This window comes from Brassica napus, chromosome A1, assembly GCF_020379485.1.
Source record: "Brassica napus cultivar Da-Ae chromosome A1, Da-Ae, whole genome shotgun sequence".
Lineage (NCBI taxonomy): Eukaryota > Viridiplantae > Streptophyta > Magnoliopsida > Brassicales > Brassicaceae > Brassica > Brassica napus.
The window spans coordinates 27,093,402-27,362,034 of record NC_063434.1 but is presented as its reverse complement, the minus strand read 5'-3'; the positions used below and the strand labels follow the sequence as shown (position 1 = coordinate 27,362,034).

Genomic DNA, 268,633 nt, shown 5'->3' with positions numbered 1-268,633 from the left:
TACGCAATCGTAGTTGAATCAGTCAACGTTACATGTAATAATAGACTAAGGTGGGGGAGAAAGATTTTAATTAACATTAATAATATATTACCCGTCGCTTGTTAATTACCATATCATGTTAAAATCCCTCGTGTGACTGAAGCTATATATTTAACTATACATTTAAACAAATGGTTCTTAACGTACTATATTGTCTTTCTTTTGATGAAATATTTTGTTCTTTATTGATAAACCCTAACCATGGGTAAGCAATGGAATAGACCAGTTGGTAATCTTTGAATTTTCTATTAAAATTTAAAGGAAGTATATGCAATTGTTAGGACATTTCTGGTACTAATTTGACAACATGAAGTCAGAATGATGTAACACAATTCATCGGTCCTAACAAATAAACTGGGTAATCATGATTCATGAGTCTGCTTTTACAAATCACGTACGTGATTTTGATCGTCGGAGTAGTAACAAAGAAGCTCTTTTTTCTGGAAGTTAATTTGTGTTTCCTGGTTTAAGCTTTTTCTTAGTTAATTTGTACCAGATGTTTAGATGGACGTACTAGTTTATTAACATATGCCGTCAACAGTTTTATAAAAAAGACATACCGTCAACAGTTCTTGAGGTTGGTTTTGTGTTGAGTATAGTTTTCTTCGCAAACTTATTGAGAATCATTTCGAACATATTTTTAGAGCATATCCATTGCAAGTATATAAGAAGAAGATATCATGATTAAAATTTAAAAAAAATATAGAAAAGGAAGTGGGAAAGTAAGAAATTCTCATATAGAAAACTTTGAGAACTCATGAAAATTTCAAATGCCATTGTTGCTCATTTATTAGTTTATTACCTAAGATTCATTTGCTTAACAAAATTATCTTCTATTATTATTATTTTCTAATCTAGATACTCATTAGTTTTTATCAAAGAGGTTACTCTTAGAACAACGGGACGAACGATTGGCGATAAAACGTGACATATATTTACATACTTTTAACTTTGTGTTTAAAAATGAGAAGAAACAACGAATAGTAACAGAGATTTGAAAGCTGTTGAAGTGTAAGAGAAAACAAATAACACATATACTCCTGTTTCAAAAAAAAAAAAAACACATATACTCCACCGTTAAATCTTATCTTTAAGTAAGTTATGTTAAACATCCTTTGTTGACCGTTTCCCACAAGACTTCCACAGACTTTGAGAGTTCAGACAACGACATAAACCCCGCCTTGACCAGGCTCTTATTTGTCTCAAAACATTCATTTACTGTGACCATATTATGGTGGGATCTGATCGGCCCATCTAACCTTACCGCTTCAAAATTCAATAAATGAGCTTTTAGTATTTCGATTAACGATTGGATATTGGCAAGAAAAACATCAGAATTATGAGTGATGAAAAGTAAGTATTGTTGGTGATAATGACTACAACCGTGATTAGAAAGAAAAGATCTTTTAAAATTTTCAGTTTACAAGTAATTGAGAATGCATGAGGCAGCCTACTTCACCATCTATTGCACATCATCACATTTATTAGGTGGATAACGAAGATCTACTTCATGTTTGACAGAAGTTATTACATGCAAGTTTGTGCGTTTATACACCAAGTGCACATTAAAGCTAGAGTAGGAAGAGTCAAATAGCTAGACCTATATATAGTATTCTTTAACCGAGGCAAACCGTATGGTTTTTGGTGATGGAACTCCGAGAATCTTGGAGGGAGAAGTTGGAATTGATGTCAGGGAGATGCATTGCAGAGTCCATAGAGGAAGACGAAGGAAACTGATCCTCGAACCATTGGATTGTGAGGGGTGATGAGTTGTTGCAAATAGTGGTTCGGTCGAAAAAGAGAGTAGAGTAGTCTTTGGTAAGGCTTGCTTCTTGTGTCTCACATGCTTTCTCTAGCATGCTCTCCATGTATTTCCCTTGTGCTTCTATCCTTTGATTTACCTGTCTTTCTAATTCTACCTCTTCCTCTATTCTTCTGTGCACTTCAGTTTGCATCCTTCATCACCAATCATAGTTACCACTTAGTTATATATATAATAAGATTTAGGTCTATATAACTATATTGGAATTGGAGCGCACATACTCATTCATATTGTGACCAGTGATATGGGGAGTAGTGAATACAACATTCCTTTGAAGATCCAACATGGAAACTGCATGCATGATTGATCGATGTTGATTACCAACTATAAAAGGTATTCATGGCGCAGTCAGAAGTTAACCCATACATAGAGTTCAATTTAATAAGAAGGCTGATCAATACTGCGCACCTCTATTAGGATCCCTAATATTAGTGGAGTGACCATGGCTATGGTCCTTGTGAGGCTGCTTTCCAAGTCTGAACTTCTGAAAACATATATACATATTAATTTATATTAACCACTACTATATATTTTAATTCTAACTATGCAAAACTACCTAAACAAGAAGGAATCAAGAACAAAAATTGTAAAGAATAGGAAACTAAAGATGAACAAAGTAAGAATGATATTCTAATCTAAGCGGTGGTCCTTCAAGGAGAAATCCACACTTTACCACTAAATGCATTTTTAGCGGGGAAGTAGGAATGATATATAGAGTAGGAAGCAAGATTATGGTAGAGAGACCTGGAGATGGCTCTTGAGATGGTAAAGTGTAAGACCCTTCACGCCCATCACTCTCATTATCGTCTTAGGTGTAGCCTCTTTTAATATATATTATACTTATCAGCTTCATAATATATACACTACAAATGAATCAATATAAGATGATGATGATGAAAACGTACTGTCAGGGCCTCCAAGGTGAGTAACAGCGTCAACGAAGCGTTCATGAAGCTCGGCGGTCCAACGAAGGCGAGGCTTAGGATCGGTGGTCAGTACAAGACCTGATGGTGACTCAGATCTCCTCTCTTCCCTTGACTGCATCATGATTTTAACAACAAATGTCGATCGGTGATGCAATATTCAGCACAAGAGAATATTAGTATTTATGAAAGAAAAGAAAGAACACACGACGTCTTGCAAATTATAAAGTTTGATTCTGGACTGGCACTGACACATATATTTTTGATATAAAAAATAAATAAAAGCAGACAAGCATATCTATAGATTATATTATGCAATAGGGTTCTAGGCTTTCAAGTTGTAAACCATGCAGCGGATTTTACATCCACACATGTCTAAAAACACAATTAGGTACAAATCCGCAATATCCAAGTCCTTCTATTTTGATGTATTGACGCATGTGGCCTTATACAGCCGTATTATAAGAAATTGCTTTTCAAAAATTAGCTTCCATGAAGATATAGATGCATGCACATGCATGTGGGAATAAGGAACATAAGCATCTTATTTTTGTTTAATCTCGATGAAAAGATTCGTGTGCGGTGTACTTTAGAAAAATATAACAAGTGGAACAAAGCTGATGTTTAACTGCTAGCTCATCAATTAAGTATGTATGTAAATGTAAGCAAATAAGAATCATGCAGCTTGGAAAAGAAAAGAAAAAAAAAGAAGACGAAAAGTATTTGTTTTAGTTTGCTTAGTTTTCAAGCGGACTTTGTTTGATAGATTCTTCTTGTATTCCTCTATAAGATGAATCTATTCCCTTTCATATCACACACTGACACACACCAGTCATGAATCAACACAAGTCAACAAAAGTGTTTAGACTTTCTCTTCAGTTGGCAATAAGAACATTGGACCCAATAAGAAAGCAGATAAGGCCCATTTAAAAACTATTTAAGGCTAATCTAATACATATCAGGCCCAACTAACTTAGGCCTCCTTATCTTTGGCAGCTTTGGTCTCTGGTGTTCATATTTGTTCCTTAACATGCATAGATTTGTCATTTTCCCTACCCACTCTATTCTTCTTGCATATTCTATTCATCAATTACCACAACTTTGCAATAAACCAGACAGTTTTTCTTCTAGAACCAACTGACTTACCAGAATAACAAACATAGACATTGTCCCGGTTTAGAAAATACCGATATACAAATGGTCCAGTTTAGAAAATACCGAGATATTTTTTACTGTAACCGGGGTCTTTGCACAATAAAACCGAAACTCATGAGAGTTGAAGAAGAGAGAGGGAGGCGAAGTGAGGAGAGGAGAGGAGAGGAAGCTGAAGCAATCTTGAGAGAGGGAGAGACTCTCTGAGTATTCTTTTGACTCACTTCCTCTCTTCTCTTGCACCCTTCGATAGAGACTGATACATTAACAACAACTCAATGGTACGACTCTTCTTGTCTTCACCTTTTGATGAATCTCTTAGTTTTGCGATTCAGTGGTTTATAATCCATCTTTGTTGATATGATCCCTCTCCCTTGTGGCAGCATAAGTTGAGTAGAACCAACCATGACAAGCTTCAGCAGTTCGTGTCTATTACAGGAGCTAGGTAAACTGGATTTGTCTCGCTTTTTTTCTCTAGTTTTACTGTACGTTTGATGTTTTTTTAAGTAAGAACAGAACAGTGACTAGTTTACAGGCTTACAGCATTCTTGGGGTTTTTTTTTTGTGTGTGTGTGTGATTTGTTTAATAATGTGTTGGGGGGTGCAGTGAGAAGAGTGCTCTTCAGGCTCTTAAAGCCAGTGATTGGCAGATCGAAGCAGCTTTTGATGTGTTTTACAGTCAGCCACAGCCTAAAAGCAATGGTGACCTGAGACGCTTGGAAGAGCTCTTCAATAGATATAAAGGCAATGCTATTTTTTCTTTCTCTTGCGTTGATCAAAGCCATGTTTTAATTATCATTATGTTTTAGTAATTTCATATTACGTTCTGCAGATCCATATTCTGATATGATTCTAGCGGAAGGTGTCTCGGTTCTCTGTAGTGATCTTCAGGTATTTGATCTTGTTGAATGATGCTAAGAATGATGTGGTTTAATCTTACATAGCACATACTAACAGTTGATTTGAATTTTTCTCTAGGTGGAACCTCAAGACATTGTCACGGTATGCTTATTCTTAAACCTTTTGCTACAAACTTGCTTGTGTGTATGTTTCTTCTAGCTTTCGTTTCCGGCTACCAAAAAACTACCTAGTATGAGTTAATAAATACATTGTGAAAGTGACTTGAAAGGCTAAGAGTGACGAAAATAAAATTTGGTTTCTCTTACTGCTCGCTCTGTGTTTTATTGTTTTCAGTTGGTTCTTTCGTGGCATATGAATGCTGCCACAGCGTGTGAATTTTCCAGGGAAGAATTTGTTGGTGGATTACAAGCATTAGGGTGAGTGGACTCTAGTCTTGATGCTGTTTTGACGATGTGGCAGGAGTATTTTATACAGAGTTTAACTTGGTCCTTATTTTCTGATGCCAGCGTAGATTCCATTGGGAAGTTGCAGGAAAAGCTGGCATTTATGCGTTCTGAGCTTAAAGATGAACGTAAGAAGCAAATTGAAATATCCATTCTTTATCTCATATGGTTCTTGTTGCTTGACATATGTGTAATGTGCAGAAAAGTTTTATGACATCTACAGCTTTGCTTTTGGGTGGGCGAAAGAGAAGGTAAGAAAAGGTTGATCTGAAGTAGCTTTCTTGAGATGTTTTATCTGTGCTGGTGATAAACACACAACTGTTAAAATGTTTTCAGGGGCAGAAGTCTCTTGCTTTAGATACAGCGATTGGGATGTGGCAGCTGCTCTTTGCAGAAAAAGAGTGGCCTTTGGTGAATCACTGGTGTGACTTCTTGCAGGTAAACAAACACTCTTGAGTTTTAATACATCATCATGGCCTGGTCTTATTTTTTTGTTTACCTGGATCAGGATCGTCATAACAAGGCCATATCTAAGGACACATGGGCACAGCTCCTGGAATTTGCAAGGGTAAGAGAAAGAGTGTCATTGAGCTTTATATAATGTTTGCAACTATGGCTTAGTGTTAATATATGGATTGAGACATTAGTTTTCTGATGATGCAGACGGTGAACCCGATGCTGTCTAATTACGATGCAGAAGGAGCATGGCCGTACCTCATTGATGAATTCGTTGAGTATTTGTATGACAAGAGCGTTGTTGACAAGTAACCTACCATCTGGGAGAAGTGAGTAGCTCTATTTTACAATTTATTACTATTCTTTAGTGAGATTTTTTTGTTTTCTTGTCTGAATCTTCACATTTGATGATCTTCTAACTTTCAGACTAATCAGTTTTTAGCTTAATGAAACCAACAACTCGATCCTCTGTTATTACCATTTACTAATAATCATTGCACTAACAAACTCCATCCTTAAAATGGTGGAGCCGATTAGTGTCTCACAAGTCACAAGTCCAACAATCTCTCTAGTCACAAGCTTAGGACAAGCTTTGTAGCAGCGTGACTGACCAGTTTACAATACATAATATTCAGAAATGATTATATGATTTTTAGATTTTATTTATTCAGCAATACTAAAAACATTATCAGTCTCTTTTTTGGTTGACATTATAGGGAAATGATTATGATGTTTTAAAAGGTAGATTTACAGCAAAAGAAAGTAAGAAACTCATGAGTATTAAATTTATTTGCCTCATCAAAAGAGTGAGCTTCTAAACGGTGACTGCGATGGCTTCATCAAGAGCGATCACACCAGGAAGTACTTTACCTTCCAAGAGCTCCAAACTAGCTCCACCACCAGTGGAGATGTGACTCATGACTCCTGCAACTCCCACTTTCTCCACTGCAGCCACTGAGTCTCCTCCTCCTATTATAGTTGTCACTCCTTTCTCACTTAGCTCCGCCAGTTTATTAGCAATCGCCTGCAACACAAACCATAACCACCAAACTTAACAACATGTTCTTACTCTTACGAGAAATCATACACTTACCTCTGTTCCAGCAGCAAACTTCTCCATCTCGAAAACTCCCATAGGTCCATTCCAAATAACTGTCTGTGTTGTGTCCAGAGCTTCGTTGAATGTTTTTATCGAGTCTGGACCAATGTCCAACCCCATCCATCCGTCCTCAATGCCTGATGCAGACACAACCTACAAAACATCCACATTACATAACTTAACTCAGAACACAAAGCTCTAGCAAACCTTGCTGTTGAGAGAGAGAGAGACCTTGCTGTTGGCATCAGGAGCGAACTTGTCAGCAACCACAACATCGGTTGGCAACAAAAGAGAGACTCCTTTGGCTTTAGCTTTGGCAAGAAGTGAAGTAGCCAACTCAAGTTTATCTTCTTCAACAAGGGACGATCCAACAGAAAGACCCTGTGCCTTGTAGAATGTAAAGATCATTCCACCACCAAGAAGAAGAATGTCACACTTCTCAAGAAGCGATTCAATAACTCCAATCTTGGAGGAGACCTTGGAACCACCAACAATGGCTGCAAATGGTCTCTTTGGGCTTGAAACAGCTCCCACAAGGTAATCAAGCTCCTGTAAAAATATAGAGAGTAAACAAAAAAAATTCACTAGCAATGGTATGGAACCAATATCAAGATATTAACCTTTTGGAGAAGGAAACCAGCAACAGAAGGCTTCAAGAACTTAGTGACTCCCTCAGTGGAAGCATGAGCTCTGTGAGCAGTTCCAAAAGCATCGTTGACATAAAGGTCAGCTAAGGAAGCAAGCTTCTTAGCGAACTCAGGGTCGTTCTTCTCTTCTTCCTTGTAGAACCTCACGTTCTCAAGAAGCAAAACTCCACCTTCAGGTAGTGAAGCCACCAAGCTCTCAACTTCAGGACCGATACAGTCGTCAGCTTTCTTGACCTGCAAGAAACTCAACCCTCAGAAAAGCTCTCAAGCGATGTGATTGGCATAAAGCATGGATCTTTGATTACCTCAATACCAAGAAGCTCAGATAGCCTAGGGACAAGAGGAGCCAAACTAAACTTCGGTGTCACTCCCTTTGGCCTTCCCTGAAACGATCGAAATGTTCAAACTTTAAATCAGACAAAGGAGAACCTTTCAAAATGTTTTGGAGTGTGTCTGAATAATCTAGGCCTGCTGTGTCGGTTTATTCGGTTCAGATATTTTCGGTTCCGGTTTATTCGGTTTGATCATAATATCACCGAAGTGAACCAAAAAAATTGGTTCAGTTTGATTCGGGTTTTAATTTTATTTTCAAAATAACCGATTTTTTCGATTATTGGTATGATTTTCTAAAAAAATCAGTAGATATTTTTGGTTAAATTCGGTTAATTTGAATTGGTAATTTCGGTTATTTTTCTCAAAAATAAAAAACCAAACCAAAAACCGTAACCGGAACTAAAGCGAACTCATAACCGAACCAAAAAACCAAAAATTTCAGTTCGGTTCCACTGGTTCGGAATATTACCAGATGAGTGGACAGGATGACTTTAGCACCATTCTCGATCAAGTACTTGATCGTCGGAATAGCCGCACGGATCCTCGTATCGTCAGTGATTGTCTGATTGTCATCGAGAGGTACATTGAGATCAGCTCTCACGAAAACCTTCTTCCCTTTCAAATCAGCAGAGGTGAGATCTCCAACACTCTTCTTCGCCATGGAGACAACTCCTCTGGTCCCTTTCCCGCGGAAAGACTGAACCTTCGAGGCGACATGGACGGTGAAACGAGAGTCTAGGACGGCGGAGAAGCCGAGAGGACGGGTGGAGATGGATTTGGATGGAACGGGCAAAAGGGAGGCGCGTGCGCGAGTTGCGGCGGAGTAAGTGGCTCCGGTGGTTGACTTACGGAGTGAGAAGGCGGGACTTGCGGCGACGGATGCCATGTGGAGTTTGAGGATCAGGAGAGATGAGAAGGAGAGGAGAGAGTGTGACTAGTAATCTTCTTTAGCTATTGAGATTTTAAAATAGTTTTTTTTTCTTCTTTTCTTATCGTTGATGATTGGTTCAGAGAAGCCTTTGAGAATCCATCACGATCATTGTACTTTATCCACAGAACCGTATAACATACTTACATGTGTCAGAAACATAAATGGTCTTAATATTTACTGGTCGTTTACTGGTGAAATCCCATTAACTTCAATGCCAAGTTTCTTGTCCTAGTATTTCAACAGTAGCCTGTTTTTCAAGTTTCATAAAACCTAGGATCACAATTTTTGATACTATACCATAGTTCTTCCTAACCAAAGCTAAGAGTTTAACTAACTAGCAGACTAATTAATCACCTTTGGTAGCTAGCAAATGCATTGTATTTGGTATACAGAATTAAATATACTCTATTTCTTCATTTTATAAACAAATCCATATCATAACCAATGCTTCCCTTTACTAAAGTGAATTGCTACAGTTGATTGATTGTCCCAAACGCTAAAATAGCATACTTAAGAGTTCCTGATTGCGTATCCTAAGATGTAATCTGGTATAATTGATTGATTGCTCCTCATGGCTACAATACCAAAAACTTGAGATGCTGAAAAAGTGTAAGCAGAGATTACTAAGTCATCACTTTGGCTGGAGAAACATGTATTTGGTACCAAGAAGCAGTGTAGCCCAAAGAAGCACTAATGTTGAGAAAGAAAGAGGAACACTGAGACGAGAAGTCACCCGCATCCATGGCCACCTAAGATAAGAAGAAACAGCAGTATGCTCATGAATCTAAGCATAAGTTGGCTTATAAGAGTATGACTACTCTCCGCAGGCTCGCCTATATTCCATCTATGGAGGCAGCGTAACAATGTGCTTCATAATCAGATATCTATCTCTACGGATGGAGTTTTCAGGTTCATTGACCGAGATATTCGCAGCACCATCACAGCTAGGAGAGCCAACAAGCTCTTCAGCTCTTTAATGTCTCTTTGGTTGAGATAGATCATTCTATCTTCTCCCGTTTGTAGCTCTGCTTTGTTTTAAACTTTTTTTTTTGCCAAAGTGGAGTTTCTCTTAGATTTAATTTTGTAAATCTGACTTTTTCATTAATATGAATATTAACAGTTTAGCAAAAAAAAAAAAAAAGAGCCCAAATGAGTACATTCAAATTTATGTGAAGCCCAAAACATGGGAACCCTGAATATACGTATAAGCATTTTTTTTTTGGCGGCACGTATAAAATGAGTGGTGGACCCTAATTTTATGTACGGACAAGACGCACACAGGTATAAATATCCCTTATATATTAATTGAGGAACATTTGAAAAGATGTAACCTCAATTTTGTATTAATTAAAAGAGGCCCCAATGCATAGGTGGCACTCAATTAGGTAGTCAATTACATTCAATTGAAAAATAAGTAGGTCCACATTCGATTTTTATATGTTGTTAGATACATAAGTTGGTCAAACTATATGATATAATGATATGATATGATATTTTCTTTCCTTAAATAAAACCTACGGAATTACCATAAATGACTAATATATATATGACAATTAATGAGTTTAATAATAAAGATTTGATAACAATGAATATCTCCTCCATCATTTTTTGTTTAATTTTATATTATTAAAATAAATTAAACAATCAAATTAGCTATAAAAATAAAATTTAGTTTTTTTCGTATATGTTATATTTTGAATTTTTAAAAACGACAATAAATGACAAAAACTATTAAAATTATTATGTTAAAAATTAATGATCAATGGTTTAACATTTTTATTATAAGAAGATACACATGATTTTAAAACCATATGAGTAAAAAATATCATTTAATAATAAAATATATATATATATATATATATATTAAACACTATATACCATAAGATTACATAAATATTTTAATATTAAAACTTTCAATGAATTTTCAAGAACATTTATAAATTATAAACTTATTAAAGATTTCAGATTGAAAATTTTGTTATCGATGATTTAAATATTTTGTTATAAAACGATATGAACGATCATAGAACCGTATGATTATAAATTCTGATTTAATAAATAACTATACAAAATATACTATTCCTAGAAAAATAGGTTGGTCCATCTTAACTTATATTACACTTTTTATTAAACTAACTATCGAATTGATAAATAACGTACCAAAAAATGTTTTGCACTTTCCTTAAATAAAAGCTACGAAATTACCTAATATGATTAACGTATATGTGAAAATTAATTATAATGAATAATAAATATTTGATAACAATTTTTGTATCTTAGTTCTTTTTTTAATTTTATATTATTAAAATATATTTAAAAATCACATTAAATATATAATAAAAACATTTATAATTTTTCTTATATGTTATATTTTGAATTTTTCAAAACGTCTATAAATTATTAGAAATTTGAAGATCCCCACTCTGAAAATTTTGTGATCAATAGATTATTTTTTTTGTCATAATAAGTTACAAATGATCATAAAATTATATTAATATGAACTTTTATTTAATATTATAAGAAGATACACATTATTTTAAAACCATATGAGTAAAAAATATCATTTAAAAATAATAATATATATATATATACACTAATGATTTAAAGCAACAAGATTGGCTGATCAATTTAGTCATCCAGTTGAAATCTTTCAAAAGTATGTGAAAGACTAAAGTCAAAGTAAATATGGATTTATAATAGTAGTTATATTTTACTAACCAAATATCGAAAAAAACCGAACTGAACCGAAACCAACCCGATATCCGGGTTGAACACCCGTAATCCAAATGAAGCCAAACTATTGTTTCATTCTCTAAAATATAATAAAAATAATAACTTAATCCCGCGCAAGGCGCGGATCTTATTCTAGTATAATAAGTGTTTCTCTAGGCCTCCAAGCTCCCTCATCCTCGAGCCCCAAGACTCAAGCAAGTCGTAAGTTTCTCATTGTCAAATCTTAGTTTCTTTTCAAGGGGTTATGTTATGTATATCGATCTGTCTTTAGAAAATTTAACCTAGAATTTTTGGTGCATATAAATATGTTGGCATGAGTTGATTGCTTGCTTGCTTCGCAAAAGAAACAGAATATTAATTTTTTTTTTAGCAGTGCATAAATGGATAAAGCACCTTCAATGGATAAAGATTCAATGGTGGAGTTGAAGAAGAGATTCAAGAAGATGAGCGTGGTTCTAGATGAAAATAGTTTTTCTAATGCCATCCTCTCTCTCAAGGAACATCAGAAACCAGCCATAGTCATCAAGAATACCTCTTTCCTTGATGTCCGTTCTTTCTACTTGAGCAATCTTAGGCTCGCCCGGCTATGCATTCAAGCTAAGCTCTCTACGGTTATCCGAGAGTTTACAATCATCAATGAACCTGCGTGCATAGACTTTTTCGAGCATTATTTCGATGACTTGGACCTTGCTCTAGCGCAGCTCAAGTATGCAACTCAACTGCTCATGAAAATCTCTACGTATTTTATCCAGCTTATGGAAAAGGATGATTGTAATACACTGGACCGGTGCAAGTACCTGAAAGTGAATGCTATTGGGTGTATGTATACCGTTGCAATGAGATGCCTCCCTATTTTGGCTTATATCGAAAAGGTCAGGCAGCACATGCTGGCTCAGGACGATGATCCCACTCATGAGAATGCCCCTCCCTCACACATTGTCTTGGCTAAGGAAGACTGCACAATCCCTCACACATCTGCCTTTGAGGTTGAAAAGGCTGCCGGCTTGGTTGATCCAGACACTTTGCGTTGGCTTGAAGAGTTGGAAGAGAAACATGGCTTTAGGATGCATGATGATTGTGCTCAAGAGCACCCATTAGCAGCATGAAAGCTCGTTTGCTCTGTTGAATAATTAATGTTTCTCGGCTTTTTGTTTTATTTATGCTCTGACTATGATTTTTGTTTTGGACCTCCTTGTGCTGCTTTTCTCTTCTGTCTTTTTATCATAAGAGCATGTCTTCTCATATATTTTTTGTTTGTAACAAAAAAAATTTTTTGAAGCACACATCTTCTCTTATATATATTTTTATTTTCTATAGTACACATTGATGTGGTCTGTTAAAAGTCGTATTCCAACACATGTAACGTAATACAAGACCCAATCCTATATTTTACAAGTTAACAATTACAATGAATCAAGTTATCCCCAGTAGCCGCTGCTGCTGGACAAGCTATCTCATCTTTAGAGAATCAGCTGTGTATTATTGATAGATATAAGATTAGATTTTTAGAGGTTTGGGACCTCATCATTGCTGAGGATGCAATGGAAAATGAAGCGAGATTTGAAGAGAAGGAATGGGAACTTGAACACATTGAGAACTTTTGCTCAGGCACCAGGTAACATTAATTAATCTATCTACCTTGTCCTTCTGCATTTCAGCTTGGTCATGTATTTATTTATGTTTGTAGTTGATGGAAGATTTGGTAAATGAAGCTAGAGAGAGAGGGAAGCTGCAGAGCTGGCTGCTATGGTTTTGACACAGTACAAGCTAACCGTCTGAGACACAAACAAGTCTACAAAAAGGAAACAGCAGAAACATTCAGCAGCAGAGCAATCTGAAATGACATGGGTAAGGCCAAATGACCCTAATCTCAAGTTTGAGATCACACCTGCGGGTAGGGAAGAGGAGGAAGAAGAGAAGCTAGTTGCAGAAGAGATAGAGATCATTGGTTGTTCACATTGGTATGATCCTTTCTTAACCTCAGGCCTTGATGATTCCTCATTAGCTTCAGAACTCTCAGACATAGAGCAGTAAAGACCTTTTTGTAAAAGTGACACTGCATGTAGACGAAAATGCTGATTAATGCTGATGACCAGTTTTCTTAACCTCTTGCCTGTGTAAAGCAGATAGTGAAATGAGAAATCTGAACATTGAGAAAAACAAAGTTAATAGTATACACTACAGTTTTGACCCCAAAAAAAAAGAAAATTAATATACACTACAGTTTGAACTTGTTCTCAATGTATTCTAAACTTCTCTTAGGAAAACAAAATAAATGGTCAATGGAAAAATAAGACATGGTGGTGCAGTTCTAGAAAGTTTGGTTATCAAAATAGTTGAGCCACTCGTTGTAATCATCTAACCCTGGTTCAACCATTTGGCGACACAACTCATCATCTGATTTCCCACGGATTTCTAGAGAGTCTGGTTTGGTTATAGGAGGAGGAACCTTGCGATCTTCAAAAAGAGATTCAAGTGATTGTGGTGCATTCACCTCAAATCCACATGCCATATCCTCCACCAAGATCTCCTCCAACTCCTCTTCCTGATTAAGCTTCTCGCTCTTAATAACGTTATTAGAGACTGATGAGGAGGAGGACGAAGAGGAAGAACGGGACACTGAAGGAGCTTGATTGGTAACATCTGATGATGCTGATGAGTTGCTCTTCATCGATCGTTTCTTGAGATGAGTGTTCCACACATTCTTGATCTCGTTGTCTGTTCTTCCCAAGTGTGATGCTATCTTTGACCACCTGATCAATCAATGCACTAGTTATACTTCTTGGTCTTTTTTTTATATATACTTAAAGATGGAGGATGATTTAAAACTATGGAGACATGGGTTTACTTGTTTCCAAGAGTTTGGTGAAGGTGGATAATGGTATCTTCCTCCTCTTTGGTGAAGTTGCCCCGTTTGAGACCTGGTCTTAGATAGTTTACCCATCTTAAACGACAACTCTTTCCGCATCTCATCAATCCTATTTTGGTTAAGTTAAAACATACATTATTAATCATGATCACCAAAACTACATGCTTAACTTAAGTAAGAGTTCAAAAAGAGAAAATGAATATAAGAAACCCAGGTTACTTAGTCAATTCAACAATACATAACATACATTGCATTGCGTCAAAACCATATTTATGTATTTGATTAAGATATATCTGCCTTTCTCCAACATTCATTAGTTTAAATTATTAAATGATTTCATCAGATGGTGCATAGATATGGTGAAAGTTCAACGTTCACCCATATCTTTACATAATTTTTTCTTATTAAACCATCTATTCAAAATTTTATCCCATCTTCCAGAAGAATATGTATGCCTATTCAACTACTAATTTTAAGGAAATAAAGGTAAATATTGACGAACGTTACAGACTGCGTCATTGTAGTCAAGCATCTCCTCATTATTTCACAAACAAAAGTATTCAATATTCAATTTAATGAAAACACACTCGAAACGTATTCTTAATTTTTATTGTTTAAATTGTAGAAATTGTAACAAGCCTATGAACATCGCCGACAACTACAATAAATCAGATTTATGTAAAAAACATGAAAATGAAAAAGAGAGAGATTTTTTTGATCAGAAGAAAGAAAAAAAAAAGAAAAAAAAGAAGAAAAAGAGAGAGATTAATGAACATGCAATGTGATAGAGAAGACCTTTAACACACACAAACAAAACAAGGCAATTAAGACTACCGTTAAGCCAAAAAGATGACAAAAGGACTGACCAGCGAGTTTAGGAATAGATCTCCAGTTGCGATGACCATTTTGGAGGATAAAAGCTTTGAGTATTTCACTTTCTTCATCACTCCATGGCCCTCTCTTGAGTACTTGGCTATGGTCACAGCAAGGTGCTTTTCCTTTCCCCATCACACTCACAAACACCGACTTTAATTTTTGGAGAATCTGATAAGAGATATTCATGTTTATATACACACACACACATGTACGTGTCAACATTGCATACAAAGGTTATAAGACCACAAGGGTCAATTAGTGGAATTTAATATCTATATCGCATTTTTTTTTATTGAATTAATCGTGACGTCTCCTTTTTTGTCATTATGTCCTGCCTTAAACCCGTATATGGAAACGTTTGAATTTGTAAGATTTGTTTTTTGTTAACAAAATTTGTAAGATTTTATTCTAAAATAAGATTGTGTAAATAGGTATATATGTTTATAAATATACAAGTTGTCCTCTCAAATCTCAGATATTGGTCAATAAATGGAATGAAAGCCCTATACTGATCTGTAAAAATATTTGACAAAATTAATAATTTGCATTTCCTCAGTAACTTTACACACGATAATTAAAATAAAAAATAAAAAGAGATTTTAAGAAACTGTTGAGTATTTATCTAAAACCAAAATTGTGGAATACAGTGAAATAAATTATTAAATAGTTTGAAGAGAGGGAGAAAATAAAAATAAGCGAAGTGAAGTGGAGAAGAAAAGATGAAGTAGAAGAAAATATATACAAGTGAAGTGGAGAAGAGAGAAGATAGAGTAGAATGCAAAGTTTGAGACATACCTTTTTTGGTAAAATTGACACTAATACTTGTTACTTAGTTTCGTTTGTTTCGATTTTTCTAAGTATTTATCGTTGCTAAATTGTATATCATACTGTAGAGTTTTAATATTTACAAATACAGTATAAATTTTGTAAATTAATATCCGCTAAATTAATATTTTTTTCGGTTCAACGTTGAGTTTGTTCAAAATATGACATAAATAAAAAAAAGAAAAAAAATAATATTTTTTTATAAAAAATCTCATATAAATATATTTCCTCATTTAAATTATAAATTAATAATTTATATGTATTACATTTTATATATGTACAAACAAACTATTACATTGTTTGTTTTATATTTATAATATAATTACCTTTATATTTTCTTAACACTTTTTTTTTTTTGGTAAAATATTTTTTTTTTCTTAACACTTAATATATTTTCTTAACACAAAATGTTATATGCATGGTTTGATATTATTCATTATTATTATTTTTGCTAAAAATAAATAAAATATCTATGCATTTTATTATTTATGTCGTGAATGAAAAGAAATAATAACTAGACTGTAACAAAAATATCTTTGGGAAGCTCAAGTCTTAGAAAATACATTTTTACTGTAAGAAGTAGACAAAAAAAGCATAGGTATCCTTTTGTTCCTTTAGAATTAAACATACATATTTCGTTTAAAGTAAATACAAACGAGCTCTAATATCTTTTTCTATAAAAATATTATTTAATAATTTTTTAATAATTTTGGAAATATTTGAAATAATTTTAAGTGTTTTTAAGTAGTAAATAATAGAATAAGCAAGTAATTTGTAATTAACTCGGTTTTGAATAAGTATTTAAAATAACAACGAGTAGTCAAATGCATATCCAAATTTTATTACTCGTACAAACTAAATCAAATAGAAAAGAGTGCACAAAGAAAATGGTATACCTAAAAGCAAGATTCCATCAGTGCTTACCCCTAATGCAAGATACCTTCCAACATCAACCTGTACTATATTTCTTCATTTAACCAGATCAAATAAGGATGTGAGCTGTTGTTGTCTTCTTTGTACAAACACGACGTCGTTTAACTTGTTTAAGTCTACACGTGCCTGCCTAACGATCACCTTCAAATATATATTTGATTTTTTTAGCTTGATAATAATGTGTTCATTCTGAAACAAGATTCGAGTTTTCATATATAAATCATTAATTTCTAGAGTATCTTAGGCCACATTTGGGTATGGGCCTCGAAACTAAAATGAATTCTGCAGTTGTCCTGCGGAGGAAGATCCTCAAACGGTGCTCAACAACGGAAGTCTATCCATATAGTCTCAAAAGTTAATAATATCATTTTTAATGTACAATGTGACTCTATTTGGTCGAAGCAACATATATATCCCATCGCCATTGATTAATCATTTGATTACTTGTGAATTTGTGATGGTGTTGCTTCTTTCTTTCCTTTATGCAAGTCACTAGTGCATTTTGAATGCCTAAAATGATGCAGGTCCTTTTTCAATCCATTTTTTGGTAAGTTCAGAGCTTCATAGCAGGTATTGGTATCAACGGTGAGGCGGAGACTTGACACTCCTGCTCGAATTAACCCAAACCAACTAGTGACCACATATGTCAAGTCCGGAGTTATAACAAGCATTATAACAAGCAACTCATATGCGTACCTTTCATTTGTGTTAGGTCTGAAGTTGTGAAATGACTTATATCTGTATCATTCAGAAGTGTAGGTGTAGTAGAGTAATTTTAGATCCTATGGATATTATTTAAATAAACTTTCCGATGCTAATGCTTTTTTCACTACAATAATGTGTTGAATTAAATCACTTAAACTGTATCACAAATCTAAGTGATTCTATTTTAAATTACATATATGATTTAGCATCAATTATAAAAGTGATGTTATTATTTATTTATTTAGCATCATTTCGATAAAGTGATATAATTTTTATTAGTTTGCATCATTTAAACATAATTGATACTAATATATATATTTATATATCATTTACAGAACTGAGGCATTAGTTTTTTTAGTTAACATCACTTACGAAATTGATACAAAAAGTTACATCAATACAAAAATTGATGCTAATAAAAAGTACGTAATTATATTTTATTTTAACATCAACTTAATAAACTGGCCTTATTTTTATCTTAACTAGGTAAGGAACAAGTACGATATCGCACGGAAAACCGTTTTATAAAAATAAATATGCTATATTTTATAAAATAGCATTGTATATATATATTGTTTATATTGCTTTTAACGAACAGATGAGTTACAAAATTATTTTACATACAAATGTTTTTTATTTAAAAAAACTATTTTAAATATAATATTCTTAAGAAACCGGGCATCGGTCTAAGATGACAAAGTTGAACCGGACAAAAAGAAACAAAAATTAACCGAAATTGAAAAAAAAACCTTAGACTTAAACACTTACACTTCTGAGTTATGCCGTCTCTTAGCAACCACACCGCTTGAGCTAAGATGCTTTACACCACTTTCAATGGCGGTTTATCTCGAGCTATCCCTTGTCTAATGCATTAACTCCAACGGCAACTGACACGCAACGGAAATCACGACCCGAAGAAATTTATTTGTATAAAAATGCTATAATACACAATATCTATTAATAATAACAACCTTCCAACATTGAACTTTTAGAAAAGACACAACCTTTAAATATTTTTTCAAAAGACACAACCTTTCAACATAAGTGGATTCACAACCTCTGGAATTAATTAGGATTGCTATTATTAGTAGAAAACAATCCCAATTAATTCCTAAAGTTGTGTCTTTTCATTATAATTTTGTTCATAACTGTTCATTATATATTATGAACATGATACCTTTTCATCTACAACTGCTTTCTATTTAGTTTATACCTTTTCAATTCTATTATATTATGTTTTTTTGTGTTTCATAACTATGTATTATATTTTCCCGTTTATTACTACTTTTGATTTGGAAAGTTGCATCTTTTTCCACTTATATCTCTTCAACTCATATGTTTGCGTGTATCAAACTATTAAATCATAATTTGGTTTTGCCAATAAAAAACTGTTTTTTTTTCTCTCCTGGCCACAAGGCTATTTCATCAACAACACTTTCTCGAAGGTATCTTATCACAGATTCCCTCCCGGCCGATGTAGAATCCTGCACCGGCTGTACTCATTTCCTTTGTTGTTTGTTAATAGCCTAATAGGTTAGATTAATCAAGTTCTCATAATAAAACCAATAACGTGTTTGACTCTTTGTGCTCTTTCCTCACGGCGGTTAAAGACATTCTTTAAATTTAACTAACGACAATTTAGTTAAAGACGTTGTATTGTATTCCCAAATATATTTGGTATTTGACAATGGCATCGTCTCCACTCATCTCCGTCTTCTATGGCGTCTTTTTTCATAAGAGAGCAGTCTCATTAAAAGTTGGATCTCATGGTACACGATGGTTGCTATAATTTCATGCCGGTTCAATCTTGTAACCGTTATCTCTCTCAGAGTAGACTTTTCCTGTGTTTCTTGCAATTTTTCATATTAATATACTAATTTTTAGATATAAAAAATTGTAAATATTTAGGTGAATCATTAATAAATGGATATGAACAAAATAAAAACAAGAAACACAATTTTTCATTACAAAAACTATTAAATGCAATTTTTATGTAAAGAAAATTAAGAGATACAACTTTCATATTAATATTTCAACCGCAATTGCTCTGTAACATTGGTTCGCCTAAATTATTCATTCTTCCCTCAAATCTTCAGACGAGTGAAGTTCATATTAATATAACTTTCATATTAATGATTTCATCTAGTATAAGAAAATTGAGACTAATGATTTCATTATTTTGTTTTGTATTTTTAGCTATCCAAACACGTAAACCTCTTCCTAATATTTATTGTTTATAACGCTTCATTTGAATATCTTCTAAGAATTTGTATCCATGTAACTGTTTAGAACTTTTTTTCCACCATTTTATTATTAGTTGATTAGTGAAAACTTTATTTTGAGAAATGCATAGAAGAGACTATTTATAGATTGTAAAAATCTATTTGAATAGTCACAACCCTTCAGTTTGAATAGTCGCATTCTTCTAATTTAAAAGTAGTTATATTAAAAGGATACTTATAAGAATAGTCACAACTTTTCACTTTGTAAAATATATACTTATATGAATAGTCACAACCTTTAGACAATTTTTAGAAAAGATACAACCTTCCAACATTGAACTTTTAGAAAAAACACAACCTTTAAACTTTTTTTCAAAAGACACAACCTTTCAACATAAGTAGATTCACAACCTTTGGAATTAATTAGGATTGCTATTATTAGTAGATTTGCATCATTTAAAACATTTGTTCTGGTATAAAACTTATTAACTTAGTCTATTTGTTTTTGTAAGTCAAATATTATGATCTAGTTAAGATTTTGTTGCTTTAGTTTCATTTTTGTGGCACTAATTTAATTGAATTTTGTTTTTAGCAGTTTTTTTTATCCAAAAGCATATCTTATATATTAAAACAGAAGTCACAACCTTGATTCATGTGTGATTTTTTAAAAAATGGACCTAATGGACCTATTCATAGAAATTCATATTACATTTTAGTTTAGACTAATAATAAATAGAATTTTTAAAATATTTTAATCATAATATCTTTTGATATCTTTTCATTTTAAATATAAATATATTTATTTTAAAATTCTAACAAATCTGTTTAAAAAGATTTTTACAAGATCTTCATTTTCGAAATTATATTTAAATATTTTTGCTAATTTCGAAATTAGTTTAAAATATTATTATACATTAATATATTCAGTTATATAAAATTAAAAAATAAAAAAATCTATAATATTTTATTTATTATATAATCATAATGAATCATATTAAAATAAAACTATTATGTATTTCTTTAAAGTTAATAATATAAAATTTTTGTAACTACTTTAATCATAATATATTTTCATTTTAAATATAATATATATTTATATATTATATTTTAAAAATTCTAATAAATCTGTGTAAAAATATTTAAACAATAACTTAATGTATTTTAAGTTATCGTTTAAAAATGAAAATAAATAAATTATATCATATTTTATCTACTTTATAGTCATGATCATGTTAAAATTTAATTATTATACTAAAATAAATATGATAAAATTATATTCAATTGATAAATTTATAAATTTTATTTTCATAAATATAAACTATTTATTTAAAATATAATATGATGATAGAACAGCTTCAAATTAACAAACTATATAATACATGTCTGAAAATTAACATATCTTAGACTTTTATATATACAATAATAAATTATCTAAAATGAATAAGCATAAAAATATTGGTAAAAAAAAATCAGTTTTGAAAGGCGGATCAGAATTTAGCATAAATTAAATATAAAATAATTTTTAAATATATTTTCTCATTAATATATTAATTTGCTTAATAACTAAATGCAAATACAATAAGATAAACATATAATAAGAAGTGGTATACATACGATTTAAACAATTAATTAATTATAACATATAAATTATAAAATTATTGTATTTGAAATCGTTATATAAATATTTAAATATATGATTAATATTAAAAATATATACCAATTATGTTCTAAAACAATAATTTATATATAGAAAAGTGAAAACAAACACCCGTGCGGTTGCACGGGTTAAAATCTAGTTATTTTCTTAAGATCTAGATCCTCACTTCGTCTCTTTTTTTTCTATTCAAACTTCCATTTTCGTCTCTTCTACTCGACTTCTTTTAGGAGTTTACTTGTTATTAAAAACCGATAAATCAACAAACCATCAAATTTTTTTCTTATGTGAGTAATCGTCCCATTAGCACACCATTGGTGGCATGAACCATTTTGTTTCTTATATGATGATGACGATTCTGTTTCCAACGAGTTCGATGGTAATCTTTTAAAGGTATTATTTTTCATTTTCTTCCTCTTTTTTTCTGATTCTTTTTGTTTGTATTCATTCTCTTCTGGCCTTTTTTGTCTCCAGAGAAATTGACTTCAACAGAAGCATAAGGCCTTGGAGGAGGAAATTACTTCTGGTCAGGTGTTGCTTTATTCTCCAGGAAAAATGGCTAATCAAGAGCGTCCAGCAATATAAGAGTCTAAGAGAAATGGAATTATACAAGAAGAAAAGAAGGAAAATAAATCTCGAGTGAAGAGTTTTCATGGCTTGTTTTACAATCTTTTTCTTTCTTTCAGTTCATTTTTTTCTTGAGACTTCTCTGTATATAGTTTTGATTTTTTTTCTCCTTTATATTTGTATTTTCAAAGAAAAATTATGAATTCAAAAATATTTTCTATACATCATACTCTGTTGACTTAATTGACGTTAGTAAATTACAAAAAAAATATTGACGTTAGTAATTTAAAAGTAACAATAATATTTCAAACTAAGTTTCATAATTATTAAATTACTTTTAAACTGAAATAAATTTTATTTTATTTATTAATAAATAAATAATTGAAATCATTTATTTTAACTGATACTAACATTTACATCATTTTTTAAAATGATGTACGTATTAATACCATTTTTGCAATTGATACATATTAACATCATTTACAATAGCTAGTTTAAATAATATGAATTTATATAAATTGCTAATAAAATGATGTAAATTATTTGCATTACCATTTTCAGAGTCATTTAACTAAGTGATGCAAAACTTTTTTACATTGTTTATAAGTAATGCAAATATACAAAATAAGTGATGTTAAACAAGTTTTTTTTGTAGTGTTTTGAGATGGAAGTTTCGGTTTAAAAAAATGCTTTAAAAGCGAGATAAACCATTGAATGTGCACATACAATGTTATTTAAGGCATAAAGCTTAAAGAATTACCGGTATATTGTAGTCTTCTTATGAAACAGTTTCTGATGGAAGAGTTGCTGTCACTCGTGGAATATTCGGGATTACTGCATTTTTACCGTACGAAAAATTGGTGACGATGGTTAAAAAATTATGTGTCACAGAGAAAACAATATTTATTAAAGAAATATGAGAGCAAATATAATCAAATTGTGATCCCAAATGAAGGAAACAGGTTGAATCAAAGTTTAAGGAATTGAATCAATCATGAGGTCAGTGGCTTCCTCGAAAGCAACATAGTCCCATTCATATTTGAAATGAGCTGCCCAAGCTTCTTATCACCATTTCCTTGCAATAATCTTCTTTTAAAATTAGTAAGATTTTATACTGACATGTTGTCATTTCGTTCTAATTTTTAATGCATTATTAAACAATTACCTTTTTATTATAATTAAGTTCTTGTCATTTCAGTTACGTAGTTGTGTTTTCCCGTTAAAAGATGCTTAATGATTATTGCGAGACTTTCCTATAGTCATGAAGAAAAAATCGGTTTCACACTTAAATAGATATCATAAATTTTCATTGGAGAAATGTAAGAAATAAAAATTTCTTATACAGTTTCCATCAACCCAACTGTAATCAAAGTTCTATCGAATATGTGTTCACAGAAACTAAAGATATGTATATATGGATCGGTGATTGTGACTATAATAATTAAATATATACGTTGATGCTTATGTTAATTTTAATGTTAATACACCGACAGAACTTTGAGAATTTATGGTTACCTTGACTATTTGGATCAGTCGAATCCAGTTTAGTGTATACTATATATAAAAAATGTATTGGTTAACAATAAATAGAACAAAAGAAAAGAAACATACAGATAATGATTGACTGTGAATTGGTGCTTTTAACTAGCATGTGATGCTGCAGGTGAAGCAACATGGGACATCATATAAATTGACGAAATTTCAAAGAGTGTTATCACCCTTCCTCAGATGGTCACTCAACTAATAATTAGTTTAAATTAAACTAGGAAGATTATGGATACACATTATCATTGAGAATCCATAGATGTGGGACAGTTAAATTTTCACATGCAGTTCACTTGGGACGTATAAAGCATATATACACATGTGCTGGAAAAAGGTCATAACTAGGTATATATCGAGTTAATATTGGGTTTTACAACTAGCTAACTGTGATTTATATATTGTTCGAAAACGAATTAATATTGGTTCTTACAGCGAGCTCATTGGTTTAATGGGAGGGTGGAAGTAGAAATGCAAATCAACCCACATGATTTCTTAACTTTTTCGGAAATTGAATTATTATTTTTCAATAGTACTAGACTATGCTTTTCGGCACTATACCATACTAAGAAAATATGGAAAAATATAGTTTATTTAAATGATACAAATAGAGCTAAAAAGTAACCGAATATTACTATAATTTTTTAACACTAGATTAGATACCTATAAAATTATAAATTATGGATGATATTTTTTGTTCTATGTTGCATATCTTTTATAGGGAAGCATTTTTTCATTAATGAACTTTTAATCAAAGGAGTATAAACTTCATCTATACTTGTTTTTCCAAAAAATCCTTACTATATCGCATTGACGTATTCACCCTTTTGGTAATTTCGATCGGCGAAACATCAAATCCCTATTTTGTTTTCTTTGCTCGATCGGTACAAGAAAAATAAATCACACCAGATTCGTATCCAAACCGAACCAATTTCCATATATATCTTCACAAGAATGTCAAACCAGTTATTAAACCGGCGAAAAATTAAGAAAATTTGCAACAAACAAATCTTCAAAAAGAGAAAGAAATACATATATAGCTCTGTACATTATCAACAAAGACGAACTATTACTTTGTAATACTTCGTATCTGAACAAAAAAAACAAGCAGATCAATTACTCGCTAACTTCCAAAGATTCCTCTAAAAAATCGTCTCGTCGCCGATTAGATCTTGAAGGTCACTTGGCACGGTTAATCCAAGACGAAGCGACTCCATGACGCGCTCGAAGACAAGAACGTGGCATGGGATTTGTAGAACTCCTTTTTGCTCGTAACCATACTCCTGAGCAGACCGGTTTAACAAACCGATGAAAACCGGGTGGTTAAGTAGCTCAGCGCTCACGACGAACCTCTCCATCTCCTCTCCTACGTAGACCGGTACGTAACCTTGGGGAACACATGATGTATGCTTCTTTGAGCGGCGAGCCATCGAAGACCGGAGGAAAGATTCGGGACGGCGGCTCTGTCGTTGTGAATCGGACCGGAGGAGGTTGTAATGAGCGGAGTCGGCGACGCGGGAGAGACGGCGGATCAGATACTTCATCTTTGAGCTTTGGTTTGAGATATAGGGAGAGAGAGAGAGAGAGAGAGGAAGTCTTTTGTAGAGTGATGAGACTTTATTGAGAATGAATGAATGAATGAATGAGAAGATTTTGTTGAAAGTGAGGGAAGGTTTCAGGTTTTATATAGAGGCGAGGGTAGTTTTGGGAATTTGGCTTAAAAGTAAAGTAGGTACGGGAAGGGGAGTACTTGCCAGGTACACTTGACTCGTTAATTTTGAGGACTTTTTAAAAAGAATATATAAATAATACACCCACTTTATTAAAACAAAAAATTCTTTGATTATAAAAATAAAGGATTTGGTTTATTTGAACTTATTTCTTGATATTATTGTTTTGTATATAAAACTTTTGATTTTAAATAAGATATACGACTATCTTTAAGTTAATACAACAATTCAAATCCTAAAAAAATTTGGTAAATATTTTATATAGCTATTTTATATATATAACGATTTATGTATGTCTTCATGGCTGTGATTCTATATTGTTGTGAGATTTTTTCATTTAGATTTCAATAAAAATCGTGCATTATCGTTAACTGGAGATATCAAAATAATACAGAATTAATATAGTTGGTATAGGTCTTTTTCCACACACAAAAAAAGAAAGAAAGAGATTTAGGTCTTTTATTAATATGAGCAACTCACTGAACCAACTTTTACTTGATGATAGATGGTGATGAGAATCTTATTAAAAAGATGGTATTATGTATATTGTCATTCTTTTGATCTATTACTTATTCGTTTTTAAAGTTGTCGGTAAAATACATTGTATATTGTCATTATCATAGCAGTAGCGTCATTCATTTAATCAATTATATCGTCACGTCTCAACATTTTTTAGTAGTATGATGAAACCAAGGTGAATAACAAATTATTATGAATGGAAAATTTAGAACACAAAATGTGATGACCCCCTTTACAATGCATAAATGCTTCTAGAATTTGGACCAAGTGACGTATGAACCATTGTGTAATATTATGAATTGTTTGAAAGTCAGATTATACAAATAAGTCTACATATACTCACCCCAACGACTTAAACGACTGCATTATTCATTTTGTTTTCTTTTGATCATATTCAGACCCTACGATCGTTGAAATTAAAACAAAATCATCTACTTGAAAGTTTCCATAATGTACTACTTATTTTCTCAAAATATAACTTATCATCCACTGTAGTCTAATATTTTCAAATGATAACTAATGGAAAACTAACAAACTACGTTTTCATTGTGTAAACACAATATATGTCACTCTCACAATCACAAGCCATTCACGGATATAATTGTGATAACTAATGCAGAGAGTACATACAATACAATAACGTCTTGATTGATCCAAACTGTAGAGAAGTGAGTCACATTGTATTTTACAATAGACGACACGATAAATTTTGATAATAGATCTATATACATATACCTTGTAAATTTGTAATACGCTCGACGAAGCATGCGTCTATGCAATTTACTCAGACCTATATAATTATTGACAAAATTAACTATAGTTTTATGATGGGACTCGCATAATTGATATAGGCCAGATCTAGTATGAATGCTAATTTATGAATTTCACATATATCTATTTCTCATATTATATTGTTTTAAAAATAGTTTGGCGCGTGGAGCTAGCAGTACTATATAGCCTATCATAGTAATCTTGTGCGTGGATATTGCCAAGACCATCACCATGTGTGTGTACGTTAAAGATAGAAAAAAGTAAAAGCAGAATTGCTGTATAGGGTCATTCTACATTCTGTAAAGATCATAACTTTAAAGACAAGTATATGACGTGACCTAATTTTATCTGCTTGTCAAAAGTGTTTGTCCCCTTTTTACTCGACTTGGGGGGTTACAACTTTAGACACCTTTTAGCCTCCTAACTTTATTGTAACTATGCTTCATGTGGATTAATCAAATTAAAATAGTCTGGTACTTAGACAATAGAAACTTTATAAATATTATATACTGGATACTGCCATGCATCTTTGGTATGCTTCGTTTAGAAATTTGAATTCCCACGTATTTTTAAGTTTTACCACAATTAGAGTTTCAACTTGATGACATAAAGATTAAATTCTAATAGAAAAGGAGACTATAAAAGCAAAGAAAGTAGGGTGAAGACTGTGTCTACAAAATTACAACAAGCTCTCAGTAGTTGATTCCTCTACGACTCATTCTTCAATAATTTCCGTTGAACTCCCATGTTTCGCGTTAGATTTGATTCAGTTTCTTGAAGATTTGAAAATGCTCAAACCTCATGTAGTTTCCTTGTTCAATACGATCACTGGTTTTAGTTTCGATTGAGGGACCCTTTTTCCGTAGAAGTATAAACTGATATTCCAAATCTAGAAAATACAGCTAGAATCATGCAGCATTTAATAAATTATCCAGTGGATTTTTCTTTATCCGATATAAAACTCAAAGCTATCCAATGTACACAAACTGACTATTTCGTGCTGTTTTCTTAAAAAGTAGGCAATTATTATGTTATTTTCTGATGGTAGTACTTGCTCATTGATATTTTGGTTAACAATTAAGTATTATATGTTTAGTTGATCTGATTCTTTTAAAAGTCACTTAGCATCTAGTATGTTTAGTTGGTGATCCATCTTGTTTTTATTCTTTTTTGCCAAGATGTATCAGACTTAAGATGCTTGCTTGCAAGCTCTTTTTTTCATTTATATGATATTTACAATTTAGCAAAAAAATTAAGTATTATATATGAATGAATAAATATTCAAACGATAGATATAAAATATTGAATATAAAATGCAAACAAACAAATTTGTGACAAAAAAAAAAAAATGCAAACAAAAAGCATCCGATGCTCAGCAAGAGAGGGGATGTGATTAAGAAAATAGTAAGACAGATAATCAAACGTATTATATTAGTTTATTCCAAAAAACACAGAGGAGAGAATATTCTTCCAACCGCAAAGGTTACAAGGGACTATGAAGGCATTACTCCACACGACAACAGCTTGAAGCTTCACTCTGATTGGTTAGCTGTAACGCGGTACGCGCTATTGCATCATTAATGGAGTATGTAAGGTATGTCACCGCTTGATATTTATTCATGTACTTACTTCTGCGAATGTTAAACTAATTACGTGATGATGCTAATTCCAATTTGATCAGATTTTTTCGTTTATAGAAGAAAAAAACACATAAGCGGCCAACCTTACTAAGCATTTAGTCGTGTAATTAAAAGCACCGAATAAAACTTGATAGATAGAAGTATACAGTAGCAGTAATAAGAGAGGAATGGAGTCACGTGAAAGGAGTTATGGGGTAATTAATTTGGATTATATAAATACGTATTGAATTAAAATATCCGTACGGTACAGTCGTACACGATAACCTACCCACTCCAACCTCTTTTTCTTCGTAACGTGCCATACCGTACAAACCAACGTGACTATTTCTTCGCAATTTAATAAGATTAACGAAATAAGAACGTTAGAGCACCTCCAATGGTGTTACCCACCATTGGAGTCCTTAACATTAGTTTATTATTATTTTTTTTTTTTTATGAATAGTCAAGGACTCTAATCACAAATATTGTTCCAATGGTGTTACCGTTAAGGAATCCTTAGAAAATTATTAATAAATTTTTTTAAAAAAAAATTTAAAATTTTTATTTATTGAAAGAGAAAATAGAAACATACAACAATTAAACATTTTCATCATTACCAAACTTGTTCCAAATATTTTGGATCAAATCAAATTTCAATTGTTCATGCGTATGTGGGTCACGAACTTGAGTACGTATTTCAAGCATAGTTCGGAGATTTGAAGGCCTGCGAGTATATGACATATCCACCTCTGAACTTCTACTCGATTCTCCTTCTTCAAACTCTGATATATCACACCCGCTGTATCCATTGCGTTCATTTTCCACTATCATATTGTGCACTATGATACATGTTCGCATAACCATCCCTATTTGGGTCTTGTCCCACAAAATAGCCGGGTTTTTAACTATTGCAAATCGAGCTTGCAATACTCCGAAAGCACGCTCCACATCTTTTCGGGTGGACTCCTGAACTTTAGCAAATAACTGTGCTTCAGGACTTTGAGGGTTTGAGATAGATTGGATAAATGTTGACCATCTTGGATATATGCCGTCTGTGAGGTAGTAAGGCAAACCATATTGGTGTCCGTTTACCAGGTATTGTACCCTTGGAGCTCGACCTTGTAAAATGTCATCAAAAACAGGAGATCGATCGAGGACGTTAATATCGTTTAAGGTACCTGGAGGACCAAAAAAAGCGTGCCAAATCCAAAGATCTTGGGAAGCTACAGCTTCCAAGACAATTGTTGGCTTTCCTGATCCACGGGTGTACTGTCCTTTCCAAGCGGTTGGGCAATTTTTCCACTCCCAATGCATACAATCGATGCTTCCTATCATTCCCGGGAAGCCGCGAATCTCTCCAATATCGAGCAGTCGTTGAAGATCCTCTGGAGTGGGTCTTCGCATATACTCTTCTCCAAATAAATCAATTACCCCTTCTGTGAAATTCGTTAAACATGAAAGTGCCGTGCTTTCACCAAGTCTGAGGTATTCGTCAACGGCGTCAGCCGCACAGCCATAAGCAAGCATACGAAGAGCTGCCGTACACTTTTGTAGTGGAGATAGACCTAATCTTCCGACAACATCTCTTCTTTGTTGGAAGAAAGGATAATTTTCTGAGAGACGATCGACAATACGCATGAAAACGTCCTTGTTCATGCGGAAACGGCGTCTGAATAAATGAGGCGGAAATGTTGGATTTTCACTGAAGTAGTCATTCCATAGACGGGTATGGCCCTCTTCGCGGTTTCTTTCGACATATGCACGTTTTCTCTCTTTCTTTTTTTGCTTCTTTACGATGTCGTTGTATGTATCTTCCAAATATTCATCGACAGCTTCATCTAAAGCCGCATTTAATCTGCGATCCACTTCATCTCCCATATTTGGCTATATTTCGTTTAAAAAAAAAAATTATAATCAAAATATTGAAGATCATGTCTATAATTATGAGGAAATAATAACATGATTTGATGAACATAATCTAAAGCCGCATTTATAATGTACTATGTTTCATTTATAAAGGATTCGGAAGATCAAAATACAGAGACTCATAAATAGATCCCCAAGGAAAAAGTGGAAAAGTTTTCGCAAAAAGTTAAATTATTTCAGTTCCTTCATTTTAGACTACAAAAACGGTTATGCAAGTGAGCTCATGATGATATAGAGAAACTCGGTCTTTGACTAAAACAAGGGAACCTACTGATTTTCAAGTATGTATACGGTCTTATATGTTAATGATCGAACTTGAAATTTCAATCTAAATTTGGCAATATAATCCAGAAAGTTTAGCATTTAAACTTAAAAACCATAAATATAATTTTATGCAAATAGGAGTAAACATCACTTTTGGAATTCATTCAAAGTTTAGGCATAAAATATTATTAGATTGGAGAGTTTAATTAAGCGAAAGACAATGTTGAGAAGACTTATTACCTTGTAGCCTTGATATGTGAAGACTTAAGACTTTATCAAGCGAAAGACAATGTTGAGAATTCTTAAACGTACGTTTGATACATGGAGTGGTTCAAGTTTAGAGTACAAGAAATGAAACATTACACACTGCCTTATAAAGGCACGAAAAGTTACATAGAACCCGTGACATGGTTATAAAAAAACAATAGAAAGCCGCAGCTAAACATACAACCCGTGAACCTCTGAATTGGTTCACATGCGCAAGGAAAAAAGAAACACCCGTGACTGAAACAGCATCATTTGTCTTCATGTGGCACATGTCTTGTACTTCACCTGAAACAAAGCATTTGAGATGAGTCAGTAAAGTAGAAAAAACGCAAACATTGTAATGCAAACATAACTACCACTAACAAACCATCACTCATGACAACAATTCAGACAACAGTTTCGTTTTCAGAGCCAATTCCATCTCATTGAGTGGCTCTGGTTTGGTTAGCAAACTCTCTAGCAAACTTTGCTTTGAGATTTGCTTTTTCAGCTCCATAAGTCCTTCTAGCTTGCTTAACTCTTCATCTTTTCCAGTTTTGTGCCTCTTACCCGCAGCCTTAGCAGCCTTAACCCCCACCGGTCTTTCTTCTGGCTCTGGCACTGGAGTTGCCTTGCGCTTATCCTTGTCCTTCTCCATATACGTAGAACACCATTTCACATCGTGCCTAAGCTCCCTCCACGCATGTTCTAAGTTGAACTTCATGTTGTGGTCACTGTTGAAGATATCCAACGCAGCCTTCATCACGTCATTGTCGTTTTGCCCGCTTCTCTGTTCCCTCAAGGCCGTGTCGTAGCAGCCAGCAAACTTACAGACCAGATCATTGATCCTGGCCCATCTTTGCTTGCATTGCCCTAGTTCTCTAGGCACCATCCCAACGAGGAGAGGACTGGAGTTGTAATACTCTACAATCCTCTTCCAGAAGGCAGCGCCTTTCTGTTCGTTAATGACAATTGAATCTTTGCTGGTGTTGAGCCAAGCCCCAATGAGGACTAAATCGTCCTTGACAGTCCACTTTCTCCTTTCTTTCACACTTGCCTCTTGCGGAGATTGGGTACTAAACGCCGGAGTTTCTAATGAGTCAAGGTCAACTGCCCCTTGACTCGTTAACAGGTTAACAAAACTAGAAGAGCTTTCCATTTAGGAGTTTGTAAAGAGTATGAATAAAACTGTGTGATTCTCTACTAGAAACTAGTAAGATTAAATAAGGGATTCTACATTCAATACAAGTAGAAAACTGTCCTATCACAACAGCTATAGAAAATTTAATGGTCGTTAAGCTAAGCATTTATAACTACACACTCTACAAGTTCATTAACGCAAAGTGTACAGATTTCAAACTAAACAGGTGCCTGTCCTATCCGTTTCTATTCAAACAACTAAAACTAGTAACTAGCGAGTTATATAGTAACTAATAAAGTTCAGTTAGACTAACCTTAGTGCAGTAATTCAAGTTCTGTCACCCGCTTTACCAGCATTGCAACCTGTGCCTGTACAGAGAACAGGTAAACCAAACAATGGTTTAGAAATGTAGTACAAACAACTAACTTTATTATGAAACTGACAATTGAATCTCACCTTAAGTGCCTCACACTCTCTGAGAAGCTTCTCATGCTCGTGAACCCGTAGTTTCAGCCTCTCAACCTCTTCTGTCACACCCGTAACCCATGGTTGCCTGAAATGAAGTCCGTCATTCTGCCAAACAAAATAGTGGAAATTGGTCAAACAACAAACAAATAAGGAAGAACAAGAATCGCATATAAATAAATGAGATAGAAATAAAAGTTCACACCTCGAAGTCTTTGCAGATGAAGTATCTTTTCCCAGGGAGGTAGTCGTAAGTGTCCTCTTCATCAACGGTTTCCTTCGTGATTGAGCCACAGGGGCACAGTTTGGGAATGCCCTGTTGCGCTTCTGCAACGAAATCAACCATGCTGATGTACGCTTTGTGTGCTTTCATATCTCGAAGTTCTTCCTCCATTTCTGTACCTGCAACGAAAACAAATCCAGCCTCAAACCTTTTATCGAGTGTGAACCGACAAGAAAACCATTATACGATTTCAATCCAGAACAAAACCCTATTTCGATTTCATTCCCGACGAGAACAACAAACAATCCTATCTAAAAGAACAAATTAGCAAACGCAGAAGAAACCCCTAATTCGAATAAAATCCCCAATCCCATTTACTCAATCCAGAACCTGGAATCGCGTCAATAACAACACAACATCGCCTCGAAAATAAGAAAATTACAAACCCAGACAAAAACCCTAATTCGATTGAAATCCCCAATCCCATTTCAAACCCTAATTCTATTTAAACCCCACAATCGAACCCTTTCAACCGATGAAATGAACATGCATCAAGCCCAGAAGAAAAATTAACAGACAGAGAAGCCGGATTTACCTTCGACAACGACGATCACGATTCGCCCCTCTATCGCCTCCGTCACGCCTCTGGTTTTTTTTTTCCTTGGGTCGAACAAATGAATTTCTTCGCGTTTTTTTTTCACTCACCCCACCAAAAACAAATGTGACTCCAGCCACTCACGTAACGCCAGCGCATTACGGATTCCGTCCTTTTAATCCTTAATTTAGGATTCATCCTTAGCTTAATCGATATTTTTATTGTTTATTTAATCACAAAAAGCTAAGGATTACACTTAAGGATTGACTAACAACCCGCGTTGTACATGCTCTTATGGGGCATACTCTCCACTATCACAATTGCCCGTTACACGCCGTTTACTTCGTCGACTAAAAAGACTTTTTCAGCTACTTACAATACAACTAGATTAGATTGATATACACGATTCTGATCTTAGTCTCTATTACTAATGAGTCCGTACGAACATTTCTGCTTCCGAAAAGTATTGAAGAGCACATCTCAATGGATAATGTCACTGAACACCGTCTTATACGCTTTGGGAGTGTTTTATATAAATAATAATGTCATTTCCTTATCACTTAATGCTTGCAGCTCCAACAGCAGAGGTGAGGTTCAACGCTCACCGGGTGGATAACATTGTGATGCAGATAAGTATTTGGAATATTTCCAAAAATCTTGTTATTTATTTGGATTATGATAATTTCCAGGTTGGTCTCAAATTAAATATTTACTTTTATTTTGTAATTTCTATATTAATATAACTAATAAAATAAATAACAAGATATTTGGAAATATTTCAAATACTTATCTGCATCACATTGTTATTTAAGCTACTGATCTTGCTTGACACGACCTTGATAAGTATATCATCAATTCCTTTGCTGTGAGAGTCAGATTTGGTTATGAAGAGCATATCTCAATGCTTAATGTCACTGAAGTAGTGGCGGATGAAGATAAGGCAAAAGAAGTTGAAGGCTTGAAGCTTTTACAAATTGATGGAACTTGTTCTACTATAATCATGATTGAAACACAAAATCGATATAAACTTTTGGACATGAATGCACGAACATTAAGTCAGCCAGACAGCCACTTCTCTGTGTTGTCTTCATAAGTGTTTGGATATTCAGGAATGTAATAATAGCCATCGGCCGTTTATACCTTACAAAAACCGAAATAAATAAAATTTAAACTGCTCTTTCTTTTACATCAAGGGGACTCCATGAAAGTTATTTACTAGACTATTGTTTATTAGTTTGGTCGAGCCTAAGCTTTAATGGGCCGGGCCCATGTAATTAATATGAGGAAAATGAATCTTCTTCTAACCTTTAAAGTTTAAACCCCCAATTTCTCTGATTTTTCTCCAATGGGAAAGCTGCATAATTACCTTTACATCCCTATCCTTATTGATCTTCTTCTGGGGGATGAAGATAAGGAAAAGGAATTTCTATGTGTAATAAATAATCTGATGAAACTTTGTTATATGAAAAAATCTTGAGCTTTTCATTGCATCTAATCTCTCTCTTGTTCTAAGACATTTCTTGTTTTTCCTTAATGTTTTTTTTTTGCTTCATTAATAAGTTGAAAAATAACAAAACTGTGTTGCATAAACAAAATGACGAGGTTAACTCTTTATTATCTCTAAAAAAAAACATTAAAACTTGCAGAAACAAGAGACTTTCTGCTGAATAGTACTGCAAAGTATAACAAAAGAGAAAAACAGAAGAATCTAATCGCAGAGAATGAGCCTAATCATAGCAAGAACCAAACATGAAACAGAGAAGAAGAAGAGCGTCACGAAATCTCTCGCGGACCATTTCTTCACAACCTTCGACTCAACCCTCAAGCTCTTCGCCCTACGAAGAGCATCCACTTCCTTGAGCAAATCAAACTCTAACCCTTTCTTCTTCAACTCCTCAACGCACTTCCTCAACAGCTTCGCGTCTTCTTTCTCCCTCTCCAGCAACTTCTCAAGATGCGACTCAACTTCAGACTTGTACCTCACGGCCCAGATGAGTCCGAGAGAAGAGACAAGGGAACAAAGAGAAGGGATCCATGATCTCTTACAGGCTGATAAAGAAGAGGAAGAGGAAGCGTGGAAGAGAAGGAGGAGAGAGATGGAGTGGAAGAGGAAGAAGAAGATGTAGAGCTGAGTGATCTCTCGTCGCACGGAGTCAATCTGAGACTCTTTGTGTGAGACGCGGTTGAGGATGAGTTCTTCTTCTTTCAGCCATTGTTTCAGGAGAAGCTTGTGTGTCGGCGTGTCTGCGATTTGGTGAAGAGGGTGTCTCGTCTTTGACTCCATGATTGGTGGATTCGTGGTTTGATCTAAGGCCATGGAAGTGAGATAGAGAGAGGCGTTAAGAGTTGTAGTGTACAGAGGAAAGATGCTGATTTGATTAATAAAGCGGCTCTTTCTTTAGTAACGGCTAGTTTTTTTATTTATTTCAAATGTATTCGAAATTACGGATCTATCCTCTGGCTCTTAACGGTCATCAACAAAAACACGGCTCGGGTCGGCTCCCTCTCGCATTCACATGAATGGGATTGTGGCCCATGGGCCCATCGAACACTAAGCCGTAGGATGCCCATTAGCGCTTATTGCTAAGTTTATACATTACATGGCCCATGATATACTACTAAGGTTGAATTTTTTTTTTTTTTTGAATAAATGTTAAATTTTATTCAGAAAAAACTTTTTTACATCAAGTGTGCTACTTTTGTTTCCCTACAAGACAATAGATTTCATATAACTATCTATTTAAATCATGTGTGTGGCTGTGCACCAAACCATGTGATTAGACCTTCCTCAAAGTAATCTCCCCTTCCTTTTTGTGATAGAAGTTTCAGTTTTATGAATTTATCCACAATCTTTATCAATGTAGTCTCATCTCTAGGCTTCTCCCCATGCCTGCGTGCATTCCTCTCCCACCAAACTGTATGCATTGTGGCTTGCAGAGCATAACGAAGAATGAAAGTCTTAATGGGTGTCAGCCATGACTTCGAAACCATAACTATCAGTTCACTCCAATTCGCAGTAAAATCCTCAGACATCAATCCTTCCACCAGTTTTCTCCAAACCATCCCAGAATATCGACATCCAAAGAAGAGGTGAGCATATGACTCCGGCGCTTCATTACATAGAGTGCAGGTTGTATTTATAGATCCATTCCATTGCTGCATCCTGTCAGTAGTCTGCAATCTCTCCTTCAGAGTTAACCACATGATGAAAGCATATTTAGGAGTGGATTGCGAAAACCAGACAGCCTTATGCCATACACAAACAGGCTTCTTGCTTCGAATCTGATCCCATGTCTTGCTTGTCGAAAACGTGTTTCTATATTTTCCTTCAGCATGTTTCCATAATACAATATCTTCCTCACGATCATCACCAAGCTTACTTATCTCATCTTCTATCTGATTCAGAATGTCTACTCTATGATTCCTCCTTCTTCTATTTCTCTAACTAAAACAGAAACATCAATTCATGAGCGTAACCATTTTGAAGGAACACACACACGGCTAACGTTTTGTTGTGCTTAAATATTATTTAGCTCGTAACGCGTTCACCACATGTTACCAACAAACATAATGCACTCAATGGAATCATACAAAAAAAAACTTTTATTCTCTCCTAACGTTACAAAGTCATAACAGCTCTAATGGACCTATCCGATTTGGTGAGGATTTTCGCTTTAGACTTTAATTTTTAGAAATATGGTTATAGAAAATTTGGTTTTAAAAGCTGTAACTGTTATAAATATATACTAGATTTTAATCCGCACATAACATTTCATTTATAGATATAAAATTTTATATTATTTTGTATAGAATAATTTATGATAATATATTACTGTCATTTTTAAAATAACTTAATAGATGATATATAGTTCTAAATATTAAAATTTAACATATGTTAACAACTTTATTTTTTGTAAAAAATGTTACATAATTTATGAATATTAATCATTTTAAAAGGTGAATGATATTTAGTCACTTTAGACGGTGAATGATATTTTATTTATTTATCTTACTTAAATTATTTTTCAAAATATATTGGTTTACCAATTCAACATAATTTTAATATGTTTGCACAAAAAAACATAATTTTAATATGTAATTCGTAAATTACTTCTATTGTAATATAATATAGAATATAACTATAAAATTTATAAAATTAGCATATAATTTAATTATTTTGTTTATGATAAAATTTTAATTAAAATTAATTTATAATAATATTATACTACTAATTGCGAAATTAATCAGTGCATTAATTTTAAAAAGATTTTGTTTGATTTTTTCTCAACATATTTTGTTGTTCCTAAAACTAAAATTTAAATTTATAGTTAAAAATGGATTTATTATTAATATCCTTAGAATTATTTAGAAATGTTATACATTAAATAAACTAATGTAAACAATAAAAAAATTATTTGAATATATGGACCTAGATATCTAGTATGACTATTTTGTAGTAGATAAAAATGGTACTTCTCTTTTAATAGATAAGATTTCATATTCATTTTTACAATATATTACTTATTTCTTTCTATTTATATTTTATTTATCAGTCAAAATTTAGCAAGAAATACGTTTTATTTTTTATTATAACCAACATTTTATTTTATTATTTTTAAATAAGATTATAATTTATCAAATAAAATAGAAAAAATTAAAATTTAACGAAGCCTAGTCCATATGTTGTTTGTAATCTCATCTAGAACACCTTTCGTGTATTGTTTTAAACTGAGATCTTGTTCCATCGTATTTAGAAGTATGTCATTCACATGATCTTCTACAATATCAATCGCTAATCAATCGCAAACTTACTTTTGCAACTGATTTACGACTAATACACGTAGTCGCAAATCAACGAGTCGTAAAAATTATCAGTCATAAATGAATTGTAATTTACCGACTGAAATGGGACTACAGTACATTATCAGAGTTCAGTCGCAAAATTAGATTTCGCTTATGAATACTTTGTTATTGCTACGTGTAGTCGGTTTTTAGTAGTAAAATTAACGGTCGTTAAGTAGTTGTAAAAAAAATTTGCAATAATTATTTATTAAATAAGTATAAATTATATTAAACTAAAAATGTAGATACATATATATTTATTATAAAATACAGAACTAAATACATGTGTATATATTATTCAAAACCACCACGAGGGGTGACTTTGACGACAGCGGCGAACAACTACCGGCTTACCAACACCACCCTGGCGTAACTTTGACCTCTGCTATCTCCAACACCACCTCTGCCGCATTGGTTGAGAGGAGGAAGAAGAAGAAGAAAGATCGGTTCTTGGTTTGAGAATTCAATGGCGGTTTCTTCTGTGACATCATTCATATTACCACCCTCTTTCCCAAATCCAACCTCTTCGTCTTCTCCCATCAGACAGAAACTCTCTCTGCTTTCATTGTACACACTCCTTTTTCCTTTCTGTGTCTCCCTCTCGGATTCGTCGATTTGTTTGCATAAGACAATGCTGGGAACACATGTGTTGCAGAATCATTACCATGTCACGTAAGATAAAAGCTTGTCCCTTTATGTGTGTGTTTAGTGTTTGTTCTGGTAAAGTTTACTCCTTTTTTTTTGTATCTGTGTGTGACTTTCAGGTTCCGAGCTCTTCCTCCATAAGTGTAGACGCAGATAAGGTATCTTCCAGCTCACTACTAGAATGTTCGAATATGCAGTTCTGTCAAAGTTGTTGTCTTTTTTTGGTTTGCCATTAAGTAGATAAATTTTCCGACCAGAGTTATGTTTTCTTTGGAGATTCTTGGTTAAGTTAGATTTGTTTTATTGTGTAAGCAGATGGCGCCAAAGCAAAAGATTAGGATCAAGCTTAGATCATACTGGGTGCCTCTTATTGAGGACTCATGCAAGCAGATCCTTGACTCTGCGAGGAACACCAATGCTAAGACGATGGGTCCTGTTCCATTGCCGACCAAGAAGTGCATCTACTGTGTTCTCAAGTCTCCCCACGTTCACAAGGATGCAAGGTTCCACTTTGAGATCCGGACTCACCAGCGGATGATTGATATTCTCTACCCTACTGCTCAAACCATCGACTCCTTGATGCAGCTGGATCTTCCTGCTGGGGTTGATGTGGAGGTCAAGCTTTGAAGATCAACCGTAACTTTACAGTGGTAACAAAAACAAAGCTTGTTCTGTAAACAGCTCATACTAATGTGTGTGTAGTTAGTGAACTGAATACAAAATCTTCATCAAGCTATAATCTACCTCACAGTATCTTGATCCAAAGTGTTTCTTCGTCACAGGTGATGGGCACTTGCATTTCATGAACAGGCTGTTTCAGATCAACCACACTGCTTAGAACTTGTAAGCCTTGTATTTTGAGATCCCCTGTAATGAATATTCTATGGTTCTTCTTCTTAAATGATGAACAAATCAGCAAGTAAGCAAGTTCAAAGGAATCCTTTTTTTGTATGTGTGTTTACTAATTGTTTTGCTGTCAACTGTTATAAATAAGTTCAATGTATTTTAGTGGAATCCTTATTTAAATATACAAGTATGAATAGAAAATCAGGAAAATGGAATCTTGAAAGCCACTTCATTAGTATGATTAATCTGCAAGTTTATCCACAAATTAACATGAAAAACAAAACATGTTAATTTGGCATAATGCATTTATATTCAGCTACGTCGTATATTTACCTTGGAGAATGTTAGAATCATGCATACAGCTATATGGTTATATTGAATTATAAATAGTCATACATACAATCAATAAGAACCTACATATATTTTTCTGTAACTGTCTTCTGTTTCTGTTGACACTTCTTGTAGAAAAAGTGGTTAGTTTTCATTTTGTTAGTATTATTAATCACAGGGAAGTTTCTGCGTAAGGTTAGGTTGTGTTTGCAGCGTCATGGGTCTATATATAATATTATTTGTGGCTCGTCTTGGTCTTCCAAAGTAGTATTATTTATTGACTCAGTGCTGGGAATATGAGTCAGTGGCCTATGAAAACATCCGTCCAGTCACAAAGAGGGATCATTTTGGTCAACTCTCTCCCTCATTCTCCGATGGAAAATCCTCTCGATTTTCTTCTCATTCAGCCCATGTACTTACCTTTGCTCTCCTTTTTCTTGAATCTGGTGCTTCTACTAATTCTTTTTGGTTCATGGGTATACAACAAGAAGGTAGCTTGTGAGAACAGTGATGACTTCATGGCTAAAAGGTCTACAAAGATGTCTTCAACGTTTAGTAAGCTGGTTGTTATGTGCTGTGTGTCGCTATCTGTATTTTATTCTGTGCTCTCGCTGCTGAGCTGCGTTCGCTGGCATTCAAATGTGTGGACTCTCTTTGACCTTCTGTTGGCTGCGCTTACTTGGGGTGCCATCTCCATGTACCTTCGTGGACTATACACTGATTCTCATGAGCAAAAGTTACCATATTTGCTTAGAGTCTGGTGGGTTCTATATGTCTTGCTTTCTTGCTACCGTCTTGTGGTAGACTTCGTTCTATACAAGAAGCAAGAACTGGTGTCAGTTCACATCGTAGTGTCTGACTTAGTGGGCGTTTGCGCTGGCTTGCTTCTCTGTTGTTCGTGCTTGTGGAAGCAAGGAGAAGGTGAGAGGAACAACCTCCTAGAAGAACCGTTATTGATTGAGAATGAAGTCTGTGATGATGAGGTAACTACACCTTTCTCAAAAGCTGGGTTTCTAAGCCTCGTGAGTTTCTCTTGGATGAGTCCTTTGGTCACCTTAGGAAACGAGAAAATCATAGACAGCAAGGACGTTCCTCAAGTTGACAGCAGTGACAGAGCTGAGAACCTCTTTCGAGTATTCAGGAGTAAGCTTGAATGGGACGATGGTGAGAGAAGGATCACCACGTTTAAGCTTGTCAAAGCACTCTTCCTCTCAGTATGGCGAGACATTCTCTTGTCATTTCTCTTTGCTTTTGTCTCCACGATGTCTTGCTACGTTGCGCCGTATCTCATGGACAGTTTTGTTCAGTACCTGAACGGTGAAAGGCAATATAAACACCAAGGGTACGTTTTAGTGACGACTTTCTTTGTCGCCAAGCTTGTGGAATGCCAAACCCGGAGGCATTGGTACTTCAGGGGAGGCAAAGCTGGACTTGGGATGAAAGCTGTCCTGGTCTCAATGATCTACGAGAAGGGCTTGACCCTTCCATGTCATTCAAAGCAAGGACAAGGACAAACTAGTGGCGAGATTATAAACCTCATGGCGGTAGATGCTGACAGGCTAGATGCTTTCACTTGGTTTATGCATGATCCGTGGATACTTGTTCTACAAGTTAGTTTGGCGTTATGGATCTTGTACAATAGCCTCGGACTCGGATCAGTTGCAGCTTTTCCCGCCTTTATTTTAGTTATGCTTGCAAACTATCCCTTTGCGAAGCTGGAAGATAAGTTCCAGAGCAATCTGATGAAGTCCAAAGACAACAGGATGAAGAAAACATCGGAGGTGTTGCTGAACATGAGGATTCTCAAACTCCAGGGGTGGGAGATGAAGTTCCTTTCCAAGATTCTTGACCTTAGACACGTCGAAGCAGGCTGGCTCAAGAAGTTTGTGTATAACTCAGCCGCTATGAGCTCTGTTCTGTTGACCGCGCCTTCTTTCATATCCGCAACAGCTTTTGGCGCTTGTGTGTTGCTCAAGATTCCTCTTGAATCAGGGAAGATACTGGCGGCCCTTGCGATTTTCCAGATTCTGCAGAGTCCAATCTACAAACTTCCTGAGACCATCTCGATGTTTGTTCAGGTTAAGGTGTCTCTTGGCAGGATTGCATCTTTTCTATGTCTGGATGATTTGCGGAATGATGTTGTGGAGAGACTTACTTATTCAGAGATGGCTCTTGAAGTTAGAAATGGTTCTTTCTCTTGGGATGACTCTTCCTCAATCCCAACACTGAGAGATGTGAGTTTTGAAGTGTCTCAAGGGATGAATGTGGCTGTTTGTGGTACCGTTGGCTCGGGTAAATCAAGCTTACTCTCATCCATACTAGGCGAAGTCCCCAAAATATCTGGAACTGTTAAGGTTTGTGGAAGAAAGGCATACGTTGCACAATCTCCTTGGATCCAAAGCGGCAAGGTGGAGGATAATATTCTGTTTGGTAAGCCAATGGAAAGAGAATGGTACGAGAGAGTGCTTGAAGCATGTTGTTTGAACAAGGACTTGGAGTTGCTTCCGTTCCATGACCAGACGGTTATTGGGGAAAGGGGTATCAATCTAAGCGGTGGACAGAAGCAGCGTATACAAATCGCTCGTGCTCTCTACCAAAACGCAGATATTTATTTGTTTGATGACCCTTTTAGTGCAGTAGACGCTCATACAGGATCACATCTCTTCAAGGTAATACGTTTTCCCTTTCTTTCCACTCTTACCATCACCTTTTGTGGTGTGTTGTGGAACTTTTATCTGTTATTATCCGAACTGAACAGATAAATGTTCGGTTAGAAGGTTTGGTTCAGTTCGGTAACTTTATATGGCTTTCAGTTCGGTTTAATAATCGGTTAGTTCGATTTTCTAGAAAAAAATGCCAAGCCGTAGTATGAACCGAAAGTCCATAGTATAATCCATAGTAAAAAATGTCAAGCCATGGTATAATCCATTGGCTGCCATACTAATCTTAACCAAAAGTTTGAACCGAACTAACTGAAATCCGAACCAAAATAACCGAATTTAACCAAAATTTTTCAAAATTTATTCAATTTAAACCGAAATTTTAATTGAAAATTAAAAACTTTGGTTGAAAATTTTGAAACCGAACCATACCAAATTTTTTCCGGTTCACTTCGACCGGAACTAACCGAATTTCAAACTAACCGAAGAAACCGAACCTGCGGGCCTATTGTGCTTATTGTTCTTTGTAACAGGAAGTCATTTTGGGGATTCTGAAAGACAAGACAGTCATATACGTCACTCATCAAGTTGAATTTCTGCCTGAAGCTGATCTTATACTGGTTTGTGACTTGTTTGCTCTCTACTATCTAGCATGTACATCATGTTACTTACTATATAGTTTTGAAATCAAATAATCATTTTTGGTAGGTTATGAAAGAAGGAAAGATAACTCAAGCAGGGAGATACAATGAAATTCTCGATTCAGGAACAGACTTCATGGAGCTTGTGGGAGCTCACACTGACGCCTTAGCAACTGTTGATACATCTGAACAAGGCTGTGATTCATCAGAATCAACTACAAACAAAGAAAAAGAAGCACCCAGGGATGAAGAAAAGCTAGAGAAAGATTCGGGTAAGCCAAGAGGTGGACAACTAGTCCAACAAGAGGAAAGGGAGAAGGGGAAAGTTGGGTTCATTGTATACAAAAAATACATGGCACTAGCATACGGAGGAGCAGTGATTCCTATTATATTGCTGGTACAGATTCTCTTCCAGGTTCTAGACATTGGGAGCAACTACTGGATGACATGGGTGACTCCTGTTTCCAAGGATGTTGAACCTTGGGTGAGCGGGTTTACGTTGATTCTAGTCTATGTCGTTCTAGCCATCGCGAGCTCCTTGTGCATACTCGTCAGAACATTGTTGGTATCGATGACTGGTTTCAAGATGGCTACTGAACTCTTCACACAAATGCATCTCCGCGTTTTTCGTGCTTCCATGTCTTTCTTTGATGTCACACCAATGGGAAGAATCTTGAATAGAGTAAGTATCTCCAAAAAAAACATATTCCAAACAAATTCATTTATCTAATTAGTCTGTTTTCAATCTTTGTTTTAGGCTTCTACAGACCAAAGTGTAGTGGACCTGAGTTTACCGGGTCAATTTGCATATGTTGCTGTTGTTGCTATTAACATTTTGGGGATAATGGGAGTGATGATACATGTGGCTTGGCAGGTCCTTATCATCTTCATCCCTGTCGTCGCTGCAAGTTCCTGGTACCGGGTATTGTCCATAATCTTGAACTAGGCAAGGGCGTTTGGTTTTTGGTTCTTTCGATTTTCGGTTTTTAACGGTTCTAGAGATGGAACCGTTTTAAGGTAGTTTGGTTTATAAGTAATATCTTAAAAATATTTGGTAATTTTAAAACTAAAAATAATTAATATTTTTAGGTATATAATTGCATTTTGAATTTTCGGATATCCATTTGGTTTTGTTTCTGTTTTTCGGTTCATAATATGAACCAGTGGTTATTTGTGAACTTTGGGTTTGTTTTTCAGTTTAATTCCGGTTTGATTTTCGGTTCTCGGTTTATATGCCCAGGCCTATCCTCAACGTCCTAAAATGTTTAGCTTCTTACTTACTGATATGAAACATACTAAGGTTCTTGTGTGGTTCTCACTCTTACTTACTTAATGGTATCTATCCACGCAGCAATATTACATATCTGCGGCTAGGGAACTCGCGAGACTAGCTGGAATAAGCAGATCGCCTTTGGTGCATCATTTTTCAGAAACACTCTCAGGGGTAACAACTATCAGAAGCTTTGATCAAGAACCGAGATTCCTTAGTGACATTATGAAACTCAGCGATTGTCTTTCTCGGCTGACGTTTCATTCAACTGGTGCAACGGAATGGCTCTGCTTCCGCCTTGAACTCTTAGCCACTATCGCATTTGCGCTATCACTTGTTATCGTTGTTTCTGCTCCTGATGGGACAGTTAATCCAAGTAAGTCACTACACTAGTGACTTCTTTTGTTTTGGTTTCAGATTCACAAACTGAGAATCTTCTTCCTCTGGTCTCTTCTTATAGGCTTTGCAGGATTGGCTATTACATATGCACTCAATCTAAACAACCTGCAATCAAACTTGGTATGGACGCTTTGTGAGCTCGAGAACAAAATGATATCCGTGGAGAGAATGCTTCAGTACATAGACATCCCTAGCGAACCGTCTCTGGTGATTGAATCAACTCGGCCTGAGAAGTCATGGCCTTCTCACGGAGAGATTACCATTAGTAATCTCCAGGTGCGGTATGGACCGCATTTGCCTATGGTCCTGCATGGACTGACGTGTACTTTCCCTGGAGGTTTAAAAACAGGAATCGTTGGAAGAACAGGATGTGGCAAGTCCACTCTGATTCAAACCCTTTTCAGGATTGTGGAGCCAACGGCCGGAGAGATCAGAATCGATGGGATAGATATCTTGACCATTGGGTTGCATGACTTGCGTTCTAGACTGAGTATCATACCTCAAGATCCGACCATGTTTGAAGGCACGGTTCGTAGCAACTTGGACCCTCTTGAGGAATACAGTGATGACCAAATCTGGGAGGCGCTCGACAAGTGTCAGCTCGGGGTTGAAGTGAGGAAGAAAGAGCTGAAACTAGATTCTCCTGTTAGCGAGAATGGACAGAACTGGAGTGTTGGTCAGAGACAGCTGGTGTGCCTGGGAAGAGTCTTGCTCAAGAGTAGCAAAGTGTTGGTTCTTGATGAAGCCACTGCTTCTGTAGATACTGCGACTGATAATCTGATACAGGAGACTCTGAGGCAACACTTTGCGGATTGTACGGTGATAACAATCGCACACAGGATATCATCTGTTATAGACAGCGATATGGTCTTGCTCCTAGACCAAGGTCCTGAACTCTCATGATTCATCATCATACACTTGTACTATGAAGATTTGTATTAATGTTTTCTCTGTCTCCTAAGTGCAGGGCTTATCAAGGAACATGATTCACCGGCGAGATTGCTTGAAGACAAGTCTTCTTCGTTCTCAAAGCTTGTGGCAGAGTATACAACGAGTTCGGAATCCAAATTCAGCAGCAGCTGTTAGTTAGAATCAAAAGATTCCCTAATAATGGGACAAATGTTAAAGCTAAACAAGTTTATATCCAAACATGTACTGAAAATTTTAAACCAATGTTGGACTTTCACATGGCTATGAATATACATGGCTCTATCTTCTATCTTGAGCCGGTAAAATGATTAGATTGTGAACTTGGTGGTGGTGGTATCTTTAATCACTGGCCATAAATTAATAATGTTATATTATCATAAAAAGCATAGGTTATATTGATATTTACGAGATGATAGCGTGAGACAAAGAAATGAAGAAGAATAGCCGTTGACTGACCAAAACAGAGACTTACTACTTTACTTGCAGCCCAATCTTCTTTTATTCTTGGATTTTTAACGTGAAAACCCTCAACTAAATTTATTTTGAATAAAAACCCTCAAACTAAGTATTTAATGGAAAAGTCCTAAACTAACTTTATTTAATGAATTAAACTTTAACATATCAAAATTATTATTATTACCAGTAGATTTTTAGTTTAGGAGTTTTTACATTAAGTAAACATAGTTAAGGGGTTTTACAAATAAAAATCTAAAAAACAAAAAAAAATCAAACTTTTATAATATTATTTAAAAATTAATAACTTAAAATTTTTAAAATTAGCATTTTTAAATTTTTTTTGCAAACATATGAGTTTGATGTGTTTTTAACATCAATATTATATATGTAAAAACCCAGAAAATATAATAAAAATTATCTAAAGGTTTACTGTAATAAAATTACTAAAAGATTAAAAATGTAAAAACAATAAAATATAATAAAAATTAGATCTAATATAATAAAAATTAGATCTTATTTAATAAAAATGTAATAACAAATCTTTAGATAATTTTTATTATATTTTCTGGGTATTTACATTTTTAATTTATACATATATAATGTTGATGTTAAAAGACACATCAAACTCATATATTTACAAAAAAATTAAAAATGCTAATTTTGAAAATTTAAGTTATTAATTTTTAAATAATATTATAAAATTTTAATTTTTTTTTTATTTTCGAACTTTTAGTGATAAAACTCCTCAACTATGTTTACTTAATGTAGAAATCCCTATAGGGTTGTTCGTTTGGTTGCCGCTGGTACTGGCGGCAGCGGCAGCGTCAACATTCTGCGTCAACTCTTGTTCGTTTCGTTGACGCAGGAAGCTGCGTCTGACGCCGCGTCTGAACGCCGCGTCCTGCGGCTGACGCCGATAAAACCTGCGGTCGCGATATAGTATGCGGCAGCGTCAGCGGCAGCGGCAGCGTCTGCGAAACGAACAACAACTGTTTTCATTGACGCTGCCGCCGCCGCTGCCGCCGAAACCTGCGGCAACCAAACGAACAGGGTATATATTAAAAATTTACTAGTAGCAATGGTAATTATGGCCTGATAGAGTTTAATTTATTAAATAAAGTTAGTTTGAAGATTTTTTTGTTAAATACTTAATTTGGGGATTTTTAACCAAAACAAACTTAGTTGATGAGTTTTAACGTTAAAAATCCTTATTCTTTCATTTACCAAAAAATCTGAATCCCAAAGTTATGATAATTTTAGTTGTCGGACTATGTGTAGTGAGAGTAATAAAGTCACGAATATTTTTTAAGATATATATGTATATCTCCAAGACTATATTTGAGAAGTAATTTGTATATGTGTCATCACTACATTAACTTTCACAAAAAAAATGATAGACATGGCTTAAAAGAAATATGACATGGCATAAATCTAATTGTGACATGTAAAATTTACTATATCTAGATTTATGTTTTTGGTAAGATTTATTAAATATAATAATGATGATTTTCTATATACGGATTTATATTTTTAGAAAAGTTTCATAATATAGTAATAACTAATAAATTTTATATCAAAAATATTTTTTATCAGTAAATATTCATTTTGGTAAGATTTTATGATACCTAATAACTTTTTTATATCTATTAAAATAATATGTTTTTATTTATAAATAATAATTACGAATATTAAAATTTTACATCAATATATGAATCATATTTTTATTATTAAAATAAGTGTAGTTTAAAATATATTTATCAATGTATATAAGTTATTTTTATTTAATGTATATATTATTAGAAATAATTTATATATTTACAAATAGACATATTTAAAAATGGTAATTAAATAAAGAATAATATAATAAAGTAACTTTATAAATTTCAATTATTTTTATCAAAAGTTAAATAATGCAAAATTAAAAGGTCAAAGTATACTTGAATAAATCAAACTAAAAACAATTATATTATGGTTTTATTTTTTAAACTAATAAAAGTAAAATATAAAAATATTTTTTTTTTATATATAGCATTTTTAAATATTTTATATCTGCGCATGGCGCAGGAGAACTACTAGTATATATATATTGTGAGGCTCACATGATTTTTGATTTTTCAACATTTTGAATTGACTAAGTGAAAGATTTATAAAAAGATCCGTGAAAAGCAAGTAAAGAAAGAAGCATATGTATCCTCTCCTCTGTGGGGTTTGAGAGAGAGAGAGAGAGAGAGAGAGTACCATTTTCTCTACCTTCTTGGCCGTGCTCTTCAAACATACTGTGTCTACATCAAACTCACTTCACTCTCGTTCTATCTCCAACACCACCTCTGCCGCATCCTCTTCTTCCTCTGTTATCTCCAACACCACCGCTGCCGCTTTCCTATCCACCTCCTTCGCCTCCTTCACCGTCGACACCGTCATGTCTCCACCTCTCATGCCGTTTACCCATACCTCCACCTCTCATACCCGGTTCTTCCTTCTCTGGTTCCCTTTCAGTCCTTCGTTTCCTCAACCTGAGCCAAGTTCTAAGCCACACAGAAGAGAGAATAATTAGAAAATAATTAATTTGTAGATCTAAAAATGTAGAAGAATTGTACAAGACGATTTACTGAATTAGTGGAGGAGAGGAAACAAACGGAAAAGGAGGAGCATAAGAGTTGTCAGTGTTATGAAATATTTGGAGAATAATCAAAAGTTGAAGAAGGTAAGAGAAGAAGACAAAAACAAAAGTTTTGTATATCTAAAAATGAACAAAATACAAAAAATTAGTCATCCACGTTTTTGTAAAAAAAATAAAGAAAAAATTACTTTAAAACCGTAAAAAGTAGCTGTTAAAAATAATTAAAAAAGTGTTTTCTTAAAAAATACTCCCTCCGTTTTTTATTATAAGTCGTTTTAGAGAAACTTTTTTGTTCCAAATTATATGTCGTTTTCGGTTTTCTATGTAAAATTTATTAATAATTAATGTTGTATGACCAATAGTAATATATCTTCTATTTTTCTATTGGTTGAATTGTGGTTAGGTAAATAATTAATGATGTTTTTGTTTAGAAAATATAAGAAATTAATGGTTTTCTTAATCTACGTGCATAGCTGTAAAACGACTTATATTAAAAAACGGAGGGAGTAACTTTTAAGATTTTACAGATTTCTAAAACCCCAAAAAGTTGATTGGCAATTTTTTTGGCTTTCATGGCTTTACACAACCACAAAGCCTCAACATCCTAAAAAAAAGATGACTTCTTCTCTTATAGCAAATTCTCATCATCACCACACTTGTAACAGTATACGTGATCTCCAGAGCAAACGAAGAGCTAATGATGCAACAATGCGTCAACCCTCACCCTCACCAACAGCACTTCCAGTTTTGCGTTGAAGCACCACCGGAATCCAAGGCTGCAGCCGCGTTGAGACAGTGTGGTTTGGGTTATGCGACGAAGCGTGGCGTGAGAGAAACCGACGCTTACTTGATAGCTAGAGACTATGACAAGGCTGCGTATGACGTCAGCATGACGGTGGAGGCTCCTCTAGTTTCGTGCCTCGTCAGTCTCATGACACTTGAATTCAATATGCCCTCAAGTTACCATACGGAGGTTTACTTGGCGTCGACTCAAGCTTTGCTCAAGATCATTGATCGCTTCTAGATAGTTTTTATATTTGTCGACAAGTCATTGTCTTATCTAGAGTTATCATCAATGTCTAGTTAATTATGTCTAGGCTCTCAAAATTTACATCGAACTTTGCTTCTTCCGTTTATTTTAATCATTTCACGATTGAATGAAAAATAGTAAGAAAACTTATTCTTTCACTTTAAACATCTCTATCAGAGTTTACAAAAGAAAAAAAAAATCTCTATCAGAAAAGAAGATATAATCAACAAACTCTTTTATCAAATTTTAATTTTCTAACAAAACTCATTCTATATTATTTTCCACTTGAACATGAAACTAACTCAGGACTCATGGAGCGGATAATTTCTTGCATTTTTGTGAATTGTTCATATTACATAGTAGTATTGTAGTTGAAATGGTTCATGATCATGTTGCTAATTATTCTGATTCAAAGTCAAACCTGATATTACATTTTTAGATTAGAGAACCAAATAACAATTCTTTTTATTTTGAGAAAACCAAATAATAAATCACATTCTCTCTTTGTCCTTGATTTTTGTCTCTCTTTCTGGTTCAACTTCTTTTAGAACTATGAGAAATGAACAGAAACTTGGTATTCTATTTTCTAGGAATAAAGAAAGATAATGCTAGGGCGGCAACTCGAACCCGGTAATATGTAGAACAAAATCAGAATATATCTATACAGTAAATACCAGTTTTCTTTATATTTATATTTATTTTTATCTTTATATTTATTTCTGGCGGCATAAACAATAGAAAATGCAACTAGCTCTGACAAGGATACTCTTCAAAAGTGGATTGAATTTTATGTAAAATGAGAACCAACTTTCATGCCTCTTTTTTTTTCTTCAAGGGAACAGCTACATATATGAGATTCACTTCTCAGGCAACATGCACCAGCAACAATAGCCAAACACAAATTGCACAAATTCACTTTGAGCTTTTTTTCTCATTGAATTCTTTCATTTATATTTCTTTCGGAATTTCCCTGAAAATGTTCTTTCTTTTGTTTCGACAACAATATATATATATATATATATATAAAGAAATCTGAAATTTTGGGACAGTTTATAATACATTTAAAAAGATTTACTGTCTATATCAGTTTTATTTTGTAGAATAATGAATGGTTATTTTCAGTGTATGATAGTTAAAGGTAGGAATCTTTTCAGATAACAAAGATCGAACTAAGATATCAGTTTCTCTTTAATTTAACAGAACACATGGAAGCAAGATTTCCAGGAACCACTTTCTGAGTTTGAACTTTGAATGAAAAGCCAAAAAAAAAGAATTATATATAAAAATAATAAAAAAGGTATTGATCCTTTGAAGAAAAACACGACGCAGAATTTCAGATATTGAGAATTAACTATTCTTGTGATTGTTGAGTGTTTTTAGGGCATATATAATCGAATCAACAAATAGGAAGATAGTAGATAAGTTTGAAGTAGGTCATATCCTATTTCTATACATGTATGCAAAGCAATTTGTTAAAATCAATATCCATGTTATTTTTACTACAATAGATGGCATATAACTGACATCTTATAAAGTTACAAAAAAAACTGACATCTTATAAGATGCAGTTTTAAATATTTAGGATATCTTCTTTTTTCTCATAAAATATTTTATTGTCTATTCCACGAGACTAGTTTGAAATTAAGAAGATCACGGAAATAGAATCCAATATTGTGAAGTTGTACAACTTCACATGTAACAAGACAAAGTAAGGAAAAACATGTCATACTTTAATCTTTGTATGCATATTCAGTCATGTCATGACCCATCCATCATCTTTCTTCGAATCTTTCATCTCATTGAACAAGTTTGGAGGCGGTCCTCCGTGTTTTATAATAATCCTTATAATCTCATCCATATGCCTTATTTGATTTTTGGCAGTCTCAACTTTTTTCTTATTCTTAAAAACTAAAGAACACGACATGATTGGTAGTAGGTTTGTTGAAGGTTGAAGGATTATATGATTCTAGTCCTTCAATGTTAAACTGCAAAAAATGGGCTTCGGGAAGTAGTCATGATCTCCCCCCATTATTTAAAGAATCGATATGCGACTAAGTTTTAGATAGAACTTGCATAATCAAGATAATAAGAGCATGCATGGTTTTCATGCAATAGCACTATCATTATGTAACCGGAGTATATCAACTGAACCGTGGAAAGAAAGGGTGAGTTAAGTCACAAATCTAAGTTTGTTGTCAATTTTGTAAATAAATTATTCAGTTAAAGAATATATAAGAAGGGTGTCTTCTGAAGTCGTGGGGCTATTTTGTAGTTGGAGTAAGCAATAATTTAAATGGGTGCAAAATATTGGAATTGAACATGTGTTAAGATTCTGGGGCTAGGGGTAGGGTTTCTCTTTACGTAGTTTTCATAGCGTGTGTGTTTGTGTACGGCCATTGCTATAACGCGAAAACATTATTCTCATTTTATAAATTCTTCTTTTTCTGTTTTATGAGAAAAAGACGAGACAAGAACATTGGCAGCTGGGACAATTGGTGTGGCTTAAATTAGATAACTAATATATTCAGCTGTGCTCCATTATCAAACGAATCACCATTCTACATATGCATTTACTGTATCAGTAGAATTAATCTATATTAGTTTGAATTTTCATATTATAGACTTATAGTTGTTGCATCATTACCAATCTGTCACACACCTTCCAATCAAATAAGCATCCGGAAAAGAAAACAAATATATATATTTAAAGCAATGCACATCGTAATTTTTAGAATCATGCATGAGAAACAAAACACAATCTTTACGGTTAAAAAAAAAAACATGTTGTCGTTAAAGATGTTGAAGTTTATAAAGAAAATATTATTAACAAGTAAGGATATATAAAAGAGAGAAAGTTTTTTTTTTGAAAAGAATAAAAAAGAGAAAGACAGGTCGATCGGTCAATGAATTTAGAAATGAAATTGAAAAATGCGAAAATAGAAACAGTTAAAACATAAAAAAGAAAACTTTCAAAAAAATCATAAAAAGGAAGAATGAGCAGGTAATAATCAAGATGTCAAGGTAAGAAAATTAATGAATAAAAAGAGGATTTTCATTAATTTTGATACGGGTTCATAGTGGAGAGCTTTTCTAATATAGGTTCATAATAAATAGTTTTTTATATTATTTCTTTTTTGGGGAACTGTGTAAACCCCCCTCTTAATACTCTAATGCAGATGCTTTAAGAAGTTATTAACAGAGCAGAGTCTCACTAAATAACTGTAAGTTTGGTGTGTTCGGTCAGCCTGCCCGAACAATAACTTGTAACATCCCACACGAACTCATCTCTCTATATATAAACATACTTGCACACATTGTTATTTCCTCTCAAACAACCCTAAACGAACAAAAGCTTGTCCTCTCATCATGGCATCATCTCTTCCTCAGTTCTACTCCGATTTCACATTTTCAGGTGAGACTCCGTCGCAGTTTCACGGCTCGTCTTCATATCCTGACGTCTCAGCTCTATCCAATTACTTTGACGACGGCTACGGCTCCTTCAACCCATCTTCTAACCCGGAATCCATGTTTTTCCCGCAAGTTTTTGGGGTTTCTGACGTTTCTGTGCCGGATTACAACAATTACTACCAGAAAGTGGGTGTGAATGTGAATGGCGCACAATACTTTCATGTTGGGGATCAAGAGTGCTACGGCTATTCACCGGAGATCAAGCCCTTGTTCCATCCGTCCACTGGAGAGAAATCCTGGGTAAATATGAACGTTTCCACATAGTAAATATTATTATCTTACAATGATATTATTAAATAAAATATTTGTATGAAGCAGGGAAATAGTGAAGGAGGGATACAAGCTGAGCCGAACATAAAAGTGGGACGCTATTCGGTTGAAGAACGTAAAGACAGAATCATGAGGTACTTGAAGAAAAAGAACCAACGCAACTTCAATAAGACTATCAAGGTACGTATACACACTCGCTATTATTTAGTAAATTAATGTTATGAATTATGAAAGAGCTAGAGTTTTAACAAGTATAGTATAATATATATGCAGTATGTGTGTCGTAAAACCCTAGCTGATCGGCGTGTTCGTGTTCGAGGACGGTTTGCTAGAAACAATGACACAAGTGAGCAACAATCTCACATGTCTAAGAATCACAACAACCATTCTGAAAAAGACGAAGATATGCTTTCTGGATCAGACGACTATCTAATCCAGGTATTATAAATTCATATTATTATTCCAGAATAGTATAGTTTTATTTACAATTGTCAGTTTTTAAATTAATCAACCTATATTGCATCCCATTTTTAGCAGATGGAAACCGACGATGGATGGCTTCAAGAGGCAATGTCTAATCTGATTTCATTTCCTTGTGAATTGAATGCTCCTGGAGATGCTCATCATCCAAACACATGGAGCTTCTGATCCTATACTACCTCTCTCTCTTTACTGCTGAATCAGTTAATTAATGTCGCTTGGTATAAAATTTGATCGATTAGTTCAGTTTCATTATAATTAAGCAGGTTAGTTATTTTATGATATATTTGTTATCATAATATACTTAATTATTCATGGGGTTAATGAACATGAAGATTCTGCCTAGAATATAAATAAAAGAACTTCAATTGATCATCATATCCTTTGATTGTCACTTGGTCATCACATCTATGACGTGAGAATAATTTCCGCCAATAATGAACTCAATACAAGAGCAAATTGTTCCTTCCTGCTAATTAATTTATTAATGTCTTTAAAAAACTTTCAAGAAACTAAAGCTCTATTCAAAATCCAAAAAAAGAATGAGATGATTCTTTAAGGGAGGAGTTAAAAAGATTGCTGAGATTATTTACGGCAAGCAACACCCTTTTACGATTCGAATAAATTGGCGAGTCGATAAAAGATTAATTAACTAGTGGATTCATATGGAACCAATGTTTATTAAGGAATATATGATGTAATTTTAAGGGATCATAAGACGAATGACTTAACTTAATATAGCTTGTGGCCTTCTTTTCTTTCTTTTTCAATGCTTATATATGAATGGATATAAACGAATAATGCCGATTAATTGGTCGTAATAACAAAACACAGGAACATGATAAGTTGTACACCAAGTTCTTGCAACGATAGGTGGGGAGCTAGGGAATCCTGTCTACAAATTAAAGTTGATTGATAGGGTGCATAAATAGAGTGTAAACATAGAGAGAGAGTGGAGAGGAGAGACATGATATACGGAACCAAGTTCCAATCACCTTTTTAAGACATATAATTCTTGAAACAAACATATATAATAAGGCTTCAAAAAATCTGTAAAATATATTCTCTGAGCTTGTCCCCTTTATTTTCTGTTTTGACGAATATATGTGAAGTTGAAGGCTGAAGCCCTTCTCATCTATTCTTTTTATTTTTCCATTTTTCTTCTCAACACACTTCTAAATTCCGGTGATAGTTAGTTACCTAACCACAAAACTGATATATGTATATTTTAATTTGTTCCATTTACATCTTACTTATTAATATTATGTTGTTTAGAGTGATATAAAATTAACATGTTCTGTTAAGGCCTAAGACAGAAAACCAAAAGTCCAAAACATGATATTACAGAGATAGAATATATTATCATCTTTTTATTCATATTAATATCATATTTTAAATTCTACATAAATGTCTTATAGAATTTGTAATTATTCAACATAAATGTCTTATAGAATTTGTAATTATTCAACCACACAATCAATTATTGAAAAAAAATTAAACAAAAGATATACACCTCAATTTGTGCTCCCTTATTCTTATTTTATGCCTTAATTAATAAGAGTTCATACTAATCACTTCTCAAAACGGATTCAAACAAAAAGTCTTACAATGTTTAAAAATCATAGAAAAAATATATTGATATTACTGAAGTGAGTTGACTCTGTTTATTGACTTAGGTACACGCATATGACTCAAACTATCGCAGATGCTTAAGTCAAAACCATGATAGAAAGATCGCATCAAGTAATCATTAACTGTTATCCTCCCATTGTCAGTTTTCTTTCATACATCAAGAAAGATAATCAGTGTTTACCCATGTTTTCAATAATTTCGGTGAACTCCCACTACTCCAACTTTTTTTGTCTTCTATGTATTACTGGTCAACTTGAACAGAAAAAGGCAATAGGAGTTGATATTTTTTTTTTTAACAAGTGATAAGAAGCATTATTTTAATATAAGATAAATTCAGGTATTCACGCTGGTTAATTAAGCACTTAATCTGAAAACAATATGTAATAAATTATAATTTTCATATAGTATAATGTATTTTGAAGGAACTGCGCTTTGTTCAAAAAAAAAAAAGGAACTGCGCTTTCACATGTTGGGATGCGTTGAAAATATTATATAGAAAATGCTTTATTTGTCCACTTCACTAAAAATGTTACAAAGATTCGGTGTTGGATTTTCCAAATTTCATAAAGCCTGTATTACCGTTACAGCAGTGAAGGTCGCTCTCTATGCATGCTGAAAACGAAAGCTACAATCAACAACTTACCCCTTCAATTGAAGAAAGAGCTGCTAATATGTCTAATTTCAAATCCTGGCCTCAGCTATATTATTTATGTTTTAATGCAATTTTGACATTCCCATATATATCTTGGAAAAAGATAGCAAATCAGGACAATTTTATTCCTATTTGGCTTTAAATATAAATTATATATAAGTCAACAATTTATGTTCTTTTGGTGCATTTTTAAGGACCAAACTTTCTATTTAATACATTCGTGTTTTGCAGCTAAATAAATTACAAGAGAAAGTGCAGCTCTTTTGGTAAGAAGGTTGGTCATTTTGTTGCTTGATTATTCTATTATGGATGAGGAGTTTGATTATGGGAATCATATAACATAGGATTATGCAGCTTATTAAAGTGGTGTTGCATCCAATAAAGAATATACAATGAGATCAACAGAGCCACGTGTTTTCTAATCATGCAGCAATTGAAAATGTTCGAAAAAATAAAACAAGTAAACAAACTGAGCATAGTTCGTGGGATTTTGGAAAAGATCATGCAACGATGGCCATAAGACAGGGTCCGACAGAATCTTTATAGAAAATTATCAGTTACTAGACTTGATGGGTTGACCTTTCCCACTGAGCTGGAAAAAACTGACCTAATCTCCGTTTATATGATTTTAAGTCACTTAAATATCCAATCATGACATCGATTAACAAAGTTCAAATCAGAAAGTGGGAAGCTAATCAAAATAAAGACGCCTTTAGGCTTCTTATTGCATGCAACTGTGTAACAATAGCGATCTTTGTTACCCAAATGCGAGGTTTCACTTCCATGGTCTCTTTCACAATTTTCTCTTCTTGACAAGACATCCCTCTCCCATCTCCTTTTCTCCACTAATTTCTTTTACACTTTAAAAAACACCTTGAAACAGTTAAAAGGTGATCCTGCACAATTTAGTTCAACATATAAAACTGTCTAGCTTTAACATTTTATAGGGGTTGAAACAATATTGCAAAACATTAGATTTTCAAAATTCATAATTTTTACTTATTTCTTAAAACAAAAACTAGATTTTGACCCGCGCTTAAGAAGCGCGGATATTTTTTTGCTAATCGTTACGCCAATATTAAATGAATTTATATCTATTTATTAGATATCTATAATATTTAAAAGTTGTTCTATTATTATTTTTCACTCCGATACAATGTTTTCACTGAGTTTTCATATCCAATTCAGACTTGTAGTCGAATCGATAGATCCAGTTATTCGTATAGAGTCAAGTTAGGATATAATAAAACGAATATGGTAAAAATACATTAAAATAAAAAAATCGTTATTAATGCAATGAAAAGAATATAAATTTGATTTTTGTTATAGATATTTTGATATATCAATATATATTTGGCTTGCATAAGAATTATTTTTTTGTATGTGAATCACGCTTTCAGTTTCGTTTCTTTGCTGGTTTTTTTGTAGTGTGTTTGGTTTCGATAGAGTTGATGGATAAAGGTTTCTGACAGTGTTTTGAAACCCGATCCGGACCCGCAGTTAAACAGGTAAATCTGGTGACCCAATATAAATGCGGTTAGGGTTTTGTGAAAAAGCCAAAATTTAAAAACCCACAAAACCCCTAAAAACCCACTAAAATCCAAAATCCGATACCGGTTAAACCACTGGTTGAACCAATAGATAACTTATACATTCTAATGTTTAAAATGTTTAATTTTTATTTTTTAGATTCTAAATTTCTAATTAAAAAGTTGAAGAAGAAGAACATGGCAAGCTTGATTATACATTCTTTGTTATTGACAATTTATTACAATGATGTTTTACTTTTGGTTTATTTTGGATTGAATTTTAGTTTATTATTCACATTTGACATAAATATTTATGAATTTAATGTTTTGATTTTTTTAGATGTCATAATTCTTAACTTGTTACATAATTTTTAAATATTCTAAACTATTTTTTGATATTTTGTATGTCAAATGAAACTAAAAATATGAAAAATTAGTTAATTATTTTTTAAATGATTTTAAACATAAAATATACATATCCAAACTATTATTTTATGTTTAAAAACATTTATAAAATATTGACTTTAGTTTGTATATTTTTATTTTCATAGTTAATATATTATTATATAATAAAATTAATTCATCAATTAATATCCGGTCGATCTAGTGACCCAATGACCCGGTAAGTCGTCCGGTTCAGTGTCCGGTCGATTTTCAAAACACTGGATTCTGAGGTAGTTTGTATTTATAATAGGAGAGGTTTATAGTCAATGTAGGTTAAAATAAGTTATGATAGAATATATTGTAATCAATGTAGATTATCAAAAATCTTGGTAAAAAATATAAGTAGGATCGATTAAATATTTTGATTGATAGAATTAAGGTAAATTATGTAATTGGCCGTACTAAATAAACTTGTAGAGGAAGTCATCAGAATTTTAAGTGTCATAGTTTGTTACGAACTTAAATTTTAAATTTTAAATTTGTGATTAGCAACAAAGCTTATCATTTAAAATTGTAAATTGAAGTCGATCTTTAAAAAAATGTGATTAGCAACGTTGGTAACAAAATTTTGTACAATGGTGATGTATTTGAAGTTAATTGTATATATTATGTAAATACTACCTGATGAACATTGTGGTATGTATTGTGTTTTAAGTTTTTTTATACACACATGATTGATATTTTAATAAGTGATATTGAATAATGTGTTCACATATACGATTTTTCACTCAGGAAGAGAAGACATGTAAAGACAGTGTGAAACATCCAAGAAGGTTTTTCATTTTAACAAACAGAAGTTGCACGATGGCAGGATAAAGATGTGATGAATAATGTGGTATTATCGTATAACCTATAGTGTCTTAGGTCTTTAATACAAATCATGTTTGAAGTGTAATTTTCGTATTAATTTAATAAGTATAATATGTTACTAGATTTTGACCCGCGCTTTGAAAGCGCGGGTTTATTATTATTATTTTTTCAGTTGACAAATATTTAGTAAATGTCATATTTTCCTATATTTGTGTTTTATTTTATAAAAGACTTAAAAATTTTATCTTTATTTATCGATTTCATTTTAAATGACTATTTATGTTAAAAAAAAATAAACTTTATTTTTTAATGAATTAAGTTGGTATAACTCTGATAAATTAATTTTATTATGGGATTAATATTTTAATTAAAAAATTATATACTTTTAATAAAGATTTATACTTTTCGATAAAAAAATTCAATTATTTTTATGAATGCTTAAATTATATTAAGAAAAGAAAAAATAATAATTAAGAATAGTTGAAAAAAAATTATTTGAACTTGGACTCAATGGCCCAAAGGAAAAAAAAAGGTGAGAATTGAATCTGATTTTTTAATAGGCCCAAATGGCCCAAGAGAGATTTGATTTGGGCTGGATCCAAAAATAATGACCCAATATAGATTTGTTATTAATATTACTTAATTGCCCTTAATGAAACATGCAATGTTAGTGAAGGAAACATGCCCCTAAGGTAATTATGACAATAGGATCCTGCTTTAATAGTATAGATAGGTTTAGAAATAGCTGGTGGGTCATATAACCGAAGTTAGTTTTGGTACAAACTGTTAGTTTCATAACTATAATATGTCACGGTTTAGAAATAGTGTGTGGCTCTTATAATTTATTTTGTTTTGGTACGATGGTTTACTAATCCATTAAACGGTTTAGAATTATAATAATGTAACCAGTCTGGTAGTTAGAGTAAAAAACGGACACATATATAAGGTTAAATATCTTGTCACATATTATTACATGTAGAAGGTAAGACCAAAAAAATAAAAATAAAAATAAATGGTCCAAAATGACTTTCATAGGTAGATTTATCAAAACTCCTTCCATTTTAATAGTATTGATTTTGTTGTATAATTGGTGGGATACTTTCTACAATCAAACATTGCAAAATTTGAATATCAAAGAAATAAAGCAAATTTTGACTTTGACTGATATGTAGTCCCGCCAAAGTCAAACTTTACACAAATGTTTTACACCAATCACAACACAATTAATATAAAAGCCGAACTTTGCTTTCATCCCAGAAAGACATCACTTTTTGAGTCTTACATCACTCAGTCATGGGAAATATCTGCTGCTGCTGCACCAAAGGAAGGGGAAGCAATGTTCCTCCGGCGACAGAAACAACTACTGTTCAACCACAATCACATTCACAGAGTCTAGTTAATAAATCTGTATCCACAGCTTCGAGGTCGTATCATTCGGCCCATTCTTCGCTGGCACCTCTGCCAGAGCGGTATCGTGACGGAGGAAGGTGAGATTAAGCATAATGTGATGAAGCAGTTGCTATTGGTGAATGTGACCATATATAAGCTGTAGAATATTTTATAATATTCAACTTTATAACATGTAATAATAATATGCAACTTTATGATCTTGCATATATTTATCCAATCCTTCTTCAATATATATATGTCCTCTCTTTAAATGCATTGCTTCTTATTTTCTTAGTAGACATAAAACAGCGACGAAGATAAGACAAAGTTAAAGGTTACATTCATCATCTCAGGCCGCTTAAACACAAGATTTGTTTTGAACTTAACTTTGACACTAGAGCTTGACTCGCACAACTGTGTGGGTGATTACTTTTATTTTTATACACATAATAATTTGTTTTACATGATTATTACAATATTTATCATATTATTAATTTTTTAATATAACATTTTGAAACACAACAATTTTATAGTTCAGATGCAGCAATTTAATTTATTTGTTTTAAATTTTCAGTGATAGCATATCTTAAATCATGTGATACAAAATTCAAAACTGAAAAACCTTATTGATTAAAAATCAAAAATTTAATTGAAAATTATCATATTAAATAAATATCGGAAGTTTAATAAAAAGTGTACATGAGATTAGTTATAGTTACAAAATTAATTAGATATTTAAAAAGTTTTTTTAGTTAAAATGAAATATACATTTTATTTTTAAATTAACACGAAATTAACTAAACATTTAAATTTTTTGTTTAAGTGAAAAATAAAATCTACATTTATTTTAAATAAAAACGAAATTAATTAAATATTAAAAATTTTATTTTAATGAAAAATGAAATATATATTATATTTTTAAAAAAATATGAAAAGATTTTTATTCAGATTACAATTTCAGAGAAAATGTAAGAATATCTATTTGATTTGTTTGTTTTAGAATAAGTCAAATATTTCAACTATTTATACAAAAAAATAATTTACAGAATTTTTTAAGCGTGGTCCAAATTAGAAAATCGCACATGAATTGAGTCATGACTTCTATTTTAATAGTATAGACTAGATTTTTACCCGTGCTTTGAAAGCGCGGGTTTATTTTTTTTTTTCAATTGACAAATATTTAGTAAATGTTATATTTTCATATATTTGTGTTTTATTTTATAAAAGACATAAACTTTTTATCTTTATTTATCGTATTTTATTTTAAGTGACTATTTATGTTTAAAAAATTAAACTTTATTTCTTTAATGAATTAAGTTGGTATAACTTTGATAAATTAATTTTATTATGTGGTTAATATTTTAATAAAAAAAATTATATACTTTTAATAAAGATTTATACTTTTCAATGAAAAAATTCAATTTTTTTATGAATGCTTAAATTATATTAATAAAAAAATAATAATTAAGAATAGTTGAAAAGAAATTATTTGAACTTGACTTCAATGGCCCAAAGAAAAAAAATGTGAGAATTGAATATGATTTCTTAATCGAACCAAATGGCCCAAGAGAGATCTGATGTGGGCTGGATCCGAAAAAATGACCTAATATAGATGTGTTATTAATATTACTTGATTGTTTTTAATGAAACATGCAATGTTAGTAAAGAAAATGACAGTTTAAGGTAAAAAAAGAACAATATGATACATACGAGAATTTGAATTTGAGAACATAGGCATCCGCCTGGGCTTCTAATTTAATTGAAACTGTTCGACGTTAATGGGCTTTTAGTTTTAGGTCCATAATAGATTAGCTACTTGATTGGGAAGATGTTAAGCTGAAGAGAGGCGTGGCTCATGTACTATAGTTAGTATCCAGCACGATTTTCTAAGCATTGCTAAAAAAATTGGCACTATACACGCCTGTGATTAGTCAAATCAACTATCAGTTCTGGGGGAGTACCCAAGTGATTATAGCGTGATCCCACACTGTAACTAATAGGCTTCTAATGGAACGCAGATCAAATAAACGCAGATCAAACACAACATGCAGATCATGCAGAACAAATGCAGATCATGCAGATCAAGCAGAACAAATGCAGATCAAACTAATTTAATAAAGAGAAAAAGACTAGGATAACACCAAACCAAGTTTTTGTTCCCAAAGTAGCACTCAAGGCTCAAATTCACAAAAATAGGTTTCATTAAAGAGGTAAATATACACTTATACCTCTTGGGTTAATTAATCCAAACCTTAGGGTTTAGAGTTAAGGGGTGGGGTTTTGGAATTAGGTTTAAAATTTTATAAAAAATAAAAAATAAAAATAAAAATTTTTAAAACAGTTTTAAAAAGTATTTTTAAATTATAAAAAGAAAATTTGAAAAAAAAATAAAAACAAATTTCAAAAAAAAAATTTCAAAAAAAAAAATATAAAAATTTCGAATCTGAAAACATATAATCTGAAACTATAAAAAAAATTTCTTTTATTTTTATTATTTTTATTTTTATTTTTATTTATTTATTTTTATTTGTTTATTTAATTTCAAACCAATGGTATTAGAGATATTTTACCCTTTAATGAATGTCATTTTTGTGACTTTCTCCTTCTAGTGCTATTTTTGAGACATAAACTTCAAAAGGTACTATTATTGACAATTGCCCTTTAATAAATTATCGTAATTAAATACATATTGAATTTTTCAATAAAAGTTAAATATCTCAACAAAGTACAATTTATTATAAATAAGTAATAAATATAATTTGACAAAAATATCATCATTCTAATAAATATAGTAAAATTGTAAATTACATGAAAATTTATCACAATTACAAAAATTATAAAGAGTATTCTTGTTTTGCTCTTATTTTTTGTATTTTTATTTAAGTTTTCGGTTCTTTATTACCAGTTGTTTCAACTATAGAATTAATTAAGCATGTGTATAAAAACTGAGAACAGAGAACCGAACCAGAACCAAACCGAAATAACAAACCCAAAACTAAATTTCAAAAATAACCGAATGGTTCCTGTATTTCTTAGCCAAAAAAATGAAACCGAACCAAAATAATTATAATATTTAGTATTAGAAATACCAAATATTCTAAACATATTACTTTACACCGAACTATAGAAAAAAGTTCAAAATACTCGAATATTTTTCCTAAAGTATTTTAAATTATCTAAAATATCCTAGAGGACCGAATTACTCGAATAGTTTTTATCCAAAATATTAAAAAAAATTCTGAATTGTACAATTTATTAAATATTATTAATTTTAAACTGTAAATTAATCATTATTATTTATAATTCGTTGAAAACCTAACTAAAAGCGTGCTGAAAAAAAAAACTATCTAAAAGCATACTTTAGATTTTTGAATTATTTTTAGTTGATGTAGATATATGAAACAATTAAAAATATAAAATAATTAATTAAAAATAATATAAAAATATTGCTTTTATTAAAATAAAAAATTAATTAAATAAAATATGAAAATACATGCATATGTTATAATATATCTTTAGAGAACAAGTGAACTTTTTACTTAGTATTACCGAATATAGATTTAATTTAATTTAATCAAAATAAATAAATTATTATATCACTTATAGATAATAGACTAAAAAAAAAGAAAAAAAAAAAAAAATGCTACACAACCGTAGGTCACCTGCCTATCATCCACTCCCTCTAGCCATAAAATGCATGTATGTGTTATAATATATATTTAGAGAATAAGTAAAAATTTTAATTTGTTTTAAATCAAAAGAAATAAAATCTTATACTATTTATAGATAATAGATTTAATAAAGTTGCAAATGCTTGTTTGAATCTTTATAACGTTAACAAAAAAAAGTTGCAAATGCTTTTGACAAAAAAAATCTTAGAAAGCTCTTTTCAAAAAAAAAAAAATCTACAAAGCCTATTGGACAACTGCATATCGACAGCCTTCCTCCTCCCTGTTTTAGTTGCAGTACAAAAAAGCAACACAATTTTGGTCTGGATGCAGTACATTAATTTTTTATTATTTCTTTTTGTTCTGCAATTTTATTTGTGAATGGGTATAAATTGCAGTTCTCTCTGCATTTTTAATTCTCCTGCATCTCTCCTGCGTTTCCCCTGCTGTACATTCATAGCCATAGTATGAACTACATTTAAAACATGATCCCAAGTACTGATCTCCATACATTTAGTCGGTATATATACACCGTCTCATTGTTAGGACCTCTCAACATTCATTTTCAAAAGAAGAACATAGAGACAATGGCTGCCAATTACGAGGACCGAGACACATTGTTCAACTTCGTGGTCAAAGAAGGTAATGGCGTGAAGGGTCTGATAGACTCTGGTATGTCTTGTGTTCCACAGCCTTTTGTCCAACCGCTCTCTGAGCGAATAGCGACCCCAAACGGCCAAACGTGTGAAGCTGTCCAGCCAATAGATCTTTCCCAGATAGACGGTCCATGCCACACGGAGGTGGCCAAACAAATCGTTGAAGCTGCTGAGACGCTTGGCTTCTTCCAGGTGAGTAATGGCAGACACACATCATTTTAGGTTGATGTAAGCCATTTTCTTTTGCGATATAATTAACCAAAACTAAAGAAATGAGTCATATATTGCGTGAATATGTAAATTTGACCCGGTTACTAATTGCATGTTTAGTAAGAGAAGATTATAATTTAAAGATTAAATGCAAATGGCAGGTGGTGAACCATGGTGTTTCGGTAGAGCTGCTTGAATTGCTGAAAATGTCAGCTCATGAGTTTTTCGAACAACCTCCTGAGAACAAAGCGGTTTACCTAAAAGAAGTGAGTCCAAGCAAGCTAGTTAAGTACGGGACGAGCTTCGTACCAGAGAAGGAGAAGGCCATTGAGTGGAAAGATTATGTGAGCATGCTTTACACCAATGACGACGAGGCTCTTCAACACTGGCCTCTACAATGCAGGTAAAATAAAAACTTATACGCATTTTCTAATAAAAATAGAGTGATTTCTATTTAATCTATTAAAATATGATCATAAGCAAGTACATAAATACACTTTCGAAGAATGGATAAAGAAAACTTTGTTGCCGAGCAAACTCGGTCACATTTTCATGTTCCAGTTGTTATAAATACATCAATTTGTGTTATAAAAGTAGAGCATGCTAGTTTGAACTAAAATAGCAAGTAAGCTATATTCTATCATTGCTAATGCGTATATGTGTTATGTGTGACAGAGAGGTGGCACTTGATTTCCTAAAATCATCAATGGCAATGGTGAAAAGAATAGTTGAAGTTTTGATGGAGGATGTAGGAGTGATACTAGAAGAAGAGAGAATGAACAGTTTGGTGGGGACCAAAATGGTCAACATGAACTACTACCCAACATGTCCCAGCCCCGAGCTCACTATAGGCGTCGGTCGTCACTCCGACATGGGAATGTTAACTGTTTTATTACAAGATAGCATTGGTGGTCTCTACGTTAAACCAGACAACGGTGACTGGGCTGAGATCCCTCCTCTCAATGGAGCCTTAGTCATCAATGTTGGCGATACTTTGCAGGTTTCCCATACTTAAAAAACACCTTAAGTTATATTTATTTATATAGAATGTTAGATTCGTCTCTACTTAGAATACTTTAGTAAGGCACTATATAAAATTTTATCAACAGATTCTAAGCAATGGGAAGTATAAAAGTGCGGAGCATAGGGTTCGAACCACAAACATCGGATCGAGAGACTCTCTGTGCCTATTTTCACGGCACCTACTCCCTCGGAGAAGATTGGTCCATTGCCCGAAGTGGTGGAACGTGACGGGGTGGCTCGTTACAAAGAGGTGTTATTTCAAGACTACATGAACAACTTCTTCAGCCAACCACACGATGGCAAGAAATCTCTCGACTTTGCTCGTGCCGATTGATACTATTACCACTTCTATCAGTGTAGTGTCTATGTGCCAAATTAACCACAATTCTTTTTTTATAAGGATTAACCACAATTATTTTTTTGTTTTCTTTATGTTTGTTCGATCCCAATAAAGGAAAATGCCTTCTTCGTGTGCACTCAATAACACGTACGTGGTGCAACTTTATGAAATTTACACGCATGTTAGGATGCTGGTTGAGTTTTCTAAACCAATACATACAGGGATGTTAACGTAGCGGCCCAATCCACAAATAGTCCAACCCAGTTTATACCCAATCCGCGAAAACCCAAAAACATCCGGGTTGAAAAACCCAGAAAATAACCCAATTTGGTCGGTAAATTTGTTTTTTGTGGTTTTGAAGGAAAAAAAACTTATTTTTGCAGTTTGCGGAAAAACTCATCTTTCTGGTATTGACGCGAAAACTTGTTTTTGCGGTTTTGGCTGGAAATCTAGTTTTTGTATTTTTGACGGGAAAATTCATTTCTACAGTTTTTGGCGGAAAAAGTTATTTTGTGGTTTTGGTGGGATTTTCTGATTTTTGCGAGAAAACTCGCTTTTACGGTTTTGGCAGTCAGTTTGGATAGAAAAATTCATTTTTTGGTTTTGGTAAGTATTTATTTTTACGGTTTTAACGAAAAAATAATTTTTTTTTATTTTGGTGAAATTTTTTATTTTTTGTTTCTGATGGAAAAAACGGTTTTGTAAATTTTATATAATTTAATTAAAATTGAAAAAATATAATAATATAATTGAAAACCCATGAGTACACCATTACTCTTTTGTATTTATCCAACATAAATATGGATTTTAAAATTTTTACCCATGGTTGACCCAATTAGTTTTAGACGTATAAAGACCCAACCTATTATTAGTGGGTTTGGGTAAACCCATGGATAATTATCTATGTTAACATCCCTATACATATTTCAAAATGCTAGTATGACGGAACTAATGATTTTCACTGTAATGATTTTCTTTTCGCCAGGTTCTGTAAGGATTTCCAATTTATATAACGAGACTCATTTTTTTTCCTATTAATTTGAAATTTTTGTTTCAGTTTATCATTTCGTTTTCATGGCATACGAGATTTTGAGTTTAGACGTATCCTCGGGTCTAGGTCGCACACAATTGTTTTGTTGACTATAAAAGAAGGAAACGAATACCGTTTTAAAATGCGACAATTTTGAAGAAAGTCCATATGACATAAGCGTGAGAATTCTTAACATTTCTAGTTGTGACGTGATCGTGAAACGTGTCTGTTTAATCAGGACCGGCTCAACACTGTTAGGGGCCCTTGAGCAAAAAAAAAAAAATTACTCTCTAAAATTTATATAGAGATAATGTTTAAAATATTTTTAAATTTTAATCAATAATATTTTGTATATTTTGTAATAAAAATAAAACTATATACATATCTAATCAATAATATTTTGTATATTTTGTAATAAAAATAAAACTATATACATATCAAATACTTTTGGGCCTTTTTCAATTTTATTTATTGTATTATAATTTTTTTTTATATAGAAATATAGATCTATAAAAAATTGGACCTCTTATTTATCATTACACGGGGACACGAACTCGGACCCGGGGTGATCGTACCGCTTGTCCCCTTGTAAGCCGGCCCTGTGTTTAATTAACGTACTTCAAAACATTGTGACGTTGGACGTTTTCAGATTTTCAAAGCTCGTGCCATTGCTTCCTTCTATAAAATATCATTTGTTTTTAAGAGAGTATATGATTTTTTCACTTAAGGTCAATTAAAACTCGTTAACTCGAATTCAAGTAAATCTATGATAAATGACGTGTTTAGATAAGAATATAGGGTTCCCAAGAATATACTATCAAAAGATTAGCTTTCTTACACGCATATCTTACACAACTGTTATGTATGATCATAACGTTTATTATGTACGGACAATACCATTACCAACTGTATTTGTATCATAGGAGTATTAGCTAACCGCAAATCATATTAATTTCTGCTACAACCATTTTGAAAATTTTAATTTATACACGAAACAGTTTAAGACGAAAGTAGTGCAATGTAATTTTGTCTTTTCAAAGTCAGTCCACGATCAGATTTAATCAACGAGCCATCATGATTATACCAATTGCCTCGGATCTTTCTCCGAATAAAGAAAAATCTATACTAGATTGATCATCGTATTCTTACATCATCGATTCGTCGCACTCGCATTTTTTTTTCTCCCTCTTGTTTGGCGTCCCATGGCACGTATTCTCAGTTACAAATTTCAATGCTTCTTAAATTTTAGAGCATTTATGAGAGTGGGACAAACTCTTAAGGTATAACTTTATATATACTCAATTTATATGTATGTTCTGGTTTACTTTTCCACGATAACATTTTTTGACGTTCTAAGCATCTTATAAATGATAAACTAAATATGGTTTACAGTAGATGGAGAAGATGTCCAACCTGAACAACTTGGGGTCAACCATTGATGACTCTGGGTGAATTATTCTTGACTTGACCAGCCGCAACGAATTGACTCTACAAATTTTAACAAACAAATAAATAGGGAAAATTATGTTCATTCCAAATTTGAATGGTGTCTTATGATCTTAATTTATGTAACAATTATTATACTGGCTGCTATTTTTATGGTTCCCTACTTCTCTTTTACATCAAAATTACTTTAGTACTTAAATTTAAATCTTTATACACTCCAATAAAAGTAACTAAAGGTAAAAGCATTTCTAAAGATGTTGTACAGTTTTGGGCAAAAAAGTCAGAACCAACATTATCTTGAATATCTTTTTCTCTAATGAGTTTTGTCAATGAGCGACGTATTAATGGGAAACTCTTCAGTGCATTGGAAATTTCTGTTTTAGAGAATAATAATTATGGGAGCATTATTTACAACAGGAGAAATAGCATTACAGTGTCATTCCACCACTTTTTAAGTCTTTACTTGACAATATTTCCATAGCTTTGATTAAGCAGACTTCTCCTATCGAGAGATTTAGTAGCCTCGCGGTTTGCTGATAGTTAACTCACACCTATAAGTTATCACCACCAGTGCATGTGACAAAAAAAACACAAATCATCTAACCTATCATCGTATGAGCTAGATTGAAGATATTATCATTTATTATTTTGGTCGAAAACTTATTGTTTATATCAAGACTTTTGAAAATTCTTTAGATTTTATTCTGTTTACCGTTAGTTTGTTTATAGTTAGGACTTTGTTAAGTGTTTAATTTAAATAGTTAAATGTTGAGATATATGTCTAATTGTAGAGCATAAGATCGAAACATGAAAAATCGGATAGAAAACTTTGAAAGTAGTATTTTTTAGAATGAGAATAAAAAGAATAATTTTGACCAATTCAAATACAGTATAATTGTTATTTGTTAAAATTGTGGCTTCCATGATTTTTTTTCGTAGTGGGAAAATATCCAACAAGGTTTTTTGGTGGAAACTTAATCATTCTAATTTGTAATAGTAAGAACATAAAAATTCCTGGATAATACAAATCAGAATAGAAGTTCTCAGATGATCACTTTTTCCGATTTATTAAGTTTGCTATTTTATAACTTTGATATACTATAAGATATTTCCATAGAACTATTCTAAATATTGAAATAGAAATGAGAACTAACTATTTGTTAAACTAAGTCAAATAGTTACCTTTTCGTCTTAAGAAGAGATAACAATTGCTTGATATGTAAACTTAAGTTGAAACAATAACCAGTTAAAATCTTTTGGAGAAGTGAGAATGGAGCTGAGTGGTAATATTCGGTCTTCATTAGGTGGCTTGGACATTGTCAATTTCGTAGAAATTACAGAATAGAAAATTGAAAGAACTAAATCCTCATGTTTCTCTTTTTCTTTTGTTCATCTGTCCAAGTTAAAAGTTTCGGATCAAAAGCATACAACAAATCTCACCTTTGCGAGCACGAAGTAGAAATTATGCCTCAAAAGTCATGATGATAATTTCGTCTTGGCCGAGAATATAATATGCAAACAGTAATGATGAGCCTAGAAGGAATTTAATGTTTGTTTGAATCCTCGTCAGATAATGTTGGAATAGAGAACATAAAACAATTAAATCAGTGTGATCAAAAGTCAGTCCTCTCCTTGGCATCCTTCTTGGCCTCTAGTGAACGAAGGGTCAAAGCGTCATATTAGGTAGCGAAAAAGACTAATTCTAAAATCTCATGCTCAAAAGACTTTTACTGGGTCCGATAATTGATTAAGAAGGGATTAACAAGTCAACAGGAAGGACTTGACCATATCGATCTTTTTCATATAAATGAACACACACGACACATGTTCTCTTTATACAATCTCAAGAAGATTCTAATGTAAGAGTCCTAAAAGCCAAACAATAAAACAGTAAACTAAAGGCATGGATGAGGCGATGGGATCATGGGACACAAGAAGGGAAGAACAAGAAGAAGAAGAGAAACAAGTGTTAAAACTTCCAGGGTTTAGGTTTCATCCGACCGATGAAGAGCTTGTAGGTTTTTATCTCTCTAAGAAAGTATTCCTCAAGAAATCCAGCAAGATAGATGAGATAATCAGCCAAATTGATATCTATAAATTCGATCCATGGGATCTTCCTCGTAAGTTTTTTCGCTCACACTCTCTCTCGTTTCTTGTACTCCAAACCATGTAACTTGCATGCGTATACCAAATATATTTAGTGTTTATTCTCATTACAAAAGAAAAGGAAAGACTTAGTGTCTAAGCCAAAGAGGGAGGACTGGGTGCCCATGCACCTACTGATTTTTTTCGTACTTTTCTATGTAAAATTACATGAATTAATATAATAGTTAATGAAAATTTCTCTTTAGTGCACCCAGTATAGTTTCACTCGGCATTCGCCTCTCATGCACCTTTGCGTAATAAAATTTAACACATAAAAATCTAGTTATAAGCGGCTTACTAAAGGTGTGTTTGTTTGAAGGCTCAAGGAATACGGAGAAGGAGAGCTACTTCTTCTGCAGGAGAGGAAGGAAGTACAGAAACAGCATAAGACCGAACCGAGTGACTGGTTCCGGTTTTTGGAAAGCCACAGGAATCGATAAGCCTGTCTATTCCGATGGCTCCAGCAAAGCCGTGATTGGTCTAAAGAAGACACTCGTTTATTATCTTGGAAGCGCCGGGAAAGGAAGCAAGACAGATTGGATGATGCACGAGTTTCGCCTCCCAACAGCCAATGACACCATCCCTGGTGGCTCCACTCTCCTTAACCCTACTCCTTCTTCCTTGCTACACGCTGTAAGTTTGTAACCTACTCAACAATGAATGCATGATCATATACATTATGGTTGGCTACACGTTTTAAGCACATCAAATAGTTATGAACTTCGGTGTGGAATCTTCCTATTATTAAAAAAAAAAATCACAATGCTCATGATTGATTCTAGGACCGGGGGACAGCCAAATGAAATATTCTTCTTAGCCCTCAAATTTTGTCTTAATATGTATGCATTATCTTGCCTCTAAACTATTCAAAACATACATATATGTATCAATCATTCAGCTTTTCTACCATAATTATTTTAGGTCACAGAGATGTCAGGACGTCCCTAATTGATTCATATGATATCTGATTGCAGGAAGTGTGGACGTTGTGCCGGATATTCAAGAGAAATGTGTCTAGTAGAAAATACACTCCGGACTGGAGAGAGTTAGCAGGTGGGAAACGCATGAAGCCGCAACAATCTAAGTATCAAGAAGCTTATATCAGTTTTGGTGACAATGAGAGTAGTAGTAGTACCAATAATATCAACGTTATGGAACGCAAAGAGAACTATGAGAGGAACGTTTTCCAGCTTCGCCAAACGCCCCATCAACACCAGCCCATTCCAGTGGACACAACTATTACAACACAAGTCGATAGTACGGTTCCACATTTCTCAAACGACAACATTCACGATATAACCTACGAGAACTGGGACGAGTTACGATCTGTTGTGGAATTTGCTTTCGGCCCTTCTTTTCTTAGTTAGGTGTCTTGAATTAACCTGATAAGTTGATTACTAGTATAGAACTTGGACCTTTTGTTGGATGTTGCAAGGGACGATACACTGATCAGTGATCATCAGTTTTCTGTTATATACATATTATATGTATCTTATTGTGTATATGAACTTCCATGATTATATATATACGTACCCATATTGATCCATATAATAATATTCTCCGTTTCGATCCTGGGCAGCACCATCATTATCCAATAGCTATTGTTTTTTGTTATTTTTTTGTAAACTTTCAATAGCTGTTCATTCAAAAAAATAAAATATATATATTTATATATTCTCCGTTTCTCCTATATAATTTGACGCACATTATCCTTTTACGCTCTTGGTAACAATAAATCTTTTGAAGACAAAACTATGAGCGATACATATATAATTGTTCGTACGTTGAATGTCTTTTCTTTTGTCAAAATGTGAATTCATTTCATTTAGAAATGGCTAGGAGATACAAAACTATAGTGATCGGAAGTTTGATCTAAAGAAAACAAATGATGTAGACAACAATATCTTTAGAACACAACGATGTAAACAGTTTTCAATAGGTAAAAATGGACTTTATTGATGAATAAGATCGAATACAATGAATTGAACTAGATTGAATGATACAAATGAGATCGGTAAAGAAATGACCTAAGATTGGGATGAAAACAAGGTCGATGTATGTGTGTAGCTCTCTTTAGGGTTTTCAACTTCATGTCCGTTCTCCTTCCTTTATATATATCGAGTCGGTCTCTTGATCTTCGTAATTGCTTTGCGATTTTTGGGACTGCTCCGCGATCTCCGGGACCTCAAGTTCTTCGTCTTCGAACTCGATTGCTTGCTATGGGATTCAGTTCTTTATGGCCCATATCTTTGATCGCGGCCCATTAGTGTACTGACCGAAATTGGGTCCAACAACCTGGATCTAAAGATACTCTCAATTACTTTACCTCCCTCTTAAGACTCTTTATGGTTAGTTTCAATCTAGAGTTATCTGGCCCGGTTTAGTTTTGGCTTTACTCTTTCCTTGATGAATATTCTCCGTTTCAGAACTTAATTTGATGAGATTCTTTCAATAATGATATCCTTTTTGTTTTTTTTCTTGGGCTGTTTGAGTAAGGTTTTACAGGTAGACCATTAGTTTCTGTCTCAACTTGCGATGTATAGTATTCGTTCATGCTCGATGCACTTTGTTCAATGGGCTTGAAACGAACCATATGGATGTCTAATTATTAAGTTGTTGGAGTTATTGTTAGTATGTTTGATTGCCCCATATTCTTTTCTATCTTCTTCTTTTTCTCTTACAAACGAAAAGACTTGGGTAAACCAATCTTTCCAGCTGAACTGGAACATGTCATCGCCTCCACCACTTAGTGGAAGGTAATAAAGATATGCGACACTTTGGATTTTATGAAATCCATCCGCAATACATGTTATTAAAATTGCAAGTTTATCACATTGCCTAGCTAAGTTCGAAGCACTAGTTTTCCACTCACCTGTAACATGTTAATATTATAATGGTGATACACACTATTGATTGGATCCTACAGATGAAATAAAGTGTGTCACAATCATCCAACTCAGGCATCTTGATTTTGTAGGGACTCAATCTTTATGGTCCGTCTTTGTGGTAGATGGGGTCCATATTTGCTTTCTTGATTCAATTAAGTAATCGTGTTTTGTTGTTGTCATGGCCTGCTGGACACTAAGAACACCATTCATCCATCACTTCACACCATTCATCTTCCTTGCTTGCACCACTATTAATCACCATCATCATCATATAATAAATAAACTAAACTCTTATTGGAATCTTAATCGCATAAATCATCATAATCAATAGTGATCTTCGTGATTTTGTTTTAATAAACAATTAAAGAATATTCCATGTGTATAGGATATGTATGATATCTTGCTTATTTTTAATTTAGTGTGGACTCATCTTCGACCTCAAGCCTGTCTTTTTACTATTTTTCTCCCTTTGACAAAGTAGCCGACGAACATCTTGTTTTTTCCATCACTTTTTTCTTTAGCTTTACTCTAATTATCTATCTTGTGAATTTATTCTTCGTCATACCATCATTGCATTGCTTTGCTCTTGTTTCTAAATTCACATGCGTACGAAAAGGGACATAATAATTGTTTGGATTCTAAGCTCCATTTTCTGTAGATCGACATTGAAATTTCATATTGTGTGTGAATTGTGATACTTACACCTTGCCCCCACTAAAGAACTATGCATGATATTAATGGTTAGATTTTTTTCGAGTGGTTGGTTCCTAATGTGGACAACAACCAAACTATTTTCTCACCTCTATTCATCCATACGAAAGTACAGTCTTTACCCGTAAATGTTCATGTCTTGTTCCTATCAAATATATCAGTGTCATGTCTTAACCATATAATGTTTTTTGTCTTGGATAGAAACATAAACTTCTAATTATGTCTTTCATCTAACCACATGATGTTTTGTTTTTTTTTTTTTGTGCTATTAGAGAGGATGATACTTGCGTATGTACAAAATTAATTTTGCCAAAATCAAATCAGAAAAAGGATTAGGGCAACTGGGCAATAGTGGTATAGGCTACTCCTTTTACTTTAAACCCTTGATATCCTCTCACACCTCTTATTTAACTGCATCTTTTTGTTGTCCAATCAAAAGCACAGTTAGATCTGTCACTACAATGTATATAATTGCTATTGTTTGATAGATCCAAGACCTGACGAAGATGACACATTAAGAAATTGTATTATAATGTGGCTTTTGCAAATTGATACGAATTATATATACTATACTTGTCAACTAAACTCCCACATCACAAAGTAGGGAACAATATAAAGTTTAGAAATGAGGATCATGTTCCCCTTTTTATCTCTCTAATCACCTCTCCTATTTTTCTCTGTGTTACTAAATCTTTAGTTTTTTTTTATCAAATCTAATTCTTTATAGTTTTGTTTCACATTTTACAATCTTACTTAAGGTATTCTTTTAAAGTTTTGATTACTTTTAGTTTACTAGCTCTTGGGCCTATGTGAAATAAGGTTTGGTTTGATAACACCCCTCCGGTTAGGATTTGATTGATACTTGTAAAAAGCACAATCACATACATGAATATGCAACAATTTCAAGTGAAATAAACAGTCATCTTTAATCACAACTAACTAATTTATTAACTGCATCACAGAGTATGGACGACTTAGATAGAAACCGAAAGTTGGGTTCCATTTTGGTATGAAAAGTAGAATATTTGCCAAGGATTTGTGAGAAAGAAGAAAAGATAAAGAAAGGAGGGCATCGATATCATCGTTGGTCCATGGTTGACAACTTGACATGGTACACCATTTATGAATATGAGGTCTCATCCAAAGTTTCTGTCTAAAAGCATATTTGATTTTTCTGTAATATAATTATATAAACTAATAAAGTAGGGACGTTGATTGTTCGAGGTTAGGCTACAGAACAAATGAAAACCGACCCACAAATCAATCAATTTCGAAATGATCATGATGATATTAATTTGTATAACTTTTCTAATGCCGTCTTTGCCGTGGAAATTTCTTCTTCTTTTTCATAGATAATATTCAAAACCAAGTAGTGGAATACATTACTACTGCTTATAATATAAAAAGGTGAATCATGTTCATTCATCTAAGTACATTGAAAGTTAAAGATGACTTATATCATTTCCATTAAAAAAAGAAAACCTAGAAGAATGAGAAATTCCAAAAAATGATAAACTTTAGGTTGTGACCCCACTCGGAAATCTAACTAATTTTCTTTAATACTATTCCTGACTACTATATTATTTAGAGTGTGTAATGTGTCACCAGAATTATTGTATTCTATTGACTTTTATGTATTTGAGAAAGAAAAAAAGAAAAATTCCATTGTTCAATGATGTACTATATCAGATGGTAAAGGTGACGACACACATAACACACAACCTATAAAAGGTTAAGCTCTTCCATGCCGATATAATTTTCAAAACTGATAATAAAAGAAAATGTAAAAGTCGGTTCTAAGCACATCCAATAAAGATTTTAAATTCAGATAACTTTAATATTATTGCGTGAAATTTTAACATATCAGCATGTCACCTGCAAGCATACGATACTTTGAACTGTATTATATACATAAATATCTGATTAACTGATGGATTAAAATAGTAACGTGTAAGATAGGAGAGTTTTCTTTGATATTTAAAATGGAAGTTGAGGAAAGTTCCAAGCATGGAATCAGATTCACGTGTTGGAGAAGGGGAAATAAAGGGAAACGGTCCCAGGAGTGGGCCCAAAGCGGCCCGCATTTAAATTTAAATTAATAAAAATTAAATAATAGGAAAAATAAAGCTTGGCCCGGCGGTGCGATGTTGATGTGTTTGTGTAATGTTTAATGTTTCAAAAAGTTTTTAAATGCCGAGTTTTGTCTTTTTCTTTGTGGACTCCACTTTTAAGATTTGTTACCTAAATAAAATAATTTATTTTTCTACCGACAGTGTCCTTTCAGTTACCGATTCGCAAGCTTACTATGTTACACCCAGTATCGTACTATTACATAATCTAGTATTAATAAAGATTATTGTTCCTGAAGCTGGTGCGTAGTTGCGTATGTGTGTGTGTGTCGCATACATAGCCTTATGGCAACTATCAGAACTTTTTTATGTGATCTTTGGTTGTTTTAGAAGAAAGGAAAAAAACTACTCGTTCGATTTTAAAGTTAAGGAAAAAATATTGAGGAGTATTTGTTTGACGTGACTTGATGATCAAAATCGCAAACGTCTGTATCGTGTTAATAGCAGACAAGTTAATAATGTCACAAAAATACAAAAACAGCGTGAAGAGACGGCAATAATAACGTGAATGTTGATGATTCAGCCCGGGACCATTTCACAAATAAGTTTCAGAGTCGTGCTAGAATTATATGTACTATATATACGACCTAATCAATGAAAGTGCTATTCTAGCGGTGAATTTTATACGATCTCTTTCTAGTGACATAAATGTTTCAGTATTCGTTTATATATTCGTATTAGAAAACTCTGCATTAAAAATTAGAAAACTAAAAGAAAATATTTAAAAAGTAGCGTGAAAAGAGAACGTGAGCCAACTACATTTCACATGCTTCAAATAACTAAAACTAGTACGTGGTTCCTCGAAACCTCGCTCTAGTTTTACATCTGTACATTTACGTGCGTGTGAACTCATCAACGTTAAATTAATTACATTATATTAATCTCAGCCAAACTTCGAAGTCCATATAATAGCTAGTTCACTTAATGATGCGTGGTTGATTGCATGATAGCATGTAAACACAGCATTGAATTATTGACTGCAACACATATTGACATTTCAATAGTATATATAACAAACAAATAGGGTATTTAAATACGAAGAGGATGTGGTGATTATGTTGGGTGTAATGGAGGCAGTCAAATACTTAAATATATACCGTTTTTATTTATTTATTGAAAATTTGAAATGCGTTCATTTGATATGAAAGGGACAACACAAGCTTGTTATTCACGCACATCGATTCTTTAATTCTATAAGAATTTTCTTCTTTCCATAAGCCAATCTATCAGTTCATGTAACCTTTTTAACACGTTAAACTACGTTATAATCCAAAACTCTTTTAACCCTATCTTACCAGCATTTAAGTTTTCACTCCCGTACGAATATATAACTCCAAAAGATTAATATATACGACTTCGTTTCCTTTTCACGAGTATTTCGAATATTTTTGGTCCAAATATAAAATATGCTTTTGTCACATACTTGATGAAATATAACCAAAGCCAAGAATAAAACTCCTAATTAAAATCATTAGATAATAGAGGTTTTGGTGGAACTCTCTCTTTACCTTTTATGATTTTACAATTCTCGTTTATTTATTTTTTGCCCTCGAGAAATGTTATATTAATGAGAAATGTTATTATATTAATATAAACAGGATAAGTTGGAAACTACTCAACATTGGACCCACTCTTTGTCACAGCGACATTTGCGCGCGTCTTCCACGTCAGTTTAATGCGATTTCGTAACGGCTAGTCAAACTTTTGTTTCTTTTCTAACCTGCGCTTAAAATCTACCACTGGCTAACTTGCACTTGACCCACTCCTTCAGTCTCTTTATGCATCAGTTCTCTCGAGTATAGAGGAAAAAGTTGAAATGGCTTTTTATTTTATCTTTGCTTTTAGTTTACTGGTCTGTCACGCATAACCCACGATTTCGACCACTCACTTTTACTTTTTGTATCGAATAATAATAAAATTTCTAGAAAAACACAAAGACTTGTAACGTTTCAACAAAAGTATATGCTAGTGAAAACCCATCTCATGAAAAGTGACGTTGATATATGGGAGAAAGACTAGTAGTTGAACCACGAAACTTGACACTTTTTTTGGCGCAATATGACATTGGAAAGTGGGTATAAACCTAACCCACGATTTTCAGCAACAGGATGACCCTCGTGAACCCCCTTCTACATTAAAGAACTGACACATATGTCAAAGATTCGTGTTCCATCATCATCACTATTGGTACAGTTTTAAAAACCACGATTTTTTAATACTGTTTCAACTATTTACTATTTTAGGACATTTACAATCTACCGAGTATTGTTAGGAAAGATTAACATGAAGACTAGCGTTCTTTGGAGATTTACAGATTGGACAAGTGTTAATCGAAGAACCACACACACTGCATAGACACATGTGTCTGCATGGTAACAGTAACACACTAGCTTCTCCTTTCCCACAGCTTCTACACATCGTACTTGAAACCGTGCGCATCATCGTACTATCACCCTCGTCGCTGCTTCCGCAACAAGACTGCGCGTCATCAGCAGTTGTAGGCTCCTCCCAGCGGTTACGTTCCACTGCGGCGAGGACTTGTTGGAGATTGGACCGTAGGGAGTTTACGGTGGCTTCATTAGATTGTGCCATGTCACGCCATAACTGATTCTCTACAGTGAGAGACTTAACCTTCTCTTCGAGAAAGAGGTTTAGTTTGCCTATGTGATTGATCTCTTCATCTTTGGCTCTAAGTGTCTTCATCAACCCTTGCTCAATAGCTTCCATTATCTTCCTACCTTGTTCTTTTCTCTTCTCTTCAATCCCCATTCTCATTATCTCGACCTGATAAAAATATTGTCAAACATCATCAGTCGATATGAACCAGCAAAAAAATTATGTTATAAAAAATGTTTAATAATAACACTTACATGATTAGAGATCAAGCGGTCGATATCTAAGTTGTGATGTTGGACGTTAGAAGACAAGTCTTGTCCTAGGAACATGAGAGGATCGGTGCAACGTTTCTGGCTTGGCATAGGGTTTTCAACAACCGATTCTTCTCTGGGGCGTTTTCTCAAAGACGACACCGGAGGAAGATAATTAACGTTGTTGCCATTATTATTGTCGCTGTTGTATGTGACAGAACTATCAACGGAGTGGATCGTTGGTTTCATGGACTGGTGAACCAAAAAATCAACCGGTGATGTGTTGTAAACGGGATTAAACGTAGAAGTTTGACATTCCATGGTAGGGTTAAACGGCATCGTCGCCGCTGGAAGAGTGTTGTATCTGATCTGGTTTGTGTAGACTAAACCGTTCGCTTCAACGGGATACATCATTTCTCTGTAAAGAAAACCAGCCGTAACGTTAGGTTTTGTTGGAAAAAAACGTAGAAAATAACAAAGAGGAGAGAATGAGAAGAACACGTACCTGTTGGAAGAAAATAAAGGATTAAGATGGTGTGCTTCAACGGCCATCGAAACTGGTTCAAAGCTATTAAATGGGCGATTCAGAAGGGAGCGTTTAAAAACGTGAAAGATGGTGGTGGAAGAAGTAATGGGAGGTTGTGAAGGGTTTTAATATACGGTTTCACAGAGAGGGGAAAACTAAAAAACAAATATCAAAGCAGAAACCAACACCACCCTTGTCTGCTAATTTATAGAGAACAGAGAGGAAGATGTGATGTGTTTTTTATTTATTTATTTTCTAATTGTGGTTTTGTTGTTTTCTAGATAGCATTGTTTATTATTAAAGGCAAAAGAAAAACATTAAGCATGAGGATTCTTCGGTTATCCGGCTGACCAGTCACCATTAAAGAAGTTTCTTAATTAGAAAAAATAAGATTTGACAACGACATCTGTAAAATTTGTATATCTACCTCATTTACGTTCTTTTATTTTTTTTATTTTTACTATAAATTGTTGTTTCTCTCTTGTTTCGCCTAACTCTTGTCGTTTTTTTTCTTCATATTACTGGTCAAAACTGACAGCAAGTAAATCTATATTGGTAACAAAAGTGTTTGGTGTAAGAAACCGTGGAAGATTCATTGTATGTAGTGTGTGAATACATACGTAAATGCCAATGTGTGCATAATGTATAAACGCCAAAATTGTGGTACATCAAAAGGGGTGGCTCATGTGACAAGAGTTGTGCATCTTGTGACCCTCTTAAATTATTCGTATCGTTTTCAAACAAACGATCATTGTATGTTAGATCAGATCTCAATTTTATTTTTGAAACATCCCAGTATCATTTAACCCCAAGAAAAAATGCCATTAATTCGTTGTAGTAGATTGGGAAATTACTCATTTTATGTTTAATAAAACTACAAAATAACTGCCATGCATGCATGAATTTGAAACGCCAAGGCTCAGAATTTCTGAACAAAAAAAGTTATTTATTTAAAAAACGGAAGACGCCAACAAAAATTTGAAGAATGCCTTATCCGTTGGGACAGACTTGGACAGGTCCGTTAGATTCCAACGGGGCGAATCCGTAAATGAGGCAGAGGACTAGATACAATACAGACGGCACTGACAATGCCACGTGTCAAAATGACAAATGTTAAAGTGTGGGATCTGTGGTCCACGTGTGATGGAGTTGCCGGGATACTAGGGTCGCATGGGCACGTGTGAGGTGCCAGCTTGGCATTATTCTCAGTTTTATTTTAATTTTAGCTTAAAGAGAAATTTTGATAAATAAAAGAAAATAAAAAGCAGCCGTTGAGAAAGGTACGGTGTACCCACCGCTGCTTCTTTACCTCTTTTTCTAATTTTGTTTGTGTTTTTTTTAATTTTTAATACTGTTTTGTCTGTTACTCTGCCACACTAGAGATTTTGCCCGGGTTATGCCCGGGTTTATTCAAATAACATTTAATTTAATATTTCTTACATTATATTACTAATATGTTATAAAAATTGAATTAGAATCGAGTAAAATTTACAATTTTTTTACTATCTAAAATTGTATGGGATTATCCAAAATATATTTTTGTATATCAGTTAGGGGAGTTTTTAATATATTTTAGTCCAAAACTATGATCCAAAAACATTATTTTCTTATTACTTTTTCATTTCCAGTAAAAACATTCTAAAATCTTGTACTAATATCACAAATTGAAAATATAAATTATTTCTAATTCGATATAACCTTATTGGGGGTGACTGGTGACCAAGAGAATGAGGAGAAGAACACAACATTCCTTAACATTCCTTATAAAAATTACCATTTATGAGGTATAGCTGTGCATCTTCGCTCCTTTTCATTCTTTTTTTTTGTAGAGAATTATAATACAAAATTATTTCTTGTTAATTTTGATTAAAACCCATCATTTCTCATCATTCCCAAAATTTTATTCATATTCATTATTTTCTTATTCATTCTTAATGTTCTTGCGATGGTTACCAGTCATACTCATTATTTTAATTTCCATTGAAAAAATAGTGATTTAGTTTTTTTCTTACTTCGTGTCTTTAATATTTTTTGTTAAAGTTCATACACTATATTACAAATAATGTTGTATTTAATAACTATAGAGATTTTTCCGCGCCTTATAAATTTATTTTATTTATATTATTATTTATCGTTTTTTTTTCTTTTATATTAACTTCTTGTTTTTCCAATGTTAGTTTTTCTTAATTTAAATTTATATGTTTATAATTTTTCATTTTTCTTGATGGTTTTTTGTATGTGACATAAACTTTTTGAAAATTTAAAATAATATTATATAGTATGATTAACACATTAAAGAAGAGAAACATATTCAGGCACATTTTACACAGGTTTTATATGCATAATTTTAAACATTATATATGTATATATTATAAGTTTGAAACATGTAAATGCTTTCTAAAGCTAAATACTTATTCTGAGTTTACATAACTTAACGAAAGTTTTATCTCTTTTTAAATTCAAATCAAAGAAAAAATATCAAAAAGTCAGTACCGATGGGTTTTTTGGGCTTTTAAATCAGCACTGAAAAAATTACATGAATCAAATAATAACCGTTTTATAAACAACATGATAAAATTTGACAGAGCCAAAGATTTTCACACAATATGTTCTTTCTTCTTCAAATTGCGAAGAGCCTATAGGCATAAAAAAAATCATAATTTTTGTTTTCATTTATATAACATTTCTTCTTCTCACACGGAGTTTATTACACTGCTATAACATTCATATAAGATTCACATCTATGCATTTTGACAAAGAAGAATTTTAGCCATCTTTAGTTTCAGAATAGACCAACTTTAGTCATATACACTATATTTTCTCTATGATTCAAATCTTACAATTTTAATATATGTGCAGATTTCCATGTGAAAAAGCACGCACACCATCTATCATTCAACCTATTACTTTTTCCAAAGTAAACATTATAATCCTCGTTTGGTTAGGTCCACAAATTAATCTCTTTGGATTAGTTTACTAAAAAATATAGATACTAATGTCAGAAAAGAAGATAAGCACTATCAGCAACAATTATTGGCACAAGACTATTTGGTTCAAGGAACGTGCGTCCTTTATAATCTGGAAATAGAGACTCACCATCATCTCTTCTTTGAGTGCTCTTTCTCTCACTTGATATTGGAGCCTTTTGCTGCTGAAGTTGAATTTCTCCTCCGGCTGATCTATACTCTGTTGCAGCCTGGATCAATCAACCTCGCGTTAACGCAGATGTGCATGCTACTCCAGTCATCAAGCTCTACTTTGAGTCAGCCATCTACCTGCTGTGGAAAGAGCGTAATGCTCGTGTGTTCATAGTTGTCTCCTCACCTTCATCAGTCATCCTTGCCTCTCTCGACCGTATGATACGTGACCGTCTTTTCTATTACCCGGCAAGTTCTTCTTTCTTTTTATCTTTCTTGTATAAAACTTCCTTAAGGCTTTTTTTACCTTGAGTTGTTGTTGGTTGTTTTTGTTTTCTTGTTGTAATAAATTGTTTAAAAACAACAGTGTAAACTTTCAGAAAATGATAATCTTAATATCTTATCAAAAAAAAAACAACAAATATTGACTTATTTATGTGAATATATATTTTATTTTAAATCGTTTTAGTGGATGAAGAAAGCACCATACTTTGTACAACAATTTTTTTTTGATTCACCTCATCATACTCACCATTTTACCATTTTAATTACATAATTTTACATAAGCTTCTTCACCCTCCCCGGTTTTTCTCTTTATTTATAACTACAATATAAAGTTATAAACTATAAATATTATAAATTAATAATTTATTTACTCTTGAAGTCTAACAATTAAAAATAGAACATAATTCAATATAGATATATGATTCTATTAATAAATTAGCAGTTACAAATTTGAAATTTTTAGAAATATCAAAAGTCGTATGTTAGTTAATTATCTTCTAAATGATGTCTATTTCTAATGCTTTTTGGATAAATAATATTTTGGCTGAGGTGGATAGTCTCAAAAGTCTTGAATTTAGTCTCATTTATATTTTAGTCCCTTTTATATAGTAATATTTAATTACATTAGTTTAGTTTAATTTGAATTGCTAACTTTTTATTTTAATTGTTCGCTTTTAAGACAAAGACATCTCTTGCTTAAATTATCGTAAAAAAAAAACTACATCTGTTTATTGTAATATATTGTAGTTCTACTTTGACTTTGACAATAAGCTGAACGAATTTTAATACAGCCTAGGACTTTTACAATGTAAAATAATATTAATTAATACTGAGAAATCCATGGTCCAAGAGACCAATTATTTACGAAAAATCTTGTTTTAATCTATTTCTCACCATTAACATTGTAAGTGCAAATGACGTTTAGGCGAAAGTAATCATGTAAGTGTGTACTTGAAGAATTTATGATTCATAATTTTAACAATCAGACTGACCCTTTAAGAAACTTAGGTCAATCTACAAAGATCTGTAGTTTAAAGTAAGACATGCTGATACGTCAAGTTCAGGCTTCCTACAACACACATACATTGTATGTTTTATAGTGACATATAAGTTCCATAGTAGAAAAAAGTACGCAATATAAATATCCGAAATGAAATAGATTGATAATTGATATTCTAGATATCAATAGAAAATAGCAAGAGCAAAAGTCAAACTTGTTCATAAAGCAAACTCAAAAAAGAGAAAAAACCTAGAAAATAACTTAAGCATTATAGAAAGCGGTAAAACAGCGACTTGAACTCCAACGGCGACTTGAACTCCATTCCTCTTCACTTATGTCTTCCGTGCTTTCTTCACCTTGTCAGATGCTCCTTCAGCCTGGCTACTACCACCAGCTTTCACCTTAGCAGCCACTGAGATGGCACCGGAGTTGTCATCTCCATTGTCATCGTCGTCTCTCTAATCAAAACTGAGAAAGTTATATACATCTTCATACAGAGGAGTGACGTTACTGGTAAATGTATAAAACTTACATCATCAACGAAGCAGGTTGTGGTTCACGTTAACGCTCATTGAGGATGCGTGAGATGGATGATTCGCTGTGAAATTGTATGAGCTCACCCTCACCTAGAATGTGTAGGTATTACCTTCCACAGTTCCATGTCTGTGACAAAGGGAGGTGCCTGAGTTTTCTCCGGGTTTACACCATCACCAGCCTGAGTTAACAATGGTTGCAACTGTATGAATAAGTTGAAAGCACAAAATAAATGAACGACAGTTGATAAAAGACTTACCAAAAGATGACCAGCTTCATAGGCTCTCATGTTGTGCAATTTTGTCATCACCCCATCGATACAAACAAACAGAGCTTCACCGGTTTCATCTGCGACGGACACCTCCACACGGTATCTAGCGGACACATAACATGCATCAAATCAGGAAGATGGCTTTGTGTCATGACAGGAAGTTCAATATACATTAATAAGCTGCTGATAATTAGTACATACCGAAGGACACTGACTGCATTAGTATTGTTGCAAGACAGACATGTGAAAGATGCGACAGTGAGCTGAAGTTTCTTAGCACAGTGTGAACAGGAAACATAGCACCACCCCTTGTCCATCTTGATTCCGGTCACTCTTCCGGTACAGATAAAATCAATTTCCTTCATTGTTGGAGAACCAGAATTACGCACAGAAGCTGTTGATGAGGTTACTAAACATTTTAAACCTGGTAGACATACCTGCGATGGAGCAGTTAAGAAAAAATCAGTGAGCTCTGCTATGCTCAGGTATTCCACCTTGGCATATCCTCTTTGCAGTGGAGCCGCTGGTGTAAGCCCAGTGTCTTGTGCGACCAACCTGCATAAAGTTGTTATGCTTAGCGATATACATTTGGAATCTCACAGAAAATGAATGCATAAAGCTAACAACTCTCAAGAAGTTACCTGTAGAATAAACTCTCCCCTGCAGTTGTTGCCTTGTCAAAGTATATGTGTGTGCCGGAGGTAGCATTCAAAAACAGGCCACCTGCATGATGAGTAGGGGGTAAATGTTCTGACAATAATTTAACGGCTGTCATATAGGATTCAGTTTGGTTGATTACCTCCCACCATCTTGGGGTTGACCATGGTTAACACTTGGACCAACTCGCATGGTGTCTAGCTTGAGAGTCAAAGAGGCTCAAAGTCACAGAAATGGCACTGATAACATGGGGAAATAGAATGGTGAGCATTTTTTTAAAAAAAAATTGATTTATACAAAGAAGCAGATTACTAAATTAAAATAACTTAGTTGTCCATTTTATGGTCGCCATAACACGACTCTTGTCATGACTCATGAGGAGGATCCATGACATTACTCTTGACAGCAGTTATTTCACCAATAAGATCTGTCGGAAGAGATTATTACATATCTAAACCGGTAATTTGAAGAACAGATAAAAGAAGCATTACCTGGGAGATGAGTGTTGTGTTGGCAAGGCCGACCATTTCACTGTGATTACGGAACCGGACAGAATCAAGAGGTAGTGGAACAGCCGGTTCAGTAACCAAATTGAAACAAGTTGAGTCGCTAAAACAGATTAGCAGGGAAGAATCCAATTTTGGTTACATCAAGTAACATTAAACCCGGTTAGGGAACAAACCGCACCCGCTTTCAGATGAGGCTTGTGAGTCGCAAGCCGGTTGAGATTCACGGTGGCCGGCATCATGGTTGCCTGAACATACATGGAAGAGAAGCAATAATCATCAAAATTTGCAAAATGGCTGACTGGAAAACGTAAGAAATGAAAAAAAAAACTGTAAATATGATTAACAAAAACTTTAAAAATGAAAACTAATTTGCACTGCCGATTCAACACAGCAGAAACGTCTAAAGAATTATACCGGAAAAATTACTATGACTATGAACAAAACTTCTAAAACAGAATCGGAGAGGAAGACCGAAACGTTAGCCATATTTCACAGAATTTGTTTACTGGTTAGCTTCGAAGAGTGAGAGGATGATTATTGAAGGAGAAAAACATACCTTTTTATAGTTGAACCTCCACCGACTTGCAGATCCAGAAATCACATTGAATATAGATCGTGTAGGAGAGAGTAATGGAGGGTTTTAAGATGATAAACGGGTTAATCGAAACGTTGCGTTACTCCGAGGATAGAGATGTAAGATCGATTTAGAAAACCTAATCGACATATTTGTTCTTGAACGTTGAGGGTGCGTGCAAAGAGTTGTAGCTCGACTGCGACGAACAATCTAGCGGTGAAAGGATTGTGGGCTTTTCATAAAATGGGCAACTTGAAATTGTTTTTAATCTTAGTCGAAGTGGCCCGAGTTAGTAAAACGTAGAGTAAGCATTTGTTTGACATGTCAAAATCAAATCTCCTGATTGGCTGATTTAATTGATGACGTGGATAGCTTCTCTGATGCTCATATAACCCTTTTAGTATAGGTTAGATATGTTAAGCTAGAATAATGCCACGTGTCACCATTATCTCTTCCATGTTACGACTTGTGTCATTGCACATTAAGAGGAAAACTATTTGGTTTCTTATTCTTGGTATGGATTTATACTCACCATCCCTAGGAGATATTTTGATTGATTTTTATTAAAAGTTCGAATACTATGATTAATCTCAGTCTTTTAACTGAAATTTTGAACTTTGGTTAAAAGATTGTTTTTAACTTTTTTAGATTTTAATTAAAAAAAATAAGAACCGTTTCTTATATAAAAAAATATAAAAACTATTTTTTAGTCAAAAAATATATAAAAAATTAAATCATGAATTTAATAAACCATGGTTAATCATGCTCTAACTCATTTCGTAAACTATGGTTAATCACGTGTTGCCACGTGTTGGTCTTCTGTCTCCGTCGATACCGAAATGTTAATTTTTCAATGGCCAGGATTCGAACCCAGGTGACGGTACTCACAGCTGTAACTCCTTTACCATTAGAGCTAGAAGCCCCGATTTAGACATATCTTCTCAGTTGCAAAAAAAAATATATCCTCTAAAAATGGTTTGGGTTATATCATTTCATTTTTTATATTAATCTGATTGATATATTCAAGTTTATCCTTCTAAGCATAATTATTCGCTGAAATGAAAGTCGTTCATTTTAAAATGATACAATAATAGTACTCTCTCTATTTTTAAAATATACATATTATAGATTTTTCACATATATTAAAAAAACTTATTAAATATGCATTGTTTTTTGTGAATAACAATTTTTCATAACTTTTAGTCAATAGAAATTTAATAAACACTATTAATTTTTTTTGAAACTTACATTTATTCATAAAATTATACATCGAAAAAGTAAAAAATGTATCTTTTTGAAACAATTTTTTTTCCAGAACATATATCTTTTAGGAAGGGAGAGAGTAAGATATAAAATTATACTAATGAAAATACGTAACATACACTAATTTATACTCCCTCTGTTTTTTAAAGATGAATGTTCTAGTATTTTCACACTTATTAAGAAACCATATTAAAACTTAGTTATTAATGCATAGTTTTTTGTAACTTTATATTTCTTATATTTTTAAACCAATAGGATTAAAAGAAATGTAATTAATATTTTTGAAACACACAATTCTTTATTATTAGTTGACAAAATATGCTTTGAAAACATGAAAAATACATCTTTTTGAAACAAAATATTTTCCTAGAACATCCATCTTTAAAAAACAGAGGGAGTAATTAGGAATGCTTGCATCGCATGTCAACTGTTTTCTTAATTCTCAACATTATCGTCTCTCATATAGTTTAATTATTTAACTAGGTCAGATTACGTTTTATTTAGTAGTTGAACCTTTTGTTTTTTATTAGCATTATGTGTATTTAGTCTAATATCGTGCATGCTTATATTTGCATTTAATTAAGCTATATTGCGTCCATGAACATCTATGATCAAATATATAGTCAATCTGGACTATATAGATGCATGCAAGATGTAAACCATATGGTTAACTTTACCGTGAGTTCACACCTTCTATTTGTTTTCTTCATTTCTATGAATTCACATCTTATTTTTTTTGTTATTGCGGGTGGACTCCTTATTTTTATGCCGATCAAATGTATTCAGTAACAGTCACCAAATAAACTAATCTCCAATTAAGTACTACAGCGTATAAAGTAAGTTATTTTTGTTTGCAAACTCATTCAATTCACATAAAGCCACCGGCACATAAATTAAGTTGCCTTGGGAATGCTAATTGCTAGAGCATGAAGAGAGGCATAGAATCACGAGGTTAGCATAGCAACCGCATTAAGATGGGCATGCCTTTTGCATCATCTGCTTTTCAGAACATTATCTTTACCACTATATTACATTTAGTCGTATCATACATTTTATTATTGTTTGGGCCAATCTGACATCGTACAACTATTTTTTTTATCACTGACAGCTCAATATTAAGAAAATACTGAAGGTGCAGGTTGCCTAATAACAAAAGTCGAGGCTCGTTCTTGAATATACTCCCTCGGTTTCTAAATGTAGGTAGTTTTAGCAAAAAAAAATTTGTTTCACAATATAAATAATTTACATATTTCAATGCACTTTTTCATTTATTGAATATTGTGTGACCAATGAAATAATGTTAAACTTTTTATAATTGGTTAAATTAATTGATTAAATGATATATTTTTTTAGATAACAACTTTCTAAATATTTGTACTATTAAGTAAAACTACTTATAATTAAAAACAGAGGAAGTATTACTTATCTAAAGAGTCGCGTTCACATGGGATTAAACTATAAAATCTGCATACATATCGGATGATAAAAGAAGATCAACTGAATAAGTCTCACATTTGAACTAGTTTGGTTTATAAATTATAATGGTGTCATCATCTCATTTTTTTGTTTAGGTAAGGTTCAAGTTTATTTCTTTTAAAACCCTAAATAATTAATTGTTGAGAGGATTGATGTACATATAGTGAAAAAAAAAATATAGAAAGTAACTTGTTTGAATATTTCAACGTATGACTATGATGATTCAATTGCTTTATTTTACTAGATGTGCAGTGAGTAAATCATTAAATAAATATCACCAGTCAAATAGTACTAAAAATTAATCTAGATTCGCAAGAATATAAATTTTATAGAAGAAAATAATATATGTAGGTAAGTGGTTTTGGCGTGCCTGCTTTTGAGGGCAAAGGCATGACTCATAAACGTAGTTCTTTTTCTTTAGTTGAATTTAAAAGAGTTGTTGATCTATTATTTTCCACACATCATCTCAACCCTTCACCATAATGAGAATCTCAATGTCACACCAACGCATAATCGCACATCTAAATTTGTATATGGAACAAACTTTATTGTTCTTTTCTCCAAAGGAATCTCGTTTTCAGCATCCCTATATGCATAATATATTTTGTAGTATTCATAAGGTCTTCTGTCATATATTCTCGATAGACATCACGCCATCATCTATGCCATACATAGAGTTCTAAAAGTTATGTACTTGTCAATATATAAAAGTAAACAATATGCACGTCCAATATATGTAATACTATGTGTTTGGCACGTATTTAGTAGATATCGATAAACACAAAATACGTGAAAGCAATGCATCGGGAAAGTTGGTTGAGCAAGGAATTGGATACGGCTCGAGATGGCATCACATGTATTGGAAAAAGTAAAGCAATGTGTCATTATAAACCATAAACCTCAATAATAGTGTTTCCGCTTTCTTATTACTCCCATCAACAAATATTTTGTTATCTTCACAACAAGTAAAATGGATTCAGTTATCAAGATTATAGGTTTCCGCTATTACATATCTCAAACATCTACTTGACAACCACCACCACATTATATATTTGACGTTTTTTTGTCAAAATATATGGTTGTAGAAATTAAAAGCAAGCTGATATATTAAGTTATATTAGTGGGGTATTTTGGTGAAGAAGGGAGGTGGATATATAGGTGAATCGAGCCCATTGTCAACATCTTACTTGTATTGGAAACACACTACACTAGGACCTTAATTTCCACTCCTCGCAACAATTATATATTCCACGATTTTTATTGACCGTTGCACTCGATTTCATGCACCCATGTGGACCCACCTAACCTATCTGATAAAGTGATAATTGAGTAGAACAGCAAAGATGTATGAATTTTCATGTTTTTACACACGTTACGTGGATCCAAGGCAATTGTAGATCGAGACGAGCCGTAATTATCGAGGACTGGTATATATAATGACAATCATGTAATAAAATAAAGGAATAGATCAGCCCTCTATTATCACTCATGGTTTCATCACCTAATCTTGATGACCTATCCCCACGTTAACGTTTCATTTTGGAATCGGGTGCCACAACTAATCTCACTTTTCCATGTTAGATATGAATCAAAATTTGACTAAACTTGTCATGTTTAAATTAATTAATTAGCGTGCTAATTAGCTGCCAAGATTGATTAACATATGATGCTGATGAAAATAATAAATTTTCTGAGTGAAGATAAGGGAATCATCACCCCACCCACCCACTAAACATAATGACAGAAACGAGTGAAATTGATATGTCTTTCTCTTTTCTTTTCTGAACACATACAAAATGAATCCATGTTATAAAAATAAATTAAAATTCCTAGATAAATTTAACATTAAATTTCGGCAGAAAATGAATGGTTCTTCTTATTCTCCAATTCCATTGCACCACATTTCTCCATGGATTTGGTATGTCAAATAATTTTGAAAAAATATATGTTTAGTATGAATAGATGTGATATAACAAAAAAAATGAATTGTCAGAATAATGCATCATTAAATAAATGGTACAAAAAGAAAGGTGAGATCCCTAATAATAATAGAAACGTTGACAGGAAGGTAGATGTGCGTTTGTATTATTTTGGATTGTCCCTCTCTTCTCTTCCTCTATAATTACACTAACTTGTCGAATTCATCACACTTCCCCAACCAAACTTGTTTGCTCCATATATAATTATTATCAATTTATTGATATATGCAGGCAGAGACATGTGTGTGTCTGTCTAGCATATATAGTAGTAGCTCACATAAATTATATCGATTGATTCCGTGGGATTATGACCTATGTTAGATTGTGACATTTGAGGTTTTTTGGCACTCTGCGTTATGTACGCATCATAGACTGCGACATTTTTTGTGTGTATGCATATATGATGATGATTAATGATTTATGCCAATTTGGGAACTCTAGTAAGTATGCTTTTAGTGGTCCATCCCATTTTCAAATCTTATCTTGTCTTTTCTTTTTTGCTAAGAATGTAAATTTCATTTTACAAAATGAAAGTTGAGGTTACAAAAGGTTATACACAAAAAAAAAAAAAACTTCTACACTTGGTTCCACGGCCAAAAAAATGTAAAAAAAAAACATGAAAGTAAAGATAATCGCTAGAAGTGAAAAAAATCTTATCTTTTCAATAATTCCATATCTCAACAAGCCAGCCTTTAATCCAAACTAATGAAGGTAGCTTGATTTGTTTATATTTGTAAAATAACTAAAATAACAAAGCCTGAATTTATAAGTTTCGGACTGTTCATGAGCTGATATGGTTCTTCGAAACAAGCTCATTTGAACTTAGGCCCAACTAAAGTCTTACACTGTAAATAAGTAAACAAGCCCATGACACAACCTTACAGTTTTACAAACATTATTTTTTTTTACAAACATGCATACTCTATTTTTTTTTCTTTAGAAAATGTAACATTCCTCAGTATTTTAAATGTTCATTCCTCAGTACTTTTACAAACGTAAGGTTGTGTAAAAAATTCCTCAGTTTTCTTACAAACGTAAGGTTGTGTAAAAAAATAATGTTTGTAAGAATACTGAGGAATCTTACACTGTAAATAAGTAAACAAGCCCATGACACAACCTTACAGTTTTACAAACATTCATCCACAGAAAAACGTAACACGATTTTTTTTGTATACATTCTCACCTATGTAAAACTATAATGAAATTGACCTTAAAACGAGAATTACTATTCAATTAAATGTTCAAAAATGCGTTAGCGGGTAATGGTTTATAACATTAACTAGATTTTGACCCGCGGTTAAGAAACGCATATATTTTTTTGGTGACCGTAAACTCAAATATTAAATGAATTTATGTTTATTATTAAATATCAAAAATATTTAAAAGCTGTTCTATTATTATTATTTCAGTCCGGTACAATGTTTTCATTGAGTTTTCATATCCGAATCAGACTTGTGGTCGAACCGTAAGATCTAGTAACTCATATATAGTGGGACAGTAATAAATATAGTAAAAATATCTGAAAATTTAAAAGACCGTTATTAACCCACAGAGAAAAGTATAATTTGTTTTTTATTTTATAAATTTTTGATATATTAATATATATTTGACTTGTATAAGAAATTTCTTTCAACAAATATTTTTAAGTTTATTTATAAATATATTAATTATCAATCTACCAAAATAGTGAAGCAAGTATTATTTTTTTTTCCTTTTTTAATTTTCTATCAAACTATTATCAATTATTTTTTTTTTTTTTAAATCAGTTTGTGACAGACATTTTATTATTAGAAATCCATACAATTTAAATAATGTTACATTTATATGTATTTATGTATAAAATGGTCTTCATAATTTGGGATTTTGTAAAAAAATGGTCTAAAGTTAATTTGGTTAATTTTTTTTCTGTAACAAAAGTTAATTGGATTTATAATTTACTTTTCTCAATGAGTTGTATCAGTTAAATTATCTTTTTTAAGTTAAACGCCCAAAAACCAATTAATAATATTTATTTTGCTAATAATAAAGTGAGATTAAATAGAGATAACATATAATATATAAGAAGGACAAAAAAAATGTTCAAACAACTTTTTAAATAGATTTATTTAAATTTTTTTTCTTTTAATAGTATTGATTAATAACACTTTAAAACTGTTTTTTTTGTCAAACAGTTTAAAATTATTATTTAATCGATTTAATTATTTTTTTTTGTAAAATAAAATAATATAACAAAATATACGATTAATTACAAAAGTAAAAAATTAAAGGATAATTATATGGGCAATTGTCAATAATAGCACCTTTTGAAGTTTATGTCTCAAAAATAGCACTAGAAGGAGAAAGTCACAAAAATGACATTCATTAAAGGGTAAAATGTCCCTAATATCCTTGGTTTAAATTAAATAAACAAATAAAAATAAATAAAAAATATAAAAATAAAAATAATAAAAAAATAAAAAAAAATAAAAAAAAAATTTATAGTTTCAGATTATATGTTTTCAGATTCGAAATTTTTATAATTTTTTTTAAAAAAATTTTTTTTGAATTTTTTTGAATTTTTTTTTTCAAATTTTCTTTTTATAGTTTAAAAATAATATTTGAAACTGTTTTAAAAAAATTTATTTTTTATTTTAGTATTTATTTTTTATAATATTTTAAACCCTAATTCCAAAACTCCACCCCCTTAACTCTAAACCCTAAAGTTTGGATTAATTAACCCAAGGGGTATAAGTGTATATTTACCTATTTAATGAAACCTATTTTTGTGACTTTGAATGGCTACTTTGGGAACAAAAATTTGGTTTGGTGCTATTAGTCTTTTTCTCTAATTATATCTTATCTGCTTCTAAACAGCGACGAGAGGTTTCGAAACTCTCTCCCAACGAGCGATAAAATGGCGACTTCAACCGGTCTCAACGTCGCCGGAGCTCTGCTTTCCGGAGATTTTCGTTTACCATCTTTATCCTCTCAAACACGCAGAGAGAGAGTTCTTCCATGTTTTGCCTCAGCAATGGAGATCTATCGGCACCATATACTTGCTCTTGGCGACAATCCAGAGACAAAGCTCTAACGAACTCGAAGAGCTTTGCTGTGGGAATAGAAGCTGAAGATGGCTTCCTCTCGGTACGTTCAAACTCTGACCACTTCTCTGTTCCTCGCAGTTTCCTCTCTAGTTGTGTTTTGTTGTAGGAAGTAGTTTCCTGGGTCGGTTTGAAAGTAGATAGATTCAGTTAAAGATTGGAACTTTATGGTTTCTTGGTTTCCAAGTTTCAACCTTTAAGACTTTTATGATTGCTACAAGTGATGGGTTCGTTTTAGTTACACTGTATCGGTTTGAAAGTAGAGAAATTCAGTTAAAGATTGGAACTTTATGGTTGTTTGGGTTCAAAGTTTCAACCTTTAAGACGTTTAGGATTGCTACAAGTGATGGCTTCCTTTTAGTTACACTGTTTCGGTTTGAAAGTAGAGAGATTCTGTTAAAGATTGGAACTTTATGTTTGTTTGGGTTCAAAGTTTCAACCTTTTAAGACGTTTAGGATTGGTACAAGTGATGGGTTCCTTTTTTAGTTGCACTTTTTTTTTTAGTTGAGTTGTGTTGAGTTTGTTTGACTCTGTAATGTGTAGAATGTAAGTGAAGATAGTGACGAGATGTTCGACGACTTGTTCAACAAATACGGGAAGGTTGTTTACAAGAGCGACGATTTAAAGTCTCCAACAGCTGAGGTAGATGACGACGCAGAGAGTTTAGCATGTAATAAGCCAAAAGCCTTTATTCTCCAACTCATTGGTTTATTAACTAACTGAGAATCCACTCTTTGCAGTTGCTGTTGAAATGGCTAAAGTTGCGAGTGAGGTGAAAGCTGGAGACATTAAGGTCCTCTTCGTGAAGCCTCTCGTCTACTGGACTCGTTTTTTCATCATAGCCACTGCGTTTTCACGACCTCAAATCGATGCAATCGGGTATATATCTCTATTTAAGACTCTCTCTCACACTGATATCACTATAAACAGTCTTTCTCATATCATGAGCCGTTGGATGCAGGTCGAGGATGAGAGACATGGCTGAGAAGAAGTACGGGAAGGTTGCTAATGGAGATGTAAAGCCAAACGCGTGGACGTTGTTGGATTTTGGTTAGTTTCTTTCTTACTTGCGTTTGGTAATGAAGATGTAAAGGCGAATGCGTGAGAGTTTATGTTTTGGTTGTGTGCGTTCAGGAGATGTGGTGATCCATTTATTCTTACCTCCGCAAAGAACGTTCTATAACTTGGAAGATTTCTATGGGAATGCAATGTCGGTTCCACTTCCTTTTGAAGATCAGGCACCACCTCGAAGCTGAGGATGATGATACTGTATGTCTGCTCTAGAAAAAGAAAAGGCAAAACAGTTTGTAAGAAGTTTCTTTCTCCATGAGTGAATCATGCCCAAGAAGGAAGGAAGGCGTTGGAGTTTTCATTTTGGTTCGTCCAAGGCATTGCTTTGGACGTGAGGGTGGTTTGATGGATTTTGGTGGCTAAGATGGTCCAACAATACTAGAGATCTTGGACATGTTTGTAGTCACAGCAACGAAATGTATGTATTTTAGCCAATTAGTTAGAAATATTTTCAGTCTTATCTTCAAATGAAATGAATTCAAATCTTGTATTTATCAAGAACCATATGAACATGCTTCTTTGTGCAAAGATGAGAGTATCACAGAACATGCTATACAATGTAAAATTTACAAATAATAAGAGTCATTCACACAGCTTTCCATAGCTTATACACAGCAATGTACAATCATTGACCCTGAAACATGATTGGAACAGTCCAGACAACACAAGTAACCTCGGAAATATAAGTTAAAGTGAGAATGGAATGAGTTTTTGAGTAAGAGAATGGTTAACCAATCTCTATGTGGAATTTGATTTGTCATAATGTGTTGACTGTTTTTCAACTTCAAAAACTCTCTTAAATAATGGTCCAATGTTCATTTTCAACTTGTTATGACATTAACTTTGTGACTTCAATGGACGCCTTAAGTGGCAAGAAAATCCGGATTTCTATGGGTCTCTTGGTGATTAGTCCTTGGACCTAGAAAATTTTTAGGATCACACCAAAATTATCAAAAAAAAAAAAAAAAAAAACTTTGTGACTTCAATGATACAATGATGAACGTTGAGAAATGGAATTTTAGACAAACAGAAGAAAAAAGACAATCAAACTGAATCTAAAGTTGACTATGTTCCAGTCCGAATAACATTTCCAATGAAAGTGTGGAGAACAGCAAGACAATCCATCTTCAAGGCAACAAAAGTTCATGAGCTTTCGTCTATTCTTTTTTTTTTTTTGAATTATACAGAGGTATCCTGGCCCCACCGAAGTGATCCAGACTAGTCACGTGTTGCCACGTGTCGGTCCTCTGTCCCTGGCGATGCCGAAATGTTAATTCCCCAGTGGCCGGAATTCGAACCCTAGTGGCGGTAATGAATGTAACTAAATAAAATTTGACAGCTGTGGGATTTGAGCTTTCGTCTATTCAGCGGGTCTCATTCTATCCTTGGTCATCTCAGTGCGTCTGCGTTTACCTCCATTGTCCCCTTCCCCTAAACGCAGTCCTACACATAAATCCCCATCGCATCCACCATTTGCAAGACCAGCATTAAGATCCTCTCTAGCAGTCTCAGGCCAAGCAGACACTGAACACTGACCGCTGAAGCTCGGCATGAACTGGTGCTCCACACTCGGAGGACCTCCTTTTGTTTCTATCCTCTCTTCAAGATCGATGTGTTGGACCTGAAGAGGTCCTAACGACGCCTCTACCTTCTCCTCAGGGCTTCTCTTCTCTTTCTTGAGATTTACATACGGAGGTGATGAGTCTGCAACCATTGAGCTCATCCCCGTTGTTGAAGCAGCTCGTTGCTCTTGCACTGCCGCTGAAACAAGTACAACAAACACAAACACAAACACAAGTCATGTTACTTCTATATGCTGAAGAAGTAAAATATTACTAGGCCTGCAGGTTTGGTTTCTTTCGGTTATTTCAGGTCAACTAGTTCAGAAATCAGTTAGTTCGGGTTGGTCGAAATCTCACCAAAGTGAACCGAAAAGAAATTCAGTTCGTTAGTTCGGTTTCAAAAAATTTTACCGAAGTTTTTGGTTTTCCGGTTAGTTCGGCTAAATTTTCAGTTTAAGTATAATAAAATTCGGAAAATTTTGGTAAATTTTGGTTCGGATTTTAGTTAGTTTGGTTTGAAATTTTGGTTAAGATTAATACTGTTTGGTAAAAAAATATTTTTTTAGAAAACGAACTAACCGATTACCGAACCGAAAACCGTATTTTCTAGTAGCCGAACTGAACCGACCCTTCTAACCAAATTCGGTTTGGTTCGGCATGTTCGGGTACTAACTGCAGGCAAGATTACCTTTAAAAAATTTTATTTTTTATTTTAGTATTTATTTTTTATAATATTTTAAACCCTAATTCCAAAACCCCACCCCCTTAACTCTAAACCTTAAAATTTAGATTAATTAACCTAAGGGGTATAAGTGTATATTTACCTCTTTAATGAAACCTATTTTTGTGACTTTGAACGGCTAGTTTGGGAACAAAAATTTGGTTTGGTGCTATTAGTCTTTTTCTCTAATTATATCTTATCTGCTTCTAAACAGCGACGAGAGGTTTCGAAACTCTCTCCCAACGAGCGATAAAATGGCGACTTCAACCGGTCTCAACGTCGCCGGAGCTCTGCTTTCCGGAGATTTTCGTTTACCATCTTTATCCTCTCAAACACGCAGAGAGAGAGTTCTTCCATGTTTTGCCTCAGCAATGGAGATCTATCGGCACCATATACTTGCTCTTGGCGACAATCCAGAGACAAAGCTCTAACGAACTCGAAGAGCTTTGCTGTGGGAATAGAAGCTGAAGATGGCTTCCTCTCGGTACGTTCAAACTCTGACCACTTCTCTGTTCCTCGCAGTTTCCTCTCTAGTTGTGTTTTGTTGTAGGAAGTAGTTTCCTGGGTCGGTTTGAAAGTAGATAGATTCAGTTAAAGATTGGAACTTTATGGTTTCTTGGTTTCCAAGTTTCAACCTTTAAGACCTTTAGAATTGCTATAAGTGATGGGTTCGTTTTAGTTACACTGTATGGGTTTGAAAAGTAAAGATATTCAGTTAAAGATTGGAACTTTATGGTTGTTTGGGTTCAAAGTTTCAACCTTTAAGCCGTTTAGAATTGCTACAAGTGATGGGTTCGTTTTAGTTACACTGTTTCGGTTTGAAAAGTAAAGATATTCAGTTAAAGATTGGAACTTTATGGTTGTTTGGGTTCAAAGTTTCAACCTTTAAGCCGTTTAGAATTGCTACAAGTGATGGGTTCGTTTTAGTTACACTGTTTCGGTTTGAAAAGTAAAGATATTCAGTTAAAGATTGGAACTTTATGGTTGTTTGGGTTCAAAGTTTCAACCTTTAAGACGTTTAGGATTGCTACAAGTGATGGGTTCCTTTTAGTTACACCGTTTTGGTTTGAAAAGTAGAGAAATTCACGTAAAGATTGGAACTTTATGGTTGTTTGGTTTCCAAGTTTCAACCTTTAAGATTTTTAGGATTGCTACAAGTGATGGGTTCCTTTTTTATTACACGGTTCTTTTTTTAGTTGAGTTGTGTTGAGTTTGTTTGACTCTGTAATGTGTAGAATGTAAGTGAAGATAGTGACGAGATGTTCGACGACTTGTTCAACAAATACGGGAAGGTTGTTTACAAGAGCGACGATTTAAAGTCTCCAACAGCTGAGGTAGATGACGACGCAGAGAGTTTAGCATGTAATAAGCCAAAAGCCTTTATTCTCCAACTCATTGGTTTATTAACTAACTGAGAATCCACTCTTTGCAGTTGCTGTTGAAATGGCTAAAGTTGCGAGTGAGGTGAAAGCTGGAGACATTAAGGTCCTCTTCGTGAAGCCTCTCGTCTACTGGACTCGTTTTTTCATCATAGCCACTGCGTTTTCACGACCTCAAATCGATGCAATCGGGTATATATCTCTATTTAAGACTCTCTCTCACACTGATATCACTATAAACAGTCTTTCTCATATCATGAGCCGTTGGATGCAGGTCGAGGATGAGAGACATGGCTGAGAAGAAGTACGGGAAGGTTGCTAATGGAGATGTAAAGCCAAACGCGTGGACGTTGTTGGATTTTGGTTAGTTTCTTTCTTACTTGCGTTTGGTAATGAAGATGTAAAGGCGAATGCGTGAGAGTTTATGTTTTGGTTGTGTGCGTTCAGGAGATGTGGTGATCCATTTATTCTTACCTCCGCAAAGAACGTTCTATAACTTGGAAGATTTCTATGGGAATGCAATGTCGGTTCCACTTCCTTTTGAAGATCAGGCACCACCTCGAAGCTGAGGATGATGATACTGTATGTCTGCTCTAGAAAAAAGAAAAGGCAAAACAGTTTGTAAGAAGTTTCTTTCTCCATGAGTGAATCATGCCCAAGAAGGAAGGAAGGCGTTGGAGTTTTCATTTTGGTTCGTCCAAGGCATTGCTTTGGACGTGAGGGTGGTTTGATGGATTTTGGTGGCTAAGATGGTCCAACAATACTAGAGATCTTGGACATGTTTGTAGTCACAGCAACGAAATGTATGTATTTTAGCCAATTAGTTAGAAATATTTTCAGTCTTATCTTCAAATGAAATGAATTCAAATCTTGTATTTATCAAGAACCATATGAACATGCTTCTTTGTGCAAAGATGAGAGTATCACAGAACATGCTATACAATGTAAAATTTACAAATAATAAGAGTCATTCACACAGCTTTCCATAGCTTATACACAGCAATGTACAATCATTGACCCTGAAACATGATTGGAACAGTCCAGACAACACAAGTAACCTCGGAAATATAAGTTAAAGTGAGAATGGAATGAGTTTTTGAGTAAGAGAATGGTTAACCAATCTCTATGTGGAATTTGATTTGTCATAATGTGTTGACTGTTTTTCAACTTCAAAAACTCTCTTAAATAATGGTCCAATGTTCATTTTCAACTTGTTATGACATTAACTTTGTGACTTCAATGGACGCCTTAAGTGGCAAGAAAATCCGGATTTCTATGGGTCTCTTGGTGATTAGTCCTTGGACCTAGAAAATTTTTAGGATCACACCAAAATTATCAAAAAAAAAAAAAAAAAAACTTTGTGACTTCAATGATACAATGATGAACGTTGAGAAATGGAATTTTAGACAAACAGAAGAAAAAAGACAATCAAACTGAATCTAAAGTTGACTATGTTCCAGTCCGAATAACATTTCCAATGAAAGTGTGGAGAACAGCAAGACAATCCATCTTCAAGGCAACAAAAGTTCATGAGCTTTCGTCTATTCAGCGGGTCTCATTCTATCCTTGGTCATCTCAGTGCGTCTGCGTTTACCTCCATTGTCCCCTTCCCCTAAACGCAGTCCTACACATAAATCCCCATCGCATCCACCATTTGCAAGACCAGCATTAAGATCCTCTCTAGCAGTCTCAGGCCAAGCAGACACAGAACACTGACCGCTGAAGCTCGGCATGAACTGGTGCTCCACACTCGGAGGACCTCCTTTTGTTTCTATCCTCTCTTCAAGGTCAATGTGTTGGACCTGAAGAGGTCCTAACGACGCCTCTACCTTCTCCTCAGGGCTTCTCTTCTCTTTCTTGAGATTCACATACGGAGGTGATGAGTCTGCAACCATTGAGCTCATCCCTGTTGTTGAAGCAGCTCGTTGCTCTTGCACTGCCGCTGAAACAAGTACAACAAACACAAACACAAACACAAACACAAGTCATGTTACTTCTATATGCTTAAGAAGTAAAATATTACTAGGCCTGCAGGTTCGGTTTCTTCGGTTATTTCGGGTCAATTAGTTCAGAAATCAGTTAGTTCGGGTTGGTAAAAATCTCACCAAAGTGAACCAAAAGAAATTCTGTTCGTTAGTTCAGTTTCAAAGAATTTTACCGAAGTTTTTGGTTTTGCGGTTAGTTTGGTTAAATTTTCAGTTTAAATATAATAAAATTCGGAAAATTTTGGTTCGGATTTTGGTTAGTTTGGTGTGAAATTTTGGTTAAGATTGGTACTGTGGTAAAAAAAATAATTTTTTAGAAAACGAACTAACCGACTACCGAATCGAAAACCGTATTTTCCGAACTGAACCGAACCTTCTAACCGAATTCGGTTTGGTTCGGCATGTTCGGGTAATAACCGCAGGCAAGATTACCTTTCAACCCTTCATCGGTGGTGATTAGATCAAGCTGAAGATGTGTAAGTAACCTTCCCAGATCAACTCCAGTAGTCCAGCTCTCTGGAGACTCACCTACTTTCAGCTTCAACCTCCCACGGCTACCAGTGCCTCCCCATATGATCCCAATAGGCCTCGCATTCTCCTCCTCTCCTTTCATCACTATCAAGCTCCCACTATCTCCTTCAAGATCAAAAGGACTGCGATGGTTCTCCCCAACAACAAGGAAGTCAGTGAGGAAGCAGACACCTCTCTCGTCATTGTACTCCAAAGCATAAGCAAGAACGGTTCCTGTAGTCAAGCCGGAGCTTCTACCGACTTTCACCACCTGTTTCCCTACTAAACTCCCAACTGGTGACTGCAGCTCAATGGCTTTGACCTCTCCAATCTCTCCTACTCCACCTTTGACAGAGGTTGTGACACGTGACAGGTCGTAGTCGTCTGCAAAGGGGATGAATGCTCCATCTGCTCTCACAAACGTCTCTGCAAAAAATACATTAAAAGTTATTGCTAGCAGTTGTTGATGTTTAACCTCAAGAACTTGATGTTTTTTTTTAAACCTGGATTGGTGCCAGCGAAAATGCCAAACCAAAGATCGTCTGTGATGAAGGAAGTGGCTCTCTCAACGGCTCCAAGGTAGACACCAGGGCCAAGTGCAGGAGGGAGAGGATGAAACATCTTCTGGCTTGGATAGTCTAAGTTAACAGCAACGTGACGGTTAGTCACAAACCCAACTTGTCTACCTCCTGTTTGACTTCTCACTATTGCACCTAAAGTCCCACAAGTCTCCTGGCTTGCCACCTGATTAAGATTAAGAACATCACAACACAAAATCGAGTTTGCCGTTGTTAATTCTGGAAATGTCTTAAATCTTTGTGTACCAGTAAGTTTGCCGTTGTTAATTCTGGAAATGTCTTAAATCTTTGTGTACCAGTAAAAAATACAGTCCGTCTTTTAGGATCAGGAAAAATAGTATAAATACGGGTTTAATGGATTGTAAATTTATTCATTAACATGGATATTTGCCTCAATTTGTTTTGCTTTATTAAGTTTATTTGTTTTCTTTTAAGTTAATTCGCGTTTGTTCATAACAAGCGGTCATTTCCATAACATCAGATCACAAATGAGATTATACCTGAGAGCCAGATCCAATGAAGGGATCAGAACCTTGGAGATGATCAACAATATCAGTGGTGAATGTTTGCTTAGGAGTAGGCTGATGATCAGGCTCTCCAAAATACGAAAACTCCACCACATCTACATCACACCATATCCCTCCTGCTCCCTAAATCAACTCCCCCAAAACCACACATTCATTCACAACCATTCTAACACTACCAAACTTTAAAGATTTCAAACGGTACCTCAAGAGCAGTAGGAAGACACTGAAGAGGGCTAAGCCACTGCTTATGCACTTTCCTAGACACAAACACAATGATAGCAGGTATGTCCGTGAGAACTCCTCTTCTGATCCGGAACCCTATGGCGGTTCCAAGACTGTAACAGCGCAGGATCTTGCTGTGGAAGGCTCTTATGGTCATGAGCTCGAGTAAAGTAGTGGCTCGTTGCCCTTTGGGCTCGGAGGAAGCTGGTTCAGGAGAAACCTCTTCCTCATCATCCTCTTCCTTCTGCAAGTTTGAGAAGTAGTTGGCTCTCTCCTCCGCTGCGTTGCTTAGCCTGCTTGAAGTCGGCCATGAGAAGTAAGACGCCGCCGTGAACTCACAGTGTTGACCTGCTGATCCTGGCTGACGCATTGTTGCTCGAGTAATCAACGAAGTCGCGTCTTTATTTCGTTTTGATTGACCAATCACATCTACACAAGTAACAAGAGAAGCTAAAGATGATCAGAGAGAAGAACAAAGTTTTGAAGGCTATTGATGCAGAGAACCCACTAAGAGTGTCAGATACTGATCAGATCAAAGAGTTTGGATTAGATTACCTGAGGATTCATAAACCCTTAGTCAACGAGCTGTAGCCATAAGTCCACTGAAACACCAGTTTGTTGAAACTTGTTTAGTTCAAAACTTAGCAGTGGAAGGAAAGAGTAAAGTTACAACCTTTATCTTTTTTCTTGATTAGAAAATGATAAAAGACTTCAGTTTCATCTCAAAAAGATTAGTGGGTAAAGTACTAAAGTATCATAAAGTTTGCAACTTTTTATAGTAACAACGCGCTTCTGGTCGGTATTAATTATGGGTTAGTGTGTCTTAGTGGATGGATGTCAGAAAACTTATCTTGTCTGGTTCCGATTTGCCAACTTTTTGTTTGATCAAATACAGTTATTCTCCGGTTTATGGGCTTCACTTAGGCCCATTAATTTGCCTTGAACATTCTCCGGATGATGTTTAAGAAATTGTACACTTATTCGTAAAAAAATAAATACATTATTTTATCTACAATGTTTTAGTTTAGTTTTTAGTTTTCAAATAGTGATATTTAAAGAATTGCATATTTTTAATAAAACTTAAATAGATATTTTTATTTACAATTTTTTTAGGTTTGTTTCTAATTTTATTCCATTTCCAGTAAAACTATATTATATTTTCAGATTCTAACTGAATTTTTAGTTTTAAAACAAAGCAATTAAGTAATAGTTAAGATATAAATGTTTTAAATATAAAAATAAAATTTAGAGCATTAATCTTTTAAATACGGAAGAAGTATTGGTTATCAATTGTTTTCATTTCTAATACAAAAAAAGAAGCAGCACTTTGGTAGGATGTCATGTTAACCATCAGCACTCAATAACATATTGATAGACCATGTGTACTTCCAAGTAAAGGAACTAAAAGGCTTTTGAGTTTAAACGATGCATAAACAATTGTAACTTGTAACTGAAGAAAAAAAAAACAAGTGAAACCTAATCAAGGAGAGAGATAGAGATGAGCAAAGTCATCTAAAGACTCAAGTATGTGCCCCTGGTCTCCGTTTTCGAGCATCCACAGGAGATGGTCGAACAAAACAACTTCACATTTCACAGTAATTATACAGCTTCCATCTTCATTATCATCATCTTCTTCTTCGTACCTCTGTTGCTTCTCCACAAGAGCGTTGAGTAGAGGGTGCTTCAGGTGTTGCTTACTGATCAAGTAAGGTTTCTTGGTACGTCCGACAAACACTGTCTGGTACAAAGACGGTGTAGGGCTGCTTTGGTCGATGTCATGGAGATGGTCTTGTGGATCTCTTCTTGCGGATTGGGATCTGAGGCTTGTGTAGGAATATGAACGACTTAATTGTGTGGACACGATCTTGCATCTCCTTAACAGCATCATCATTCTCATCTTCTTCATCATTGAGTCAATTCTATTTGTGTAGGAATATGAACTCTCTTTCTTCTCTTTTGCTGTTTGAAGAAGATACTTGAAACATACTAAAGGGTATTAAAAGAGGAGATAGAAGGTAGGTGATACGTCTCATTACTTAGCAGTTCAAGTTTTTTCACAACTAATTTAATTCATTAATCTGTAGATTTTTTTCATAACACAAAACTTAGGTACAAAGAAAAATGCGTGTTTATTTTGACGTCATTGCAACTAGTGCGAACGTGTCAACAAAAGAAAAACACAACAAGGAGAAGTAAGCACAACACTAGAGCTTAGAGAGTGACACGAAGAACCTCGCACTGTTTATATACGTCCCATGTCAAGTCATTATCCATTAAACCATAGAGATGGCAAAGAACAAAGATGACATAAAGTATGCAACCGCTCAAACGAAGCAATCGGAAGACGAGGCGATTCGAGTGAGATACAAACACGGGACACCACTGGAAGGAGGAAAGATCGCAGAGTCTGAGCCTGTAGAGTTGTTCTCAAGCGCTCAAGGCATCGAAAAGGGAAAGGATCAGGCAGCGTCTGAGATCACTGGAGATCAGAAACAGATGCACCGTGACGTTAAAGATAATCCCGGAAGACGTACGAATGATAGCCCTCGTTAAACTTATGTAGCTTAAGTCAGTTCTATATGCACTTTTCTAAATAAAGTACGTTTTGATCATTCATCTATACTCTTAGACCATTATTTAAATCACTAAACTTGTAATAAGCATAACATCTATACTCTTAAACCATTATTCTAATCACTAAACTTGTAATGAACATAACAATATCCAGAAAACTATAAGATAAACCTCTGCTTGTAGTAGATATAAAAGGGAGTGAGCAAAACATGTTCTACAGACGATTGTTTGAAACTTGAAAGAATTAAAAACATAACTGGTTCGAGAAACAAGAAAGGGATCACAGAGATTTATGGATAAGGCACGATGACGCAGACTACTTAGATCTCTGTCTCATCTTCCTGCGCTTCCTCTTCAATCTCCTCATGCGCTTCTTCTTCCACTGCAAGAAATTAAACCAAGTCAATAACAATGATATTAGTCCAACTAGTTTTGTTTTCCGTTCCAACAAGACATGAAACGACATAATCAAGAACAGGAGTTTGTGTTACTAAGATCCTAACAAACTTGTATGAATAGCAGAAACCATAAAAATAAGAGAGCTAGGCAACAATACAACAAGACCATAGGTTCCAGAGAAGCATTTCATACCTTGGCTCTCATGGTGAATTCGCCGAACTTAGATGCGTCGTCTCTGCTCGCTGAACTCTCACCACTTACATATAGCTAGGGTTTCCTCTCTCCCTTACATAAATTGGATAAGGCCCTGATATATTTTAAACGGGCCGGAAAATCTAAAGGCCCATTTAATGATTTTAAAGCAGGTAATAAATGGGGTTGAAGACAAAAAAAATAGTTGCTGAGAAGAGGACAACAAAGTGTGTTTTTTTTTTGCTGGAGAGGCGACAAAGTGTTGCTGCTATTCATTAACACATACTTCCAATTTCTACGTTAACGGTAATAACTCGTATATGTCTTCATTCCCATTGCAATCACATGCACACTTTTGTTACTTCAATTTTTTTTGTTTTTTTTTGCTGTTTCACATTTCTCATACTGTGCACTTTTAAATATTTACTATTGAATGTGGCATTTGGTTCACTGTAGCGAACAGCTAAGAAACCAGCTCAAGCTGGCCCTTTCTTTGTGCTGCAGCTAATATATATGTCCCCCTTCCATTTACATTCACTAAAGTCTAAAGGCAAATATATAGATGTAGGTTTTCCATACTCATAACAAAAGTAATCATATATAATGCAGGTACGAAAGAGGCTATCAACCTCAGCATTTGATTTACATATATAGAATGATAGAGGTGTAACACTCGCACCATAAAACAGTTTGACAATTGTTGCCAGATTAGGATAAGGACGTGCATTGTCCTAGTTCATAGATGTGTAGTGCATGAGTCCAGGGGCGAAGCTAGATTTTTTTATAACTGGGTACAAAATTAGTAATAAAAGTAGTCTAAGGGGTATTGAACTCAGGTTGCTAGAAAATCATGGGTGCACCATAACCAAATTAACCACCTCCATCTTATGTTTCTATTGTAAAATGTTAAATATGTAAAATACAGTGGGTGCATGTGCACCCTTAGTAATCAACGTGGCTTCGCCACTGAGTGCATCCCACCATATTATCATTTCATAACGTGCATCTCGTCGAAGCAACAAGAAGTAGGTTAGCTAGGTTTATACAGTCCTTACTGGGACTAGTTTTGAATTTTGATGTTTGTATATTTGTGTATGGAATGTGAAAAAATACTAACATCTTAATGTCCATTTGATATACTAGACTTGGTATATATTTCTAACTAATTCTACCTTTCTTGTCGTCCTTTTCTACTTTAGGCCATTTGTCGTGGACTCGTGACTGTTTATTCCAAAATATAATGCAGAAATATCAATTAATAAATATGTGTACTGAAAAAGAGAAAAGAAACATTAATTGTATACAAGCCTCATGAGAATCTATCAGAGGGCGAAAGGCTGAGAACCATCACGTTCTCTCCTTCAGTTACACTACTTTGTTCTTCATTTCTTATTGTCCACAACTTTTTTTTATTGTCCTCATTTTTGATACATTATTTTCTATTCAAACGATATAGATATTTATATATATATATTTCTTTTGTCATTTGTCCCTTGATACAAATACGTATATTACAGAACTTTGAAAGTGTAATATTGTACTTATAATTAAGCTATGATAAAATAATTGCATAATTTTTTTTTTTGAAACTTAAAATTGCATAAATTCATGTCAGTGTTATGTAACCCATTGAAGCATAATTAAGTATAGTCTCCAAGAATCCCAATCCATCCGATCAAATGGTTCTCAGAGCTTTGCTAAGTCATTTTGCAAAAAAAAAAAAAAAAAAAAAAAAAGCTTTGCTAAGTCAGCTCAGTAAAAATGACAAAGAACCACATAGTTATGGAAAAGGAAGCTCAGAGAGCCAATTAACCGAAACTGGTATGTGGCATCCCACGCCACGATGCTTGGAACCATTAATCACTACCAGAAATCTATCAATATGTACATAAAATCACATTATTCATCAGTGGAAACATTTATTCACCCTTCTTTGTGCAAACAGTTCTATCATTATGGATTTGACAATAATATCATATTAACAAAACTGAATAGGTAATTAAACATTTAAAACCTTACGGTATTCGTATACACAACACATATGGAAATCTGAAGAAACAAACTACTAACAAGAACGGCCTGTTTGTTTACGTGTGTTGCGCGACCGGCGACATGTGACATGCGATTAAAATTACGTTCGTACATATCGCGCGACCGCGATCTACGACTAAACTTGCGATCTACGACTAAAATTATGTTTGTTTACATGTCACGCGATCTGCGACCAATTGTACGATACAAATTTTATTGATTTTTAGTCACTGTTTTTTCGGATGACTTGGATCGGAAAATACTACTGGTCGCGCAACATCAAAACGAACAATAACCTGCGACTTGCGACTTTCAACCAATCACATGTCACAGGTTATACAACAGCAAAACGAACAGCAACTTGTGACCTGCAACCAGACGCCGATAGCATGTTGCAGGTTGCGTGATAGGTAAACGAACAGTGTCAACATCTACTGATCTACTGGTTGCATTTACTGTTTCAACGATGCAACTGCGTCCCATTACAGAGTCCAAAAAACGGCAGGTAGTCTTCAAACGAACAACCAAATTACTATATTAGCCTTATCATTCTCTAATAGAATTGGAATATTCTCGGTAATTTCCCCCTCGAAGGAAACCAACCAATACCATAATAAGCAATTTCCACGTGGCTTTCCGAACTTTATTAATTGACTTTATACTAGATGACAACAAAGTCCGGGGCTCATCTGCAAACGTTGATTGGGTAAGTAATAAACTCACGTTTTTGTGTTCTGTCCGTAGAATCATTATTTCTGTTATCTTACCCCAAAACACGAATTAAATCTACTAGCTTGGTAATAAAAAATATTGACTTTTATGTCCAAAAATGGATATTTATTAACTCCGTCATTATCCTACGCCCCACCGACCATTCTTCTCCGTCGTCCTTTCTTTCCTCATCCGCCGTTTTTTTTTCTTTCTCTCCATTAAATTGTGCATCGATTCTCCGGCGGCGACCTTCCATCTCCGTCGTCTTCCCCCGAATTGCCTTCTCGGATTGGAATCGTTGATTTCCCCCAATTAATTCAGGTTTAGGGTTTTTTTTTTTAATCTTTTTCTCAATTTGATTGATCTCGAGCTAGGGTTACCTTAATCGTTTAATTGATAATCTTTTATAATTAAAAGTCTTTCCCTTTTAAGGCGTAATTCACGAGGTGGGTGGTATCTGAGATTGTTTGTTTACTACATGTGAGCGAGCTCAATCATGTTTTTTTTTTTTTTTTAAATTTGTAGATTGTTGTTCATTGTTGTGGTGATGATCGGGTTTGTTTTGGCGAGGCAGAGGGCTTCTTCGGTTCTGCATTCTCCATAGATTGTTACAAGCGTTTGAGAATGGCTCAGGGACAGAACAGGAATGTTCCTCAGCTGGGACAAATGCAGAATCCTGTTGCGGTTTCTGCTCCTGGTGTTTCGTCTCAGCCTAATGGTGTACAACAAGATGGTCTCAGGGTACGGCAGGAGATGCTGAATAAGATGTAAGAATGTTTCTTTGTTGTCTTTTGGTCGTGTCTCTTGCTTGTGCTATATTAACTCTAGTTTACTGTTTTGTGCAGCGTCTGTTTGAACATTTCTAATAGAAATCTGCTTACGCAATTTACTTTTTTTTTATTTATCGATTTTTTTGATACCTGGTTTCTTTAGGTTTAGTTTGGTAATGCAACTGTAATAACAACAAGATCTTATTTTTTGTAAAGAAAAAAAAAACCCTTATTTACTTGAGTTTATTCTTTCCAGCTTCGGTTGGTTACAGCAGAGGCAGCCTACAAAGACTGATGATGCCTCCAAGGCAAAGTTATTTGAGGTTGCAAAGCGGTTAGAGAATGCAATGTTAAAAACGGCCACGTCAAAGGTTTCCTCTTCTCATTGTTTACAGTTCATTAAATATCCTTCCAGAAATGGAATCTCTCACAGAACATGTTGTCACTATTCTTGATGATTATTTCTTTTCTATTTTCGCAGGAGGAGTACTTAGATTTCCAAAGTTTTGAGGTTCGGATAAAATCTATTCTGCATCAAATGTTTGGTGGTCAGCATCGTCCTAATCCTTCAAGCTCGGCCGGTATGATGACTCAAACACCTGCGGTTTCTCATGGATGGGGTCAAACTCATACTACCACCCCTATGGTGAACACTAGCACCTTTAACAGTAATAATAACTTAGCAGATGCAGCAGCCGAAACCGGAAGGCTATTGCCAACTAATCGCATCAATGGAGGTAATATTTCTACTCTATACATGTTAGCTTGACCATCCAAAGAGTCTCTACTGATTCTTTTGTACTTACAGGTCCTCAAATGATTAATGGTCGCCAGCAATTACCTGCTAACACTGGCCAGATGATGCCTACTCCTGGATTTAACAGCAGTACTAACTCTGATGTATACCAGTCTCATCGAAATGGAGAAACTTCTAGAGACGGTGGCAAGCTTCCGGCCGTTGGGTCTGAGTTTGTAAACCAATCTCAGCTTCTGAGGCAACGTCCTACTGGTTCAGATGACCGTATGCAGCAGCAATACAGCCTTGATCAGCAGTTGGGAGGTGGTTTCAGGTCAAACATGCACCAGAATGCGTCTGGGATGATCAACATTCCTCAAAATGTTGGTGTAGGGATGAGTGGGAACAATGCACACCTTGCTGCTAATGGCCACATGGGATCTCAAGGGGTCCTTAGCTCCACAAATTTTTCAACTTCATCCCAACCTTTGCAGCAGCCTGTCGATCAGTTGCAGCAGGTGTCACATGTTCACAGTAAATCTCTCTAATTTTCCTTTTGCTATTTGAATCTCTATGCTCTCTGTGTAGTCTCCCTTAACGAGTATGTGACTCATTGTAAGTTGTTTTTTTCCATGTGAAGGATACTCAATGAACAACTCTGGTACTTTTGGGTCAGGGAATCTCTACGGATCATCAGGCTCAATGGAAGCTTCTGTGGATATGAATACAATGAGTCTGAACCCTATGAGGAGAGTTGATGTTTCCTTCGGTAGTAATCAGACGACCGTTCAAGCAGTGGACAAGACTCCATTGATAAAGCATCAACTACCTCAACAGTTTGAGAATGGGAATTTGGCTCAGGTGAGTCATCAACCAGTAGACAATCAATTCAACCAGCCAGCTCATCATGGTCAATACCAGCAACAAGAGAACTTAATGAACAATGATGCTTATCGCCAGCCTCAGCGAGTTTCAAACATTGTTAGTCAAGTTAAGCATGAGCCTCGCGCGGACTACTATAATGAAGCTTTTCAGATGCAGGCTGTTAATCAAGTAGAACCATCCAAGCCTCAACACCAGTACACTCAGAACGCTGTCAAAGAAGACTATGTTGGTGCTCAGAGTAGTAGCCAGCTAAATATCTCTTCATCTTTCTCAGCGCAAACTCATCAGACGCAGCAGATACCTCAATGGAAAGATGTGAATAACCTCTCCGGTGGAGTGCAGCAAGTATCAAGTATGGGACAGTGGCATTCACCTTCTCAGAACTTGACACAAGTATCAAAAGATTTTAATGGAGAGAGAGAACAGTTTGGGGTAAACTCAAGTCAAATATTATCTATTAAGGATGAAACTACTCAAACTATTGTTCCTAGAAGCAACCTGGAGGCTCCACATCTTCCAGAAGGAAGCAACACCTTGATGAGTAAACAGGTGAACGGAGATAGTGATCCAAGTTATATAAATCAGAGGAGGTGGCTTTTGTTCCTGCTACATGTTCGCAAATGCAATGCAGCGGAAGGTAACTGTGAAAGCAAGTACTGTTTCACTGCCAAAACGCTATTGAACCATATTGATTACTGCAAGGCCCCTGCTTGTGCATATCAGTACTGTCTTCAAACGAGAAAACTGATTCATCATAATAATCACTGCGAGGATGAAGCATGCCCAGTCTGTGTTTATGTCAAGAACTTCAAGAAGAAACAAAAGGAAAAGCTTGCCCTCCTAAGGAAAGCTGAGCATAGACGCAAGGAAGCCTTTGCATCTATACGTGCTTCTAATGAAAGAGAATCTGAAGCTCCTTCTGTTGTTGTTGATGATGATCTGCAACCTTCTCCAAAGCGTCTGAAAGTAGAGAAACCCTCCCAGTTTGCTTACCCTGAACCACACAAAAAGTCTGTTGGTATGGGTAAAACTCATTTGTCAAAGGGTTTGCAAGAGAAATATAGTCTACAAAGTGATGTTTCCAGATCAGATGCGCCTATGAATGCAGAGAGTTCTGATCCTTTGAGGAGAAGGCTTCCTGTTTCCCGTGAGATGGAGAAGCCTGTGGGAGGACGTGGTGGAGACTCTTCATTGGATGGTGAAACTGTTTGTGTACCAAAGCAAGAAAAATCAAAATGCATGAAAGAAGTAAGCGCAGCACCCAAAGAAGAGAAAGTGGAACAGTCTGCAGACGTTTTAGCTGCGTCTAGTAGCGGAAAGTCGAAGATCAAGGGCGTCTCATTGATTGAGCTCTTCACTCCAGAGCAAGTAGAGGAGCATATCCGCGGTCTTCGTCAGTGGGTAGGCCAGGTAAGCTGACAAGTTCCTTCTTTGGGTCTCTATATGCTGTTGTCTGAATCTTTCTATCTCTTTCTGCATACCTTTCTTACAGTGAGGTAACGCTAGTTTTTCTTTTGTTGTAATTTTATTTGCAGAGTAAAACCAAGGCGGAAAAGAATAAAGCAATGGGACTCACCATGTCTGAAAACTCTTGCCAGTTATGTGCTGTTGAGAGGCTTGCATTTGAGCCAACGCCTATATACTGCACACCTTGTGGTGCACGTATCAAGAGGAATGCTATGCACTACACCGTTGTGTCCGGTGAGTCACGCCACTATGTATGCATCCCTTGCTACAATGAAGCGCGTACGAACACTGTTTCTGTCGATGGAACTCCTGTGCCCAAGTCAAGGTTTGAGAAAAAGAAAAACGATGAGGAGGTTGAAGAACCGGTACGCCTTCTCTTCTTTCACCTGATGTTCTGTAGTTATATCTAGCTGCTTCACTTATTATCCTTCTTATGTGCAGTGGGTGCAATGTGATAAATGTCAAGCGTGGCAGCATCAGATCTGTGCTTTGTTCAACGGCCGTAGGAACCATGGGCAAGCCGAGTACACTTGCCCTAATTGCTATATACAAGAGGTGGAGCGAGGAGAAAGGAAGCCTGTATCACCAAGTGTTATCCTGGGGGCGAAAAGTTTGCCAGCTAGTACTCTTAGCAACCATTTGGAACAGCGGTTGTTCAAGAAACTGAAGCAGGAAAGACAGGAGAGGGCTAGGCTTCAAGGAAAAAGCTACGATGAGGTAATTTTATAAACCTTTCCCATGGCCGCTGGCTTGTGTTTTCTACTTAAATTCAACCATATGATGTTGATTTATAGAGAGACATATCATTCCTTATATAGCTAGGGTTTAGGAAGATGTCAATAAATGTAGGGCTTAAAGAAAGATACAATTAATGCTGTAGATTTTTGCTGTAGATTTTTTTTTTTTGCTGTAGATGTATAAATTTTTGCTGTAGATTTTTGGTTGTAGGTTTGATGAGATATACTTATTTACTTGTAAATTTTCTAAAGCCAAAGCATAAGTGCTCTAGGTATTTTTCTTTCTAAAGCCAAAAAAGAAAAGAAAGAAAGAAAATCTGTAGCTTGAAAAAATCTTTCTAAATCATGATTGGAAGAGATTTTTTCTTTAGAAAATATTTTGGTTGCAGAAAGATTCTATAGCACTTACCAATTATCACCAATGTTAAGAAAATCCACTTGGTGCATATGTTTATTTCTTATAATGCTCTTTCCTTATATAGCTAAAGTTTAGGATGATAACAATGTAGTTTATTTCTTTTAATTTATGTACCAGGTCCCGGGAGCTGACTCACTTGTTATCAGAGTTGTTGCATCTATCGACAAAATGTTAGAAGTAAAGCCACGCTTCCTTGACATTTTCCGAGAAGAGAATTACTCATCAGAGTTCCCTTATAAGTCCAAGGTACAGCTTCTTGCTTCTCATTTGTTTTCTGATTTTCTAATGATGCCTCTTGAGTCTTGACTATCAGCTAACTAACATGTATTTTTTTTTCTTTTCATTCTTACAGGCCATTCTGTTGTTTCAGAAGATTGAAGGTGTTGAAGTTTGCTTATTCGGCATGTACGTCCAGGAGTTTGGAACTGATTCCGCGTCTCCCAATCAGCGGAGGGTATACCTTTCCTATCTAGACTCAGTTAAGTACTTCAGACCTGACGTTAGAACTGTGTCTGGAGAGGCCCTCCGTACTTTTGTATACCATGAGATTCTGGTAAGCGATCTTTCTTCCGATCTCAGTTGCTTACAGGCTCCTGTGTAGTGTGTTGCTTGTCAAGTCTTGACAACAATGGTCTTTTTGGATTTGCAGATTGGTTATCTTGATTACTGTAAGAAACGTGGGTTCTCAAGCTGCTATATATGGGCATGCCCTCCTCTTAAGGGTGAAGATTACATTCTATACTGTCATCCTGAGATTCAGAAAACGCCAAAGACTGACAAACTAAGGGAATGGTATGGAAATGATATTTTCACATTGCAAGAGAGAAATTTCATCATGATGTGTGATAATGTAATAATACTCAATTCTTTTTTTTTTTCAGGTATTTAGCAATGCTGAGGAAAGCTTCCAAGGAGAAAGTGGTCGTTGAATGTACAAACTTTTATGATCATTTTTTCGTCCAGTCTGGTGAATGTAGAGCTAAGGTAACAGCAGCAAGGCTACCGTATTTTGATGGGGACTACTGGCCAGGCGCCGCTGAGGATTTGATAGATCAAATGAGCCAAGAAGAAGATGGCAAGAAGTCAAATAGAAAAGTAATGTCCAAAAAGGTCATATCCAAAAGGGCTCTAAAAGCAGTAGGTCAGCTGGATCTTTCTGTTAATGCCTCAAAGGATCTCCTGCTAATGCATAAAGTAAGTTTAAGTTCTGTCTGTTATGCTTTTGTTGAAGAAAAGAAAGAGATAATATTATTCATTTTGCTCTTTCTTCTCTGTAGCTGGGTGAGATCATCCTCCCAATGAAGGAAGATTTCATCATGGTGCATTTGCAACATTGTTGCAAGCATTGTTGCACTCTCATGGTATCTGGATATCGATGGGTGTGCAACCAGTGTAAGAACTTTCAGATTTGTGACAAGTAAGTTCTACATATCAACACACCTCTCACTATTTATTTATTTGAAACTATATTTAATTATATCAATTTCAAATCTCTAAAATTTTGTAGCCAAATAACTTTTATTACTAAAATGCTGGAGAGAGTATACGTTGGACCATTCTAAGATATATACATGAACCAAAAAGCTTACTTCCATTTAATTTAATGACAAGTACTGCTGGAGAAGTACACGTTGGACCATTCAAAACTAAAAAATTAAATGGAAAAATCACCAAAACTCTTAATGTAAAAACTCTTAATCTATCTAACTAACCATAGTCACATATCAATTTCTTTTGGCTGCCTCTCATGAGCTTTCTCTTACAACAGGTGTCATGAAGTGGAAAAGAACCGTGTCGACAAGGAGAAACATCCTGTCAATCAGAGGGAGAAGCATGCACTATATCCCGTAAGTTTGTAGAAGCTTTGACAAATTTGGTTTCTCTTCATGGTCGGTTTAGAACATGACAAGGTTCTGGTCTCCCTCTCTCTCTGCAGATTGCTATTGAAGACGTTCCTACTGAAATTAAAGACAGTGATGACATCCTCGAGAGCGAGTTCTTTGATACAAGGCAAGCTTTCTTAAGTCTCTGTCAAGGAAACCACTATCAATACGATACACTGAGGCGAGCAAAACACTCTTCTATGATGATTCTCTATCATCTTCACAATCCCACCGTCCCTGCATTTGCAACGGCATGCGCCATCTGCCAGCAAGAGCTTGAGCCTGCTCAAGGTTGGCGCTGTGAAGTTTGTCCTGACTATGAAGTTTGCAGTGTTTGCTACTCAAAGGGCATTAACCATCCACACAGCCTTATTAGCCGTCCAGCTGCTACTGATTCAGTTGTCCCCAACACAAAAACTAATCAGACTGCATTGGTATCTTTATTCTCTCTTTCAAACTTCACTTCGCTTCTTGTTTTGCTTATTTGTTAATACAAGTTTTGCTTGCTGGTACTGCAGTTAAGAGAACTGCTTCTACACATGTTGGCATGCTGCACCACACAGTGCCAGTATCCAAGGTGTCGCGCGATTAAGCTTCTGGTCAGGCATGGCCTTGTATGTAAGACCAAAGGCAAAGGATGTATTCATTGTAAGAAAATGTGGGCCATCTTCCGAATGCACGCCAGAAACTGCAGAGATTCTCAATGTAGAGTACCCAAATGCAGGTACGTGATGTGAACTACTTTGTTCAAGAAGGGTGATGTTTTATATGTGATCTAATGATATGTGCATTGTGGGGTTTGACAGAGACTTGAGAGCTCATGATAGTAGAAAGCAACAACAGGCAGATTCAAGACGCAGAGCTGCTGTGAAGGAGATGGTGCGGCAGAGAGCCGCTGACGCATCAACCTCAACTTCTGACTGATCAACATAGACATCTCATGCTTATAAGGAAGGACGCAAATGTGCAAGCCAGTTTAGGAGGTCAAGAGCAAAGGAGATTCTTCAACAGCTACTCTACTAATTCAGGGGCTCCAGCAAGGAGGTACATAGATGTTTTATTTACATGTATTCTTAAGGTATAGACGAATGTGCATAATGTAATTTGTGATTTTTGATTCAAATTTTGGTGCTTCTTTTTTAATCCTATTGAATTCTTGGGGTCATAATTCACTATTTTGATCCCTTCGTTTTGTTGTATAACTATGTAGCATTTTTGGCAAAAGCCTATTAGCTAATAAATTCTCCTCACATCCATCTAAATACTGGTGCAATACATTTGTAAAGTTTTGCTACTATAACATTTCCAAGAACATTACATATTCATGCAAAGACATTTTTTCTTCTCATATATTTTATTTGAAAAATGTACACTGTTGGCTCTTGGTTCTTATGAAGACGGTCAGACTTTTTACAGACTAAACATAGCTTACTCAGAAGAGTTTTTGGTTACCAAAAGCTTCCCTATGCTACTCAGCCCTACTGATGCTTGTATGAAACAATTGTTGTGTTAATAAGTCATGTGTGGTGCAGATCATTATTTTATTTTAACCTTTAAGTTATTTGAGTCGGTATTCGAAGATCCTTTCACAAGCTTTTGTCATTTACTTTTACCAAAAAAAAGAAGATATCACTCAACCACCACAAACTTGGAAGATCAAGTCAAGGAAAACAAAAACAGTAGAAAGTCAAATTTGATAAATATCATATAGCAAAGGACACAAATTTTATTTCAGAAGATGAAATGGACTAGAAACGTTTTATCATGAAAAGCTTAAACTCTGTTCAGCTTCTTTAGAATTAGAATAACTAGTTTATTGCCGGTTCTTCCCTTTTTTGTCAACTCCTCGTGATTCCTCTTTTCGTCTTTGTGTTAAACCTTGGTTTTGCGTTGATGCACTTGCTTGTGCTGATGCACTTGTTTCTCCGGTTTGTAGTCCCATCCATGCACTTGTTTGTGTGGATAGGTTGCCCCACAAACTCCCTGTGGTTCCTGTCCATGTCGTTCCTCCTGCGCATCAGATGATAATCTTATGGTTAATTAACAAAAGAAAAGCACTAAAAATGAGGAGAAATATTCTTTAGTTTAGAAAAAATGAGATGAAATTCTAGCTCAAACCGATCACCACCTCAAAATAAAAATCTGAAAAGACTTAGAGGAAAGTAAGATGTGTGTTCACAAGATGATGCAAGCACCTGAGTTCTTCATCTTCTCCTGCCAGATCTTTAGTTTTTCCTCTTCTTTCTTAATTGCTAAATCTTTTTCCATCATCTTTCTCTTCTCCTTGTCCAGCCTGATCTTCCTTTGTTCCATCTCTTCAGCTTGTTTCCTCCTTTGTTCCTCCTTCTTTTGTTTCATCTCTTCAGCCTGTTTTTTCATCTTCTCCTCCCTGATCTTCTTTTGTTTCATCTCCTCAGCTTGTTTCCTCATCTCCTCCTCCCTGATCTTCTTTTCCTTCATCTCTTCAGCTTGTTTCCTCATCTTCTCCTCCCTGATCTTCTTTTGTTTCATCTGTTCAGCTTGTTTCCTCATCTCCTCATCCCTGATCTTCTTTTGTTTCATCTCTTCAGCTTGTTTTCTCATCTTCTCCTCCCTGATCTTCCTTTGTTTTATCTCTTCAGCTTGTTTCTTCCTCCTCTCTTCCTCATCCCTGATCTTCTTTTGTTTCTCCACTTCAAAGAGACCTCGTTTCTGCGCTTCAGGAAGGTGTCCCCAAATGTTTCTTTGTTCTGCTCCCAGCTTAGGTTCTAGCTGTGCCTTAACCTCTTTTTCTTTTTTATTTCGATAATAATTCATACCTAAACCTATTGCCTTACCAGCAGCACCAACACCCATATCCTTGGCCTGCTTAGCAGCACCAACACCCATATCTTTGGCCAGCTTAGCAACATCTATTGCCTGCCCCAAAAATTCATATGCTTGCCCTCCTCTCCCATTTGAGCTACTGGCAACATCACTGGGCCACTTAGACGTTTTTTGTATGTTAGTAGGTGGTTTGCCTTCATCTTGCTGCTGGATCTTGACTTCTGGCTCCGTTACTCCATCTGGTACAATCTTGATTGTCTCAACAGATTCATCTATCTTCATTAGTTCCTTTGTCAATTCAAACGTACTAAATTCTCCCCTCACCTCTAGCTGATCTTCTCCTTCAACCTCTACCACCTTAGTAACTCCTAATTTTTGAAGAGAATGAAAATTTTATTTAATTAAAAATTTTTTTTACAAGGATGCATCTTCTTATTGAGAGTTAGATGTATTTGTGTCATAACATTAGATTCAAAATAAGAGCTAAAGTGATGAATTATAACTTATCTTCTGAAGTACAAAATATAACTAATCCTCTTGTCAACATTTCTTTCATTCCTTTTTCTATTCCTAACATTAATTATTTTTCTCCATTTTTCATATTATCATAATTCTTCGTCAGATAAATTACCGAATATTAAATATCTGTTACCTATAATACTAAACTATATGGATTGAAAACAATTAATTATTGGTTACACAAATCGAGCCATGTCATGAATTAGGCTGATTTAGCCCGACTAAAAGTTAATTTCATATGATTTATTTATTTATTTATGAGCCTTAGTCCGGTTTTGAATAACGATTTCAATTAAATTGATTTGTGTTTTTGGTTTCATTTGATGTCTACTCTATATATGAGGTTAAAATAATCATTTTTGTTTTTTAATAAGATAAATAATTTTTTGATCAAAATCCAAACATTTTATGACTAACCATTTATTATACCAAATATCTAAATTTTACTAAATCAAAATTATACTCAAATACCTTAACAGAATAATCACACTTTCCGATTTTGAAATATCATAATCTTCATTAGTTTACATAATATTCCTAAAATATATGATTGTTCCACTTATTTAGCTTATGTATAACTTGATTTATATATATATATATATATTAACACTATAACAAATAAAAATCCAATAAAATAAATATCTACGAAAAAAATTGATGGTTTGAAACAATAAATTCAACTACAACACGTAAACTATCAAATTTTATGTTTGAAAAGTCATATAACTGTTTAAATATATAGTAAATATTAAAAATAGTAAACACTAAACACGTAAACGAATATTAATATATAAAACAAAAATATCCGTTTGGATGCGCAGATCAAACTCTTATTTTTTTTGTTAAAGCCCCAGCAGATTATATGTAAATTGAATATCAACCATCATAAATTTATAATTAATTTAACATAAACATGAATTAGTGTTTGTGTACCTGGAAACTCGCTGGCAATTTCCTTAGCTCTCTCTTTGATGCTTTCATCAAAAAATGTGAACTGGAATACAACTATCTTCTGCAATTTAATTTAGAAGCCGATGGTATAAGCATATAACCCGTATCACGTAATATATATAATTTTAAAACCATTGAAATGTAAATTTCTTAAATTTGTTCAGAGAACTGTAAAAAGAGAAACGAACCTTCATTTCTGAAATATAGAAAAGATTTGAGTGAAGACTGAAGAGAGATAACGCAAAGGAGGAATATGATTGAAACCTTGCAGCTTGTTCATAAAATCTTTGGTTTCTTGTTCATATAATAAGGGACGAGTTGGTGAAGCCATCGTTCGAATGACTTTTTTACTCTATAAGACACTTTTAGTCTTATGTTTGACACTTTTAGACACTTCATGCTGGCTAGACACATTATGTCTGTCTAATGTCCTTCATACCCTCAATTTTGATCAGACCAAACTAACCTAACCAGAAACAACTAACCATGATTATATTCTCTCCTCTCTACTCTCTACACTCTCCTCTCTCCTCTATCCTCTCTCCTCTCACCTTCAAAACGTAGATCTACTTTCCCTTTCACAAATTCCCAACCCTAATTCTATATCTCTTTCCAATTCTGATTTCAAATCTTAATCTACTTTTATTTTTCCAAATCCCCTAATTCTAATTTCAAACTCTCTTCTTCTTCCTAACTCAACCTTTCTCTGGAAAATTTTTTTTTTCTCTGTTTTTTTTTACTTTCTCAATAATAATATCACAAACTTCATAAATTCATAGGTCTTTCTCTCGGTAATTTTTAAGAGCTTGTTTCTTTGACCAAACCAACTCTACCTTCCAATCTATCTCTGAGCTCGATCCCTTGCGCTCACTACGACATAGAAACGTCAAGTTAGCACCAGGTTTGTCTTTAATCCTCAATGTTTTCCTTTGATTTTGATTTGTAGAAGATGAGTTGAGGACGAGATCTTTTTGGTACCATAAGACACGAAGTTTTGGTCTGAAAACTATTTCATAATTACTTGTTCTGTGTCAGTGAAAAGGAGATGTGGAGGAGCAAGGGGAAGAAGAAGACAAGAAAGTTGCGTTTGAATGTGTGACGACGACACCTCTCTACTTCAGCGGAGGACGACTGAACCTGTGCGACGACAAACGCAGAGTAGGGCTGAAATTAGAGAAGTTCATGAAGCTGATGATGTCAACGAGTTTGATCTGCTTCTAGTTGGTGATTTGGGTCATGCTAGAAAGTGAGAGCAACAATGGTGAATTTTCAGTTTTTTTTTAAATTTGTGGTCCCTCACGTTTTGGTTATTCACGCTTTCACCCAATTTTTTTAAAATGTGCAAAACATTTTCTTGATTTAGATGAGATAAACACATCCACATCCGCACCTCACATTTTGGTTTGAGTCATTGTCTCCAGACCTTTGTTTTCTCTTTCAAGTAATGAAAACACTTTTGTCTACAAATTTTTATCTACACATGTCGTCCACATCCACATATTTAGTTCATGTCCATGTCGACATATTTGTTTTTGTAAACGTTGATATATATACATATATGATATATATAAAATGATGTCAAAAATAGAAAATTATATATAAAAATTATTGTAATAGTATATTCATTTTATAACTCTTAAAAGTTTGAAATAAAATCAATTGAAAACATTAGGTGGTATAAACAATAATAAAATAAAGAACCAATCATTTTTTTTAAAAAAAGATCTCATCCACTAACACAAACATTAAAATACAATTGAAAACATTAAATGTGTCCATGTCCACATTTTTTCTATATACACGGTTATTTTTTGTTGATATGATTTTTTCATATTTAGATTGTAAAAATATACTAAAATAGATCTAAAAATGTAAAGAACAAAAAGATAAAATTTATGATATCAAAAATTTATTTAGTTATATACTTTAATATGTTAAAATAATCACATAAAGAAATAGAAAGGATTGATAAAGTAATATTTAAAAAAGGAAAACATATCATATGATTATATCCATCCACAATAGTTGGATGTACACAATTACAATGTTTCTATCCACAACTCTTTTGTCCACATTTTTCATTTGTATCTTTTGAAATATAACAAGAAAACATATCAAAATGGATATCAAATTATAGAAAATAAAAAAACATAATTTAGTATATCAAACAAATTTGTCAAATATATCCTTAAATTTAAAATAAACAAAACAAACTAAAACTAGGTAAAACAAACAATAATAATTAAAAAAAGAAAGAAACATGTCTTTTCATTTGCTTTGGTTTGAGGAGATATAAAATACGAATAAAAGAAAGTGACCCAACTACTATAGTTAAAATTGGTCCCTACAAACCAAGCTTCTTATTTCTTTTAACCGAACGTAAGGATAATTATGTACAAACACATGGAGGAGAAAGGAAAGAAAGTGTGCCTCTAGCAGGAAGTGCCTTATCATGACAAAAAAGAGAAAAAAGTGTCTGAATACGTAACTCACTCAATAAGAATATGATAGTAGACTGTGGTCACGTCTCTTATTTTATTGGGTTCAACTACTACCGTGTTATACTTATATGCGATATTTAAAGAATACAAGAAAGAACCTAACCATTTCTTCGATGTAGGAAATGAAAGACCCGGTTTATTGTAGTCAAGTCACATACTCACAATAACGAGGTGGGAGGATAGGTTCTAGATGAAAAAAAGTATGTTAAATTTAGGATTATCATGGATTTCCAACTTAAAATCAATTATCTATAATTAGATTGACTCTATTTTTTATATGTTAGTTAATTATTTCTCAAACTAATGATGTGGGACTTTATTCATTTATTAACATATAACACAAATTTTGGGTAAGCCAATAACTACTCTATCCCGTGATATCCAATATTCTCACCAGCTTTGATTTAAAATATAAACTTCAAGGAAAGTACAAACTACTAAACTAATGTCTGCGCATTGGCTAATCTGAACAGGCCAGTCCCATAAATGAACATACCTTGCAGCACAATCTCTTCACTGCTCTTCACTTAGTTTGGCTCTGCAGCTCTGTAGATGAAGATTGTAATGAACAAACGCCAACTCTTCCAGATGCTGTTTCTCACAACGGCTCATTCCCCTCGTGAGCAGCAGCTTCTCTGCTACTCTTCTCTTCAGCATGTACCTGGAAGCGCCTTCACATGTCTGGCTCAGAACCTTAATAGCGAAACTCTGCAGTTCCGGGTGCTGGCTCGCCTTCTCAGCCCACCACTCAGCTGCAAAGAGACATTGAAACAAATTAACATAACCCTTTGCTCACTGATTAGTTTCAACAACACAAGTGTCTACACACACCTGGAGACAATCCAGAAACCTGATCAGCTTGACTGGTCTCGTTAAAGCAGCCTTCACGAACTTTGTATACATCAAGCTGAGTGGCAACTTTAACTTGAACGTCACGTTCTTTTACAATATGAACAAGAGAGGAGATAAGACCGATGGCTACTTCTGCATCAAGATGGAAACCAGTCGAGTAGAAAGCAGCCGGGTTCAGGAAGTATCCAGCAGCATGAAGAGGACTGTGAAGCTTGTTCCAGACATCATCAATCACATCCCATAACGGCATGTAACACAGTTCATCGTTATCAAACTCCCTCGCTATACTCTCCTTAATGACATCCATATTGTCATAGACATGTCCAACATGCTGATTGTTGTTAGCACTAGAGAGCCAGATTAAACCGTGAATCAAAGGAGACGAGCATTTCAGAACTCTCTCAACACTTTCCCATAAACTCGAATCATTCACCAAGTTGGATATCGCTATGTCTTCTTCTTCTTTGTTCCAATCAGATGAAGAAGCAAACATCGCTGCTAACTCGTCCCTGGCTCTGAAAATACTCTCTACGGTTAAGTACGGCATGAAAAACTCAAACTCGGAGGAGAGTACAGCCATGTCTAGTAGTCCATGGCTGTGATCTTGATCTCTGACAAGCTTCAAAGCCAAAGGGTTGCTGTTGACGTAATCTGTGATCATATTGACAGCTTCAACTATCTCTCCAAGTGAATCTATTTCCCCAATCTTCATCAGCATAAGCTCGAAGCAGTGAGACACACTCACAGACCAGAAGACTCCCTTCTTGGTGCCCACATAAGCCTCACCTAACTCACCAACCCAACCAGAAGCTGAACACGCAATGATCTGAACCACATTACTCACTCCAACCTCATCAACAAGACCATCTACTATCGATATCAAAGCCTCGCTGTCATGTTTTATATCAGAAACATCAAAGGACTTCAGATAAACTGAACCAGCTGGAGAATCCGCGACGAAAGTAACAAGATCATGGCCTTTGCGATCAACCCAAGCATCAAGCAAGATACTACAACCCGTAACCCCCCAAGAATCTTTAACCTTCTCCACATGATCTTCCACTTCCTTCAACACTTCTCCAAACATCGAACCGTGAGGATCAGGGATGGTACGGCCACTCACAGTCATCATCATTTCTCTGAATCCATTGGATGAAAAGTCCAAACAGTTTGGATATGAGCACCAAACATGTTCGCTATCTCCGGTTCTCCCACGCTTAGGACCAGTAGTAGTAGTAGTAGTACGAAACATCTCTCTAACAGAAGATGTGACTTGTACACAGGGAGTTGCATCTCCACCTACACCACTCAAGTGATGTCTCAGACGATACCAGCCAGACATTTGTTTTCCGCAGTGTTTGCATTGAATCCGCCGCCTCTTCTCCTTCCCCACCAGAACTCCATGCTCGTGAATGTCCATGGAAGCAAGCACCAAACGATTCAAAGACTCGTCCTCTACTTCATAAAACACACACAGAGAGATAAAGAACGAAACTTTATCATAAATTAACGAAACTACTAACAAAAGTTCCTAACTTGATCCTAGGGAGAGATAAAGAACGAAACTTTATCATAATGCTCAAAGCAAGCCAGCAAACGAGTCAAAATGCTTCAATGGTGACGCAGGAGATTGAAAGCTAACAACTTTGGTTGCTTAGAGATGAGAACTCACCCAACCCGTTGCTAGTTTTCTTCACCTGAGTGGCTGAGTCAAAGCGTCGAGTCAGATACAAAAAGGAAGAAACTTTGGTTTCTCTAATCCTGAGAAAGATAGAGAGAGAGGGAAAGTGAGGGAACGCGTGTTTTGCCTCCGTCAGTAATTGTCTACATGAAGGTCCATTTCCTTGTTGTGGTTACTCTCTTTCACATGAACCTTCACTATTAATTTTTCACATTCATTCACCATCTAGGATAGCATTTTTTAAGTTTTTATCACAAAAATAGTGTTCGATAAAAAAAGTGACCAAAATAAATTTTATTAAAGAGTAAAAATTTGTTTTTACCCTAGGATTAACTAATCTAGATTTAAGGTTTAAAGTTAAAGAGTGTAGTTTGGGATATAATTTCAAATTTAAAAAAAAATAAAAAATAAATATTAAAAATTTTAAAAGATCACTTTTCTTTTTGATAGCTATTTTTATAACAAAAACTTAAAAATGCTATTTGAGAGAATTAACCATATATAAACTAAACAACTAAAAACTGCATATTCAGAGAACCCTCTTGAGGTCGATTCTCGACATGGCCTTAAGACACATGTTACATATTCTGGTTCCTTTTAGTTGTAACGTAACGTGCAAGTTCTTGTTAATTTCTCACCAAACAAACAAAATGTTTTTTTTTTCGTTGTACAGACTACAGAACATAAGGCGTAGCATATTCAACAAACTCTGTGGAGAAGAAGAACAAGTCATCTTCTTGATAATCATAACATATTCTATTTGTAATTAATGAAAATCTCTGTTAACTTTGCTGCAAGACTTTTCTTTAACATTAATCGATTAGTCTCATTAATTAAAGACATGGCAAAAAAATATCAACTAATTATCATTAAAGAGATTTGCAACAAAAATAAATAATTAAGAATCATTAAAGAGAGTTCAAGTGGTTTGGTGTATAATAATATGGCATTGGAAAACTGAATGAATAGCATTTGTGAAAAAATGAAAAATGCAGTTATAAGTTTAGAACTATGACACTTATGAACATGTATTAGTGTTGATGAACAGTTTTATAAAATTCTAATCATTGCAACATTATAAAATTATATAATCTATATTAATTTTATTTTTTAGATTTGTCTTAGTACAGATTAATTTTTAGTCTTAGTACTGATCAAAATCTTCAACATGAACAAAAATATATGGTAGTCCTACAAGTTAGTGGTATGCACATCTTCTGCATATTCCACAATTAGTCGAATCAAATGTTATCTGTATGACAACCAAACTCCCACGTATGATTGACCTAACAACATTTATAAGAATATTCATATTTCATATTGTAGCTAGAGCCTATAGAAAATGGAATATATGTATTTGATCTTACACCAAAAAAAATATATATATATATATGTGTGTGTGTGTGTTTATCATGCCCATATATGTGTTGCGTGATAGATAAAGGCTAGAAACAGACAAGTTTTAACCAACTTCAAACAAAATATAGTATACAAATATATATGAAGAAAAAAGGAAACATCTATTTTCCTTTTCTCTATTATTGTTAGAGGGACGTAGGGTTTTTCCTATTTGAGAAAAAAATGTAGTCACTGAAAAGTAAAAATTCCAAAATCCCTTTAAACATGTCTCAGGAGATAAAACTTACTTGTGTCCTAAGGCAGTTATAACTCCTACTTCTACCAGGACCTTTGGTTTGTCGGTGTGGTCCTAAACCAGAACAACGTGTTCAATGTGATTAATTTTCAAAGGCGGCAATTACAGCTGGAATCTTACTCCGTTTACTAATTAACATACAACTTTCTATATAAACTAAATTAACCACCTAAGATACATCTACAACGTTATAAACTCTTGTTTTGTCTGACGTAAAGCTAACAATAGTCTTCTTCAAAAAGATTAAAGATGAGATCAAAAAAGTTAGCGATGTTGGTGATCCTTGCTTTGTTGAATCTCCTCTACATGAAAGCTCCAACATCATCTACTCTCTCTGATGATAATAAACCACCGTTCAAACAAAACTTGCCTCTTCCTAGAATAAAACCACCGTTCAAACAAAACGTGCCTCTTCCTAGAACCAGGAGTGCTACTAGTAGGAGCATTGTCTCGGTTGTGGTCTCTGATCAACTAGAAAAAGAGGAGTCAGATCCGTTGGTACCTCCACCTAAAGCCACCAAGAGCGAGAGAATCAGCTGGTTCAGGAGAAAGCTACCAGAGCTGGAGATACTAAAGTCAACAACCAAGAGCAAGAGATTCCACGGAAGAGTATTGGAGTTGTACAACAAGAACTGCTCAGCTCAGTTCTTCATGGTTTGGCTATCACCAGCAAAGTCCTTTGGACCAAGAGAGATGTTAGCTGTTGATACCCTCTTCACCACCAACCCTGGTGCTTGCTTGGTGATTTTATCCAACTCCTTAGACTCACCAAGAGGATCCACCATCCTTAAGCCCTTGCTTGACCAAGGCTTCAACCTCGTTGCCGTGACACTAGACATCCCGTTCCTCGTCAAGAACACTCCAGCAGAAGCTTGGTTTAAGAAGCTGAAGAGCGGTAAGATGGATCCTGGCTCCATCCCTCTCTTCATGAACCTCTCTGATCTAACGAGACTCGCGGTGCTCTACAAGTACGGAGGAATCTACCTAGACACAGACATCATCTTCCTCAAGTCAATGACTGGGCTTAGAAACGCAATAGGAGCACAGAGTTTGCATCCTAGAACCAAGAGATGGACAAGGCTAAACAACGCGGTGATGGTCTTTGACCTCCACCACCCTCTTATGTGTGAGTTCTTGAAAGAGTACTCCACAACTTTCGACGGTAACAGATGGGGATACAACAGCCCTTACCTAGTCTCTAGAGTTATCAAAAGGTTAGGAGGACACAAGCCTGAGTACAATCTAACGATCTTTCCACCGGATGCTTTCTATCCAGTGAACTGGCTTAAGATCCCAAGTCTTTTCAAGAAACCGGCAACTACAAGAGAAGCAAAGTGGGTGGAGAAGACGGTACAAGAGATGAACAAAGGGAGTTATATGATACATTTGTGGAATAAAGTCACAAGGAAGATGAAGATTGAAGAAGGAAGCGTCATGCATAGACTCATCTCCACACACTGCACAGTCTGTGGAAACATTACTGAGTCTCACACTTAAAAAGATCCAAGCAGAGACAAAGATGTGTTAACAGATTAATTCATATGTAATCTCAAATTAGTTACCACAAAACAACCAAGTCAAGGCTCAAAACCCAAACGTCCCACTACGCAATATAACTTACAGCATCAGAAGTTTGATACTTACATTCCCTGAATGAATATACAGACTAAAGAACTAGAATCTGCACATTCACAAAATAAGCTGAACGGGTCAGTCCATACAAAAGTCTTGCAGCACAAAAACTCTTCACTTAGTATGTAGCTTTGAAGCGTTGTAGATGGAGATTGTAATGAACAAAGGCAAACTCTTCCATATGCTTTTTCTGAGAACGGCTCATTCCTCTAGTGAGCAGCAGCCTCTCTGCTATGCTTCTCTTCAGTTTGTACCTTGAAGCACCTTCACACGTCTGGCTCAGAATCTTAATGGCAAAACTCTGCAGTTCTGGATGCTGGCTCGCCTTTTGAGCCCACCACTCAGCTGCAACACAGAGACTCAAAATAATGACAAAACCCATTAGCTTCACCTATTCAACAACACAAGAATGTTGAATGTCAAGAAGTTCATACACACCTGGAGCAATGTCAGTGATTTGAGCAGCTTGACTGGCCTCATCAAAGCAACCTTGACCGAGTGTGTACATTTTAAGCTGTGTGGAAATTTTAGCTTGGACGTGGCATTCTTTTACCATATGAACCAAAGATGAGACAAAACCGGTGGTAACTTCTGGATCAGAACTGAAGTCAGTTGAGTAGAAGGCAGCCGGGTTCAGAAAGTAACCAGTTACATGAAGAGGACTGTGGAGATGCTTGTTCCATACATCATCAATCACATCCCACACCGGCTTGTAACATCGTTCCTCTTTACTGAGTTCCTTCGCTATACTCTCCTTTATGCCATCCATAGTGTCATAGATATATCCAATATGCTGATTGTTGGCAGTAGAAAACAAGCATAGACCGCGGATCATAGGAGATGTGGACTTCACAAGTCTCTCAACAGATTCCCAAAAGGACGGATCCTTGACAAATTTGGAGACTGATGTGCCCTCTTCTTTGTTCCAGTCGGATGAAGCAAACATGGCTGCCAAGTTGTTCTTCGCCTTGAGAACATTCTCTAGAGTGAGATAAGGCGTCACAAACTCAAACTCAGAGGAGGAGGAGGAGATCTTCATGTCTTTTCCATGACTAGGATCTTTGAAAAGCTCCCAAACCAAGGGGTTGTTGTAAAGGAACTCTGTAATGTTATTCACCTTGTCAAGTATGCCTCCAAAGGAATCCATTTTCTCAATCTCCACCAGCATAAGCTCAAAGCAGTGGGATATACTCACGGACCAGAACATATTATTAGACGCAAAAGACTTGCCTAATTCACCAACCCAGCCAGAGGTTGAACATGCAATGATTTGAACAACGTTATGCACTCCAACTTCCTCAGCAACTCCATCCACCAGTGATATCAAGGCATTGGCGTTACTTTTTATATCAGAAACATCAAACGACTTTAGATACACTGGACCAGCTGGAGAATCTGCAAGGAAAGTAACCAGATCATGGCCTTTGTGGTCAACCCAAGCATCAAGCAAGATGCTGCAACCTGTGACCGCCCATGAATCTTTAATCTTCTTCACATGATCTTGCACTTCCTTCAATGCTTCTTGAAGCATCCATCCATCTAAATCATGAGAGCCAGGAATATCACCACTACCACCACTTACAGACATCATTTCTCGGAAGCCTGGGGAATCCACAGCTGAAAAGTTGAAACCAGTTTCATAAAAGAACCGAGCTATGCACTTCTGGGCATTGTTAGACTGAAAATTCATATCCTCCACACTTGTAGTCCTCTTCTCAGGAGAAACACTTTTGGTGGATGAAATTTCTAATCTTCCACGCTTATTAAGACCATTACCCATTTGGACGTTCCCAACAACTCTCCTAGTCTCAGCAGCAGCAGCAGTAGAACTAAGCTTTTGCTTCATAAACATTACAGCTGTGTTTGACACTAGTGCATTATTAGCCTCCACACTTGTAGTCCTCATCTCAGGAGAAACACTTTTGGTGGATGAAAATTCTAATCTTCCACGCTTATTAAGACCATTACCCATTTGGACTTTTCCAACAACTCTCTTAGTTTTAGCAGCAGTAGAACTAAGCTTTTGCTTCATAAACATTACAGCTGTTTTTGACACCAGGGCATTATTAGCCTCCACACTTGTAGTCCCTTCCTCAGGAGAACCACTTTTGCTGGATGAAATGTCTATTCTTCCACGCTTATGCACTCTCTTAGCCTTAGCAGCAGCAGAACTAAGTTTTTGCTTCATAACCATACTTCGAAAAGCCTCTCTAACATTAAATGTGACTTGTTCACAGAGAGTTACATCTCCACTTACACCACCCAAGTGAAATTTCAGACGCGAGAAGCCCTGGACTTCTTTCCCACAGTAATTACATTTAACCCGTTGTTTCTTCTTGTCCACACAAACTCCATGCTCATGAATGTCCATTAAGGTATATATCCTACTACAAAAAAGAAAACACAGAGAGTGAATCAGACTTGGAAGCATTTTCTTGATTCTCACATTGCAGCTTCCCTAACTTGATCTCATAATGACTCAGATCGTTTCATGTTCATGGATAAACAGAGAAAAGAAGAAGAAAAAAACGAAACTTTAAACGTTACAATGAAGAAAAATCGATCCTTTTTTTAACTTCAAACATGCATACACTGTGACAAAGAAGCTTAAAGCAAGCACCTTTTCTAACAGACAACTTAAGAACACAAACCCCATTGTGTTGTTTACTGCTTGGAAGCGCAATGAGAGATTTACCTGAGCTGAGTCGAAGCGTTGAGTCGGAGAACAGGAGACGACAACAAAATCCGGAAGAGAAACGAAACCCTTATTCTCGGGGGAGTGAAAGCGAAGGTCCTGTCTCCTTGTTTTCTCTTAAAAAGGAATTTTAAATTTATTCAAATTATGGTATTGAGTTTATAATTTGAAAGTCCTCATCTTGATGCAAACCATACTTAAGAGAGCGCTTCTTCAGTTAGCTATGTTTTGTCATTAATTGAACTGAAAGGGTCCTTAAACGACTTGGAATCAGCAAGCAAATCGAAGGGAACATCCTCAAAGATACTTAAATAAGTTTACACGTGTCCGACAAAGATCTACATTACAAACATCTATTTTTGAGTGACCACCACCAAGATCCTCTCCACCAAACAACACAAAAAGCCAGACCATATATATACATACTTGAAGAGACCTGCTACCTCTCAGAGTCTTGAGGTTTAGTATTGTTCTCAAGCCTGCGGCGTTTCTGAGGGGACTCACATTGATCGTCTTCGGTTTCAGAAGCTATGTTCTTTGCAGATGATGAAGGCTGAGGCAGAGATGCTTCGGTCTTGGACATGTTTGGAGAGTCTGGTCTAGTCTCATCATCACTAGGTGATAACAAAGTCTGAGAAGAAGAAGAAGAAGAAAATAGCCTTCCGGCTTTGCGTTGTTCTTCAAGCATCTTCTCCAAGTATTTAGCATGCTCTTCTATTCGTAGCTGAAGCACCCGCTGCACCTGCACGTTGATCAGCTTACATGATTGGTTTTAGTAAACATATAAAATGTTTCTTATGCTGAACTAGAGTGTAACCGGTAGTGCACCTCGAGTTGTTCATGCAATTGCTTTTGAACTTCCATCTGCATACGGAGAGCTTCAGTTAGTTGTATTGCCCTGTCCATAGAAGAAGAGAGTCACTTTAAAATATAATGTTGAAACATGTTTGTGGCTTCAGAAACACAATGCCTTACCCTTTCTTCTTCTCATCAGCTTCACTGTTGCTCAAAGCGAGTTTCTTCTCCTCTGAGTTAACATTCTTTTTCTCTGTGGAATAAACAAAAGTTAATACACAAAGAAGGAACAGAGAATCTGTGTGATTACAACATCAAGTTGGAAGCTTTACCTTCTTTTTTCTCTGGCATATACTTTGCTAGTCTATACTTCTGCAATTTTCAGAGATATTCAGCTACTTTTGTATTATGAAACTTGTGAAATTAGTCAGACGCAAACTAATTTTAGTACCTGCAAGTGGCTTTTTACATGGTAGATCGTCAAGCCCTCAACATTCATAAGCTTGAGAACAGCCTTTGGAGTGGCCTCTACATGTTTTAAAGCAACACAGGTTAAGTGTCATCAGCAGAAGGTTAAAAAGAAAACAAAGCCTAAAACTCACTTTCAGGCCCTTCAAGTTTGTTCACTGACTTCAAAAAACTTTCGTGGAGCTCAGGGGTCCATCTCATTCTCGGCTTGTGATTGGCTGCTGCTGAGGATCTTGGAGAAGGGAGAGATGAAACTGGGTCAATGCACATTGCTCCAGCATCGCATCTTTGGCTTGGACTCAGCACAGTCACTGGATTTGGCGAAGCCATTGGCTTTTCATAGATCTCCTGATTCAACCAAAAGCTAAGTGTTAAAAGGAAAAAAAATCACTCTTCACACATTCTCTATATGTATCAACAAGTCATTTAGGAGAAATGTTATCATAATAGCAAACTCATAAGAGATGGACAGAGTAAAAATAACTTACATCAAGCCTTGGAGTTTCAGCTCGGTCTGTGATGGCCAGCTCAAGTTCATCAGACAGGAACTGCAGCTCCAGCTGATCTGATAAGGTGTCGTTGGAACAGTCAAGATCATGATAACCACCTCCATTGGAACAAGCATCCGCGGAGAGATTAAAGAAATCTTTGACAAGCGAGGAGTTGTTGTCTCCATCAAACGGATTGCCCAAATCCTCGCTGAAGACAGATGGAGATCTTGCAGACTCCACACCAGAAGCAGAAGCAGAGGGATCAGGGAGGAAAGGAAGACTGTTTCCCAAATGTTTCTGAGTCTCATTGGCTGAAGAAGATGAGGAGTAGAGGTTTGTGCAGAAGGTTGAAGACCGTGAAAACGTACTATTCTTTGGCCAATCCGGAGATTGTGACCGTATGAAAGGAGATTTGGTTCTTTCTGGCTGGACATTCAGAAAGTTATAGGCTGGAGAGAGGGAAGACGAGCAAGCTTTTTGGATTCCTTTGTTGCATTCCTCTTGTGCCGTTGGCACAAGCCTATGCCCGTTCATGATTCCTTGGATCAAAATGGGTTTCTTACACCAAATCAAGATGGTCTCTTGACAAGATCTGCCATTAGCATAACAATGCTGTGATCAATAAAGATGTTAGTGACAAAAGGATTGAGTCAGTTTGTATAGTTAACTTCCAGAGCAAGGCATACAGAATCATCCAAGCAAACATAGCAATGGGTTACATGTTTCTGAAGAACTAAAACTACTGTGCGGATTGGAGTAACCAAAGCACATGACTTTTGTGTTTTAAACCTACTAATCTTGGAATGAGACTAACCAGATTTACAAATTTAGAAAGGAAACAACAACACTTAAATGTGGTTAATTTACAGATTCAAGTTATGCAAAATGAGGCAACCACAACATTTGCGAGGGGACTCTATTTTTTTCTTTATAATTTACACTAAAATAGAGTAATTAGAGTTGAATTTGCTCCAATGGTTCACTATATATTTGGAGATGGTCTAACAAGCCGTACAAAACCGAAAGCAATTATTATTACCAAAGGACAGAGGAATAGAAACGGACCTGACAAGATGATAATGTCTTCTGCTTTTTGTTGTTGTGTAACTCTTGCCTAAGTAAAAAAAAAGCTCAACACTTTCGAGGAACGATGCCTTCGAGAATCACCAAATGTAACAACAGAAGCGGAAAGATCGAAACTTTCTTCTTTTTTTTTTCAAAAAAACAAAAATTATTGAAACTTTCTGTGGGAAAATTATAGAAAACGCATTACTTCAAAAGAGGAAGAAGAGGTATGAAGATTTATCCAAATCAGGAAGCTAGAGCGAAGAAGAGATTGGTTAAAGAAAGAAAGGAGGATTTGGCTAGGGAGGCTAACGAATGGGCATCGAGGAAGAGTAGTGAAGTGTACTGTTGTCTTTCCTTGATTGGTCTCCGCCTCTCTTGGACAGCCTTTCTTATTATACCACACGCTGCTTACTCACGTGTAAGTCACGTACTAATTGTAACCGTTTGTTCATCTCCCACACGCTGCTTACTCACGTGTAAGCCAAGTGGTTGTGCAGCTTGTCACAAGCTTTTTATTTTCCTGCATTAATTGTGATGATGTCATACCATTTTAGGCTTTTCTTAATCATCCGTGCTTAACTTAATTAATTTTGATAATGAACTATATAATTATAACTTAACTGTTTTTTAGGATCGTCAAAGTTGTTGGATCGTCTATGTAATTTTTCTCATAGTTGTAATATCATAATAAATCAGCGTTAAAAACAACTGTTTATAAGAGAATTTTCTTAATTATTTATGAAGAAAAATTCGTGGTCAATGGTAAGCATTGATTTCCAATAAATGCGACTATTACGGTGAAAGCATATGTATGTATATAATTTATTTTCTGTTGATATTTTTTTTTAATGATTTTTTTTGTTGGTATTTATTTCTTTCATTACAATTATTGAAGGTTATTTATGTATGTGTATACATAAAGAGGAGATGTACCTTACGTTTGTAATTGGTAAATAACACCTCGTTAACAAATTAAACTCAACTTTTCGACCAGAAAAAAAATTCAACTCAACTTCTTTGGCAAGATATTGGAGTTCTCTAATAAAACAAGGAAGCTGGGTGGGGCGTTTGTAAATGTCAACTTCACTTTTATATTTACTTACGTATACTACTTGATCAAAAAGAGTTAATACGAATGATTCTTTGCGTATATTTCAAAGTATATTAACCTAATCATTAAAATGCTGCTTATGAATAGATATGTTGTTAGTTTCTAAATAATATGGATTATGCGATAGAGAAACGAATAATAAGAGTATAAATGGGGAAATAAATCATAGTGATGGACACATTAAACTTCCAAAAGGAAAGACAAAAGTAGCATCATCATCCCTTAAGTTGTATCGATGGGAGCCATTATCTATAATCTAAACCACACATATCTGGTGCACTTTTGTTTGTCTTCTAGTCTCTAAGTCTTTGCCTCAAAACTAAGATAATTATAATATAATGCTATCATCATTGTAGAGAATGAGCTCATTAGATGCTTTTTTTTTTTTAATCTTGAGATTATACATACGTTTCATTCACCCAATTTTTAATCCCAAGTGGTATGTTGTATTCCTGGTTGACCAATAAGCTCACATGAAGCTGAAAATAACAAGCATTTTATAATTCATTCTGAAATATTGAAGTTTAAACCATGACTTGATTTTGGTTTATTAACAATTAAAAATGAAAATGCTGCTCCATCTGTATCAGCTGAATGACCTTAACAACATTATGCTACAGTCCATTATTTTGCTGGAAACTTGAGTATGTAATATGTGTGGATTTTGTATTACAAATTCAGATCACTTGTTCCGAGTGTGCAAAGAAACTCAGAGACAATATGCAAATGAATTGAACATTATAGTCTAAAACACCAGTTTCAAATTTGTTAAAAACAAATTGGAACAAGATGGAGACATGGAGTGGGAAGTGAGGAATAGTCATTTAAGATATTCTTTGAGGCACCAAGTGGTGGTAGAATGTCTTAATCCCTATATAATTTAAATTTCTTTTGGCATAATATATAATTCTAAGCAATAATTGGTTGGTGGGGTATAATCACTTTAGGCCATTCTGTATCTTTATGTAACATCTCCAATATCACTCAATTTCTCCATCAAACTTCAATTCAGAATAAAATCATTTTTAAAATTTTATTATTATAACTACAATAAAAAAATATATAAAAAATATTCCAAATACATATTTATATTCATCATTTCATTTTTACTAAATTTTAAAAGAAAATATAATAATTGAAGAATCTAAATATCCAATCTCATCATACTTATATTTGTTCATAATATAAGTAAAACGTGTGTTAATTCCACTAAAGGCTTGGTAAATCAGTTCCTGAGTTTGCTTTTGCCAATACCTCAAATCTAATATATAAAACCACACAAAAGGTGACCACTTTTGTCATATGTTTCGCTTTCCACTAGTTCACGAGTTGGGTCCACTAATTGCTCAATTATTTAGCTTATACAAATGATCTCATTTTTTTCTCTTCACACATTTTTTTGTTTGTTTGAAAAGAGGAATAAATGGGCCTCGTAATAAAGGCCTTATAAATTTGGGCTAATGCAAAAAGCCCAAATAAAAAAGTCCGGTAAAGAGGATCATCATCATCAAACGGAGGCTCAAAGGCGCGTCAAAGCTTGAAACTTTCACGTGTTCATGCTTCAACCTCGTCCCTTAACGACTTCTTGAATTCTTTAACAATTGCTGTATCTTCTTCCACTCTCCTGAAAAACGTGGAGGAAAGGATCTGCATTTGCTTCAAGCTCAACGTCGTTGAGGTTCATTCTCTCTCTCTCTCTCTGTTTCTTCCGTCCTAAGTACCCAGATTTTGATTTCCTTTCCCAAAGCTCATACCTTTTTGATTTGATTCCGTTTCCCCAAGTAATCTAATACTGTAATCCGTGAATGATGATGTGGGTTTATTGATTCTTTGATCTTTTGATGAAATTAGGTTAAAAAAATGTTCTCTTGTTACAGGTTTTGAGATGGAAGAAGGGAACCCTAGTTTCACAGTGGATGAAGCACTTGTGGGGATTGGATTTGGCAAGTTTCAACTCTACGTTCTTGCTTACGCTGGAATGGCTTGGGTTGCTGAGGCTATGGAGATGATGCTCCTCTCTTTCGTTGGACCTGCTGTTCAGTCGCTGTGGAACCTCTCTGCACGTGAGGAGAGCTTGATCACTAGCGTCGTTTTTGCTGGTATGCTCATTGGAGCTTACTCTTGGGGTATTGTTGCTGACAAACATGGCCGCAGGTAACTTACCTCAAAGCTTCTTGGAAGAGTGTTAGATTGTTCGGTTTGTTCAATATGATTCATTGTAACTCTTGAATTGAATGATCTCTGGAGTTGTATGTTTAGTCTATGACGGCTTCTTAACATTTGATTCCTTGTCAATGTTTAAAATGGGCCTTGACTCATTGTGGTCTCATGTGATTTCTTCAGGAAAGGGTTTATAATAACTGCTGTGGTGACTTTCCTAGCTGGTTTCTTGAGCTCATTTGCACCAAACTACATGTCCCTGATCGTTCTCCGCTGTCTTGTTGGTCTGGGACTGGGAGGAGGTCCTGTTCTCGTCTCCTGGTATCTCGAATTCATCCCTGCGCCAAACCGAGGGACTTGGATGATTGTTTTCTCAGCTTTCTGGACCGTTGGAACCATCTTCGAAGCTTCACTCGCTTGGGTACACTACACAACTCATGACTTTCTTTGCTCCCTTTCTTCATCATAATCTTGACGACGCCATGACAATCTCTTGCAGCTAATCATGCCAAGCTTAGGCTGGAGGTGGCTACTCGCACTCTCTTCCGTACCTTCATCGCTGCTTCTTGTCTTCTATAGGTGGACGCCTGAGTCTCCTCGTTACTTAATCCTCCAAGGCCGGAAAGCTGAAGCTCAATCCATACTCCAGAAGATTGCGAGAATGAACGGAACCCACTTACCTAAAGGTGTTCTCCGCTCAGAGATTGAAGAGAAGAATAAAAGCCTTCCAACAGAAAACACTCATCTCCTCAAGCCTGAAGAAGAATCTAAGATAGTAGTAGCTGACAACAACGGACAGAGCTTTATTTTGCTAACTCTTCTATCTCCGGAGCTAATCAAACGGACTCTCCTACTATGGGTTGTATTCTTTGGAAACGCCTTTGCTTACTACGGCGTTGTCCTTCTCACCACCGAGCTAAACAATTCCCAAAACAGCTGCCATCCAACAGGAGAAGTGTTGCAACATTCTTCAAACGATGTTAACTACAAAGACGTTTTCATCGCCAGTTTTGCAGGTACACATCAATATTCTTCATGACTTAGGCCTGCAGGTTCGGGTAGTTCGGGTAATTCAAATCGGGTAGTTCGGTTCAACTAAAATCTCAACGAATTGAACCGTCAAAAAAGTTAGGTTCGGTATTCGGATAGTTTGAATTAATAAAATTTAACCCAAACTAACCGAAGTTTTTGGTTTCGATTATATTTCGGTTTAAAATTTGGGTGAAGTCGGTTAAATACGGGTAATTTTGGTTAGTTCGGTTACTTCGGTTTAAATTTTTGGTTACTTCGGTTTGAAACTTTGGTTAACTCCGGTTAGTGCGGTTCTAAGAGGTCTAATCCTTTTGATTCTTGATCAGAGTTTCCAGGGCTACTAATATCAGCAGCAATGGTGGACAGGCTTGGACGCAAAGTGACAATGTCATCAACGCTATTCCTCTGCTGCATCTTCCTTCTTCCTCTGTTAACTCACCAACCACCAGCCATAACCACAGCTCTTCTCTTCGGCGGCCGTGTCTGCGTCTCCGCAGCCTTCGCGGTGGTTTACATCTACGCACCGGAGATATATCCCACGGCGGTAAGAACGACCGGAGTAGGAGTGGCTAGCTCTGTGGGGAGAATAGGAGGAGTGCTATGTCCACTAGTAGCCGTGGGGTTGGTTCACGGATGCCATCAGACTGTGGCTGTTCTTCTCTTCGAGGTAGTGATGTTTGTCTCAGGAATCTGCGTTTGTCTCTTCCCGTTCGAGACCAGTGGTCGTGAGCTGACGGATACTATCTCTACATCCAAGAAGCCACCTTCATCTTCATCCTCTGTATAGCCGATTCTTTTTAAAACCACATTGTAAATGTTTAGTTGTTGAAGGAAACAGAGCAAGAAAACAGAGTAATTGTAATAGAAAGTTTACACACGACAGCTTTATAGAAATGCAGAACATCCAGAGATTGGATCTACAGTTTTTTTTTTATAATTAAATAAAGAATATTATAAAGAAAAATAAAGATTCTCGGAGTCCCCAAGGGAGCAATCTCTCAATAAGTTTCCATTTACAACAAAGGAGAGGAGAGGAGTGGAGTCACCAATATGATGCACTTGTGGTAAAGACTTTGCCTTTTTATAAAAACAGAGATTAAATAAGGTAAAGGTTTTAACTTTGCTTGCATCATTAGTCATTACAACAAAAAAGTTGAAAAAAAAGTTACAGTTTATCTACTTTATATATATGGAAAGATCTCCTCTGTTCTTTGCCTACATATAAAGACGGACTCTGTTTTTTTTTTTTTTTAATTGTTTTGGGTTTGAATCAGATCCTTATTCTCCTCCTCCTCGGGCCTTTCGATCTGATTTCATGGCAACGACTCCTCCATCTCACGCCACAGATCTTCTTATTACTTCAGGTATCAATCACGTCATCATCTTCTCAATTATCCTTAAAATCGTTTCAGATTCCTGTCTTAAAGTTGATTCCTTTACGTTTGATCTCTCTCTGCCTTTCCTTTTCAAGTTTTTGTTGTGTGATCTGTGGTGATTTGGTTTGGAATTAGAAATACGAGCTTTCCTTTTTTTTGTTTTTGTTTTTGTTTGTTTGTGGTAGTGGAAGTGTGTAACTTTATCTCCTTTTGCTAAGATCTTGGATCAAGACTCTTTCTATCTTAGCTTGAAAGCTTGCTCTGTTTTGTTCTTTTGAGTAATTGCATCTAGGGATCTGCTTTTGTTTGCCCATCTTGTTTATGAATAATTCCACCGACTTATTTGAGTTTTACTGGTTATGAATGAGCACAGAGGAGCAGCCTGTTAATCTGGACATCATGAAGGAGCAGGTAGTTGATATCTTGTAGCCTCTTCTGTTATATATCAATCGGAATGAAGATTCATAAGTTTTAAATCTCTGAATCTGTTTATTTTATTTTATTGCAGTCTGTTGCGGCAAACAATGAGACATCAGCCTCTTTTAATAAGTCCTCTCAGGAGCCTGCTGTTGTAGTTCATCCAGCCAAAGTTGCTCCACTCTCTGCACCTTATGGTTTATCAGGTGACTTTGCTGGACACTTGCCTAGCAGCATCCTCTCTCCTCAAGCACAAGGCTTTTACTATAGAGGTTGGTTTCTGATTCATCTACTTTATTTTTGCTTCTCTGATAAGATCTTTTGAGGTCATGGAGTTTGTGTATTGGTGTAGATGTTTCATATATTAGCGGGTGTCCATAGAAAAAAGGGATAGTATAAGCCTTCTATAACCCATGGCTTATAGTCTAGTTCTTGAACTGATTCACTTGATGTTTAGAAGCTAATGATGATGATTCCTTTGTGTGTTGGGGAGACAGGTTATGAAACCCCCACAGGCGAATGGGACGAGTATTCTTCATATGTCAATGTTGAAGGACTGGACATCAACTCTCCTGTGTGTAATATAAACTTCTCTTTTAAGATTTCTTCTTTAAAAACTTTCCAAATTATTCATCTTCTCTCTGATAAAAATCAGGTTGGCTTCAATGAGAATGCTTCTATGGTCTACCAAACAGGATACGGATACAACCCTCAGATGCCATACGGACCATATTCCCCTGCTGCAACTCCCTTACCTTCTGAGGCGCAGTTGTATTCCCCACAGCAGTTTCCGTTTTCAGGGGCATCGCCTTATTACCAGCAGGTAGTTCCTCCAAGCATGCAGTATATATCTTCCCCAACTCAGCCAGAGCTCACCAGCCTTGTCGCTGTTGACCAACAAGGTGATAACATGACAAGACCGTCCTACCAACCTCACCCTATTGGACCGTTTAATGGAAACCAGACGAACCTTGGTTTTCCTGAGTGGCAGCAAGGTTTTGACGGGGGGATATGGTCGGATTGGTCCAAGCCTTCTGATATGCACAGACATTCTTCTTCTTTTTCGCCGGCTTTGTCTCCTCAGCCACTCGGTTCTTTTGGATCATATGGCCACAACATTCCCATGGTTTGTTAACTTCTTTAGTTACTCTTTATCTAATGCATGGATGTTGAAAGTGGATCCTTTTCTTTCATTTGTCAGGGGTCACAAAGACAGAGACCATTCTACGGTCGTGGCCAAGGCTCTAACTATGGAAGTAGACTAAACTCTTATGTGGGTATGGGAAACCAAAGCTGGATTGGCGTTGACAGCACTCGAGGGCGTGGAAGAGTTACTGATCCATCCCTTGGTGGCGGTTATAATGGCAACTATGATATCCTCAACGAGCAGAACCGAGGACCAAGGGCTTTAAAGCCCAAGACTCAGGTCTCAGAGGAGCTTGATTCTTCTGCTGATAGTAAGAAACATAACAAAGACAGTCCCAAAGAGGAATCCAACAACAACAATAATCCTGAGTTTGTCACTGACTACAGTGAAGCTAAGCTCTTCATAATCAAGTCCTACAGTGAAGACAACGTACACAAGAGCATCAAATACAATGTATGGGCTAGCACTCCTAATGGCAACAAAAAGCTTGATGCTGCTTACCGTGAGGCCAAGGAGGAGAAAGAAGCTTGCCCAGTGTTTCTTCTGTTCTCTGTACGAGTCTCTAATCCTTCTGCTGTGTGTCTACTACATTTGTATTCTCTCTGCAGATTTGCTTACGGGGTTGTAACTGCAGGTAAACGCGAGCTCTCAGTTCTGTGGAGTTGCGGAGATGATTGGACCTGTGGATTTTGAGAAGAGCGTTGATTACTGGCAACAAGACAAGTGGAATGGACAGTTCCCAGTGAAGTGGCACATCATCAAAGATGTTCCAAACAGCCAGTTCCGCCACATTATATTGGAGAACAATGACAATAAGCCCGTGACTAATAGTCGAGACACTCAAGAAGTAAGTAGCAAAAGCCTCTCAAGCTTTCGTGTTCATAAGATACATCATTTAAATAAAAAAACTACAGGTGAAACTGGAACAAGGCATAGAGATGCTGAAGATTTTCAAGAACTACGATGCTGAGACTTCAATCTTGGATGATTTTGGGTTTTATGAAGAGAGGGAGAAAATAATCCAAGAACGGAAGGCAAGAAGACAGCCAAACTTACCATCTGCAGGAGGAGGAGAAAACGAACATAAGCCCGCTTCTGCTGCATTGCAGACAGAGTTCATCAAGAACATGTCAAAAAGTTTTGCGCAGGTTGTCCGCTTGGACGAGGGCAGCAAAGCATCTCCAGATGCAACTACAACAACCGTAGCAGTCTCTTCTGGTCAATCCAACTAGTAAGTAAAAGGCACAATCAATTAGCAAAGACTTTATGTTTTTCAGTTTCCATAATGATCTTTTGTTTGGTTCTAAGAAGGGGTGGTGGGGTATTCAAATGAAATTTAAAGTCTGGCCTGGTCTGGTTTTTGTGTAAAGTAAGCTTCTTTGGCGAGGGTATTTAGCCATTTTGATTCATTTCCCTCTTTTCAATGTTCTGCACCCTCTCTTCAGGGTTGATAGAAGATGATGATGTATCAAAGACAATATAAATGTTGCTCTTGTAAAGTAGCTTCATATGGCTTTGCAGGCAGTATTTAATAATGATGCAGATTACACCCATCAATCAAAGCTCCCAGCTTTCTTCATCTCCAGATTTTGTTTCTGTGTTGGTATTTACTTATTTTAGCTTTGAGTCTGATTGTGAAGGAAACAAGAAAGTCAATGAAAGTCACCCTCCAAATGATGTATCAAAGACAATATAAGTGTTGCTCTTGTGGTCATGAATCATGGTTATCCACATATTATTTGCATATTTATGTGATGAATAATGAAAATAAAGAGAGGTTGTCAAAAGGGGACACTAGATTGTGTGGTTGATAAGCATGGATCATGACCCTTTGTACAAGCAAAAAACTGATTCAGATCTGTAAGATGATATGAATCACCAACCAATGTGGCTAATGGATTTGGTATTATCCATGTCTGAGAAATAAATAAAGATTTGGGAAATATATGTAGATCAGATCAGCTCTGACTTTTGACATCTGGTTATCATATGTAGACTGATCTGATCTAAGTTGATTATAATACTCTTTTAATAAGGAAAGAAAAGAATAACAGAAAGGGGGTAAATTGTAACAAAAAGAAATCAAGGGCCAGAAAGAAAAATTGAGTCCCAAGTCAAAGACAGGGTAAAAGACATCGTGAGTTGTCGTTGAAGCCTTTGTCCTAAACCAGACCAAATCCCACGCGCGAATATACAAACAGTGATTGTGTGTTCAGAGATTTGGGGTTCGATGAATAGTGGCGATACCTTAAAGAAGCTAGCTCTTTATTTCTCCTCCTCCGAGTATATTTTCCGGCGAGCTGACGGTGGTGATGGAGTCTTTTGTTACTGCTGGGCCACCGTATTAGCACTTGTCTTCATTTTCCTCTGCCAAATCTTCCGCAAAGTTCGAGTCTTTACTCATGCTTCTTCGTCTTCACCTACCGTATCAGTTTCTCAGTCTCTGAGGAGCTCCCAATCAGGGTAAAGGCTTTGCATTTCCTTGTGATCTCTTCTTCCATGTTTAAGTTTTTCAATTTTGTTAGTTTTCTTCTTCTCAGTGAATGATTCTGTAAGCGTCTTTAGCTCAAGTTGAATAGCTTTTAAACCTGTAAACTTCATTAGCTTAGTCTTCTACTCTTGATGATTCGAGATTCATCATACTACACACGCTTTGCAGAATATCTACACTTGTTTCTGATGAAGACCTGAAAGTACTGATTGAAAAACTTGGGGAGAGAGATGGAGATGCTGAGATTTGGGAAGATATCATTCACAAAAGCAACGCTCGCGTCTCGTACACTGCCAAATGCTGCAAACCAAAAGTACTACCAAGTTTTGCTTCTCGTGTGTGTGTCCGACTGTGAGACTTTGTTTATTCTCTGAGTTTATGCTCTTTGGTTCTTGTAGGACGGTGGTCCCATGAAGTACTTAAGTACCACGGTGTTTGAGGACTGCTCTCCAGAGGCTTTGAGGGACTTTTACATGGACAATGAGTACAGGAAACAGTGGGATAAGACCGTGGTCGAGCACGAGCAGTTGCAGGTCGACAGTAACAGCGGAGTTGAGATTGGTCGGACGATAAAGAAGTTTCCTTTCTTGACACCAAGGGAGTATGTATTAGCTTGGAGGTTGTGGGAGGGGATGAATGATAAGTTCTATTGTTTCATCAAGGTAAAAAATTAACTAACATGGTCTTACTGAAACAAGCTATCTTACCTCTTATTAACATTTGCCTCTTAACTTATAGTTTTTTTTGCTCTTTGATTATTATCAGGATTGTGATCACAATATGGTGTTGCAACAGAGGAAGTACGTACGTGTAAGTTATTTCAGATCTGGTTGGCGAATTAGGAAAGGTAACTGTTTGTTATATCACAAATCTGTCTAATGATATATCTTTTTAGTGGCGAATAGTTTTTTATTTTTATTTTATTTTCCATGCTGCAGTTCCAGGTAGGAATGCATGTGAGATCCACATGTTCCACCAGGAAGATGCTGGATTAAATGTTGAGATGGCAAAGCTTGCTTTCTCAAGAGGCATATGGAGTTACGTTTGTAAGATGGAAAGTGCACTTCGTAAGTACACTGCAACCAGTCATAGACCCCAAGGGCCCACTGTATCTGCTGTCAGCTTAATGAAAAAGGTGGGATGCTCATCAAATCTGAGCTCAGTTTTATGCTCCAAGTGCTGGAAGTTTGTGTCTTGTTTGTGAAATTTGAAATTAGTGTTCTGAAACTGATTCGTTGATATCATAGATTCCATCAGAGTTAGAGAATGAGACAGATGACATCACAAACTCCTTGGGAACTATGCACAGAGGTGAAGGAGCCAAACGGAAGAAGCTATTGAGAAAGCCTTCAAAGAAACAGATAGCAAACGGTCTGTTACTCGTGGGCGGTGCAGTTGGTGGTGCGGTTTGCCTCTCTCGTGGTCACTCCGCCTCCTTAGGTGCAAAGGTTGCCCTGGCTTACTTCTTGACAAAGCTGAGCAAGCGTGGAGCTCCACTTAGTCAGACTTCACAGAACGCTGGTATTTAAGTCATGTATATATTTTGTTTGATGAAACATCTCTGATTCCTAAGCTTGTGTGATAAGGAAGTTGTCTGAAGAAATGATTGATGTGTATATACTGTAATAGAAAAGTTATATTTTGCGATGGCTCTGAACCACATGAGCTCTGGGTCTTCAAAGTTTTGTATACCTCTCATGGAATGACATTACATGTATGTTTAACATATATATATTCAGACAAGCCCTCTGGAATGTTGTTTGATGGTTCACACGTGTGCTTGAATATAACGTTGAAACAACTTTGGTAATATTTTTGTGTGTTGCAGTTAGATCGGACTCGGACACACCAGTTGTGGTCTCTCTCTCTCTCTCTCTCTCCCCTAATGTTTCGGTGTCTGCGTCATTTTTAGCTGTACATTTCTCTATTCACACGTCCAGATTTATTCGCCTTTTCACTCAATAACGTCTTTTCTTAAAACAAAAAACAAAAAACAAAAACTAACAGAAGAAACTGAATTTTCCATTTTTGGTTACTGCCACACCGTTTCCAAATTTGTTTTTCTTTCATGACCTAGCCTAACTTCTTCTCCTTTGGTTCTTCTGTGTTTCCTTCCTCCTCAAGGAAACCCAGAACCAACGCTGGGTTTCTCTTTGGATCTCTGAGCTTAAAAGTGTTTCCTTCCTCCTCCTTTGGTGCTTCTGTGTTTCCTTCCTCCTCAAGGAATCTACACAGGTCTTGATCTCTGAGCTCAAAACTGTCAATCATGGCACCTAGTCTTCAGCCACTTATACTCATCATCACATGTTTTGGAGTCTTCACCACTCATGTTCTTGCAAAAACAGATAGCCAAGACGGTAAGTGTGTCTTTGCCTCAACGACATTAGAGAAGAATCATAAAATGATTATTTATTTTCCATTGATTGTTGTAGTTTCGGCTCTTAATGACGCTTATAAGAGCATGAACTCTCCATCAAAACTCAATGGTTGGTCTTCAAGCGGAGGTGATCCTTGTGGTGATTCATGGGATGGCATTACTTGCAAGGGCTCTTCTGTTACTCAAATGTTTGTTACTTCCTCTCTTATCTGATCAATGGTACCCCTCTTCATCGATTCTGATTCGATAATCCCTTTTATGTTTGTTTGTAGAAAGGTGTCTGGACGTGGACTTAGTGGATCTTTAGGGTACCAGCTTGCAAACTTGAAATCACTCACTTACCTGTAAGAACTCTCAACATCTTGATCATCAGGTTTAGGTTGGTATTTAAACTATATGTTATGTTTTTGTCATTGTATAACAGTGATGTAAGCAAGAACAATCTTAACGGAAACTTACCTTATCAGCTTCCTGAGAAACTTGTTTATTTGTAAGTACATGTTCTGTTCTTGATCTTCTTTCACTACACAATGTATCAGACTAAATGTGAAACATTCTTTAATGCAGAGATGCTTCTGAGAATGACTTTAACGGTAACGTGCCATACTCTGTATCTCAAATGAACGATCTCACTTACCTGTAAGCCAAAGACACTTAATGACTCATTAGTATATTACTTTCATAAGTATCAACATTTTCTTCATACTGGTTCTTGTTTTTTTTGCTCAGAAACTTTGGTGGTAACAACCTCAATGGTGAACTTAGCGACATGTTTCAAAAGCTTTCAAAACTTGAAACAATGTAAGTCACATATACACACATGCTAAGTGTGAGGGATTTCATTAACTTCATGTTTTTGCAGTGATCTGTCTTCTAATCAACTCACAGGAAAGTTACCACAGAGTTTTGCCAATCTAACAGGACTTAAAACACTGTAAGAGAAGAAGACAATTGAAAGTAGTTCTTGTACTTATTACTTACCTTACCCTTTTTGTTTGCTTAACTCCCTTTTTAGACATTTGCAAGACAACCAGTTCAAAGGGTCTATAAATGCACTCAGAGACCTCCCTCAAATCGATGATGTGTAAGTACTGTAACACAGAGTTTCTATCCCTTTCCTTCATTAACGTTTCTTATGAATCTTGCCATGGCAGAAACGTGGCAAACAATCAATTTACTGGTTGGATCCCAAACGAGCTGAAGAGCATTGGTAACCTTGAGTAAGTTTCATCTCTCATTCTCTATTGAACACAATCAAAACATATGTCATTAAGTCTGTTTTCTTTACTTTCTTGGTCAGCACTGGAGGAAACCGTTGGTCGAGCAGTAGAGCTCCCTCACCACCTCCCGGGACCCGCCGTGTAGACAGAAACTCAGGAGGCGTTGGAGTAAGCAACAAGGCTCTGACCACCGGACTTATAGTAGCAGCATCTACTATAGGTGGACTCATATTCACTGCAGGAGTGATTGCACTCTTCGCTCGAAGAAAGAACTCTCATCACTCTTCTCACTTTTTCGACGAAGAGAAAGGAGGAGGAACCAACCGAAGCAAACCACTCTTCACACCACAACCCTCTCAGATGCTCCAGTTCGACTCTACAGATGACTTGAAAGGCCAAAAGACCGTTGATTCGAATACTTTGACAGGGACAAAGCCTTCTTCTGTTAACAGAACTTCTTCTGTCAGTTTCAAGAACACTCCTATTTTTCATCTCATACCTTCTTCCCAAGTGGTTGCAACACCTGATCGTTTCTTCAAGCCCGACGATGTGAAGGTCTTTACCCTCACGGATTTGCAGAACTCTGCGTCGTGTTTCTCGCCGAATCGGCTTATTGGTGAAGGAACTCTTGGACGTGTTTATAAAGCTAAATATGAAGATGGAAGGGTTTGTTTTTTCCTCCTCTTCATTCAATTTTTATTCATTTTCTTCTTCTTCTTATCAAGAAATGTGTTTAAAACAGAAATATGCAGTGAAAGAGATCGATTCTTCTCTATTAGGAAAAGGGAATCAAGAAGAGTTTTCACACATAGTGTCCAACATCTCCAGCATTCACCACCCAAATGTAGCTGAGCTTGTTGGTTATTGTTCAGAACAAGGAAGGAACATGCTTGTTTATGAGTATTTCACAAGTGGATCCCTCAACAGATTTCTTCATCAGACTGATGATTTCAGCAGACCATTAACTTGGAACACGAGAATCAGAATCGCTTTAGGAACTGCTCAAGCTATAGAGTAATTACTTTAACCTTTTCTTTCAAAAATATAATCATCTAACTAAACTAACCAGCTACTTTCTTTTGTGTCAGGTACCTTCATGAGGTTTGTTTGCCTCCATTAGTTCATAAGAACATCAAGTCATCAAACATTTTACTAGACAGTGAGCTAAACCCTCATCTCTCAGACTATGGCTTGGCAAACTTTCACCATGTGAGCTTCTTATAAAATTCTTAATACTAATAGATACACATTTGTTTGGTTCTAATCTGTAGATTATTTGTCTTTTTTCTTGAAAACTGCAGCGCACAAGTCAGAATCTTGGAGTTGGATACAATGCTCCAGAGTGCGCAGATCCCTCGGCTTATACACTAAAGAGCGATGTGTATAGCTTTGGTGTGGTGATGCTGGAGCTTCTAACTGGTCGAATGCCTTATGACAGGTTCAGTTATTAAATATTTTAGAATATAGTTCTCTGATATAAGTATCTGAAAATGTTTGCCTCCAATCTTCAGTGATAGGCCGAAAGCAGAACAGTCTCTAGTTCGTTGGACAAAGCCAAAGCTTAAAGACATGGACACTCTTGAGGAGATGGTTGATCCCGCCTTGTGTGGACTCTACGCTCCAGAATCTGTCTCGGCGTTCGCAGATATAGTTTCCATCTGTGTAATGGTAAAGTCTTTGCCGGTTTCTCTATGTGTTGTTGTTTATATATGTTTTCAGACCTTTTTGTAAGTTCAGTGTTTGTTTTTTCAGTCGGAGCCTGGACTTCGGCCACCAGTGTCAAATGTGGTTGAGGCACTGAAGAGGCTAGTGTAGTCCTAGTGCCTCAAGTTGTGTATGTATGCCCTGAAGAAGAAAGGATAATGAAGAATAATTACTCTTTGGAAGACTGAGGATAAAACCTGAGAAACTTATGATCAAACTGGAGCTCAAGAAGCTATTGGTTTCAGGTTTGGATAGGGAGGACAAGAGAGAGACATAGATTGTATTATTTGTTTTATTTTTTCTGTTTCAGATCATGATGTCTAACATGTAGGTTAATCTTTTATACATTGAGAAAAAAAAACTGATAGTGTTATAGAAGTAATACAATACAAAGACAGCATCCTGTAATTCATGTGAATCACAAGCCAGCTTAAATAGAGGTTTAATCAGAACTGGAACTTGATCTTGAGGTGTACTCAGCGACGAGTTTAGCAAAAGATGAAGACTTATCCTCGAGCAGCCTCACTGGCGAATCATACTCCTCAATGATACCTGTACACATAACAAAACAAGACACTCAATGATTCATCTACACACACAAGCACACATGTTCTATGGAATGGTTTTGAAAGTTTCAGACAAACCATTGCTAAGAAGCAGAACCATGTCGCTGTCAATAACAGAAGATATCCTGTGTGCAATGGTTATCACCGTACAATCTGAGAAGTGCTCTCTTAACGTTTTCTGTATCAGATTGTCAGTTGCAGTGTCAACAGAAGCAGTGGCTTCGTCAAGCACCAAGATCTTGCTTCTTTTGAGTAGAACTCTCCCAAGACAGACAAGTTGCCTCTGACCCATGCTCCAGTTCTCTCCATTCTCACTCACAGATGAATCAAGCTTGTGTTCCTTTTTCCTCACCTCATCTCCTAGTTGGCACTTGTCAAGAGCCTGGAAGTAATTATTAGTCAAGAGTGAACATTTTTACTAGTGAAGAAAGAACATAAACTAAACAGACCCACCTCCCATATTTGATCATCTGTGTACTCTTCAAGAGGGTCTAAGTTACTTCTAACAGTTCCTTCAAACATGGTTGGATCTTGGGGTATAATACTTAGTCTTAAACGCAAGTCATGCAACCCAATGGTCAAGATATTCACTCCATCTATCCTGATCTCTCCGGCTGATGGTTCTACAATGCGGAAAAGGGTTTGTATCAATGTCGATTTCCCGCTTCCTGTTCTTCCAACTATTCCTGTTCTTAGACCTCCTTTGAATGTGCATGTTATTCCTCTCAACACTAGTGGCATATGTGGAGCATATCTGACCTAACAATGTGTCCAAAAAAACAAATGGTTAAGAAAAACAAAACAAGTGGGAGATCTAGAGCATGAAAAGTTGGTAGGGAAAAAAATATAGATAGATAGATAGATACCTGAAGATCGCGGATGTCCACATCTCCAAGTGAAGGCCATGAATTCTCAGGCCTGTTTGATTCTATAACAAGAGGTGGTTCACTAGAAACACTTGCATACTGAAGGATCCTCTCTACCGATATGATTTTGTTCTCAAGATTACAAAGAGCCCACATCAGCCAAGCTTGCTGAGTGTTCAGATTGAGTCCATAAGTAATGGCTAATCCGGCGAGGCTTGGATCAATCACTCCAGTAGGTATAGAGATCAAGAAAATGAGTGAAAAGGCAAACACAAGTGAAGATAACATATCAAGGCGAAAGCAAAGCCACTCCACTGCTCCAGCTAAATAAAATTTGGGCCTAGAGTAAGCATCACTAAGCCTCATGTTGTCGCCACGGAATCTTGATTCTTGATTGAAGCTCCTGATGGTTGTTGACCCTGAAATCGTTTCAGAAAAATGCTGAATCAGTGGGGCTTTGCATACTCCATCTAACCGTGAAAGTTCTCTTGCTGCAGCTATGTAATATCTCTGCAAAGTTGAAAGCTCTTTAGTCACAAAACGTAGCTAAAGTTTTACAGAATCAACTCTTGGACAATACCTGATACCATATGGAGGCAGCAACCACAGGGATGAAGACAAGAAAAACCAACCAAGAAACCTGTGACATAACTCCAATGATCCCAATAACCTGAATGACTGTGACAGCAAGTGATGAGAATTGATATGGTATGTCCAAATCCACCGCTGACTGATCTGTGGAAGCCTATAGCAGGAGAAAAAAACATTAATCACAAAATAGAGATATCTAAAAATCCTCAAATAACTGTTACAGTGTCCATAGACATACTCTATTCATGATTCTTCCACTTGGAGTGGAATCAAAGAAAGACATAGGAGAACGGAAAATGCAGCGGTGCATCCTATGAAACAGTTCAGTGGCAGTCTTGTAACCAGCCGTTACAAGAAGTGTGGATCTTACAAGAATGCAGAAGCAACTTCCAGCGGCTAAAGCCACATACACAATCATTAATGTAGAAAGGTTCACATGAGCTTCAACATCTTTGGAAACAGGAGTGCCCCAAGCCATCCAGTAGTTGCTTCCAATCTGTAGAAGCTGAAACAGAACCTGTGCCAACAGTATGAAAGGCACAAGAGCTCCTCCATAGGCTAGTGTGATGTATTTCCAGTATACATCCAAAGCGACGCTACCTTTCTCCCTCTCTTCCTCTTGCACAAGTTGTCTATTGGCCTCTCCAGTGTCTGACTTACCATTCTTCAAATCTTGACTTTCTTGTTTCTCCTCAGAGTCAATAGCATCTCTCACAAGACCAGGTTTCTCAGAAGCAGAACTGGCATGAACTGAACCAACTACTGCCAGAGCCTCCTGATGAGCACCTATAAGCTCCATGAAATCTGTTCCAGAGTTGAGGATATCATTGTATCTTCCAGCTTGGCTGATCCTTCCATCTTTCATGACCTGAGACACAAGACAAGATCATAAGCAGGTAAGAACTCAACTTGAAAAGATAAAAGAAACTCCATACTATTCACATACCAGTATAAGATCAGCAGCAGGTAAGAACTCAACTTGATGAGTTACATATATAACTGTTTTTGAACTCAAAAGCCCCAACAAAACTTCCTGAAAGAACATTCAGAATGAAAATATTAAAAAATGACACTAACGGCTAAAGAAAGAAGATTTTACCTTAAAGAGATGTGTTCCTGTGTGAGCATCCACAGCACTAAAAGGATCATCAAACAGATAGATATCTGCATCTTGATAAAGAGCTCTTGCAATCTGTATCCTTTGCTTTTGTCCACCACTCAGATTGATCCCACGTTCTCCAATGACGGTCTGGTCACCAAATGAGAGTACCTCCAGATCCTTACTCAAAGAACATGCTTCAACCACCTTTTCATATCTTTCTCTTTCCATAGCCTTACCAAACAAGATGTTCTCCTCAATAGTACCGCTCTGGATCCAAGGAGACTGTGCAACGTACCCTTTTGTTCCACAAACTTTAAGACTTCCAGATATCTTAGGTACTTCTCCTAGTATAGAAGAAAGCAAGCTTGACTTCCCAGAGCCAACAGTACCACAAACTGCAACCTTCATCCCATGGAAGACCTTGAGATTAATGTCTTTTAGAGTTGGGTTAGCAGATGAAACATCCCAAGATAAAGTGCTGTTGCTCACTTCCACAGCTATGTCTGAACTTCCTTTTGGAAGGTTCTCCACAACGTCAGGGTTTAAATTTTCTTGACAAAGATAAGATGCAATCCTGTCTAGAGAGACTTTTGTTTGCACAACCATGGAGATAGTTTCCGGAAGGTAGAAGATCGGTTGTCGTAGAGTACTAAAGATTGCAATCGCCGAGAGTATCTTTCCAGATTCAAGTGGAACCCCAAGAAGTATACAAGCACCAAAGGTGGAGACTGACACCAAAGTAGGAGCTCCCCAGAAAACAAAGCTTATAACAGCTGAGTTATACACATACTTCTTCAGCCACCCTTCCTCGCACGTCCTAAGATCGAATACCTTCGACAGAAACTTCATCTCCCATCCCTGGAGTTTGAGAATCCTCATGTTTCTCAAGATCTCGGATGTGGATTTCATCCTGCTGTCCTTGGCTTCCATTAACTTCTCCTGAAACCTCTCTTGCATTTTCCCAAATGGGATGTTCACAAGCATTACTAGAATGGTAGCAGCCAATGCAGCTATAGATGCTAGTCCCAGGTTAATGTACAATAGCCACATAGCTAGACCGATTTGTAACAAAAGCAGCCATGAGTCATGTATGTACCAGCAAAAGCTACCAACCCTCTCAGCATCCACAGTCATGAAGTTTATAATCTCACCGCTTGTACGTCCTTTCTTTGAATGGCATGAAAGAGTTAGACCTTTTTCGTATATCATTGCGACAAGACAAGATCTCATTCTAATACCGATCTTCTGTAACCTGAAGTACCAATGTCTCTTGGCAAGACACTCAAGAAGCTTAGCAAGAAAGAAAGTAGTGACTAGCACATAGCCTTCGTTGTTGTACTGTCTACGTCCGTTAAGGTACTGGACGAGTGTGTCAATGAGTGCTGGTCCAACGTATGATGCGATCGTGTAGATGAAAGCAAAGAAGGCAGTCACTAGAATCTCCCAGTGAGATGAGAAGAACAAGGCGTTTAAGAGCTTGAACGTGGTGACACCACCACCATCTGATGATGATTCAAGCATGCTCCTGAAGTTAGGTGCTAACTTGACTACGCTGTCACTGACATGAAGCTCAGGGACATCTTCTAGATCAAGAGCTTTCTTGTTTCCAGTTTCTATCAATGGACTCATCCAAGAGAAAGTCAAGAGACTGAGAATGCCAGCTCTAGAGTAAGGAGTAGCACCAACACTAGAGTCTTCATTCAAGAGTGGCTCTTCCAAAACTCTATTGATGCTGCCTCTAGCTTTCTTGAAGAAAGCCACATAACCGAGAAACAAAGCAGCACTAAAAGAAACTATCTCGTACACTGGAAGAAGAACATGTACGGTTTTGTTTTTCTTGTAGATAACGATATCTACCACAAGAGAGTAGCAAGAAACCAAGAGATAGAGAACCAACCAGAGCCTAAGAAGAAAAGAGGACTTCTTTTGCACATAGTCACAGCAACGATGCAAGCAAATCGACAAAACCCCCCAAGAAACCGTTGCTAATAGAAACACGACAAGAGAAACTAGCTGCTCATTATCTGAGCAACTACTCTTGTACCAAGAGAAACCACTCAACAACAATAACACGAGATTAAGGAGAGACAGAGCTAAACTACAAAACAGAACCGCCTTAGATTTTAGACTCTTTGTAACAACACCAAAACCACTATCTCCCCAAACTTTGTTACGCACCCATAAGCAAAACAGCACCAGCAACAAAACCACGTGCAAGAAACCAAAGACCCATCTTAAGAGAAGAGGTTCAAGAAGAAAAGACCGAGAAGAATAGGTTGTTAACAAGCCATCTTCCTTCATGGAACTCAGAAAGTCCATGGCTTTGCTCTTCTTTTTTTGTTTTCCAAATGATTTAAGAAAATGGGTTGTAGTTAATGATTTGGTGCAGAGTTTTCAACGAAGGAGAAGAACTTATAGTTATAGAACGAGAGTGAAGTGAGTTTGATGTAGACACAGTATGTCTTGAAGAGCACGGCCAAGAAACTACGAAGAAGGTAGAGATAATTGTCCTCTCTCTCTCTCTCTCTCTCTCTCAAGCCCCACCAGACGAGAGGATACAAATGCTTCTTTCTTTACTTGCTTTTCACGGATCTTTTTATAAACCTTTCACTTTATTCTATTTATTAGTCAATTCAAAATGTTGAAAAATCAAAATCATGTGAGCCTCACAATATAATCTTAAAAAATATTCGTGACTTTATTACTCTCACTACACATAGTCCGACAGCTAAAATTATCATACTTTTGGGATTTAGATTTTTTGGTAAATAAAATAATAAAGACAAAAGAGATACGTAGAGGATTGGGCTGCAAGTAAAGTAGAAAGTCTCTGTTTTTGTCAGTCAACGGCTACTACTATTCTTCTTCATTTCTCTGTCTCACGCTACCATCTCATAAATATCAATATAACCTATACTTTTTGTGATAATGACATTATAATTTATGGCCAGTGATTAAAGATACCACCACCACCAAGTTCACAATCTAATCATGTTACCGGCTCAAGATAGAGCCATGTGGATATATTCATAGCCATGTGAAAAGAACATTGGTTTAAAATTTTCAGTACATGTTTGGATATAAACTTGTTTAGCTTTAACATTTGTCCCATTATTATGGAATCTTTCGATTCTAACTAACAGCTTCTGCTGAATTTGGATTCTGAACTCGTTGTGTACTCTGCCACAAGCTTTGAGAAAGAAGAAGACTTGTCTTCAAGCAATCTCGCCGGTGAATCATGTTCCTTGATAAGCCCTGCACATAGGACACAGAGAAAACGTTAATACAAATCTTCATAGTACAAGTGTATGATGATGAATCATGAGAGTTCAGGACCTTGGTCTAGGAGCAAGACCATATCGCTGTCTATAACAGAAGATATTCTATGCGCGATTGTTATCACCGTACAATCCGCAAAGTGCTGCCTCAGAGTCTCCTGTATCAGATTATCAGTCGCAGTATCCACAGAAGCAGTGGCTTCATCAAGAACCAACACTTTGCTTCTCTTGAGTAAGACTCGTCCCAGGCACACGAGCTGTCTCTGACCAACACTCCAGTTCTGTCCATTCTCGCTAACAGGGGAATCTAGTTTCAGTTCTTTCTTCCTCACTTCAACCCCGAGCTGACACTTGTCGAGCGCCTCCCAGATTTGGTCATCACTGTATTCCTCAAGAGGGTCCAAGTTGCTACGAACCGTGCCTTCAAACATGGTCGGATCTTGAGGTATGATACTTAGTCTAGAACGCAAGTCATGCAGCCCAATGGTCAAGATATCTATCCCATCGATTCTGATATCTCCGGCCGTTGGCTCCACAATCCTGAAAAGGGTTTGAATCAGAGTGGACTTGCCACATCCTGTTCTTCCAACGATTCCTGTTTTCAAACCTCCAGGGAAAGTACACGTCAGTCCATGCAGGACCATAGGCAAATGCGGTCCATACCGCACCTGGAGATTACTAATAGTAATCTCTCCGCGAGAAGGCCATGACTTCTCAGGCCGAGTTGATTCAATCACCAGAGACGGTTCACTGGGGATGTCTATGTACTGAAGCATCCTCTCCACGGATATCATTTTGTTCTCAAGATCACAAAGCGTCCATACCAAAGTTGATTGCAGGCTGTTTAGATTGAGTGCATATGTAATAGCCAATCCTGCAAAGCCTATAAGAAAGACGAGAGGAAGATTCTCAGTTTGTGAATCTGAAACCAAAACAAAAGAAGTCACTAGTGGCTTTACTTGGATTAACTGTCCCTTCAGGGGCAGAAACTACGATAACAAGTGATAGCGCAAATGCGATGGTGGACAACAGTTCAAGGCGGAAGCAGAGCCATTCCATTGCGCCAGTGGAATGGAACCTCAGACGAGAAAGACAGTCGTTGAGTTTCATGATGTCACCGAGGAACCTCGGTTCTTGATCAAAGCTTCTGATAGTTGTTACCCCTGAGAGTGTTTCTGAAAAATGATGCACCAAAGGCGATCTGCTTATTCCAGCTAGTCTCGCGAGTTCCCTAGCCGCAGATATATAATATTGCTGTGTGCATAGATACCATTAATAAGTAAGAGTAAGAACCAAACAAGAAGGTCCGAAACCACCAAATGTAATATTAGTTTTGTCTGAACAGTCACAATGGTCAGGGTTCGTATCAACAAGTAAGAAGCTAAACATTGGTTTAGGACAATACCCGGTACCAGGCACTTGCAGCGACGACAGGGATGAAGATGATAAGGACCTGCCAAGCCACCTGTATCATCACTCCCATAATCCCCAATATGTTAATAGCAGCAATAGCAACATATGCAAATTGACCCGGTAATCTCAAGTCCACTACACTTTGGTCTGTAGAAGCCTAAAAACAAAGATTGAAAACATAGTAATTAGATAAATGAATTTGTTTGAAATATGTTTTTTGGAGATACTTACTCTATTCAAGATTCTTCCCATTGGTGTGACATCAAAGAAAGACATGGAACCTCGGAAAACGCGGAGATGCATTTGTGTGAAGAGCTCAGTTGCCATCTTGAAACCAGTCATCGATACCAGCAACGCTCTGAAGAGTATGCACAAGGAGCTGGCGATGGCTAGAAGAACATAGACTAGAATCAACGTAAACCCGCTCACCGGAGGTTCAACATCCTTGGAAACAGGAGTCACCCATGTCATCCAATAGTTGCTACCAATGTTTAGAATCTGAAAGAGAATCTGTACTAGCAATATAATAGGAATCACTGCTCCTCCGTATGCTAGTGCCATGTACTTTTTGTACACAGTGAACCCAACTTTCCCCTTCTCCCTTTCCTCTTGTTGAACTAGTTGTCCTCCTCTTGGCTTACCCGAATCTTTCTCTAGCTTTTCTTCATCACTGGGTGCTTCTTTTTCTTTGTTTGTAGTTGATTCTGATGAAGCACAGCCTTGTTCATATGTATCAACAGTTGCTAAGGCGTCAGTGTGAGCTCCCACAAGCTCCATGAAGTCTGTTCCTGAATCGAGAATCTCATTGTATCTCCCTGCTTGTGTGATCTTTCCATCTTTCATAACCTACCAAAATGATTATTAGATTTCATAACTATGTATTAGCATAATGTATAGTACAGAGTAAGCAAGTCACACACCAGTATAAGATCAGCTTCAGGCAGAAATTCAACTTGATGAGTGACGTATATGACTGTCTTGTCTTTCAGAATCCCCAAAATGACTTCCTGTTACAAAGAACAATAAGCACAAAGGTGATGATGGTAAGAGTGGAAAGAAAAGGAAACGACTATTACATTGAAGAGATGTGATCCTGTATGAGCGTCAACTGCACTAAAAGGGTCGTCGAACAGATAAATATCTGCGTTTTGGTAGAGAGCACGAGCGATTTGTATACGCTGCTTCTGTCCACCGCTTATATTGATACCCCTTTCCCCAATAACCGTCTGGTCATGGAACGGAAGCAACTCCAAGTCCTTGTTCAAAGAACATGCTTCAAGCACCCTCTCGTACCATTCTCTTTCCATTGGCTGACCAAACAAAATATTATCCTCCACTTTGCCGCTTTGAATCCAAGGAGACTGTGCAACGTATGCCTTTCTTCCACAAACCTTAACGGTTCCAGATATTTTGGGGACTTCGCCTAGTATGGATGAGAGTAAGCTTGATTTACCCGAGCCAACGGTACCACAAACAGCTACATTCATCCCTTGAGACACTTCAAAACTCACATCTCTCAGTGTTGGGATTGAGGAAGATTCATCCCAAGAGAAATAACCATTTCTAACTTCCAGAGCCAAACTTCTACTAGTAAGTCGCTCCACAACATCTTTCTCCAAATCATCCAGACATAGAAAAGATGCAATCCTGCCAAGAGACACCTTAACCTGAACAAACATCGAGATTGTTTCAGGAAGTTTGTAGATTGGACTCTGCAGAATCCGAAACGTCGCAAGAGCCGCCAGTATCTTCCCTGACTCGAGAGGAATCTTAAGCAACACACAAGCGCCAAAAGCTGTTGCGGATATGAAAGAAGGCGCGGTCCACAGAACAGAGCTCATAGCGGCTGAGTTATACACAAACTTCTTGAGCCAGCCTGCTTCGACGTGTCTAAGGTCAAGAATCTTGGATAGGAACTTCATCTCCCACCCCTGAAGCTTGAGGATCCTCATGTTCAGCAACACCTCTGATGTTTTCTTCATCCTGTTGTCTTTGGACTTCATCAGATTGCTCTGGAACTTATCTTCCAGCTTTGCAAAGGGATAGTTCGCAAGCATAACTAAAATAAAGGCCGGGAAAGCTGCAACTGATCCGAGTCCGAGGCTCTTGTACAAGATCCATAACGCCAAACTAACTTGTAAAACAAGTATCCACGGATCATGCATAAACCAAGTAAAAGCATTTAGCCTGTCGGCATCTACCGCCATGAGGTTTATAATCTCGCCGCTGGTCTGTCCTTGCTTTGAATGACATGGAAGTGTCAAGCCCTTTTCGTAGATCATTGAAACTAGAACCGCTTTCATCCCAAGCCCAGCTTTGCCTCCCCTGAAGAACCAGTGTCTCCGAGTTTGGCATTCCACAAGCTTTGCAACGAAGAAAATCGTTACCAAAACGTATCCTTGGTATTTGTATTGCCTTTCACCGTTCAGGTACTGAACAAAACTGTCCATGAGATACGGCGCAACGTAGCAAGACATCGTGTAGACGAAAGCAAACAGGAATGACAAGAGGATATCTCTCCACACTGTGAGGAAGAGCGCCTTGACAAGCTTAAACGTGGTGATCCTTCTTTCACCATCGTCCCATTCAAGCTTACTCCTAAACACTCGAAAGAGGTTCTCAGCTCTGTCACTGTTGTCAACTTGAGGAACGTCCTTGCTGTCTATGATTTTCTCATTTCCTAAGGTAACCAAAGGACTCATCCATGAGAAACTCATGAGGCTTAGAAACCCAGCTTTTGCAAAAGGTGTAGTTACCTCATCATCACAGACTTCATTCTCAATCAATAACGGTTCTTCGAGGAGGTTGGTCCTCTCACCTTCTCCTCGCTTCCACAAGCACGAACAACAGAGAAACAAGCCAGCGCAAACGCCCACTAACTCAGACACTACATTGTGAACTGACACCAGTTCTTGCTTCCTGTATAGAACGAAGTCTACCACAAGACGGTAGCAAGAAATCAAGAGATAGAGAACCCACCAGATTCTAAGCAAATATGGTAACTTCTGCTCATGAGAATCAGTGTATAGTCCACGAAGGTACATGGAGATGGTACCCCAAGTAAGCGCAGCCAACAGAAGATCAAAGAAAGTCCACACATTTGAATGCCAGCGAACGCAGCTCAGCAACGAGAGCACAGAATAAAACACAGATAACGACACACAGCTCATAACAACCAGCTTACTAAACGTTGAAGACATCTTTGTAGACCTTTTCTTCATGAAACCATCACTGTTTTCACAAGCTACACTCTTGTTGTATACCCATGAAACAGAAAGAATTAGCAAAAGCACCAGATTCAAGAAAAAGGAGAGCAAAGGTAAGTAGATGGGCTGAATGAGAAGAAAATCGAGAGGATTTTCCATCGGGGAATGAGAGAGAGAGAGAGAGAGAGTTGACCAAAATGATCCCTCTCCCTTTGTGACTGGACGGATGATTTTATAGGCCACTGAGTCAATAAATAATACTACTTTGGAAGACCAAGACGAGCCACAAATAATATTATATATAGACCCATGACGCAGCAAACACAACCTGACCTTCACAGAAACTTCCCTGTGATATCCTCTGAATAATAATACTAACAAATGCAAACGATGAAGACCTCTATATCATGGACATATACCTAACCGTCACTATAAAGCTGGAGGACCTGACGTTATAGTTGTCTGTGTGCGTACCACTTTTGCTACAAGAAGTGTCAACAGAAACAGAAGACACTTACAGAAAAATATATGTAGGTTTTTATTGATTATTTATAATAATCCAATATATAACCATATATGTATGTGTGATTCTAACATTCTCCAAGGTAAATATACGACGTAGCTGAATATAATGCATAATGCCAAATTAACGAGGCATTGTAAACTTTCCATTAAATTTGTGGATAAACTTGCAGATTAATTATACTAATGAAGTGGCTTTCAAGATTCCATTTTCATGATTCTTTAAAAAAACTCAACATGTGTTGTTTTTCATGTTTCTATTCATATTTCTATATTCAAATAAGGATTCCACTAAAATACAAAAGAAAAATATATTGAACTTATTTATAACAGTTGACAGCAAAACAATTAGTAAACACACATACAAAAAATGGATTCCTTTGAACTTGCTTACTAGCTGATTTGTTCGTCAATTAAGAACAAGAACAAGAGAATATTCATTACAGAGGCTCTCAAAAAGTTGATACAGGGCTTACAAGTTCTAAGAAGTGTAGTTGATCTGAAACAGTCTGTTCATGCAATGCAAGCGCCCATCACCTGTGAGGAAGAAACACTTTAGTCAAGAACAAGCATCAAGATATTAAGAGGTTAGATTCTATTCTGATGAAGATTTTATAATCAGTTCACTAACCAGACACATTAGTTTGAGAGTGTTTTTGTTACCACTGTAAAGTCACGGTTGATCTTCAGAGCTTGACCTCCACATCAACACCAGCAGGAAGATCCAGCTGCATCAAGGAGTCGATGGTCTGAGCAGTGGGGTAGAGAATATCAATCATCCGCTGGTGAGTCCGGATCTCAAAGTGAAACCTTGCATCCTTGTGAACGTGGGGAGACTTGAGAACACAGTAGATACGCTTCTTGGTCGGCAATGGAACAGGACCCATCGTCTTAGCATTAGTATTCCTCGCAGCGTCAAGTATCTGCTTGCATGAGTCCTCAATGAGAGGCACCCAGTATGATCTAAGCTTGATCCTAATCTTTTGCTTTGGTGCCATCTGCTTACACAATAAACCAAATCTAACTTAACCAACCAAAACAATTAATCTCCACAAAAACCTCCATAGAAAACATAACTCTGGTCTGAAAATTATTAAGGCACTTAAGAGCGTAGTAAACCAAAAAAAGACAACAACTTTGACAAATGTGCATAACGAACATTCTAGTAGTGAGCAGGAAGATACCTTATCTGCGTCTACACTTCTGGAGGAAGAGCTCGGAACCTGAAAGTATACAAAAAAAGGAGTAAACTTTACCAGAACAAAGACTAAAACACACATAAAGGGACAAGCTTTATCGTATGCTACATGGTAATGATTCTGCAAAACATTGTCTTATGCAAACAAATCGAAGAATCCGAGAGGGAGACACAGAAGGGAAAAAAAGAGTGTGTACCTCGGAGAATTCCTCAGAGGATGATGGTTCATCGAGAGTTTCTGGAGCAGCGAAGACCTTGTTCGTGAACGAGGAGGAGGGTTTGTTAAGGACGGAGGAGCTAATGCTGCCATGAGTAGAACTAGAAGATGGAAGCAGTGAAAGGAGAGAGAGTTTCTGTCTGGTAGGAGAAGACGAAGAGGTTGGATTTGGGAAAGAGGGTGGTAATATGAATGATGTTACAGAAGAAACCGCCATTGAATTCTCAAACCAAGAACCGATCTTTCTTCTTCTTCCACTCAATGCTTCTCTTCTCTTCTCTTCTCTTCTGCAGCTTTGCTTCGCTTCAAAGGTTATCCAATATCTAATTACCTTTTTCTCTCTTTTTCTTTAATTGATGAATGTAATTATTAAAAGCCCATTTAGTAAAACAGAAGGCCCACTCTAATGAATACCAATTGGCCCAAAGTAGGTAAATTAAACCAGTAAATAATTTAGAGAAAAAATTATCAATGGAATAGAGCAGTAAACTCAATTAGTGGACAAAGCAAGGAAACAAAAGAATCAAGTTAAACAATCACACTCTAAGGGCAACCACAATGGTGGGATTGTGTTTCAAGTCCCTTAGCATTTTTAATTAAACTTTTATCTTAAGGGACCTAAGATAAGGGATTAAGTGGATTATTAGTGGGACTTTGATTGTCCCTTAGTTTATTATTTAATTAATTTTTTTATTTGAATAAATGATAACATATGTAAAGAAGTTTTAAATAAAACTTATATGATAGAAGTTTAACATTAAAATTGAAATATTAAGAAAATTACAAAAAAATTTTAAAAAAATACAAATCATAATTTAAAAAAACAAACAAACATTTATTCCAATACAAATATAAACGCAGGTGGAACGAGGAGATCAGGTCGTAGCTTTCATTTGGAAAGGATCGATCTTCGATTCGATGCTTCAGTTCGTCGCCATCGAGCTCTTCTTTTTCGATTTTCGATTTCAATTTTCCGAATGCGAATGAGCCGAAACCACCGTCCCTTCTTCGTTTCCATCGCCCAATAACGTGATGCCACATCTCCTTCGGGACGAGCCCGATTGTCCCTTACTTACAGCACGTTCCACCCATTTTAATTTCATTCTGAATTATTTTCGACCCAATAAAGAAGAAGGGACGGGACAAGACACGCCCCATGCAGATGGCCTAAGAATCAAAGTGGGTCCATTCCTATTGAAAGAAAAAAAGGTTTTTGTTTGTTTTTGCTACTTCTTTTTATATATATTTAAATTGTAAGGTATTTTATAATACCCCTCTTTTACGCTGATGAATTGATTTATATAAATTGAAAGAAAAAGATGATCAAACTAAACACATATATCCTTTAGAAAAAACGAAACACATGTATACATGTACAAAATGTCGTCTATAATATTGCTCAAACAAGATTCGCAAAGAAGTCACAAGACTCGTAAAAGTCTCAAGCAAATCATTATTTTGGGTAGGGAACATTCAGATGGTATTGTTTGAGTTTATATAGAACGATGGAGGAAAAAAAAAGGCAAATAGATGCAATAATTTTCATGTACATAAAAAGGAAGCTTATGGTGCATAGCTAAAACAATTAAAAATTGTTTTTTCTCTTTTAGCTCAAATTTCAAAATATATAGTTTTGGTGGAAAGGTGAAGTGGGATAACCACCAGAAGCAAATGATGAGAGAGTGAGGTCATGTTTGAAGTAAGAAATAATCAGTAAATGGTTCCTTGGACTCCTATGGGTATTTTGACGTATTGTGTATTGGAATGATGATGAACCCAACACTCTTCATACTCATCACCAATATTTGATCTGATTTTAATTAGTGTCCAAAGATATATTAGAGTTAATTTGATGCAAAAAGAAACAACTTTTTGGCTAGGTCTTATCGCCGATTTCAAGTTTTTTTTTTCGTGTAAGCCAATCCCAAAGTTAAACTAAAAATGAAGGCACTTCTGATCTCTTGATTTAAACCATGACACTAGTAATAAACTAGCAAATCGAGCATTCTCTATGCGTGGTACTTGTCTGAAACGCATTAGAAAAATTATGTCGTCAGCAATGAAGCAACAAGCACGTACATAATGATCGTTATCAATCATTTATCTGACACTATTCTTCTAAAAAATGAAATACAATCATAAAACATGTCTCTTAAAATGCAAACTTTATTCTGGTTTCAAACAGATTAGGCACTAGTCAACGATTTGTCTTTTATAACTGTTGTTCAGACAAAAGAAAACACAATCAGAGTCCACTTGTCTATAAACGCAATCGCATTTAAAAAAAAACAGCGATCACGAATACAAACCAAAACGCAGCTTGTGAGACAAAAACAAGACGCCTCCATTCTTCGTCACACATCACATAATCACACACTTACCACCACTCGGCGTAGCCACCGGCCAATAGGGAGGTTCAATGTAAGAGTAACTAGACAACGGCATTGGCGGTGGCGGCTGCATAGCAAAAGGAGGAGGCACAGTATGCTGCTTATACACCCCCTCTGGAGTCTCCTTCTGCTGTGGCGGAGGCGGTTTCAACATCGGATAACCAAAGTTTCCAGCGAGAAGCTGCTGCTGTGGAGGAGCATAAGGAGAATGGTATGGATAATTAACTTGAGGGGCGTTGTAATAGGCTCCTCCTCCTCTTCCTTCTCCAGGTTGAGGAGCGATAGGTGCGCCTTCAAAGTGGAGCCTTATGATCTTGCCGTGATCGCGATACTTATAAACAACCGCCATAAACAAATTAGGGTTAGCTCTAGCCTCCAGCTTCATTATATTGCCATAAGTCACAGAGTAAACAGCTGCAAAACAAATGTTAAATATATATTAAATGAATGTAACGTAATTGGAATAGATCATCATTAACAACAACAACACGTAAATATAGAAGAAGATGGTACCAATGATAGACTGCATAATTTCCGTTACTTTTTGGTCGCAAAGGTCACAGTTATTATTCACTTGCATCTCCAAGCTCTGCAATTAAAGAAAAGTATTTTATCAAAAATTAATTGGATTAAAAAGAGAAGAATTGTGTACTCATGTTTTCGCTAACCACATCCATAGAGAAATCCATTGGAGGAAAACCATGTAGCATCATCCTTGCTTGTTTGATTGGTGGTGTCTAACGAAAGAAAATCTATAGAATTACTTTTATATATAGGTGATAAATATAAGATTGTTCTTTGTTTAACTAAGGCAAGTGTATCTGATTTTTTTGATACATGAGTTTAATGTAATCTTGTCTTGCCTGAAAATGCGTCGTCTAGGATATTTTGTATACCGAAAAATTGTTTATTCTGCGGGGGCACTAGAAGGGAAAACAGAAAGATCATTTCATGATATCATTACCTCTCATTAATTGTAAAAGATTAATCATTGGTAAGCAAAGGCCAATCACCAATACTAAAATATTTGAAATATTTTTTTGCCTATCTCTCTCAACTGCTTCGTTTTTCCAACTGAACATTTTGTTAAATCAAATTTTGATCAAAAGTATTATTATTCCTAATAATAACTCCGTCCTATCTAGAATTTTTTTTTTGTTTCGTTCATGGACAATTAAAATGCATTTCATGTTCTAGATTTTATTGTTAGGGAGTTATCAACTTATCATGAACATTAGAGTCTGAAAAATATAAAATACGCTAAACATCTTAAAATAATCATGGAAAAGACGAAATGGCACTAGCTTCATTTTATATAACCAGCTTTAGTTCTCTCATTTTAAATTGCTTTGTCTTTATAGATTTTTACGTATATGTATATTCATCTTCATAATATGAAAATTTAAAACTTTATTCCTTAACATGAGAAACTATAAAAGAAAGCGAAATTTCAAAATTATGAATTGAATTTAAAAAAAAACACAAGACACACCAATATAACCATGTTTCCTTGCAAGTGGAGTCAACTGGTTAACAAATCTAAACGACTGATAACAAGATAGGAAGCCACCATTATAACGCATTCGTTAAAGCAGTTCCTAAACACTGATCAACATTTCTTACTCGTCCCCCACGCTAGCTTCGACCGGACTTGAAGAGACAGGAACCGTAGCGGTATCCTTCTTACCAGTGGACAAGCCTGGTAAGTAACGAAAGTAACTCTGTAACTTACCATCCTTCACTAACTGCATCGCTTTATCAATCTTTCCTTCACCCACCAAACCATCGATCACCGGTTTGTACATGTTGGGGCGAGACAGAACCTTGTGCCTAATAGCTTCTTCCGACATCTCAACCGCTCGATCAAGATCCCCTTTCTTACAAACGAGAGGGATCAACAAACAGTAAGTCACAGTATCAGGAACCAAACCGTTCTCCTTCATCTCATCGTACCATTTCAAAGCCTCCTCGATATTATTATCGCCGCGGTAACCCGTGATGAAAGCATTGTACGTATGAACATCAGGAGAGATCCCTTCGGCTCTCATAACACCAGTGAGTTCAACCGCATCTGCAAACTTCTTGTTCCTCGTCAAACCTCTCACTCTCGAGTTATAACTCCTAATGTTGGGAACAAGGTCCTTCGACTTCATCAAATCCCAAATCCTATCTCCCTCAGCAAACAAATCCCTCCTATAAAACTCCTCCAACAACGTATTGAAAGTGATCATATCAGGCTCAAGCCCGTTCCTCTCAACCTCCTCCAAGATCGACAATATATCCTCCATCGAGCCTTTACGACAAACCGCCTTGATCATTGTATTATAAGTAACGAGATCAGGAGTGATACCTAGCTTCTCCGGCAACTCCTTGAACACCTTCATAGCCTCATCGACCTTCCTAGAATTAACATAAGCCGATAAAAGCGCGTTGAAAGACTTGTTGGTCCTTTCGCAGTTTAGCTCAGGCATTTCGTCGAACAGCTTGTGGGCGTGATCAGCCATTCCTGAGTATCCGTAGAGAAGCATCATGCGGATGACGAAATCTTCGGACTTTATGTCGTCGTACTTCTTCTGGTGCTGGAGGACCTCGTCGATGATCGAGAACTTGTTCGCCTCCCTGAGACGGCGGATGAAGGCGCTGTAGAGTCCGTGGACTTGGCGGAAGCTCTGGGACTCGCAGGATCTTTTGAATTTCTCTACTTTCTTCGTCAAGTTTGAATCTTTCGTTGGCTTTGAGTCGTTCGAGGACGTCACTGCGTCTCCTCCGGCGACGGAGGCGGAAGAAGCTGTGGGTTTCTTTGATTTATTGACGAACTTTTTGGATTTGGTTTGGGTTCTGGGTTTTGCGGTGGTCTTGACGGTGGAGATTTGGTTTGGGTTCTGGGTTTTGAAGATTCCATGGAGGCGAGAGTACAGCGAGGAGCCCACCTTGCTCATTGCTCTTCGTGCAGGTAGAAATGTGAGTGTGAGGGTTTTGGGTTTTGGACAGAGACGAGTGGCTAGGTCTAGACAAAATAGAACCGCGTGCCGTTTTGCTATGCCAGGAGCCAAGGACCCTCTCTCTCGACTACGCAGCGTTTTTCTTGTAAAATTATCGTTTGTATGCGGTTTTAGTTGTGCAGTCACCAACTGCGTGCCGTTAACGAAAGGAGGAAAGAAAGCTTTTTTACTTTACGCGTATTTACAGATGTGTAAAATTCTCGACTGCATGCCATTTTATTAGTAAAACCATTAACTGCATATCGTTTTTTAGGCATTAACAACAAAAAGAATGGAAGAAGTCTAAATTCTCAAATTCAAAGAAAGCACACAAACACAAAGGTAGTTTGGTTATTCGAACACTGGTCTCACAGTGTGCAACACAACAAGACACTTAAGAGAGGAAACATAGACTAGAGAAGCTTGCTAATGAACTACTCTTCGGAAGAGAGATGTAGCTTGAACTGTAAATAATCATTCTTCTTAGCGAGTTCAACGATCTCTTCAGCTTCATCTTGCTTTGATCCTTTCATCAATTCATCAACTACGTCCTGCATGATGGCCCCATCGACAAGTAGACGCTTAGTGAATATCTCCTTGCAAAGCTCAAAAGCTGACTCCAAATCGCCAGCCTTACACATTGCAGGAAGCAACGAGGAAAAGAGCAATTTCATTGGGCGGAAACCGTTCTTCTCTAACTCCTTGTACCACGTTTTGGCTTCATCCACTTTTCCTGCACAGGCACATCCTCTAACCATAGCAGTAAATGTGAATACATCAGGTTTGATCCCATTACCCTTGAGCTCGTCAAAGAGATTAACCATCTCTTCTGATTTCATCTCCAAGGCTAATCCTAACAACCGAGCATTGTAACTACGTATGTCCCTCGCAAGATCCTTCTCCACCATTCTAGCCCATATCTCCTCTCCCAGCTCAAAATGCCCTTTTGTATAAGTCTCATGTAAAAGCAAGTTGTATGTGAAATGGTCAGGTTTCAAACCCTTGTTCTCTATCTCATCAATCAACGCAATAGCTTCCGACAAAGAACCCTTTCCACACAACCCCTTGATCAGAGTATTGTAAGACGCAATATCTGGTTGGATCGAGAGTTTACCTGGCAACTCCTTGAAGATACTTTCAACCAAATCGAACTTCTTAGAGTTCACACAAGCATTCAGTAAAGCGTTGAAAGACAACACTGACCTCTTGCAGTTTCTCTCAGGCATTCCGTCGAACACCTTCTGTGCATTCTCAAACATACCAGCTCGGCCGTAGAGGTTGATGATCCTCGCCACGAAGCCTTCTTTTGACATGTTATGGTACTTGTTCTGCTCCTCCAGGATCTCCTCGATCCACTCAAACTTCTTGGCCGCGGCGAGGCGGCGGACGGTTCTCTCATAGACGGCTATGTTCTTCCGGAACCACTCCGTTTCGGAAGCCTTTTTGAACTTCTCCGTGATGTACTTAGGGTCTTGTTCGTCGTTTACGAGGGTGATGAGGGACGGTGTTCGCTGCGAGGTTGCGGCTGCAGCCGAGGTTGCGGCTGCAGCCGCGGTAGCGGCGGAGAAGAGGCGGCAGTTCGTGGGGGTGCTGAAGCTGTTGGTGCCACGGAGGAGAAGGCGAGAGAGAGACGACATCGTTTGTTTGGTGTGTGAGAGGATTTGTCTTTGTTTAGGTCGGAATGTCCCAAAGGTTTTAAGGGTTTCAGGGGAACGGCTTTCTTCAAATTAGGTTTGCGACTTTAGAAAGAAAATGAACCGGGAGTGGTAGTTTTGTAAAACACACAACCCATTATTACTTTGGTCTTTAATTTATTATTCAGAATTGAAAATTATAATAAATTGTATTTTCTTTATCAATAAAAAGGTGGTTGATTAATTTCATTTGGTGTTACTAAGAGATACCTGAATGGCTGAATTGGAGACTCCTATAGAGCTCAATGGAAACTTCCCTCACTACGCATTTTTGAAGGAATGTAAACTTCTGATAAAAACGAGAGTGAGTGAACTGAGAGTGCTTCGATCTCAAACTTCACTCCTCTTTTCAGCATCGTTTCAAGTTCCAACCTTTAAAAGACCAAGTTGTGTTAGTTTTGTGCTTTTGGATGATATGTGAATACAAAAAGACATGGAAGTTTGATGATACCTCCATTGTGGCATTTCACGCTTCAGGTAGCATCTAAGCAACATTGCTTCAGTTCTTTTCTTATCTGCGAGTGAAAATTGATCGGTCTCAGAAAAGCAGTGAATAAGGGACAAATACAAATGTTTAATGGTCTTACCTTCTTCTGTCAAGGGCAAGAGACACTGTTGGGGAACACCGTATATGTCAGAGTCTGAAGGAAAAGCTCCCAACCATTTCATTTCTGGTGCTCGTAGTGATTCTATATCATATGCCATTTGCTTACATAAAGACAAAAAGGCAAAACAATAATCAGTGTGAAATAAGTCAAAACCATTCAACAACACAACACAGGCGGTAAAATATTTCGAATTATATGATCTCTCTATTCTATAACTGAATCTAACCATGGAGCCAAAACGGTATGTGGCTAGGATCTCAAAGCCATATGGATCACAGTCGACTAGACAATGCACAGGTAGTTGCAACTTCTCCATCAAGAGTCGCAAGAACCTGGTGAGAATTCGATGATACATTCGTCAATAGAGGAGAATGTCTGATTCTATAGTATTCTAAGAACCTTGAATTGAGTTATGTACCTTCTTGTAGAAACATCAGGATAGCCTCTTCCCTGCCAAAAACAATAATACCTTTGATGTTAAATAAAAACCGGAAGGAACGGAAAGGAAAACTAGGCAAAACTGAAAGCAGTAAGAATGAATAAATTGCAGTCCTTACTGTGACAACGATGCAGCGGTTCATCTTACAGAACATGTCATTTGCTAAACGCTGGAATACTATAGACCATGAACCAAGTGACTGATCAGTTGTTAAGTCACGAAGAAAGAAAAGTATCTTCTGGTGACTATATAGATAGAGACGGTTTACCTGTTTCTTTTTCCACCACTAGTATGTACTCTGCCAAACTAACAATATCTACAAGCAGGAAGATGACATCAAATTATCAGTCCCGACCACAATATTGTCAGCTTAGATAAGGATAGGATTCTCTAGAGAGCATAAAGCCTCGTTCAAAATTATTGTTTAGTAGTTACAACTGCTATCTATATGACTTTGACCACAAAACCTCAGACCTCCTAAAGACAATATCAGCAGACAATAAAAGAGATGAAAAGGAAAATACTCTTAAGGAATATATCATACCTTCGACTTCCTCTACAAGAACAGGAACGGGAAATGCCTGTAAAGTAAAATCATTTTCAGAGTCATACTTCCAGATGCCAAAAAAAAAAAAAAAAAACTAAATCTTATATTCCAATCTTACAGTATTCAGGCTGCTTAAACAATCAAACTTCCTTCCAGCTTCCCTAAACTTTAACCACCCCATCACCAACCTACAACACAAGGTGGATCTTAAAACAAGGACAGGCCTCATGATAGAAGCACTGTAATCGCTGTCAAAAGTACCCACCCATTTCCAACAGAAACCTGCAAAAATATCAATGAATAATAACATACTGATACTCAAATTGAAGGTGATAAATATTTCCAAGTACTAACCACATTCAAGTTGTACCGACTACACTGAAAAAGGATGCATATATCAGCAATTGCGCGGTCTACAACTGATTGTGCTGTAGAGCAGACAAAGAAAGCGTTACTAAAAGTCCAAGTACACAAAAAAAAAAGTGATGCAGAATCATTTTCAAAGACACTAATAACTAAAGGTACAATTATATCCTTCCAAAATTTACCTTTGAATGCTGATGGGTGCATATAGTAGATATCCCTTTTGGATCCATGTCTATTTTCTTGAAGTAGTTGTTGAACTATCAACAATACTCTCAGCAACATATCTGAAAGGTAAAAAAACATCACATGAAAATGCTTCGTTGACTCGTTACTCCTACCAAGATATGACTCACCGATTCTATAGGTTTGCGATCTCTTCCTAAGCGTGAGAATCTCCCGACCTTTCGGTTCATCGGAGCTGCAAAAACTGAACATAGCAGAAACGAACGGTAAACTAGATTCTTAGTTCTGGAATCGCTCGATCCAAGGTCAAGCACGTAACAAATTGAAAATCGAAGGGGAAGAGAGACGAACCAGTCTGCTTCTGGATCGTTGCAGTAGTTTCTGAATCGATTGATGGAGATTTCTGGAGATTTTCCCTCGGCTAGATCTTCAACGATCGATCGCGTAAACTCTGGTTCAAAAATTCAACCTAGATGAGAACTAATCGCACGATTCGAAAATTAGGATTTGTAATTTGAGATCTCTGTTACCTTTGATCTTTCGAAGCAGATTAGTCGTCTCTGAAATTTGAAAATTTCCCTCCATCTCCCCCTTCGTATTCTTTTCCTTTTCAGAACTGAGAATGTAATTGGCGAGGAGAAGGGGGAAGGGTACGAAGTGCTTGCCGTTATAAGCTTAAAATTAGAACATGCGTGCCGTTTTATTACTTCACTCGCTATGAAAAAGGAAAACTCCGTGACGTAGTTGTTACGCACAATCCTTTAACCGACATGTTGTTTATAAAACGCGTGGGCGAACTGCGTAACGTTTTTTGGGCGTACTGACGTCATCTTTTTGCGACCGTTGATGCACGTAAGGTAAATTAGATAGATAGGGATGATTAAGATTCAGTGGTCAAGATTTATTCATGAGTTATATGCTCGGGCACGCGAGGAAAGTACCAAAAAAAATGCATGAATCTATGCTATACAATTATTTAATCTTTTCTTCTTTCCCATGGATCACCTTATAGAATACAACATTCATATTTATATCATCTGATAGCGAATTTATATTGATAATAATCGATTATAAAACAACAATGTACTTATATATAAAAAGGCATATCCTGTATTTTTCAAACCAAAATACACCAATCGTAACATTTTCATTGTTTTCTTACGTTAAATTAGTAAACAAATGAACAGCATGTCCCGTCGGTGGCTGGATTTAAGATTAAAGAAAAGCAAATCATACCAATGTAATGTAACGTATAAAATAGGCCCTTTCTCAAAAAAAACATGTAACGTATAAAATAAGTGATAGAACCTAGAGATCCAAAAAAGCTTCGAGCCTAAAAAGCAGTAACCATATAATACACAGAAGGAATCACAAAACAGCATAAAGCAAGATTTATTCTTATTCCATGTTAACTACTATTACATTTATAAATACTATTTTCTATTATTAATCATAATCTAACGAAAATACTTAAAACAGAGAGATATCTCATACTAGTTGAAGCTATCAAGGAGATCAGTTTCTTCCTGTTGTCCGCCGACCACATAGTCAAGGATCCCCTCTGCCGCTAACTTTACGCCAGAGCCATCGCTGGAGATGGTAGACGACGTCTGAAGGTCGGAGGTCCGGGCGAAGAAGAAAACGGCGGCGAGAAATAGAGCGGTCGAGAGAAATAGAGGCCAGAAGTAAGACAAAACGGTGAGGAAACCTGGAGAAAAAGTCACGAGAGCGGCGATGAGGAGAGAGAACAAGAAGGCGAAGACGATGTGGAACTTGAACTGTAAGAGCTTCTCTCGGAACTCCATCAAAGATCTGTGACTTTTGTTTGCTAACCAGGAGAAAGATAGAGAGACAAGAGATAGATATGTAAGAGAGAGAGAGAGGGAAGCAATATTCATATGATACCTTCTCTCTAGACTTTATTTTACTGTCTGTAAACGTAAAGAAATAGGAAAGATTCTCCTGCTGACAAGGAAAACGTCAAGTTGAAATTTATTTATTTTATTAGTATAGTAATAAAATAATCATGTGTTCTTGAATTTGTTAGAATATCAATTCGTTTTACTTTAAATAAATACCACATAAATTTATATATTATTGTAGTGATTTCAATATTTGTTTTTCCTTAAAAAGGTATTGGTTTATTTTCTTTTAGTAACAGTTTACTTAAACAAGATGATGCAATTGTGTTTAAAAGTCAAAGAGTGATGTTTTCTGCCATAAATAGTCAATCGTACAAGAGAATATAATGAGTGGCATTTCATTTCAATATAGTTTTGTCCGTTTGGCATAAATGATTTTATCGACTTTATATCTGGCCGACTAAACTATGATATGGGCTTCTTCGGAGCCCATAACGTATACTTTTGACAACTACACGACACGCCGTTTGTAGATCGCTTAAACGGCAAGGTATTTTGTTTATATTGTTCATAACAGCGCGATGTTTACATACCAACAAACAATTCACTAGGTAATCATCTCTACAAAGTTTACAAGATCTCTCATAACAACTTTAACTCTATGCATGGATCCCTTTTTCAACAAAAAGATGTTTCCGTACCTTCTTTGCTCTCATAGACACAAATGGAACCACAACTCTCTCTGTCATCAAGACGATCTTGAGAAGCTTGACTTTTACATCATAAGGCTCTAACCAGACGAGCTGCAAACGCTCCATCCAAGAAGTGTTTCACTGGGTTGGATAAAAAGAAGCCTTGCGGAGTTACAAAACTTGATGGAACTAATCTGTCTACTGGATCTACCGAGAACTCCTGTGGAATCAGAGAGACAACTTGTTAACATCGACACTGTAAACTAAAGGAAAAGGGACTATAAAGATTCTTACAGGATGTCTTAGGAGAAACGCTTCAACCCTTCCTTGATTTTCTTCCGGGTCTATCGAGCAAGTACTGTATATCAAGAACCCACCAGGCTTCACCAGTCTTTGACATTTTAATTTAAGACAGAGAAAAGTATTAGTTTTTTCTCGAGTGAACAATTAAAAACTATGTACATGTTGTGTGCATACTTGGAGGCAGAATCAAGAAGCTCATCCTGTAATTTTGTAAGTTCTTCCATGTCCTCTAGTTTACGGTTCCAGCGCAAATCCGCTCTCTACAAACACACAGAAAGAGAGAACATGTTAAGTAAACTATTCAACTATGAGAAAGCAGTTTGATAAAAATGGCTCATGTTAACCTTGGAGAGGACACCGAGTCCAGAACACGGGGCGTCAAGCAACACTTTATCATATTGTACCTCTTTGGTTTCCTAAAACACATTTGAGTTGGAAGCAAGCATGTGAGTAGCTTACAACACACTTGTAAAACTCACTTACTCAAACAGTATTAACTCACAGCGAAGACACGGAGATCGGAATGAATGGTTGTGATAAGTCCATTAACTTGGTGTGACTTTGCCGTTTCCCCAAGGATTCTAAGCCGTCCTTCATTCACATCCATCGCATATATCATACCTACACGAGTTTGCCAGTTTGAGAATGGAATGGAATGGAATCAGTCAAGCAGGGCACAGAACATACTCAAAATAGATGGATGTACAGTAAAGGCAAAAGATTATTAGCCTTTGTAATATTACCTTGGCGTTTCAAGCAAGATGCCATGAAAAGGGTCTTCCCTCCAGGAGCAGCACATGCGTCCAGTATCCTATCTCCTGGCTGAGGTTTCACCACCGAGACTACTAGTCCTACAGTACCAGATGTGGGAAGATGTTTAAATATCAAAAGAATGCTTTGACAAACGTTTATCTGTTAGCTACATGGAGAATTTATGAAGAGGAGACTGTTTTTTTTTTTCTCATCACAGGAGCAGTCTAATTAGTTTTGAAAGCAAAACTAACCAGCACTCTCATCCTGAACAGAGCATATGCCTTCTTTGAGTAAACCAGCTTGCACAACCATCTGCAAAGAAAATGTCAATGATCAACTTCCAAGTGAAACTTAACGCTAGGAAAGGAGCCAAAAGAAACGAGGATTAACAATTAACGGTGACACTATAAACACCTGCAATCCTGTTTTGATGCGGACAAACTCCTCCAAGTGTAAGGACAGTTCGTGTGGAACCTGCAGCAAAGGAAAAGCATAACTGAAAGTAAGAAACTAAGCGTTTAAATCAGACAATCATGTGCCTGTTTACACACTAACACAAAAAACTAAATACCTTTAAAGAGTTCAAACGCTCCACAAGATCTGATCTTGTAATGCCCCTTCCCATATTGGCCCTGATATCATCAGAAAGAAAATTATATGCGTGACAGTTGATAACCTTTCTTTCCTTCTGTGAAAGCAAAATGAGTTCTGGAGACAAAACCTTAAGCTGAATCCAGGATCAGTGTTGTTCCATGTCATCAGCTTAGTGGCTTCATCCAAGCCAAGATACTTTACCCATCGCCTAACCATCCACTGATAAGAAAAGAAAAAACATTTTCTTTCATATTATTTAGCACAAATCCCCACAGCTAAAGACTAAGTAATCTAGAAAAGCCTCACAAGTTCAACGTTTCGATTTAACACACAATCACAGAGCTCTACCTTCATATTAACAACGAAAGAAAACGATGTAGGAACTTACAACGGGGTGTGAATGAAGTGTAGCAAGTGCACGTGCTTGTGCACGATCATCCCCTTCCACTTTGGGTAACGGAAGGGCGTCTTTTTCCTGCAGACACCTACGTCAGGATTCATTATAAGCTTTTTCTTTTGTATTAAGCTCTCGAGCGAAGAGTAAAAGTTTGACAAAAGGGATAAAGAAAGAAAGAGAAACCTTAAGAGAGACAAGCTTACGAAGAATCCCATTGACAAGATCTCCAGCACCAGGTCTAAGGGCAATCTTTGCAAGCCTTACGTTCTGTAAAATGAGACAAGGAAACAACAAAAGACTATCAGATGAAAAAGCCTTCAAAGCATAAAAAAGAAAACTGGGTTTACTTGTATACCTCATCTACAACAGCGTATGCTGGCATGTCAAGCTTAATGATCTCATAGAAACCAATCCGGAGAATCTACAACAGAGAACAAGGTTATAGACTAAGCTTCTTGACCAAATTGCTGGCAAAAATAATTCACAAGGGAACTTATACCTGCAACAGAAGAGGCTCCATATTTCGAAATGTCCGTTCGTTGTGGCAAAGGGAACCAATGAGATGATCAAGGTACCTCCTCCACCTTATTGTTCCTCCAACAACATCAGTAACCTAAGTGTTTTGCAAGATAACTAACTTTCAGAAAACCACAGTTCTTGGAGTTTTGTACTGAATGGGGCCTAGGACAAGCACTAACCAGTCTAAGATCACGGTCATCCAAATCTCTTGTTCGAAAACCGATAGTTCTTTCAACATAACTCATCTCATTGCTCCCAGACCCTTTGCCTTTCTCATTCAAAAGATCAGCAAACGCACCACCGAACTCAATTCTCATCAATCTGACCGCAGATACTGTGTAAGTTTGCACAAAACAGAAACTTTTTTCCATAAGATATTAGTGCACAAGGACTCTTATAAGACCATACTCTACCACTAACTAAATCAACCAAGTGTAAACTAAACTAAAGGAAAGGATAAGTCTTTGTACCAGCTCTATGTGGAGAAACCTCCAAATTCAGATTCTGAGGTTTCCTCACTGGAGTCACCGGACCTGCATAAGCACAGAGATTGAAGACGGAACACAAGAGTAGAGAACTGCCACTAATGTTCTGTTTTTTCTTAGAGAAACAAGATTGAACAAGTTACCTCTTTGACCGGGTGTAAACGGTTTGCGAGTCTTTTGGGTCCGCTTAAACGACTCTGGAGAAGCTTTCTGCGTTTCGGCTGAGAGATAGACGCGAAACGAGAGCAGTTGCGCCATGGATTCTCCTCTCCTTCTATCTAACTTGTTTACTGCTGGGAGCTATCCAGCCAAAGCTGTAGTTTTGAACATTATCGTAGTTTCAGAACGAACCTTCTCTACTAGAAAGAGGGTTTAAGCTGGGGTTTAAATTCTAGCTTACTCGAGGACAAAACCGTCTTTTGCCTAACAGTGTTTTTTCCCGCAAAATTAACATTCGGGTTATTGGGTCAGGTTCAAGTCAGTTATTATCGGATCCGGGTCAGTTATTCCAGGTCGGTTCCGGGTTTTAATGTAAACCTCTCTGGAAACGAATCGATTAATCGAAAACTTTGACTTCTCTCTCTCTCTCTCGATTTTTGGGGTTGATCGTCTCGTTGATTTGGGAATTAGGGTTATTTTCCGAAGATGACGACTGCAGCTAGGCCAACGTGGGCTCCGGCCAAGGGAGGTAACGAGCAGGGTGGTGCTCGGATCTTCGGCGCATCTCAGAAGTATTCGTCTCGCGATGTCGCAGCTCACACAACTCTAAAGCCAAGGTTAGATTTATCAAAACTGCTTCTTTTTCTTCGATTCAATCCGATTACATGTCGAATTCGAATCGAATCCATCTTTGATTGATGAGATTTGGAAGATACTATCTGGCTCGTTTAGTCGTTGTTTATGAGATGTATGTATCGTAACGCGTCTTGCTTTTCTTGTTTTGGTTTGGGCAGGAGGGAAGGGCAACACACTCAAGAGGAAGTGGAGAAGAAGAATCTTCGTGATGAGCTTGAAGAGCGTGAGAGGAGACACTTCTCTTCCAAAGACAAATCCTACAGTGGTTAGTCCGACGATTAAATTTCTAGCCTTTTTCACTATGATTATTTTTTTATAAAGTTTGTTCCTTTATTTAACTAATGAGGTGTTGTTTTTGTCATTAGATGATAGAGATCGCAGGAGAGGGAATCAGCTATTACTGGAAGGTTAGTGAAAGTCACTATTTTAAAGTTTGATTATATGTCACAGAATACATGTAGTTTGATCATGTGTTTTCTAACTTTGGTATCATGCTTTTAGGCTCTAAAAGGGACCCTGAAGATCGGATTGTTCCTCGCAGTGTAGATGCTGATGATTCTGATGTTGATATCAAAAGTGATGATGATGATAGGTACGTTCTTCCATTCTTGTCTTCCTGTTGCAGTTCTTTTTTGTGCTATAAATTTGGCTAGGGATGTACTCAATGCTTTCATGCTTTTCATCTGAGCCATGGTTTTGGGAACATGCAATTGATTGCTAAATTTTAGGGAAAATGTTTCAACTCCTTGTTATCCTTTTTCGAGAGTTTTTGATGACACATGTCAACTGAGTCATAATTTCCTTCAAGTTATCTTACGATCTGTTTGTCTTTGTTAGTGATGAGGAAAGTGACGATGATGAGGATGACACTGAAGCTCTTATGGCTGAACTCGACCAGATAAAGAAAGAAAGAGTGGAGGAGAGGCTCAGGAAGGTAAGGGTGTTCTTGTCTGTGAGATGATTCTGCTCAGATTAAACACATTAACATAAAGAAGTTTTCGTCTTAATATGTATTATTTACGTTTTTTTCAGGAAAAGCAGCAGCAGATGGAAGAGCTAAACGCCAAAGAAGAGGAACTTCTCAAAGGAAACCCACTGCTTAACACCACTCCAACTTCGTTTAGTGTCAAAAGAAGGTTAGCATCTCTTTGAAGTCATGTTTCTTCTTGAATCCTGGGATTATATGAATTGTTGGAGTCAGGCAGATGCTAAAAATTAATTTTTCCTCTTTTTCAGGTGGGATGATGATGTGGTATTCAAGAATCAGGCACGTGGAGAAATGAAAGCACCTAAGCGCTTCATCAATGATACAATCAGGAATGACTTCCACAGAAAGTTCCTACACAGATACATGAAGTGATTTGAACACGAGTGTTCTTTGTTACTTATCTGTATGAGATTGAATGAACAAAAAGGCCTTATATTCTCTTGGATTTATGATGTCCCTTGTACTAATACTGAAGCCAACCAACAATTGTTTTATGGTTTATATCAAAAGCTTGTGCACTTGACTCTAATGCTATTTCTCAGCTTTCTACTAAACTCTTTATTCGTTACTGACACCATTGACACTTACAAAACTGGAAATAGCCTGATGGAGTAATCTCTGATCTGTGTGTTATATATATTTTGGTCTTTTACATATTCTTATCAAAGGTGGCAAATGCTGATTTTCTTGCGAAGGCAGACGTATGTGCAGAGGCGGTAGCCAAATGCCATGGCGAGCAGAACCCACAGTTCTTCTAGACCACCATTCAAGTTGACTGTGTCGAAGGATGATGAGCTCTGCAGTGTCCTGCATCCGCCTTTGCTCGCACAATCGAAAACTTGGTCCGCTGAGTACTGAACTTTCAAAAGCAGCCTGAAGCCGTAGTGCATGAAGGACAAATACTTCAGCCACTGCATGAACTTGGGTATGTGCTGCATTTCGATTGCATCAAGCAGTTAGAATTTCAAAACTGCATGTAGTTATCATACACAACAAAGAGTAATCCATCCAAGTTATGAGTTGTACCTGAACATAGTAACCTCCTGTTAGAAGAAACATCATTAGCACCAAAGAGGCGATCATACCAGCTCTCTTAATGCTCAACACCGAAGCTCCTAAGAACTCTCCTGCACCCTGCAGTTTTACATATGTTTCAGTCTCCAAAACAAAGAGAAGTTCTCAAGCTTTTATGTGCTTACTTGGCTAGTTATGGCTATAAGTAGTATTGTCAACACGGTGAAAACGAAGCAGGGAACTGTCCTACTGAACCCAGCCATGAAGTAGACAATGATCATGAAGAACGTCGGGTACAAAACGTGTGCCACCATATCACACAGTGTGCTGCATACATAGTACACACTTAGCCTGTACATGTCTGCTTTTCTCTCTTTCACCAGGTATATCTTCTCGAAAGGGAACACATATACTGCTCCAAAGAGCGATGAAGATGTCCAGAAGATGCAGATATAGAACATCAAACCAACCTACAGGCTTATTAGATAATCAGGAGGCCTATAGCTTTAATATAAACGCAAAAAAAAATTATGTAAAATTTCATTACTTGGTCTCTAAGGTGCGCTTCTGTGTCTGTCTTTGATTTCCACCAGAGAAGACCCAACACAACGGCCACGCCAAGTGACTGAACTAGTCTCAGCATATCAAAGTAATCTCTGCGCCGCTCTCTGAATGTTCTTCTGAATATAATCATGAACTGATCCCACCATGAAAGCGTCCAGTCCTTCTTCACTTGGATTGCTATTTGAAGATGCTCTGGAGCTTTTCTATTTCTATGGTTTTCTTCCTTCTCTTTTGGCTCCAAGTCTGTCTTGTACCTTAGTTGCAGGTACTGCAATTATTATAACACAAGGATTAAGTCACATTAAATGCACAAGTTGTATAGTCTTATGACTTCATTACCATCCTTACTTTCACTATCACGTTCTCAGAATCAGGTTGGGTAGTTTTTGTAGCCAATAGCTCTTCAGGGAGGCTAATGTCTGACACTTGTCCGGTTGCTAAGTCCAAAAGAAACTCTGCTGGGTTCATTGCAATTTCAGGTAAGATTCTCAAAGATGAGAAGTACTCCATAGCTTCTCTGGCTTTGCCGTAGTACGCAGGGTGGCCTTCTGAGATCAGTAGGAGCTTGTCGAACATGTGAAACATTCTGCTTGACGGTTGGTGAATTGTTGTAATGACGGTCCTTCCTGCCTGCAAAACAAAAACAGAATCTTATGCTTCTATTATTACCTGCGGGTAGTTCGGAATTCTGGTAGTTCAGTTCGACCTAAATCTTGCCGAATTGAACTGTAAAAAGTATGGTTCGGTTCGGTATTCATGTAGTTTGGTTTTCAATTTTTTTACCAAAACTAACTGAAGTTTCTGGTTTCGATTATATTTCGGTTAAAATTCAATTAAACTATGGTAATTTCAGTTCAAAATTTTGATTAATTCGGTTCGTTCATTTCGAAATTTGGTTAACAGTTTTTTTTTTTGAAAGACCGAAACTGATTACCAAACCGAAAACAGAAATCTTTTAATAAACCTACCGAATTGAACCGAACTAACCGAAATTTTGGTTTGGTTCTGTTCAAAATCCCAGGCCTCTATATCTTTCAAGACTTTGTTTGCAGGTAAAAAATGATGTCACCTTAGCTACTCCTTGCAGGATATGAAGAAGCTTGGTGGCAGAAGTGGAGTCAAGTCCAGAAGTTGGCTCGTCCAGAAGCAACAATGAAGGATCTACTAGAATCTCGTATGCTATACTCGTTCTTTTTCTTTCTCCACCTGATATTCCCTTTACAAAACCTCCTCCAACTCTTGTGTGACGGCATCTTTCAAGAATGTGTGTATATATCATCAAGAACAACTTTGAAGAATGTGTATATACCGTCAAGCACAAGTTTGAAGAAAATGTACCTTTCAAGGCCAAGCTCTTTGATGATCATCTCCACTTTAGCATACTTCTGTTCCTTGCTCATGTTACTTGGAAGTCTCAAAAACGCAGCGAATGCCAAGGTCTCTTCCACAGTAAGTTGTGGCAGCAGAACATCATCTTGTGTAACGAATCCAATTCTAGAAAATGATAAAAGATGAACACATGTACGAGAAACTATGTAACTTTGCATGCACATGTGTCACGTCTCTAACCTTCTCTTGACAGACGGACTGTAAGGAATGTCATTGTAGGTAAGCTTCCCTTTGACATTATCTGTCAACCTTCCTCCCATTATCTTCAAGAGAGTGGTTTTTCCACTACCGGAAGGACCCATTAGTGCAAGGATTTCTCCTGGACCTGTGCTTCCTGTTATACCTTTCAAAATGTGCTTGTACCCATCTGGATCCGAATTAGTATGTGTCACCACCTTTGACACCATTGTCTTCAAGCTGGCTTGGATGTTTCTCACCTTATACTCCACATCTTCAAACTGCAGATTAAGAACCAATGAGTCTGTCTCGTAGAGTGAAACAGAATGTAAACATAGAGAAAGAAGAGAGAGAAAGATGGAGAAACCTTGAGGAAGATGGGAAGAGGAGCATCTTCATGAGGATAAGAAGAAACAAATTCTTCATGGATGTCAATTTCTGATGAGTATTGGTTTCTGAGGTAAGCTTGGGACATGAACTCCATGTTGTGAACTATGCCATTGCTTCCTGAGATCTGCATTACATGATTGTCTTCAAGTTCTTCTGTAGATCTTTTGATCTCCATTTTTTTTTGGATAGTCTTGTGATGCAAGGAGTTGTTCTTAAGGTAGGGCTGTGTTATATAATGGAATAAAGTGTGTGGATCAACTGTGTCAAACCTGCAACTTTCTTACTTTTTGTGTTCTCTTTTTCTTTCCTTTTATCATGGTGTTAATTTGGTAGACCACATTCTTTCAATGCTTTTGTAGTTTAATGGAATTGAGATTTTTTAGTTTATGCATGTGTTGACTTGCAGAAGAAAATTGAAAAATCAAATTTAATTACTTTAGGGCATTCATTTTTATGGTGTAGAATGAGTGAACATGCTCCGATAATGTGACAACTTGTTTATATTTGTAAAATTCTGAAGAACTACAAACGAACCAGACATCATCAGTTTCAAAAAGTACTACTACATGGATGTCTACAAAAGAACCAAGACACACCATTTATCTCTCTTGTCACACACTAACTTCCTCTTGGGGTGATCTTTCCTAAGTATGTACGCACAAAATCACTCCAAAAAATCCAGACCTGAATATCTCTTCTTACCAATTTGATATGTATCTTCAGAGTAACTCTGCTTGACCTAGTAGTTGTTGTCCATATTCGTGGGGGCAGCTTGGGGTTGCTGATTAGTTACGAGCGGGGGTCCTATTGGTTGTTCAGTCACCGGAGATATAGTTGGAGCCTGCAGTATGGGCGGTGTTTGTTGGTATATTCCTGTGAACCCAGCGTGCAAGGTCGGAAAAGGTAATGGCTGGCCCTGAAGGGATAAGTTGTACATGGCACTGGCCTGCAGGTTAGCTAGACTCTGCACACATGGAAAACATGTTAGTGTATGGCACAACACGCAATGACTGAGAGAGGAGAGGCAGAAAAAAACTAACCAGTGGCACAGTCGTGTAATCGTCTTCCTTCTTTACTTCCTTGTGGGTAGAGTTTACGGTGGTGGGTGGTGATGGGATGTGGTTAAAAGCAGCTGCGTACGAATCATATGGTGATGGAAATGAGGCAGGTGGAGAGTTTCCAGTGTTGTTTCCTGGTTTGATCTGAGGGGAATGGAGTTTATCTCCAGGAGGTAGTGCAGCATCATCTTGAGGTGGTAAGTAAGACTGTTGTTGGAACCCGTTTGGGGTCAAGAACTGTTGAATGTATGGTTGCGGCATATAGAAGGGTTGGGAATAATAGAGACCGTAAGGGAAAAAGTTTAGAGGGTATTGTTGCCTGAGAAGGTGCATTGCCTGTTGAGAGGCTGCTATGGAACTCTGATCAGGATACGAGATAGATGGAACATCAGCCTGCAATTATCAATAAAATATAAAAGTCAGTGATTAAGCATTGTACTCAAATACTCTAGCAAGAAAGGTTGGCCTCATGATGAGATTGTGTGGGGGCCTCTGGAACATAACCGACCTGGTGAATGTCTTTGATTGGTAAAGACTCCTCGTTCAGTTTATCTACTTCGGAACCTTCTACAAGTTGAACAGTTTGATTTGACTGCAACGCAAGCTCTGTCTCAGGTGCTGAATTCGAAATCTCATTATCATCTTGAGAAAAAGTTGATATATCTTTCCTGCAAACCAAAGTATCGTAATTAAAATACGCAATTATATGAAGTTTCAATACAGATTATCGTATATGAAGATTCACTCATCTGAGACTATTGAGCAATTCATGAGAATATAGAAGCAAACTTGAAACAACACTAGAGGATTTACTCAAAGTAGCTATCATTTCACCAACCTATCTGACGCCCCATAGACTGCTGTCCCATGAGAAGACTTGATAGTGGAGTCATCACATCCAAAAGTAAGATTATCACAACATGTTTCTTTCACAAAATTGGAATCGAAGCTCCCAAACGTCAGACCATTTTCCAGCATTTTGGCAACCTGAAGGTGGGCAGGGAACGTTACATGGGGCCGTTCACCAACATCTGACTTGAGAAGCGATTGATTATTGCCTTTTGAGCCTGCAGACTCACTCCTAGTGACTGTTCCAACAAAGGAAAAAAAGCCAAAAGGTCGTATCAAATAAGAGACTAATCGAACTCAGGAAACAATCTGAACAAAAACCTGCTTAGCTAGAAGAATACATAATGCACTTGAAGCAACAGAGATCAAGAGCAACTGTACCTTGATCTGACTGGCTACCGCAATTAGAAGTGGCTGATCGCTGAGAAGAAGTAGATGCTTGCTGTGAGCTCTTAGAAGTTCCATCTACAGCACACTGAGTACCGTTTTGTACAACAGAATCTGATACAGGTACAGTTTCACTTGCTTTAGACTTCGTCAGCTCAGTAACATCCTCAGAAGAAGAAGTACACTTGGAGGGAGGCTGTTCTTCTGTTATATTCGGGTTACTGACTCCACTTGGAGGAATCACAGGCTTAGACGCCCTGCAAAAAAAAACGAACATCGCTTTAGGAGGCCCAATATCCGATCAAGGCTGTAAAAAACAGAGAAGGAATGATATGTATGGGATACTACTTCATGGGACGTCTTGTTCTGTGATTAGAACCACTCTGCCTTGTAAAACCTGCACTTCTTCCATTATTAGCACCTGAAAATCAACAAAGAGCTTAGTTTTATGGACGTGGGAAACTAAAGTTTAAAGAGTATTTAGTCGAGAACAAAAAACAACAATCACCAGTATAATTTGAAGCAAAGTTCCTCCGACCATTCCTGCCCTTGTCTTCTGTCTTTGGCACTAAACTCTGCAACAGGCAGCACAAAGTAATCATGAATTAGCCACAGCCCACAGAGGATAATAACAATGAGAAAGCCTTACCTCTTTCTTTCTCTCCCGTTTGCCTTTCACCTCATGAAAGGTATCTGAAACATTCCAAACATCATATGGTAATCTATGAGTACATGGACCAATACAATCAACTAAAAATGCCACAAAAACCAAAGCTTGAGAAGAAAAGTTTAGGAATACATAATCTTGAAACAGTATAAAGAATCCAAATTCTATAACCCAAATTTCTCACATCACAATCAGAGCTAAAAAAGAAATCTCTTTTCACAGTTCCATCATCTTACATGTGAACACAAACAACAGTTCCTAGTCATAAACCCCAAAACTCAGAATATTCCATATCAGTTAAAAAAAGATTCCAACTTTGAACATTCCCAGGGCATATTGATCCCTACCAAACCAAACATAAATCTCATCTCGACACAAGCGCATCACATCATAACCCTGTCGAACTATTAACACACAAAACAAAGTTTCAAAACCCTAGGAGAAGCCCACTCAATTAGCTAAGCAGGAAACAAAAACCCTAACGAAGCTTAAGGGCAAATCTACCTAGAAAGAGGAGCTTCTGAGCGGTCTCGTGTGGATCGTTGAGGCAATCCTTGAAGACGGAGAAGATATCCTCGTCGGAATGTTGTTTCCCCGTGTACTCCCTGATGTTCTGAAAGGTTTCTCGCAGATCGGCCGGAATCGAAACCCTAGACCCCACATCGCCGCCGTTGCTCGTAGTCATGTTTAGGTAGAGAGAGAGAGAGAGAGAAGCAGAGAGAGGAGAGAGAAAGAGAGTATGAGAGAGGAGATGATTTGAAGAAAAGACTTCAGCATATATATTTATAGTCCTCCCCGTATAAACCAGCGCTTAATGTCTCTCTATACGCTGACGTCACTAAGGTATACATATATTTACCGCTATACTCAAAAGTTACCTGCAAAGTTAACATGGCCGAGTTGGTCTAAGGGCGTGTGTTCAAAACCCATTGTTGACATTAAATCTTTTTTTTAGTACTCCCGGTAAAACCTGCAGTGGTGGACCCAAAAATATATTTTACCGGTGACATAAATAAATTATTTATTAATTTTAAATAATTTTAAATCTAATTAAATAATAATAATTAAAATTAAAATTTTTATTAAATATTAAGTACATATAATATTGGATTGTTAACTAAAAAAATACAAATCTTCTGGTTAAAAAATAAAAATCTTCAATTTGGGCTTAGAAACCCACGTAAATATATAAAAACAATAACTAAAGTGAACTGTCCAACCCATAATATACCGCTTAATATCTCTCTATACGCTGACGTTACTAACTTATAATCTGTACCATGATACTCAGTGGTTAACAACAAAGTTAATATGGCCGAGTTGGTCTAAGACGCCAGATTAAGGTTCTGGTCCGTAAAAACGCGGGGGTTCAAATTCCACTGTCGACATTAATCCTTCTTTTTATATAAGCGTCCCATTAAAAAAGGAAAATTAGTTTTTTTTTCCTTATATATATATCTTTATATATAAAGTACAGTTTGCTTCACTCCTAGGCTATCCACGTCACTAAGTCGAGCGACGTCGTGACGACACGTGTCCCAGATTCCAAACGCATCGTATCATTTAAATGAGTGTGCAATTGATATGGGTTTTGTGATGTGTTTTGGATCAGCCCATAGAAGTTAACCCTAATTCTCTTTTAACGCTGTTTCTCATCCCCTCTCTCTGTTTGGTCGCGTCGTCTGATCTTCTTCTTCATCGACTAGATTCGATCGGTGTCATTAAAGTTCTTGGTAACTCCATCTTCCTTCACTCCTTCCACGATTCTTCACTCGATGTTCCCATCTTACTTTCAGTCGGTGAATATACAGATAGAAATAGGTTAGTCTTGACTAAAGTTTATTTCTCACAATTCTATTAACTCTAAAAAAATTTGCAGAGCACAATATCAAACTCCTCTCGCTATGAGCTCTGTCTATGAGAGGAAACCTAAGACTTCCCGGAGGAAAGGCAATCGTTTGAAACGAATGCAGCACAGTAAAAGGAGAAAAGTGCCCGTGTCGACGGCGAAAAGGAGGAGGAGGATGAAGGCCGTGAAGGATGAAGAGAAAGCCATTTATGATGGTGAAGAGGATAGAGAGAAGAGATCATTAATGGATAGTGGGACGAAGCTAACGCCAGTGACAAGGATATCTATGGAAACACGGAGGACACTGAGCTAAAGAATTGGGACAGCCAGTTTGTCCAAGTTAATCAGCCTATGCTTTTTTATCTCATCTTGGTAAGTATCCAATTGGGACATCCAATTATGGTTTGGAGTATTTTTGAATTTTAGCAAAGATTGAGTCTTTTGATGGTTTTTGATCGAATATGGTTTTGAGTATGATTGATTTTGTGGAAAGATTGACTCTTTTGATGGTATCAAATTTGGGTTTCTGATCGAATAGGGTTCAGGGTATATGATGGATTTTGAGTAAAGATTGAGTCTTTTTTGATGATTTGTTTTGTAGGCTGCTAAATATCTGAACATCATTAGACTTCTTGACCTGACGTGCAGGACTGTGGCGTATATGATCATAGACAAGATTCCAGAAGATATATGCACTAACATCAAGAATGACTACACACCTGAGGAAGAAACTGAGGTTCGCAAGGAGCATGGGCCTTCGAGTGACTTTTGGTCCCTGGTGGTTTAGGAAAGTCTTATATTAGATCTCTTCTTTTTTTCTCTTTTGGTTTGAAGTTTGCCATTCTTTTGGTTTGAAAGGTGAGAGGTCACTGTGAATAATACATGCAAGAATGTTTTGTTCGCAAGAATGTTTTGTTTTGTTACATGAAATCAATCATCGCCTCTGCGTCTGTACTAGAATGTAGTTTGTATCAGATCTCTTACAGTAAAAAGTTTTTATCTGATTGCAGATGCTCAAACCAGTGGGACAAGATGAACTCAAGGCTTCTTCTCGGTTACTATCTTTCATTCAATGAATCCTATCATTCATTCAATTGTGTGAATTTGCTACTATAAATATGTAAGTTTCCTTCCAAAAATTCATCGGTTCATTCTTTTGAATCACTTTTGTTTAATTTTCTCAGTGAAGTACAGGTTGGTGTGTTTGGAGATGTTTGCCATGAAAGAAGATGAATGCGCTAGAGAACGGATGCGGATTATGGTGAATAATATGAATCGTTAACCTTTAGCAACGTGACTTGGATTTGTTAAGTTAGTGGCAATGATTTTTTCAGAGAGAAAAAAAGGTTTGTGGCAGTGATGATGATGATAATAGGTGGAATGTGATTATGGTATAATTGTCTTGAGAAACACCGAGCATGGCACGATGCTCTCGATTTGATTAAAAAAAAGAAGGCATGATGCTCTCGATATACACAACATTATGTAATCTCTCTTTCTAATGGCTTTCTTCTATGTAATCTCTAACAATTATTCAATCCAAATTATAATGAAATATATATTTTTCATATTTAATATACAAGAATTTCAAATAATACCAAAATATCTAATGATTAGAAAATAAAACCTTTTCTTTTCAACTATAAATGATTATAATAAATTATTTTAAATATATAACAAGTTAGTTACATATATATATATCTAACATTAATAAAACCAAATACAAAAGTTAATAGAACAAAAGAAAATTTAACTATTGTCAAAAGTTAATCAATAGCATTTATTCTGAAAATTCTAATTGGTTATTAGATTACATAGATTACTTGATCATAAAATTATAAAACATAAAATAAAAAATAAATACTAAATAGTAAATAGTAACGAACAATACTAGTTTTTATTATGTATATCTAATTAAGATATTTATTTATTTTATTACATCTATGTAAATAATGTATAATAATAACATTGGTCGTAACCACCTACAAAATTGTTTGTACGTTAGATAAATTTTATATTTTAAAGTTAAAATTATAAAAAATTATTCAATCCAAATTGCATAAAATATCAGAAGATATATTTTTAGTGTTTCATTATTGCACATTTCTTGCAAATGCAAATCTAAAACACAAACTACCAAATCATACAAAAATTAAAATCCGAGATCACAAGTAAAGTATATCCCGCCCTACGGGCGGGCCGACCCTAGTATATCCTACTATATAAAAGAAGCTATTTTTGGAGCTTCTAAGAGGTGCCACGTCAGATGAAATATTCTTGGCCAATCATTTTGTCATGTCAGCTTGAATTCTACGTACTACTCAAAATTGGCGACAAAAAGAGTTGAGTTTTTCGAGCTTTGTATAAAGCCCATTGATTGGCCCAATAAATGTACAAAATCGTATCTCCAAACACTGGGAACGTCGTTTTGTTTTTCTTCTCTTCGACAACTAAACACTTACCTTCTCCGCCGTTCCGGATCGCCGGTGAAACGATAGAATATTACTTAATGATGTGTTGAGGGAACAGGGCAAGCTTCTGATGAAAAAGCATTTGGTCTCGGTTCAAGATGGGATCTCACTTCTCATCAGGGTTGATGTAAGTGATAACACCAGAGATTCCATGTTGAAAGAGTTGATTGATATTAGGAATAGCATATTAGCAACTGAGAAGAAATGTGAGCAAGCTGGTTTTACAATCTCGAGAATGATTGACTTTGGGAGAAAGAAGAAGATGAAGAAGATATCTGGGAGGAAGATGATGGTAAGGTTGGATCTGATCCAGTAAAAAAGGTGGCTCCTTTGCCGAGAGTTCAAAACGGTGAGGGTTCATCAAGTGAAGCAAATAGGTCTACACTAGAATCTCTCCAACAAGGCGTCCAGGTTAGAAGAAGTGGTGACCCTCTTAGGGATAAGCTAATTTCTGAAGCGCCTGTGATGAATTGGGGATCACAGCTGAGTAATTGGGACTCAACTACGGAAGTTAATTCGAGGCTTCGAGCTAACCACCGAGGCATAGAGGTCGAGAGCCACTGGGGCAGGGTGGATCAAGACGCTGTAATTCCAGCAGATAAAATAGCAGCACTGAATCTTCAGGCAAGTGTCTATAGAGAAGAGAGAACAGAGATACCTCCATGCCATGCTCCTCTGAAGAAAGGTGGTCTTTGCCAGAGAAGAGACCTACGAGCCTGCCCGTTTCATGGACCCATTGTACCTCGGGATGATGAAGAAAACCCCATAATCAAGGAATCTTCGTTAGAAGAGAGTCAAAACCAAACCTCCTCCTCAACTACAAGGATCAGCCAGGAGGATGACACGCCTATGGATGGAACAGTTTCAGATTCTGATCCCAATCAGTTAGCTAGGCAAAAAGCGAAACAAGCTCTGAAGAATATCAGGGAGAAAGACAGAGAAGAGTTGAAGAAAATAGCAAAGCGAGCAAAGCATGCTAAGGTTAAGGAACATAAGTTTTCAGTTCTGCGTGATGCTGCTTTAGCCTCAATTTATCGACGAGGAGTTCAATAGAGTTTTTGCTGAAAGGAAAAACAAGAAGCAAACCTTTTCCTTGGCACGGCGTAAGAAAACAACCGCTAAAGATAGAATATCCGAGAGACTGTTAAGTAACCGGGCAAAAGTTACTAACCGAAGCAGTTGCCTCAGGGCAATGATGATGAGAAGTACCGGGAAACATCGGCTAACCAGTGGTAACAAATAAACTAAAACCTTCCTAGGTTAGTACTTAGTAGTCATTCTCGGATCCTGAAAGGCCATAAATTTGATTCTTTTATGCATGAATAATCAGATTGTATAATGATTGATCTCTGTGTTACTGAGGCAGAACTTGTGTAGAAACAGTTCATATGTCAGATCTTACATTCTCTGTAGCTTTTTCTTCTCTCAGACAAGATCCCAACATGAAGTACAAACATTTTCTTTTTAAAGAATGAACGCAAATGAACGAAAATTACATTTTCTTTAAAAAGAATGTGAACTCACATTTTCTTTTTAAAGAATGAACGAAAATTATTCCAATAAAATAATTGGTCTCATGATGATAGTGATCATCCTTAAAGACACAACACGTAAAGGAGAAAAAGCAAACAACAACGATCCAGCTTTCATGATCTGTCATTACTTTTTAACAGAAAAGAAACAAGGATCACTCAAACATTGATCCTTAACTGGCGCTTTTGGTTACCGATTTTTATGTTTTTGTGGTCTTCCCCCCTCCCCTTAAGAAACTGCTAAAAGCTCCCGATGCACATGTCCGAAGTTTAGCTCTCAGTAGGTCAAAGCTAAATTAAATATTTCCCCGAGGAGACGGCATGTTTTTATAAGAAAAATTTTTTTCAAGCCAGCAAGTTAATTGCTCGATCTTCTTCCTGCATTCGTTATACATACACATAAATGGATTTATCAATTGTACAGTTGCATTACCATTATTAAATCATATATGTCATGCTTTTGCATCATTATTCTGCTTAACTATAACAAAATATTCGTCTTCCAATATAAGAGTCATCAAGTGGCAACACGGTGACACGTAAGCGTGGCCGGCCTTTAGGAATACGGAATAAAACTAAAGGTATACACCTACTTTTTTTATGGACTGAGCCGAGCAATGTTAAATTATTAACCACATATTTGTCTATAATTTTTTTTTTTTTTGTAAAAGGCATATTTGTCAATAATTTCGTGCTTAAAAATGAAATATAATAACAAGATGTTTTCGTACTACTTGGTCCTATAATTACCATTCAATTAAACTACTAACCTTTTTCTCGGACAGCTCGCCCATCCATGAGATTTGAGCAACAAAATTTCGCACCAAAATTCTATGACTGTGAGTCCTTATCCAACTATCTCTCACAAAATTAAAAACTTATATATAAATAAATATAAATATATACTCATTAGTAAATATTAATATATATATATATATCTATATTTTAAAAAAAATTAAGAAAAATATATTTCACCACTATCTTTCGATTCATATATGTATTATTTATTGTAAAGTTTATACATATATTTTAATAATTGTGATTTTAAAAACAATTGTTCGCTTCGTAGGTGGCTGCGATATATGCGTGTTACACGGTATATAAATTCCAAATATAAACATTTTTAATCTATATTCAATAGTTACTGATTATTTAAACACATTATAAATTTGAATCAATGTAGTCCAAAAAAAATGCACGTGGAATGAGAAGGGCAATCTTGCTATCAAAACATATTTCAAGAAGGATAGAAGGCAAGCATCAAACAGTGCAATCTACCACTTCACATTTAAATCTAATAATTTATTACTGTGATCAACTATAAATATTAAAATTAGTGGTGTATTAATTTATCTTGAAATACACTGTTTGGACTACATTGATTTATCTTGGAGGTTGGTGTATTAATTTATTACTGTGAGAAAAATAGTAAATGTAATAATATTAAAATATGATACTCTTAGAAATAAAAAAAAATATTAGTTATTTTTACTTTAGATTTTCTTCAACTATATCAAATTGAAATAAAAATAAAATAGAAAAATACAAATCATTATAATAAAAAAATAATATATTTACTATTTTCAATATAAAGTAAAATTTTAAATGATTTATAAAATATTATATTTTAATATAAAAATAGTTTTAGTGTAAACTCACCCGCCCGTAGGGCGGGCCAACCCCTAGTATATATAAAATAGGAAGTGTAGATATCTCAGAGATCTTCGATCGAATCAGCTCAGCAGCTCCTCCAACAACAAAAAAAAACCCTAGCTCTTTCGTTTTCTCTCTCTCGATCTTAATCTGGGGAGCTTCTCGATCGAATCACGATGGGATCCAGATCTCGCAACGAAAACTTTCAATCCGGCGATGGCGCTAGCCCAGGGTAACGTTCTCTCTCCCTCCCTCTCCCTCCTTTGTATCTTTCTGTTAATGTTTGGATTCGAATTTGTGAATCGCAGGAAGATATTCATCGGAGGATTACACAAGGACACCACCAACAGTAAGTCCCCCCTTCTTCTGATGGATTTAGATATTGGAATTGATGTTGACTTTTGAATACTGTAGCTGAGTTCAATAAGCACTTTGGCAAGTACGGAGAGATTACAGACTCGGTGATAATGAGAGATCGACACACGGGACTCCCTAGAGGTTTCGGTTTCATCACCTTTGCTGATCCTTCTGTTGTTGATCAAGTCATCGATGACACTCATTCCTTCAATGGCAAACAGGTCTCTCTCTCTCTTTTTATCATGGATTTTAGCTAATTAATTTTGGGGGAGGGAGTAATGATGTCTAGGAAAGGTTAGTTTTAGTTTTCTCATGTTTAGTAGCATATACATGTTGATCAATACTCTGTTTATTAAAGTCTATGTATAATCATGGATTTAGTTAATTAATTTGGGGAAGTAATGATGTCTAGGAGGTTAGTTTTCTCAATACTTTGTTTGTTGGACTAGGTTGAGATCAAGAGGACGATTCCTAAAGGTGCTGGTGGTGGTGGGAATCAGTCTAAGGATTTCAAGACTAAGAAGATTTTTGTTGGTGGTATACCCTCTTCGGTTACTGAAGGTATAAAGTTTATCTCTTTCTAATGAGAATGTTAGTGGTTTTTTTTTGTGGTGCTTATTGTTTTTTTTTTTTGTTTAGATGAGCTCAAGGACTTTTTTGCAAAGTATGGGACCATAGTGGAGCACCAGATTATCCGAGACCATGAGACAAACAGGTCCCGAGGTTTCGGTTTTGTGATTTTCGACAGCGAGGAGGTTGTTGATGAGTTGTTGTCTAAAGGAAACATGGTCGACATGGCGGACACTAAGGTAAGCTTTGTTTGAGTTAGGTCTTTAAAATTGTATGCTTGTTCCTTTTGTTGTACCCATTAGGTTAAGGAGGTTGTGACAGTTAGCTAGAAACACCCTGGTATAGTTTGCAACCCAGTAGCGTAGCGTAGGTTAATTAAGTTGCTTTGGTTGTAGGTGGAGATCAAGAAAGCCGAACCAAAGAAATCTTCGAACCGTTCACCTCCTTCTTATGGTAGTCACCCTAGAGGCCGTTCTTCCTTTAACGATAGTTATGGCGGACCTTACGGTGGACCTTACGGAGGTTTTGATGGAGGGTATGGTCCTCCTCCAGGTCCCATTAGGTCACATGGAGGTCCTCCTAGTAGGTTTGCTGCGGGGTACGGGTATGGTCGTGGCGGTGTAGGCCCTGAGTTTGGAGGAGGGTATGGTGGCTATGGGGGTGGTAGTTTAGGTTACAGGAGTGAACCACCCCTTGGCTATTCTAGTCGTTTTGGACCCTATGGAAGCGGGTTTGGTGGTGAGGGCTATGGAGGTGGTGGTGGTGGTGGAGGGTATGGTCGTGGAGGAGGGGAAGGCTACGGGGGATATGGTGGTGGCCCAGGTTATGGTGGGGGGTTTGAATCAGGTGGCCCAGGTGGCAGTTATGAAGGAGCAGGTGGTCCTGGCCCATATGGCAGAGGTTATAGTAGCAGTAGTCGATACCATCCATATGCAAGATAGGCTCGAACCGTTCAGATCCTTTTTGGTAGACGCTATTTCTCTAGATTCTCGCGTAGGTGCTATTCTAGAGGAAACTAGAGTTATCTCATGTAGCGGCCACATCAGGAAGGATTTGCTAAGGACAGGAAGAGCATCTAAAAAGTTCTTATTACCATATTATAGACATCTTCTAGTTTGTGTGTGTTTGTTTGACTTAAGTTTTGCTTTTTAATCTCTCGACTTAGATTGTGTTATCTAGACTTTAGCATATTTGGGATTTGGAATTTGGAGTTTCGAGTTTGGTTTATTTACTGTCATAAGAATAATCATTTGGTAGTCTAACTCGCTTTAAGTAACTCTCATCCCTTGCTTAGTTTGGGTTATCATAAGAAAAGAGCTTAAGAACATATGCATAAAGTGAATTCATCATCCTTTAGCGCTCAAGTTTGAAGTCTTTCTTTGGTCTAATCTTACCGTAGGTTTTGTGTGATTCCGAGCTCTGATTAGAGTCCAATTATTTATTTTTGAATACTAAAACTAGAACTAGGGTTTTTTTCAGGACAAATGTTAACGCAAATGTTAGCTACATTTTGGAAGTACATATATCATCGTAATTCTTGTGGTTTACTTGTGAAAATGTCAAAATATGGTTTTGTCCTACATGTCAAAATGGGCTATGGTTGTTGACTTGGTCTTTGTTTCTTCGCGTCTGGCCAGCAATGTTGATTGTGTTGTTTATAGTTTTAGCATCCAAATGTGAGTTTAGCCTAAATTCTAGTACGTATTACATACTTTATTAGTTAAGAAATTTGAACTGTTTGTAACTCTTGCATGTAATTTTGTTCAAGACTATCAATGATTTGAGTAACAATTGATTGTAACTTGGTACTTTATTTAAACGATAGAGAAATTGATCCGTTTGTCGGAATGTCATAAAGAAATCTCATTTTCTATGGAGCCACAAAATTGTTTTGTCTTTAAGGCCCAATGTAATTCTAGTAAAGCCCAAAATAATCAAAAACAAAATTTATTTTCTTTCATGTGAACTCCTTAACGAAATGCAAACACTTATTTAAATTATTAAAATCTATACATTTAACTTAAAACTAGATCTTGACCCGCGCCCCGCGCGGATGTTGGATTAAACTCACGTTTAATATAAATTTATAAACTATTGATTTTATAAAATGTCCATTTATATTTTTATGTTTTGTAAAATATATTTAGAGTAGAATATATTATATTATAATATAGATGTTTGATGATAATTTTCTATCTGTACGTAATATTATATTTATAATTTTATAACTTAATGTAATTTGATGTAATTGTAATATTCATATATTAACCTATTGAATTTTTATTTTTTTATTTAAAAATGATTTAATTTTGTACAGTAGGTTTTTATGAATTATTATTAATTTTATGATATTTGGTTTTCTTGAAAATTGTATTGTAGCAGATTAATATATATTATATATTACAATTTGTGTTTTTATTTTCAGCAAAAAGAAAAAACAACTCATTGTAATTAATTAATTAAATTTTTTGATTTTAAGTGAAGTGTCAGATTCGTAAATAAGAAATAAATGTAATGGCTAATTGTGTAAATAAAAAGAAATATTTAATCTGCTATATGTGTTTCCAAACAATTTTCATTTAATTTACTATCCAAGTTTCCAAACGACAGAATCTGTAAATGAGAAAGAATACAATGACTAAATATGTAAATAAAAAAATATTTAATTTGTTATCTTTGTTTCCAACCAACTTTCATTTAATCTACTATTTAAGTTTCCAAACAGTACCAAAAGGTACTTCAGTTTTAATAATATAGATTTTAATACTAAAACTTTTTTCAAATATACCAACTGTTTTAAGCTTCATAATTCCACTGTCGACTATTTTAGAGGTTTCTCTATTTGTAAGAAGGTCGAGAAACGATTAAACAAAGAAAAGAAAGAGAAGCAGAAAAATAAATGGAACGGAAAGTGAAAGAAGAAGCAAAGAGGCTGATGATGATGAAGATCAAACTTAAGGTGACAGACCAAGATAAAATAAGACAAGAAGCGTACACAACATGTCTCCACGTGCACGTGGTGGTGGTGGCTAGGCAGTGGGTATGGGTAAGTCATCGAGCGTGAGGCTAAAGAGTTTGTATCCGACAAATGGGGCATGCAACATGAGGTATGTAATAAATTTACATAAAAGATGAGAAAATCTAAAACACGTATATTATTCTAGAAATATAAGTGATACAAAACTTTGGGTGAAGGAAACAGATACGAGATTCAGTTGTTGGTGGTGGGTCGTGTCCAAGAGGTTTCAGATGTAACTGTATTCCCATAGTAAGTTTTTTTGGTAGACTCGTCCCAATACGCCTGCAAGAGAGATGTTCGAGTGAGTTTGAGAATGTCTTCAGCAAAACAAAACGCTAGTGAAATGGCAAATGAACTTAATAATACCTGCCATCCAGAGGGAAGATGTGCTGAGAGTTTTGTCAGATCAGGCTTTTGTTGCTTCTCGTCTTTTTTCTTAGGCTCATCAGCTTCACGTCCCGTTCGTTCTTTCCTCCTTTTTACTTTCTCACGCCTAGTTTATCATCAAAAACACAATGTTTACCGCATTAAGTACAATCATATCATGTTTTCACGGTGGATGTAACAAATGAAGTTTTGCATTACGATGAGGAACTCACCAGTCACCACCGAGGGGTTGGAAGTTAGCATTGTCTTTAGCCTCTCCACTCGCAATCTGTCGTGACTTCCATTCTTCGATTTCTCGTCGTCGTTTTCTATCCAGGACCCCGTAATCATCTTCTTCTTCCTCTTCTTCACTATCATTTAGCTCCTCTTTCGCAGCTTTCCACTGAACACAAGTAAATAGAGACGTTAAAGTTTAAGAGAAACTAGAAAAAGGGTATGTCTGCGCTGAGATTAAAGAGAGAAACAAACGTACCTTGTCCACCAAACTCGAAACCTTTTTATTTGACCTCAATGTGGATGTAGTGGCAGAAACTGTCCGCTTTTTAGGCCTTTTCACTGTTACCAAAGCCAATGACTTATTAGCAAAACTCAAAGCACACTCAAACTGTGAATGTGAAAAAAAAGAATTTTGAAACTAAGATTCGAGAATATAAGGTGACTTGGAGGATCATACCTTTAGATTGGCCCTTTGCTAACTGAGACGATCCGTCTGTGGACTGAGTAGCAATGCCCAAAGATGCTGCTTCAGCAGAATCATTGGATTTAGAGCTAGGCTCTACAGCTTTAGAAGAATCGCTTGGGATGTTGTAGCTAGCAGAACCAACTCCACCGTGATTCAGTGATGCCTCCGCAGAGACTGGAAAGAGCGGAGCTACGCCATTGAGATTGTAATAAGCTTCAAAAGGAGCAACTTCACTTGTACCAGGAACAGTTTCGTAGTAATATGCCGACTGGGGCAGAGAGACTTGAGATCCGTCGACTTGGCCATAGAACTGAGTGTTAGGAGCAACAGCATTGGTAATATATTGGTAACTGGACTCTGGATAGGATAAGTTGTATTGTGCAGCATAATCAGCAGATTGCTGTATATAAGATTGCGGTACGGTGTAGGGTACTCCCACAGAGTCACTGGACAAGGGTGGAAGGGCATGATCGTTTTCAAGAGGAGGTGGAGGAACTGGTTCACTAAAACTATCAGGCGGTGGTGGTGGAACATCTTCAACCTCAGAAGGCGGTGGTGGAACCCACTCTTCCCCCGGAGGCGGTGGAACATCTGCGTGAAGGTTGGATGTATCTGAAGCATCTATCACTTGAGCAGGAGACAATGAAACTGATTCTTCAACCTCCATATCCACATCCATGTCAACATCTTCCACAACTGAGGAGCCTACCTTCTGAATCTCATCTAAAGGAGTAACATTATCAGACTTGTCAGCTGGATGGCTTTGGGAGCGGGTGGGAGATCCATCACCATCCACTGATTCATCTGAATGAAGAGTTTTTCCGGATTGAGCTAACTCTCCTTCTCTCCCACTGTCATGAGTTTCACTTGCTGTATTATCATCTGTCACCAACTTTTCTTCGGGAGAGCTATTGTTAGTTTCTGCAATTCCATCCATTACTGCAGATTTTGCAAGCTCGTAAATCTCATCGTTAACGCCGTCTTCCAGACGCTTGAGTTCTTTCTCAGTGTGGAGCCAAAAGGAAAGTAAAGGCGAGGCATCATTTAACAGCGCCTTTACATCAGAATGTCTCACTTCAAGCTCCAGTATGTACTTTGATATCTGCTCATTGCTGTGAAAGTTCCCATGAGACCTATAAAATTTTAGAAATTAGAGAATCATATTTCAAATAAGATAAACAAGAAGACACAAACAAGAAGGGCTTACTTCTTCAGAGACCTCAGCTTCTCCAGTAAGCCTTCGCTTTGGCTCAACAGGCGAAACGGGAGGTCAGTAGCCGATACTTGAACAGCAGTAGCCTGCACATGATCTGAATTTCTTGGCCCTGCAAGCTCCTCCTGAGATGGTTGGTAATTAACAGCAGAGTCTATCTGACATTCAACTTGATGACCATCAGTTCCGAAGCTTTTGGCATAATGATCTTCACTTTTGTTTCCTTCACCCGGCTGAGCTGTCAGAGAGGTCGAACAATCAGTTCCTGTATAAACATTTTCCACGGGTTGTTGCAAATAGCTTGGTTCAACACCAGAACTCAAGTTGTACGCGTCTGTAACCATAGGCCCAGACTCATGATATCCAGTCCCATATGCCGTAGCAGTTTGACTCAAAACCGCAGGAATTTCCCACGAAGTTTCCCCAGTTAGTGTGTTCCAGTAGTAATACTGATTGCTCTCCTCATGCAAAATCATCTTCCACTGCGAAGTAACATCCATGAGAGCATACTGCTCCAAAGACACGGTGGCAGATGCTTGCACTGAGGGATCTATCTGCTTGGTTAGTCCATCCGCGGCAGTTGAGTTACTTGCTGTGACATAACCACTTCCCCCTTCCGCCATATAATAAGAAGCAGAAGGATCCTCCCCTGTTTGTTGTTGGTCAACCATCTGCATAGTCGTATCTGCACCAGATTTGACATTTGTATCTTTGTGTGCTTCAACCTGGTTTAAATAAAAATTAATGAGGACTAACAGAGATACCATCACCAATGCCGATTAATATATGTTAATTACTGATACCTTCTCATTTTTATTGGCTAAAGAACTTTCGGCAGTGGCATCATCTGCCTTATCCTCTTTCTCATCTTCCACCTCCTCCTCCTCATCACTATATTGTCCAAGTAAAAGCAAAGGGTTCTCTGTTTTCTGACCTGAAAACAAAAAGACTAAAGCGTCAAACTTCGGAAGCCCCACTAAATACATAACTAGTCTTCAGTTATATAAACTGATGAGAAAAAGAATAGCTATGTGACAATTTTAGGTTGCATAATTAAGTTATAAAAGGATGAAAAATAGCGTCGGGGAAGGATTAATCAGCGACCTGTCACAATAAATGACAAAGCCGTCAGTTTACGCATTGCAAGCCAAAACAGGCAGAGACATACAAACCGCTATGAGCTACTGCTACTTCCAGAAGAAAGTCTCCACTAAGCTATAGTAAGCTTGAAGCTGCAAAAACAGGGCAACTCATTCATAATATCACTGTGCCTTGGCCTGAACTGGTGTCATACGAATACGATGTCCCCAACACCACATCCACTCTCTACTCTGAGAACAACAATTTTTTGGGTGGGGGGGAAACAACATAACATGTGTCTAAGGGCGTTGCTACAACATAGAGCGGAACTGAAGATAGCTGATGGAACCCACCTGAAGAAGAAGGTGACTTAGGTAACTCATTAGGCTCTGTTTGTTCCTTCTCATCTCCATCACTACGCACATCTGAGCCACCCAAATCTCCTGCATATATCAAAGAAAGAGAGATAACTACAATACTATTATATCTCGAAAACTCCTATTAAAATCTATCAACAGGTAATCACAATCCCTAATCTTCATCAAATAGCTTCAGATTTCTTCAATACATAACCAAATCATTCTAATAAATTCAATTCCGAACGAACCAGTAGATTAAATCAATCAAAAGAGCATACCAGAGGGTTCCGCGAAGAGATCAAGCTTGACACGACGACTCGTATTATTAGCGGCAAAGCGACGCTCTTTCCTCTTCCCCATCAGATTTTCTACTCTCCCCTACGGTCCTTAAAAGAATACAGCGGAAAGGCTTCTTCTCCGCGTCTCAGAGAGAAGTGCGAAGAAGTTGCAAAAGGAAGAAGAGACGAGTTGCTTTATCACACACCAAACGACATCGTTTTCCTGTAGCCTCCTTAGACGTTGTGCCGTTTCTTAAATGGGGGTTTGCCAAATACCCATTCTTTTAGGTTTACCCTCATTCAATTGAGTTAGATTCGGCCCGGCCCATTTAAACTTTGGTAAAGGACGGTTTCTAATACATTGTCCAAGCTAAAAACTTGTTCGATCCCAGAGACAAATAAATAGCTCTTTCTTGTTTTATTTAGTTTTGGTTAGAAAGAAAAATCACTATCCTTTCCAACAACATTCAAATGTAAATGTAATTGCAATTGTGTCATGACCATTCTTGCAAATGTAATTACGCAAATTATAAATAAAATCGAACTTTAAACATGGAGACTTTTTGTCTCCGACGGAATATCAAAGAGAATGTTCTTGTTGTAGAACGTATCATTGTCGAAAAAGATATTGATGTTAATGAGGTATATTGACTTTTTATGTGCTAATAGTTTGTAGAAAAAATAATGATTTGTCCATTTATTAGAGCATCTCCAAAAAGGAACTCTATTTTGAAGTTTCCAAAACTTTATATTTGAAATTTCAATGTGTTCTTCTCCAAAAGTAAAACTTCAAACCTAACTTCAAAATTATTTATATTTTACACTATGATCCTTATATTTGTCATAGTTGATGTAAATTCATAAAACTTCTATAAATAACTAATACATATATATATAAATATTACAGAAATATTAATTAAAAAAATCTTACACTAAAATATAAAATTATAAATAAAAGTACATAATTAAATATTAAACTGCAAGCAAATATTACATTATTGCATAAAATTATTTCCATAATGCTCCCATATATGATCAACTAGTGCATTTCGAAGTAAGAAATGATTCTTTTTATTTTTTATTTGTAGATTACGAGCCAAAAATTGTTGAAACCGGATATCCTCATAATATGTCTGATGATATCAAACGAAAAAATCCTTGATCTTTTAAACGAAAGTACAACAAGCAGGAAAAAAGGTCATGAGATGATTGAATTACGACTGCAAAATGAAGCAAAAAAGTTAGCTTTTAAATAAATAAAAGAGGAAAATAAAATATTGCTAAAAAACTTAGCTTCTATCGATGATGTTAATATTCGTGAATACATTCGATCTGAACAAGAAAGAATCATACGAAAAATGCGTCAAGAGCAACAACAACAATCATCTTCGGTTACACAAAATTTGTTGAACAATATTTTGGAGATTTTGGAGGTTCCGGAGCAAATTTACCAGACTATTAGTGTTGTTATAATATTTAAATTTGAGTAATAATTATGTCTTCATGTGTCTTTTTAATAAGTTTGTATTATGGTTTTTTGTAATATTCTTGTTGTTTAATTCTAGTTTTAAAATATTATAAATCTTGTTTTAATTTTTTTTATTTAATTTCATGTGTAAAACTTAAGTTTATATAACAAATTTGAAATATTTATGAGATATAAAAGTTTTAAGGATTAAAACAATAAACAAAAAAAATATTTAAGAATTATAAATATGATGTATAATTGTAAGGACCAAAATGAAAATAAAAAGATGAAACTTCAAATTTGAAGTTTTGAAAAGTGAAACTCTATATTTGGAGTTTTACTCTTCAAAACTTCAAATTTGAAGTTTTGAAGTTCCTTTTTGGAGAGCAAAAAACTCTATATTTGGAGTTATAGAGTTTCTTTTGGAGATGCTCTTATCATTCAATATCATGCCACATCTAATTTACAACTATAAAACCGATCGATGATAATTGTGTGAGCTTCCATAAAAAAGTGTTTTGATAGACCAAAATATATTTTGATAAACTTACATAAATGAATTTATTGATACTGAAAAGTGTGGATCAAACTCTACTCGAACATAAACTGGGAAGAAATTCAAAACAAATAGAAAACCTAGGGACCAAAACCATAAAAGTGATCTGGAGTCTCAGGACAGTGGAGATTCTAGCCTCTTCATAAGCTGAGAGACAACACCCCAGTTGAATCCCCTGTACTGAAGCCACCGTATAACTCTAGCTTTACGGTTTTCTATAGGCAAGTCTCTGCCTTGGAGCCACCGCTTTGACGCCTGAACATAAAGCTGATCCAACGCTTCCTTGGACATCCCGTGACTCGGTTCCGTCTCTTTGCATTGGTTGTCTTTTTCAAAAACAAGCTTTATGGCAGCGTCTGAGTCCTCGTTGCTTACGCCTTTCTTAAACAATGCCTGGTCCAATATTTAAAGTACACATTTTGCTTTTAAGTACATCATGTGATTGTAACTATGTGGAATGGCAAAAGTGGAAAGAAGCTTTACTTGTTTGATCCGCCTAGGTCCCCAACTTAGGGAAGACCATCTAGACCGTGCGAATGCTTCCGCGTAGAAGTTGTCATTGATGAAACCTCTACTAATAAAACGTTCAAGTAATCAGTAAAGTGGATACTTAATGAAAACAAAGAAACAGAGAGGAATCTTTTTACCGATGCTGAAAGTCATTGATCACTTTGTCAACGATGTCAAGAGGATATTTCTTTGCAATGAGCTTCTTCTTCAGCTCAGCTGCTGTATATGCTCTGAGGCCATTGCAGAAACTCAAAAAGTAAGAAGATAGAAATCAATGCACTTCAAACTGAAGCTACTACAGAAACTCAAAGGTGAAAGCCTAACCTTAAACCAAGATAACGAATAGCCATGTTCTCTGCATCTTGTGTTTCTTTACTACTCTTGGCCGTCTCAGCATCCATATACAGTTTGATTTCATCATAAGCTTGTTTGTGTTGTCTCGTCGATCTAACATCGTCTCTGCTTTCTTCCAACTCTGCAAAGAAATCACAGAAAATGTAGGTTACTCATTCATTAGTATCTATAGTTTCATCAAAATAGAGACTTCCTAGTGATCTAGTAGTTACTCTCAATAATATAAGATATTGAACTTACATACCTTCTTCAGAGTCATCACAAGACACATTCCTGAACATTCCAGCATCGTTTTTAACCTGCAGGTGAGAATGCGTGCCAGCTCCAGCCTCTCTAAAGTTACTACTACCTTTAGGGCCCAGTACACAATGATCCCATCTACCAGCAGTCATACCCTTCTCCAGACTCATAACACCTTCATTAGAGCCATGGAGAGACACATTCATGTAACTTCCAGCATCGTTTCTCTCTTGCAGATCCATATATAAGTCATCCCTAGCCTCTTCCTTGTTTGGTTTAGACCCTGATACACTATGATCACATCTACTAGCATTTATACCCTCCTTCTGAGGACTATCAAGAGGCTGAGATGTAACTTCTTCACTAATCTCCCGGAGCTTCTTCGGAATATACCGACTCAGTCCAGAGGAATTGTAATCACGCTTCTCTGAACACAAGATTCTTGGCGGCAACAAGTGTTGTTTATTCAACCTAAAGTGAAAAAACTGAGGATTTCAACTTGGTGGTAACAGAGTCACACGTGAAAGTAGTGAGATCACAGAACAAGATAAAAGTCATAAACCCAGTACTAGCCACGATTCAATTCTCTCAAAAGTCATAAACTTTGAAACAAAGGCAATACACAAAGAGGCGATTTTGTAGGAAATGAAAAAGTAATCATTAGAACGATTGAATTAAACTAACCATGGAATCACGAGCACGCGGTGGTGTTGAATGCCAATCGATAACCTAAACCCTAGCTTCAACATCTCCCCCAATTGGGTAATCTCACCGAACCGTCGCAAAGTAGCTAAAACCCTAAAGCTCGTTATTTTGGGAATCAATTCTAGCGGCTAGAATGCGCATGCGTGGATTATGAAATTGCTATTGTGCGCCTGACTATCCCAACCGTCAACCCTTGTTTACGTGGGTCCCAATCACATAGATGGCGGCGGGAAGTACTAGCGGATAACAAGTAATCACTAGTTTAAGAAACTGATATAAATCGAATAGAGAGAGATAAATAATTCCGTTTCTACGAAAACCTTTGTCTGCTTACGCAACAGCATTGTCATGGAGACATGGTCTCAGAGAAGTCATGAGGACATGGTCTCTCGCAGTTGCACCAGTGCTATGTTTTGTAAAGAAGAGCTAATAAAATACAAATAATAAATAAAGGCAGATGGAAAAGAGTCTCTTTTTAAATCACAGTTTGTTGGCCTTTTTGGTAAATGGGACAATTTTATTTTTGATCTATCTTCATCCACCAAAGAGAAACCCAGCAGCTTGTTCTTCGTTTCCTTCAAACAATCTCAGAGCTTGCACTACTGCTTCTCTGGAGAATCCTAACTCAACAAGCTTTGCAATCTTCGCTTCAAACTCAGGTCCCTGTGGGTTTGCATGATGAAAATGAATAACACAGTCTGGAAAAGGAAAAGGAAAAGCAAGAAGTGAGACTAAAACTTTCAACACTGGTTTTTTTACCTCTGATCTTGAAGGTTGACTCGCTGGGCTTGCAACTGTGTTACTCTTCTTCTCTGTAAACCCAGAAGGAACCTGTGCGACCAAAAACAATTTGATCATAAGAACTTAATTCCAAAGTACTATATAGTTCATCAAAACCAAAGATATTGGACCAAATGCAAAATCTCTTACTGCTGCTCCAGAGCTAGATGCTTGATTCGGGACACCACCTTCATCCAGGAATCGAGAAGGGAGGTCTTTCTCTGAAGGAAGTAGCGGTTTCTTTTTTCAGGTTGATTGAAAATAATGATAACAAAAACATAAAAAAAGGGTTCAAAATTGAGATGGTAGGTAGAGAACTAGCCTTGCAAAAAGGGAACTGAGACCTCTCCTCCTCCAACAGTCAGGACGTTATCCTTCAAATCAATAGTGCACTACATGCAGAGAAATGGGTTTACATTTGGTTGAAACACGTACACTAAGTTTAAAATCAAATGATGGAGATGCTACCTGATGCTTACGCAGCATATCCAGGCCAAAAAGGAACTCCATGTTAGGTGAATCCAGCACTATGAATGAACACGGGTAAAAGTTTTTTCCAATCTGCAAGTTACGAGATATTCAATTTCTTTTGCAAAGATCATATTATAACATCATTATAAGGAATAACATTTGCGGTGTTACCTTGATTGGAGCGACATGAATACGGCCTAATATCTCTGTTTGGCCAACACCCTGAGCAATACCTTTATACCGTTGATCCATCAGTCTCAGCAATCTGAAAGTAACCATTCAAACAAGACGAGAATCATTTTCTATATTAAGAGAAGAAGTACCAGAACAAACAGAAAAAGCTGCAAGAGTTACCCGCATCTCTCAGCACAACTCTTGGATATGATTGTTGATTGAGCACCACTATCAACAAAAGCCTGGAGATAGTGTCAAAATATAGAGTTAGAACATACATATGATACAGATAGTAAGCAAAAGAGATTTAATATTCTGGTTGCGGAATTGTACCTGTAGAGGTATACCATTGACCTCCATATCCACATACAGCATTATCTAAGGAAATTGAGAAAGAAATAAAAACTCAAGACTGCGTACAAGAAAGTTAAGGAATTTCAGAAGCATAAACTAAACCATAGCATACATACCACCCGAGCAAAACCTTCGGGGTTATGTTCAAGGGCAGCTTCCCAGTTCTCATCAATTCCTTTCTGCTCAAAAGTATCAAGAGATAGAACCAAAAGTCAGGAATGATACGACAAGATAACAAGAACCAAACCTAAGTGAATGTATATATCAAGGAATCACAAAAGAGTTATTTGCAACTACAGACATACTAAAGTTCACTACATGTAACTAAAGCAAGAACAATTAACCTGCCGAATTGCAGCTTCGATTTTCTTCTGTGCTTCAACATCAAAAGGATCTGCATACAATAGGGCCTGCAAGGAGGAGGGGGATACATAAGTAGATATAACTTAGTTGTGCAAAAACTGAGAATGTAGCAACTTTCTCAAAGAACGTTTCCCTGAAACTCATTTTTTGGAGAAAACAAAAGGCTTACAAGTTCCTCCTCCTTCTGACGCTGCGCTACAGATCGCTGTTGATGCCGTGAACGCAAAACATCCTGTAACTTATTTAAATCGCTTCCAGAAATCACTTGTGCAAGCTCAGGATCAGTCTACAACTCACACCATCAAAACCCAATGTAACCAACAGAGTCACAAAACAAAGACCAAGTAACAATATCACTTCCCAAACTTAAAGTTCTAGCTACCAATCAATTCACACCTGGAACAACTGTCCCATAATATTAGCATCACCCCGAATATGCTGCTGAAAAGCTGCAGGGTTCGAAGCTGACCCATCAGGATTCATACCCAAATCACTCCCTCCCACACTACTGAATCATCCAAACAAACAAAAACCAAGAGTAACTAAACTACATTGAAATATTCAAAAGAAGAGTAGCAAGTTTCAATCGACCGTACCCAGATGAGGCATTGGAAACCATCATCATCAACAAATCATCATCTTTAACACCCAATGCACTCAATTTATCAGAGTTCCTCATCTCATTGCCATTGTACAAGAGCTGCTGCTGCTGAATCGGAACATTCGCCTGCTCATTGATACAAAAACACACAAAGTAGCTTAAGTTCCAAAAAAACCTAACTTTGAGCAGAATTCAAACTTTAATTCTCACAATACAAAGCGAAAAGAGAGATCTGAGATCGCTTTACCTCAACCTCGAGCAAGGCTTTAACATTCTCAACCTACGAGAAAAAAAAAACGAAAACCTAATGATCAGCAAAAGGGTCGACTAATCAAGGAAGAAGAAGCTAAACCCAAGATCCTTAATCGATCAATTCGAGATGAGTGCATTGTGATTTTAAATAAGCGAAGAATCGTGAAAGCTAGGGTTTTTGAGGGGAGGGGGAGACTTACGGTTTCGTGTGAATCGACGTCAAGGGTGATGATTTGTTCGCCGGCGGTCATCACAGTGATCCTCATCTTGTGAATCGTTCTCCTTCTCCTGCTTTGTTGGTATCTCTCTGGCTTCACTAGTTGGCTTTCCTTACCTTTGTTGTTATATTAACGCTTTTGTCTTATGAAGGAAGTCAAAACACTGACCCTAAACCCGCTTTTTAAGCAAGAGGCTCTACCCGAAGTTGGGAGAATCCCGAAAGTACCCCTGAGTCGTTTTAATTTGTTAGTTGGACTTGGATTTACCCGCCCGACCGTTTATAGCTTTTTTTTTTTGTTTGGCAATTCATTTGAAAATATAGTTTTCCAAATATTATTCGAGAATCAATTTATTATCAATAAACAAATTTAACAAACTCTTTAAAAGTAATTAAAAATAAAATAGAGCCGAGAATTGAGGTTTTGGAAATAGGATTTCAATATTTAAAAAAAAAAAAAATTCAAAACAAAAAATGTTATTATTGTCATTTTAGTTTTTGGGATCCATTTTTGTGATAAAAACTTAAAAAAATCTATTTGAGAAAATTGTCCATAAAGTTTTCCAAATATCATTCGAGATAATCAATTTATTACCAATAAACAAATTTAACAAACTCTTTAAAAGTAATTAACCACTAGGATCCCTTAACCACTCCGCAGACACACCTAAAATAAAAATATAATCTGTGTCACCTGTGAAGAAGTGGTTTACCTGTTGCGAGAATTTTACTTTTTGTAGTCATCGAGAATCTTTTACTTTAGTGGAGATAAGAATAAGAATATTTAAAATTTTATATGTTTATTGTTTTTTATTATTATTTAATAGCCTAACGCTTATAGGTTTTAACTTTATGCTCAAAAGCTGCGAAAATTGCATTAACATAAAAAGAATGATGAAATTGCGAATTAGAGACGTTACGGATGTAGCTAAAATAAAATCAAATCTGATTAACGAAACACTATAATGCACAAAGGAATCAAATATTATGGAGAGAAACGTAAGAAAAACAAAACCAGAAGATTCGATATATCAGAATCCAACACACAACGCCGTCGATTCGAAAGATTCGATCGGACCATGCAGCTTGGCTAGCTAGTTATTACCGGGGAAGCCGTAACCGCGACGGCCAACGCCAACGCCTCCGCCGCAGCCGAATCTGGGATCGCATTCGAGTTTACCGGAATCGTGGATCTTGTGGAAACCGTCCTTGAAAACTCCGAACCCGAATAGAAAACCAATCGTGATCACCACCAGAACCAAACACGTGCACAGCATGCATATCCGTCCACAACACATCTCTTCCGCAAATCTGTCACCGGAGATTCGTCTTCGATTTAGGTTGAACAACACTAATGATATAAGATGAGAGAGAGAGAGAGTTTGTTGGTGGTGTTGGCTAGAAACGTTGAGCGAGAGAGACGTAGCAATTGTGCGTGGGGACGTTACGCCTTGTTTTCTTGCTTTTTAAGGTAATCAAAATCACTAAACTATTTTCACAACGGTCTCCTTTGACTAAGCTGACTAGGACTCTCTATTAGGCCACGCTTTAGGCCCATTTATGAACTAGAAAAAGCAAGAACCCAAGAGATGATTATATATAAGGCCCAATAACGAAAACAAAACTTTAGGGAATACACTACAAAAGCATCCTCACAATGTTGCTAAATACACGATCACACCCCAAAGTCTCCAAAAGTTCTCTTCCACTTCTCACTTTCAAAGTCACTCTCCTCTCTCCTCTCCCTGTGACTAATCAGATCCGCCGAGTCTTTGAATCTTTACTTACATCTCCGGTGACTCAGACGCCGCAACAGGAGGCGGTGCCTTCCTCTTCCTCCGCGAATAACTTGCACCCGCAGAGAACAGTATCTTTCCTCGCGCCGCCTCTGAATCTCCTGTCGCCACGTGGCAATCACAATCCCGAGACGCAGATCCTGGCTCTCCTCAACAATAGCGCTGTTCTTTTTCTTGACGCTGCGGCAGCGATCAGCGGGTAAAAAACACGAAGAAAATATTATAATTAACGCCACCGTCTTTCAAGTTTGTGTCGCTGGCTTTATAAAAACATCCGCGTTCTCCAACTTTCTTGCCGCCGGAATTTATGGCGTCACAAAAGTCTCCAATATTTGATCGCCGCGTTTTCGATTTTCTATTTTAGCCACAGTAACAGAAAAGATGAAGCTACTGTGTAGTGTATTTTTGTGCCGCCGAACGCTGTCGCGGAGTCAGCTAAAAGAACAGAGCTAATAACAACAACGGTGGAGGCGCCGCGGCCAACCAAGAGCCGGCGTCGCGTCCGCTCGATGAATAATTACTTATGTTATGTAGTAACAAAATTGATGAGATCGTCCTCTCTCTCCCTAATCTCTCTCTCTAAAAGTCTCTTAAATCAAACGTCCGTCTCTGCTCCGGCGACCTGCGGTGGCGCGCGTGGTCGCCGGCGTTACCTTCCTCTCCCTCTCCTCTTTTTGATTTGCTCCATTTCTCCTATGTTCTGCTTGCCGTCAAGATGCTTGGATCTGTGGAACGAGCTCCGTCGTGGGATTCTCTAGTTTGGCTCCGGGGTGGACTAGATCCGTGCATGGAGTCATCCGTTCTGGAGATACAGTGAGGCGGTGGTGGTCCTAGGCGAGTGGAGTCGGATTTTTAGGGTTTCGTCCGGTGAGATCTGGTTTTCCATTTTACCTCTCTCCGGCTGAGACAGCGGCGCGTGGTGGTGGGTGTTCGGTCCTTGTCCACCGATCTAGTGAGAGGTAGTTCTATTCTCGCTATGGTCCTGGGTAGGGAAGCTTTCTGGGTTTAGGTTCTGTGGCTTCCTTGGTGTCTTGGCGAGTCATCCCTCTTCTCTGAAGTTAGGAGTGCTCTGGAGGTTCCCTCTCTCCTCGGAGACGCGTCCAGTCAGTGGTTTAACCACCGCGTGGTGGTGCTTCTGGCGTAAGCGTGTGGATCGTGGCGGAGCTATGGTTGACGTGGTCGTCTATGGCCACTGAGCAGTAGCTCTTGCGACTTCCCTCTCCCTCGATGTATCTCTCTGCCGGCTCATATCCAGCTCCTCCTTTGAAGATTGAAGTTGTATCCGGCTTCGCTTCAACTGATGGCTGCTCCTGTTCTTAGAGGTGGTTGTTCCGTTAGTCACCGGCTCAGCTTAGAATTTTTTTTTTTTCGAAGAAACTGTTGTCTGGTTCTCAGACGCGGCGTAAAGCGTGGTAATGGTTGTGGTTGTATCGGGTGATCTCCGGTCGCCATTTTGTTCCCACGGTGACTCTTTGCGGTGGTCTACCACATCCCAGTGCTGTTGGATGCTCCTGGTCTCCGCAGCAGTGTTAGTTCACTAACTCTTCTTTCAGTTATTGGAGCTATTCTGGAGTTGAGCAGCTGTTCTCTCGGACCCGTGTTTGTGTGTTTGTGTTTTGGTTGTGGTGAGGTCTTCTCTGTCTCCTTTTGGGACTTCGGAGGTCTCTTTACCCGTGTTTGTGTGTTCGTGTGTTGCGCTGGTTGCTTTTGCGCTGAATAAATGCTCGATCTGGTCAAAGCGGGTGTGCTTGACCTCTGCCGTTGCTGTCTGATCGTGTGGGTGGGTGCTTCTGAGGTCCATCGTGAGCTGTTCTTGTCTGAGCCAAATCATCAAGAGCGGATCATCGGGGAGGGGCCAAAATTACCGGGTTCTGTCTCTCGCTATAACTGTGGTTCTTTTCTTTTGCGGCAAGCGTTTGGTGCTGACTGAGTCGAGCCTCTGATTAGTGGATATGGTTTGTAGTGTCTGCCCCTTTTTAGCCTAGTTCGAGTTTATGTTTCTGTTTAGGATTTTTTTTTTATTTTCTGCTTCTTGTTAATCATTGTAATTCTGTCAAAAATTTTAAAATTGGTAATAATATCTTTACATTTTTACCAAAAAAAAAAAAAAAAAACAAAATTGATGATAAAAATCTAATAAGTAATGTTTCACTGTAATTATTCGGTTGTGGTTGCAAGAAAGTGTTCTGTTTTAGACCATGGTGTTACCAAAAAAATAATAATAATAATGTTTCACTGTAATTATTCGGTTGTGGTTGCAAGGAAGTGTTCTGTTTTAGTCTTTTAGACCATGGTGGTCCGTGGACCAATATTTTTTCCAGAGAGAAACCAAAAATTCAAAAGAAAAGCATCTCTTGCTATACTAAAACAAAACAGTCGACTGTTTGAGCAAATATCTTTCAAATTGCCAATAGTTTTAAAATTCATTTAAAATATGTGTTACCAACTTGTTCTAATTAGTCGGCAGCATACTTCTTCAGTTCTTCGTATGCCTCTGATCTTTGACTACGAAAAATATATAAACCAGAAAACAAAAATAATATACATCTCTCTATTCATAATTTATGTTAACAAAGTTAAAGCTAAGGACTGATAAAACTTATCTTTCCCCTTAATTTTCCCAATACACGACAAAAGGAAAAAAAAAAGTAACAAAAGGGGAAAAATGAAGTAAAAAAAAGTGCCCTTGCTGCAAAGTCATCATCACCTGAAACCTAAATCACCAACACTGATCCGTCTCCCATCTCCGGGTCGTCGAATACACCCGACCCGCCCGACCCATCGCCCCGACCTGCACACGTCTCCGTCGCGCTCCCAGCGTCGAATCGTAGATCGCTCTCGTCGTCGGATCCGCGAGCGTCGCGTAAGCTTTGTGGATCTCCATGAAATCTCGCCCGTCCGACTCCGACGCGTCGGGATGGTAGACTTTAGCTAGGCTCCGGTACGCCGTCTTGATCTCCGGCAAGGACGCCGTTTCGTTGACTTTCAGCAGATCGTAGAGGCTCGACGCTCGCCGGCGAACGGATTCCGTTACGGTTGGCTCCGCGTTGAGAGTCTGCGCGGAAGCTCTGAACGAGTTGGCTCCGGTGGGGAACCGCGCGCTGCCGTTGTGTGATCTGGTTGGCTTCGGATGAGGAAGGCTAGCTCCCGGCGAGAAGCGGAGGGAGTTAGCGGCAGAATTAACTAAGATTCCGGACATTTATGTAATTAATGTAAAATTCGAGGGCAGATTTCGAAAGAAACTGTAAAATTTGAGGAAGCAGAGAGAGAGAGAGAGAGAGGATTTAGATATGAATCACAAGGAGAGAAGGATTGAGATATGTCCCCTTTATATAAAGTGAGAGCTCATTGTCGACTGTTTGAGGAAATTATTTTAATTGCTAATAATCTAAAAGGGATAGCTATTACTCTAATTATGCGGTTACTTGATAATTTGGTTTTAGTCTTTTAGAGTATGTTAATTTTAGCTGTTACTAAAAAGTAGAGAATGGTTAAATGTTCATTTAACTTTATTTAAGGGGATTTAATCAAATTCCGCTGTCATATATGCAAGTTTTAAATGAACTGGTTGGAGAAAATTATGGGGTTAATGTGGAAATAAAGTGATTAAGAAGGAGCGAAAATAAAGGAAAAAGAAAGGTATAAACCCGTGGGAAAAGAGTGGCAGTCACCAGTTTTGTGAAAATTACTATGGTACGATGACGTGTCATCCAGTTCAATGGATTGGCCTTCTAGAACACTTTTTGTCGGCTCGGCTCTCGTTATTTTATCGGCTCACTATGATTGTAATGATGACATGTCATATAGCTGTATATATTTATAGCATTATTCTGCATTATCATTGATTAGAGAATTGTTAATGTTGAGTATTAGTACATGTTTTATGAAATTAAATCTGGCTATTCAATGAAAAGGATGTAGTATTTGAACAGTCAACTCTAACCATTATTTAAATGTGACAATAGTGTTCATTTAGTACTATTAATGTTTAACAATGCTATATCCACTAATTATAATATTTGCAGAATAATATATTCAGTTCCAAAAACAAAAATATCCTTCTAGAAGAAATCTTCCCAGCAAATCAACGGCTGAGAATAAAGAGCAAAACACAAAGTATCTTTTACAACAAAGAAAAATAAACTCGTCGACATGATAAATATCAACGCACTGATTCTAGAAGCTTTTTTCTTGTCTTTATCTACCAAACCATTTTTTACGTTTATGAATATACTAGGTCGGTCCGGGCTACGCCCGGGTTTTTTTGTTTAAATTTTAATTTTGATTATATATTTAGTATGGTTATTTTAATATATAAATTTTATAATCTATTATAAAAATATGAGAAGCTATAGATAAATGTAAAATAATTTAAAATATTCAATGTTTTTGTCTTACGCGATTCGAAATTTTTGTATCCATTTTTTTCATTAAAAAATATATATAAAGTAAAAATCAGAATGAACAAAAATTAAATAAATTTTTATTTTTTCTTAAAGAAATTTTATTTATGGTGCTTAATTGGTTGATTTGCTTACATGTTCCAGTACAGTTAAAACTATTTATAACGTTTGTTTCCAATTAGTATATGAGTAACTTAATGGACTCTACCGTTTTAATTTACCACCTTATATATCTTTATGGTTTTTTTTTAAATCAGCTGTTTAAAAATTGTAATATTTTGTAGATAAAAAACTTACAACTATGGCACTAAAAATTACAGACTGAGTTCTTACAATAAAAGTTCTGCATTTACAATCCAACTAATTGAACTCATTATCTAAATATTATTTATCTTATTTTCATAGGTGTTTGAAATTTTTTCATTTCAAATTTTTGTTCCACTTAGACCAAAGTCTGTTTTGATGTAAATGCCCCCATTTATAATATATATATATATATATATATATATATATATATATATATGTAATCAATTTTGAACAATGATAATCATAATTTTATCTCAAAATTTGTTGTTGATTCAAAAAAATTATCACCAAAGTATAACAAATTTTGTTATATTGTGATTATTATTTTTTGATGAATTTGTGTAGATATTATATGGTGTTTGTTAATTTTGTTATACAATTTATATTATGAGTGGTTAAAGTTCTTTTGTTTAAGAATTTTGGATAACAATTGAATGGTTAGATGTTAGCCTTTATATATATTCTGAGTTATTATTTGAATTAATGAGTGTGTTTTTTGTTTTTTATGCTTAATTATAAATGGATTATTTGTGAAATTATTGTTGTTTTCTATTAAGTACAACACTATTGTATTTTTTTTCATGTCCCAAATACAGTTGTTAATGTTAACCATTCATGAATAAAATGCATTTTATAGTCAATAAGTACAAAATTAGCATGACCACACATAACATACGATCTAACTTATGATATATTTTTGAATTATACATATATTACGCTAGAATCTCAAAAGTTCAATATTCCAGAGAGAATTTTGTTTTTCAGTGTAAATGCTCTATTTTTTTAACTGGAGAAAACTATAATTGGATGTTTTGGACATTATTAGTTTCTGCAGATGGGGATGACATCTTAGAATCTCTATTTGCTACTCCCTCCGTTTTTTTATATATGACGTTTTAGAGAAATTTTTTTGTTCCAAATTATTTGACGTTTTCAATTTTCTATGTAAAATTTATTACTAATTAATACTAGATGACCAATGATATTATAGTTTCTATTTTATTATTGGTTAAATTGTGGTTAGGTAAACAATTAATGATGTTTTTGTTTAGAAATTAAATGTTTCTTAATCTATGTGCACAATCGTAAAGCGTCGTATATAAAAAAACGGAGGGAGTATAATTTTAAAACTCAGCTGCAATACAACATTAATTATGTCGTTCATTTCCAAAACAATAAATATTTTAATTGTAATCAATTCAGATGGTAGAAAAACAACCATTACTTGCATCCTCGCTTTTATATCTTTTATAATTTTGTAACCAACAAACACCAAACTTCCATTAATATTTGGTACACTAACTGTGATATATAAAGAGAAAAATTACTTTTAAGTAAAAAACAAACAAACTGAAAGTTACAGAGCTATATCTAATACGTGCTTAAGCTAAAAATATTATTATTTACAAATGCAATGTATTTTTCTTTTGATAGTTCCTCGGTCTTCCACTGGCCAAAGTCTTTCCATTTAGTCCAATTCAATCGCCAAGCTATGCACACAGTGTGTTTGTTTGTACTATTATATATTTTTCTTATTAATCACCCCTTATGATACTATTATATATTTTGTACCATAAATTAAACTTTAGCTTTGACTTTGAAAATCGGTTACGGAAACAAAAACAGAATTTTGATATATATATATATATATATATATATATATATATATATATTATTTTTTTCTTTTTGTTCAAATGCAATTTATTGATATATACTACAAGATTTCCGACATTCGCGGGGTTGTATATTAGGACAAAGAGGCTATAGATTTCTCGAGGGGAAATGGGAACTGTCGTAAAAGGCTAAAACGGCGCCGTTATTTGTGTCTTCTTCTACTTTACTTTCTCTAAGACAAAAAGAAAAAGAATAAATAAAAGGAAAAATAAAAACTTTTTTTTTTTTTTTTTTTTTTGAAAATAAAAACTTCGTTTTCTTCAAACTGATGAAAGATTTCAAATTCAACGCAGAACGAAACTTCCTCGCTGGTGCTCTTCTACTAGCATCCGAGATCTAAGAGATCCTCATCGACTTCCAGAATCACGTCCATGAAACTATTATTACTCTATCTCTCTTGAAATCACCACTCGACTTCTCCTTTCTCTTCACCACATCACAACAAGAAGAAGAAGATAATAGAAACCCTCCACGTCATTTCTTATTAGAGGCTATGCTCTGATTTGGTTTCTGCAAGTCTTCTTCTTTCGTTGACCGCAAGGTAAAGTCTCCCCCTTTTGTTTCCTTACTTAAACCAACTCTCGATTTCTTTCGGTTTCAGGGAGTTTCTATTTAGAAAGTATCGTTTTTTGGCTGTTGACTCAGTAAAGTCCTGTGCTTTTGTATGAAGTAACAACTGTCTATATATCTACAAGACTCTACCTCTTGGGTTTAAATGTTTTAACTAAGTGTGGTTACAAACTTTAGATCTCACACAAGAAGTTTCTCTGTTCCACAGGTTGCACCAGAACCAGACACTGTTTGTCTATCCTTGCTTCATGTTCTGCTAGCACGAGGGTATGAGTCATTGTAACGTCCCGGCTCTTATAGAACCTCAAGTTGAAGTAAGTTCACGCCAATATAATACTCTTTTTATTTTTTGATTGCCAAAGATTTAATTTTTTTAAATATAATGTAACAGATGGGGTCGGTTGATGAAGCTGAGAACAAAACCCTATTCAAACTCGAAGAAGATGCCAAGCAAACTAAAGAAGCTTCTTTGATGGAACAAGGATCACTCTCTCCAACTTTCCCTCAACACACCACTAAATCACCAAAGAACACCGTCCTTAAAAGCATCAGGATCGTTATTTTATCTAACAAACTCAACCTGTTACTACCTTTCGGTCCTCTAGCAATACTGGTCCACTACATGATAGATAGTAAAGTAAGTGTACTAATACTACTACTAGTTTCATTTCTAGTCCAAGAAGTGATTCTTTTGCCTGTGCCTTCAGGGATGGGTGTTTCTGCTGAGCTTAATAGGCATCACACCATTAGCTGAGCGTCTAGGATACGCCACAGAGTAAGCATTAAACTTTACCATATCATCATTCTGTTTTGTGAGACACTTATGTGTTTTTTTGTAAAAAAACAGGCAACTTGCTTTTTACACTGGCCCTACTGGTATGAACCTGCTTCCTTCTGAAAACACATTCTCATTCTATTTTTTGAAATGCTAACACATATTTTTTTTTCAACAGTGGGAGGCCTCCTAAACGCTACATTTGGGAACGTGACTGAACTGATCATATCCATCTTCGCTTTGAAAAACGGAATGATACGTGTAGTTCAGCTGACTTTGTTAGGATCGATTCTTTCCAACATGTTGCTTGTACTCGGCTGCGCTTTCTTCTGCGGTGGGCTAGTGTTTCACCAGAAAGACCAAGTCTTTGACAAAGTTAGTTAATTATCTTACTTTCTTCCTTTGTATTCTCTCTTTTGGTTTCTGAGTCCTGTTGTTTCTGCATCCAGGGGCTTGCGGTTGTTAATTCAGGTTTGCTTTTGATGGCTGTAATGGGGATACTCTTCCCTGCTGTTCTTCACTACACGCATAGTGAGGTTCATGCCGGATCATCGGAGCTGGCCTTGTCGAGGTTTAGCAGTTGTATAATGCTTATAGCTTATGCTGCTTACCTTTTCTTCCAGTTGAAGAGCCAGTCTAGTTCTTATAGCCCTCTTGAAGAGGTTTGTTGTCTGCCACCTGGCGTTTGTTGACTCCTTTGTTTGACTTGCCCTCTTGTTTGATATATGATGTAAACTTGTAGGAAACGAATCAGAACGAGGAAGCTTCTGATGAAGATGAAGATCCTGAGATCTCAAAGTGGGAATCTATCATATGGCTCTCAGTATTGACTGCTTGGGTCTCTCTTCTCTCTGGCTATCTGGTTGATGCCATAGAGGTAGTTAACTTGGCCTTCTCTCAGTGGCTATATGTTTTTGCTTGACAATCACCACAACATGTAACTGTTTTTCTTCAGGGTGCATCGGTCTCTTGGAACATACCAATAGCGTTTATAAGTGTCATATTGCTTCCTATTGTTGGGAACGCAGCGGAGCATGCAGGGGCTATCATGTTTGCCATGAAAGATAAACTGGTAAGACATAGTCTTTTCTTGAGTTGTAATACGTATAGACTCTTTTTTCATTCTCAGTTTGCTTTGAGACACTTTTTTTAACTTCTACAGGATCTGTCATTGGGCGTGGCTATTGGTTCCTCTATCCAGATCTCCATGTTCGCGGTATGTAAACATGAATACATTGCAAGAGGAGTATATATATCATCTTTGGCTAACAAGGCTTGTTGGATAATCTCTGTTATTGTTTGATATGGTTAGGTACCGTTCTGTGTGGTGATTGGTTGGATGATGGGTGAACAGATGGACCTCAACTTCCAGCTTTTTGAGACGGCTATGTTGTTTATTACCGTTATTGTAGTTGCTTTTTTCATCCAGGTGGGTAAAGTCACCTTTAAGAGTGGCAATGGCAGTATAGAATCAAGAACTGATGGATCTTTGTATGTACATATGCAGGAAGGGACATCGAATTACTTCAAAGGATTGATGCTTATTCTTTGTTATTTGATAGTAGCTGCCAGTTTCTTTGTACACGAAGATCCTCAACAAGGTCAGTTGGTTCATTTGAAGATGGGAACTGCAAGAGTTTTGTTTTCTTGATTTCGTTTGTTTTTTTTATAGATGGAGGTATATAAACACCGTGGAAAAGACTGGTGTGAAGCAAGTTGGGTCTTAATTAAAAGCTGATGATCTCAGGAACACCAAGTGTTTTTAGGGGAGAAATGTTAAAGATGTAAACCTGATTCTATTCTAATGTGGTTCCCACAAACTTGAAACTGTTAGACGTTTTGTTCGAACAAGTGAAGGTTATTTCCTTTGGCTTTCCCTCCCCGCTCCCATAAGTATTCTTAGCGACTTAGAAGGTTACAAGTTTTGTTAATTTACAGTGATTTTATGAAAAAGTTTGAAAACTGTTTCTTGTGCTATACACTTTATAATGGGCATTCTGGTCATTTATGGTGAAAGTTTTGTTTGCTAGAATGTGAAGTTATGCACAACTTTCCCAAATGTATATGCATTTGATAAATCAAGGAAAATCATGTAAAGCCCAAATGCATTACCTCCAGCTGTTGTTACTCAGTGAAAGAGTCTTTCTGGATGCTCCATGTATCTGCTTGGGTTCGCCAGAACTCAACCACTGTATATCTTACAGGCGTACTTCGCCGCCACCGAAAAGAGCCAGTAAAGTCTCAGTATCCAGCAAACAGCTGAAGTCTGCGATATTTGACATTACATTACCACATGGTGTAGAGTCAGATACTGCATGATATGCTTTGGTTCTGGAAAGCTAGAGTTCAGTTTATATTGTCAACTATTTTGTTGCTTCGGAAACGAGCATCCAAGTCGTTGTAGTATAGTGGTAAGTATTCCCGCCTGTCACGCGGGTGACCCGGGTTCGATCCCCGGCAACGGCGTATCTTTTTTCGTTTCCTTTTCGCATGGGCCCTAAAACAAAGCCCATTTATATGACACATGCCCAATGCGAAGTTTTCTTTGATTCCGACATAAAACGAAAGACAAACCTGTTCTTAGATGCATTCTCATAGACAAGCTTCATCTGTATCTATATTCCACATTGGTTTCAGCATCTTGATAGACCGGGCGTCAGCTTTTGCCCTCGTACAACTTACGATGATAATGCTATCTCCAATTCTATTGAGATCTACAACAAACCCAGGTTTTTTTCCTCGTTTTTTCCCTTCATTTTTGCTGCCTCAAATAATTACTGTGGAGTTAGAGACTTTGACATGTAGAGATACCAGCTCGTTAACCATTTTCGTTTTCCTTGGCCTGTCAATGTAAAGTCCTTGCTCCTTTCATGGTCTTGCTTTTGATTTAGCATATCACTAATCTTTTATCCACTTGCTGGTTCTTTCCAAATGGTAAATTACTAGCTATTGTTGGGGACAATCCAGAGGGTCTTATAGTAGATCCCAACACAGGAAAGGTACTCTAAATTCGTCTCTCAAATGGTTTGGTCACCACCAAGCATGTGCTTTCTGAAATCCATATCTTCTCTTTTGTTCCTTGTGAGTCTTCTCTTTTTTCTTGTATGTGTTGTTGTAGGAACTCTAGTGTTAAAGATCCTTTTGAGTTGGTTCTGAGTTTAGAATGTGCACATGCTTTTAACTAAACTATAGTATATCTTTTTCATTATAATTTGATTACAATGCGCGCAGGCATGGGGAGAAGCCGAGAGATATCAATGGTTTGACAAAGCTTGTGGACAAGTATATGAGGTTGAAGCTTTTATCGCTAAAGGGTAGAGGAGATTATTATGAAGAAGGTCTGATAACATGGTTTGGTGTGCAACCTAGTTCATGATTTGTATAGACAGACATTGGAAGTTTTCATAAGAAGTGTAGGCAAAACAGAGTAGCACTCTTGATGTAATACAGTTTTTTCTGAATAAAATTTAACATTTATTCAAAAAAAAAAAAATAATTAGATTACAAGCTTAACAAATTTATTATAAATCATCATACCTTGTTCATTTATAAATGAAAATCTGAAGAAAACAAAAAATGTTTGGTAAACACCAACATGAACTGTTGTCAGGTTGGTATAACTAATTGTGAAGCAGGAGAGGACTGGAGGAGCAGTAACCGAACTATGGAGACTAGCAAGATCAACTGTATCAAGAAATAGAAACTGGACTTGCATGTTTTTCCCAACATGTTTCCACGGTTTGGTTCAGGATCTTCAGCTACAGAATGTACCTTCTTCGGATGTTCTTTGAGTAGCGTTGAGTTCAGAGAACTTCTGAGCATCAAATGCTGGATTTCAGCTTCGATCTTTCGCTGGAAAACACCTTCAAGTTCAGCTTCAATCTTCGCGTTTTCGAGTTCTTGGATCCTGGCTTCCTTTGTGTCGAGATCAGCTCTCGCTTCCTCGAATTTGTGTTGGAGATGTTTCACCTTCTGCTTCAATATAAGTACCTGTGATCCTGAATCGACTTCATCAGTGCTCGAATGTAGTGGTGGTATAGATTCCTTACTCAGCTCCTGGAAACTTGTAACCTCTGCACATGTTTCACTCACATAGTTAGTTTAGAAACATCATGTAACATTGAGAACTATGTTTGTGTTCAAACCTTTCCAAAGAGCTTCCTGCAAAGCTGCAAGACATCTGATAGAATCTGCAACATGATCCTTGTCTGCCTGATAATGGTTGTTCTTCTTCTTATGGCTCTCATCTCCACCTTCTCCTCCGTTCTCGCTTCTGCTATATGTTTCAACTAGTTCCCTAGCTTCTTGACCATCTGCTATACGGTTGGCAGCAGAAACTGCGCCACTAGAAAACACAAAATCGCTACTTCTCAAGTCCGAATCTATGCGCTCTTCACTCCCCTTCTTGATGGTATCTCTCCCTTGGCTACCTGAATCAATCTTCCCTCCTCCGCTATGCTCTTCACTCTTCTCAAAACCTTGGCCTACATTAAACAAACCTGGACCGGGACTAAACCCGTTGACTACACTTGGAAGAAGATGGTGATGATGATGCGCCATCATGTTCACAGATCCAACAGAGCCTTCACTACCCTGTCTTGCTTCAACCGAAGACAAGTCTACATGTTTAGAAGGAGGGTTCACCAAGCCAGTCAAATTACGCTTCAGCAACTTACTACCGTCATCAACAGGTGCAGCGGACTCGTCTTTCACAGGAGTATCTCTCTTGATCCTTCTCCATTTCTTCAACCCGAAACCTTTTCTCGTAGAACCACCCGGTGATTCAACCTTTAAGCTATCAACGCTGCTGGATCGTTGAGGTGATCCAATACCATCATCAGGCGATACTTGTACTCCATTTACACTCACTTTCTCCATCGTTTGATCTGTGATTCATAGCTTTTAAGACAAAACCAATCAAGACATCACAGACAAATCTCAAGTACTAGACGAACTACAATGAACAAAACTCAATTCAACAAATAGAGAGAGAAGCTAATCGAATAATTCAACTGAGATAAAGCGAAGAGCGTACCACTGAAACAAATCATTCAACGAAGTCTTCCCTTAGACATCATATGTTCATGAGACGGAGGAAGATGCCGACATTATTGAGGTTGAGTTAGATTATTACATGAAGCGATTATTTTCTCTGCGTATTATTCGGAATAATTAAAGGAAGCGAAATGATTTATTAGTGGACGAAGAAAGGAAACAAAAAACATTAGTACAAAAAGAGAATAATGGATTAATAGTGGCGAAGATAGTGCGAAACACACGTGGGGGTCCACATGACGTAAACTCCCACTGCGGACAGCTGGCCGTCCGATCTGGAAGTACAACATGTCGGAATTATACAATAAACGAGTTTATTGGGCTTTTAAAAGCCCATTATACAATAAACGAGTTTATTGCTCTAATCTCATCATAATTTAATCTGCTTATTTCATCGAAGATAAGGGTGGGCGTTCGGGTTTGGATCGGGTATTTCAGATTTTCGGGTATTTTGGTATAGAGGTGTATAACCCATTCGGGTATTTTTATACTTCGGGACGGGTTCATGTATTTTTAGTTCGGATTCGGTTATTTCAGATCGGGTTCGGATATTTAGATTTTGAAAAAAAAATTAAAATTTTTATTTCTCAAATTTCTTGTACTTAAAAATATAACTTTCACTTAACTAATTTTTTTTTATTTTTAATAGATTAATGGTTAATAGATTTGGACATAACATTTTAAAACTAAAAGGCATTAATTTAGTTATTGTTTTAAACTTTTGGATGTAACTTTTTGTTAATTTTTGAAATAAAAACTTAACATGCATTTTAAGTGAGTAGCAAATCATTTGTTTCTGTACATGTTTTTTTTGTAACACTCTGTACATGTATGTATATCATATAAACTTAAAGTATGTGCATTATCAATATAAATATTTTATATAAAATGAGAGATGTAACTAAAAATATAAGGTTAATTATATATATGTTCGTTATTTTCGGATATTCATTCGGGTTCGGATATTATACGTTCGGGTTCGGGTATCCAATCTCTCCTAATTCAATATCCGTTCGGGTATTTTGCTACTTCGGTTCGGATTTTGGTTCGGGTTTTTTGGATCGGGTTTGAGTGCCACTTCGGATATCGGGTAAAGTGCCCACACCTAATAGAAGATATGCTTACAAAAAAAATGTGAAGAACATAAACCAAAGAAGATTAATGCGTTTTTTTTAATGAGCAAAAAATTACTTATGGGATACACATACATACATTTTAATCTCATGCATATACGAATAAACCATATACGTTTAAAAACCAATTTTGTAAAATTAAAATAATTAAAAAAGACTCAAAAAACAAGAAAATAAATCCGTTGGGTAGACGTCGAGCAAATGTCTCTCATCGATCAAACCAACAGAAGAATCTAAACTCTTTGTTATTGTTTTGTTAAAAGTAAACTTAGGCTCCAGCGTAAGGGTTAGCAGGTTTAGGTGTGTTTTTGACGAGACCACATTGGAGGCTTGTCTCAGGCATGTTGTATTCATCTCTAAGTGACTTCTCTGGCGACAAGACACTCACGTAAAGCTGCTGTCCTAAGTAACGTCTCTCTGTGTTCTCAGACCGAATGTTCCACATTCCACAGTTATCAAATGTTAGCAAGATTGCTGCCCAACACTTTGGGTACACTTGGACTGTGTGTCTGCTCACTGCGTCCAAGAGGTTGTAGTTCTTTCTCTTCTCTGGGGTCCAAGTTCCTGGCTCCACACTTTAAAACAGAGAAAATAAATAAAAAAATAGGTTAAATTGAAGAGTTACTTGCAACGCAAGAAGGTGGTTTAAACAGTGAATAAATTGAAAATTAGATTAAAATGAAGAGTTACTTGCTATGCAAGAATGTGGTTAAAACAGAGTTTTTTGTTTGTTTTACTTACGCGACGGCAAAGAAAGAGTAACCATTCAAGTGCCAAGACTGAACACTCTTCTCGTGGTTCTCAAACACCACCTCGATGAAGTTGCGGTGAGTGATGTTAAGAACGTGTGGCTCGATCTTGATGCTCTTGGTCTGTTCCGGGGTCGGGTTATCGACGCTATTGTACTTAAAGACCTTGTCGGCAATACCAAAGTACTCGGCGAGCTTCAACGGAGTTTCAAGGTCAGTGTGAGAGATTCCGTTCAAAGCGTACCTAAGCTTACCATCGACTTTGCCCTGAGTGTTCACTAGCTTGATTGTGCGTGTGATGTTGATTTTCCCATAGTGGTAAGATCCCTGAGGGTTAGGCCTAGCTGCATTAGACGTCAAGTTCCACCTAAAGGATCGGAACTGGTTCAACGACCAAGCCCATCCGACAGGACCAGCCGGAAGCTGCGAAGAGGCTGGTCCTTTACCTCCCTCGTACCGGAGAAGTCCGGTTGTTGTAATAACCGACTTCAAGAACCTAGAGGATGCAACCATGTAGTAATCTTTAGCTTCTTGATTCGCGGTAACGATAGTACCAAAGCATTGACCAACGTGGACGTCAAGAGAGTCGAAATCGTTCTGAAGAACGTGAGATCCTTCCATCTCAACGAGCTTCATTTTGTGATTCTGAATCCTAAAGTTGAGAGATGTCTTGAGACCCACGTTACAGATCCTAACCCTGTAGCTCTTTCCAGGCTTCAAGGTGAAGAGAGGTGCGTCAGATCCATCGCCTTTCCCTGCCTTTCCGTTGATGAGAACACCGTTTGGACGACCAAGAGTACGTCCACCGTCAAGGAACTTCTTCAACTGGGTGTGACTCTTAGTGTACCAGTCACCGATGAGGACGGTGTAATCATCTTCCGGAACATCGTAAGGGATCGGGATTAGGAGACGGCTGTTGACACGTAGTCCCCCGAATCCACCAGCGGCACGGTGCATCGCTGTGGTCGGGTAGTAGAAGTAGCTACCGATCTGATCCTTAGGCTGGAAATGGTAAGTGTAGTTGGTGCCTGCGGGGATTGGACACATAGTACCTGGAGTCCCATCTTGCCAACAGTTCTTTCTGTGCTGGATCCCATTCCTAAAACACATAGTAGATTTTTAGTAGATCCCTCTCAACAGGAATCGAACAAACGATCTTTTAAATTTTTATAGAGTAATCCAATAGTTTTAACCACTAGGTCAACTTCACGTTGGTTGGTAAAGAGTTTTCAACATTAAAGAAAACATGTATGCATAAATCAAGAAACCCTATTATTAGCTGGTATTGTACACATGTGGAAGTTATATTTTTTTGGTGGTATTAATGGTTAATACCAAGTGAGGAGGAAAGGTTCGTCGAGGTTGTTGAAGACATTGATGATGACATTGTTGTTGGAGGTAGAGTTGAGGTTGGGACCAGGGAACTGGCCGTTGATTAGAATGACTTGTTGTGGAACGCCGAGAGGAGATGCGGTTCCATAGGTCACGTTCCATACATGGTGGAAGTAAGGATCTTCGGCTTGGACCACCAACGTTGCGGCTGCAGCCAGGTAGAGGCATGCGGCCAAGAGTTTAGCTCCTCGCATAACAGTAAGTGATTTTTGGTTCCGACAACAATTTTGTATTTTATATGTTTTCTTGGGGGTATTAATTGTTTACTGGAATTTGAATTTCAAGTTGTGGAAGTGATTAAAGGCATTTTTTTATAGGGGGTTTGTGAAGACGAATGTTTTTCTTTTCCTGCTTTTTCTCACTTCTTTGGTTTCTCCTCTCATTTCGCTATTCTTCTCGTCCATATTTGGGAAATTGAAGTACAACCTCTCCCTATTTTTGGTGTTTTTAATTTCTTTTAGTTTGTTATTGCTTTGACTTTCATATTTCTTTCATATCTCTTGCCAAATTTGCTAGAAAATATAATAGTCATATGATAAAGTTGTAGACCTATACAAGTTATTCTGATAAACGGTCAATTCCCTGGTACCAATATGTATTTAACCTTCACACCAATATCATAGGTTTTCCAAATTTGAATGCAACTAGAGATTTTATATATAGTTGAATGTGTCTAAACAAAAATGGGTACATGCTAAATGTTAAATTCATAGAATTGTTATAATTTATCTGTCATTATATGTTTTTGTGTATGAAATAACTTCCTATTAAAATACAAAGTAAATATTAAAACTAAAATTTTCAAGGTCATAGTTATAGAGAAATAGAAATATATATACACGCAACTTTTAATTGATGATAATAAACCTTAAAGAAAAAATGGCAGGAGCTAGAGAAATATATATCATTCGAGATCTCAAGTTAGATTGATCACGTCCACCATGATCTCTACAATCACAAAAACATGTCGGTCTCTAGTTAGATTGACCACGTCCACCAGGGCCTCCACGACCATGGTTTTCAGAACCACATATAACCAGTAGAGATCAATATTTTCATTTTTAAGCTTAACTGTCATCATTATTATTTAGTCATTTTTTCTTTGGTTATTTGAGCCGAATTTTAAGTTATTTAGGCTTGATCCTAAGAAAATTTGAATAGTTGGATGAACAAAAACCATTAAGCTGGATACATGTTCCTACCAATAATATCATATTTATAGAAATTTATTAACCAATAAAACAACAACAAAAATTTGAAATATATAATTAGTAGATCCCTCCCAACAGGAATCGAACAAACAATCTTTTAGATTTTTATTAAGTAATCTAATAGTTTTAACCACTAGCTCAACTTCTCGTTGGTTGATAAAGAGTTTTTTTTTGAAATATATAGAGAATGAAAATGCGAGTTCTTAATATTAAAATTAGAAAGTGTAGTAACTTATGTAGTTTTGAGGAGACCACAACATTTTTTCCGTGTGTATACCGTAGTTGAAGCATGTTAAAAAAACAAACAAAATCACTTGATGAGTAGTTAATTTGGTATCGTTTGAGAATATTAATTTCAATTATTAAAACTTTGCATATATAATCTGGATACATATTTCCTGCTAAAATATCATATTTATAGAATATCTAATAATTTTTTTTTTTTTAAATATCAAGAATGAAAATGCTAGTTCTTAATGTTAAAATTACAAAGTGTAGTAACTTATTTATTTTTTTAGGAGACCACAGAAATTTTTCCGTGTGTATACCGTAGCTGAAACATGTTAAAACAACTTGATTGGTAGTTAATTTGGCATCGTGTAAAAACATTTCCATTATTAGAATACGATCCGAGTTGTTTGTTGGCTCAAAACGTTGAAACCCCATGAGAACCAAAGAGAGAGATATTCAAAAATAGAACTTACACATATAGGAAGACATGTAGAATTAGAGATGAAGCGTGAGATTAGGCAACGATTGCGTACAAACCAAGGTATCTTCACCTGCATATATAGTTAATCGCGACATCACCAAAAGACTCGTCAAGAGCAAGAGAACATAGTTTCTTCTTGCTTTTGAGGAAAAAAATAAATATTATATTTTATATAGGAAAGGGTTAATTTATCAATAAAAAGATAATGCAGGGTGGTAGGCTTTTGACGGTGTTTGTATGCCTCGTCTCGACGGTGGCGCTGGTGAATGCCGGCGATCCTTACTTTTACTACACGTGGAACGTGACGTACGGAACCGTTGCGCCTCTAGGAATTCCTCAACAGGTGATTCTCATCAACGGACAGTTCCCTGGTCCTAACCTAAACTCAACATCCAACAACAATGTCGTCATCAATGTTTTCAACAACCTTGACGAGCCTTTCCTCTTGACCTGGTTAGTCACCATTTCCTCTCGTTTCTTCTTAAATTATTATATAGGCATTCGGTTTTAAAAATTTAAATGACATTTTAAAGCTACAAAATACTTTTCATTTTTAATATAACTGTTTTCTACAAAGGCCAAACGCGAAATGCAAATGGAAAGTTCTCATTTCGTTTGATATTTTCATTTACAGTACATATGATTATTTTTTTCAGATCTTTGTAGGTTTGTTTGAAAAAGGTTTTGGTATAGTTATGTTATATTGTTTCCTGGATCTAAGGTTTGAATAATTCATAACTAAATGGAAAACAAGAACTTTTTGGATCGTTAATCAAATCTTCTTCTTATTTTTTAAATGTTATATTAATTTCACATAATTACATCTATATATAATATATAAATACAAATAAAATGTAATTTAAGTTTATCATATATTAAATCAGACTAAAATAATAAAAACAAAAAGAAATTTAAACACATTTTGGCTCAGTTTTAGATTAAGATTGGTTATATTGCCACAAGTAATTATGCTAGTCTTCATTGCAAATTTAAACACATTTTAACTATGTGGGTTCGGTGACATGGCAGGAGTGGTCTCCAGCACAGGAAGAACTCATGGCAAGATGGTGTGACCGGAACCTCATGCCCAATCCCAGCAGGCACCAACTACACTTACCATTTCCAGCCTAAGGACCAGATCGGTAGCTACTTCTACTACCCATCAACCGCCCTCCACCGTTTCTCCGGTGGTTTCGGTGGCCTCCGTGTCAACAGCCGTCTCCTCATCCCCGTCCCTTACGCTGACCCCGAAGATGACCACACCATCCTCATCAACGACTGGTACACCAAGAGCCACACCGCTCTCAAGACCTTCCTTGACAGCGGCCGCACTCTTGGTTCCCCTGACGGTGTCCTCATCAACGGTAAATCCGGTAAAGTCGGAGGACAGAACACGCCTCTCTTCACCATGAAGCCAGGAAAGACCTACAAGTACAGAATCTGTAACGTTGGGTTCAAATCCACTCTTAACTTCAGGATCCAAGGACACAAGATGAAGCTTGTTGAGATGGAAGGATCTCACGTTCTCCAGAACGACTACGACTCGCTCGACGTCCACGTCGGACAGTGCTTCGCTGTTCTTGTGACCGCTGACCAAGAGGCCAAGAGCTACTACATGGTTGCATCAACTAGGTTCCTCAAGAAGGAAGTGAGCACTGTTGGTGTGATGAGCTACGAAGGAAGCAATGTTCAGCCTTCAAATGTGCTTCCCAAGGCTCCAGTTGGATGGGCTTGGTCTCTTAACCAGTTCAGATCATTCAGATGGAACTTAACCGCCAGCGCGGCTAGGCCTAACCCGCAAGGATCTTACCATTACGGAAAGATCAACATCACACGTACCATCAAGCTCGCCAACACCAAGAACTTGGTGGACGGTAAGGTCAGGTTTGGGCTTAACGGTGTATCACACGTTGACACCGAGACTCCCTTGAAGCTTGCTGAGTACTTCGAGATGTCCGAGAAGGTCTTCAAATACAATGTCATCAAGGACGAACCAGCAGCCAAGATCACTACACTAACCGTTGAGCCTAATGTCCTTAACATCACTTTCCGTACCTTTGTTGAAATCGTCTTCGAGAACCACGAGAGGAGCATGCAATCATTCCATTTGGATGGTTACTCCTTCTTCTCAGTCGCGTAAGCTTCATTAATAACTCTATAGGCCAATGTTTCACTTAGCTATGCGCAGAACCGGCGTGATCTTTTACTTCAGATATAAGATTCCTAACAATTTTTTTAATATATTTTCAACAGTTCTGAGCCAGGAACATGGACACCAGAGAAGAGAAACAACTACAACTTGCTCGATGCGGTCAGCAGACACACCGTGCAAGTGTTCCCCAAGTCGTGGTCCGCCATCCTCTTGACATTCGACAACGCCGGTATGTGGAACATCAGATCAGAGAACTGGGAGAGAAGATACTTGGGACAGCAAATGTACGTCAGTGTTCTTTCCCCTGAGAAATCACTAAGAGACGAATACAACATCCCACTCAACACCAACCTTTGTGGTATCGTTAAGGGCTTGCCATTACCTACACCCTACACTATTTAATTAAACTCACTTCCACAAAAGTTTTATTTATTTATTTGATATATGTAAAATTCTACTTTTTACAAGTGAGTGTATTACGTGACTAATTAACCCTTTCCTAATTTCATTTAACATACTACTACTATAATTACAGATCCCATTGTTGTTTCACTAATAGTAATATATACAACATTTAGCTTACTTAATATAATCCTGATTCTAACACAAAAGACTGTTATTCATTTCATAATGAACAAAACTTGGGTTCACCCCCTATGGTGAACCCTCTAATTCACCTCTACTCTTAACACCAATCAAATTGACATGTAAGATTAATAAAAAAAGGAAATAAAACTTAAAAGAAAAAAAATAGGTTTCCCAAAAAAGGGCTTATTTGCCAAATAACCAAAAAAAATGAAAATTAAATTTTGGGAGAGAGAGTAGAGAGAGATAGGAAGAAAAAGTAGGAGAGAGGGGGGAATTTTGGTTAGTTAGTGTATTTAAGTTTTTTTCATGTATATAGGGTGCAATTTCCCAAAAAAAAAAGTCTCGGTTAACAAGGAAAATAACGTGTGTTTTGTTACGCCGTCCATCGACGTCTTCTTCTTTATAGCCCAGAGAAGATAGAAAGCTGAGTCTCCAGTTCTATGCTTCCAAATCAAATTTCGATTTCATCTTCTCCAAATCAAATCAAGCCATGTTGCCTTATGAGTAGAAAGAGCGCTGATGGTGGAGATGAAGATGATGGTATGGGATTCAAACTTGCAGGCCCCAGGGAGGAAGAAGATGACTTTACTTGTGAACCAGTCTTGCCTAAAATTCAACAAAAGAAACCGATGGCAATTGGAAATCAGACACTACAACTTGTTTAAATAAAAACGCTATTTGTAATGTATTCTTAGAATATAGACTTGCAAGTTCATGAGAACTCACTGATGCAAGTGTCGTGATCTTTGATGTAGTAAGGTCACAGCAACAGACTTTTAATGTATTCTTAAAATATAGATTTGCAAGTTCTTTGTTGTATTTCTTCTTCTTCGTGGGACATCTGACCTGTAAATCAGAGATATAATCCCACCAAACCCAAGGTTTCCTGGTTTAATTCCACACTTTGAGAACTGCAAAGCTGCTCGAGTGTTCCACAACCACGTCTTTCCTATTGTCTTGAATATCAGTGACATAACCTTTCTCAAGAATCTGAGCAGTGCCTTTAAAATCCTTCACAAACTCCATCAACATGTCACACTCAACGATGGCATGGAGCTTGACTCCATAAGGGAGAGGACGTACTATTGTAGCATTGATCTCATCCTCTACAATGACACATGAGGAATCTCCCGGGCTGCAGCCTAAAACTATCCAATGCATTGCCATAGTTATATTGTTCTTCATTGGCCATCTTAATGGATCCGCTTTTTCTTCTACAAATTTTACAAGAATTATACTTTCAACATATGGTTTGATTTTACTCCCATAGAAAATAAAGAATTTGTTTCTGTTAAATATCTTCAACCAGAGCCATGTTTGTTATTATGATGTTTGCATATCTTCAACCAGAGCCATGTGGATTTGAAGCTCAAAACCTAAGAGATAACACAAAGATCACGTTCTATTCCTTGCTAACGGCGATTTATTTTTTTTTTACCTATTTTTTTCTTGAGAAATTCTTGGGTTCACCCCCTAAGGTGAACCTCTAGGTTCACCAACCAATAGTGTTTGAGTATTTGATATTTGATATCTTTTAAAAAAGGAAATAAAATTGAATTTCCAAATATGATATAGATTTTTAAAATAAAACAATAAAAATACATAAATATAGTTACAAAAAATAAATAAATAAATATTGTTAAAATGTTAGCAAAATACTAAATCCTATACCCTAAATTCTAAACTCCAAACCCTAAATTATAAACCCTAAATTATAAACCTTAAATCTTGGATAAACCGTAAACCATTGGAAAATTTTAAACCCTAAATCATACATCAAAACTAAATCTTAATAAGACTAAACCCTAAATCCTAAACCCTAATCACTAAAGCATAAACCCGTGGATAAAGCCTGAACCCTTGGATAAATCATAAACTCTAAATTAAAAATATTTAAAATTAAATCCTAGAGTTTATGATTTATCCAAGGGTTTAGAATTTACCCAAGGGTTCAGAGTTTACCCAAGGGTTTAGGGTTTAGTGATTAGGATTTAGGGTTTAGTTTTATTAAAATTTAATTTTTAATGTATAATTTAGGGTTTAAGATTTTCCAATGTTTAAAGTTTATCCAAAGTTTAAGGTTTAACGTTTAGGGTATAGGGTTTAGGATTTAGGGTATAGGGTTTAATATTTTGCTGAAGACTTAATAATATTAATTTATTTATTTTTTGTAACTATTTTTATGTATTTTTATTATTTGATTTTAAAGATATAATCTAATTTGGATATTCAATTTTATTTCCTTTTTTAAAAGATATCAAATATCAAATACTCAAACACTATTGATTGGTGAACCTAGAGGTTCACCCTAGGGGGTGAACCTAGAGGTTCACCCTAGGGGGTGAACCCAAGTATTTCTCTTTTTTCTTTTAAGTTTTATTTCCTTTTTTACTAATCTTACATATCAATTTGATTGGTGTTAAGAGTAGAGGTGAATTAGAGAGTTCACCACAGGGGTGAACCAAGTTTTGTTCTTTCATAATCCCAAACTTGACATTTAATACCCATGGTCTAATACTATAAACATTTTGTTTTAGGGGTAATAATGATAATAGGTTCGCTTTGTGGGAGTAAAACTTGCCAATTCCTACCGTGGGCAGAATTATACATAGTTTCGAGAGTTAATTTAAAACATAATTTCACTGAACAATATCATACATATTTGTCTTTATGTAATAGCCTGAGAAACACGTGTTGAATAGATAGATTAGGGTAGATACATAGGTATATCTGTGAAGTGTAAAATCATCCTACATCTATCTCACAAGAATGCAAACCCGCAGTCCCCACAGATAAATAATAGAATTGATCTTTTCTTCTTCCGTTTTGGTTAGAAATACTTGGTTCTTTCACGTATAACGAAGATCAGTTCAAACCCACGTGAGGTTTGTCACTATATTTTAAAAAACTTGAATTAAGGAAACAGAAATATAGATCTAATTATACAAAAATATATTTGTAAGCATGTTAATTAACCATCTATATATATTCAAGTACTAAAAACTCTGGACGGTACTTACGTCTTTATTCTGCTTAATTTGTTCCTCCGCTTGAGTTCTTGTGATCTTACCACCACACGATAACCTATGCGCGACACAAAGAAGCGTATAGCCAAGGGCAACTTGCCGATCATGTTAATTTTCTTTAAAATGCGAAATAATTGTATATCCTAATTATTCCTTCCTAACTTCTCAAAACCAATGAATTTGAAAAAAAAAAATATCTTAACAAAGTTTTTATAAAGATATTATAAATCGGCAAGTCATCCTTGGCTGCACACTACTTTGGTCACATACGCCTTCCCCTATATACACGCATGTGTATATGAAAACCACACCAGATATATATGTGATGCCATATATTTCTGGTAGGTTTCTTCTCGAATGTAACAATAAAGATGGAAGAGGAGGTGTATACATATGTTTTGTTTGGTATATATATTATGAATACTAGAAGACTCCTCGCTCTCGATTTATATAGAAGATGGTGAAAGAGAGATGAGAGGAAATAATATAACTAAATCGAAAGGGAGAAGATTTGAGATGCATTCTTTTCTTTTCATTTAATGCGAAAACCCTAAAAATTAATGCGAAATAAATATACACCAGTTGTAATAAAATAGAATTGAAGAATCAAGAGATTCGAAAAATAATTATAATTAAAGAGATAAGGTTCCTCTATGCTTCTCCATCCTCATAATATTAATTTTCTTAAGCAGCAAAAGCTTTACAGCTTTAGCAGATGCCATTAAGAGATATGGGTCCACATACACATACACATACAACCCTCATAATAATATACATGCACATAACACAATTATGGGCTCTGATATATTTTCTAAAAGGTGTTACAAAAAAAAGCGCATAACACAATTACATACACACACACATGCAAACATATACACATAGATAGATATAATACACACGTATACACATAGATACACCATTAAACAGAGATTAGACATATATAGATTACCAATGTATTATATCGTATAGCCATTTTTCATCTCTTGAACTGTTGAATCTCCTTTCCTTGATAAAAAAAATTAAGTGCAGTCCCTTTCCATCTTGAAATTTGTAAACCCTTTGGCAAAACAATAATATTCTTATTTATAAATCATCATGATATATTTAATATATATATATATATATATAATATAAGGTGCTACGAGTTAAAGATTGTGGTTAATCTAGGTAAATAGATAATCTTTGAAAAATACAATAATAATACGTGGTTTGAGGAAGAAGACCCACTTGTACAAAGTAGACCTGGTTTTGGTAAGTTGATAGGAACCATAAGTTTCTAATTATAGTACTTACTAAGAAAATAACTTAGGGGAAAATAGGGAGAGAGAGAAAAGAGACAAATTTTCGTAAACATTTTTTGAAAGAAAGGGAATATTTATATTTACGTGTACCCCTAGTTAACTTATCCCAACAGGTACTCGAAAGGGCACGAATAAATAAACATGCATGTTTATAAAATAAGCAAGGGGACCAAATAAGTAAGCTGTAAAACAGAGACCGTAAGATATGTATATCTCTTTTTCTTTGACAAATCAGAACGTGGAATCTCAAAGTTATCGAAAAGATCAAAATGGACCTGCTCGAGTAGGCTACTTGCGTGGCCGTACATTTTCATCGTTTTAATAACATTTCGTAATTATTATGACGTCAACATGTCATGTTTTTTTCTTTTTTTTTTTGGTAAACTAACATGTCATATGTTTTTTTTTGAAAGATATGATCTTATGACTTTGTCAATAGGTCCATGCAGGAGGGACCATAAGGACCTAAGCATATATGATGAATGTGCAAAATATTGAATCAAATTATGTTACAAAAATAGATGTTTCATACCACATTAATATAACTAAACAGTCAGTTTTTCTTAGTTATTCAGAAAATCTATGCAAATAACTCTTCAATAATTTCTTCTCCTTTACTTTCCCTAAACCCAAAAAGCTTTGCAAGTACTAGTAAACATGTCATATCACTCTGACTCTATCGACATCATTGTCCTGAGTTATTCCACAATATCTATCTCCAAATTCCCAAATTGATATGAGTACGATACAACCAAGAGACCTCTGTATAAAATCTTACATATATTTAAAAGAATGTATGGTTTTCACTCGCTCTCCATTATTAACTTATAACACGTTTAGGAAAGACTCACAAACAAGATGAATAAATGTTACAAGGGGACTTTTTAAACGCATATGCAATTTTTGTTTTAAAGGTAGTGTAACAAGTACCTTTTTCACCATACGCACTATGCAGAAGAAAAGACCCGTCACAAGCAAAAAGCAAAGCAAAAGTTGGGGATGACTCTTAAGAGGTCAACAGCTTAAGAATCTTGAGGAGTCTCGAATCTAGTTGGTGTATCGATACCCGCCATACAACAAAGTCCGCTGATCAAGATGAGAAGGAAAACGATTCCCTGCATAAAGACATAACCAGAGGCTTTTAAATAATGAAAACAGATGGAATCATATTAGTAACAAAGAGTAAAGTTCTAACCACTAGTATGCCCTCCAAAAGTGATGACTTAAATTTGCAGAGTTCATCACAGGTCGTAACAACACCAACGGTGCTGTTACCTGTACCACTTTCAGCTAGAAACCTTTGGAGAGTTTTGTAAGATGTGTACCAATAAGGATCAGAAACATAAAGCGCTGTATATTTACTGCCAGATTGTTCTACAGAACTAACAAGTTCGGAGATGCTTTCACCTACAGAATAATAAGTCATAGAATTGCTTAACTTCTTTCTCAAATTATAACATTCTTTTGAAGTAATGATCTTTCCACTTACGCTCTGAATGTGACTGGCCAGATTGGCTGTTTGATTCAGAACCCTCGGAACAGAGCACAACCAAGTCAGTTTCTCCTTTTTTCCTTGTTTCTTTTCTAGCAAGCAAATGATCCTGTCAATTATTTTGAGAGTTATATTAGGAGTGACTTACAGGATTCGTACCGTTGAAACTAGTGAAAATGAAAACATAAAGAGGAAGGAACACTACTTTGAAAGACTGAAGGTCTGATAGTTTCTGAATCATTCCATCCTCAACAAAGCAAGAATCTGAGAACACAATATTGCTGACTCCTACATTGTGAGAGCAAGCTTGTTTAAGCCCTGAAAGCAACAAACTCTCCATCCTTTCTTCCTCTGGCGCAGCAATGTATGGGAATGCCAATGAGAAGTTGGACGCTGTAAAGAGACCCTGTCAAGGAAAAAAAAAAGATTTGGAGGTTCAAGTATTGTGGAGGCTAAAATGAAACAAGTTTGTCAGAGATCTGTGTTATAAAAGGCAATATGTTTCCAAATAAAGGGAAAACTTGCACTTACATTCAATGTGTTAACAAGGGAAGGTTCCGAGTTCCTTTTGGAAGAAACATCAAAAGACAGTAACTGCAGGAAGAAGAGAACGCTAATATTAATATTCTCAGCATAGCAAAGAAGATGCAGAAGAGAGACGCTCCAAAAGGTCATTTATGCTAATATTAAAACAAAGCTCCTACATCATTCACTTATACAGACACGAGATGATAGCTTCCTCACATTTATGAATCATGTTAAAAGGAAGCTCCTACATCAAATCACTCATGTACACTCAAAAAAGATAGCTTCTTTCCATAGATTAAAAAACAGTATACTTATTACTTACCTCTCTGCCGATGAACACAAGTGCAACATCAACAACAGGCTGCTCAACTTTCTTCACAGAGCACTAGACAAAAAAAAAAAAAAAAACATTCAAAACAAGAGAATCAAGTTGACATTCACTGAGTAAACATAAGAAGAACAACATACAAGAATGTTAGACCATCCTCCTTGAGTGAAAACAGAGTCAACTAGATCCTTTGCAGACATGACCTGATAATTCACAGCCTCATCCATCCCACCATTACCACCCCTGATTTCAAGATTCAAATAAAAAAAATGTAATCTTAGTCACAAAGCAGTTCAAAAAGTCTCAGACTTTATCAAAAAATTTGAAATCGAAATTATCTCCCCAACGCAGAGACATTTGTATAATTCATCGCGATGGGTTATATAATGAGATTGAGAGAGAGAGAAAGGCGTAACTGGAGATGCGGAGACCAGAGGAAAGCAGGGACGGTGTTGGGAGAAGCGATTCCGGATTCAATCGCGGAGAGAGTCACCAGAAACGCCAGCACACCGAATTGCATCTTCATCGTCGTTGAATAAACAAATCGTGTTTTCGCGATCGGAATCGAGAGAGATCGATGGATCAAATAAGATTCAACAATATGACAAACTCATCATATCATATCTCCGATCCTCGAATCAAATCTGAGGGACGAAGGAGAGGTCGACGTGTACGACGTCGTTTTCTGGAAGAAGAAATCAATAGCCGGTTTTGGTTTAGTTTAAATAACCGGTTAGGCGTCTTGGGTCAGAGTGGGCCTTTTTTTTTTAAAATTTCCTTTACGGCCCAAATACAAATATACAAGCTCCTCCCTCCTTTTAGCCGTCACTAAACAAGAAACAATGGATCATCTATAGTTCGAACTATTTATCATCAGCCACAATGACTCGTATTTCTGATTGTTTCAATTTTTTTTGACCCGTCAGGTCATTACAAATACATCTAGAATAAGAACTATAATAGTAACAAGCATTAAAATGAAATAGGAATTATTTTTTTTTTTTTTCGGACGAACTCCATGTATTATTAATTCAAAGTGAAAAAAATAGCCTCTGAAGCTAATCAAATCGGAATTACAGAGTTTACATGAAAAAAAAATAGAATTTTGGGAACGAGTTCCTTTGGCAAGGAGGTCAGCCCGGCCGTTACATTATGCTTCCTTGCAATGAAAGAAATAAAAAAGTCAGAAAACATAGCACGTGTATGGTCAAATTCATTTCCGAAGCCAATATAGACCAGTCTTCTTCTTCGTTTATCAGCTTAACAAGCTGAAAACAGTCCGATTCAAAGGACATTGTTGAAAATCCCAACTGCAAAGCAGTTTTCATTGCACACAACAAGGTATTAAACTTGACATGCAAAGGAGATAGAATCAAGTCTATCCCAAATGAACCATAGGTATGAATTCATGGTTCCACATCAATAACACAACCACCACCAACGAACTCTAAGTTTTTCACCCAAGATGCATCCACTTGGCATCTAGGAAGGTATGATCCACTCTCATCCTGATCGTGTTCGATCCTGACTGGTAGTTTCTAGGGGTTGGACAAGATCTGAAATGCTTCGTGCAACTCTCCATTCTTCTTCTTCCTGGGTCGTATGTTGGACGGTGTCTGGAGGGAGGATAGTTTTGCCATTAAAAACTCTTTTATCTCTAGCTTTCCAAATGAACCACAAGATCCATGGAAAACGCTTCATAATATTCTTTGGGTCTCCTCTCGTCTTTGCACGGAGAAGGAGATAGTCGAAATTCCCGTATAGAGATTCACTCGGGAAAATTTCCGGATTTGTCGGTATGTTCGATAGTTACAATTTCTTTGAGCAGAATTCTGTTAATTTCTTTGAGCAGAAGACTTGATATTGATTTTAAATAGTATAAAACTATAAATAACATGTCTCTGTTACAATTTTTCAACGCTCTTCACGCGTTATTTTGATAATTGTAAATTATGTTTGAATAAATGTCCATGAAGTAAGTAAAAGAGCATACGTAGTTCGAAAGCTCCAGTAACATAGTCATACTCTAAGAGCTTTATACCATACGGTAAAAAATACCAGCACAAAAATAATTTTAGGGTTGATCTGTTTTTTTTCTTCTGCTTCTCTCTTTGGTGATATCATCGAAGGCGGGCCTCAGCACAACCATACAAACTTCGCAATCAGTGAGTAATTTATCATGTACCTCTTCCAGTTCTAGTAATGTCAGTATGTTTGATCTATTCGTGTTTGTAAATGGACCAAAATTATATTATAAAATATGTATAAGTATAGTGACTTGTACACATAATTACATTACATATCTATAAATACATGATCAATCAAATCGGCGTTTTTTTCAAAATAATATTTTATTATTACAGATATTTATAATTTTTTAATCTAATCGTAACGAATAATAAAATGATTCATATTTAACTAATAATATGCCAGTCATAATTCCTTGTGAAGCGGTGCCGTTTAAGGGTAATGGGCTATCTAATGGGCTTTGTGCAGAAGAGTTCTGGGTCTGTGGCCCGAGTCATTGTTCAGCTCGAGGAGCTTTAAACGGAGCGTTTAAAGGTTGTTACAGAGTTCGTTAGATCATCGTCATCGAAGTGAAAAACAGAGAGCGTGATCAAGATCGAAGAGTTACACATTGAGAGAGAGCTAGAGAGGGATTACAAAAGCTGGAAGGAGAAAGTGAGATCAAGACTAGAGAGATCAGGTGCGATCATAGCTCTTGAGGTCTCGGTGCTTTCTCTGGTTCAGGCTACGATCCGCCGTCGTTATCGGAGGAACTGGAGGTTGAAAGGCTGTCATCTCCGTCGTAGTCGCTGACGTAATCTACTCCGAGCAATTCCTTGTGTAAGCGTTTGTAATAGCTACAAGAAGAACACACAGTATCATAAGTCTGTGATATTGTACTCTGTAATCGAGTTGGTTATAGTGGATTGCTAGCTTGGCTAGCCCCGGTGAGATATAGCGGCCTCTCAACGTTCTGAGAGGTGCGGTGAACACCGGGTGAACATCTTGTGTTGTTCGTTGTGCTTGCTTCTTGCGTTCGTTACGTTTGTGTTTTCTACTTGACAAGAAACGAACTGATCGATTCAAGACTTCTACAAGTGAAGCTGGTAAAGGTGAATCGAGCCTAGTTGATTCCTATCAAGTGGTATCAGAGCCAGGTTCTCTGTAAAGAGAACTAGGCGATCGAGATTGGATCTGCGGTTCAGTGGCTCCGATCTGTGTGGCTTGACTTTGTGAGAAGTTGATATATTGAGGGTGGAACTTGGTTGATTCTGTTGAACGATAAGATGGAGAAGGTACACACCAAGTTCGAAATGGAGAAGTTTGATGGCTCTGGTGATTTCGGGATGTGGAAGTTCAAGATGTTAATGCAACTTGAGTTGCAAGGCCTGGGACACATCTTGAGTCTTGAAACAAGCACACCGAAGAAGGAAACTGACAGTGAGTCACCTGTCACTGATCAGGAAGAGAAGAAAGATCCTTTGGCTAAGGAGAAGGATACAAGAGCTCGGAATCTTATTTGTTCTAGTTTAACAAATATAGTTCTGAGAAAGGTAATGAAAGAGACCACGGCTTTAGGAGTTTGGAAAGCTTTGGAAGGGGACTATCAAACAAAGACTCTTCCTAATCGCATCTACCTAAAGCAGAGTTTTGCAAGTTACAAGATGGATGAGAACAAGAGTATCGAAGAAAATCTCGATAAGTTCCTGAAGCTTGTGGATGACCTTGCAAGCCTCAAGATAAATGTATCAGATGAAGATCAGGCGATACAGATTCTAACGAGCCTTCCTGCTCAATACGACTCGTTGGTTCATACTCTGAAGTATGGAAATGGAAAAGAGACACTCACTGTTAAAGAAGTAACCACCTCAGCGTATGCAAAGGAGGCAGAACTAAAAGAAAAAGGGTTGCATAAGCGTTCTAAGTCAAATGCTGAAGGACTTGTGGTCTCAAGAGGTAGATCAGATAAGCGTGTTGAGCACCAAGGAAAGAATAGATCAAAGAGTAAAGATTTCAGGTCGAAGTCAAGAGGCAAGTCTCAAGCAAAAACAAGAGAGTGTTGGGTGTGTGGAAAAGAAGGTCACTTTAAACGAGATTGTCCTGAAAGGAAAGACCAGAGAGCTACAAGTTCCGCAAATGTTGCTCAAGAAAAGGAGTTTCCTATGATCTTAACTGCTAGCACGCATGCTACTAAAGATGAATGGGTTCTTGACTCAGGATGCACGTTTCACATCACACCTAACAAAGATGTCCTATTTGATCTTAAGGAGTTTGAAGGAGGAAAAGTACTAATGGGAAACAATACGGTCAGTGAGGTAAAAGGCATTGGGAAGCTAAAGATTGTAAACCCGGATCAGTCTACGGTAGTTTTGACTGAGGTGAGGTACATGCCTTCAATGGTGAGGAATCTGATTTCATATGGCCAAATGGAGAAACATGGATGCAAGTACACTGGGGAAGACTACAAAGTCACGTTCTTTAAAGACAACAAGAAGGTTATTTCTGGGGACTATAAAGACGGATTGTATTACTTGCAAGGGTCTGTAGCTAAAGCTGAAGCAAATGTGTCACGAACAGAAGTGAATCTGACAAACCGTTGGCACTCAAGGCTTGGTCATATGAGCCTGAAGAATATGAATCATTTGGTGAAGAATGGTTATCTAAAAGAAACAGAGGTCCACACTTTGGATTTCTGTGAAGTGTGTGTCCTTGGCAAAGCGCACAAACTACCTTTTCCGAAAGCTAAACATGTAACAACAGAGGTGCTTGGATATGTTCATAGTGACCTATGGGGATCTGTGTCTAATGAGGAAAGCTTATCAGGTTGTAGGTATTTTCTCACTCTGATTGATGACTTCTCGAAGAAGGTCTGGATCAGGTTCCTTAGAACTAAAGATGAGGTATATGAAAACATATCAGAGTGGAAAGTGCTGGTAGAAACTCAAACCGGGAAGAAGATTAAGTGTCTAAGGACAGATAATGGGTTAGAGTTTTGTAATAACTTGATGGACAAGATGTGTAAGGAATCAGGGATCAGACGGCACAGGACTTGTACCTACACTCCACAACAGAATGGAGTTGCAGAGAGGATGAATAGAACTATAGCTGATAAAGTTCGTTGTATGTTGGCTGAATCTGGGTTGGAAAAGAAGTTTTGGGCTGAGGCTGCATCCACGGCAGTGTACTTGATTAATAGAACTCCAAATGCTTCTATTGAATTTAAAATTCCAGAAGAAGTTTGGTCAGGAGTAAAGGTTGAGCTAAGTCATCTGAGAAGGTTTGGTTGTGTTGCGTATGTTCATACAGTGCAAGACAAGATGAGTCCGAGAGCGTTGAAAGGTATATTCATGGGGTATCCACAGGGAACAAAGGGATATCGAGTCTGGTTACCAGAAGAAGGAAGGTCGACGATAAGCAGAAATGTAGTATTTGATGAAGACAGTTTGTACATGAAGTACAAGGGAAAGGAAGTTGAAGTGTCTCCTAAGTCTAAGAGAGTAACCTTCAAAGCGGGTTTGATTCAGGGACCTACTGAAACCGAGTCTACTGTTGAAGTTGGGTCATCTTCAGTGTCAGGAATCACTGGTGAAGGTGGAGTAATTTCAAGTGACAGCGATTCAAACTCTGAGGAGGGAGAAACAGGAATAGAACAAGGAACAGAAGACTCAGTAGCAAATCTAGACAACTATCTTCTGGCCAGAGATCGAGTGAGAAGACAAGCAAAACCTCCGGCCATATTTGAAAGTGGAGATTTTGTTGCTTACGCTTTGACCAGTGCAGCAGACATTGAGGTAAATGAACCTCAGTCGTATGCAGAAGCTAGGAAAAGCAAAGATTGGGAGAAATGGAATGCCTCAATGGGAGAAGAGAAAGACTCGTTAGATAAGAATGATACTTGGGATGTTGTGAATCGTCCCGCAAGACAGAGAGTGATTGGATGCAAATGGATCTATAAGTATAAAGAAGGGATACCGGGAGTTGAAGATCCTAGGTATAAGTCACGACTTGTGGCTAAAGGTTATACGCAGATTGAAGGGGTGGACTTCAATGAGATATTTGCACCAGTGGTGAAACATGTCTCTATACGCATCATTCTGTCGTACGTGGTGAATTTCGATGCTGAGTTAGAACAGATGGATGTAAAGACTGCGTTTTTACACGGGTATCTAGATGAAACAATCTACATGGAGCAACCTGAAGGTTACATCAAGAAAGGTGATGAAGGAAAAGTTTGTCTTCTAAAGAAGTCGTTGTATGGTTTGAAACAATCACCCAGACAGTGGAACTTGAGGTTTGATTCTTTTATGAAGAAAACAGGCTTTACAAGATGTGTGAAAGATCCGTGTGTTTATTCAAAGACAAACAGCTCAGGTGACAGTGTTTATCTTCTTCTATATGTTGATGATATGCTCATAGCAGCCAAGAGCAAGAAAGAGGTTTCACGACTTAAGGAGGATTTGAAATCTGAGTTTGAAATGAAAGATCTTGGCCCAGCGGCTAGGATACTTGGAATGGAAATTGTTCGAGACAGAAAGAAGGGTGAACTGAAACTGACTCAAGGAAAGTATATAAAGCAAGTTCTGAAGACATTTGACATGGAGCTGTGTAAGCCGGTTATTACGCCTACTAACTGTCAGTTCAAGTTGAGAAGCTTAACGGAAAAAGAATGGGAGACAGAGTCAAAACTCATGTACAACGTCCCATATGCAAGCGCAGTCGGAAGCTTGATGTACGCAATGGTAGGATCAAGACCAGACTTGGCTTATGCAGTTGGGTTGGTGAGCAGATTTATGTCTAAGCCGAGTCGTGAGCACTGGGGAGCAGTCAAGTGGGTGTTGAGGTATTTACAAGGAGCTACAAGTGTGTGTTTGAGGTTCTCGAAATCAGGACATTTTGAGATAGAAGGTTTCAGTGATTCAGACTACTCAGCTGATCTCGACAAGCGAAGGTCAGTAACTGGTTATGTTTTTCGAGTTGGGGGGAATACCGTGAGTTGGAGGTCATCGCTGCAACATGTTGTTGCGCTTTCAACAACAGAGGCTGAGTACATGGCCCTATCAGAAGCTACAAAAGAAGGTTTGTGGCTAAGGGAGTTTTGTTCTGAATTGGGTTTTGAATCAGAAAGTTTCAAGCTACATTGTGATTCACAGAGTGCTATCTGTCTAGCTAAGAATTCAGTTCATCATGATCGGACTAAACATATTGCGCGGAAGATTCATTTCATCAGAGATATAGTTGATTTAGGTTTGGTGTCTATCCTAAAGATTCACACTACTCAAAATCCTGCTGATATGTTGACTAAGAGTTTACCTGGTAGTGCGTTCGAGAAGTGCCTCGTGACGCTGGGGGTCACCGCCTGATTTGGTATGGAAGTACTCCGAGATGATACTGTTGTTTGGTCATCTCGTCGAGGAGTACATGGTTCATCAGAGGACAAAGTTGTTAGTGTTTTGTTCACTGGTCAAGCAACGGGTTAACTAAAAAAAAAAAGGGGAAGTCATCAACCTTTACTCCAACCTTTGTAGAGTGGGAGTTCTTACGCTGGAGTTACTGGAGTCTCTCCAAAGATGTTCAGGTGCTCGTTAACTGGAACAAAAGGTGAGTCAGCTCAAAGTTTTGTTTTGGGTTAAAAGGTTATGGAGGTGTGGAGAAATTTCTACTTACAGTACTCGAGGTTGGTTTGCCTTCGAGGTGGAGTTTCAGCTGGTTCAGATAGATTCAAAGCCTTCTGCTCCTCAGGTTCGTCTTGTGGTGCAGGTGGAGGTGTGTCTGGTAGTTTGAAACCTTCTGGGAGAGTGAGAGTTGGAGATCTCACGAGGTCTTGAGTAAAGACCAAAGGGTCAGGACTTCTGACGGGTTCTGCAGGAATCAGAAGTGAGGCGTCATTGGAGTCGCAGTGGCTATTTGATCCGGTCCTGCTGTTCTGTGGAGATTCCGACATTGCTTGGTGTTTTCCGGGGGAGGAACAGTACGCGGCGGTAACAGTCTTGCGTGATTAACCTAATCGGCAAGGTGGAGATTTGTGAAGCGGTGCCGTTTAAGGGTAATGGGCTATCTAATGGGCTTTGTGCAGAAGAGTTCTGGGTCTGTGGCCCGAGTCATTGTTCAGCTCGAGGAGCTTTAAACGGAGCGTTTAAAGGTTGTTACAGAGTTCGTTAGATCATCGTCATCGAAGTGAAAAACAGAGAGCGTGATCAAGATCGAAGAGTTACACATTGAGAGAGAGCTAGAGAGGGATTACAAAAGCTGGAAGGAGAAAGTGAGATCAAGACTAGAGAGATCAGGTGCGATCATAGCTCTTGAGGTCTCGGTGCTTTCTCTGGTTCAGGCTACGATCCGCCGTCGTTATCGGAGGAACTGGAGGTTGAAAGGCTGTCATCTCCGTCGTAGTCGCTGACGTAATCTACTCCGAGCAATTCCTTGTGTAAGCGTTTGTAATAGCTACAAGAAGAACACACAGTATCATAAGTCTGTGATATTGTACTCTGTAATCGAGTTGGTTATAGTGGATTGCTAGCTTGGCTAGCCCCGGTGAGATATAGCGGCCTCTCAACGTTCTGAGAGGTGCGGTGAACACCGGGTGAACATCTTGTGTTGTTCGTTGTGCTTGCTTCTTGCGTTCGTTACGTTTGTGTTTTCTACTTGACAAGAAACGAACTGATCGATTCAAGACTTCTACAAGTGAAGCTGGTAAAGGTGAATCGAGCCTAGTTGATTCCTATCATTCCTACGTGTAGATGTAGCTTAAAGGTGAGCCGAAAAATTAGATTTGCAGTTCAAAGGTACAATCCATGCTTTTAGAATGACACTATTTTATTTACTAAGCTTTCAGATCGTCAACATTTTGAACAGAAGTAATTGATAAAAATATCGATTGAAAGCTTTCATATAGTAACCTGGGAAACTTCTAGTCATGCGTGTGACGCTTTCTATATAACGTACACACACAAAACAAAAACGATAGAAAACAAAAACGAACGGCAAGTTGTGTTTATTGCTTCGCAAAACCAGTGAGTACTATATCCATATTTACCATCCTAGTTGCTTTATGTTTTTAAACGTATGCTATAGCCAAATCACTTAAGGAATCTATATACGATTTTAAGCACCATAAGTTTATTAGAAAGATCCAGAGCAGTTATATGATATCTCCAAGGTTGATGATAAATCTACAAAAAAAATGAAGTAAGATAAGGAAATTACTAACCTATATGTTTTGCACATTATTTTTGTTGTGTAGGTCCAAATAAGAGAAATGATTCATATTCACAAGACAAAGAATATATCCAAACACCACGAAGTGTGTCGTAGCGTGGAGGCCAAGCTAGGCTCAGAATCCATCGGAGGAGGTTCCCCAAACGCCGGTTAAGGTGGCTAGACGTACCACTAACACATATTAGTACATTTGCTTATTTTAATTATACTGTATGGTTTGTTATGTATCAACCCTAATGTGAAGGAACGTCCAAACTGGAGAAAAACATTTGTGTCTGACTTGCATATACGTTTGTTTAAATGGTAACCAACTAACCATATGTGTTCCGAAAAAAATGGGTAACCATATACGCTTACAATAGTATTATTTTGGATTAGCTCGAGTAACACAATCCTTATTAAGAAATTAATTAATCCAAAAATTTAGAGTATCATCATCAGTATATACTCAGTTAAAGTATCTCACAAATATAATATTAATATAGTTTTATTTTGTAAATAAAATATCTAAACAATTTGAAAAAACTTTTCAAGAAAGAAATCTCTCTCATATCTCTTTTGATTATTTTATTTATTATAATAATTGTGAGAGACTGCATGCATGCTGCTTTTAATCAACTTACAAAAGTTTGATACTAGATAATCAAATTAAAAAATAGTCAACTTTCGCTTGAACCAAAAAGCGTGCACATAGCTTATTTCTTTCCCGCAAACATAGATATTGACTTCATGATTGTATCAGTTATATACGCCAATAAGTTTATATATAGAGACGCGCACACTTTAATTTTATAGCTAATGAAAAAACCTGAAGTTGCATATTTGATTGAACGAATCACCAGAAAAATGAAGGGAAAGTTATGTTTGATTGTTTCACTCTTGATTCTCTCTTTGGCGACTTCGTCCTACGTCGTTTTAACTCAATCATACCAGTCCAGTAAGTATTATTGATATTATTTTCATTTATGTGAAATAAGAGGTTATTAGGTTACTACTAGTAGTAATGAAACTACAAAAAGAGAGTAAATAGCTTGGAAATATATTTGTTAGTTTACATGTATGCTATTACTAGTGTTATATATCAATTAATCTGTTCATATTTAAAACTTTATAGAAAAAGAAAACATATCAGAAATGATTCACATTCCAAAAATAAAGAAGATCGAAGTCTTTCCGAGTAGATCGCCACCTGCTCGTCGTTGGAGTCGGTGGCTCCCTCTTCCTCCTCAAGCCGCAGGCCCAAGTGCAGTCTAAGACGTGATATATGTTTTTATATTGTAATTTGGTATGAAACTTATACTCTCTCTAATTCTGAAAGTAAGATTTTACCTTTTCAGAATTTTTTATTCTACAAATTTCAATTTTTTTATATATTTAAAATATTTTTGTATATTTTCAAAGACATTAGTTAATAATATTTAAATCGATTGAATATTACTGGTTGATATTATACAGTATATAATAAAAATAAATAATAAATTTGATTGTAAACATTATACTTTTTCTTATGAAACACATATATTATACTCTAAAAAATTATTTTTTCAGGAATGAAGATAGTACATAGTCTAAGAGCATCTCCAATCCAATATTTTGTTTTAAGGGAAGCAAAACCTCAAAATGAAGAATTGAGGGTTGATTGCTCCAAACGTGAATCCTCAAAAAAATCGTTAAAAATTTATTTATTTATATTATAGTCTTTGACATTAATAAAAGTTACTAATATTGATAAAACTTCGTAAATACATGTAAAACATACATTTAATACATTATATAACACACATTGTTATAATATTATATAATATATTTTTATTTTGTGCAAGCTTTACTTTATTGTTATGTAGTATTTATCCTATTTTATTTTATTTTTTTGTACTTAAGTTATTATAAATTAAGGTTAGTATATGTATTTATGAAAAATAATAACTATAACGATTAAAAAAATAAAAGATAGTTTTGAGGTTCTGAATAGTAAAATTTCAAATTTAAAGTTTCACTATTCTATACCTTAAAATTTAATGATTTAAGGTTGAGTTGGAATGACACAAAACTTCAAAATTTAAGGATTTGAGGTTAGGTTGGAGATACTCTAAGTTAATAAGACAATTAATGGCAGGCTGGCTCCATATTTTGATTTTTTTTTTCTCGACTTCTTGTATATCTTCTTGTTTTCTTTTGTTCTCCATAAAAAAAGTTTAAAAAAGTAAGCGACAACTCCTCGTTTTAAAATTGTATTTATTTAAGATCGACCTTGTCTTTAGACTTTTATCAGCCTATTTCTCTCTAGTTCAATCGCAAGAAAGAAAAAAATATAAGAAATTTAACCCACAGAAATTAACTGAGTACTTTATTTCCAAAGAGTCGTGAAAGAAATGAGCAATGTATATTATTTTATTTTTTCACAAGAACTCGTAATCCTTATTTCTATGTAGACTCTACGAGGATTGCTAGGTATAAACGAACATGGTTTTTCTTCAAGAAAGAAACACAACATCTATATTATGGCTAGTTCGGTCGTCGTCCACTGTCTTGCGATTAGGTAAAGACGTAAAGTATACTACATTATTGTGCTTGAATAACTTAAAGCCCTTCTTGTTTTGAAATTTATCCTCACGCGGTTAAAAGCGAGGCACTTTTTGGTAAAAGTATTATATATATTTCTTTTACCAAAAAGGAAAAAAGTATTATATTTTTTGGAAATTTTAGTTTCCGAAGTAATCATCGTTATAAAACTTGAATAATGCCGTCAAAGAACAAAAATTTAGCTTGACTAGTGTTGAAGCTTTCGTCTACGAATTTATATATTTTGTCACAGGAAAGAAATGGCAAAAAAAAATCGACTTCTAAATAGTTTAATAATGAAGATTAATTATGGTGTAAAATAAACTAAAAATGGACTAAATATTTTAAAATTTTATCATAACTATATAAAACTAGAAAGACAACATATTTCCTTGCTTGTATCAATTCCATTTATCAATTTAATTTATTAATTATACTCCTACCATTTTTTTAACTTGACGTTTTAGGGATATTTTTGTTTCAAATTAGATGATGTATTCAATTTTCTATGTAATTTATCAATAATTAATGTTATATGACCAATTATATTGTATTTTTTATTTTATTATTGGTTAAATTGTAGTTAGGTATATAATTAATAATGTTTTGTTTAGAAAATATAAAAAACGTTAAATATTTTAATTCTAAAATGATATCTATTGCAGAACGAAGAGAATAGATGAAAAAATTGAAACACCGCATAGTAAATCGCCACAAGCGGCTAGTGAATCAGCCACAAGACCATCATGTAAAAGTAAGCCGCCCAAAAGTAGTGGCGTTTAGGCATACATGTTTCGTAAGTTGTTTTCATATAGATTGTAACGTTCTGCAGCTATAAAAATGTTGAGTGTTTTTGTTTGGCCACCACCTACAATAAAAGCCATATCTATCGACTTTCCCGATCAAATCTGTTGCAGTTCTGAGTATTATTTTAGATTAGCTCGAGTGAAACAATCCTTATTAAGAAATTAATAAATTCAAGAACTTAAGCATCAATAAGATACCCACTCAACGTATTTAACAAATATAATATTAATATAGTTTTATTTTGCGAATAGAATTTAAAATAAAAACTAATTAATAGAAATAACGCAAATGATGATAAAATATCTTAACATTTTCTTAAAAATCAACAAAAAACATTTCTCATCAATACTTTGACTCGTTTTATCATTTTATTTTATTGTAGTAATCATGAGAAATTGCATGCTGGTCTTAATCAGCTTACAAAATTATTGTTGTATGGAGTAAGTAAATGACAAAATAGTCAACTTCTGCTTCAACCAAAAGAACATGTAAAAAGTCTAATCTCCTCGCCAGAAACATAGATATTGACTTTTGTGATTGTCAGTAATATACGTCGAATATGTTTACATATAGAGAAGTCTTCTGACGCGCAAACTTCAATTTAATAGCTTATTATAAAACCCTGAAGTTGTACATTTGACTGAATGTTTCACCAGAAAAATGAAGGGCAAGTTCTGTTTGATTGTTTCGCTTTTGATTCTCTCTTTGGCGGTTTCATCAATTCATCTCAATTCATCTCTTTTTTTTTTGAACAAATATCAATTCATCTTTTCGTATTTAAAAATGTATAGAAGAAAAAAATATAGCAGACACGATTCACATTCGAAAGATAATGAAGATCGGAGCACCTCGGAGTAAATCGCCACGGGATCGTCAATGGGGAGGGAGGGAGCCACCTCAAGCCCCAGGCCCAAATGCAGTCTAATGCGTCATATATGTTTTTATATTTTAATTTGGTATGAAAAGTTATATAGTTTTAAGTTGAAAAAAAAATAAGAAGACAATTAATGGCCGGTTTAATATTTAGTCTTGCATCTCAAGTTCTCTTACCTAACTGGCTAACCCCATCAAATCCCTAAATTGTGTGAGTTTATTTACTAAACGATTCTGGTAATTATCATTTAAATATTCGATATATATACGCCGAGGAAAATGGCAAAAAAATCAACTTCGAAAGATAATGAAGATTGGTGCTATGGTGTAGAATAAACTAAAAATGGACTAAATATTTTTAATGTTATCATAACTCTATAAAACTAAAACTAGATTTTACCAAAAAAAAAAAACTCTATAAAACTAGAGAGACTACATATTTCCTTGCTTGTATCAGTTCCATTTATTTGTTTACAATTTTCTTATAAAGAAAGAATTGGAACACCGCATAGTAAAGCACCACCCGCGTCTAGTTGTAAAACATTGCGTCAAGCAGCCATGACCATAGGCCTGTTCTTTTTACGGTAGCAGCGTTCAGCGTCTCAAAATTTACACATCAAAATCGGGAAAATAAATGGTGGAGAACAAACGAGCTGCCGCTGCGATTACTTTTTAGTGTTTTCCGGAATGCTGTGTGACAGTTAAACGAGAGCTGCATCTGATTTTAATGGTGGAAAGTCCAGCTGCCAGCGGTTTTCTCCACATACTTGGGCAAGAAATCAGTTATAATTTTGGTCATTCACCGCTGCATCAGCGACAGTAAAAAAACAGGCCTCATGTAAAAGTAAGCTGGTGGCGGGCAGGCGGCTAGGCATACATATGTTCCGTAAGTTGTTGTTTATATAGTTTGTATGTTCTGCAGCTATGATAAAAGCCAATCAAATCTATGGGCTAACCCCTATAAAAATATTGAGTTTTTGGTAAATACTTTATATACTAAAGCCTATAATCTTTAGTGTTGTTTTATAATTTCCACTATACTCTACATTTTTATTAATGTATGCTAAACTCTTTTTCATGGTAAATTAGCATCTTTCAATTGTTTTTATCAAATAATTTAATAAAACTTCATAATACTCCCTAAATCGATGGAATAAACACTATAAAGTTATTATTTTCTTGATAAACGGAGACTATAAAGGCTCCAAACCTCTTTGAACATCATCATATGGTAGTCCAGGATGCAACTAGGCATTAAAATCATATTGTCATATTTTTTGAATTTTTCTCAAAATCTATGAGCTAACCCCTATAAAAATATGGAGTTTTTGGTAAATACTTTGTATACTGAAGCCTATAATTTTTAGTGTTGTTTTAAAATTTCTACCATATTCTACATTTGTATTAATGTATGCTTAACTCTTTTTTTCATGGTAAATGAGCATCTTTCAATTGTTTTTATCAAATAATTTAATAAAACTTCATAATACTCCCAAAATCGATGGAATAACCACTATAATATTTTTATTTTCTTGATAAACGGAGACGACAAAGGCTCCAAACCTCTTTGAACATCATCATATGTTAGTGAAGGATGCAACTAGGCATTAAAACAATATTGTCATACTTTTTGAAATTTTCTCAAAATCTATGGGCTAACCCCTACAAACATATTGAGTTTTTGGTAAATACTATACTGAAGCCAATAATCTTTAGTGTCGTTTAAAAATTTCTACAATATTCTACATTTGTATTAATGTATGCTTAACTCTTTTTCATGGTAAATGAGCATCTTTCAATTGTTTTTATCAAATAATTTAATAAACCTTTATAATACTCCCTAAATCGATGGAATAACCACTATAAAATTATTATTTTCTTGATAAACGGAGATGACAAAGGCTCCAAACCTCTTTGAACATCATCATATGTTAGTGAAGGATGCAACTACGTATTAAAACTATATTGTCATATTTTTTGAATTTTTCTCAAAATATATGGGCTAATCCCTACAAAAATATTGAGTTTTTGGTAAATACTTTATATACTGAAGCCTATAATCTTTAGTGTTGTTTTATAATTTCCACCATACTCTACATTTGTATTAATGTATGCTAAACTCTTTTTCATGGTAAATGAGCATCTTTCAATTGTTTTTATCAAATAATTTAATAAAACTTCATAATACTCCCTAAATCGATGGAATAACCACAATAAAGTTATTATTTTCTTGATAAACGGAGACGACAAAGGCTCCAAACCTCTTTGAACATCATCATATGTTAGTGCAGGATGCAACTAGGCATTAAAACAATATTGTCATATTTTTTGAAATTTTCTCAAAATCTATGGGCTAACCCCTACAAAAATATTGAGTTTTTGGTAAATACTTTATATACTGAAGCCTATAATCTTTAGTGTTGTTTTAAAATTTATACCATATTCTACATTTGTATTAATGTATGCTTAACTCTATTTCATGGTAAATGAGCATCTTTCAATTGTTTTTATCAATTAATTTAGTAAAACTTCATAATACCCCTTAAATCGATGGAATAACCAATATAAAATTATTATTTTCTTGATAAACGGAGAGCACAAAGGCTCCAAACCTCTTTGAACATCATCATATGTTTGTTCAGGATGCAACTAAGCATTAAAAAAATATTGTCATAATTTTTGAAATTTTCTCAAAATCAATGGGCTAACAACCCCTACAAAAATATTGAGTTTTTGGTAAATACTTTGTATACTGAAGCCTATAATCTTTAGTGTTGTTTTAAAATTTATATCATATTCTACATTTCTATTAATGTATGCTTAACTCTATTTCATGGTAAATGAGCATCTTTCAATTGTTTTTATCAATTAATTTAGTAAAACTTCATAATACCCCCTAAATCGATGGAATAACCAATATAAAATTATTATTTTCTTGATAAACGGAGAGCACAAAGGCTCCAAACCTCTTTGAACATCATCATATGTTAGTGCAGGATGCAACTAAAAATTAAAAAAATATTGTCATATTTTTTGAAATTTTCTCAAAATCTATGGGCTAACCTCTACAAAAATATTGAGTTTTTGGTAAATACTTTATATACTGAAGCCTATAATCTTTAGTGTTGTTTTAAAATTTATACCATATTCTACATTTGTATTAATGTATGCTAAACTCTTTTTCATGGTAAATGAGCATCGTTCAATGGTTTTTATCAATTAATTTAGTAAAACTTCATAATACTCCCTAAATCGATGTAATATCCACTATAAAGTTATTATTTTCTTGATAAACGGAGACGACAAAAGCTCCAAAACTCTTTGAACATCATCATATGTTAGTGCATGATGCAACTAGGCACTAAAAAAATATTGTCATATTTTTTGAAATTTTCTCAAAATCTATGGGCTAACCCCTACAAAAATATTGAGTTTTTGGTAAATACTTTATATACTGAAGCCTATAATCTTTAGTGTTGTTTTAAAATTTATACCATATTCTACATTTGTATTAATGTATGCTAAACTCTTTTTCATGGTAAATGAGCATCGTTCAATGGTTTTTATCAATTAATTTAGTAAAACTTCATAATACTCCCTAAATCGATGGAATAACCACTATAAAGTTATTATTTTCTTGATAAACGGAGACGACAAAAGCTCCAAACCTCTTTGAACATCATCATATGTTAGTGCAGGATGCAACTAGGCATAAAAAATATTGTCATATTTTTGAAATTTTCTCAAAATCAATGGGCTAACCCCTAAAAAATATTGAGTTTTTGGTAAATACTTTATATACTGAAGCCTATAATCTTTAGTGTTGTTTTAAAATTTCTACCATATTCTACATTTGTATTAATGTATGCTAAACTCTTTTTCATGGTAAATGAGCATCGTTCAATGGTTTTTATCAATTAATTTAGTAAAACTTCATAATACCTCCTAAATCGATGGAATAACCACTATAAAATTATTATTTTCTTGATAAACGGAGAGCACAAAGGCTCCAAACCTCTTTGAACATCATCATATGTTAGTGCAGGATGCAACTAGGCATTAAAACAATATTGTCATATTTTTTGAAATTTTCAAAAATCTATGGGCTAACCCCTACAAAAATATTGAGTTTTTGGTAAATACTTTATATACTGAAGCCTATAATCTTTAGTGTTGTTTTAAAATTTCTACCATATTCTACATTTGTATTAATGTATGCTAAACTCTTTTTCATGATAAATGAGCATCGTTCAATGTTTTTTATCAATTAATTTAATAAAACTTCATAATACCTCCTTAATCGATGCAATAACCACTATAAAATTATTATTTTCTTGATAAACGGAGAGCACAAAGGCTCCAAACCTCTTTGAACATCATCATATGTTAGTTCAGGATGCAACTAGGCATTAAAACAATATTGTCATATTTTTTGAATTTTCTCAAAATCTATGGGCTAACCCCTACAAAAATATTGAGTTTTTGGTAAATACTTTATATACTGAAGCCTATAATCTTTAGTGTTGTTTTAAAATTTCTACCATATTCTACATTTGTATTAATATATGCTAAACTCTTTTTCATGGTAAATGAGCATCTTTCAATTGTTTTTATCAAAATAATTTAATAAACTTCATAATACCCCTTAAATCGATGGAATAACCACTATAAAATTATTTTTTTCTTGATAAACGGAGCACAAAGGCTCCAAACCTCTTTGAACATCATCGTATGTTAGTGCAGGATGCAACTAGGCATTAAAACAATATTGTCATATTTTTTGAAATTTTCTCAAAATCTATGGGCTAACCCCTACAAAAATATTGAGTTTTTGGTAAATACTTTATATACTGAAGCCTATAATCTTTAGTGTTGTTTTAAAATTTCTACCATATTCTACATTTGTATTAATGTATGCTAAACTCTTTTTCATGGTAAATGAGCATCGTTCAATTTTGTTTTATCAATAATTTAATAAAACTTCATAATACTCTATAAATCGATGGAATAACCACTATAAAATTATTATTTTCTTGATAAACGGAGACGACAAAGGCTCCAAACCTCTTTGAACATCATCATATGTTAGTGCAGGATGCAACTAGGCATTAAAACAATATTGTCATATTTTTTGAAATTTTCTCAAAATCTATGGGCTAACCCCTACAAAAATATTGAGTTTTTGGTAAATACTTTATATACTGAAGCCTATAATCTTTAGTGTTGTTTTAAAATTTCTACCATATTCTACATTTGTATTAATGTATGCTAAACTCTTTTTCATGGTAAATGAGCATCGTTCAATGTTTTTTATCAATTAATTTAGTAAAACTTCATAATACCTCCTAAATCGATGGAATAACCACTATAAAATTATTATTTTCTTGATAAACGGAGAGCACAAAGGCTCCAAACCTCTTTGAACATCATCATATGTTAGTGCAGGATGCAACTAGGCATTAAAACAATATTGTCATATTTTTTGAAATTTTCTCAAAATCTATGGGCTAACCCCTACAAAAATATTGAGTTTTTGGTAAATACTTTATATACTGAAGCCTATAATCTTTAGTGTTGTTTTAAAATTTCTACCATATTCTACATTTGTATTAATGTATGCTAAACTCTTTTTCATGGTAAATGAGCATCTTCAATTGTTTTTATCAATAATTAAATAAAACTTCATAATACTCCCTAAATCGATGGAATAACCACTATAAATTATTATTTTCTTGATAAACGGAGACGACAAAGGCTCCAAACCTCTTTGAACATCATCATATGTTAGTGCAGGATGCAACTAGGCATTAAAACAATATTGTCATATTTTTTGAAATTTTCTCAAAATCTATGGGCTAACCCTACAAAATATTGAGTTTTTGGTAAATACTTTATATACTGAAGCCTATAATCTTTAGTGTTGTTTTAAAATTTCTACCATATTCTACATTTGTATTAATGTATGCTAAACTCTTTTTCATGGTAAATGAGCATCGTTCAATTGTTTTTATCAAATAATTTAATAAAACTTCATAATACTCCCTAAATCGATGGAATAACCACTATAAAATTATTATTTTCTTGATAAACGGAGACCACAAAGGCTCCAAACCTCTTTGAACATCATCATATGTTAGTGCAGGATGCAACTAGGCATTAAAACAATATTGTCATATTTTTTGAAATTTTCTCAAAATCTATGGGCTAACCCCTACAAAAATATTGAGTTTTTGGTAAATACTTTATATACTGAAGCCTATAATCTTTAGTGTTGTTTTAAAATTTCTACCATATTCTACATTTGTATTAATGTATGCTAAACTCTTTTTCATGGTAAATGAGCATCGTTCAATGGTTTTTATCAATTAATTTAGTAAAACTTCATAATACCTCCTAAATCGATGGAATAACCACTATAAAATTATTATTTTCTTGATAAACGGAGACGACAAAGGCTCCAAACCTCTTTGAACATCATCATATGTTAGTGCAGGATGCAACTAGGCATTAAAACAATATTGTCATATTTTTTGAAATTTTCTCAAAATCTATGGGCTAACCCCTACAAAATATTGAGTTTTTGGTAAATACTTTATATACTGAAGCCTATAATCTTTAGTGTTGTTTTAAAATTTCTACCATATTCTACATTTGTATTAATGTATGCTAAACTCTTTTTTCATGGTAAATGAGCATCGTTCAATTGTTTTTATCAAATAATTTAATAAAACTTCATAATACTCCCTAAATCGATGGAATAACCACTATAAAATTATTATTTTCTTGATAAACGGAGACCACAAAGGCTCCAAACCTCTTTGAACATCATCATATGTTAGTGCAGGATGCAACTAGGCATTAAAACAATATTGTCATATTTTTTGAAATTTTCTCAAAATCTATGGGCTAACCCCTACAAAAATATTGAGTTTTTGGTAAATACTTTATATACTGAAGCCTATAATCTTTAGTGTTGTTTTAAAATTTCTAACATATTCTACATTTGTATTAATGTATGCTAAACTCTTTTTCATGGTAAATGAGCATCGTTCAATTGTTTTTATCAATTAATTTAGTAAAACTTCATAATACTTCCTAAATCGATGGAATAACCACTATAAAATTATTATTTTCTTGATAAACGGAGAGCACAAAGGCTCCAAACCTCTTTGAACATCATCATATGTTAGTGCAGGATGCAACTAGGCATTAAAACAATATTGTCATATTTTTGAAATTTTCTCAAAATCTATGGGCTAACCCCTACAAAAATATTGAGTTTTTGGTAAATACTTTATATACTGAAGCCTATAATCTTTAGTGTTGTTTTAAAATTTCTACCATATTCTACATTTGTATTAATGTATGCTAAACTCTTTTTCATGGTAAATGAGCATCGTTCAATTGTTTTTATCAATAATTTAGTAAAACTTCATAATACTCCCTAAATCGATGGAATAACCACTATAAAATTATTATTTTCTTGATAAACGGAGACGACAAAGGCTCCAAACCTCTTTGAACATCATCATATGTTAGTGCAGGATGCAACTAGGCATTAAAACAATATTGTCATATTTTTGAAATTTTCTCAAAATCTATGGGCTAACCCCTACAAAAATATTGAGTTTTTGGTAAATACTTTATATACTGAAGCCTATAATCTTTAGTGTTGTTTTAAAATTTCTACCATATTCTACATTTGTATTAATGTATGCTAAACTCTTTTTCATGGTAAATGAGCATCTTTCAATTGTTTTTATCTAATAATTTAATAAAACTTCATAATACTCCCTAAATCGATGGAATAACCACTATAAAATTATTATTTTCTTGATAAACGGAGACGACAAAGGCTCCAAACCTCTTTGAACATCATCATATGTTAGTGCAGGATGCAACTAGGCATTAAAACAATATTGTCATATTTTTTGAAATTTTCTCAAAATCTATGGGCTAACCCTACAAAAATATTGAGTTTTTGGTAAATACTTTATATACTGAAGCCTATAATCTTTAGTGTTGTTTTAAAATTTCTACCATATTCTACATTTGTATTAATGTATGCTAAACTCTTTTTCATGGTAAATGAGCATCGTTCAATTGTTTTTATCAAATAATTTAGTAAAACTTCATAATACTCCCTAAATCGATGGAATAACCACTATAAAATTATTATTTTCTTGATAAACGGAGACGACAAAGGCTCCAAACCTCTTTGAACATCATCATATGTTAGTGCAGGATGCAACTAGGCATTAAAACAATATTGTCATATTTTTTGAAATTTTCTCAAAATCTATGGGCTAACCCCTACAAAAATATTGAGTTTTTGGTAAATACTTTATATACTGAAGCCTATAATCTTTAGTGTTGTTTTAAAATTTCTACCATATTCTACATTTGTATTAATGTATGCTAAACTCTTTTTCATGGTAAATGAGCATCGTTCATTGTTTTTATCAATTAATTTAGTAAAACTTCATAATACCTCCTAAATCGATGGAATAACCACTATAAAATTATTATTTTCTTGATAAACGGAGAGCACAAAGGCTCCAAACCTCTTTGAACATCATCATATGTTAGTGCAGGATGCAACTAGGCATTAAAACAATATTGTCATATTTTTTGAAATTTTCTCAAAATCTATGGGCTAACCCCTACAAAAATATTGAGTTTTTGGTAAATACTTTATATACTGAAGCCTATAATCTTTAGTGTTGTTTTAAAATTTCTACCATATTCTACATTTGTATTAATGTATGCTAAACTCTTTTTCATGGTAAATGAGCATCGTTCAATGGTTTTTATCAATTAATTTAGTAAAACTTCATAATACCTCCTAAATCGATGGAATAACCACTATAAAATTATTATTTTCTTGATAAACGGAGACACAAAGGCTCCAAACCTCTTTGAACATCATCATATGTTAGTGCAGGATGCAACTAGGCATTAAAACAATATTGTCATATTTTTTTGAAATTTTCTCAAAATCTATGGGCTAACCCCTACAAAAATATTGAGTTTTTGGTAAATACTTTATATACTGAAGCCTATAATCTTTAGTGTTGTTTTAAAATTTCTACCATATTCTACATTTGTATTAATGTATGCTAAACTCTTTTTCATGGTAAATGAGCATCGTTCAATTGTTTTTATCAATTAATTTAGTAAAACTTCATAATACCCCTAAATCGATGGAATAACCACTATAAAATATTATTTTCTTGATAAACGGAGACGACAAAGGCTCCAAACCTCTTTGAACATCATCATATGTTAGTGCAGGATGCAACTAGGCATTAAAACAATATTGTCATATTTTTTGAAATTTTCTCAAAATCTATGGGCTAACCCCTACAAAAATATTGAGTTTTTGGTAAATACTTTATATACTGAAGCCTATAATCTTTAGTGTTGTTTTAAAATTTCTACCATATTCTACATTTGTATTAATGTATGCTAAACTCTTTTCATGGTAAATGAGCATCTTTCAATTGTTTTTATCAATAATTTAATAAAACTTCAAAATACTCCCTAAATCGATGGAATAACCACTATAAAATTATTATTTTCTTGATAAACGGAGACGACAAAGGCTCCAAACCTCTTTGAACATCATCATATGTTAGTGCAGGATGCAACTAGGCATTAAAACAATATTGTCATATTTTTTGAAATTTTCTCAAAATCTATGGGCTAACCCCTACAAAAATATGAGTTTTTGGTAAATACTTTATATACTGAAGCCTATAATCTTTAGTGTTGTTTTAAAATTTCTACCATATTCTACATTTGTATTAATGTATGCTAAACTCTTTTTCATGGTAAATGAGCATCGTTCAATTGTTTTTATCAATTAATTTAGTAAAACTTCATAATACTCCCTAAATCGATGGAATAACCACTATAAAATTATTATTTTCTTGATAAACGGAGAGCACAAAGGCTCCAAACCTCTTTGAACATCATCATATGTTAGTGCAGGATGCAACTAGGCATTAAAACAATATTGTCATATTTTTGAAATTTTCTCAAAATCTATGGGCTAACCCCTACAAAATATTGAGTTTTTGGTAAATACTTTATATACTGAAGCCTATAATCTTTAGTGTTGTTTTAAAATTTCTACCATATTCTACATTTGTATTAATGTATGCTAAACTCTTTTTCATGGTAAATGAGCATCTTTCAATTGTTTTTATCTAATAATTTAGTAAAACTTCATAATACTCCCTAAATCGATGGAATAACCACTATAAAATTATTATTTTCTTGATAAACGGAGACGACAAAGGCTCCAAACCTCTTTGAACATCATCATATGTTAGTGCAGGATGCAACTAGGCATTAAAACAATATTGTCATATTTTTGAAATTTTCTCAAAATCTATGGGCTAACCCCTACAAAAATATTGAGTTTTTGGTAAATACTTTATATACTGAAGCCTATAATCTTTAGTGTTGTTTTAAAATTTCTACCATATTCTACATTTGTATTAATGTATGCTAAACTCTTTTTCATGGTAAATGAGCATCTTTCAATTGTTTTTATCAATAATTAATAAAACTTCATAATACTCCCTAAATCGATGGAATAACCACTATAATTATTATTTTCTTGATAAACGGAGACGACAAAGGCTCCAAACCTCTTTGAACATCATCATATGTTAGTGCAGGATGCAACTAGGCATTAAAACAATATTGTCATATTTTTTTGAAATTTTCAAAATCTATGGGCTAACCCTACAAAAATATTGAGTTTTTGGTAAATACTTTATATACTGAAGCCTATAATCTTTAGTGTTGTTTTAAAATTTCTACCATATTCTACATTTGTATTAATGTATGCTAAACTCTTTTTCATGGTAAATGAGCATCGTTCAATTGTTTTTATCAAATAATTTAATAAAACTTCATAATACTCCCTAAATCGATGGAATAACCACTATAAAATTATTATTTTCTTGATAAACGGAGACGACAAAGGCTCCAAACCTCTTTGAACATCATCATATGTTAGTGCAGGATGCAACTAGGCATTAAAACAATATTGTCATATTTTTTGAAATTTTCTCAAAATCTATGGGCTAACCCCTACAAAAATATTGAGTTTTTGGTAAATACTTTATATACTGAAGCCTATAATCTTTAGTGTTGTTTTAAAATTTCTACCATATTCTACATTTGTATTAATGTATGCTAAACTCTTTTTCATGGTAAATGAGCATCGTTCATTGTTTTTATCAATTAATTTAGTAAAACTTCATAATACTCCTAAATCGATGGAATAACCACTATAAAATTATTATTTTCTTGATAAACGGAGAGCACAAAGGCTCCAAACCTCTTTGAACACATCATCATATGTTAGTGCAGGATGCAACTAGGCATTAAAACAATATTGTCATATTTTTTGAAATTTTCTCAAAATCTATGGGCTAACCCCTACAAAAATATTGAGTTTTTGGTAAATACTTTATATACTGAAGCCTATAATCTTTAGTGTTGTTTTAAAATTCTACCATATTCTACATTTGTATTAATGTATGCTAAACTCTTTTTCATGGTAAATGAGCATCTTTCAATTGTTTTTATCAATAATTTAGTAAAACTTCATAATACCTCCTAAATCGATGGAATAACCACTATAAAATTATTATTTTCTTGATAAACGGAGAGCACAAAGGCTCCAACCTCTTTGAACATCATCATATGTTAGTGCAGGATGCAACTAGGCATTAAAACAATATTGTCATATTTTTTGAAATTTTCTCAAAATCTATGGGCTAACCCTACAAAATATTGAGTTTTTGGTAAATACTTTATATACTGAAGCCTATAATCTTTAGTGTTGTTTTAAAATTTCTACTACCATATTCTACATTTGTATTAATGTATGCTAAACTCTTTTTCATGGTAAATGAGCATCGTTCAATTGTTTTTATCAATTAATTTAGTAAAACTTCATAATACCCCTAAATCGATGGAATAACCACTAAAAATTATTATTTTCTTGATAAACGGAGACGACAAAGGCTCCAAACCTCTTTGAACATCATCATATGTTAGTGCAGGATGCAACTAGGCATTAAAACAATATTGTCATATTTTTTGAAATTTTCTCAAAATCTATGGGCTACCCCTACAAAATATTGAGTTTTTGGTAAATACTTTATATACTGAAGCCTATAATCTTTAGTGTTGTTTTAAAATTTCTACCATATTCTACATTTGTATTAATGTATGCTAAACTCTTTTTCATGGTAAATGAGCATCGTTCAATGTTTTTATCAAATAATTTAGTAAAACTTCATAATACTCCCTAAATCGATGGAATAACCACTATAAATTATTATTTTCTTGATAAACGGAGACGACAAAGGCTCCAAACCTCTTTGAACATCATCATATGTTAGTGCAGGATGCAACTAGGCATTAAAACAATATTGTCATATTTTTTGAAATTTTCTCAAAATCTATGGGCTCCCCTACAAAATATTGAGTTTTTGGTAAATACTTTATATACTGAAGCCTATAATCTTTAGTGTTGTTTTAAATTTCTACCATATTCTACATTTGTATTAATGTATGCTAAACTCTTTTTCATGGTAAATGAGCATCGTTCAATTGTTTTTATCAATTAATTTAGTAAAACTTCATAATACTCCTAAATCGATGGAATAACCACTATAAAATTATTATTTTCTTGATAAACGGAGAGCACAAAGGCTCCAAACCTCTTTGAACATCATCATATGTTAGTGCAGGATGCAACTAGGCATTAAAACAATATTGTCATTTTTTGAAATTTTCTCTCAAATCTATGGGCTAACCCCTACAAAAATATTGAGTTTTTGGTAAATACTTTATATACTGAAGCCTATAATCTTTAGTGTTGTTTTAAAATTTATCTACCATATTCTACATTTGTATTAATGTATGCTAAACTCTTTTTCATGGTAAATGAGCATCTTTCAATTGTTTTTATCAATAATTTAATAAAACTCTTCATAATACTCCCTCCTAATCGATGGAATAACACTATAAATTATTATTTTCTTGATAAACGGAGACGACAAAGGCTCCAAACCTCTTTGAACATCATCATATGTTAGTGCAGGATGCAACTAGGCATTAAAACAATATTGTCATATTTTTTGAAATTTTCTCAAAATCTATGGGCTAACCCCTACAAAAATATTGAGTTTTTGGTAAATACTTTATATACTGAAGCCTATAATCTTTAGTGTTGTTTTAAATTTCTACCATATTCTACATTTGTATTAATGTATGCTAAACTCTTTTTCATGGTAAATGAGCATCGTTCAATTGTTTTTATCAAATAATTTAGTAAACTTCATAATACTCCCTAAATCGATGGAATAACCACTATAAATTATTATTTTCTTGATAAACGGAGACGACAAAGGCTCCAACCTCTTTGAACATCATCATATGTTAGTGCAGGATGCAACTAGGCATTAAAACAATATTGTCATATTTTTTGAAATTTTCTCAAAATCTATGGGCTAACCCCTACAAAAATATTGAGTTTTTGGTAAATACTTTATATATACTGAAGCCTATAATCTTTAGTGTTGTTTTAAAATTTCTACCATATTCTACATTTGTATTAATGTATGCTAAACTCTTTTTCATGGTAAATGAGCATCGTTCAATTGTTTTTATCAATTAATTTAGTAAAACTTCATAATACCTCCTAAATCGATGGAATAACCACTATAAATTATTATTTTCTTGATAAACGGAGAGCACAAAGGCTCCAAACCTCTTTGAACATCATCATATGTTAGTGCAGGATGCAACTAGGCATTAAAACAATATTGTCATATTTTTTGAATTTTCTCAAAATCTATGGGCTAACCCCTACAAAAATATTGAGTTTTTGGTAAATACTTTATACACTGAAGCCTATAATCTTTAGTGTTGTTTTAAAATTTCTACCATATTCTACATTTGTATTAATGTATGCTAAACTCTTTTCATGGTAAATGAGCATCTTTCAATTGTTTTTATCAATTAATTTAGTAAAACTTCATAATACCTCCTAAATCGATGGAATAACCACTATAAAATTATTATTTTCTTGATAAACGGAGAGCACAAGGCTCCAAACCTCTTTGAACATCATCATATGTTAGTGCAGGATGCAACTAGGCATTAAAACAATATTGTCATATTTTTTGAAATTTTCTCAAAATCTATGGGCTAACCCCTACAAAAATATTGAGTTTTTGGTAAATACTTTATATACTGAAGCCTATAATCTTTAGTGTTGTTTTAAATTTCTACCATATTCTACATTTGTATTAATGTATGCTAAACTCTTTTTCATGGTAAATGAGCATCGTTCAATTTTTTTTATCATTAATTTAGTAAAACTTCATAATACCCCTAAATCGATGGAATAACCACTAAAAATTATTATTTTCTTGATAAACGGAGACGACAAAGGCTCCAAACCTCTTTGAACATCATCATATGTTAGTGCAGGATGCAACTAGGCATTAAAACAATATTGTCATATTTTTTGAAATTTTCTCAAAATCTATGGGCTAACCCCTACAAAAATATTGAGTTTTTGGTAAATACTTTATATACTGAAGCCTATAATCTTTAGTGTTGTTTTAAAATTTCTACCATATTCTACATTTGTATTAATGTATGCTAAACTCTTTTTCATGGTAAATGAGCATCGTTCAATTGTTTTTATCAATTAATTTAGTAAAACTTCATAATACTCCCTAAATCGATGGAATAACCACTATAAAATTATTATTTTCTTGATAAACGGAGACACAAAGGCTCCAAACCTCTTTGAACATCATCATATGTTAGTGCAGGATGCAACTAGGCATTAAAACAATATTGTCATATTTTTTGAAATTTTCTCAAAATCTATGGGCTAACCCCTACAAAAATATTGAGTTTTTGGTAAATACTTTATATACTGAAGCCTATAATCTTTAGTGTTGTTTTAAAATTTCTACCATATTCTACATTTGTATTAATGTATGCTAAACTCTTTTTCATGGTAAATGAGCATCGTTCAATTGTTTTTATCAATTAATTTAGTAAAACTTCATAATACCCCCTAAATCGATGGAATAACCACTATAAATTTATTATTTTCTTGATAAACGGAGACACAAAGGCTCCAAACCTCTTTGAACATCATCATATGTTAGTGCAGGATGCAACTAGGCATTAAAAAATATTGTCATATTTTTTGAAATTTTCTCAAAATCTATGGGCTAACCCCTACAAAAATATTGAGTTTTTGGTAAATACTTTATATACTGAAGCCTATAATCTTTAGTGTTGTTTTAAAATTTCTACCATATTCTACATTTGTATTAATGTATGCTAAACTCTTTTTCATGGTAAATGAGCATCGTTCAATTGTTTTTATCAATAATTTAGTAAAACTTCATAATACTCCCTAAATCGATGGAATAACCACTATAAAATTATTATTTTCTTGATAAACGGAGACGACAAAGGCTCCAAACCTCTTTGAACATCATCATATGTTAGTGCAGGATGCAACTAGGCATTAAAACAATATTGTCATATTTTTGAAATTTTCTCAAAATCTATGGGCTAACCCCTAAAAATATTGAGTTTTTGGTAAATACTTTATATACTGAAGCCTATAATCTTTAGTGTTGTTTTAAAATTTCTACCATATTCTACATTTGTATTAATGTATGCTAAACTCTTTTTCATGGTAAATGAGCATCGTTCAATTGTTTTTATCATTAATTTAGTAAAACTTCATAATACCCCCTAAATCGATGGAATAACCACTATAAATTATTATTTTCTTGATAAACGGAGACACAAAGGCTCCAAACCTCTTTGAACATCATCATATGTTAGTGCAGGATGCAACTAGGCATTAAACAATATTGTCATATTTTTTGAAATTTTCTCAAATCTATGGGCTAACCCCTACAAAAATATTGAGTTTTTGGTAAATACTTTATATACTGAAGCCTATAATCTTTAGTGTTGTTTTAAAATTTCTACCATATTCTACATTTGTATTAATGTATGCTAAACTCTTTTTCATGGTAAATGAGCATCGTTCAATTGTTTTTATCAATTAATTTAGTAAAACTTCATAATACCCCCTAAATCGATGGAATAACCACTATAAAATTATTATTTTCTTGATAAACGGAGCACAAAGGCTCCAAACCTCTTTGAACATCATCATATGTTAGTGCAGGATGCAACTAGGCATTAAAACAATATTGTCATATTTTTTGAAATTTTCTCAAAATCTATGGGCTAACCCCTACAAAATATTGAGTTTTTGGTAAATACTTTATACACTGAAGCCTATAATCTTTAGTGTTGTTTTAAAATTTTACCATATTCTACATTTGTATTAATGTATGCTAAACTCTTTTTCATGGTAAATGAGAATCGTTCAATTGTTTTTATCAATTAATTTAGTAAAACTTCATAATACTCCCTAAATCGATGGAATAACCACTATAAAATTATTATTTTCTTGATAAACGGAGACGACAAAGGCTCCAAACCTCTTTGAACATCATCATATGTTAGTGCAGGATGCAACTAGGCATTAAAACAATATTGTCATATTTTTTGAAATTTTCTCAAAATCTATGGGCTAACCCCTACAAAAATATTGAGTTTTTGGTAAATACTTTATATACTGAAGCCTATAATCTTTAGTGTTGTTTTAAAATTTCTACCATATTCTACATTTGTATTAATGTATGCTAAACTCTTTTTCATGGTAAATGAGCATCGTTCAATTGTTTTTATCAATTAATTTAGTAAAACTTCATAATACCCCCTAAATCGATGGAATAACCACTATAAAATTATTATTTTCTTGATAAACGGAGACGACAAAGGCTCCAAACCTCTTTGAACATCATCATATGTTAGTGCAGGATGCAACTAGGCATTAAAACAATATTGTCATATTTTTTGAAATTTTCTCAAAATCTATGGGCTAACCCCTACAAAAATATTGAGTTTTTGGTAAATACTTTATATACTGAAGCCTATAATCTTTAGTGTTGTTTTAAAATTTCTACCATATTCTACATTTGTATTAATGTATGCTAAACTCCTTTTCATGGTAAATGAGCATCGTTCAATTGTTTTTATCAATTAATTTAGTAAAACTTCATAATACCCTCCTAAATCGATGGAATAACCACTATAAATTATTATTTTCTTGATAACGGAGAGCACAAAGGCTCCAAACCTCTTTGAACATCATCATATGTTAGTGCAGGATGCAACTAGGCATTAAACAATATTGTCATATTTTTTGAAATTTTCTCAAAATCTATGGGCCCCCTACAAAAATATTGAGTTTTTGGTAAATACTTTATATACTGAAGCCTATAATCTTTAGTGTTGTTTTAAAATTTCTACCATATTCTACATTTGTATTAATGTATGCTAAACTTTTTTCATGGTAAATGAGCATCGTTCAATTGGTTTTATCAATTAATTTAGTAAAACTTCATAATACCTCATAAATCGATGGAATAACCACTATAAAATTATTATTTTCTAGATAAACGGAGACGACAAAGGCTCAAACCTCTTTGAACATCATCATATGTTAGTGCAGGATGCAACTAGGCATTAAAAAACAATATTGTCATATTTTTGAAATTTTCTCAAAATCTATGGGCTAACCCCTACAAAATATTGAGTTTTTGGTAAATACTTTATATACTGAAGCCTATAATCTTTAGTGTTGTTTTAAATTTCTACATATTCTCATTTGTATTAATGTTATGCTAACTCTTTTCATGCAAAATGAGCATCGTTCAATTGTTTTTATCATTAATTTAGTAAACTTCATAATACCTCCTAAATCGATAGAATACCCACTATAAAATATTATTTTCTTGATAAACGGAGAGCACAAGGCTCCAAACCCTTTGAACATCATCTATTTAGTTCAGGGATGCCAACTAGGCATAAACAATATTGTCATATTTTTTGAAATTTA

General features: G+C 35.7%; 52 protein-coding genes, 1 long non-coding RNA gene, 1 other non-coding gene and 3 pseudogenes across 88 annotated transcripts; 24 read left to right on the top strand and 33 right to left on the bottom strand.

Moving 5' to 3' along the window:
• Window positions 1–1,427: 1,427 nt before the first annotated feature.
• On the bottom strand, window positions 1,428–3,250 carry LOC106377485 (myb family transcription factor PHL12-like). 2 transcript variants are annotated; one of them, XM_013817731.3, is made up of 5 exons: window positions 2,767–3,250; window positions 2,606–2,682; window positions 2,270–2,345; window positions 2,083–2,152; window positions 1,428–1,995 (listed from the first exon to the last, which is right to left on the bottom strand). In XM_013817731.3, exons 1-5 carry the CDS (start codon window positions 2,906–2,908, stop codon window positions 1,656–1,658), a joined length of 705 nt encoding a protein of 234 aa, XP_013673185.2. In that variant the 5' UTR covers window positions 2,909–3,250; the 3' UTR covers window positions 1,428–1,655. The 2 variants fall into 2 exon arrangements, with proteins under 2 accessions (XP_013673185.2, XP_022567022.2); XM_022711301.2 differs by having other exon boundaries at window positions 2,083–2,185; window positions 2,767–3,247.
• Window positions 3,251–3,891: 641 nt separating this feature from the next.
• LOC106377487 (DCN1-like protein 2) lies at window positions 3,892–6,162 on the top strand. Its single transcript, XM_048748418.1, has 11 exons — window positions 3,892–4,217; window positions 4,320–4,381; window positions 4,544–4,680; window positions 4,769–4,827; window positions 4,915–4,938; window positions 5,131–5,213; window positions 5,304–5,368; window positions 5,442–5,491; window positions 5,577–5,678; window positions 5,749–5,808; window positions 5,904–6,162. The coding sequence occupies exons 1-11, from the start codon at window positions 4,215–4,217 to the stop codon at window positions 6,006–6,008; spliced, it is 750 nt and encodes a 249-aa protein (XP_048604375.1). The 5' UTR covers window positions 3,892–4,214; the 3' UTR covers window positions 6,009–6,162.
• Window positions 6,163–6,334: 172 nt separating this feature from the next.
• LOC106377486 (phosphoglycerate kinase 1, chloroplastic) lies at window positions 6,335–8,863 on the bottom strand. The gene is made up of 6 exons (XM_013817732.3): window positions 8,245–8,863; window positions 7,748–7,825; window positions 7,416–7,676; window positions 7,027–7,344; window positions 6,790–6,948; window positions 6,335–6,720 (listed from the first exon to the last, which is right to left on the bottom strand). Exons 1-6 carry the CDS (start codon window positions 8,659–8,661, stop codon window positions 6,511–6,513), a joined length of 1,443 nt encoding a protein of 480 aa, XP_013673186.1. The 5' UTR covers window positions 8,662–8,863; the 3' UTR covers window positions 6,335–6,510.
• A 2,956-nt stretch (window positions 8,864–11,819) lies between these two features.
• On the top strand, window positions 11,820–12,545 carry LOC106374120 (nucleolar GTP-binding protein 1-like). The gene has a single exon (XM_013814212.1). It carries the CDS (start codon window positions 11,820–11,822, stop codon window positions 12,543–12,545), a length of 726 nt encoding a protein of 241 aa, XP_013669666.1.
• Window positions 12,546–13,574: 1,029 nt separating this feature from the next.
• On the bottom strand, window positions 13,575–16,320 carry LOC111200751 (transcription factor MYB10-like). Its single transcript, XM_022692073.2, has 3 exons — window positions 15,175–16,320; window positions 14,288–14,417; window positions 13,575–14,192 (listed from the first exon to the last, which is right to left on the bottom strand). Exons 1-3 carry the CDS (start codon window positions 15,404–15,406, stop codon window positions 13,751–13,753), a joined length of 804 nt encoding a protein of 267 aa, XP_022547794.1. The 5' UTR covers window positions 15,407–16,320; the 3' UTR covers window positions 13,575–13,750.
• Window positions 16,321–24,542: 8,222 nt separating this feature from the next.
• Window positions 24,543–26,255, bottom strand: LOC106375083 (auxin-responsive protein SAUR72). Its single transcript, XM_013814978.3, has one exon. It carries the CDS (start codon window positions 25,174–25,176, stop codon window positions 24,775–24,777), a length of 402 nt encoding a protein of 133 aa, XP_013670432.1. The 5' UTR covers window positions 25,177–26,255; the 3' UTR covers window positions 24,543–24,774.
• A 2,317-nt stretch (window positions 26,256–28,572) lies between these two features.
• On the bottom strand, window positions 28,573–33,490 carry LOC106375084 (putative nuclease HARBI1). 4 transcript variants are annotated; one of them, XM_013814979.3, is made up of 6 exons: window positions 33,132–33,487; window positions 32,519–32,715; window positions 32,305–32,421; window positions 32,162–32,216; window positions 30,702–31,013; window positions 28,573–30,155 (listed from the first exon to the last, which is right to left on the bottom strand). In XM_013814979.3, the coding sequence occupies exon 6, from the start codon at window positions 30,147–30,149 to the stop codon at window positions 28,869–28,871; it is 1,281 nt and encodes a 426-aa protein (XP_013670433.2). In that variant the 5' UTR covers window positions 30,150–30,155; window positions 30,702–31,013; window positions 32,162–32,216; window positions 32,305–32,421; window positions 32,519–32,715; window positions 33,132–33,487; the 3' UTR covers window positions 28,573–28,868. The 4 variants fall into 4 exon arrangements, with proteins under 4 accessions (XP_013670433.2, XP_048604126.1, XP_048604167.1 ...); XM_048748169.1 differs by having other exon boundaries at window positions 32,162–32,421; window positions 33,132–33,490; XM_048748210.1 differs by lacking the exon at window positions 28,573–30,155 and having other exon boundaries at window positions 30,741–31,013; window positions 33,132–33,429.
• On the bottom strand, window positions 31,102–31,866 carry LOC106374122 (glutathione S-transferase T3-like). The gene has a single exon (XM_013814214.1). It carries the CDS (start codon window positions 31,864–31,866, stop codon window positions 31,102–31,104), a length of 765 nt encoding a protein of 254 aa, XP_013669668.1.
• A 1,236-nt stretch (window positions 33,491–34,726) lies between the features above and the next one.
• On the bottom strand, window positions 34,727–35,523 carry BNAA01G30280D. Its single transcript, XM_013814982.3, has one exon. The coding sequence runs from the start codon at window positions 35,446–35,448 to the stop codon at window positions 34,840–34,842; it is 609 nt and encodes a 202-aa protein (XP_013670436.1). The 5' UTR covers window positions 35,449–35,523; the 3' UTR covers window positions 34,727–34,839.
• Window positions 35,524–38,261: 2,738 nt separating this feature from the next.
• Window positions 38,262–39,552, top strand: LOC106374124 (30S ribosomal protein S10, chloroplastic-like). The gene is made up of 4 exons (XM_022692068.2): window positions 38,262–38,640; window positions 38,738–38,776; window positions 38,934–39,268; window positions 39,401–39,552. Exons 1-3 carry the CDS (start codon window positions 38,440–38,442, stop codon window positions 39,243–39,245), a joined length of 552 nt encoding a protein of 183 aa, XP_022547789.1. The 5' UTR covers window positions 38,262–38,439; the 3' UTR covers window positions 39,246–39,268; window positions 39,401–39,552.
• Window positions 39,553–39,874: 322 nt separating this feature from the next.
• Window positions 39,875–46,003, top strand: LOC106377488 (ABC transporter C family member 6-like). Its single transcript, XM_013817734.3, has 7 exons — window positions 39,875–42,463; window positions 42,988–43,074; window positions 43,163–43,777; window positions 43,853–44,017; window positions 44,447–44,741; window positions 44,826–45,650; window positions 45,732–46,003. Exons 1-7 carry the CDS (start codon window positions 40,091–40,093, stop codon window positions 45,848–45,850), a joined length of 4,479 nt encoding a protein of 1,492 aa, XP_013673188.2. The 5' UTR covers window positions 39,875–40,090; the 3' UTR covers window positions 45,851–46,003.
• Window positions 46,004–49,380: 3,377 nt separating this feature from the next.
• LOC111199925 lies at window positions 49,381–52,308 on the top strand (the record flags this gene model as incomplete). Its single annotated transcript, XM_048748034.1, is given in 1 exon segment — window positions 49,381–52,308. A coding segment is annotated over 1 exon segment (414 nt), but the record flags the coding sequence as incomplete, so codon positions are not given.
• A 634-nt stretch (window positions 52,309–52,942) lies between these two features.
• On the top strand, window positions 52,943–54,398 carry LOC106375086 (two-component response regulator-like APRR1). 4 transcript variants are annotated; one of them, XM_013814985.3, is made up of 4 exons: window positions 52,943–53,508; window positions 53,587–53,718; window positions 53,812–53,976; window positions 54,076–54,398. In XM_013814985.3, the coding sequence occupies exons 1-4, from the start codon at window positions 53,167–53,169 to the stop codon at window positions 54,184–54,186; spliced, it is 750 nt and encodes a 249-aa protein (XP_013670439.1). In that variant the 5' UTR covers window positions 52,943–53,166; the 3' UTR covers window positions 54,187–54,398. The 4 variants fall into 4 exon arrangements, with proteins under 4 accessions (XP_013670439.1, XP_013670437.1, XP_013670438.1 ...); XM_013814983.3 differs by having other exon boundaries at window positions 54,073–54,398; XM_013814984.3 differs by having other exon boundaries at window positions 53,584–53,718.
• A 9,708-nt stretch (window positions 54,399–64,106) lies between these two features.
• On the top strand, window positions 64,107–70,368 carry LOC106375087 (scopoletin 8-hydroxylase). Its single transcript, XM_013814986.3, is given in 5 exon segments — window positions 64,107–64,990; window positions 65,170–65,411; window positions 65,684–66,008; window positions 66,118–66,180; window positions 66,183–70,368. Coding segments are annotated over 5 exon segments (1,176 nt in total). The 5' UTR covers window positions 64,107–64,627; the 3' UTR covers window positions 66,366–70,368.
• A 207-nt stretch (window positions 70,369–70,575) lies between these two features.
• On the top strand, window positions 70,576–72,516 carry LOC106377489 (transcription factor JUNGBRUNNEN 1). Its single transcript, XM_013817735.3, has 3 exons — window positions 70,576–70,967; window positions 71,312–71,625; window positions 71,967–72,516. Exons 1-3 carry the CDS (start codon window positions 70,751–70,753, stop codon window positions 72,357–72,359), a joined length of 924 nt encoding a protein of 307 aa, XP_013673189.1. The 5' UTR covers window positions 70,576–70,750; the 3' UTR covers window positions 72,360–72,516.
• A 6,338-nt stretch (window positions 72,517–78,854) lies between these two features.
• Window positions 78,855–80,382, bottom strand: LOC111199241 (probable BOI-related E3 ubiquitin-protein ligase 3). The gene is made up of 3 exons (XM_022688806.2): window positions 80,093–80,382; window positions 79,591–80,005; window positions 78,855–79,504 (listed from the first exon to the last, which is right to left on the bottom strand). Exons 1-3 carry the CDS (start codon window positions 80,137–80,139, stop codon window positions 78,989–78,991), a joined length of 978 nt encoding a protein of 325 aa, XP_022544527.1. The 5' UTR covers window positions 80,140–80,382; the 3' UTR covers window positions 78,855–78,988.
• Window positions 80,383–84,677: 4,295 nt separating this feature from the next.
• On the bottom strand, window positions 84,678–87,570 carry BNAA01G30200D. 8 transcript variants are annotated; one of them, XM_013817741.3, is made up of 10 exons: window positions 87,063–87,502; window positions 86,489–86,751; window positions 86,324–86,424; window positions 86,140–86,236; window positions 85,982–86,063; window positions 85,778–85,895; window positions 85,542–85,699; window positions 85,329–85,443; window positions 85,068–85,250; window positions 84,678–84,993 (listed from the first exon to the last, which is right to left on the bottom strand). In XM_013817741.3, exons 4-9 carry the CDS (start codon window positions 86,162–86,164, stop codon window positions 85,158–85,160), a joined length of 591 nt encoding a protein of 196 aa, XP_013673195.1. In that variant the 5' UTR covers window positions 86,165–86,236; window positions 86,324–86,424; window positions 86,489–86,751; window positions 87,063–87,502; the 3' UTR covers window positions 84,678–84,993; window positions 85,068–85,157. The 8 variants fall into 8 exon arrangements, with proteins under 8 accessions (XP_013673195.1, XP_048603645.1, XP_013673194.1 ...); XM_048747688.1 differs by having other exon boundaries at window positions 84,678–85,003; window positions 86,140–86,424; window positions 87,063–87,570; XM_013817740.3 differs by having other exon boundaries at window positions 86,140–86,424; window positions 87,063–87,570.
• Window positions 87,571–94,645: 7,075 nt separating this feature from the next.
• On the top strand, window positions 94,646–96,546 carry LOC106377493 (annotated as a pseudogene).
• A 364-nt stretch (window positions 96,547–96,910) lies between these two features.
• On the bottom strand, window positions 96,911–104,230 carry LOC106377495 (protein NARROW LEAF 1). 2 transcript variants are annotated; one of them, XM_048747383.1, is made up of 6 exons: window positions 103,990–104,230; window positions 103,415–103,863; window positions 103,186–103,335; window positions 102,611–102,851; window positions 102,030–102,533; window positions 96,911–97,711 (listed from the first exon to the last, which is right to left on the bottom strand). In XM_048747383.1, the coding sequence occupies exons 2-6, from the start codon at window positions 103,802–103,804 to the stop codon at window positions 97,311–97,313; spliced, it is 1,686 nt and encodes a 561-aa protein (XP_048603340.1). In that variant the 5' UTR covers window positions 103,805–103,863; window positions 103,990–104,230; the 3' UTR covers window positions 96,911–97,310. The 2 variants fall into 2 exon arrangements, with proteins under 2 accessions (XP_048603340.1, XP_013673197.2); XM_013817743.3 differs by lacking the exon at window positions 96,911–97,711 and adding an exon at window positions 100,957–101,554 and having other exon boundaries at window positions 103,990–104,229.
• Window positions 98,444–100,593, top strand: LOC125581628 (annotated as a pseudogene).
• Window positions 104,231–104,800: 570 nt separating the features above from the next.
• LOC106375088 (auxin-responsive protein SAUR78) lies at window positions 104,801–105,445 on the bottom strand. The gene has a single exon (XM_013814987.3). The coding sequence runs from the start codon at window positions 105,341–105,343 to the stop codon at window positions 104,915–104,917; it is 429 nt and encodes a 142-aa protein (XP_013670441.3). The 5' UTR covers window positions 105,344–105,445; the 3' UTR covers window positions 104,801–104,914.
• A 275-nt stretch (window positions 105,446–105,720) lies between these two features.
• BNAA01G30160D (SEED MATURATION PROTEIN 1) lies at window positions 105,721–106,046 on the top strand. Its single transcript, XM_013817744.3, has one exon. It carries the CDS (start codon window positions 105,721–105,723, stop codon window positions 105,985–105,987), a length of 267 nt encoding a protein of 88 aa, XP_013673198.1. The 3' UTR covers window positions 105,988–106,046.
• A 3,351-nt stretch (window positions 106,047–109,397) lies between these two features.
• LOC106377498 (histone acetyltransferase HAC5) lies at window positions 109,398–117,499 on the top strand. 2 transcript variants are annotated; one of them, XM_013817747.3, is made up of 17 exons: window positions 109,398–109,662; window positions 109,916–110,108; window positions 110,368–110,482; window positions 110,593–110,848; window positions 110,920–111,381; window positions 111,488–113,142; window positions 113,268–113,564; window positions 113,641–113,916; window positions 114,472–114,600; window positions 114,707–114,907; window positions 115,004–115,146; window positions 115,236–115,548; window positions 115,632–115,771; window positions 116,123–116,201; window positions 116,291–116,671; window positions 116,756–116,961; window positions 117,044–117,499. In XM_013817747.3, exons 2-17 carry the CDS (start codon window positions 109,966–109,968, stop codon window positions 117,159–117,161), a joined length of 4,914 nt encoding a protein of 1,637 aa, XP_013673201.1. In that variant the 5' UTR covers window positions 109,398–109,662; window positions 109,916–109,965; the 3' UTR covers window positions 117,162–117,499. The 2 variants fall into 2 exon arrangements, with proteins under 2 accessions (XP_013673201.1, XP_013673200.1); XM_013817746.3 differs by having other exon boundaries at window positions 109,867–110,108.
• A 322-nt stretch (window positions 117,500–117,821) lies between these two features.
• Window positions 117,822–120,841, bottom strand: LOC106377499 (golgin subfamily A member 6-like protein 2). The gene is made up of 4 exons (XM_013817749.3): window positions 120,701–120,841; window positions 120,495–120,573; window positions 118,433–119,410; window positions 117,822–118,247 (listed from the first exon to the last, which is right to left on the bottom strand). The coding sequence occupies exons 1-4, from the start codon at window positions 120,704–120,706 to the stop codon at window positions 118,051–118,053; spliced, it is 1,260 nt and encodes a 419-aa protein (XP_013673203.1). The 5' UTR covers window positions 120,707–120,841; the 3' UTR covers window positions 117,822–118,050.
• Window positions 120,792–121,906, top strand: LOC125581595. Its single transcript, XR_007319210.1, has 2 exons — window positions 120,792–121,413; window positions 121,548–121,906. It is a non-coding gene; the product is annotated as an uncharacterized LOC125581595 (long non-coding RNA).
• BNAA01G30140D lies at window positions 121,737–126,448 on the bottom strand. The gene is made up of 3 exons (XM_013817750.3): window positions 125,538–126,448; window positions 123,845–125,320; window positions 121,737–123,765 (listed from the first exon to the last, which is right to left on the bottom strand). The coding sequence occupies exons 2-3, from the start codon at window positions 125,283–125,285 to the stop codon at window positions 123,527–123,529; spliced, it is 1,680 nt and encodes a 559-aa protein (XP_013673204.3). The 5' UTR covers window positions 125,286–125,320; window positions 125,538–126,448; the 3' UTR covers window positions 121,737–123,526.
• Window positions 126,449–127,359: 911 nt separating this feature from the next.
• Window positions 127,360–128,776, top strand: LOC106377506 (lactosylceramide 4-alpha-galactosyltransferase-like). The gene has a single exon (XM_013817754.3). The coding sequence runs from the start codon at window positions 127,450–127,452 to the stop codon at window positions 128,695–128,697; it is 1,248 nt and encodes a 415-aa protein (XP_013673208.1). The 5' UTR covers window positions 127,360–127,449; the 3' UTR covers window positions 128,698–128,776.
• LOC106377503 lies at window positions 128,723–131,636 on the bottom strand. Of its 2 annotated transcripts, XM_048746608.1 has the most exons (3): window positions 131,528–131,636; window positions 129,271–131,219; window positions 128,723–129,177 (listed from the first exon to the last, which is right to left on the bottom strand). In XM_048746608.1, the coding sequence occupies exons 2-3, from the start codon at window positions 131,201–131,203 to the stop codon at window positions 128,951–128,953; spliced, it is 2,160 nt and encodes a 719-aa protein (XP_048602565.1). In that variant the 5' UTR covers window positions 131,204–131,219; window positions 131,528–131,636; the 3' UTR covers window positions 128,723–128,950. The 2 variants fall into 2 exon arrangements, with proteins under 2 accessions (XP_048602565.1, XP_022544481.1); XM_022688760.2 differs by lacking the exon at window positions 131,528–131,636 and having other exon boundaries at window positions 129,271–131,477.
• Window positions 131,637–131,809: 173 nt separating this feature from the next.
• BNAA01G30110D (myb family transcription factor PHL6) lies at window positions 131,810–134,710 on the bottom strand. 2 transcript variants are annotated; one of them, XM_013817752.3, is made up of 8 exons: window positions 134,347–134,710; window positions 133,279–133,893; window positions 132,925–133,138; window positions 132,774–132,850; window positions 132,655–132,694; window positions 132,503–132,575; window positions 132,356–132,425; window positions 131,810–132,269 (listed from the first exon to the last, which is right to left on the bottom strand). In XM_013817752.3, the coding sequence occupies exons 2-8, from the start codon at window positions 133,813–133,815 to the stop codon at window positions 131,967–131,969; spliced, it is 1,314 nt and encodes a 437-aa protein (XP_013673206.1). In that variant the 5' UTR covers window positions 133,816–133,893; window positions 134,347–134,710; the 3' UTR covers window positions 131,810–131,966. The 2 variants fall into 2 exon arrangements, with proteins under 2 accessions (XP_013673206.1, XP_013673207.1); XM_013817753.3 differs by having other exon boundaries at window positions 133,279–133,873; window positions 134,347–134,670.
• A 2,263-nt stretch (window positions 134,711–136,973) lies between these two features.
• Window positions 136,974–139,572, top strand: LOC106377507 (organic cation/carnitine transporter 7). Its single transcript, XM_013817755.3, has 5 exons — window positions 136,974–137,138; window positions 137,338–137,614; window positions 137,804–138,041; window positions 138,120–138,636; window positions 138,979–139,572. The coding sequence occupies exons 2-5, from the start codon at window positions 137,346–137,348 to the stop codon at window positions 139,437–139,439; spliced, it is 1,485 nt and encodes a 494-aa protein (XP_013673209.1). The 5' UTR covers window positions 136,974–137,138; window positions 137,338–137,345; the 3' UTR covers window positions 139,440–139,572.
• An 11-nt stretch (window positions 139,573–139,583) lies between these two features.
• BNAA01G30090D (YTH domain-containing protein ECT1) lies at window positions 139,584–143,325 on the top strand. 3 transcript variants are annotated; one of them, XM_013817760.3, is made up of 9 exons: window positions 139,584–139,757; window positions 139,927–140,016; window positions 140,402–140,439; window positions 140,537–140,717; window positions 140,943–141,019; window positions 141,101–141,571; window positions 141,647–142,144; window positions 142,227–142,439; window positions 142,507–143,149. In XM_013817760.3, exons 2-9 carry the CDS (start codon window positions 139,968–139,970, stop codon window positions 142,822–142,824), a joined length of 1,845 nt encoding a protein of 614 aa, XP_013673214.1. In that variant the 5' UTR covers window positions 139,584–139,757; window positions 139,927–139,967; the 3' UTR covers window positions 142,825–143,149. The 3 variants fall into 3 exon arrangements, with proteins under 3 accessions (XP_013673214.1, XP_013673215.1, XP_022544477.1); XM_013817761.3 differs by lacking the exon at window positions 139,584–139,757 and having other exon boundaries at window positions 139,795–140,016; window positions 142,507–142,823; window positions 143,114–143,325; XM_022688756.2 differs by lacking the exon at window positions 139,584–139,757 and having other exon boundaries at window positions 139,795–140,016; window positions 142,507–142,823; window positions 142,904–143,149.
• A 165-nt stretch (window positions 143,326–143,490) lies between these two features.
• LOC106377512 (phosphatidylcholine transfer protein) lies at window positions 143,491–145,854 on the top strand. The gene is made up of 6 exons (XM_013817762.3): window positions 143,491–144,055; window positions 144,252–144,396; window positions 144,482–144,745; window positions 144,849–144,930; window positions 145,022–145,218; window positions 145,331–145,854. Exons 1-6 carry the CDS (start codon window positions 143,823–143,825, stop codon window positions 145,610–145,612), a joined length of 1,203 nt encoding a protein of 400 aa, XP_013673216.1. The 5' UTR covers window positions 143,491–143,822; the 3' UTR covers window positions 145,613–145,854.
• Window positions 145,855–146,085: 231 nt separating this feature from the next.
• LOC106377509 (protein STRUBBELIG-RECEPTOR FAMILY 4) lies at window positions 146,086–149,794 on the top strand. 2 transcript variants are annotated; one of them, XM_013817759.3, is made up of 15 exons: window positions 146,086–146,440; window positions 146,516–146,648; window positions 146,733–146,804; window positions 146,885–146,950; window positions 147,028–147,099; window positions 147,190–147,261; window positions 147,323–147,394; window positions 147,476–147,544; window positions 147,615–147,680; window positions 147,761–148,346; window positions 148,423–148,694; window positions 148,769–148,889; window positions 148,982–149,118; window positions 149,192–149,348; window positions 149,433–149,794. In XM_013817759.3, exons 1-15 carry the CDS (start codon window positions 146,350–146,352, stop codon window positions 149,493–149,495), a joined length of 2,049 nt encoding a protein of 682 aa, XP_013673213.1. In that variant the 5' UTR covers window positions 146,086–146,349; the 3' UTR covers window positions 149,496–149,794. The 2 variants fall into 2 exon arrangements, with proteins under 2 accessions (XP_013673213.1, XP_048602625.1); XM_048746668.1 differs by having other exon boundaries at window positions 146,086–146,648.
• LOC106377508 (ABC transporter C family member 3) lies at window positions 149,659–155,050 on the bottom strand. 3 transcript variants are annotated; one of them, XM_013817756.3, is made up of 8 exons: window positions 152,507–155,037; window positions 152,354–152,440; window positions 151,646–152,275; window positions 151,397–151,561; window positions 150,817–151,326; window positions 150,404–150,709; window positions 150,029–150,332; window positions 149,659–149,936 (listed from the first exon to the last, which is right to left on the bottom strand). In XM_013817756.3, exons 1-8 carry the CDS (start codon window positions 154,826–154,828, stop codon window positions 149,827–149,829), a joined length of 4,434 nt encoding a protein of 1,477 aa, XP_013673210.1. In that variant the 5' UTR covers window positions 154,829–155,037; the 3' UTR covers window positions 149,659–149,826. The 3 variants fall into 3 exon arrangements, 2 of the variants coding, with proteins under 2 accessions (XP_013673210.1, XP_048602446.1); XM_048746489.1 differs by having other exon boundaries at window positions 152,387–152,440; XR_007318977.1 differs by lacking the exon at window positions 149,659–149,936 and having other exon boundaries at window positions 150,134–150,332; window positions 150,404–150,704; window positions 152,507–155,050.
• Window positions 155,051–155,498: 448 nt separating this feature from the next.
• LOC106377513 (ABC transporter C family member 6) lies at window positions 155,499–160,989 on the bottom strand. Its single transcript, XM_013817763.3, has 7 exons — window positions 158,277–160,989; window positions 158,121–158,207; window positions 157,432–158,046; window positions 157,193–157,357; window positions 156,747–157,041; window positions 155,846–156,670; window positions 155,499–155,764 (listed from the first exon to the last, which is right to left on the bottom strand). The coding sequence occupies exons 1-7, from the start codon at window positions 160,563–160,565 to the stop codon at window positions 155,646–155,648; spliced, it is 4,395 nt and encodes a 1,464-aa protein (XP_013673217.2). The 5' UTR covers window positions 160,566–160,989; the 3' UTR covers window positions 155,499–155,645.
• A 236-nt stretch (window positions 160,990–161,225) lies between these two features.
• On the bottom strand, window positions 161,226–162,678 carry LOC106377514 (30S ribosomal protein S10, chloroplastic). Of its 2 annotated transcripts, none has more exons than XR_001275817.3 (4): window positions 162,324–162,678; window positions 162,113–162,151; window positions 161,560–161,926; window positions 161,226–161,465 (listed from the first exon to the last, which is right to left on the bottom strand). XR_001275817.3 is itself a non-coding variant. In XM_013817764.3 (4 exons), exons 1-3 carry the CDS (start codon window positions 162,558–162,560, stop codon window positions 161,615–161,617), a joined length of 588 nt encoding a protein of 195 aa, XP_013673218.1. In that variant the 5' UTR covers window positions 162,561–162,667; the 3' UTR covers window positions 161,226–161,465; window positions 161,592–161,614. The 2 variants fall into 2 exon arrangements, 1 of the variants encoding a protein (XP_013673218.1); XM_013817764.3 differs by having other exon boundaries at window positions 161,592–161,926; window positions 162,324–162,667.
• Window positions 162,679–162,855: 177 nt separating this feature from the next.
• Window positions 162,856–165,908, bottom strand: LOC125581513 (extensin-like). The gene is made up of 2 exons (XM_048747126.1): window positions 165,247–165,908; window positions 162,856–165,147 (listed from the first exon to the last, which is right to left on the bottom strand). Exons 1-2 carry the CDS (start codon window positions 165,311–165,313, stop codon window positions 164,705–164,707), a joined length of 510 nt encoding a protein of 169 aa, XP_048603083.1. The 5' UTR covers window positions 165,314–165,908; the 3' UTR covers window positions 162,856–164,704.
• A 218-nt stretch (window positions 165,909–166,126) lies between these two features.
• On the bottom strand, window positions 166,127–167,742 carry LOC125574915 (pentatricopeptide repeat-containing protein At3g13150-like). Of its 2 annotated transcripts, XM_048746902.1 has the most exons (2): window positions 166,662–167,742; window positions 166,127–166,448 (listed from the first exon to the last, which is right to left on the bottom strand). In XM_048746902.1, exons 1-2 carry the CDS (start codon window positions 167,670–167,672, stop codon window positions 166,353–166,355), a joined length of 1,107 nt encoding a protein of 368 aa, XP_048602859.1. In that variant the 5' UTR covers window positions 167,673–167,742; the 3' UTR covers window positions 166,127–166,352. The 2 variants fall into 2 exon arrangements, with proteins under 2 accessions (XP_048602859.1, XP_048602832.1); XM_048746875.1 differs by having other exon boundaries at window positions 166,127–167,741.
• A 265-nt stretch (window positions 167,743–168,007) lies between these two features.
• Window positions 168,008–169,468, bottom strand: LOC106377516 (pentatricopeptide repeat-containing protein At3g13160, mitochondrial). Its single transcript, XM_022688735.2, has one exon. The coding sequence runs from the start codon at window positions 169,349–169,351 to the stop codon at window positions 168,149–168,151; it is 1,203 nt and encodes a 400-aa protein (XP_022544456.2). The 5' UTR covers window positions 169,352–169,468; the 3' UTR covers window positions 168,008–168,148.
• Window positions 169,469–169,618: 150 nt separating this feature from the next.
• LOC106377517 (meiotic recombination protein SPO11-1) lies at window positions 169,619–172,338 on the bottom strand. The gene is given in 17 exon segments (XM_013817767.3): window positions 169,619–169,780; window positions 169,860–169,923; window positions 169,996–170,116; window positions 170,243–170,348; window positions 170,435–170,466; window positions 170,574–170,632; window positions 170,724–170,771; window positions 171,000–171,036; window positions 171,121–171,190; window positions 171,268–171,284; window positions 171,357–171,430; window positions 171,551–171,652; window positions 171,722–171,795; window positions 171,903–172,002; window positions 172,082–172,225; window positions 172,228–172,302; window positions 172,305–172,338. Coding segments are annotated over 17 exon segments (1,272 nt in total). The 5' UTR covers window positions 172,324–172,338; the 3' UTR covers window positions 169,619–169,650.
• Window positions 172,339–172,860: 522 nt separating this feature from the next.
• On the bottom strand, window positions 172,861–173,536 carry LOC106375091. The gene has a single exon (XM_013814989.3). It carries the CDS (start codon window positions 173,447–173,449, stop codon window positions 173,045–173,047), a length of 405 nt encoding a protein of 134 aa, XP_013670443.2. The 5' UTR covers window positions 173,450–173,536; the 3' UTR covers window positions 172,861–173,044.
• A 409-nt stretch (window positions 173,537–173,945) lies between these two features.
• On the bottom strand, window positions 173,946–177,522 carry LOC111199218 (probable ribosomal RNA small subunit methyltransferase B). Its single transcript, XM_022688725.2, has 17 exons — window positions 177,300–177,522; window positions 177,142–177,204; window positions 176,851–177,005; window positions 176,652–176,765; window positions 176,508–176,573; window positions 176,336–176,419; window positions 176,144–176,230; window positions 175,883–175,974; window positions 175,733–175,793; window positions 175,576–175,635; window positions 175,413–175,473; window positions 175,152–175,259; window positions 174,911–175,029; window positions 174,753–174,824; window positions 174,583–174,668; window positions 174,400–174,496; window positions 173,946–174,325 (listed from the first exon to the last, which is right to left on the bottom strand). Exons 1-17 carry the CDS (start codon window positions 177,412–177,414, stop codon window positions 174,194–174,196), a joined length of 1,572 nt encoding a protein of 523 aa, XP_022544446.2. The 5' UTR covers window positions 177,415–177,522; the 3' UTR covers window positions 173,946–174,193.
• A 161-nt stretch (window positions 177,523–177,683) lies between these two features.
• LOC106377520 (protein CWC15 homolog) lies at window positions 177,684–179,468 on the top strand. The gene is made up of 7 exons (XM_013817770.3): window positions 177,684–177,932; window positions 178,110–178,216; window positions 178,317–178,358; window positions 178,453–178,543; window positions 178,789–178,885; window positions 178,984–179,087; window positions 179,188–179,468. Exons 1-7 carry the CDS (start codon window positions 177,802–177,804, stop codon window positions 179,309–179,311), a joined length of 696 nt encoding a protein of 231 aa, XP_013673224.1. The 5' UTR covers window positions 177,684–177,801; the 3' UTR covers window positions 179,312–179,468.
• A 78-nt stretch (window positions 179,469–179,546) lies between these two features.
• Window positions 179,547–182,718, bottom strand: LOC111199215 (ABC transporter G family member 26). The gene is made up of 9 exons (XM_022688712.2): window positions 182,451–182,718; window positions 182,087–182,364; window positions 181,856–182,011; window positions 181,587–181,770; window positions 180,866–181,147; window positions 180,501–180,785; window positions 180,139–180,423; window positions 179,966–180,073; window positions 179,547–179,871 (listed from the first exon to the last, which is right to left on the bottom strand). Exons 1-9 carry the CDS (start codon window positions 182,646–182,648, stop codon window positions 179,602–179,604), a joined length of 2,046 nt encoding a protein of 681 aa, XP_022544433.1. The 5' UTR covers window positions 182,649–182,718; the 3' UTR covers window positions 179,547–179,601.
• Window positions 182,719–182,955: 237 nt separating this feature from the next.
• On the bottom strand, window positions 182,956–186,364 carry LOC106377522 (GBF-interacting protein 1). The gene is made up of 10 exons (XM_048742166.1): window positions 186,313–186,364; window positions 185,939–186,244; window positions 185,417–185,460; window positions 185,276–185,342; window positions 185,116–185,188; window positions 184,762–185,024; window positions 184,370–184,619; window positions 184,040–184,199; window positions 183,514–183,924; window positions 182,956–183,437 (listed from the first exon to the last, which is right to left on the bottom strand). The coding sequence occupies exons 1-10, from the start codon at window positions 186,362–186,364 to the stop codon at window positions 183,213–183,215; spliced, it is 1,851 nt and encodes a 616-aa protein (XP_048598123.1). The 3' UTR covers window positions 182,956–183,212.
• A 974-nt stretch (window positions 186,365–187,338) lies between these two features.
• Window positions 187,339–192,084, top strand: LOC125578951 (annotated as a pseudogene).
• An 897-nt stretch (window positions 192,085–192,981) lies between these two features.
• Window positions 192,982–195,667, top strand: LOC106377523 (heterogeneous nuclear ribonucleoprotein 1). The gene is made up of 6 exons (XM_013817773.3): window positions 192,982–193,171; window positions 193,248–193,288; window positions 193,354–193,517; window positions 193,746–193,857; window positions 193,936–194,105; window positions 194,262–195,667. Exons 1-6 carry the CDS (start codon window positions 193,116–193,118, stop codon window positions 194,805–194,807), a joined length of 1,089 nt encoding a protein of 362 aa, XP_013673227.1. The 5' UTR covers window positions 192,982–193,115; the 3' UTR covers window positions 194,808–195,667.
• A 1,302-nt stretch (window positions 195,668–196,969) lies between these two features.
• Window positions 196,970–201,116, bottom strand: LOC106377524 (formin-binding protein 4). Of its 4 annotated transcripts, none has more exons than XM_013817775.3 (9): window positions 200,885–201,116; window positions 200,601–200,690; window positions 199,971–200,101; window positions 199,162–199,892; window positions 197,946–199,087; window positions 197,745–197,827; window positions 197,485–197,654; window positions 197,252–197,378; window positions 196,970–197,167 (listed from the first exon to the last, which is right to left on the bottom strand). In XM_013817775.3, exons 1-9 carry the CDS (start codon window positions 200,964–200,966, stop codon window positions 197,078–197,080), a joined length of 2,646 nt encoding a protein of 881 aa, XP_013673229.2. In that variant the 5' UTR covers window positions 200,967–201,116; the 3' UTR covers window positions 196,970–197,077. The 4 variants fall into 4 exon arrangements, with proteins under 4 accessions (XP_013673229.2, XP_022544403.1, XP_022544418.1 ...); XM_022688682.2 differs by having other exon boundaries at window positions 200,272–200,690; window positions 200,885–201,058; XM_022688697.2 differs by having other exon boundaries at window positions 200,336–200,690; window positions 200,885–201,058.
• A 1,737-nt stretch (window positions 201,117–202,853) lies between these two features.
• Window positions 202,854–204,952, bottom strand: LOC106377525. Of its 2 annotated transcripts, none has more exons than XM_022688669.2 (6): window positions 204,697–204,952; window positions 204,017–204,483; window positions 203,743–203,893; window positions 203,556–203,648; window positions 203,392–203,482; window positions 202,854–203,301 (listed from the first exon to the last, which is right to left on the bottom strand). In XM_022688669.2, exons 1-6 carry the CDS (start codon window positions 204,759–204,761, stop codon window positions 203,023–203,025), a joined length of 1,146 nt encoding a protein of 381 aa, XP_022544390.2. In that variant the 5' UTR covers window positions 204,762–204,952; the 3' UTR covers window positions 202,854–203,022. The 2 variants fall into 2 exon arrangements, with proteins under 2 accessions (XP_022544390.2, XP_013673232.2); XM_013817778.2 differs by having other exon boundaries at window positions 203,392–203,479.
• Window positions 204,953–205,002: 50 nt separating this feature from the next.
• LOC106377526 (protein DNA-DAMAGE INDUCIBLE 1) lies at window positions 205,003–209,392 on the bottom strand. Of its 4 annotated transcripts, none has more exons than XM_048739904.1 (15): window positions 207,913–209,392; window positions 207,708–207,740; window positions 207,456–207,586; window positions 207,256–207,367; window positions 207,029–207,145; window positions 206,841–206,906; window positions 206,613–206,675; window positions 206,476–206,520; window positions 206,323–206,384; window positions 206,140–206,233; window positions 205,966–206,058; window positions 205,820–205,889; window positions 205,648–205,718; window positions 205,477–205,548; window positions 205,003–205,380 (listed from the first exon to the last, which is right to left on the bottom strand). In XM_048739904.1, the coding sequence occupies exons 1-15, from the start codon at window positions 207,976–207,978 to the stop codon at window positions 205,252–205,254; spliced, it is 1,224 nt and encodes a 407-aa protein (XP_048595861.1). In that variant the 5' UTR covers window positions 207,979–209,392; the 3' UTR covers window positions 205,003–205,251. The 4 variants fall into 4 exon arrangements, with proteins under 4 accessions (XP_048595861.1, XP_013673233.1, XP_048595863.1 ...); XM_013817779.3 differs by having other exon boundaries at window positions 205,842–205,889; window positions 207,913–208,171; XM_048739906.1 differs by having other exon boundaries at window positions 207,256–207,364; window positions 207,913–208,171.
• A 2,833-nt stretch (window positions 209,393–212,225) lies between these two features.
• LOC106377527 (chaperone protein dnaJ 11, chloroplastic) lies at window positions 212,226–213,146 on the bottom strand. Its single transcript, XM_013817782.3, has one exon. The coding sequence runs from the start codon at window positions 212,922–212,924 to the stop codon at window positions 212,445–212,447; it is 480 nt and encodes a 159-aa protein (XP_013673236.1). The 5' UTR covers window positions 212,925–213,146; the 3' UTR covers window positions 212,226–212,444.
• A 3,227-nt stretch (window positions 213,147–216,373) lies between these two features.
• LOC106377528 (vacuolar cation/proton exchanger 2) lies at window positions 216,374–219,485 on the top strand. The gene is made up of 13 exons (XM_013817783.3): window positions 216,374–216,649; window positions 216,887–216,992; window positions 217,070–217,315; window positions 217,386–217,453; window positions 217,526–217,554; window positions 217,632–217,828; window positions 217,903–218,115; window positions 218,196–218,330; window positions 218,409–218,525; window positions 218,616–218,669; window positions 218,766–218,882; window positions 218,961–219,054; window positions 219,126–219,485. The coding sequence occupies exons 2-13, from the start codon at window positions 216,948–216,950 to the stop codon at window positions 219,137–219,139; spliced, it is 1,329 nt and encodes a 442-aa protein (XP_013673237.1). The 5' UTR covers window positions 216,374–216,649; window positions 216,887–216,947; the 3' UTR covers window positions 219,140–219,485.
• A 362-nt stretch (window positions 219,486–219,847) lies between these two features.
• On the top strand, window positions 219,848–219,919 carry TRNAD-GUC. The gene has a single exon. It is a non-coding gene; the product is annotated as a tRNA-Asp (tRNA).
• A 1,035-nt stretch (window positions 219,920–220,954) lies between these two features.
• Window positions 220,955–222,714, bottom strand: LOC106377530 (WPP domain-interacting protein 3). Of its 2 annotated transcripts, none has more exons than XM_013817784.3 (3): window positions 222,489–222,714; window positions 221,599–222,352; window positions 220,955–221,526 (listed from the first exon to the last, which is right to left on the bottom strand). In XM_013817784.3, exons 2-3 carry the CDS (start codon window positions 222,329–222,331, stop codon window positions 221,060–221,062), a joined length of 1,200 nt encoding a protein of 399 aa, XP_013673238.2. In that variant the 5' UTR covers window positions 222,332–222,352; window positions 222,489–222,714; the 3' UTR covers window positions 220,955–221,059. The 2 variants fall into 2 exon arrangements, with proteins under 2 accessions (XP_013673238.2, XP_048595845.1); XM_048739888.1 differs by having other exon boundaries at window positions 221,599–222,339; window positions 222,489–222,679.
• Window positions 222,715–223,654: 940 nt separating this feature from the next.
• On the bottom strand, window positions 223,655–226,077 carry LOC106375092 (L-ascorbate oxidase homolog). The gene is made up of 3 exons (XM_013814990.3): window positions 225,726–226,077; window positions 224,383–225,489; window positions 223,655–224,216 (listed from the first exon to the last, which is right to left on the bottom strand). Exons 1-3 carry the CDS (start codon window positions 225,974–225,976, stop codon window positions 223,910–223,912), a joined length of 1,665 nt encoding a protein of 554 aa, XP_013670444.2. The 5' UTR covers window positions 225,977–226,077; the 3' UTR covers window positions 223,655–223,909.
• Window positions 226,078–227,800: 1,723 nt separating this feature from the next.
• On the top strand, window positions 227,801–231,264 carry LOC106377433 (L-ascorbate oxidase homolog). The gene is made up of 3 exons (XM_013817670.3): window positions 227,801–228,158; window positions 228,735–229,841; window positions 229,959–231,264. Exons 1-3 carry the CDS (start codon window positions 227,911–227,913, stop codon window positions 230,257–230,259), a joined length of 1,656 nt encoding a protein of 551 aa, XP_013673124.2. The 5' UTR covers window positions 227,801–227,910; the 3' UTR covers window positions 230,260–231,264.
• Window positions 231,265–235,528: 4,264 nt separating this feature from the next.
• LOC106377532 lies at window positions 235,529–237,806 on the bottom strand. 2 transcript variants are annotated; one of them, XM_013817788.3, is made up of 8 exons: window positions 237,537–237,806; window positions 237,261–237,363; window positions 237,115–237,177; window positions 236,796–236,858; window positions 236,470–236,670; window positions 236,262–236,373; window positions 235,968–236,179; window positions 235,529–235,887 (listed from the first exon to the last, which is right to left on the bottom strand). In XM_013817788.3, the coding sequence occupies exons 1-8, from the start codon at window positions 237,644–237,646 to the stop codon at window positions 235,795–235,797; spliced, it is 957 nt and encodes a 318-aa protein (XP_013673242.2). In that variant the 5' UTR covers window positions 237,647–237,806; the 3' UTR covers window positions 235,529–235,794. The 2 variants fall into 2 exon arrangements, with proteins under 2 accessions (XP_013673242.2, XP_048601199.1); XM_048745242.1 differs by having other exon boundaries at window positions 237,261–237,357; window positions 237,537–237,787.
• Between the last annotated feature and the right edge of the window lie 30,827 nt (window positions 237,807–268,633).

Coding starts and splice junctions, on each gene's coding strand:
- LOC106375086 (XM_022692063.2), top strand. CDS start 53,167: ATGGCATCATCTCTTCCTCAGTTCTACTCCGATTTCACATTTTCAGGT. Junction 53,509..53,583: donor CCACTGGAGAGAAATCCTGG/GTAAATATGAAC, acceptor ATTTGTATGAAG/CAGGGAAATAGTGAAGGAGG. Junction 53,719..53,811: donor ACTTCAATAAGACTATCAAG/GTACGTATACAC, acceptor ATATATATGCAG/TATGTGTGTCGTAAAACCCT.
- LOC125574915 (XM_048746875.1), bottom strand. CDS start 167,672: ATGAGCAAGGTGGGCTCCTCGCTGTACTCTCGCCTCCATGGAATCTTC.
- LOC106377433 (XM_013817670.3), top strand. CDS start 227,911: ATGCAGGGTGGTAGGCTTTTGACGGTGTTTGTATGCCTCGTCTCGACG. Junction 228,159..228,734: donor GAGCCTTTCCTCTTGACCTG/GTTAGTCACCAT, acceptor GTGACATGGCAG/GAGTGGTCTCCAGCACAGGA. Junction 229,842..229,958: donor TACTCCTTCTTCTCAGTCGC/GTAAGCTTCATT, acceptor TATTTTCAACAG/TTCTGAGCCAGGAACATGGA.
- BNAA01G30090D (XM_013817761.3), top strand. CDS start 139,968: ATGGCAACGACTCCTCCATCTCACGCCACAGATCTTCTTATTACTTCA. Junction 141,020..141,100: donor GACTGGACATCAACTCTCCT/GTGTGTAATATA, acceptor GATAAAAATCAG/GTTGGCTTCAATGAGAATGC. Junction 142,440..142,506: donor ATAGTCGAGACACTCAAGAA/GTAAGTAGCAAA, acceptor AAAAAACTACAG/GTGAAACTGGAACAAGGCAT.
- LOC106377530 (XM_048739888.1), bottom strand. Junction 221,527..221,598: donor GCAGGAAGCTCTTTGGAAAG/GTTTGAACACAA, acceptor AAACATGTGCAG/AGGTTACAAGTTTCCAGGAG.
- LOC106377522 (XM_048742166.1), bottom strand. CDS start 186,364: ATGGGTTTTGAACACACGCCCTTAGACCAACTCGGCCATGTTAACTTT. Junction 185,343..185,416: donor AACGGGAGAGAAAGAAAGAG/GTAAGGCTTTCT, acceptor TGCCTGTTGCAG/AGTTTAGTGCCAAAGACAGA. Junction 185,025..185,115: donor AGAACAAGACGTCCCATGAA/GTAGTATCCCAT, acceptor TTTTTTTTGCAG/GGCGTCTAAGCCTGTGATTC.
- LOC111199241 (XM_022688806.2), bottom strand. CDS start 80,139: ATGGCCGTTGAAGCACACCATCTTAATCCTTTATTTTCTTCCAACAG. Junction 80,006..80,092: donor CCTTTATTTTCTTCCAACAG/GTACGTGTTCTT, acceptor TTTTCTTTACAG/AGAAATGATGTATCCCGTTG. Junction 79,505..79,590: donor ACCGCTTGATCTCTAATCAT/GTAAGTGTTATT, acceptor TATTTTTATCAG/GTCGAGATAATGAGAATGGG.
- LOC125581513 (XM_048747126.1), bottom strand. CDS start 165,313: ATGCAAGTGAATAATAACTGTGACCTTTGCGACCAAAAAGTAACGGAA. Junction 165,148..165,246: donor AATTATGCAGTCTATCATTG/GTACCATCTTCT, acceptor TTTGTTTTGCAG/CTGTTTACTCTGTGACTTAT.
- LOC106377495 (XM_048747383.1), bottom strand. CDS start 103,804: ATGCGTCAGCCAGGATCAGCAGGTCAACACTGTGAGTTCACGGCGGCG. Junction 103,336..103,414: donor GTCTTCCTACTGCTCTTGAG/GTACCGTTTGAA, acceptor GAGTTGATTTAG/GGAGCAGGAGGGATATGGTG. Junction 97,712..102,029: donor CACCGATGAAGGGTTGAAAG/GTAATCTTGCCT, acceptor TACTTGTTTCAG/CGGCAGTGCAAGAGCAACGA.
- LOC106377523 (XM_013817773.3), top strand. CDS start 193,116: ATGGGATCCAGATCTCGCAACGAAAACTTTCAATCCGGCGATGGCGCT. Junction 193,289..193,353: donor ACACAAGGACACCACCAACA/GTAAGTCCCCCC, acceptor TGAATACTGTAG/CTGAGTTCAATAAGCACTTT. Junction 194,106..194,261: donor TCGACATGGCGGACACTAAG/GTAAGCTTTGTT, acceptor CTTTGGTTGTAG/GTGGAGATCAAGAAAGCCGA.
- LOC106375083 (XM_013814978.3), bottom strand. CDS start 25,176: ATGAAGTATCTGATCCGCCGTCTCTCCCGCGTCGCCGACTCCGCTCAT.
- LOC106377520 (XM_013817770.3), top strand. CDS start 177,802: ATGACGACTGCAGCTAGGCCAACGTGGGCTCCGGCCAAGGGAGGTAAC. Junction 177,933..178,109: donor CACACAACTCTAAAGCCAAG/GTTAGATTTATC, acceptor TGGTTTGGGCAG/GAGGGAAGGGCAACACACTC. Junction 178,544..178,788: donor AAAAGTGATGATGATGATAG/GTACGTTCTTCC, acceptor TGTCTTTGTTAG/TGATGAGGAAAGTGACGATG.
- LOC106377507 (XM_013817755.3), top strand. CDS start 137,346: ATGGAAGAAGGGAACCCTAGTTTCACAGTGGATGAAGCACTTGTGGGG. Junction 137,615..137,803: donor GCTGACAAACATGGCCGCAG/GTAACTTACCTC, acceptor TGATTTCTTCAG/GAAAGGGTTTATAATAACTG. Junction 138,637..138,978: donor TTTCATCGCCAGTTTTGCAG/GTACACATCAAT, acceptor ATTCTTGATCAG/AGTTTCCAGGGCTACTAATA.
- LOC106377532 (XM_013817788.3), bottom strand. CDS start 237,646: ATGAAGATGCAATTCGGTGTGCTGGCGTTTCTGGTGACTCTCTCCGCG. Junction 237,364..237,536: donor CTCTGGTCTCCGCATCTCCA/GTTACGCCTTTC, acceptor TCTTGAAATCAG/GGGTGGTAATGGTGGGATGG. Junction 236,671..236,795: donor CCCTTGTTAACACATTGAAT/GTAAGTGCAAGT, acceptor TTTCCTTGACAG/GGTCTCTTTACAGCGTCCAA.
- LOC106377499 (XM_013817749.3), bottom strand. Junction 119,411..120,494: donor AATTGCCAGCGAGTTTCCAG/GTACACAAACAC, acceptor TTCAAAAATTAG/GAGTTACTAAGGTGGTAGAG. Junction 118,248..118,432: donor GGAGAAGATGAAGAACTCAG/GTGCTTGCATCA, acceptor TCTGATGCGCAG/GAGGAACGACATGGACAGGA.
- LOC106377485 (XM_022711301.2), bottom strand. CDS start 2,908: ATGATGCAGTCAAGGGAAGAGAGGAGATCTGAGTCACCATCAGGTCTT. Junction 2,683..2,766: donor TCACCTTGGAGGCCCTGACA/GTACGTTTTCAT, acceptor ATATATTAAAAG/AGGCTACACCTAAGACGATA. Junction 2,186..2,269: donor TATTAGGGATCCTAATAGAG/GTGCGCAGTATT, acceptor TACCTTTTATAG/TTGGTAATCAACATCGATCA.
- LOC106377487 (XM_048748418.1), top strand. Junction 4,382..4,543: donor GTGTCTATTACAGGAGCTAG/GTAAACTGGATT, acceptor TGGGGGGTGCAG/TGAGAAGAGTGCTCTTCAGG. Junction 5,492..5,576: donor TTGGGTGGGCGAAAGAGAAG/GTAAGAAAAGGT, acceptor AAATGTTTTCAG/GGGCAGAAGTCTCTTGCTTT.
- LOC106377488 (XM_013817734.3), top strand. CDS start 40,091: ATGAGTCAGTGGCCTATGAAAACATCCGTCCAGTCACAAAGAGGGATC. Junction 42,464..42,987: donor CAGGATCACATCTCTTCAAG/GTAATACGTTTT, acceptor TCTTTGTAACAG/GAAGTCATTTTGGGGATTCT. Junction 45,651..45,731: donor GGTCTTGCTCCTAGACCAAG/GTCCTGAACTCT, acceptor TCCTAAGTGCAG/GGCTTATCAAGGAACATGAT.
- LOC106377503 (XM_022688760.2), bottom strand. CDS start 131,263: ATGCTTCCAAGTCTGATTCACTCTCTGTGTTTTCTTTTTTGTAGTAGG. Junction 129,178..129,270: donor AATCACTGACATTGCTCCAG/GTGTGTATGAAC, acceptor TCTGTGTTGCAG/CTGAGTGGTGGGCTCAAAAG.
- BNAA01G30140D (XM_013817750.3), bottom strand. CDS start 125,285: ATGGACATTCACGAGCATGGAGTTCTGGTGGGGAAGGAGAAGAGGCGG. Junction 123,766..123,844: donor GGTTTCTGGATTGTCTCCAG/GTGTGTGTAGAC, acceptor GTCTCTTTGCAG/CTGAGTGGTGGGCTGAGAAG.
- BNAA01G30110D (XM_013817752.3), bottom strand. CDS start 133,815: ATGAACGGGCATAGGCTTGTGCCAACGGCACAAGAGGAATGCAACAAA. Junction 132,851..132,924: donor CAAACTTGAAGGGCCTGAAA/GTGAGTTTTAGG, acceptor TAAAACATGTAG/AGGCCACTCCAAAGGCTGTT. Junction 132,695..132,773: donor ATGTAAAAAGCCACTTGCAG/GTACTAAAATTA, acceptor TGAAAATTGCAG/AAGTATAGACTAGCAAAGTA.
- BNAA01G30160D (XM_013817744.3), top strand. CDS start 105,721: ATGGCAAAGAACAAAGATGACATAAAGTATGCAACCGCTCAAACGAAG.
- LOC106377506 (XM_013817754.3), top strand. CDS start 127,450: ATGAGATCAAAAAAGTTAGCGATGTTGGTGATCCTTGCTTTGTTGAAT.
- LOC106375091 (XM_013814989.3), bottom strand. CDS start 173,449: ATGAATATTGCTTCCCTCTCTCTCTCTCTTACATATCTATCTCTTGTC.
- LOC106375088 (XM_013814987.3), bottom strand. CDS start 105,343: ATGATGAAGAAGATGAGAATGATGATGCTGTTAAGGAGATGCAAGATC.
- LOC106377508 (XM_013817756.3), bottom strand. CDS start 154,828: ATGGACTTTCTGAGTTCCATGAAGGAAGATGGCTTGTTAACAACCTAT. Junction 152,441..152,506: donor CAGGAACACATCTCTTTAAG/GTAAAATCTTCT, acceptor ATGTTCTTTCAG/GAAGTTTTGTTGGGGCTTTT. Junction 150,333..150,403: donor CAGATGATCAAATATGGGAG/GTGGGTCTGTTT, acceptor AATTACTTCCAG/GCTCTTGACAAGTGCCAACT.
- LOC106377513 (XM_013817763.3), bottom strand. CDS start 160,565: ATGGAAAATCCTCTCGATTTTCTTCTCATTCAGCCCATCTACTTACCT. Junction 157,358..157,431: donor TGGGAAGAATCTTGAATAGA/GTAAGTATCTCC, acceptor CTTTGTTTTTAG/GCTTCTACAGACCAAAGTGT. Junction 156,671..156,746: donor TGAAGGGACAGTTAATCCAA/GTAAAGCCACTA, acceptor TCTTTCTTATAG/GCTTTGCAGGATTGGCTATT.
- LOC106377524 (XM_013817775.3), bottom strand. CDS start 200,966: ATGGGGAAGAGGAAAGAGCGTCGCTTTGCCGCTAATAATACGAGTCGT. Junction 199,893..199,970: donor TAGCCAATAAAAATGAGAAG/GTATCAGTAATT, acceptor TATTTAAACCAG/GTTGAAGCACACAAAGATAC. Junction 197,379..197,484: donor CAACCCCTCGGTGGTGACTG/GTGAGTTCCTCA, acceptor ATGATAAACTAG/GCGTGAGAAAGTAAAAAGGA.
- BNAA01G30200D (XM_022688800.2), bottom strand. CDS start 86,115: ATGACAGCCGTTAAATTATTGTCAGAACATTTACCCCCTACTCATCAT. Junction 85,700..85,777: donor TCTTAACTGCTCCATCGCAG/GTATGTCTACCA, acceptor CCAACAATGAAG/GAAATTGATTTTATCTGTAC. Junction 85,444..85,541: donor AATGCAGTCAGTGTCCTTCG/GTATGTACTAAT, acceptor TGTGTCCGCTAG/ATACCGTGTGGAGGTGTCCG.
- LOC106377509 (XM_048746668.1), top strand. CDS start 146,350: ATGGCACCTAGTCTTCAGCCACTTATACTCATCATCACATGTTTTGGA. Junction 146,951..147,027: donor CCTGAGAAACTTGTTTATTT/GTAAGTACATGT, acceptor TCTTTAATGCAG/AGATGCTTCTGAGAATGACT. Junction 148,695..148,768: donor GGAACTGCTCAAGCTATAGA/GTAATTACTTTA, acceptor CTTTTGTGTCAG/GTACCTTCATGAGGTTTGTT.
- LOC111200751 (XM_022692073.2), bottom strand. CDS start 15,406: ATGTTGACACGTACATGTGTGTGTGTGTATATAAACATGAATATCTCT. Junction 14,418..15,174: donor ATCTATTCCTAAACTCGCTG/GTCAGTCCTTTT, acceptor TAACCAAAATAG/GATTGATGAGATGCGGAAAG. Junction 14,193..14,287: donor CACCAAACTCTTGGAAACAA/GTAAACCCATGT, acceptor TTGATTGATCAG/GTGGTCAAAGATAGCATCAC.
- LOC106377528 (XM_013817783.3), top strand. CDS start 216,948: ATGAGTCATTGTAACGTCCCGGCTCTTATAGAACCTCAAGTTGAA. Junction 218,331..218,408: donor ATCTGGTTGATGCCATAGAG/GTAGTTAACTTG, acceptor GTTTTTCTTCAG/GGTGCATCGGTCTCTTGGAA. Junction 218,670..218,765: donor TCCAGATCTCCATGTTCGCG/GTATGTAAACAT, acceptor TGATATGGTTAG/GTACCGTTCTGTGTGGTGAT.
- LOC106375092 (XM_013814990.3), bottom strand. CDS start 225,976: ATGCGAGGAGCTAAACTCTTGGCCGCATGCCTCTACCTGGCTGCAGCC. Junction 225,490..225,725: donor GAACCTTTCCTCCTCACTTG/GTATTAACCATT, acceptor TATGTGTTTTAG/GAATGGGATCCAGCACAGAA. Junction 224,217..224,382: donor TACTCTTTCTTTGCCGTCGC/GTAAGTAAAACA, acceptor TCTGTTTTAAAG/TGTGGAGCCAGGAACTTGGA.
- LOC106377486 (XM_013817732.3), bottom strand. CDS start 8,661: ATGGCATCCGTCGCCGCAAGTCCCGCCTTCTCACTCCGTAAGTCAACC. Junction 7,826..8,244: donor TCATCCTGTCCACTCATCTG/GTAATATTCCGA, acceptor CGATCGTTTCAG/GGAAGGCCAAAGGGAGTGAC. Junction 6,949..7,026: donor CTCCTGATGCCAACAGCAAG/GTCTCTCTCTCT, acceptor GATGTTTTGTAG/GTTGTGTCTGCATCAGGCAT.
- LOC106374124 (XM_022692068.2), top strand. CDS start 38,440: ATGGCGGTTTCTTCTGTGACATCATTCATATTACCACCCTCTTTCCCA. Junction 38,641..38,737: donor TGTTGCAGAATCATTACCAT/GTCACGTAAGAT, acceptor TGTGACTTTCAG/GTTCCGAGCTCTTCCTCCAT. Junction 38,777..38,933: donor TAAGTGTAGACGCAGATAAG/GTATCTTCCAGC, acceptor TTGTGTAAGCAG/ATGGCGCCAAAGCAAAAGAT.
- BNAA01G30280D (XM_013814982.3), bottom strand. CDS start 35,448: ATGGCCTTAGATCAAACCACGAATCCACCAATCATGGAGTCAAAGACG.
- LOC106374120 (XM_013814212.1), top strand. CDS start 11,820: ATGGATAAAGCACCTTCAATGGATAAAGATTCAATGGTGGAGTTGAAG.
- LOC106375084 (XM_048748169.1), bottom strand. CDS start 30,149: ATGGGAGATGAAGTGGATCGCAGATTAAATGCGGCTTTAGATGAAGCT.
- LOC106377489 (XM_013817735.3), top strand. CDS start 70,751: ATGGATGAGGCGATGGGATCATGGGACACAAGAAGGGAAGAACAAGAA. Junction 70,968..71,311: donor CGATCCATGGGATCTTCCTC/GTAAGTTTTTTC, acceptor GTTTGTTTGAAG/GCTCAAGGAATACGGAGAAG. Junction 71,626..71,966: donor CTTCTTCCTTGCTACACGCT/GTAAGTTTGTAA, acceptor ATCTGATTGCAG/GAAGTGTGGACGTTGTGCCG.
- LOC106377527 (XM_013817782.3), bottom strand. CDS start 212,924: ATGTCCGGAATCTTAGTTAATTCTGCCGCTAACTCCCTCCGCTTCTCG.
- LOC111199218 (XM_022688725.2), bottom strand. CDS start 177,414: ATGGCGCAACTGCTCTCGTTTCGCGTCTATCTCTCAGCCGAAACGCAG. Junction 175,794..175,882: donor GATCCTGGATTCAGCTTAAG/GTTTTGTCTCCA, acceptor TGATGATATCAG/GGCCAATATGGGAAGGGGCA. Junction 174,497..174,582: donor CTTCTTGATTCTGCCTCCAA/GTATGCACACAA, acceptor AAAATGTCAAAG/ACTGGTGAAGCCTGGTGGGT.
- LOC106377512 (XM_013817762.3), top strand. CDS start 143,823: ATGAATAGTGGCGATACCTTAAAGAAGCTAGCTCTTTATTTCTCCTCC. Junction 144,931..145,021: donor TGGTTGGCGAATTAGGAAAG/GTAACTGTTTGT, acceptor TCCATGCTGCAG/TTCCAGGTAGGAATGCATGT. Junction 145,219..145,330: donor CTGTCAGCTTAATGAAAAAG/GTGGGATGCTCA, acceptor TTGATATCATAG/ATTCCATCAGAGTTAGAGAA.
- LOC106377526 (XM_048739904.1), bottom strand. CDS start 207,978: ATGAGGATCACTGTGATGACCGCCGGCGAACAAATCATCACCCTTGAC. Junction 207,368..207,455: donor GTTTCCAATGCCTCATCTGG/GTACGGTCGATT, acceptor TGGATGATTCAG/TAGTGTGGGAGGGAGTGATT. Junction 206,521..206,612: donor CCGAAGGTTTTGCTCGGGTG/GTATGTATGCTA, acceptor CAATTTCCTTAG/ATAATGCTGTATGTGGATAT.
- LOC106377498 (XM_013817747.3), top strand. CDS start 109,966: ATGGCTCAGGGACAGAACAGGAATGTTCCTCAGCTGGGACAAATGCAG. Junction 111,382..111,487: donor GCAGGTGTCACATGTTCACA/GTAAATCTCTCT, acceptor TTCCATGTGAAG/GATACTCAATGAACAACTCT. Junction 115,147..115,235: donor ACTGACAAACTAAGGGAATG/GTATGGAAATGA, acceptor TTTTTTTTTCAG/GTATTTAGCAATGCTGAGGA.
- LOC106374122 (XM_013814214.1), bottom strand. CDS start 31,866: ATGGAAAGCTCTTCTAGTTTTGTTAACCTGTTAACGAGTCAAGGGGCA.
- LOC106377514 (XM_013817764.3), bottom strand. CDS start 162,560: ATGGCGGTTTCTTCTGTAACATCATTCATATTACCACCCTCTTTCCCA. Junction 162,152..162,323: donor CCTCTGAGGAATTCTCCGAG/GTACACACTCTT, acceptor GTATACTTTCAG/GTTCCGAGCTCTTCCTCCAG. Junction 161,927..162,112: donor GAAGTGTAGACGCAGATAAG/GTATCTTCCTGC, acceptor TTGTGTAAGCAG/ATGGCACCAAAGCAAAAGAT.
- LOC111199215 (XM_022688712.2), bottom strand. CDS start 182,648: ATGGAGATCAAAAGATCTACAGAAGAACTTGAAGACAATCATGTAATG. Junction 182,365..182,450: donor CTCTTCCCATCTTCCTCAAG/GTTTCTCCATCT, acceptor CTTAATCTGCAG/TTTGAAGATGTGGAGTATAA. Junction 180,786..180,865: donor CTGAGAACGTGATAGTGAAA/GTAAGGATGGTA, acceptor TAATAATTGCAG/TACCTGCAACTAAGGTACAA.
- LOC106377516 (XM_022688735.2), bottom strand. CDS start 169,351: ATGTCGTCTCTCTCTCGCCTTCTCCTCCGTGGCACCAACAGCTTCAGC.
- LOC106377525 (XM_022688669.2), bottom strand. CDS start 204,761: ATGTTGAAGCTAGGGTTTAGGTTATCGATTGGCATTCAACACCACCGC. Junction 204,484..204,696: donor CGCGTGCTCGTGATTCCATG/GTTAGTTTAATT, acceptor TTTTCACTTTAG/GTTGAATAAACAACACTTGT. Junction 203,483..203,555: donor ATCAATGACTTTCAGCATCG/GTAAAAAGATTC, acceptor ACGTTTTATTAG/TAGAGGTTTCATCAATGACA.